At 37.8% G+C, this 288358-nt stretch overlaps 4 protein-coding genes across 4 annotated transcripts; 3 read left to right on the plus strand and 1 right to left on the minus strand.

Moving 5' to 3' along the window:
* Positions 1-26537: 26537 nt before the first annotated feature.
* LOC149837069 (uncharacterized) lies at positions 26538-153010 on the minus strand. Its single transcript, XM_090007960.1, has 21 exons — positions 152536-153010; positions 146220-146604; positions 145362-145478; positions 145173-145255; positions 143228-143374; positions 142953-143101; positions 142732-142862; positions 142496-142618; positions 142264-142337; positions 122257-122835; positions 121999-122110; positions 120836-120973; positions 99508-99828; positions 88999-89276; positions 87640-88906; positions 87152-87554; positions 86133-87058; positions 63307-63372; positions 63102-63227; positions 28552-28796; positions 26538-28430 (listed from the first exon to the last, which is right to left on the minus strand). Exons 1-21 carry the CDS (start codon positions 152649-152651, stop codon positions 26621-26623), a joined length of 7596 nt encoding a protein of 2531 aa, XP_089864086.1. The 5' UTR covers positions 152652-153010; the 3' UTR covers positions 26538-26620.
* Positions 153011-159285: 6275 nt separating this feature from the next.
* On the plus strand, positions 159286-166481 carry LOC149837070 (U-box domain-containing protein 35-like). The gene is made up of 10 exons (XM_090007962.1): positions 159286-159454; positions 160829-160950; positions 161669-161790; positions 162062-162270; positions 162388-162424; positions 162875-163199; positions 163314-163415; positions 164158-164586; positions 165376-166134; positions 166380-166481. The coding sequence occupies exons 1-10, from the start codon at positions 159286-159288 to the stop codon at positions 166479-166481; spliced, it is 2376 nt and encodes a 791-aa protein (XP_089864088.1).
* A 10880-nt stretch (positions 166482-177361) lies between these two features.
* Positions 177362-186379, plus strand: LOC149837071 (Mitochondrial substrate carrier family protein). Its single transcript, XM_090007228.1, has 5 exons — positions 177362-177675; positions 180437-180531; positions 183051-183384; positions 184968-185205; positions 185850-186379. Exons 1-5 carry the CDS (start codon positions 177457-177459, stop codon positions 186095-186097), a joined length of 1134 nt encoding a protein of 377 aa, XP_089863354.1. The 5' UTR covers positions 177362-177456; the 3' UTR covers positions 186098-186379.
* Positions 186380-209366: 22987 nt separating this feature from the next.
* LOC149837072 (bZIP transcription factor RISBZ3-like) lies at positions 209367-220071 on the plus strand. Its single transcript, XM_090007963.1, has 6 exons — positions 209367-209696; positions 215230-215299; positions 216198-216417; positions 217245-217320; positions 217884-218009; positions 219563-220071. The coding sequence occupies exons 1-6, from the start codon at positions 209424-209426 to the stop codon at positions 219902-219904; spliced, it is 1107 nt and encodes a 368-aa protein (XP_089864089.1). The 5' UTR covers positions 209367-209423; the 3' UTR covers positions 219905-220071.
* The last annotated feature ends 68287 nt before the right edge of the window (positions 220072-288358 follow it).

A 288358-nucleotide genomic window follows, 5' to 3' on the forward strand; every position in this document is an offset into this window, starting at 1 on the left:
ATCATTTTTTTTGTTTTGCAAGATGTGTTTTCACCTTCGGATGAAAGCTATCAAAGAGCTAGAGAGAATTATGCATAGATATTATGGTTGGACAAGGATTTTAATAGCCTGTCTTGGTCAGCTAGGAGGTAGTTTGTAAACCCAAAGATGAAGGCGGGTTTCAACATTCAAAGCTTGACTTGTGTTGATGGAGCTTGCCGGATAAAATTAGCGAAAAATGATGGTACTGTACAAGTAATTTGATGTGACTCCCTAAAAACCCTATAATTTTTTATGATCTCTCGATATCCAAAATCACAAATATTCGACATCGTTAGGACATATTTACTCTTCGCAACTACGAATTTAGGCACTTTTGTCATAAAATTGTACCGCCCATCGAATATGTCCAACACCCACTTAAATCTAGAATCATAGGTTTTTTTAAGCGAATTTAGACATCACAAACTCACATAAATTTATTTATGAAATCTCAGTGAAACAGAAACCATCAAAATCATAAATATCATAGTCTTTCGCATATATTTCATGGAATTGCAAAATTATATATGCAAAACTCCACTTACCACTAAATTCGCAAATATAAAAAAAAATTGCATATACTTTCTGAAATCACATAAATTTATGTGTGAAACTGCACTTACCACCAATTCACAAATATCTTTCTTATTCACACATATATCACGATATCACATAAATTTATAACATTGTTCCATTTTGTGAAACTCCACTAAATTCAGAAATATCTTACTTATTCGTATATGCTACACATTCTCAAATAACGTAATTTATGAATCACTTCATATTGCAAATATCGTACTTAACTATTTGCGAAAGCAGGACACATGTGATACTGCTTATTTGTTGAGAAATATTTTTTTGAATCATATATAAATCCATTGTGGTCCCCAACCTGATTATTTTTACATAATCTAGGATTTTTTTTTGTCTTTTATCCCCAACATGCTTCCCTTTTGACAACTATTCATCAAAGTAATGGTTGAATCAAATAGTGTTCTATTTTGTTTAATGGTTAAATCAAACAATATTCTATTTTGTTTAATGGTTGAGTCAAACATTGCTCCATTTTGTTTAACGGCTGAATTAAAAGTTGTTCAATTTTTTTTCTTTAATGCTTTTTTAAATGCAAATTGTCAATTATTTTTTGCAATGCTTGTTCAATATTCCTTGTATTGTTATTGTAAAAAAAATTAAATATGTTTATTAATACAATATGGCCAATAAGAAGAATGGGACCACACCCACATCATTCAAAATTTCTCAAGCACAACAACAAAAGCCAATGAAGAACTATGAATTGGGTCATCTTGGTAATTTGGAAGCACAGCTTAGTGTATATAAGTCGGTAGAGCACATCCATTATAAAAAATGTGAGTGTTTGATGTTTTTCATCTATAGTAGCAGTAGTGAGAGGGCGGAGGAAGTACCTGATCAAGGGGTTAAGGTTAATGTGGACACTCCTTAGGAAGTAGATGTAAGTGAAAGTCATGTGGCTGAGACAGATGCAAATATTGCTCAGAAGTCCAATGTTGTTTTCCATGTGCAGGAGAAAGTGCATTATTTGACGAAGTGGTCGTAGCGGAGAAGAAGGTCGAGTGCTCGTTCACAGGTAAAAATTCATTGCAATTGATTGATTTCATTGATTAAATTAATATATATATATATATATATATTTATATATTTATATATTTATATATATTACTACTATACATAAATGCAATTGATTAGTTTGTCATATATGTGTACAAAATGTAGACATTTATTATAATTGATTGATTTTATTGATTATATATATATATAGTTATTGTACATTAATGCAATTGATTAGTTTGTCATATATGTGTACAAAATGTAAAAATTTATTGTAATTGACTCATTTTATTGATTAAATTGATATATATATATATATATACACACACATTAATGCAATTGATTAGTTTGTCATGTATGTGTGCAATATCTAGAAATTTATTACAATTGATTGATTTCATTGATTAAATTGATATATAAATATATATACATGAATTCATTGAAATTGATTGATTTGAGTAAAATTAATTTGGATTGCAGGATTCTTAGCTATTGATTCAGAAGAGCCAACATCTTGCATGCATCGGTTCTACTAGAATCATGCACATCAATGGTTTTTAACACTAATGAAGGAAGTAAATGAGTTGTTGGATAGAATGCATTTTCATAAAATTCTTGGAGATTACACCATGGAACATCAATCACCCCTTCTTATAGGTCATTGTGCAGTTTTGAAATCCAGTAACCAACATATTCTAATTTGGAGATTGTGAGATCACCATCATGTTGGAGAACATGACACGAATAACCAGACTGAACTGCCATGAGGAGTCAGTTAGTAGGCAGTGGTAAAAAAATTTAATTATTTGATATTTATTTGCAAGCAGGTGATGATGTGTTTGAAGTCGATAAGATCAAGTTTTCATGCTTTAGGAGCAATTATAACCCCAGTATGGCGAGAAGGATGAAGTCAAAACTATCGTATCTTGAAGGAAAGGGTGATAGTAGGGCAGACAAGATGGTGAGAGTATTCTTGCTATACTTCTTTGTCTCATGCTTATTCATTGGCACTGGTGGAAAGTTAGTTCATGCATCATACATCAAATTGTTAAAAGACTTGGATTGCGTTGATCAATACGCATAAGGAGTCGTTGCACTTGTACACATGTATGTAAGTTTGAGTAGTACGAGGAGTGCAAGAAAAAACCTTGTCAGGATGTTGGCATTGTTGGAGGTATTTATTCTTTGATTGTACCTAAACTTTTGATTTATAGTTATTTTTATACTTACATATTATGTTTTGATACATACTGTGTATTAATCATTGTCATGAAGGTTTGGATATGGGAGCACATATTCATTAAAAGGCCTCAGATGTGTGGCATTGTGCATGAATTTTCATGTGCCGTAATATGGCATCGGTCATGCAAACAAAGAAATTCATGATCAAAGATTTGTGGATCCTCGCATGTTACATGCCGACTGCGCTGCATCGCTTCGCAGGCTAACTAGGGCAAACACAAGTATTGTTATTGATATTTCGTATATTTTTTTAATAAATACATGTATATAATCCTAACCATAAAGGAAATGTAGGTAGATTGGTGCCCCTATGAAAGTGCATTGGAGGAGAAAAAAAATGTTGATGTGGTTGGGGGGTGAAGGACATTGTCAAGAAGGATATTAATTTGGATGCCCAACATGAATGAAGTTGAGCGTCGAATGGCCAGTCGAGTTGTTCATTTGTTTGGTTTGTTCAGCAACCAATTAGTCGCCTTTGTGCAGTTAGCAAATTTTTATCGCATGCCGCAAAGGATTACCCTATGGTATTCCTCTTTGAACTTTATGACTGGTGCAAGAGCGACAAAGACATCAGCTTATCATCCATTAAACATGCAACCAATGATGATTTTGTAGCCACCCAGCAGGTTGCATGTTCTTTAACAACAAAGAAAGCCTTTTAGGGAGAGAAGAAAGACGGAGAGAAGCACACAAAGACCATAAGTGGATTGGAGGGAGAGTTGGCTCTTTTCTTGCACTTAAAAAAATTTGAATGCTAAAGAACATGGTACGTACTCAAAAGGATATGATACCTACTCGAGCTGGCCTTCTGAAGACCACAAATAAAGTTATCGAAAAGATATGATCACAGCAATCACAACATCCTCAATCGTAAAAATTTATTTGATTATTTTTTATTTATATATATATATATATATATATATAATATTAGTTGAATGTTTTTATGAATGAATTTTTATATAAAGTTGTTTTTTTGTCATTCATCTGTATATAATGTCATTAACTAAATGTTTAAATGATTTGAATGTAAAACTGAAACCATTGTTGAATGTTTAAACTGAAATCGCCCTTGCACTTTAAATGGTTTGAATGTTCAAATTGAAAGCATTGTTGAGTGATTTGTATATAACGTCATTATTTATATGTTTATATATGTTTTCAAATCATTTGAATGTTCAAATTATTTGAATGTTTATTTGCTTACATTCACTATTATTTAGGTTATTATATGCAAAAATCCACAGTGGGTTTATATATGATTCGAGAAATTTGCAAAAAATAAAAAAAATTGTATATTTGTCACACTTTCATAAATATTTAAGTACAATAATTGTAATATCTAAATATTCACAAATAACTTCATGCGAGAGCGTTCAATATATACGAAAAAGTAAGATATTTATGAAATTAGTGGTAGGTGTTTCACAACTATATTTACGTGAAGTATTAACATATATAAGAAAGAGTAGGATATTTGTGATTTTGGTGGTTTCAGTTTCACCATAATTTTACAAATAATTTTATATGAGTTTATGAGGTCTAAATTTACATAAAAAAAACCCTACGATTCTGGATTTAAGTAGGTGTTGGATATATTCAATGGGCGGTACAATTTTATCGCAAAAATACTTAAATTTGCAGTTATGAAGGGTAAAAGTGTCATAAAAATATTGAATGTTTACAATTTTGGACATCGAAAGAATATAAAAAATCGTAGGTTTTTAAGAAATCACATCAAATTACCCGTACTGGTGACTAATAGAGAAAACAAACCTTGGACTGATATGTTCTATGCAAATTATATTAACTAGGAGTCTTTGTGGTTTTCTTTTAATAAGGTTGAGGGCTCATGTATAAAAAGAGGTGTCAAATGGGGAGTTCAAGCTATGAAAGAGAAAGCTCATTTTCTTAGAGCTTCAATAATGCTTCGGTTCGCTTGGCTTGGCACTAGGGCTGCTAAACGAGTAGTACAGCCCATGACTCGGCTTGGTTTGGCTTGTCACGAACTCATTCACGATCAGTTTTTATATCTAGTGAGGCGAGCCATGACCATCTTGCTTAGCTTCAATGAGATGCGCCCGAACACACGATGTTCAGCTTGACTGCTAAACACAAACACAATCCAAGTCACAAGCTTAATCCACTAGTAAATAAGTCGAGCCTGAGCATGCTCTTTTCAGCTGGTCCTAAAATCAATCAGTTTACCGTGGTAGTAATTTAATTAAGATGTCCTCAATGCAGAAAAATCGATCAAATTCAATCTAACAAAAAGTACCAATTTAATCTGAGTCCAAATCTAAAAAAGTCTGATAACAAAAGTTTGAGCCCCAATCGTACGACAATAAAAGAACTAAAGAACATTACTGTCCTGATCGAGACTAGTGTGCATTTCACTGCAGCAATAATTGGAAAACAAGAACAGAACACAACTTGCAATTTGCTTTTATTGAATAAAAATACAGGATTCATAACCTATAAGCTATTAGACAGACATCTTCTGCAAATTACAAACACTCCCAAGCTTAAGTTACATAAGAGCCAACCAAGTGGGACCAAAAGGAAATTACCAAACAGACACACTCTACAATCATAAGAAATAAAAGGGCATACAACTACATGCCCTAAAGAATATAAAAGCCCGTTGCAAAGTTGCACTCAGATAATAACATCATCCCGATGGGCTCATGGTCCTTCGGCCAGCCCTTGCAGCGCATACCATCCCTTACACAGCCCCATTGTTCAGTTACTTCTGGCAAAGGCTGGGCTTGATACTTAAATTTCATAAAAACATCTGCACACATTGAGCTATTTCCTCAAAGCAATCCAGCAACCAAGGCACCGGGCTCTAATTGCTGAAGGTGAAGAAACTGGCTGTGGCATTGGCATTGGAGGCACTGATGCGCGCTATAAGCTGCAGGTACACTGATCAGCTGTTCTTTGAGAAACTCCTTCAGTCTGTACTATCATGTAATAAGTACCAAACTGAAAACAATGCATTGCAAAAATGTCAGTAGTGATAGCACATACTCGAACGTTAATGTTGGATCTCGTGAAGCAACTGTCATTCTCAATTGGGTCCTATCTGATGGATCTGTTTCAACTCTGATCTGAAGTTCAAGTTATCAAAATCATAAGAGGCTGCACACACACACACACACACACACACACACACACACACACACAATGCACAGGTAAATACAAAAACATTCCAAGCAGAAGAGAGTTCGTTACTTACCAAACAAAGCATAGCTCTGGTAGTCTCGGAGAAGAAAGTAGTGCTTAAGACCTGGTTGTTTGGATTTGGATCCTGAAAAAGAGAGCTAGTAATTTTTTATCTTGATCCGAAGAGATGTAGCAGCTAATATTTTTCAAGGAAACCAGCATACCAAACTAGGAGATACTGCCAAGTGGATGCTACTGAATGAGTTTGCCATTTCAGGAAGCAACATTGATCTTACACCTCTAACCTTTCATGCATGGTTGAAGCACACATTAGCACAAATACCAAAACATCATTAGCAGGATATCTATCAAGGGTGAATCAACAATGCTGACAACAGCAGAAGTGGCTAGGTGATCTCAGTCCTCAGGCATGCCTGTGGACTAATGACTTCAAAGTGCAAACCGCCCTTTCTTTTCACTCTCATTTCAAGATATAGGAGCACTTCTCTCTTTAATGAAGAAAAGAAATACAGCGATGAAGAATTAACCATATGCATAATAAACTCGCAAGAAAAATCAGAAACTAAAATCTTAAGACTTCATTTAACATCATAAATTTGTTGCATCCCTCAAAATTCATCCCATGCAGTACATAAATAAGTGAGCAAATATGGCGATTAAAACATGTAACAACAAACCAATAAATATCCAAGAAACAAATTAAGAAAAGCTAAAGTTATTGACCTGTGCCTTCAAAAGTGTATTTGACAAAAAAGGTAAAACTTGTTCAGAACCTAGAATTTGATTCCAAAATCATCTCAAGATTAAGTGTTTTAAGGTTGGATAAGTAACCAAGATGTTTACCAACTATAAGTGGGTGGACGGAAGATCAAGAAAAGGATCTCCCACAAGAGTATGGGACAAAAACACAAGCAACACCCAAAGTCATTACCTCAAAGAAATGATAACCTCTAACCGTGTTCTTCAAATCACCAAAGTTACACAAAAGAGCCACAATACAAAAAATACCACAAAGAACCACACACAAAAAACCTACTCAATGGACACACAAGAAACACTCACATGAAAATATTGTTTTATTCAAAGAGAATCCATGCAAAAAGCATTACATTTGAGAGGGGGTTTCACCCCTATTTATATACAATGTAGAGAGTCTCCAAAGAGACGTTGGAGTAGGTCTAACAGCTCTAAATAGAGCTGTTGGACCTGCTCCAACGACTCCTTTTGACTAGTCAACCTTATGTTTACTTGTCCAATTAAAACTAAAAAGTAAAAATTAAAAGAAACTAAAAACCTAACCTAGTTATATATATATATATATATATATATATATATATATATATATATATATATATATATATATATATACTCACCCTCGAACTTACGGTTGGATAACTGAAAGTTTGTCTAACAGAAAGTAAAATCTTGGAGCAATGAGAGGCTTGGTGAAAAAATCTATTAATTGATCATCTGAGGTAACATAAGGAAAATCGATAGTGCCTTGTAGATACTCCTCTCATGCGTAGTGACAATCCATCTCAATATATTTAGTATGTTCATGAAAGGTCAGTTTGCTGGCAATGTAGATAGAACATTTGTTATCATAGCACATTCATGACACTCCTTTAATCTGAATTCCATATTTGGTTAGCAATCCTCTGAGGCAGATCACCTCCATGGTAGTTGTAGCCATGGATCGGTATAATGCTTCAGTTAAGAAGAGAGACACATTTTGTTGCTTCTTGCATCGCCAATAGATCAATGAGTCACCTAAGAAAATACAAAAACTCGTGGTCGAGTATCACTTATTGGGATCACCTCTTTAGTTAGCATTAGTATAAGTAGTTAAATCTAAAGATAAAGAAGCAAATAAGAAAAAACCTCAATAAATGAAAGTCAATCTTAATATATCTAATAATACGTAAAATCACTCTCATATGAACAGAGGTGGGAGCATGCTCATACTGGTTGGCTGTGTGAATTGCATGTGTTATATCAGGTCTCGTAAATATAAGACAGTTCGCCAATAAGTTGTTTGTATGGTGTTGAATTTTTAAGTGGTTCTCCATCATCAATTCTCATTTTGGCATTGACAACTTCGGGAGTGTCAATATTTTTATTATCTAAGATTTCAAACCTGACAATAATATCTAGAGAAAATTTAGATTGAGTCAACAAATAACCTCTAGAAGAATAAGCAACTTCAATAGCAAGAAAATATTTTAAAAAACCCAAATCAATAATTTTAAAATATTTTTTGAGATTTTTTTAATGTTTTCAACTCCATGTCTGTCCCCTCTAGTGATGATCATATCATCCACGTAAAGGAGAAGAAGAAAAAAATTTATATCAAAAATCTTAATAAACAAAGTTATGTCAGTTAGACAAGATTGAAATCCAACATCAAGCATAACTTGACTAAACTAGTCATACCAGGCCTTTGCTGCTTATTTAAGAACACATAGGGCTTTATCTAAATGAAGAGTTTTTTCTTTAGAAATAGTTATACTAGGTGGTGCTTCCATATAAACTTCTTCAACCAAATTCTCATTAAAAAATGCATTTGACATCCATCTGATATATTGGTCATCTTCTCATAAAGGCAAGGGCTACTAAGGTCCTAATTGTGGTCATCCCTACAACTGGGGCAAATGTTTCTTCATACTCTTGAGAATATCACTTGATAACTAATTTGGCTTTATACTTTTTAAGAATTTCATCAATCTTGGTTTTTACCTTATACACTCATCAACAACCTATAGGTTTCTTTCTTTGAAGAATATCTATTAAGGTCCAAGTATTTGCCTTTTTTAAGGCATCTAACTCTACCCTCATGGATACTACCCATCCAGAATATTCTTTTGCTTGAGCATAAGTCGAGGCTTCTATGCGCATTAATACAATGTAGGCTTGGGACTTAAATAAAAATAAATCAGAAGACACAAATTTTTTGGGAGGTTTTGTTACTCTAGATATAACCTTCTAATTTGTATTTCTATATGGTTGTCATTATCAGTATATTTTTCAAGGGCATATGGATGTTCAGAATCAATACACCTAAAATATTGGATAAAACTTTTATCCTTAAGAAGTTGTTTTTCTCTAATCTCATTATCACGTGATTATTCTTTACTCATTATATCATTTCTAATTTTCTCATCTTCATCAAGATCAACATTATAATCATCATACTTTGGAATTAGATCCAACAAGAAATAATAATCAGATATTTTCTTAGATTTTTTTATTTCAAAAAACCTTTTTTTTCTAAGAAAGACACATTTCTTGAAACATATAACTTTTTATTTCTAAAATCATAGCATCTATAGCCTTTTTAGTTATTTGTATATCCTAAAAAAATTCAAGGAATAGCACAAGGAGATAGCTTATCATTCTTATCAGTAAAAATAAAAAATTTACACCCAAATACTTTTAATCTAGAATAATCATAAATTAGTTTGAAATTTTTTTGACTTGGTGATACATTTTTTAAAGAAGTGAATCGCATTCTATTAATGTGATAAATTCGTGTTAATGTGGCTTCTGCCCAAAAATCTTTAGCTACTTAGTTTGCAATAAGCAAACTTCTCATGATTTTTATGATATGCCCAGATTTTCATTCAGCTAAACCATTCTGTTGTGGAATTTAAGGACAAGATTTTTGATGTGTGACATTGTTTAAATCTATGTAATATTTATATTCTTTTGATAAAAAAAAATTAGTTGAATGAGTGCGAAAGATAGAGATATCATTTTTAAATTTATTTTTTAATAAATTATAAAATATTTAAAAATATAAAAGTACTTCTAATTTATGGTTTAGAAAATAAATCCAAGTATATCTATTAAAGTCATCAACAAAGATTATATAATATACAAATTCACCCTTAGATATAATAAGTGTTGGGCCCTAAACATCCGAATGTATTAACTCAAGATATTGTGTAGAGATAAAGGTTATTTCTTGAAATGAAAATCTCTTCATTTTTTCAAAAATATAATCATGTAAAATTCTCAGAATTACAAAAGCTTTATATCATTGAAAATTGTTGATTTTTGGATACATTAGGATGGCCAACTCTTTTATACCATAAATACAAGTCTAGTTTTTAAACATTACAATAAAAGGTATTCTTAGGTATTTCAAACAAAATTCACATAGTATAAATCTCCTTCTCTATGGACTTTCCTAATCAGTTTCTTTGATTGGCAATCTTGCACCTGACAACCAATAGAGGAGAAGAAAACATTACACTCATGGTCAGATAATTGAAAAATAGACAAAATATTTAAATTTAATTTAAAAATATATCTAATTTTTTGAATAGAAAACCTTTTTGAACATTGAGAAATATTTTTGAAATTTCTTATTCTTTTTATCTCAAGAGATGTCCCATTAACAGTAAACACATTTGATCTACTTGAGTCATTGAGTTTGATGGGTTTTATGGTGATATTTTTATTGTCATCCATTTTACAAGGGCTAAAGAAGGTAGAACAAGAAGAAAAGAATAGAGAAGAGGAAGAAAAGGAGGAAAGCAGAGCACTTCACCACCAAGAGCACCACTAATAAAGAGCATGAACGCTCCTCCATCAAGTAAGCACCAACAATCGTTTACTTGAAACACAAGCACTTGAATAGGAATTGCAAAAAGAGCTCCAACTCTTTTAAATTTTGAGCAGCATGCTTCTCAATGCACCAAAAACAAATTCAGCTTAATCACCAAGCTTTAAAACCATGCAAGGAAATGAGAACCTCCAACAGTATTCTCCAAATTACCAAAGTAGATACACAAAAGCTTCACAATAAGATGCACCGAAAAGAACCACAAAATGGGCTCACACACAAAACACACTCAATGGGCACACAAGGAACGCTCACAAATATAAAAATATTATTTTTATTCGAGGAAAATTCATGCAAGAAGCATTACATTTGAGAGGGTGCTTCACCCTTATTTATATACAATGCAGAGTCTCCAAAGAGACATTGGAGTAGGTCCAAGACCTGCTCCTTGTGTTGACTACTCCAACTAGAATTAAAAAATAAAAATAAAAAGAAACTAAAAACCTAACCTAGTTTATATATATATATATATATATATATATATATATATATATATATATAACAATTACATGTGTTTCTCTGTCTCTCCTACATGAAAAATGCAAATGGTTTAGATAGGGGTTGGGTCATTGTGGATCTGATTTCATGTCCAAAACCAACTTGAATCTCATGGTGGAGTCCATGAACCAATTATGGTCTAGAACCTTGTGGTATTGGATCCACCTAAATAGTGCAAAAGCCATCCATTACCATTTGAAAAAGGTATCATGGGTTGGATTGGATCTGATTTTAACTCAGTTCCGGCTATATATGTTTGACTGATTCCATAGCATATCTGATTCTGACCATATTTGTTCTAAATCTGACCTTAAGTTTGAATGTATACTGTCCAGAACAACAATGTTGACAAGATCCATTTGAAACCCTGCTCAGAACTCTGATTCATTTGCATCCCTAGCCAACACCATGGTGTAAAATCATGTTATTCCTATTGCACAAATTAAAGCGCGTTTTTTCAACAAAAAAGGAACATGAAAAAGAAATTCTTCGTATATAAAATGAAAGGCATTGAATGCCAAAGAGAAGAACACCACAAATGGGATGATTCTTGGATGTAGGGTATCAATGCATTGGGTTTGATTTCATGGTATTAACGTTAGGACTAATCAAGTAGGTTTCCATAGCAGATGGATTAAGGTTTGGATTGAAATATTACAAATCATAATGATTTCAGTTCAAGAACCAGTTAAGATCCAAAAATTCTACATATATATATATATATATATATATATATATATATATATATATATATATATATATATATATATATATATATATATGTTATTGATATTTACATGGAGAAACTACCCTAAGATCAGAGACCTAGCCGTGCTGGCTCTGCCTGCCGGACTTATGGTAGCTGTCCTCGCAGTATAAAACTCCATGGGCTTACCCCTTGTCCCCAGAGATATATATAAAAGAAGGGTTTTGCTGAGTACAGTTCTTACAACTTGGATCTAGTTTCATATCTTGTCTTCTTAAGCTAGATTTTCATATCTGGATCGAAATCAGATATCAGCACCTCAAAATTTGATTTGGGTCAGAATCCAGCATAGTCACGAATATGGCCATATTATGGTTGTAAATTTAGCAAACATAATATAGGTAAAATATCACGATATTTTGAAAACATCACCAAATTTGATAATATCACGATATTAACACAAGAATATCACGATATTCACATGCTATTATCAATTAGTTTTTCCTGTTTTTATTTATTTTTTACTTTCTAAATATGTTTTTCTTCTTTCTTTTATTTATGTAGTTTTTGTCTAAAAATGATAATTTTCTTACTATTTTTGTTATCTTTTATATTTTTTTAAGCCTCAAGATTTTCTCAAGATTTATCACCAAACCTATAATATCATGAGAAATACCCTCGACGAGATATAGCGATTCTGATATTTGTGACTATGGAATCAAGTCAGGTCCAGCTCAAGGTTGGCCAAGTTATGTGCTCACTCAAGTACAAAAAAGTACACAGATCAGGATGTGGATTGAAATCTTACAAATCAAACTAAATCTGGCCCATGGTTCTATTAACATCAAAGAATCTTACATGTAATATACTAAAAAAATAAAACCTTCTCTCAGGTATGGTTCTTATCATCTGGATTTAGATCATGATCTGGCCATGCATAAGATAGGTCTGAACAGCCCCAGCCCAAATCCAGTATTAAGATCTCAGAGTCGGATATGAGCACAAGAAACATGAGTTCAACTCAAATCTGACCATTGATAACCCTATCAAGATCCAGATCAAAATAGATACATATTAACAGTAATGGATAATCAATATTTGAATCATCTGACATAATATTCATGGTCAGAAGTTATTTGGTCCAAGACAAAAACTGAACAAATATGAAATTTGATCTACATTAATATTATGTCTAAATCGATATGTTCTTCATTAGCTAAGGTATCTCTCTGTTCCCATGCGCTTCCATGGGTGCACTGGTATGTGTTTATATATATATATATATATAAGAAGGGGGATGCTCCTACCTTTTTCCCGTTGGGTCCTGTTAAGGCCCTCTAAAAATCATACTTTCAAGTATTTTACGTTAACCATTAGTAATCAGCTAAATAATCTACATGTTGGTTATGTCTTTTTACTCAAAACGTTTGTTTTTTATAAGTTTTATCCTTTATTTTTGTTGTACATATACTTGTACAAATTTTTCAGCAATGAATCTTTTTGATTTGGATTTCCTCATAGCACTTACTGTAAGTTTAACTATATCCATACAGAAATACAAAAATTAATGAAAGTATGTTAAAAAAGATTGAAAAAGTCATCAATAATCTAATGTAAATTAATAGTCAATATTAATGTTGGGCCGCACTAGCAAAAACATAGTTTACCAAAGTCACTTTTCCCATGAAAGAGGTAGTTTGCAATATATCATTGAATCCGCTCTATCACCTTGTCAATCACTTCAGACCAATACGTGAGTAGAGATTCCTTTATGCAAGTTGAAGCTTAAATTTTTGAAGAGGAGATCCCAGCTTGAACATCCAAAGATCTCTATCACCCTTCTTTGCTTCACCCACCTCGCCCAAGTGGTCACCCGCCTGGGGAGAAGGTGTTGACCCCTTCATCCCAGATTTGACTCCCATTGGGTGTATGGATGCTTTAACTGATGGGTTCTGTAAGGGCTTGCCTGTCGATGACCCCACCCAGGCTTTACCTTGCAAGAAGGCGGGCAGCTCATTAAGTGACCCGGTTTTGAGGAAGGATACAGCATAGATCGCACTATTGGCAGATCGAAAAAACAGGAGAATAAGAGGGAAAACAACAATCGCACACCAAACAAGGATTTTACGTGGTTCGGCAATAGTTGCCTACACGGCCGTACTGAGATTCTTTATAACTCTTTAGGATGATATTTAAAGTAAAATTACAGAATTACCCTCTAAAAATTTTGCATCGGGGTTAACACCCACCTTACGGAAAGGCGGCGTGACTCCCTTGCAACCCCCGCCAACTTACCGCGAAGTTGAATCCACAAAATTTAAGGATTTATATCAGGCTCAACACTCCTTCAACACCCAGTTCTCAACAAGGGTTCCTCGTCATTAAAAAACATTGCTATTGGAAAGAATTACTTTGGATTCTTCTTTTCTCCCAACCATTGTTCATTTATGTGTGAACCCGAAGGCTCTCCAAAAATTCTAAGAGCCAAATTTTCTGCATATCAAATACAAGTGCATCATCCGCAAGCAAAAGATGATTCAACAAATGGTTATGTTAACTGAATGCTTTTATGAGATCCGAGGTCGCTTCCTTCTCCAACATCACACTATGGCCTTGCATAGCCAAGTCAAAGAGTAGACAGGAAAGGGGATCACCTTGTCTAAGACCCATTATGCTTTAAAGAAAGGGCCTAGTTTCTATTTGCCATAATATTCATACAATCCGAAGTGATCAATTTCTTGATTCATCCAATCTATTTTTCCTTCAACCCCATTTTTTCTCACGCAAGAAATTACAATGGGTAGAATCAAATGCCTTGTGAAGGTCCACTTTGAAAATGAGAGCCTTGCTATTGCAATTTCGAATATTGTGAATAACTTCATTAGCTACAATATCACATGAATGTTTCTTGTTGGTATGGATGCACGTTACGGATCCACAAGCAAGTGTATTACCCTTCTAAGCCAGTCAGACAATGTTTTGGATAGGATTTTAGAAGAGATGGGTCAAATTATGTAGAGATTAAGCAAATAATAGCCTTAATTCTTTGAGTAATTTTACTGTTGGAGTGGAACTCATTGAAAAATTGTAATGTCTTACTCTGTATTTTTTTTTTTTTAATTTATAACTCGGAGAAACTGCACCCAACACGAAGACCTGATCGTGCTGGCTCAGCCTGCCATACCTATAGTCGTCGTGCCGGCAGCATAAAACTCCAAGGCTAGGACTCCTGCACCTGGGGCCTATGCCACGCATTGGCTTGCGCAGAGGGGTGACACACATGAGAATCGAACCTTGACTGTCCGTCTAGCAGCTAAGATCCCACCCCACTGCGCCAACCCCCCCCCCCCCCCCCCCCCCCTGGAGCTCATACTCTGTAGTTAAAGAATTCAATAGAGAACCCATCAACACCTGGTGCCTTTAACATAGACAGAGACTAAATTGTATCGTTGAGCACCTTTAAATCAAAGGCATTTTGTTTCTTTATTTAGCATTTTAAAATGACATGGCCTACAACATGATTGTGTTTTTTTTATGACGAAGGAACCCTCACAGAGAACCAGGTCACTAACGGTCCCGCCCCCTGCAAGGTAAAACTCTGGGTTGGAGACACGATCACCCAGCCTTAGGTGCCCCAACCATGTAAAAGCAACAGCAGCCCCTTGTGACAGTGGGGTTCAATCCTGGGCCTTCATCTTGACACAGGACCCTGCTTACCACATGGGGTATCACCTCGGTGGTCTACAACATGATGATTATGTTGTGCAAAATTTTCTTCAAATTACCTGAAATATTACTCAATATGGATTGATGATATTGTGTTTGTCCTTTTAGCCGAGGCTTGCAAGTGAGAAAAATTTGCATTTAGATCCCTTGAGTGAGTCAAGTAGCTTGTGGCAGTTGTTTCCACTTGATTTCTTTTCTTATGTGCCACTCTATTATATTGCCATATATCTCATCATAGTAGCTCGCAGTCATCCTATAACCTTCAACTTTTCAGCACAGTCAAGGCCTTTCTAAATTTTCCATAGATCCTTTCCCAACCTTCTACTAGATGAAATTTAGATTTTTTTCTTCCTCTCTTCTCCAATTAATAAGCTTTGCCCCGGTGAACTTTAGCTTCTTTAAGATCCTCTATGGAGAAATATTTTCTATCAAAGAAAAACTCTCTCAACAAAAAAAGTCTCTATTGAAAGGGTCAGAAAATCCGTACTGATTTTTCATTTTTGCATCACTTTTCCTACATCTTTCTCTCTTTCAAACGTGCCCTAAAAGGTGCCCATGTGGCCTCTTGCTTTACACACTACTATTCCTTGAAGAGGCCAATGAGACCTTCCTCTCTTACCAGAGTTTCCACCTCACCAGGATCCCCCCGTACTCCCTGTTATTGGTTTGTAGAGAAGCTTATTGATGGTCTCCGAAATGAGAAAAAATATCGAACTTGTGATGTAATTCGCCAAGAAATCGTGTTCTGTTTTTTAAACCCTCTAATATTTAACATCCCGATCTTCACGATTAAATCTTCAATAATCTACCTCTTAGTAGGAAAGAGCCCACCTCCACCTAGCTCTAGTTGTTCTTCTCAATAGACTTTTTACTAGCTGTCATCTCACTGTCAATGCCTTGTTTGCTGATATGCTCTCAAGAGACAGATTAATATCAAGAGTCACACACTGAATTCAGATCTGATACCAATTCAGTTTTCCAGAAAAGCAAAAGAAACCGTTCAGATTATGTAAACAAGTGTGTTTGATTCCTTGTCACCAGATTTTTTGGAGCTCTTTGCCGGATCTTGCATGTGCCGGCTAGCTTCGATTCCTTCACTTCACTTTGGATCACAACGTTTTCTGATATTAGATGTTACACATCTGGATTTTAAGAAAAATGGAGAAAAAATAAAGGAAAAGTCATGAAAAATGGACAGTAAAGAGAAATGAACTAGGCTAGATCGGCAAGGCTAATTTGGATCCAAGATTGTAGGAAGGTGATTTAGGTATAATTTATCTTATAGTTAAAGTTTTACTAACTAGCATAACCAACTTTCTATTATTTGTAGCTAGAAGAAGCTATTCAGAAGGAACTCTAAAAATAATCTCAAAACAATTTTATTGTTCAAAATACAAAGAGTAATACGACTAATTTGACACATTTTCCTCAAAACCTTACAATTTTTGCTATTCTCCCAATGTTCAAAATCCCTAATACCCAACCTCGTTAGGACCTTTTTACCCTTCACAATTGTGAATTGATGGGTTGTTGCGATAAGTATCGCTCATCGGCTAGCGCAAACTTTCACTTAAATCTAGAATCGTCTGGTTTCTTACACAGACCTCACGAACTCACATAAATTTATTTGCGAACATTCGGTGAAACTGAAACTACTAAAATCACAAATATCTTATGTATTCAGATATACTTCACAAACTTCAAAGTGGTCGATATCAAAGGCACCATGTGCAGAAAAGGTTGGTCAGTTTGTGGACACATTTTTGTCTTCCATCTCAAAAGCATCTAAGGAGGAGGGTGACCCATTGGCTTGCATTGAGATTTTTGATAACCTCAATACATGCATAGATTAAGTTGGAGATGCATCCATCTGTAGTGGCAATGGCGAGATGAAGATGGAGAGGGTAGAGGAGGTACCTCACCAAGGGGCTAAGGTTAATGTGGATCCTCCTCAATAAGTGGATATGACTGAAGGTCATGTGGCTGGATCGGATGTGAACCTTAAGACTGAGGTTAATGTGGACTCTCTTTAGGAGTCTGAGGTTGATGTCACAAAGGAGACGGTGCAAGCTCTGAGGAAGAGCTCGTAACGAGAAAGATGGTCTGGTGCTCATGGACAGGTATTTTGTTCATTTGTTATTTTATAATCATTGTCAATTTTTCATTCAATCATTGATCAAATTGTTATATATATATATATATATATATATATATATATATATATATATATATATATATATATATATATATATATATATACACGCCCATTCAATCATTGATTAGTTTAATATTTATATGTGTGTGTAATTCAATGATTAATTTGACTGATTCTAGAAAAAATAATTTTGATTGCAGGATCGACAACCAATTGATTCAGAAGAGCCAACATCTTTCATACATCGATTCTGTTGGAATCAAGCACACCATTGGTTCGCAACACTAATGAAGGAAGTGAAGGAATTACTGGATCGAATGCATTTTAATAAATTCTTAGAGATCACATCATGAAACATCAATTACCCCATCTTAGAGGTTGTTGTGCAATTTTAGAATCCGACAATCTACACATTTTAGTTCAGAGATTTTGAGATGACCATCACATTGGAGGATGTGGCATGAATCACTGGACTGAAGTACTATGGGGATGCAGTGAGTGAACAACGGTAGGGAGATTTCAAGCACTTATGTGATCTTTACTTTCAAGCAAAGGATGATGTGTTCAAAAGTGAAAAGATCAAGTTTTTATAGCTTAGGAGCCACTAGGACCCTAGTAAGGCGAAGCTAGTGTGTGTTAGAGGAAAAGGCGGTAGTAGGGTACACAAGGAGGTGAGAGCATTCGTGTTCTACTCCTTTGACTCATACTTATTCATCGACATTTGTGGAAAGTCGGTCTGTGCATCATATATTGAACTGTTGCAAAACTTGGATCGCATCGATCAATATGCATGGGGAGTAGCTTCACTTGCACACCTGTATCCAAGTTTGAATAGTGCAAGGAGTGAAAGAAAAAACATTATTGGGATATTGGTATTGTTTGAGCTATTTATTCCTTCATTATATCTAAACTTTTGATTTATACTCATACATTATTTTATATTATACTATACTTATATTGTGTATTAATCCTAAAGCTTTGATTTATAGATACATATTGTATATTAAAATTATACTAATCCTTATAAGTTTTGATATGGGAGAACATATCCATTGCAAAGCCACATATGCATGACTTTGTCCATAAATTTTCATGTGTCGCAGTGTGAAGTCGGTCATGAAACAAAGAGGGCAAAGAGGGTCGTGATCGAATATTGGTGGGTCCTCACATGAGATATGTTGATTGCCCTGCATCACTTCGCAGGCTGACCAATGCAGACATAAGTATTGTTGTTAATATTTATTATATTTTTTTATAAATATATATATGTAAGCCTAACCATGAAAGAAATATAGGTAAACTGGTGCCCCTATGAAGCCGCAAAGATGGAGTATAGTGCCGATGTGGTTGTTCAACATTTCTCAAAATCACAAATATTTTATGTAGAATGAATAAGTTCAAATAAAATATTTGTGAAACTTGACATTTTCCATAAAATAATTACAAAAATAGACAAATATTTGTCTCATTATCGCAAATATTTGTCAATTGTCACAGTTATTTTATGTGAACATCCTCATTTCAGTAAATTTTTGCATAAGAATGGAAAATATTTGCGAGGATGAAGAAGTCCGCATAAAATAATTGCAAAATTTGACAAATTATGTAGACTTCCTCATTCTAGTAAATATTTATGCGAACTTCCTCATTTCAGTAAATATTTATATGGTATTTTTCATCATCGCCAATATTGTATGTGGAATGAATAATTTCGCATAAAATATTTATGAAACTTGACATTCTGCATAAAATAGTTGTGAAAGTAGACAAATATTTGTCTCATTATCACAAATATTAATCAATTGTTGTAATTATTTTATGTGAACTTCCTCATTCCAGTAAATATTTTCATAAGAATGGAAAATATTTGCAAGAATGAAGAAGTCTGCATAAAACATAAATTATGCAGACTTCCTCATTTTAGTAAATATTTAAATAAATTTAATAACATTCATTTTATTAAAAATTAACCTCCTCGTACATTTTACAATACATTCATTCATTCATGTTCGCACATATATTCATTCATACATGTGTGTGTGCATGTACAAACCATAGAATATGAATCTAAACAATACAAAGATAAACAAAAAAGTGCCCACAACTCATATGTGTATACGCATTTACATCCTTAATGTTTGAAGTCTATAATACAAATTTATAATGAACTCATAATTGTCCACAACTCAACTATCGAAACATCGACATCTGGCACCTCAATGACGGTTGTCCTCTCAACCTCTGCCTTTTCATTGGCCTTCATGCCCTTGGCAACCCTCTTCTTTATGTGTTTAAAGAAGTTGATCATATGATTCCTTATATATGTGACATCTTGCTAAAAAAGGGTTATTAGCAAACAACTTACTACAATGAACATTCCAAAGAACTGAATAACTCACATATAAATATATATCTGCGTGAAGTTCAATCTTCAGTTCCTGCCCAAGTACTGCATATACACTATGACAAATATACCACAATCATACCTATAACAATCATATACGAAGTCAAAAATATGTATATATATGAATTTAGTTAACAAACAAATGCAAAGTAATTACTCATTCTCTTGTTGAGGAATACTCTCCATGAATTGTGGCATCCAATCTTTGTAATAGTCGAAACCAAATTAAGCTAAAAACATGAACCTATAATACATATGCAAGAAAATAAGATAACAAACATAAGCATCAAACAAAGTATATTATTGAATAAGTTATGTTATTATACTATTTAATTAAGATTTTTATCTGCTAAATATATGTTCTGTGTGAAATTGTACAGCTTGAAGTTATTTCCTTCATGTCCATTTCCCAAAGAACTTAGTACTTGTTGCCACGGTTGAAAAAAATTAAGAGTTGCAACATCAATCTAGTTTAAGGTCATTGTGCACATGAAAAATTAAAATTTGTAAGTATGCAATGTTGTATAAGTAATACTTTGTCAGCTTCAAGAAAATGATATGGCATGTCTTTGCTCTCCAAGCAATCAGTTGCCCCACTTTGTTGTCTCTTAGTTGTGACTAGTTGTTGTGAACAGATAAGGTTTATTAGTTAGTTTTTATTAATTGGTAAAAAAATAATATGAACATCATTTTTTCAGACTCAGAGAAATATGGGATAAGGTAAATAGTTTTCAACAAGTTGTTTCTTTCCATGTCCTAGTTGCGGGTGACTTAGAGTCTATATATAAATCTTGCTAAATGCTATATAGTATAAATCCAGTGTGGTACATTCATGTTAAATTCAAATGAGTCTATATATAAACGTAACAAATAAATAAATAATTGAACATGCAAACCTAATACTTATGTCAATTGTCAACAGAGTTTCTTTACTAAATTCACTCTTTTGGCTCTTTTGTGTTTTGTTGTACAACTTTTTCTTCATTAACTTGTTCTTAACAACAAAATAAATTATATATGATTCATATATATATATATAATACAATGAACATACACACATGACTTGGGATATTGATTATACCCGATGCACCATAATTTGTTTCTTGCTCTTCGAAACTCAGGGCAGTTTGTTTTCCTTTCTGTCATAAAAACTTTTATAGCTATACATCGTGAACTACCTAAGATATACATAGAAGACATAAATCATTAGAGTAATTTATTAAAAAATACTACATATACACACAAAAAAGCAATTCATTAAACATGAAAATGTAACAAAAGAACAAATAAACAAACGAGCAAACCTAATACTTGTGTCACTTGCCAACAGAATTTCTTTATAAAATTCATACTCTTTTGGCTCTTTTGTGTTATGTTGTACAACTTTTTCTTCTTCATTAACATGTTCTTAACAACAAAATAAATTATATATGATTCATATATATGTATAGTACAATAAATATACACACATGACTCAGGATATTGATTATACCTTATGCACCACAATTGGTTCCTAGCTCTTTGAAACTCAGGGCAGTTTGTTTCCCTTTATGCTGCGGCAACTTCTATAATTATACATCATGAACTACCCAAGATATACATAGAAGACATAAGTCATTGAAGTAATTTATTAAAAACACTACATATACACACACAAAAATAATTTATTAAACAACGATCAACAAATCTTATATTTTTCAAAGCATATGTACTCTAACATATTGTTATTCTTGCTTCCGACTATTGTGGCCAACTACTTTTGGTGGATAGACAACTATAAGAGTAGATAGAGTGATATGTGAAACATTATCCGCCATCAGGAAGAATGAATATTGATTATATGCAGCTTGATACGATTTAACTGTGAAGCACTTGTCGCAGTAATTTTCTGGTAGGACCTCATATAAATTACATGTGATCACAAGTTCGCAAAGAATCCCTCTAACGTGTCACTCTTCACAATAGCACAAGTACTTCTGAAAATCAACATTATAACGGTGAGATCGGTCACAAGCCTCGTACCGATGTCGAAGGCAATGCACTACTTGCACATGTATTTGTTGTGCCTTTTTTTTAGTTTCGCTAGCATTTCTTTTACTTTTGGCACCACGATGTTTGTCATATGCTGCACGGTATTCTTTTTTTTCTAAAAAAAGTAGCATCATTCTGAGATAAAGCTTTTCAATAAGAGGAATTAGGAGTTTGTCACATGTAGCATGAATTTATGAATTGAAACGCTCTGTTATATTAGACGTTAAGTACCTATATTTTTTTGGTGAAAAGTAATTGTTATCCTAACGTTTCGGTTCCACGTGAGTGACAATATAATTGTATGTGTCTTTGTTTTGCTTCAAATTTTTTTGAAGAAAATAAGTGTATTATTCTCTCTTTGCTGCTTGATCTACACTCCACCAAAGTGCAATGAGTGGTGAACCAAATTTCTTCAAAAAGTTCTTTGTCAAATGATTCATACAAAATTCAACATGACATGTAAGCTATATGTGAGGAACAAAATATTTTAAACCTTTATGCCTATCGGAGATAATTGTCAATACTTTTCTCTCTTTCTCTAAACTCATCAAAGTGTATGAATTTGTGCTTTAGACATTCTAAAAACTATGCCCATGACTCATTGGACTCCTTGTCAACAAAAGGATAAATATTATGGGTTGACAATAATATACATGCATGTTTTCTTTTTAGGAATATGACATCTATCATAAGAAATGGAAGGCATTCTTTCAAAAACTCATTGATGCTTAGACGGAAGGATAAGAACAGGTATTGAAATTGATCTTTCAGATTGGTCTGAATGTATCATAGCGATCCTCGGTTAGCCTTTATCAAATAATCCAAATAGGTGAGAAGTATCTTGAAAGACTCTTTGAATGAACCACATAGTGCCTTCTTAGTCGGTTCTCATCCATGCCATGCTTGTTTATAATTAACCTTCACATCTTTCTTATGATTAATGTCATAAATGATTTTTCTTGAAGTTATCTTTTTTATATCGTGCATGTTCCACCATATGTATGCTCGCTCTGATACTTCTTCATTTGAAAAAACCCTAGTTTGTGTACCTTTATGTAATGAATCTTTTAGGGGCAATCAGCAGTCATCTGTGAGTTCTTCCTTGTGCATATGATGGTTACTCTATTATTACAGCTTTTTAGAAGTTTTGCTTTATAGTTATTCTTGATCACATGATGTTTCAAAAACTTGTGAGAGTGCTTGAGATCATTAAACCTTGTATCGAAAGCAATTTCTCAATTGTTTGAATCTGTTGTTAGCCATTAGAAGTGTTTACAATCATTAAGTTTTTCATTATGCAATTGGTCAAATAAATGAGATGCCTTTGCTTCAATGATTTTTAATTGCTCTTTTTTATATGAGAATTCATTGAACGAAAACTTATTCAACCATGTCTCATTAGTGTAAAATTATAAATAAGTTATACTACCCAACAAATGTTCATATAATTATACAACATACCAAGGGTTTGACTTCTCAAATGTTATTGGTGCATTGCTTTAACCGGTCATTATTTATCTCATGTCATCATTGTCTTTGTCTTCTCCTATCGACATGATATACTCATCATAATCGATATCATCTGATTCTTTATTGTCAACATGATTGCTGCTATCACTAATTAACTGTTTGATTGCACAAACTAAATCAAAATTTATCGTATCTATCATTTCATTTGCTTCCATGCATGCAACATTCATGAATTTTTAACATTCAAGATTAACCATCAAAATATCACATTCATAATCACACCTACATCTCAACCATAAATTATATCAAAATTATAACGTGTACCAAGCTTTGCCATATATGTGTGAAGGTTGCATGTCATTCAAATTACTACGAAGAAGACCATGACACTAGTTTGACCATGTGGTTTCACATCCTTTGCAGTGATCATTTGATCATGTACAACATTGATAGTGTTCACTGTTTACGATAGTTGGATGATTGGCAAAGGACTCAGCTCAATAGATAGTATCCGAGATAGATGCACATTATCTACTTCTTTATCTTTGCGAGCAACTAAGTAAATGTTACCACGAAATAACATTGATTTCACATCATCATCGTCCAACACAGCTATCAATATATGTTGGATATCTAGGTTCAAAGAAAAAATATATCGAAGGGTCATTGACACTTCCGCATATTCAGTTTTACAAGACATCAAAGCCATAAATTTTATATAACTACTATTTTTTGAGATGATTATAGATCGCCAAGTAGGTTAATCATTGCTACGGTAATGTACTCTAACCATTTTAGAGCTCATCATTAACTGCCTACACCAACCACACATGTTTGAAAATAGCATGTGAGAAAGGACCATCCATATACACTTCATACATTCATTTAACATAACTACCTACAAATCCTCTAAAAACCAACAATAAACTCTTAACTCATATTTAATGGTTGTGCACAGTAAACCCTAGCCTCATTACACCAAAACAAACATTAAATATTAGACAAGAAACCAAACATAAATCATCTATAATAAAAATAAATATATATATATATATATGTGAAAAAAAACCCTAAACAACATATTCAGTGGCTGATGAAGTCAATGACATCACAAAGAAACATACAAAAAATATTCATAGCAACAACAAAAAAAAATACACATAGAGTTTTTAAATGATCATATCTATAAAAAAAATAAAAAAGTTTAGACTGAAAAACAAACTACATATATTTATGTGAATTTGTAAAGTATATGCGAATAAGTAGGATATTTACGATTTTTGTGGTTTTAGTATAACCGGATGTACACAAATATATTTAAGTGAATTCGTGAAGTATATGAAAATAAGTAGGATATTTGCAATTTAAGTAATTTCAATTTAATCGATTGTGCACAAATATATTTATGTAAATTTGTGAAGTATATGTAAATATATAGGATATTTGTGATTTTAGCAATTTCAATTTCACCCAATGTTCACAAATAAATTTATGTCCACAAAAGAAAATGTATAAGTCTAAATTTAAGAGTTTTCACTAGCATACGAGCAATACAATTTTATCGCAATAACCCATCAATTTGCAATTGCAAAGAGTAAAAAAGTCCTGACAAGGTTAGGTATTTACAATTTTGAACATCGTGATAATAACAAAAAATTTTGATTTTTTTTTAAACTATGTCAAATTAGTCATACAATACAATCATTTTTTGTAAACCATTTATAGCCTCGTAGAGTGGATCATTGGATCCCAACCTCGTAGAGTGGCTCCCTTCACAAGTTGACCCACTTTAGAAGCTGCTACCCTCGAGTGCAATGAGCCCAAACCCATTATAACAACTCAAGTGGAAATGGACCTTTGAAAAAGAGATCAAATCCGAAGGGAAGTCCAGCCAGAAGAGATTAGATTGTTGTCTCCTATGGCTACCATCTTTTAAGAAACGAATGGGCCATGTATTCTGAAGTTTTTCCTATCCCAAAGAGAAAGGGTTCCGTGCGACCAGTTCCCCTTTTTGAGTCTTTCGTTCATTTTCGTTCTTGTTTCAGGCTGAGTCGTATTAGTACACATCTTTTAGTGCAACAAAAGGCTTATAGAGTCGTCCTACTACTTGACTTTAGAGGCAAGCCCTATGTATCATCTGCAGAATTCACAGAATTTCAAATTGAGATTTCAGGAGAAATTGGTGACTTCAGTTTTTGCTCTTCTTTAAAGGGATGAAATTTTGTACCTATACAACTTATTACAAAGCTTATATACATGGTGTTAATCGAAAAACATCAGACTCTGAAAGGAATTGAAGCAGCATTCATATTTCCAGTCGGTGGTAGATGCAAATCAACGAACAAAACCTGATAGCCTGGCCCAGTAGCAAACTTCTTACCAGATATGCCCTGGTCAAAATGAAGTTAAACGTGCTCGTGTGTCGCTCTGATGGAAATCACCACAGTGCTATCCAAGTCTTGAGCCAGATCCATGAATTAATCCAGTGGGCCACGATAATCCGCTCATGGAGAGAGACAGAAGCTGCAATCAGTGGGCGCACCTCACTGCATTTTGGTACCAATGCTAGCATACACCTACTTTCGTCTGTGGTCACGCACGAGTTCCTTATATGCCTCCCATTCTTCTTGGATATTGATACTGCCAGACGTTTTCTTTTTGTGTGGTGGAGGAATTCGTGAGTGTGTTGCGTCCGCTGGCCTTTCTCGGCTTGATGATGGAGCTGTTAACATTGAAGTGATAAACAGAAAAGACAAATTTGAGGCAGACAAGAAATACCAAGATGCACATAGCAGCTTGATGAACCAATAAGTAGGAGATAAAATAATGATAGAGATGCACACAGTATTGTAACAGTTGCAACAAAGAGAACCTTGCAGGAAAAGCCCATGTAAGGATGTACAAGGCAATAATACCAACACAAGGTTTGTGATTGATGCACAACATGGAGCATGGAAACTTTCTTTTTTATTCAACAGGGGAAAACCTGGCCCAAGTCAGAAACTGAGTCCGAACCTGGTTTGGTGCCGGTAAAACCCCCTGCATGATTTCCCCTTTTTCACAGGGTAAATCCGCTTGCTTCGACCAAGATAAGGGACACCCCCCACAGTGAGTTTTGATGGAGCATGGAAACTTACCAATATCTTCGGTTGGACTTGTAAAACCACTAGGAACTCGTGATGGTGGAGACCTTTTGGAATGAGTTGCCCCTGATGACATTTCAGGCTTCTTAGAAGAAATAAGAGCCGATGGTAGAAGAGCATCAACAGCATCCCGCTGCCTTTTCCTTGCAGTCAACAAGTTGTTGGTTGTATTTTGCCTCCTATCTTTTTTATTCCCGACAAAAAGCCTGCCTTGAGTTATAGGTGAATCTGTAGATCTTTGACCCAAGTTATCACCCTTAGGCAACCATGATAGGCTTGAAGTTCCAACAGCAGAACTATTTTCATGACATGCATCTGCTTGATCAATAATCTTTCTGGAGTTACCACCTCTTTTTCCTTCCTTTGCATTATTACCATCACCAGAAGTGCAAACAGCAGAAGATGAAATAGGAACTCTGCTTTGACTAATATCACTAGCCTTAGCAATTTCAGGTGATTTAAAAGGTTCACTACCAAGAGCAATTTCACAGGGCGCACCTTCCTGGTAATTATCTTTTCTCTCTCTCTTGTGTCTTTCCTTGGTGCCAGAAATACGAGCAGAAGGCAAATCTGCTTGTCTTCGATGACTAGTGTGACCTGTTTTATGGACTCCTAATGATGACGACATTTTGATACCATGGCCAGTTTCCTGGTGGGCATCATCCCAAGCAACATCTCTGCGCAACTTGTAGCAGGACTTCTTGGTATGCACAGCATTAGATGAACGACTAGCAGAAGGTGAAACTGATGGTTTGCTTTGAGTCATGCAACCAGCTGTACCAATTGCTGACAAAGAATCTCCATCAGTAACAGTTTCATGAGGTGCATCTGCGTGATGAGTATCTTTTCTAGACATAGCATGCTTCTCCATATTCAAAGCCCTATCATTCCGCCTATTGTAAGTTTCATTTTCTCTTTTTGTTATGTGCTCCCTGCTTCTCTCTGCCATTGAGGTCTGTTTACATTGCTCCGCTGGTCCACTGGCATCACATTGAGAGTCATGACTTAATGATCTGTCATGCTTAGTTGATCTGCATGAATCCAGCTCATGAATGTCCTTGCACATGTCTCTCAGGGCTCTACTTTCCCTTTTCCTTTTTTCAGTAACATTGATCTCTACTGCACATTTGTCTTCTACACTGGGGATTTTATCTTTAACATTTTTCCCTTCACATTCTTTTTCTGTTGGGGTTCCATGGTTTCTCGAAATGAATGAGTTTGACCTAAAAGCTGACCCATATGGCCTCCGAACTGATATTATCAAATTTCTTTCTTTTGCATTACTAAGCAGATCAGCCCAATGAAGGTTGGTCTGCAAGGTCTTTGCATTGCCAACAACCCACAAAGAAAGCTTAGCTCGTGTAAGAGCAACATTCATTCTTCTTATATCTGCAATAAACCCAATAGTGCTTGAACTCATGTCAGGTTCTTCATGATTAGCCTCAGATGCTCTTACTGTAGAAAGTACCAGAATATCTATCTCCCGTCCTTGAAAACCATCAACAGTGTTGAATTCAACATCTGCAGAAGCAAGAGATCCAAAAGCATCTGTGAATCGTGTTCGTAACAGTGATACCTGACTTTTGTAGGGAGATATAATGCCAATTCTCCCAGGAACAAATTCTGAAGGATACCTGACTCAAAATAACAATAAAAAAAATGAGTATATATGTACATGCGTGCAAGCAAGGAAGATAAAATACACCATCCTATGCTTATTATTTTAAGTGGCATTTGAAGGTAATAAAAGTAAACCTTTTATTCAGAAACCTCAGTACTTCAACAACCGCATCTGCCTCAGCTTCGTTTGAGAAGGAAACCCCACCTGAACCTTCCCCACGATGTTCATAACCATCAGTAACATCAAAGAAGACATAAGGCCCAAGGAACATATTTTCATGAAATGGTGCAGACTTCTTAGATGCATCATGGCCATTTAATAGCTTCCTTTCATAGAAATGCAATGATGGAAACTGGCATATCTCGGGGTGCATTCGATACTGAAGTCAGCAGTAAAAAACCTTGTTAAACCAAAGGACTTTCATTTGAAAACATAACTAATTTCAGCGAAAGTAAAGCATAAATAAAACTTGACACTGACACGTGTGCACACACAGTGTATGTGCATTTTAATGACTTTTAAAAGTTGTCAACAGCATTTTCAGCAAATTCCATTTATTCCACTAAAATTGTTGGAATACCACAGCTGTGTCTAGCATTAGTCAGCACTCCCATGCTGTGTTATATATCTAAAACTAAAAATACTGGCCTAGTTACTCCCATTCCAATATCCATTCATGTGTTAGTCATATTGGAAAGCTTCATAAAAATGGTTGTATCCCTGTATCTGCAGTTGTATCCATGTGAGATAGCTTGACATCAATCTACATGATCTCTGATGATAGTTATATCCCGTTTCCTAATGACATCCAAGAGGTCTTACTAGTTGCTTGCAGAAAGAAAGAGAAAGAGTGGCATTACTTGAAAAGAAAGCTAGTCTGTTACTATGTAGTCAAAAGTGCTAGCCGGTGCCTAGTCGGTAGACCCATAAAAAGACTAGTTGAGGACTAGGCAGGACTAGTCGGACTACTCCAATTAGAATATAAAAAAGTATACAAAGTATACATAAAAATATGTTTAATTCTTTTACTAATAAGATATTTTCATCACAAGTACAAAATTACACATGCTTTTCACAAAACATATTAATATACATAACCAGAATTGTTCCCTTGCGACTTACAGTGTACAGTTGCGCTTAGAGTCTGTTTTGCTTTTGTTGAGTCTGATGTAAGCTGCCCGGTTCAGGTGAATCAATACCCCGAAGGGGCAGCCCGTATACTTGAACTGTAATAGCCTGCAGGCAAAATTGTGAATGAAGTAAATGCGTTGAGCTTTCTTTTGCTCACCCTCGGTGTGATTGCTTCTTGTGATTGCAATTTTTCTCCCTCAATTCTCTCTTGCTCTCTTGCACTCTGATTACAAGCTTCTGTGACCGGCAAGCGAGCTGACAAGTAGGCTTGCGGCGGCGAGGAGGGATCGTCGCGCCGCGCTGGCCCATTGAAGGAAATAGGCATGTGACAAGTGGTACCAGAGCCCGTTCTCGTACTGGAAAAGGGACTCCGGAGTCGATGTCGACAGACACACCGACAAGCTGCGATTTGTGAGCAAGACATCGTGGTGTCTTATCAAAACTTACGCAACACCAAAGGCAAGGCAGTTGCCGAAGCTGAGGAGATGGGTTCACCTCGGGGCCAAGAAGAGTTGGCTGCAACTATTAACAAGCTGGTGGAAGAGGTGACTTCGCATAAGGAAGCGATTTCACGCGCATGTGAATCATTCAATGGACTGAATGATGTGGTGGCGAGCCTGCAAGAGCAGGTAACCTTATTAATGGGGCAGGTCACGTCGTTGATGACTACAGTGGCCAATTTGCAGACTGAAGTAGGGGAGCTTCAGTTGAAGAACCGTACGTTGCAGCGGACGGTGACACTAAATGGCGGAAATGGTAAGAGGCCATCAAGGATTAATGTGTCAAGACCCACAAAATTCAATGATTCTCGTGACAGCAAAGTCATTGAGAACTTCTTGTTCCAAGTAGAAAACTACTTGGATATCCAGAATGTGACCCTTGAAGATCTGAGGATTAAGGTTGCAGTGGTCTTACTTAATGGAGATGCTATCGCTTGGTGGAGGCAGAAGTGCAATGACATGGAGAGGGGTCAATATGTGATAGACATCTTTGATGACTTCAAAATGGAGTTGCGCAACTACGTCATGCCAAGAAATGTGCAAAGGCAGGCTTACTGGATGGTTCGTGAGCTCAAACACTCTGGTTCGTTGCAAGACTATGTCAGAACGTTCCAGAAACTTATGCTGGAGATACCCAATATGCCAGAATATGAGATGCTCAACTGGTTTATTGTTGTACTTCAGCCATGGGCACAGTCTGAAGTGGAAATGAGCAACCCTCGTATTTTGGAATATGCATATGTGGCGGCCGAGCGCTTAGTTGACACTCAGCGCAAGCCTTTCACTCCCTCAACCAAAGTCGAGAAGAAGCCTGACCACGGAGGCAAAAAAGATGAGCGGCACGACGATAAAGGTGAAGCGTCGACACGCCCTCAATCCGAAAAGAAACAAAACTACACAAGGCATAACAACAGCAACAATGGCGCAGTTGTGACATGTTGGTTTTGTGGTGATATACATATCGTCAGGCAATGCCCAAAGCGCCTTGTAAAGGACGACGAGCAAGCCAATGTTGCACAAGAAGAATGCAGCGATACTGAATGCAGTGACACAGAGACTATGCAACCAAGGATGAGAGTCATGCGATCGATTAACGCAACTAGAAGTTGCGCAGCTAAGAACATGCAGGTCAGTAAGGAACTCATGTACGTAGAAGTCATTATGAATAAAAAGTTCAGCAATGATAGACTCTGAAGCCACACACAACTTTGCCTAGCGGGAAGAGGTAGAGCGGTTGGACTTGAAAACTGGGTCAAAGCAGAGGACCATCAAAACAGTAAACCCTGAGGCCAAGCCCATCCTTGGTGAAGCAAGAGATGTGGCTACTTAAGTGGGGAGTTGGGTCGGCAAAGCCAACTTCTGTGGTGCCCCTAGACGATTTCAAGGTGATTCTGGGTATGGAATTTCTGCGAAGCCAGAATGTTATGATGCTGTCAAAGTTTAACACATTGACGATCATGGGGTCGGACCTGTCTCACACAGTGCAGTGTCTTACGCAGAAAGGCAAGTCTTTAGTGTTATCGGCAATGCAACTGAAGAAGGGTGTCAAACATGGCGAGCAGACATTCTTAGTTGCAGTGCATGCAGAAGAAGGGAAGGTAGAAGCAGTAGTGCCGCCAACCCTAGCCCCATTATTGGAGGAGTTTCGGGGGGTGATGCCTCCGGAATTGCCAAAGCGTCTTCCGCCAAGACGTGAGGTCGACCACAAGATTGAGTTGACCTCGGGAGCGAAGCCTCCCGCAATGGTTCAATATCGTATGGGGTCAGCTGAGCTGAAGGAGCTGCTGAGGCAGCTAGATGAGATGTTGGACGCAAGCATTGTTCGTCCATCAAAAGCCTCATTTGGTGCCCCAGTCCTCTTTCAGATGAAATATGATGGCTCTAAACGGTTATGTGTGGATTATCGTGCTTTGAAACAAGGTCACGGTGAAGAACAAGTACCCATTGTCATTGATAGCGGACTTGTTCGATCAGCTAGGCAGTGCCCGTATCTTTTCCAAGCTAGATCTGCGATCAGGTTACTGGCAGGTGAGGATTGTTGAAGGTGATGAGCCGAAAACAACTTGCGCCACCCGTTATGGTGCTTACGAATTCATAGTAATGTCATTCGGGCTGACAAATGTTTCAACCACGTTCACGACTTTAATGAACCAGATCTTCTACCCTTACTTAGACAAGTTTGTGGTAGTCTACCTAGATGATATCGTGGTTTACAGCAGCAACATGGAGGAACATGTCGAGCACTTGTGAACAGTGTTTCAGGTGTTGAAGGAGAATGACCTCTGTGTTAAACGAGAGAAGTGTCTCTTCGGGCAGGAGGAAATTAGCTTCCTTGGCCACATTGTGGGGCGTGGTGTGCTGCGTATGGATGGGCAGAAGATAAGGGTCATCCAGGAATGTGTTCCGCCAAGCAAAGTGCCAGAACTGCGGTCATTCCTCGATTTGGAAAACTATTATCGGTGTTTCATCGAAGGTTAATACCTCATTGTTGCGCCTCTCACAGATTTGTTAAAGAAGAATCGGGTATGGCTCTGGACAGAAGCGTATGTCTTCGATGGCTTGAAGAAAGCCTTGGTGAGAGAACCAGTGTTGCGATTTCCTGATCATTCGAGACCCTTTGAAGTCCACACGGATGCCTCAGACTTTGTCATTGGCGGAGTTATTATGCAAGATGGTCATTCGATCGCATATGAGAGTCGAAAGCTGAAAGATGCAGAAAGGCGTTACACAGTACATGAACGTGAGATGATCGCCATTGTGTATTGCCTTAGGACCTGGCGGCACTACCTCTTGGGTGCTGAGCTCGTCGTCAAGACAGACAATGTAACCACGAGCTATTTTCAGACGCAGAAGAAGTTGACGCCTAAATAAGCTCGATGGCAGATGTTTTTGGCTGAGTTCGACTTTGTCTTGGAGTACAAGGTTAGAAAGACCAATGTTGTGGCGGATGCCCTGAGCCGTAGGGCTGAACTGGCAGCTGCACGCGCGGAGCCTTCTGAAGTGCACTTGGAGGGCGCATTGCTGAGCCGCATCCGCAAAGGTACGCAGAAGGATCCGACTGCACAACACCTTGTTTCTCTGGCGCATGCAGGAAAGACTCAGCGATTTTGGCTACAAGATGGCCTCCTCGTAACAAAAGGGGGACGTATCTTCGTGCCGCGATGGAAAAGCCTTCGCCGAGAACTACTTAAGGAGTGCCATGATACATTATGGGCCTGCCATCCTGGTCAGGAGCGGACCTTAGCACTCCTTGAGCGCGGCTACTATTGTCCGCAGATGAGAGACGACGTTGAGGGGTATGTGCGGATATACCTCATCTGCCAGCAAGATAAGGGGACAAATTAGAAGGTTGTCGGTCTCCTTGAGCCTCTACCAATTCCAGAACGTCCTTGAGATAGCATCTCTATGGACTTTATTGTTAGTCTGCCAAAGGTAGAGGGTCTTAGTTCTATTTTGGTCGTGGTGGATCGTTTCTCAAAGTATGTCACCTTCATCTCAGCTTCCAAGGAGTGCCCTGCAGAGAAGACTGCAGAGTTGTTCGTAAAGCATGTGGTGAAGCACTGGGGCATACCAAAGAGCATTGTGAGTAATCACGATACTCGCTTCACGGGCAAGTTCTGGCGTGAAGTATTTCGGCTACTTGGCTCTGATTTGTTGTTTTCAACAAGCTCTCATCCGTAGACAGAGCGCATCAACGGGATACTGGAGCAGTACCTTAGGCACTTTGTTAGTGCCAATCAAAAAAATTGGGTGAAGCTCCTTGATATGACACAGTTTTGTTATAATCTGCAGAAGAGCGAGTCTTCAGGACACAGTCCGTTTGAGATAGCTACGGGGCAGCAGCCACTGACCCCGCACACTCTTGTCGCACAAGAAAAGGGAAGGTCATCCTTCGCCTATCAGTTTTTTCGCGACTGGCACGAGCAGAATGAGTTGGCGAAGATATTCTTACACAAAGCGGCAAAGAGAATGAAGAAGTGGGTGGACAAACACCGTCGGCCCGCGGGGTTCCAAGTTGGGGACCAGGTGCTGGTGAAGTTATATCCTGGTCGCACAGGCATCTTCTGCGGGCAGCACCGCGAACTACTCAGAAAGTATGAGGGACCCTTCACCATCACAAAGATAGTGGGCAAGTTGGTAAAGCTGGAGTTGCCCCCAGACTTCAAGGTGCACCCGGTGTTCCACGTGTGCAACCTCAAGCAGCTTCATCCAGATGATGGAGACCCGAAACGCAGTGTGCCACAACGCGCTCCCATCATGCAGAGGGCCCCAGCAGCACAACGGGCGAAGAAGCACCTCAGTCAGATCCTTCGTCACAAGATCAACTACTTGAGGCAAGCGAAGAAAAACTTGGTGCAGTGGGAGGAAACAGCGGAACCAACGTGGGAGCCTGCATTCCGAATGAACAATCGTTACCCGACTGAAGTTAGGGCTTACCACGAAACAGATGGCGCCGAGGACGGCGCATGATTTAAAGGGGGGAGCATGTTCCCTTGCGACTTACAGTGTACAGTTGCGCTTAGAGTCTGTTTTGCTTTTGTTGAGTCTGATGTAAGTTGCCCGGTTCAGGTGAATCAATACCCCGAAGGGGCAGCCCGTATACTTGAATTGTAATAGCCTGCGGGCAAAATTGTGAATAAAGTAAATGTGTTGAGCTTTCTTTTGTTCACCCTCGTTGTGATTGCTTCTTGTGATTGCAATTTCTCTCCCTCAATTCTCTCTTGCTCTCTTGCAATCTGATTACAAGCTTTCGCGAGCGGCAAGCGAGCTGACAAGTAGGCTTGCGGCGGCGAGGAGGGACCGTCGCGCCGCGCTGGCCCATTGAATGAAATAGGCCCGTGACAAGAATATAATATATATAATTGTACATACACAGATATATATATATATTCAATTATTCATAACATATTCAGTATAATCAATAAACAATAAAATATGCTTTCAGCTTTTCACAGACGCACAATACACATATATAAATAACATATTACATAGTCCATAATACTAAACATGCTTTCAGGCTTTTATAGAAAAAATCATCAGAAACAAAGAAACACACATATATAAAAAAACATAATCAATTAAAATTAATTGTGCATGCTTTCAATGTTTCACAGAAACCAAAGCAAAGTAACACACACACAAATATATATATAAGCATGTTTTCATCATTTCACAGAACAAATCACACAAACACACGCACATATATATAATTATAATTTCAAAATAATAATTTGTTGTAAACCAATTTTCAGGTTTTAAGATGTAATTTAGCTGTTTACTTTTGTTTTATTTTGCATTCAGCACCATGGCACATTTTTATATTAACACTTGTACGTTTCTTATTAGAATGATCTATACTACAACATTAAGAAAATCTTTTCCTTTTAAACATAACCTAAAATGTAAAGCTTGTTTAGTTCAATATTAAGATGGAAAAGGATGTTGTGGTTTTAGATAGCTAACCTTTCAATAGCAAGCAAAATACATTTTATATTTTCCTTTACCTAGCCTATGCCCAACCTCTGGCTCAGCTCAACTAGTTTCAAGCCAATACGATTGACCTTGGGCCTACTTTGGTTGGCCCACCCAGGTAAAACACATAAGCTTCTTTCCTGACCAAATAGGTCAAACAAGTCTCATAATCATTTGTTTTAATGAGTGTCAGCAGAAACTGCATTATTGAAGGTGTGCTTCAATACCTTGGTTCACACAACCAGGGTATTCTTCAACACTAAGATCTCAGATCAGGTTCTCTGGCCAAACATCCTTTCCCCAAACAGATCCTCATTTTAAGTGACTGTTGACGATCTCAGATCCCCCATTTGTGTAATGCTGAGATCTGGTGTGGGACCCACACAGACCAAGTTATTCCCAAGGCAATTTTTATCCCTTCTTTCATATCAAAGTTTGCAAAAAGGGACAACCATGTTACCAGATAATTCAAAGCTCAAGTTCACCCTCTCTTTTCTTCTCCTTTCTATTACAAAGCAGCGAAAAAATATAGCAACAGTACGAAACACAACCCTTGTGCTCTATTACATCATAGACAAACTGTAAAGCCCGTTAAAAAAAATCTGTGTCGGACACGTGCCCTGCACGCGTCGGACATATGTCAAGGTCGGTCCGTTGTGTCGGATCCAGATCCGAGCTGGACCCGAGCCCGAACACGGACCCGGCTTCTCAAACGATCGAGAAGCTTGTGACTTTAAAAAGTCATAGGCGTCTCGGGCGAGGGGCAGAAACCCTCGCCCCTTCTCTCTCTCCCGTCTCCATCCCTCCCTGCGGCCACCGACGCCGGCGACTCGCCATCGGCCACCGCCTTCGTCCTGGGTGCTGCAGCCACCGACGATCGTGCCTCCGACTACCTCCTCTCTGCCTCCCGTCTTTGGCAGCATGTTGGCAGATGCCAGTGATCGGAGCCACGGTGACTTCCGTGCAACGACGACCCGAGAACCCCCCTCTTTGTCCCCTGTGTCGCAGGACGCCGACGTCAGTGACCTTCGAGCTCCGGCAACCCTCACTACCTCCTTTCTTCTCTTACGTCTGTTGCCTCAATAGACAACCCGACAACCCTTGTCGCCTGAGTTTCTCGTAGCTGCCGACCTCCCCGTCGTCGGCGATCGTAGTTGTCGGCTACCTCCCCCCTTCGAGCTGGAGTCGGCAACCTCAGCCGCCAGCAACGGTATCGCCGACCACCTCTTCACCTCCCTCTCTCTGAGTTCGGTAGACTTCCCGGCGGCCTCCACACTCCGACGACCCCGTTACCCCCGACATCTCTCTCTCTCGTCTTCCTCATTCTCATTTGAGTCGTGTTGACTACCTCCACACGCAACACCGATGACTCCCCTCTGATAAACCCTCGGCAACCCCTGTTCTTGACGCCTCTTCTCTCTCTGTGCTCGCATTTCGGCATAGCTCACCGTCGACACTCCCCGTTGCCGGATCTTCTGAGGTAAATCCCTTCCCCTCATATGCTTGTTGTGTCGACAGGGGGCTTCGCTCCCACTGTCCCTCTTTTCCTTGCCGGCAGGGGGCCAGAGCTCCCTGTCGTTCTTTGTGTTGACAGGGGGCTCTGTTGCCCCTGTCTGTTTTTCCCTAAGGGCAGGGGGGCGGAGCCCCCTGCCGTTTGTGGTATCGACAGTGGGCTCCGCTCCCCTTGTCCCTCTTTTTCTTGTCGGCAGGGGGGGCGGAGCCCCCTGCCGTTGGTGGTGTCGACAGGGGGCTCCGCTCCCCCTGTCCCTCTTTTCCTTGTCGGCAGGGGGGGCAGAGCCCCCTACCGTTTGTGGTGTCGACAGGGGGCTCCGCTCCCCCTGTCCCTCTTTTCCTTGCCGGCAGGGGGCAGAGTCCCCTGCCTTTCTTTGTGCTGACAGGGGGCTCCGCTGCCCCTGCCTGTTTTTCCTTGAGGGCAGGGGGGGGAGCCCCCCTGCCGTTTGTGGTGTCGACAGGGGGCTCCGCTCCCCCCCCCCCCCTGTCCCTCTTTTCTTGTCGGCAGAGGGGCGGAGCCCCCTGCCGTTCGTGGTGTCGACAGGGGGCTCTGCTCCCCCTGTCCCTTATGTTTTGTCGGCAGAGGGCTTAGCCCCCCCCCCCCCCCTTGCCATTTGTTTTGTTGACAGGGGGCTTTGTTCCCCCTGTCCCTCTTGTCTTGTCGGCAAGAGGCCCTGTTGTTTGCCTTATTGCGGCAAGTGTGGCGGGGAGCCTCTGCTCCTGCCTTTCTTTGTGCTGGCAGACGGGGAGCTCCTGCTCCCTGCCTCTGTTGTTGTTGCCAAGCAGGGTTGAGGCCCCTGCCTCTGGCACTGCAACCTGTGAGAGGCCTTGCTACCTTTATTGCTTCTCCGCAGGGAGCTGAGCTCCCTGCCTACTCTCGTGTTTGGGGTTTGGTACTACTGCAGGCCTTACCGGACCCGCTTCTCGTTTTTATTGCGGCATATACTAATGTTCTAAGCATCGCAGGTTGAACGGTGGATCTAGCTCGCCCTCTGTAGCTCAAGCTCTTGTTTGCCTACGTCGCAGGCATACGAGGACCCGCAACCCCCTAAGGTAGGAGATTCTTGCGTGAAAGGACAATGAACGGATAAATGCTAAAATAAGGAAAGATAACTAAAAGAAGATGATATATATATACGTATAATATATATACGTATGTCTTTACCTTCAAGGACGCGGTTTCGCGATCCTTGTCCTCTTTACTATTCTCGCACTTTCCTTTCTGTTGTCGTCGCGCTATATGTGCCCACGCTTTTCATTCCTTTCTTTACATTTCATGTCTTTTAACTCAAGGACGCGGTTTCGCGATCCTTGTCCTCTCTACATTTTCGTACTTTACTTTTTTTCTGCTCCGCGCTTTGCGCCATGGCATTTACTTGTATATGTCTGCCTTTTTTTTTACTCCAGGACATCCTGGTCCTCCTTTACGTTCTCGCACTTTACTTTCTTGCATTTACTTGTTGCCCCGCGCTTTATGCGCCATGGCCTTGCTACTTACTTTACTCTTCGTACTTTACTTTCTTGTGTTGTCGTGCTTGCTCTTGCACTTACCTTTTGTATGTGTTCGTCTTTACCTTGTTGTCGCACTTTGTGCATATGTTTTGCTCATGCATGTATTCTTATCTCTGTTGTATGCTTCTTTACTTGCTTACGCTTATCGTTCACTCGAGGTGCAACCCCATGCCTCGTGAGTCATCCTTTACACTCGCTTAGTTAGTATAGGATCTCATACTTCCGTGAGTTGCTTGCGTAGTTGCCTGCTTGTGTGTTTCGATGATCGAGGTATGATTTCATACCTCGTGTGTAGCTCTAGTGTTCTACCCTCGCGGTGCAGCTTCGTACATCGAGTCTTGCCCCTTGACTTGCCATTGTATTAGTATGTGCACGGGTTTATCCCTTGTCAGCTTGCACTTCCTGAGTGCAGCTTCGAGTGTACAGTGTATAGCGTTTTACTTGTTTTAAGAGTCACGACACACACTTATGCACTTCGGTTTTTCAAAGATGATGGTCTTAGGTGCGTACCTATTTTTCAAAGATGTATAGCTTTGTAAAGCAGAGATAGCAGCTGGATCTCTCAAATCGATGTATTTGGGAAAGGTGTGTTACAACCTCAGTTCGCCTATCCGATACGACTCAGATAACCTCGTTTAGGAGCTTGTGCACGAGTAGGGCGACAACCTTATTGAGGTACTTGCGTCATCGCTAGATCGACATTACATCACCTCTGATGCGAGACCTAGTTTCTAGGCTTTTTGGTCAAACCAAGATAGTAGTGTTTTCCTTCCTTCGTGAAGGTATTGTTATTGGATTTCTTACGAGGAATCCATGTTCATCCTCTTGTAGTTGTATCCTTAGTCACGTACGATATGTTTGGGCTACGAAGAGCAGGACGAGAGGTCCGTAGTAACCTCTAAACGTGTATTGACACATTAAGCTAAATCCTGTTATGTTGATATTCGCCTAATAGGCAGAATACTTGCGATTATCTAAAGGACCCGAGCATGATACGTTGGAACTTGAATGAGTTCACTGTGGACTTCTGTAAAGCAGATGTGTTGGAATTTCCTGCGAGAGATCCTTACTTCTCTCATCGTGGTTGTACTTTTGAACAGGTATGTTGCATACTGCGGTGAGTAGGATGAGAGGTGTTGGTTGTCTCGAACGCGCAATGGCGCGTATAATTCACATAAATGATAATCATGCGCCTTCACAGGCAAGATGATCGATTGGGTTGAAAGACCAAAGCATGTAGAATGGGACGGCAGTTAAGAAACCCCCCGTCGTGCTCATTCGGGACAGTTCATCAAGAGATGATGGATGGTACAAAACTCTGATGGACAGTCATTAATGACAATATCGAGCAAAGATCTGACTTTCCCAATCATCGGAGGTTAGGGGAAATCCTTCAGGCCACTTCTGCAGAACTTCAGATGTGCATCCATTATGCCTTTGTTTGCCTTTGGGGATTTACTCTCTTGGTCACTGACCGTTTCCTTAGGAGCGGACTCAGTCAGTCATTCGGGGTATAATAAAATACATAGCATAATGAACCCCCAAATCGATTCTGACTGTTTCTACATTTTGCCTTATGCGTACCCACAACGGCAGACTCATAATGAGACAAGATATAACTTATACACATGATCATGAGATATGCATGTTGTGACTGAAAAGAAGTGTTTTCTCTGGTTACGGGTCATGGATTTGAAGATCCAGACCCGTGACATTCACTTCTTCATTAATGGCATTATGTAATACTGATTATTGTAATGAGGGTATTTTGGTACCCTAATTAATTTTGTAATCACATGTTAATATAAAGGAATACACAGCAGCCGACCCAATGATTAATGGGCATCGGTCTCTCCCAACTTCTCTCTCCCTTTCTCTATCTCTCTCTCTCTGTTTTTCAGCTCTCACGCGTGGAAGGATCTGGAGATTCAAAATCTAACATGGTATCAGAGCCACGCTTCAGTTGAAACTGGAATCGATCTCAAAGGTACGTCCGATAGATCTATTACTTCTCGATTTTCTCTTCTAAGTCAAGAAAATATTCCTCAGTCCCCTTATTTCATTTTTTTGGTTCACGTCTGACCCATCTTTGGTCTCCCCACATTCTTTTCTTCTCAATCAAGATCTGATATCAATCAGATCTGAAGATAATCAGATCTGATTCAGATTTGTTCTCTTCTTCCCACGGTTTTCTTTCTTCTTTTCTTCTCAACCAGATCTGATATCAATCAGATCTGAATATTATCAAATCTGATTCAGATTTGATCTCTTCTTCCCACAGTTTTCTTTTCGTCTCCTTTATTTTCTCAGATCTGATTCAGATCTGTTCTCTTCTTCCCACGGTTTTCTTTCTTCTTTTCTTCTCAACCAGATCTGATATCAATCAGATCTGAATATTATCAGATCTGATCTCTTCTTCCCACAGTTTTCTTTTCGTCTCCTTTATTTTCCTTTTACTTCAGTGGTGGCCGAACCTCGGTTTCCCCACAGTTTTCGTTCGGTTTCCTCATTCTATCACTCAAATACCCAGTTTATCGCTCTTGATAGCAGCGTGATCTAATCACGCAGGGCCCTATTTTGATTCAGCTGCATCCTTGATCAAGCCGATACATTCTCATTGTGTCAATTCATAGTAGGAATTCATATTCACATTGATTTTCTTTGGGATTTTCATATCCGATATTTCATTTGATATACAAATCAGAAATCTGATTGACATTCAATTTCTGTTTCAAATCAGCAATCTGAATTAGTTTCTGCAGTCTGATAGTCATCAATCTGAATTAGTTCCTGCAAAAAAAAAAACTGCAGGTGTAAGCAGATTGTGCTGAATACATTCTTAATTCTGTGAAACATGAATTTACTTCCTAGTCAGTCAGTTCTTTCTTCAAGTTTCCTCAGCCAACTCGTGTCTGAAAAATTAAATAATGGTAACTTCTTGACTTGGAAGAGACAAATCATACCTTTCATTAGGAGTCAGGATCTTTCAAGACATCTGGATGGATCTATTCCAGTTCCTCCTGAGTTCATATCACAAGAAGAAAAGGACAGCAAAGGGGAATCTACTACCGTATATGTTAGAAATCCTGAATTTGTGGCTTGGATGAAAAGAGACCAAGCGCTTGTTGCTTATATTACATCAACACTGTCACAAGAGGTTCTAGTAGCCATTCCAGATGACTGCACTGCCATGCAACTTTGGAACAGACTTGTTCAGACATACTCACAGGTTTCTCAGGCCAGGATTATGTTTCTTATAAGAGAATTTCAAATGTTAAGAAAGGATTCCATGACCATCATGGAATATTTGAACAAAATGAAGGTTATCACAGATCAGTTAGCAGTTGTTGGAAGTACAGTTTCTGATAAAGATTTGGTACAACGAACCCTCAGTGGATTGGGACACGACTATCACATGATTGTCACTTCTCTGTTATATTTACCTGAGCTGCCCAACTTTGAAGATCTGCGCGCAAAATTGTTACAATATGAGATGAATCTAAAGGGCTTTTCTGAAGACTCATCTATGCATACTGGGGCACAAGAAGTTCTTGCTACAGGGATTACTTATGCACGAGGACGAGGAAGCTATGATATCAAGGGAAAATGAGCACAAGGGAGAAGTGGTCATGGAGGTCATGGATTATTGCCTACACCCAACTCATATACCAACCCACAAAGACAGAGGCCAATTCCTACTTGCTTTCTGTGTAATAAAAAGGGGCATATCAAAGCCAACTGCTAGTTCAATCCCCTACATAAAGGAAAATCAACACAAACTGAGGCAAAAAGAGGCACAGACAGTACAAGGACCAACGGAGAAGTAAAAGAGTTGTTGTTGTCAGCTTTAGCAGAATTGAATCTGAAACAAAATGAGCAAGGTACTTGGTATGTGGACTCTGGCGCAGCGACTCACGTTACTGGTGATGCAGGTAAGCTCCTAAAACTTGTTCCTTACATTGGTAGAAGTAGTATAGTCACTGGAGATGGATCACACCACTCTGTCTCGCATATTCGAAACTCCATCATACCCTTGCCTGAATCTTCCATCAATCTTTCAAATGTTCTTTATGCTCCTAATATCAAGAAAAACATTGTTTCAGTTTCTAAACTTGTTGATGATATCAAAGCCTCAGTTGAATTTACTCCCTCTTCTGTTCTTATTAAGGATCTCTGCACGCAGGAGACATTCGCTAGAGGAAAACGACAAGGCAATATGTATGTTTTTCAAGAAGATCCTTCAGCACACATTCGCTCTGCAAACCCAAACTTGAAGCTCCAATCATCGTTGTCTTCTGAAAGCCCTACCTGCGTTTTTAGTATCTCTGAAATCAATAAGCCAAACCTTTGGCATGGTCGTCTAGGTCACTGCAGTAGTAGTTTCATTGAAAAGCTTGTTTCAAATAACCTCATTCCCAAGTCAAGTTTAGGAATAAATGTCAATGACAACAAATGTTCTAGTTGTCTCTTATGTAAGAGTCATGTTTTACCATTTCATTCTATCAATAAAAGAGCTTCAAGACCTTTTGAGACTATCTGTTTTGATGTTTGGGGGCCTGCTCCAGTTGCTTCCATGTCTGGAAGTAGATATTATCTTTTATTTGTTGACAGTTATTCTCGCTATTCCTGGATATTTTTCATGAAACATAAATCTGAGACTTTCAAGTTGTTCTGTAACTTCCATTCCTTTGTCAAAAACCAATTTTCTGAAAACATCCTAAGTTTCCAATGTGACGGAGGAGGTGAATTCTCTTCCATTGACTTTACTAACTTTCTTCAAAGTAATGGGATAAGGAAAAAGGTGTCTTGCCCACACACACCTCAGTAGAATGGGATTGCTGAAAGGAAGCATCGCCATATTGTTGAGAGTGCGATGAGCATGATGCATGACAGTAATCTTCCGATCACTTTATGGACAGAGGCTTTTCATTCTGCAGTTCATGTGATAAATCGATTGCCCATGACTATTTTGGAAAACAAGTCTCCTTACTTGTCTCTTTTTGGTATACACCCCAACTACTACGATTTGCATGTGTTTGGATGTTTATGCTATGTTTATGTTGACAGTTCAAGGAGACATAAGTTTCAGGACAAGGCTTTGAAGTGCAGGTTTGTGGGTTATGCTGATGACTATAAAGGGTACAGGTGCTTTGATCCGGTGAGCAAGCACATCAAAATATCAAGAAATGTCATCTTCGATGAATTGAATTTTGATTGTCGATGTACTAGTTCTTCAGAATCAAAACATAAAGTTGAGGCTTATTATCCTTGGTTGAATTATGAACTTCTCTCAGAAGCTAGTGATGCTTGCTCAAATTGCACTCAAAAGGATAAGAAATCTTTGTCTACTGATGAAATGATTGATCATGAAAATACAGACCCAACTTTGAATCCAGGAAGGTATAAAGGCCTTGTCTACACTCGACGAGAAAGAGAGTCACCCACCATAGTTGATTCAGACATGGACACATCCTCAACATCCAACATTGTTGATACTAGAAGATCCACACGTTCTCGCCATCCAATTGAAAGGTGGGTCAGTTATGAAAATTTCTCATTAGATTTTCAACTCTTTCTAACAGCCTTGAATAAAGAAGATAAACCCACAACGTTCTCTCAAGCATCAAATTCCAGAAGATGGATTGAAGCAATGAATGAGGAGATTGAAGCTCTACATGAATGTGGTATGTGGGAAGTCGTATCAAGACCACCTGACAGAAACGTTGTTGGTTCGAAATGGGTGTACAAAATAAAGTATAAACCAGATGGGACTATAGAGCGATACAAGGCGAGGCTTGTAGCCAAAGGTTTTACACAGAAGCAAGGACAGGATTATGATGAAACTTTTAGTCCAGTGGTGAGGATGGGGACAATCTGAGTCATACTTTCTTTAGTTGTTGAACACCAATGGACCATTAGCCAACTTGAAGTGAAGAATGCTTTTCTTCATGGAGATTTGAGAGAAGAAGTTTACATGGAACAACCCACTGGTTACGCAGAAGGTAATCCTACAAAATATGTATGCAGACTAAAAAGGGCGATATATGGATTGAAGCAGGCATCTCGATCTTGGTTTGACAGCTTTTCTCTTGAAATACAAAAATATGGTTTTAAGAAATCTCTTTTTGACCACTCCTTATTTATATTTAAGAACCAAGACACAATTACTCTGTTGTTGATATATATGGATGATATCATCATCACTGGCAGTTCCAATGAGCACATTGAAGAAGTCAAACATCTCTTGAATCAGAGGTTCAAAATGAAGGACCTTGGCAAACTACGGTACTTTCTTGGAGTTGAAGTCGACAGTTCCTCTGAAGAAATGACTCTCACTCAACATAAATATACCATTGATGTTCTCAATAAAGCGGGTATGAAAGACTGCAAGCCCTTGAATACCCCTAGCATTCTTCATCAAAGGCTTAGCTCTCAAGACGGAGATCCATTTGATAATCCCACACAGTACCGTAGCATAGTGGGTATGTTACAATACCTCACTTTTACTCGCCCTGATATAGTCTACTCTGTGAATCAAGTTTCTCAGTTTATGCATGCCCCATGTGAAGGGCATATGGAAGTCGTTAAACGGATACTACGATATCAGAAGGGAACGGTTGGTGATGGTCTCATATATAAGCGAAAGACAAATGGGCAAAGTGCACATGAGATCACTATTTATTCTGATGCGGACTGGGCGGGAGATCCAGATGAACGCAGATCAGTATCCGGCCATTGTGTATTTGTTGGGATGAATTTGGTTTCTTGGAGTAGTAAGAAACAAAAGGTTGTTGCCAGATCCAGTACAGAGGCTGAATACAGGTCAATGGCAGCCGCCACTGCTGAGGCTACTTGGGTTAGACATCTACTGACAGAAGTCGGAGAATCGATATCTCTATCACTTCTTTTGTGTGACAACCAGAGTGCCATTAGTATGTCTTTTAATCCAATCCATCACAGTCGGGCCAAACATATTGAAATAGACCAGCATTTTGTGAGACAAAAAGTAGAAGAGAAAGAGATTGAGCCTGAATTTGTTCGAACTACAGATCAAGTGGCGGATATATTTACAAAAGGATTGACAAAGGACAGATTTTGGACGTTAAAAGGCAAGTTGTTCATGATTCAAGATCATGCACAACTTGAGGGAGGGTGAAAAGAAGTGTTTTCTCTGGTTACGGGTCATGGATTTGAAGATCCAGACCCATGACATCCACTTCTTCATTAATGGCATTATGTAATATTGATTATTGTAATGAGGGTATTTTGGTACCCTAATTAATTTTGTAATCACATGTTAATATAAAGGAATACACAGCAGCTGACCCAATGATTAATGGGCATCGGTCTCTCCCAACTTCTCTCTCCCTTTCTCTATCTCTCTCTCTGTTTTTCAGCTCTCACGCGTGGAAGGATCTGGAGATTCAAAATCTAACAGTGACGTAAATTGATTGCTTGCTTGTTAGCTCGGTAGTTCGGTACGCTACTCGTTGAGCTATGCACGTATGTCGAGATGTTACTCTAGTTGGTTAAACTACTTACGCAGTTCCTTGCCTAATAATAACTAGCTTCTCATACTAGTCAATTGCTTATAACACTAGCATTATGCTAGTCGTTACTTATTATGATATAACTGCTACCGTATGATTTCTTTTCATGAGTAACTTATGAATTGCTTATAATACAATGGCTTATACTTTACGATTAGTATAATCACTTGCCGATGTAGTGTACGCATTGTTATGAATGCTTGTCTTATGAAATTGCTTTGTTTGACTGTTGGATAGAGTTAGTTACTCTTCACCTTTAGAATTTGTGAGATCGCTATAGTTGCTTGTTTAGCACTATGATCCTTTCTGCTCTTGTATGTAGTTGTTTGCTTTACTAGAGCTTTGCTTACTCCACAGTACTTTTGTTAGATCTGCTAGTCTTGTTTTTCTTGCTTGATCTAGCGATTATCTTGCTTATTATAGCACTTGTTCTTTCTTGTCTTTTGCACCCCTACTAGTCTCTTGTGAGACTGACCCATTTCATGGGCAGGTGGTGAACAGGTTATACAGCTTGCGATGGCATGATGACGTGATGCGTTCAAGGCGAGACCCCTTTCCTGACGTTGCGCTCCTGGGGACACTTTTGATAGATGTAGTATAAAGTTTCTTTGAAAGCATCTCTTCTGATTAGAACTCTGGATTACTAAAATTGTATTACCAAAACGTGCTTCTTCTTTTCATTTCAATAAAATATATATTCGAGTTGCAAATCAGTTTATAAGGGGAAGATTGTATTTGTGTTGTAATGCGCCCAAAGTCTAGGGACTTGCTATTTTAAACCTGACCTTCCGCTGAACTTCTATTTCCAACTCTGATAAATGATTGATTTCAAAGCTTTCAACATTTTTCATAAAAGGTTTCAAGTCTATGATTTTGGGGCGTTACACAAATTGAACCTAATATGTTGGCCTCAAATTATCCTTCAATGAATCATTAAAAAGGAGTGAAGAACAGTACTGAACTTTATACCTTTTGAGGTTTTGCCCACCAATTTAGTAGACAGGTAAGCCAATATAAAAATAAGAGTTGCATGAGAAGTGTTCAGACTAATGTGGATATTGTTAAGAGAAACATCACTTATCAAAAATTCCTTTTACACTAAGTCACACGGATTCGGCTAACTAAGTGTCGGACTCGGTCAACTAAGTGTTGGACTCGGTCAACGCATCAGGGCCCCGACACGGGTGTGGGTGGACACGGTCAACTAAGTTTCGGACTCGGTCAACGTATCAGGGCTGAGTCCGTCCACATTTTGGACTCGGTCAACTTTGACCGAGTTTATTTGTGTCCATTTATTAAAATTAGTTTTGGACTCGGTCAACTTTGACTGAGTCTATTTTTGTCTATTTATGATAAGTTTTGTTGTTATCGCACTCACAAGCTTCTTTATGTGTTATATTTTTGGTAAGTTTGTGTTGTTACTTAATAGAATTACTTTTTTTATTTTTGCTTTAAAATTTACAATCTTATTATTGTTATATATATAGCCGTGTCCCCGTGTCCAAAAAATTTCAAATTGCTCTGCACCCGTGTCGCACCCGTACCTGCACCCATGTGACATAGCTTTTACATAAACCTTGAAAAACTTGCCCCTAAAAGGACTTTGTCATGCCCCTAAAATTTGCATTCACTTTTGAGTTGAAGATGATAATCTGACTGATTTATTATTTGCAATAATTTTTCATACTACAAAGCATCGATTATACATAATTAAACTTTGTAGCCGTGATGACAGCAATCAGAATAGTAAACCAGACCATATTGAACATATTTCAAGGGGTTAGATCAAGGTTACCAGATGAGGAAGCGGAAGTGGGAAATGAAACGATAACCGAAAGCGAGAAGCGAGATATTTTAAAATTTATAAGCGGGAAGTGAGGAATCCATTTAAAAGCGAAATAGGAATAAAAGAGGAAGTGGTATGGGATCAAATTGGAAGCAAAATACAAATCAAAGGAGAAATAAATAAAAATGATTATTCTTAAATTTTGTGATTTCGTGTAAGAATTAAATTCTTCTCAAAATCTGAAAATGATGTTTGCAAATTTAAAGAAAGCACATGAGAAGTGAGCGGGAAGCATGAAAGAAAGCACATGGAAAACATAAAAAGAAGCGGAAAGAAGTGTATAGGAATCATGTAGGGAAGCAGGGAAGAAACGTGTGGGAAGCATAGGAGACGCGTGAGAGAATCAAAATTCCTATCAAGTTTCAGACGCGAGGAGTTTCGTGCTTCCGAAGCAGGTTTCGGGGAAGCGCACTTCCCACCTATCTATGAAGCCTCTGGTAACTGTGGGTTAGATCTATATCTATCTATTTGGATCCATGAAACCAATTAGCATATTTATGACATTAAACAGTAAACATATGAAACTCATTCTGCATAGTTGGACTGTATCATAACCAAGGTTATCAATACACAGGACTGGAATCACAAAAACAAGCTTCAGAAGTTATTGGTTTGAACCTAGACTTGGATTGGATGTTTAGGAACTAGCCCACAATCCATCTGAGATAATGCTAGAGAGAGGGAGTTCACATAACACACACCAGGATTGAGAAAATGGTGTTTTCAACATCCAATTAAAAGGCAGTAATGAATAACTTTAGGTTCAGTTTCAATTTTATTATCAAAACATATAGCCAGGAGATGCCTAACAGTGGCTTCCAAACCATTGCCACATAAGTGCAGGCAAAAACACATTAGTGCCTCATCATAGTAATCATACCAAGGTACCGAAGTAATCCACACAAAGCATATTTGCATGTTCTGAAAAAGGCATTTAACTAGCTTATTGGTCTCCACCTGTGTATAACTGTTTAGTTATACACTGCCGGTCCCAAGCCCGGATAAAGGAGGAGGGTTGCTGTAATAAGCAAAAAAAAAAATTTGGATCGGGTCGGATCCAGTTTTGGACCCGACCCAGATCCAAAGGGGGGACAGGCGGTCGGGCACCCCGACCGTCTCTCCCGTGCCTCTTAAGGTCGAGGGAAGGGAGGTGAGGGAGGTTCACGAACCCCCCTCCTCATTGTCTCTCTCCCTCACCGCCTCTCGATCTCTCTCGTCTCTGCACCCTCTGGAGGCCCCTGTCGACCCGACGTCAACGCCGCCGCCACCTGCGACAGCCTCCGATGCCGACGCTGCGGCCGTCGACGACCACCAGGTACGCCCCCTTTTCCTCGCAGTCTCTTCTCTCTCCCTCACCTCTCTCTGTGGCCACGGGAGGGGTCAAATCCCCTCCCTGTGCCCCCTTTTAGCAGGGGAGGGGCACGACACCCCTCCCTGCTCTCTGTTACGGCAAAGGAGGGGCTCGGCACCCTCCTCTCTGCTGCTCTTCGTTACGGTAGAGGAGGGGTTCGGCCCCCTCCTCTCTGCTGCTCTCCGTTAAGGCAAGGGAGGGGTCGAGCCCCTCCTCCCTGCCTCCTGTTACGGCAGAGGAGGGGTTCGGCCCCCTCCTCTCTGCTCCCTCTGTCACGGCAGGGGAGGGGCCGAGCCCCTCCTCCCTGCCTCCTGTTACGGCAGAGGAGGGGTTCGGCCCCCTCCTCTCTGTGCCCTCTGTCAAGGCAGGGGAGGGGCCGAGCCCCTCCTCCCTGCCTCCTGTTACGGCAGAGGAGGGGTTTGCCCCCCTCCTCTCTGCTCCCTCTGTCACGGCAGGGGAGGGGCCGAGCCCCTCCTCCCTGCCTCCTGTTACGGCAGAGGAGGGGTTCGGCCCCCTCCTCTCTGTGCCCTCTGTCAAGCCAGGGGAGGGGCCGAGCCCTTCCTCCCTACCTCCTGTTACGGTAGAGGAGGGGCTCGGCCCCCTCCTCTCTGTCCCCTCTGTCACGGCAGGGGAGGGGCCGAGCCCCTCCTCTCTGCTCCCTTTTAGGCAGGGGAGGGGCTGAGCCCCCTCCCAGCCCTTTCGTTTGGCAGAGGAGGGGTTGAGCCCCATCCCTGCTTCGTGATACGGTAGGGGAGGGGCTGAGCCCCCTCCCTGCTCTTTGTTTTGACGGGGGAGGGGGTTGAGCCCCTCCCTGCTCTTTGTTACGGCAAGGGAGGGGGCTGAGCCCTCCCTGTGCCTCTTTTCTCGTTAGGCAGGGGCATCGCCCCTGCCTTCGCTGTTTTTCGGCAGGCCGGGGCAAGCCCCCTCGGCTCGGTTTTCATTGGCATCGGGCGGGCCTCCGTTCGTTGTTGAAAGGCAACGTGCAGCCTCCTGCTTCCCCCTTAGTGGCTCGCAGGGAAGGGCCTCGCTTCCTTTCTCTCTTGGCTGGCAGGGCGAAGCCTCCCTCGTTGTCTTCTTCGGGCACAGGTGCGACCCCCTGCCTCCCCGTTGTTCGCTGACAGCATGTCAGCAGGGGCTCGTGGCCCTGCCCCTGCCCCTGCTTCTTGCGCTTATAGCATGTGCACAATGCCCCTGCCTTTGCTTCCCTTACGTTAGGACGGTGATAGTACTCCTGACTTTCTATTTTGGTATTAGCTTGCTAAGATCGTTACTTTTGCAGCTCGTACGACGGATCCTGCTCGCGCTCCGCGACCCGAGCCGTCAATCACGTACATCCGCAGATGACAGCAAGCTTGCAACTCTCAAAGGTAGGGGAAGATTGCACAGAAGACTTGGACAATTGAATTGAGTTCAATTAACTAAAAAGGACAATTAAATAAATATATATGCATATATATATATCATATATATTTATACGAGTACACATTTAACTCAAGGACGCAGTTTCGCGATCCTTGTCCTTTACTTTGCCGTTGCGCATCGCGCACAAGTTTTGTGTTGCACTCCTGTTTACAGTTCCTTTACTTTAACGTTGCGCATCGTGCAAAGGTTCTGCGTTGCACTCCTGCTTACGGTCTTTACTTGCCGTCGCGCATTGTGCGAGGGTTTGTGTTGCACTTCTGCTTACCGTCTTTACTTTGCCGTTGCGCCTAGGCTCTTGCTTTTGCATATGTGTTGGTATTGCCTTGCTTTTGCAGATGACGTGCAGGTTCTTGCTCTTTGCGTATGCCTTAAAGGCATCCTCGTGGAGGATGCAAGAGACATCTATCACTCACTCTTGCGACAAGAGTTCAGTTGGGAGTTGGCGATACATCCTCGTATAAGGAGAGGGATACCTCGCAAGGATCCTGGCTCTTCGTGCGTGCAGTACTGCAGAGTCGACTTGAGGTTTCAGGGAGCTGCGCAAAAGCATCAAAGACTGCTCCAAATCGAAGCATTTGGAAGGATGTGACTGGCTGGTTCTGCTCGCCTTTTTGGCATATCTCGGGTGATCCCGAATTGGAGGTTCAAGCGAACTTCTTAGCGGGTGTTCTGTTGAGAGACCCGTATCCCGTCTATCGAGGCCGGTATCGAGTCATGTGAGACATGTAGATACCCCGATAGCGGATGTGATTCGAGATAATCACATGCATCATGTTGGCACAAGGTACTGTTGTTTCAAAAGATAGAGTAAAGTTGATAAACTTTACATCTTTGTGAAACACTCCTGTTGAGGCTTCTATTGAGGAGTTATACCCCCTTCATCCTAGAGTACTTGTAGTCGTGCACGACACGTCTTGTACTGCGATGATCGGATGAGACGGTCGTGCGACCTCGAACAACGCTAAATGCAAAATGTTGTAGGCCTCACATTCGCCTTCACAGGCAAGATGCTTGAGTGGTTTAAATACCACAACATAGAATGGGTCGTTAGTTAAGCAACCCCTAACACACCCGTTCGCTTCTGGTTGTCTGTCAAGGGAGAGGACAGATCGGTACAAAAACTCCAATGGACAGGTTGTTAACAACCACCCCACGGGCAAAGATCCGGCCTCCCCAATCATTGGAGTTAGGGGATAGGGGCTACACAAGTTAGCCCAACACTTCTGCAGAAGTTGGATGCATCCGTGGCACTGCTATTCAGCCTCTGGGGAATCCTCTCTCGGCTAATGCCGTCCCCTTTGGAGCGGACTCAACTAGCTATTCGGGTTATCGAAAATACATAGAATAACAGACGCCCGAACTAGTCTCAGTTGTTTCTATGTTTTGCCTGCGCGTACTCGCAGGCCAGTAATTATCAAAACATAAGGTCTGTTCACACTGGTCATAGGTCGTGAGATTCGCTTGCACTACGGATTCGCTTGCACTACTGATTCACTTGCACTACTGATTCGCTTGCACTACTAATTCGCTTGCTTGCACGATAGTTCAGTATGCTACTCGTTGAACTGTGCACGCCTGTCAAGGCGTTACTCTAGTTGGTTAAACTGCTTACGCAGTTCTTTGCGGAGTAATAAGGAGTTTCTCATGCTAGTTAAATGCTTATAATAATAGCATTATACCAGTTGCTACATATTAGCATGTGACTTGCTTTATCCCTTGGTCGAACTGTTTGGTGCTTATTGTAGCGTAACACTTGTTGGCTTGCATCCCTTATGATTGATGTGATTGCATACAGCTCGTAATCTACGAACTGGTGGCAACTAGGATTGATGTGGCCGCTTGTCTTATAAGCTGCTTACGTATTGTGATATAATTGTTGTTGTATGATTGCTTATGAATGGCTTGTGATGTAATGGTTTATGCCTTACGATTAATTTAATTACTTGTTCATGGACTGAGCCATTTTATTGTAATTATATGTTTTACGAGCATTGTTATGAGTGCTTGTCTTATTCAGTTGTTTTGTTTGGCTGACGGGTAGAGTTAGTTACCCTTCGCCCATAGAATCAACTGAATTGCCATATCTGCGCGTTCTCATGTGTCGTTTACACATGCTTTGAGGGCCTATTTGAGGATTGCAATATTCCTCGTGGCAATCATACGATGCGTAGGATTATATGCTTCTACGCGGAGTGATACAATGCATATTGCTGATATACATGCTTGTGCCCATATTGTGGCTATTGACCTCGAGAGCAGTCAACTGTTCGGAGTAGTCGATTGTATAGATGCGTGTATCACCGAGTAGGGTGTTTGTCGAGCACCTGATCTCCAAAGGATTATCTGCGAGGGCGTGTATGATCAAGACCAGGTACCCGACTAGAGTGGTAGATTCTCTGTGAGGATATACACTGTCCACGAACGGGTAGCCGCAAAGACGGTGAACTCCTATGAGGAAGTGTATGGTCCAAGACCAGGTATACCATCTAGGGCGGAATTCCTTGTGAGGTTATACATGTCCCAGACCAAGTGATCCGGGCGTTGATCTTGTTGTTCGTATTAGTGGCTATCGACCCCGAGAGGGGTCATTTGTGTTGATGTTGTAATGAAGTGTCGGATGAAGTCTCCAAGAGCAAAACAAGAGAGCACGCACATACACAAATAGCCACTAATGGCAAAAGAACAACACAACCACTTAAAGTGGTAAGGCACCCAAAAGAAGAGGAAAAAATATATATTCCACTCAAAAGGCTTCAAAGAAGCATACATTACAATGGGGAGAAACCCCTTTATTTATAGACAAAAGAGGAGGCCTTGGAAGGGCTCCTAGAGGGACGTTGGAGCCCTTCCAACAGTCATAAATATGACCGTTGGATGCTCCAACGTCCTCCTAGGTGGGGCCCATTCCAAGGTGGAAAAGAAAAAGAATAAAGAAAATAAAAAAGAAAGAAAAAAGGAAATAAAAGAAAAGGAGAAAAGTTACAATATGCGATAAGAAGTAAAAAGACTGTTTTACCCCTATATGGGTCTATTTACAAAAGATATAAATATATATATTTATATATGTAGATAGACACATAGACATATATATAATTAATATATATATGTGTATGTGTCGTGATCTATATATATAAATATATATATGTACAACATATTTTAACACCCCCCCTCAAACACACGGTGAGATCACCGAGAGTTTGCTAAGGAGAAAGAAGAAACGAGGCGATGGCAAAGCTTTGGTGAAGAAGTCCGCCAACTGGTACTCGGTTGGAACATAAGGCAATTGAATGGTGCCTCGTAGGAACTCATCACGAACATAATGGCAATCCGTCTCAATGTGCTTTGTTCTTTCATGAAAGGTGTGATTGCTGGCAATGTAGATAGAGCTCTTGTTGTCGCAGCACAGCTTTGAGGGAGTTGAGAATGAGACTCCCATATCTTTAAGCAAACTTCTTAACCATACGATCTCCGTGGTGGTAGTGGCCATCGCACGATACTCTGCTTCAGTAGAAGAAAGTGAAACTTTCTGTTGCTTCTTACACCTCCAAGAGATAAGTGACTCTCCAAGAAACACACAATACCCTGTGGTAGAAATACGATCATCGGGGTTACCACCCCAATCAGAGTCAGTATAAGCAAGTAAAGTAAGAGGTGAAGAAGAGGGTAAGAATAATCCTTTTGTTATGGTGCCTTTCAAATATCTGATAATTCTCATGACAGCAGCCATGTGAATGGTGGAGGGAGCAGTCTGAAATTGACTTGCACTATGAACTGCATGAGAAATATCGGGCCTAGTGATGGATAAGTATGTGAGCGACCCAATCAATTGACGATAAGGTGTGGGATCAGCTAAAGGAGTGCCATCACTGGCTCTCATCTTGGCATTGATTATTTCTGGCGTCTCCACCTTCTTGTCATCAGTCAGTCCAGACCTGTCAATAATGTCGGAGGCAAGCTTCATCTGAGAGAGGACATACCCTTTGGGAGAGTATGCAACTTCAATACCTAAAAAATATCTTAGATAACCAAGATCAGACATATCAAAATTTTCTTTGAGAATATTCTTAATAAGGTTAATACCTCTCTTATCATTACCTGTGATAATCATGTCATCAACATATAATAACAGAATTGTAATGTGATCATTAGAATTTTTAACAAACAAAGCAGTATCAGTATAACATGAGGAGAAACCATTATCAACTTGAGAATCATTACCATGTTGGAGTATATCATTATGATGGGAGATGCCATCACAAGTATTATCGCAAGTACTTGCATCTGGTGTTTCAATTCTAGGAGCAAGATCAAATAGGAAGGAATAGTCAAAGTTTTCTCTAGATGTGTGAACATCAAATCCATTTTGTTCTTCAAGAAAGTTTACATTTCTTGATATATAGAGTTTATTATTTCGAGTATCATAGCATCTATAACCTTTTTTATTTTCACCATATCCAATGAATGCACATTCAATAGCTTTAGGTGATAGTTTATCTTGTCCTTGAACAAGCACAAAACATTTACATCCGAATATCCTTAATCTATTAAAATCTGGAGTAATTTTGAATAATTTTTCAAAAGGTGATACATTTTTTAAAGAAGCAGAGGGCATACGATTGATTAGATATGTTGCGGTAAGAAGAGCTTCGGCCCAAAAGTTTTTAGGAACATTTTTAGAAACAAGAAGTGTTCTTGTAGTTTCAATTAAATGTCTATGTTTTCTTTCCGCAAGACCATTTTGTTGCGGGGTTTTAGGACAAGATCGTTGATGTAAAATTCCATTTGTTTTGAAATAATTTTGAAAATCTTTAGACATGTATTCTCCTCCAGAGTCGAATCTAAATATAGCTATATTGTTTTGAAATTGGTTTTGAATAAGAATATGAAATTCTTTAAAATTATTAAAGACATCGGATTTGTTTTTAATAATGTATACCCATGTATATCTAGTAAAGTCATCAACAAAACTAACATAGTAGGAGTAGCCTCCCATACATCGGAATGCACAAGTTCAAAAGGTCTTTTTGACACAAAATTACTATGAGAATACGGAAGCGAATGAATTTTTCCAAGGATACAATAATTGCATGTGAATGTGTTTGTATTACAAAATTTTTCCAAAAAAGGAAAGAGATACAATTTAGAAACACTAGGATGTCCAAGTCTTTTATGCCAAGTCTCAATATCTTTGGATTGAACATGATTACAAAATGATTTAGTTGGCAATGACAAAAAATCCATATAATAAAGATCCCCTCTTCTATGGCCTTGCCCAATCCGCTTCCCGGACCGGAGATCCTGCACATAGCAATGGGTAGGTGAAAAAGTGACATTACATTCAAAATCGGTAATTTGGGAAACGGAAAATAGATTTAAATTAAGTTTTGGAATAATTCGAATTTTGGGAACAAAAAATCCTTTGTTTTCATTATAAGTTTTCTCAAGATTCCCAATGCCTTCAACATCCAAGGATGTTCCATCGGCAGTGGAGACAAAAGATTTAAATTTGTTGAGACTTGTTTTTTATAAGAGTGATGCATTCGGAGTCATATGAAAGGAGGCACCCGAATCAAGAATCCAAGAGGTCATACCTGGGAAGGAGGAAATAGCGGCGCCGGAAGTGGATGGTGTAGAGGAAAACTGAGAGGAGCTCATCTTCATGAATTGTTGAAGAGTTTCGGTAAGATGAGCAAGAGACTCTTTTATGTCACCATCTTTCTTTGAGTCTTCATTTGGAGGAGCTTCACCAACGGAGGCCACCTTCTTTTTAAATCTTGGGCAATCCGGACGAATATGGCCCGGTTCATTACAATTATGGCAAATGATTTTCCTTCCTCCACCACCATTATTTTTGAAAAAATGAGGTGGTTTGTATGGCCTTACATTGTTGCCGGGTCTAGATACGGCATGAACTTCATCAACATCTCGTTTTAATGCCAAACGAGTCTCTTCTTGACATAAGTCGGCCAAAATATCACTTAGAGGAGTAGAGGCCCTATGGAGAAGGGATCCTCTAAGTTGCTCAAATTCGGGGCGAAGCCCATGAATAAATTGGAAAAATCTTTCTTTTTCCATTTGCTCTTGCCTCATAGCAATAGCACTACCTTCCCATTGGGGTTCGAGAAGGACAAGTTCATCCCATAAAGAAGATAGGGCACTATAGTAGTCCCTAATACTCATATCACCTTGTTTGGTAGCTCTTACCTTTTCTTGTAGAAAGAAATGCCTAGCAAGGTCTCTTTGAGTGTACATGCCTTTCATAAAGAACCAAGCTTCATTAGCCTTCTTGAATTTGGCGAGATTTGCACAAATCTTTAATTCAACATTGTTCATGAACCATGCTAAAATTTTAGCATGCTCACTTTCCCAATCTTCTAATTTAGAAGAGTAATCAAAAATAGCCTTCTCTTTTTCCTCTTCGTTCAAAGCTTTTTCCTCATTACCTTCAAACTTAGTCAACTTCAATTGTGGTTCCGGAATGGTTCCACATACATAACCCCAAAGTTTTTTACCTTTGAGATTGTTTTCCATAGCGACCGCCCACATGCGATAATTGGTCCCATCCAATTTGAATGAGAGGTCGATTTTTGCATCCTTGTTGGCCATTTGTAGAAGAGGAATATAAATGCACGAAAGAGAAGGATATTACTTGTTAAAAGAAGATCCGATGAAGCTTTATCAACCAAGGCTTTGATACCATGTAATGAAGTGCCGGATGAAGTCGCCAAGAGCAAAACAAGAGAGCATGCACATACACAAATAGCCACTAATGGCAAAAGAACAACACAACCACTTAAAGTGGTAAGGCACCCAAAAGAAGAGGAAAAAATATATATTCCACTCAAAATGCTTCAAAGAAGCATACATTACAATGGGGAGAAACCCCTTTATTTATAGACAAAAGAGGAGGCCTTGGAAGGGCTCCTAGAGGGACGTTGGAGCCCTTCCAACGGTCATAAATATGACCGTTGGATGCTCCATCGTCCTCCTAGATGGGGCCCATTCCAAGGTGGAAAAGAAAAAGAATAAAGAAAATAAAAAAAGAAAGAAAAAAGGAAATAAAAGAAAAGGAGAAAAGTTACAATATGCGATAAGAAGTAAAAAGACTGTTTTACCCCTATATGGGTCTATTTACAAAAGATATAAATATATATATATATTTATATATGTAGATAGACACATAGACATATATATAATTAATATATATATGTGTATGTGTCGTGATCTATATATATAAATATATATATGTACAACATATTTTAACAGATGTGTGTATCGCAATGATTTTCATTGGATATGGCATCTGTTGGGGACCGGTTTCCCAAAGGTTTCGCTGTGAGGTTATACTTTTCCCAGATCGGGTGACCCGGCTAGACAGAGAGATTCTTTGTGAGGATGTACACTGTCTACGAGCGGGTAGCCGCAAAGACGGTGAACTCCTGCGAGGAAGTGTAGGGTCCAAGATCAGGTATACCCTCTAGGGCGGCAATTCCTTGTCCGGTCGTATATCTCTCGGACCGAACGATCCGACGTGGATCTTGTGTTTTCGCTTACCATAAAAAGTTATGGTGAGCTGTGACGATCTTCTGAGATTGTTTGTGATAGCCAACTATGAATTCATAGTTTCGGCTTTCTGTTTTAGCATGATTACATGCATGACTCAGATGTGAGAATCAGATTGTTAGTGATGTAAGTTAGTGATCATGTTTTGGACCTTCTACAGAAGGATGAGCTTCTCTGAAAAGGTATGACGCCTTAGTGCGTCATAACCGGTGACGGTTAGCCGCGTAAGACTTTGAGAGATGAGGATAGATTAAGGTTGTTCAGGACAATGCGTTTGTTAGAAGTAGTGAGCGACAAACGATGTCCTGATGATGATTAGATGCAGAGACCTCGTTCTAGGAACGAGGACAAGCTTGTTGCGTAGTAGTTCTCAACTTACGATCAAATGGATCGTATGCTGCGTTGGTCAGTTGCACTGCTTACTTGCTTTGAACTGCTTACTTGCGTTGAACTGCTTATTGTTTGCACTACTTACGCATTTGCACTACTTACTCGCTCGCATGCCTTATTCGCTTGTACTGCTTACGTGTTTGCACTATTCACCTGCTTGCATTGCTTACCTGTTTAACTGCATATCTGCTTTAAACTGCGTAGCCTACTGAATTAAATGTACTTAATTCAGTTTCTTGTAGTCTTTCTTGTGCCTACTAGTTTTTCACGAAACTAACCCATTCTATGGGTACAGGTGTTTATTAGGTGCACTACGGGTGATGGCGCGATTGCAAGATGGCTTCAAGACTTCTTCTTCCTGCTCTTAGCTCGCGTCCTGGACGCTTGGGTTCGTATCGGATTTCCCTTAGGATATCTGAATCTTGTCAGTTTTGGTTCTTTTAGCTAACGTGCCCAAAGTTGTCAGCTTGCCTTATGATTTATCAAAGAAAAATCTTCCGCTGGTTTCATAAACAAACTCTTAAGGAAAGAGATATTTCTAGTCTCTTGCTTGTTTTTCTGAAAAGGGTTCGCAAGTTGGAAATTTGGGGCGTTACAGTTGCGGTAGGTCGGTGACAGCCAGCATAAAAACTTAGTCATACCCTATGAATATGAACCAATATGAGAATTTCGTTGGGGCGTTCTCTACTGAGCGACGCGTTGTACTCTATAGGCCCGGAGGCAGTGATAAATGGGCAAGGGTTGCTAGGTCGTCGCCCGGAAGCGACGCGTCACACCGATGCCCGGGTGTGGTGTCAAATAGGCAAGGGTTCCCTCACTTTGTTGGACGGGTGGGGGTAAAGAAGTTAGTCCAAGACCATAAAATTAGGTTAGCCACTTGGAACATAGGGTCTTTAACTGGTAAGTTGGTAGAGTTAATAGATGTTATGTGTAGGAGAAAGATTGATATTTTATGTCTACAAGAGACCAAATGGGTAGGTGAGAAGGCAAAAGTGATAGAACCTTGGGGATATAAGATTTGGTATACAGGAATAAATAGAAATAAGAATGGAGTAGGGATTGTCATGAGTCGTGAGTTTATAGATAATGTAGTTGAGGTCCGTAGGAAGGGTGATAGGATTTTACTTATTAAATTAGTATTAGGTACGTATATTATTAATATTATTAGTGTTTATGCACCTCAAGTAGGTTTAGATGATTCCATTAAGCGTCAATTTTGGGAAGATTTAGATGGAATAGGACAAGGAATATTTTATGGAGAAAAGCTTTTCATCGGCGGTGACCTTAATGGACATGTAGGCATTAGTAGGGATGGATTTGAGAGTATCCGTGGAGGCTATGGTATAGGAGAAAGAAATGAAAGTGGAGAAAGGATTTTAGATTTTAGTTTGTCCTATGATATGATCTTAGCAAACACTTGGTTTAGGAAGAGGGAGTCTCACCTAATAACATTTAAAAGTGGGGTTAATACGAGTCAGATAGATTTTTTTCTACTTAAAAAGAGAGATAGGGGTTGTTGCAACGATTGTAAGGTTATACCGGGAGAAAGTGTAGTTACACAACATAGAGTCTTAATTTTAGATCTTAGAATTAGACAATGCCGCAAAAGGGATAGACATAGGATAGAACCTAGAATTAAGTAGTGGACACTTAAAGGAGCTAAACAAGGAATGTTTGTAGATCAGGTAGTTAAAGAAGTTGATTGGTGTCTCGAGGAGGATTCTGAATCAATGTGGAATAAGATAGCAGGTGGCATGAGAAAGGTGGCTAAGGAGGTATTGGGTGAGTCTAAAAGCGGTGCACCGCTACGTAAGGATACATCATGGTAGAACGAGGATGTCAAATTAGCTATTAAGGTTAAAAGAGAGTGTTATAATCTAAGAGTCGTGATAATGAGAATTTGGAAAAGTATATGATAGCAAAGAAGGAAGCTAAAAAAGTAGTTCGAAACGCGAGGGATAAGGTATATAAGGAGGTTTATGGCAAGTTGGATACCAAAGAGGGCGAGAAGTATATTTATAGGCTTGGTAAGATGAAAGATAGGAAATCGAGGGATCTAGGTATGGTTACATGTATCAAAGATGAAACACAAAGGGTTTTAGTCAAAGATGAGGAGATTAAAGAGAGATGGAAAGATTATTTTGATAAGCTATTTAATAGAAGTCATGCTCGGGATCTTGGAGACTTGAAAATTCCCTTTCATGAGATGAATCGTGACTTCATGCGCAAGATTCAAAAGAAAGAAATTGTAAAAGCTTTGAAGAAAATGAAATCAAGGACGGTTGACCCAGATAGTATACCTATCGAGGCTTGGAAATGCTTGGGAGAGAAAGGTTTAGAATGGTTGACAAATCTTTTTAACAAGATTTCGCGGACAAACAAGATGCCTAATGAGTGGAGGAAGAGTACTTTGGTACCTCTATATAAGAATAAGGGTGATATACAAGATTGCACAAACTATCATGGTATAAAACTCATGAGTCATACTATGAAACTTTGGGAAAGGGTGATTGAGTCTAGGTTGAGGAAGGTTGTCATGATATCGGAGAATCAATTTGGTTTTATGCCTGGAAGATCAACTATGGAAGCTATACATCTTCTTAGACAACTTATTGAGAGAAATAGAGAGAGGAACAAAGATTTGCATATGGTTTTTATTGATTTGGAGAAGGCATATGATAGAGTACCTAGGGGCGTTCTCTGGTGGACAATGATGAAGAAAGGTGTTTCTCTTAAGTACATTAGTATAATTAAAGATATGTATGAAGGAGTAGTAACCAATGTCTGCACTTGTGGAGGGGTGACAACCAATTTTCCTATAACGGTTGGGTTACATCAAGGATTTGCTTTAAGCCCTTTCCTATTTGCTATAGTGATGGATGAGCTTACAAGATCAATTTAAGAAAATGTGTCGTGGTGTATGTTGTTTGCTGATGATATTGTTTTGATTGATGAGTCTAGAGCTGGGGTTAATGCTAAGTTAGAATTATGGAGATAGACATTGGAAGCAAGAGGTTTTAAGTTGAGTAAGAGTAAGACAAAATATATGAAATGCCGGTTTAGTACGCAACGAAGTAGTGATGGGAGTGTAGTGAAGCTTGGTGAGCAAGAAATATTGGTGGATGACTGTTTCAAATATTTGGGATCTATCATTCAAAAGCATGGAGAAATTGATGGAGATGTAAATCATAGGATAAAGGTTGGGTGGATGAAATGGAAAAGTGCAACTGGAGTGTTGTGCGATCGTAGAATGCCATTGCGGTTGAAGGGAAAGTTTTATAGGACGACTATTAGGCCCGCTTTACTATATGGTACGGAATGTTGGGCTGCCAAGACACATCATATTCAAAAAATGAGTGTAGTTGAGATGCGTATGCTGAGATGGATGTGTGGAAATACAATAAAAGATAAGATTCGGAATGAGGAGATACGTAAGAAGGTAGGCGTTGCACCCATTGAAAATAAGATGAGAGGGAATCGTTTACGGTGGTTTGGACATATTCGGCGACGGCCTAATGATGCTCCAGTTAGAAGGATGGAGAAATGGGAAAATATATTAGTTAAAAGAGGTCGGGGTAGGCCTAGGAAGACTTGGATGGAAATGATAGGAAAGGATATGAATGCTTTGAACCTCACCGAGGACATGGCATTGGATAGAAATGATTGGAGGAGAAGGATTCATGTGGAAGACACAATGATTTTCTTTGTTGGTTCATATCGCCGACCCCAATTGTTTTGGGATGAAGGCGTAGTTGTTGTTGTTTGTTGTTGTATTGGTCTCCACATTGGTAGTGGAATCTAAACTTTTCTAGTTTTTTTTCAAATACATGTTGATCGTTCTTTCAGTCTATTTGCACCATAACAACAAGGATGTTTCAGCACATCTATGTAAAGTGTAAATCAATTTTTCCTATTTGAAGAATCACAATCAAGAGAAGCTTTTCACAAAAAGAAAAAAACGATTTACTACAGCACCATTGGTTATCCAAGTGATAAGCTCAACCAAATATGTAAAATTGAACACAATCTCTAGGACAGTAAATCATACCACATATTACTATTATTTGGTATGTCAATATATGCAAATACCAACTGTCAACCAGGGAATCACATCCACCTAGCTCAATTATACAACAGAATCTAACAACTGGCTTTAAGATAAAATCATGATTATCAATTACCAAAAGAAGGCTAAGTGAAATCTTGTGTAGCAATTCAACGTTTAGCTTCAAACAGGAGAAAGTTCGTTATTAGGATTCCTAAATCCAACACCATGTAGTATTTGACGAATACATTTACAAAACAAATATAACGTCAAAGGTAATGAACTAACAATATTATATGTTTCATTGTGAAAATATAAAGATAAGTGTTCCTTTTTTAGCAAAAAGCTGCATCAACATTAGTAGAACATGTTTTGATAGGATTGTACTACCTGTGTGGTCAGCATTACTTCAGGGTATCTTGCTCGCTGTAGACGTTCAAACATACTGCACTCAAAAAGAAATTTGCCAGAAATGTTGGAAAGCACTGTTGCAGGGAGTTGCTTTGGATCACCAACCTTAAAGGGCAACAATTTTACAGTGTCAGAACATAAATCTTGGCAGTGCTAGACACCTAAATAATGAAAAAAAGATTACCATAATGCACTTTGTTCCATTTGACTTCAAAAGCTGAAGAGGAATCAAAGTTGCTGGCTCCAAAGCCTATGAATGCAAACAGGTGGAAGTAAGAATACAAAAGCAATGAGCTAACAAATAAATATATATATATACATTTTTATTTATTTAGTGCAAGAGAGAGCACTCAGTACGTCCTAATCAGCCATAGTTCAAACTGCCCAAACCAGATCGATAAAACATAGATGCAAGTATTTTTGCTCAATCTAAGCCTGCAGATGTTATCGCTATAGCTTAAAAAAAATAGCTATTTTTTCATATTTAGATCGGTTATTCAAGAGATCCAATATCAATGGCCCATAATGCACAAAAACTTCACAACTGAGAAAACTCTTTAATTGTACGATTCAATCCAAAGCATATTTTAAGTAAACAATGAAGAAAAAACATAAGCAGGCTCAGATTCAGAGAAAAACACCTACAACTATGAATTTTGTGTAATGAAACAAGCGGAAATGCAAAATACAAAGTGCTCAAGCACAAATACAAGTCCACTAAGGGGCAATATAAAGGGAAAATTCAATACAAAAACACAAAAGCACAAAAGTGCATACAATGGCTACTAAAGGCCAAATCAATAGAACACCAACATAAAAAGAATCTCTTTATTGTTTAACAAATGCTTAAAAAAACATTGAGTTGAAGTGAGATAAACATTCCCTATATATATATATATATATATATATATATATATATATTGAATGGCCTTGGGGAGCTCCCAACGACTGTATGGTCTTTTGACCAGAGAGCCCTGACATTAAATCAAAAAGACAATATTATAAAATAACAAAAATAATAAAAGACTAAGACAAATCTGCCCCTAGTGGATAGACATGATTGTAAGGGCTAAAAATACAAAAAATGCACCTAATGAGTATTGCCTATATATATATATATATATATATAAACACCCTCCCTCAAACTTACGGTGTGATTACCGAAAGTTTGTTAAGCAGGAAAATGAACCGAGGTGCAGGAAGAGCTTTAGTGAGGAAATCTGCAAGCTGAGATTCTGAAGTAACATATGGCAACTCGATAGTTCCTCTCAGGTATTCATCTCGTACATAATGACAGTTCATCTCAATGTGCTTTGTTCGCTCATGGAAGGTGTGATTGCTTGCAATGTAAATTGTGCTTTTTTTGTCGCAACACATCTTCGAAGGATTAGAGATGATTACACCCATATCTTTTAGAAAATTCCTTAGCCATACAAGCTCCACGGTTGTCGTAGCAATTGCATGATACTCAGCTTCAGTAGAGGATAATGAGACTTCTGGTTGCTTCTTGCATTTCCAATAAAATAAAGAATCGCCTAAAAATACACAAATACCAATTGTTGAGATTTTATCATTAAGGTTTTCTCCCCGATCTACATCAATATAAGCAACTAAATTTAAAGAGGAAGATGAGGATAAGAAAATCCCTTTAGTTATAACGTTTTTAATGTATCTGACAATTCTTAAAACTATACTCATGTGCACGGTGGTTGGAGTGTGATGAAATTGACTTATATGAACAGCATGAGCTATATGTGGTTTGGTGATAGACAGGTAGGTGACTGATCGACTCAACCGTTTGTAAGGTATAGGATCTTTGAGCAATGTTTCATCTTCTAGCCTCAGTTTTGCATTGTCAACTTTAAGAGTCTTAACTTTTTGACATCTGAAATATCTAACTTAGCACAAATATCAACAAGCTGCATTTGTGACAAGATATACCCTATAGGTGAGTAAGGAACTTCAATACTGAAAATATCTCAAAAAATCTAGATAAAACATATCAAAAAATTTCTTTAAAATAGTTTTTATTTCGTTAACTCCCTTTTTGTCATTTTCTATGATTATCATATCATCTTCATACAGTAAAAGAATAACAATATTAGTATATGTATTCTTGACAAAAAGAGCAGAGAGTGTAATGAAAAGAGGCGGAAGCACCAATGGAGTAAAAAGCACTCTTTAAGAGTGACCTCAAGAGCCAAGAACACAAACACTAAAAGTGCACACACAAAACTCTCAAAAGTAGAAAATGACCTAAAGTCATAAGTTGGATTTATTGAAGAAAGGAAGAGAAGGGTAAAAAACCCAATGCTTACAAGAGGAGAATACCTCCTCTATTTATAGAGGAGGGAGACTAAAGGAAGGGACCACAAGGGGCTCCCATGTAGTCGTTGGGAGCCCCAACAGTCATAAATCTGACCGTTGGGGCCCCAACGACTACAAGTGTGGGGCCCTTATGGTCTTACAAAAAGGAGAAAATTAAAAAAGGAAAAAAGGAAAAAGAAAAAAGTAAAAAAGAAAAAGTTACATGTGGTTTTACAAGAATACCCCTATCGGGTATTTCAATAAAAGGGAAACTGTATATATATATACTTATATATATACGAATGTATATATATATAAGTATATGTATATATATATAAGTATATGTATATATATATACATATTTTAACACGCCCCCTCAAACTTTACGGGGAGAACGAAAGTTTGCTAAGAAGAAACATAAATCGTGGAGTTGGGAGCGCCTTGGTGAAGAAGTCAGCTAGTTGATACTCTGAAGTAACATATGGTAATGAGATAGTCCCTCTGAAATATTCGTCTCGAACATAATGGCAATCCATTTCGATATGTTTGGTCCGCTCATGAAAAGTGTGATTGCTGGCAATGTATATCGCACTTTTGTTATCACAGCAGAGCTTGGTGGGAGTGGAAATGGGGACGCCCATGTCAGCAAGGAGACTCCTGAGCCATACGATTTCCATAGTTGTCATTGTCATGGCCCGATATTCAGCTTCAGTGAAACCTTCTGTTGTTTCTTGCATCTCCACGAAATGAGGGATTCACCTAAAAAAATACAAAGACCCGTTATTGAGATACGATCATTGGGATTTCCTCCCCAGTCAGCATCAGTAAAAGCAGTTAAGTCAAGAGATGAGGAAGAGGATAAGAAGAGTCCCTTGGAGATGGTATTTTTGATGTATCGCACAATTCTCATTACGGCCGCCATATGAACCGAAGTAGGTGCATGCTGAAACTGGTTTGTTGCATGAACAGCATGAGCTATATCTGGACGTGTGATGGATAGATAGGTGAGAGATCCGATTAATTGACGGTAGGGGGTTGGATCCTCAAGAAGAACACCATCTTCAAGTCTCAGTTTCGCATTAATAACTTCGGGAGTCTCAACTTTCTTTTCATCAGATATTCCTGATTTGGTACGAATTTCTGCAGTTAATTTCATTTGAGATAGGATGTATCCTCGCGCGGAATAAGCCACTTCAATTCCTAAAAAATATCTCAAATATCCAAGATCAGACATATCAAAAGTTTCTTTTAACATAGACTTTACATCATTTACTCCCTTTTTGTCGTTCCCAGTGATGATCATATCATCAACATATAGCAGAAGCATAATAATGGAGTCACATGTCCTTTTAACAAAAAGAGCAGTGTCAATATAGCAAGAAGAAAATCCTAAATTGATTAATACATTACTAAACCTATTATACCAAGCTTTAAGAGCTTGCTTAAGTCCATATAAAGCCTTTTTTAATTTCAAAATTTTTCCATTTAAATTCATACCTGGAGGCGGTTCCATATAAACTTCTTCATTTAAATTACCATTAAAAAAGGCATTTTTGACATCAAGTTGAAAGATTGGCCATTTTTTAACAGAGGCTATAGCAATAAGAGCTCGAACACTAGTCATTCGAGCAACTGGGGCAAAAGTTTCATCATAATCTACCCCATACTCTTGGGCATATCCTTTGGCTACCAACCTAGCCTTATATCTTTCTAATGAACCATCACTCTTAGTTTTTACTTTAAAAACCCATCTACATCCAATGAGTTTCTTGTCATTGGGAGGATCAATGATTTCCCAAGTTTGCGCCCTTTTAAGAGCATTAAGTTCTAGTTCCATAGGTTCATTCCAATGAGCATATTGTTTAGCATCATTGTAATGAGATGGTTCATGAAAGGAGTGAAGAGCAAGTAGGCATGCTCGAAAGTTAGGAGAAAAAGAATCACAAGAAACAAATCTATTGGGTATTTTGGAAATCCGATTTGATTTTCTTTGAGAGATCTCTTTGATTGACTCACTTTAATAGAATTTTTCAAGGGCACAAGGAGGATTTCTTTCATTCCTTCTAGAGTAGACTTGTATTTGTCTTGAAACATTTTCTTCTAAGTTTTGATCATCATTTGGATGTTCAATATGATCTTCACCAAGGGGTTCACTAGGATCAATATGATCATCTATGATGTTTTCTTGAGGCAATAAGTCAAATAAAAAGGAATAATCAATATTTTCATTTGGTTGGTGCGAAAAACCATTTTCTTCTTCTAGGAATGTGACATCTTTTGAGATATAAAGTTTGTTTTTGAGTATGTCAAAACATTTATAACCTTTTTGTTTTTCGCCATATCCCAAGAAAATACATTCAATAGCCCTAGGAGAAAGTTTAGCATTTTTGTGAGTTAGAACAAAGCATTTACATCCAAAAATCCTTAGTCTTTTATAATCGAGAGACATATTGTAAAGTTTTTCAAATGGAGAAAGATTTTTCAAAGAGGATGAAGGGGTTCTATTGATAAGATACGTTGAGTTTAGAATCGCTTCGGCCCAAAAGGATTTTGGAATATTCTTTGAAATTAATAACGTTCTTGTAGTTTCTATTATGTGTCTATGCTTTCTTTCCGCAAGACCATTTTGTTGCGGGGTGTTGGGACAAGAACGTTGATGACAAATTCCATTTTCTTTTAAATAGCTTTGAAAATCATTGGACATATATTCACCTCCCGAATCGGACCTAAGAATAGATAGATTTTCCAAAAATTGATTTTTAACCATTGCATGGAATTTTTTAAAGAAGGAGAAAACTTCGGATTTGCAACTTAGGAAGTAAATCCACGTGAATCGAGTGAAGTCATCAATAAAGACCACATAATACGAAAATCCTCCTTTAAACAAAATAGGGGAAGGTCCCCACACATCGGAATGAACGAGTTCAAATGGCCGAGTGGTAAAGTAACTTCTTTGAGGAAATGGAGTAGCTTTAGATTTCCCAAAAATGTAATTTTTACAAGTCATGTGATTGTCTTTAAAAGTATTGTTCAAAAACGGAAAAAGAGACATTTTTACAAAATTTGGATGACCAAGTCTCTCATGACAAATTCCAATACTTTTGTCTTTTACAAGATTGCAAGATGACTTAGATGGAAGAGTCAAAAAGTCCATAAAATAGAGATCACCCCTTCTATGGCCTTGCCCAATCAGCAGAGATCATGCACGGTGCAATCTTTAGGTTAGAAAGAGACTTGACATCCATGATCGGTGATTTGAGAAACGGAAAAAAGATTTAAATTAATTTTTGGAACGATTCTTACTTTAGGAACGAAAAAATTTTGAGAATTTTTAAAATCAAGCGTTCCAATACTTTCAATTTTCAATGATGTTCCATCGGCCGTTGAAACATAAGAGGATATGGGTTCGGAAAAAACATTTGAAAGAGAGTTTTTATGAGATGTCATATGAAAAGAAGCACCGGAGTCTAGTATCCACATACCTGGAGGTGATGAAGAATAGGCGATGGCGGCTCCGGATGTTAAGGAAGAAGTCTTGAGAAGATGTTGGAGAACTTCGGAGATATGATTAAGAGTCTCTTTGATATCTCCCTCTTTGGCACTTTCTTCTTCCTTCTTTGGAGAATTTTCTCCAACCGCGGCTACTTTTCCTTTAAGTTTGGCACAAACCGGTCTTATGGGTCCCGGTTCATTACAATAATGGCATATTATTCCCTTTCTAGGCCCATTACTATTTTTGTTAAAGTGAGGAGGTCTATAGGCTTTAACATTTGATCCGGGCCTAGTAACGACCAAAACTTCATCATTCTTAATGCTTAAGCCAAGTCGAGTTTCCTCTTGGCATATTTCGGCGAGGGCGTCTTCAATAGGTAGGGTTTTGCTTCTATGGAAAAGAGATGCCCTAACTTGTTCAAATTCCAAGCGAAGACCATGAAGAAATTGAAAGAAGTGCTCCTTTTCAATATGTTCTCTTCTTAATTCAATATCTTCCGGAGCCACCCATTTAGGCTCAAGAAGAGCAAGTTCATCCCAAAGAGGGGTTAGAGAGCTAAAGTAGTCCCGGACACTCATATCCATTTGTTTGGTGGAACGGATTTTTTCTTGACAAAAAAAAATCCTTTTGGGTATACATACCCTTAAGGAAAAACCATGCCTCATTGGCCCTTCTAAATTTGGCAATATTAGCACAATTTTTAAGGTCAACATTGTTCATAAACCATGCCAAAATTTTGGCATGGTTACTTTCCCAATCCTCAACTTTGGATTGATGGTCATTGATAGCTTTGATGCGCTCATCGCCGTCTAAAGCTTTTTCAACCTCATTTTCGATTTTAGTGAGAACAAGAGAGGGTTCGAGAGTAGTTCCCATAACAAAACCCCAAAGTTTCTTACCTCTTAGATGATTTTCTATCGCGGAGGCCCACAAGAGATAGTTGGACCCATTTAGCTTAAAAGAAAGCTCCACTTTAGAATCACGTTCCATCGGCACCAAATCCTTCCTTCCTTAAAATTTGAGAGGCACACGCTCCAAAATAATAAAGAGAAGCCCAATCACCAACCGAGCTCTGATACCATGTAATGAAAAGAGGCGGAAGCACCAATGGAGTAAAAAGCACTCTTTAAGAGTGACCTCAAGAGTCAAGAACACAAACACTAAAATTGCACACACAAAACTCTCAAAAGTAGAAAATGACCTAAAGTCATAAGTTGAATTTATTGAAGAAAGGAAGAGAAGGGTAAAAAACCCAATGCTTACAAGAGGAGAATACCTCCTCTATTTATAGAGGAGGGAGACTAAAGGAAGGGACCACAAGGGGCTCCCATGTAGTCGTTGGGAGCCACAACGGTCATAAATCTGACCGGTGGGGCCCCAACGACTACAAGTGTGGGGCCCTTGTGGTCTTACAAAAAGGAGAAAAAAAAGGAAAAAGAAAAAAAGTAAAAAAAGAAAAAGTTACATGTGGTTTTACAAAACTCCGCCTGTGTAGTTATACACTGCCGGTCCCAAGCCCGGATAAAGGAGGAGGGTTGCGGTAGGCCTGTGACAGCCAGCATAAAAACTTTGTCATATCCTATGAAAATGAACCAATATGAGAATTTCGTTGGGGCGTTCCCTACTGAGCGACGCGTTGTACTCTCTAGGCCCGGAGGCAGTGATAAATGTGCAAGGGTTGCTAGGTCGTCGCCCAGAAGCGACGCGTCACACCGGCGCCCGGGTGTGGTGTCAAATAGGCAAGGGTTCCCTCACTTTGTTGGACGGGTGGGGGTAAAGAAGTTAGTCCAAGACCATAAAATTAGGTTAGCCACTTGGAACATAGGGTCTTTAACTGGTAAGTTGGTAGAGTTAGTAGATGTTATGTGTAGGAGAAAGATTGATATTTTATGTCTTCAAGAGACCAAATGGGTAGGTGAGAAAGCTAAAGTTATAGAACCTTGGGGATATAAGATTTGGTATACAGGAATAAATAGGAATAGGAATGGAGTAGGGATTGTTATGAGTTGTCAGTTTATAGATAATGTAGTTGAGGTCCGTAGGAAGGGTGATAGAATTTTACTTATTAAATTAGTATTAGGTACGGATATTATTAATATTATTAGTGTTTATGCACCTCAAGTAGGTTTAGATGATTCCATTAAGCATCAATTTTGGGAAGATTTAGATGGAGTAGTACAAGAAACATCTTATGGAGAAAAGCTTTTCATCGGCGGTGACCTTAATGGACATGTAGAAATTAGTAGGGATGGATTTGAGAATATCCATGGAGGCTATGGTATAGGAGAAAGAAATGAAAGTGGAGAAAGGATTTTAGATTTTTGTTTGTCCTATGATATGATCTTAGCAAACACCTGGTTTAGGAAGAGGGAGTCTCACCTAGTAACATTTAAAAGTGGGGTTAATACGAGTCAGATAGATTTTTTCCTACTTAGAAAGAGAGATAGGGGTTGTTGCATCGATTGTAAGGTTATACCAGGAGAAAGTGTAGCTACACAACATATTGTCTTAATTTTAGATCTTAGAATTAGACAATGCCGCAAAAGGGATAGACATAGGATAGATCCTAGAATTAAGTGGTGGGCACTGAAAGGAGCTAAACAAGGAATGTTTGTAGAGCAGGTAGTTAAGGAAGTTGATTGGTGTCTCGAGGAGGATTCAGAATCAATGTGGAATAAGATAGCGGGTGGTATGAGAAAAGTAGCTAAGGAGGTATTGGGTGAGTCTAAAGGCGGTGCACCACTAGGTAAGGATACATCATGGTGGAATGAGGATGTCAAATTAGCTATTAAGGTTAAAAGAGAGTGTTATAGAAATCTAAGTAAGAGTCGTGATAATGAGAATTTGGAGAAGTATATGATAGCAAAGAAGGAAGCTAAAAAAGTTGTTCGAAACGCGAGGGCTAAGGTATATAAGGAGGTTTATGACAAGTTGGATACCAAAGAAGGCGAGAAGGATATTTATAGGCTTGCAAAGATGAGAGATAGGAAATCGAAGGATTTGGGTATGGTTAGATGTATCAAAGATGAAACGCAAAGGGTTTTAGTCAAAGATGAGGAGATTAAGGAGAGATAGAAAGATTATTTTGATAAGCTATTTAATGATAGTCATGCTCAAGATCTTGGAGACTTCTCCATTCCTTTTCATGAGATAAATCGTGACTTCATGCGCAAGATTCAAAAGAAAGAAATTGCAGAGGCTTTGAAGAAAATGAAATCAATAAGGGCAGTTGGCCCAGATGGTATACCTATCGAGGCTTGGAAATGCTTGGGAGAGAAAGGTTTAGAACGGTTGACAAATCTTTTTAACTTGATTTGGCGAACAAATAAGATGCCTAATGAGTGGAGGAAGAGTACTTTGGTGCCTTTATATAAGAATAAGGGTGATATACAAGATTGCACAAACTATCGTGGTATAAAACTCATGAGTCATACTATGAAACTTTGGGAGAGGGTGATTGAGTCTAGGTTGAGGAAGGTTGTCATGATATCGGAGAATCAATTTGGTTTTATGCCTGGAAGATCAACTATGAAAGCTATACATCTTCTTAGACAACTTATTGAAAGATATAGAGAGAGGAACAAAGATTTGCATATGGTTTTTATTGATTTAGAGAAGGCATACGATAGAGTACCTAGGGACGTTCTCTGGTGGACAATGATGAAGAAAGGTGTTTCTCTCAAGTACATTAGTATAATTAAAGATATGTATGAAGGAGTAGTAACCAATGTCCGCACTTGTGGAGGGGTGTCAACCAATTTTCCGATAACGGTTGGGTTACATCAAGGATCTGCTTTAAGCCCTTTCCTATTTGCGATAGTGATGGATGAGCTTACGAGATCAATTCAAGAAAATGTACCATGGTGTATGTTGTTTGCTGATGATATTGTTTTGATTGATGAGTCTAGAGCTGGGGTTAATGCTAAGTTAGAATTATGGAGACAGACATTGGAAGCTAGAGGTTTTAAGTTGAGTAAGAGTAAGACTGAATATATGGAATGTCGGTTTAGTAAGCAACGAAGTAGTGATGGGAGTGTAGTGAAGCTTGGTGAGCAAGATATACCGGTGAATGATTATTTCAAATATTTGGGATCCATCATTCAAAAGTATGGAGAAATTGATGGAGATGTAAATCATAGGATAAAGGTTGGGTGGATGAAATGGAAAAGTGCTACTGGAGTGCTGTGCGATCGTAGAATGCCATTGCGGTTGAAGGGAAAGTTTTATAGGACGACTATTAGACCCGCTTTACTATATGGTACGGAATGTTGGGCTGCCAAGAGACATCATATTCAAAAAATGAGTGTAGCTGAGATGCGGATGCTTAGATGGATGTGTGGAAATACAATAAAAGATAAGATTCGGAACGAAGAGATACGTAAGAAGGTAGGTGTTGCACCCATTGAAAATAAGATGCGAGAGAATCGTTTACGGTGGTTTGGACATATTCGGCGAAGGCCTAATGATGCTCCAGTTAGAAGGTTGGAGAAATGGGAAAATATATTAGTTAAAAGAGGTCGGGGTAGGCCTAGGAAGACTTGGATGGAGATGATAGGAAAGGATATGAATGCTTTGAACCTCACCGAGGACATGGCGTTGGATAGAAATGATTGGAGGAAAAGGATTCATGTGGAAGACCCAAAATGAATTCCTTTTTTGGTTCATATCGCTGACCCCAATTGTTTTGGGATGAAGGCGTAGTTGTTGTTGTTGTTGTTGTTGTACATGTGGTTTTACAAGAATACCCCTATCGCGTATTTCAATAAAAGGGAAACTGTATATATATACATATATGTATATATATACTTATATATATACGAATATATATATATAAGTACATATATATATACATATTTTAACAGAGAGCAGTGTCAGTTTAGCATGAATGAAATCCCAAAGTGATCATAACAACGTAGAATCTATCATATCAAGCCTTAAGGGCTTGCTTAAGTCTATATAAAGACTTTTTTAATTTAAAAGTTTTACCTCTATCAATACCAAACTGATGCAGGGCAGGACCCGATTAGGCCCATCGTGCCACCCGATCCACCACACAGGGCAGATGAAGGACCACGTGAATATGACTCACTTGCAGGGACGGAGCCACGACGCAGGGAGGTACCCCTGCACACCTACGTCAGGCGTGGTGGAGCTCGCACGCCCCAGAACCAGCTGCGAAGAGATACTGACCCGGATCATGGGTCGGATCCAAATCTGGACCCACGACCCGGTCCAGTAAATAGTCTTTAAGAAGCCCTGTCTAGGGTTGCGTGAAGGCAGAGAATATTAAAACTTCAGTCGTCTTCTACCTTCTGCAGTTTTCCTGTTTTTCTTTCTGCCTATTGCTTCCTTTTTTTTCATTCTTTAATTGTTATTGAATTTCCTTCTGTTATCGACATCCTTATTGAGATTAATAAAGAGTTCGGCCACTGTTTCACGGTGGCCATTGTTTCACGCCTCCTCCAAGACAGCTGCATCACAAACCCTCGCAGAGGATCCATGTATACTTCTTCATTAAGTCCACCATTGAGAAATGCATTTTTGACATTTAATTAATAAATGGGTTACTTTTGGATTGAGGCAACGGTTAGTAGGGTTCTAACACTAGTCATTCTTATTACTGGTACAAAAGTCTCTTCATAATCAATTTCATATTCTTGAACGTACCCTTAGCAACTAATCTATCTTTGTATCTTTCAAGAGTTTCATCACTTTTAGTTTCGACCATAAATACCCATATACATCATATGGGCTTCTTTCCTAAGGGTAGACTAACTACTTCCCCAATGTTGGCCTTTCTAAGTGCTTTTAATTCTACATTCGTAGCTTCAATCCAATGAGGATAATCTTTTGCTTCATTAGAATGTGATGGCTCATGATAGGAATAGAGTGCTATTAAACAAGCTATATAGTTTGGAGAAAAAGATTCATAGGACACAAGCCTATTTGGTGGAACGAAGACTCGGTTGGATTTCCTAAGGGTTGACTCTTTTATGGGTAATCCTTGTGTGAACTCTTCCATGGGTAATGCTTGTGGATAATTTTCATAAGAACCGTGTATTTCCTTTGGTAAAAGATCATACCGAAAAATAGCCTACTTTCTCTTTCTCACACTTTTTATCAAAACCATTCTCATTTTCCAAGAAAGTTACATCCTTAGAGACATATAGTTTGTTGTTTTGAAGATCAAAACACTTATACCCCTGTGTGTGTTAAAATGTAAAATTGTACATATATATAATAATAATATTATTATTATTATATTATTATATATATATAAATATATTTTTTATTTCTTTCTTTTCTGTAATTTTTTTTCTTTAATTTTATTTATGTCTTTATGTCATCTAGTCCAGACTTGACTAGCAATAGAGTTGTTGGACAGACATAGTCCAACAGCTCTATTGAGTCCTCTTTCAGCTGTGTATATAAAGGGGTGCAGTCCCTCTTGTATTTCATTCAAATGCTTCTTAAGCAATTGGTTTTTCATATCAATAAAGAATACATTTTTATTTTTATTTTGTTTCCAGTTATACCCTTTTTAAGGGTTATGCTTTAGTGTCATTCTTGACACTTGCCCTTGTGAATCTAAGCTCGTGTTTCGAAGATCCCCATTTCATTTCATGGTATTAGAGCTGCGAAAGTACTAAATCTTAAGGAAAAGCTGCCTTGGATTTCGTGCCTGTTTGCAAAAGTGTTTGCCACTTGAAGAGAAGTGTTTTATCATTTCATTGGGGAAGATTTCACATCTTGTTGTATTGTTTTTTCTTCTTTCTTTTTCATTTTCCTTGTTTCTCTTCTATCCATATTCTTTCTCTCCTTGTAATCGATGGATGACAATGATAAAGCCACCATCGTGCCTATGAAACTAAGCGATACGAACTATGTAACATGGGCTTCAATCATGAAGCACCATATATGGGGAAAAGGCCTATGGGGGATTATGGATGGTTCCAATTCGGAACCTAAGCTATCTCTTACTAAAAAAGAGGGAGATAAAGAGGTCTCTCTATCGGAAGAAGAGAAAATCAAGGTTATTGCCTCATACTAGAAGAAATGGAAAGAATGGAGAATATCTCATGCGAAGATAATGTCATGGCTTATCAATAGCGTTGACATTAAAAAATGCTTAAGTCTTGCTAAATTTGATCATGCCGATAAGGCATGGGAATACCTTAAGAATATGTATTCCCTTAAAGATATTGCACACGTGTGCAACCTCCAAGAAAAAGTTTGAATGATGACACAAGGAGACAAAACTATTCGTGAATATTACAATGGGTTGTCCGAACTTTGGGAAAAACTTTCCATTTTAGAACCAAAGTGGCATTGTGCCGAAGACATCGAGCTTCGTCAGAAACGACTTGATGTTGAACATTTTTACCAGTTCATCACCGGATTAAGGCCGGAATTTGAAACCACTAAATCGACCCTACTTCGCCAGGGAAAAATTCCTTCTATGGTTGAAACTATTGAAGAGTTAACAATGAAAGAAAATCGTCTTTGGAAAGGTTCTTCAAAAATTGAAGATGATTCCGTTTTAGCCGTGTCTAGACCAGGGAATCATGTTCGATCATATAGGTCTCCTCACTTTAACTGACAAAATGGTGACTATGATAAGAAGAAAGGTATTTGCCGTCACTATCATGAACCGGGACACTACAGGCCACAATGTCCCAAACTTAAGGAGAGCTGAGAGAAAAAAGAGTTGTAATTGCTGGATCGGAGCCTAAAGATCAGGATACACCAGTTTTCCTTGCTCAACTAATGGAGATTCTTCAGCCTCTCATCAAAGGTGTCTCTTACTCATCTGAAGCTTCAACCACCACAGCAACCTCATCTTTTTCTGATCCAGGTAAAATTTCTTAGTTCCTTGACTATGGTGCATCTTTTCATATGACCCCAAATAATCAAAGTCTATCCAAATGTGTTAAAAATAAAACAAATGTGTCAAAGGTCTTTACTGTTGATGGGACTTCTCTTGAAATAGAAGGAATAGGAAATTTTGAAAAAATTTATAAAACAAAGAAATTTTCTATTCCAGAAATTAGACATGTTCCCAAATTAAATTTAAATCTTTTATTTGTATCTCAAATTTCTGATTATGGGTGTAATATTTTCTTTTCTTCTCATGGTTATTGGGTATAGGATCGTCAGTCAGACAAGCTGATTGGGGAAGGCCATAGAGGAGGACTCTATTACATAGATTTTTTGGAAATGCCGAAGAAAGCTTTTTGTTATAATATTCAAAAAATAGAGTTGGAATTGTGGCATAAGAGACTTCGTCACCCACATATAGCCAAAATCCAACATTTTCCAAATCTAGGAAAATTTTGTAACTCTGAATCATTTGATTGTAAAGATTGTATTCTCGGCAAAATGAAAAGATTACCATTTCAGAACAGAACATTTTTCTCATCAATACCACTTGAATTACTACACTCGAATGTTTGGGGTCATGCACCAGTAATTGTTAAAAGAGGATTTGTTTACTATGTTATTTTTGTCGATGATTTCTCCCGACATACGTGGATTTACTTTCTCAAACATAAGTCTGAAGTATTTTCATACTTTCAAACTTTTCATAATATGGTTAAAAACAAGTTTCAAAATAATATTACTATTTTTCGCACAGATTCAGGGGGAGAGTTTTTATCCACAGATTTTCAAAATTATCTTAAATTGCATGGCATCACACATCAAAGATCTTGTCTTTATACACCTCAACAAAATGGACTGGCAGAACGAAAACATCGCCATGTTATAGAAACCACTAGGACTTTATTAATAGCAAATCAAGTCCAGAAAGACTTTTGGGCAAAAGCTGCCTTAACTGTCACCTATCCCATTAATAGGATGCCATCTTCTTCGTTACAAAATATCACTCTCATTGAAAAACTTATGAACATTTCTCTAAACTACTCTAGACCAAGAATATTTGGGTGCAAATGTTTCATATTTACTGACAAAAATGATAAACTTTCTCCTTGTGCGATTCCCTGTGCCTTTTTAGGATATGCTGAAAAACAAAAAGGTTATAGATGTTTTGACTTCAAAAATAATAGACTATATATGTCTAGAAATGTTTCCTTTCTTGAAAAGGAGAGCTTCTTTGATTTTAGAAAATCAAAAGACGTCACTGAGTACTCCTTTTTGCTAGATTTAACATCAACATCTGATGAATATGACCTTGACTGTAACTTTGATGATGATCAAAGAATTATTGATCTTAATGTTGAAAATGAAGAAGTTCATAAAGATACTAGTATTCAATATTCCAGGCGACAAGAGTCTAATCCTCCATGTGCACTTGAAAAATATTTTAACATTCCAACTAGACAATCACCCCGAGTCTCGAGGCCTCCAGGAAAGTTTGTATCATACGAGTCTTTCTCACCCACATATAGGGTAGTTATTGCATTAATTCACTCATATGAAGAACCATCCACATATTTTCAAGCAAAAAATGTTATCAAATGGATAGAAGACATGAAAGCCGAATTAGATGCACTTGAAAAGGCTTCTACATGGAATATTCAAAATCTTCCTCCAGGGAAGAAAACTATAGGATGTCGATGGGTTTATAAAATTAAAATCAAAAGTGATGGTACTTTTGAAAGATATAAAGCTCGTTTAGTAGCCAAAGGTTATGTCAAAGAATATGGGATTGATTATGAAGAAACCTTTGCTTCGGTGGCTCGTATGACAAATGTTCGAACCTTAATTGTCTTAGCTTTTATCAAAAAATGGTTTATTTTTCAAATGGATGTCAAAAATGTTTTTTTAAATGGAAAGCTAGTTGAAAAAGTATACATGGAACCCCCTCCTGGTCTAAGTATTCCTAAGGGTAAAGTCCTTCGCTTAAAAAAAACTCTTTATGGACTAAAACAAGCACCAAAAGCTTCGTATGATAGGTTTAGTCGTGTTATGATTGATATTGGTTTTCAATTTTATTTAACTGACATTGCTTTGTTTATTAAGAATTCTGATGTAGGGATCATTGTGCTTCTTCTATATGTGGATGATATGATCATCACCGGAAGCGATAAACAGAGAGTTGAAACAATCAAAACACTTCTTAAATCTCATTTTGAAATGACTGATTTGGGCTTGTTGAGATATTTTTTAGGCATTGAAGTTGCTTATTCTCCTAAAGGATATTTATTATCTCAGACTAAACTTGTTTTTGATATTATTTTCAGGTCTGGTATTACTGATGATAAGAAAGTTGACACTTCAGAAGTTGTTAATGTTAAAATGAAGATTGATGATGGAGAACTTCTTGCAGACCCTACTCCTTACAGACAGCTTGTCGGGGCACTTTCCTATATATCCATTATCAGACCAGATATAGCACATGTTCACACAGCAAGTCAATTTCAACATGCTCCTACTTCTGTTCATATAGGAGCAGTCATGTGTATTATCAGATACATCAAGTCCTCTCTTTCACGAGGACTTTTATTATCTTCCTCTTCTCTTGATTTAATTGCATATATTGATGTTGATTTGGGAGGTGGTCTCAACCACTGGCTTTTGTGTCTTTTTAGGGGAATCATTGATCTCGTGGAGGTGTAAAAAGCAGCAGAAGATATCTCTCTCATCCACCGAAACTGAATACAGAGTCATGACAACCACGACCATGAAAGTAGTTTGGATCTGACGACTGCTTGCTGACATGGGAGTTGAAGCAACAAAGGCTTCACAAATGTGTTGTGACAACAAAAGTGCGATCTACATTGACAGTAACAGAACATTCCACGAACGCACCAAACACATCGAAATGGATTGTCACGACGTCAGAGAGGAATATCTACACAGGATAATTGATCTGCCATATGTCACTTCAGAATATCAATTAGCAGACTTCTTTACAAAACCTCTCGCTACTCCCCGATTTCACCTTCTCTTAGACAAACTTTCGCTCATTGTACCGTAAGTTTGAGGGGGAGTGTTAAAATGTAAAACTGTACATATATATATATATATATATAATATTATATTATTATTATTATATATATATATATAAATATATTTTTCATTTCTTTCTTTTCTGTAATTTTTTTTTCTTTATTTTTATTTTTTGTCTTTATGTCATCTAGTTCAGTTTGAACTAGAATGACGGTTGCTAGTCAAGTCCTGTCCAGACTTTACTAGCAATAGAGCTGTTGAACTGTGTCCTACAGCTCTATTAAGTCCTCTTTCAGCTGTGTATATAAAGGGGTGCAGCCCCTCTCGTATTTCATTCCAATGCTTCTTAAGCAATTGGTTTTTCATATCAATAAAGAATACATTTTTATTTTTATTTTTATTTTGTTTCCAGTTATACCCTTTTTAAGGGTTATACTTTAGTGTCATTCTTGACACTTGCCCTTGTGAATAAGCTCGTTTTTCGAAGATCCCCATTTCATTTCAGTGTGAACTCTTCTATGGGTAATCCTTGTGGATAATTTTCATAAGAACCGCGTATTTCCTTTGGTAAAAGATCATACAGAAAAATAGCCTACTTTCTCTCACACTTTTTATCAAAACCATTCTCATTTTCCAAGAAAGTTGCATCCTTAGAGACATATAGTTTGTTGTTTCGAATATCAAAACACTTATACCCTCTTTATTTTCTCCATACCCAAAAAATACACACTCAATGGCATTTGTAGATAACTTATTATTTTTATAAGTAAGAACAAAGCATTTACAACCAAAAATATGTAATAGCTTGAAATCGGATGTCATGTAAAATAATTTTTCAAATAGAGAAATATTTTGTAAAGATGACGAAGGCATTCGATTTATCAAATAAGTTAAAGTCAAGACGGCTTCGGCTCAAAAGTTTTTAAGAATATATATAAAGATAAGTAGGGTTCTAGCGGTTTCTATATTATGCCTATGTTTTCTTTCTGCCAACCCATTTTGTTGAGGGGTTCTAGGGCAAGATCTTTGATGACAAATTCAATTTTGTTTTAAATAATTTTGAAAAATCTTTTAACATATATTTTTCACCTGAATCGAACCTAAGTATAAAAATATTACTTTGAAATTGATTTTTAACAATCACGTGAAATTCTTTAAAAAAAAAGAGAAAACATCTTATTTGAATTTAAGGAAATAAACGCATACATATCTAGTGAAGTCATCAGTAAATGCAACATAATACGAATAGCCACCTTTAGACATGATCGGGGATAGGCTCCATACATCCGAATGCACTAACTCAAATGGTTTTTTAGAAATAAAGTTCTATTTATAAAGAAATTAGATTTCATTTTCCCAAGAATGCAATCTTTTCAAGCAATATCTTTTTCATTCCAAAATTTTTCCACAAAGGGGAAAGATATATCTTTGATAAGCTTAGATGTCCAAGTCTTTTATGTCAAGTAACAATATCTTTATCTTGGATATAATTACAAAATGATTTGGATGAAAGAAATAAAAATCCATGAAGTAAAGATCTCCTATCATATGGTCTTGCCCAATCAACTTCCTTGAATGGAAATCTTGTACGAAGCAATCTTTAGATGAGAAGATTCATGGACAAAAATTTGAGAAACAGAGAAAAGATTTAAATTTAATTTAGAAACAACTCTAATTTTTTGAATAAAAAAAATTTAAAAATTTTTAGAATCTAAAGTCCCAATATTTTTTATTTTCAAAGGTGTTCCATTGGCGTTTGAAACACATGGTAAATTTGAGTTAATGCATATATTAGAAAAAACATTCATGTAGAGTCATTTGAAAGGAAGCCCCCGAGTCGAGAATCCGAGAGCACATACTTAGAGGAGATGATGAAGCAATAGTGACACCCAAAGTAAAAGATGATGTCTTTAGAAATTGTTGGAATGCCTCAGTCAATTGACTAATGTTATCTTTAAGATCTCCATTTGTCTCTTCACCCTTATTGGATGTGGATTCTCCAATGGAAGCCACCTTGTATTTGAGTTTAGGGCATGTTGGTTAGGCAGGACCTAGTTCATTGCAGTAGTGGAAAATAATTTTTCTTGATCCTCCATTGTTGTTTTGCCTCCTAAAATGTGGAGGCTTGTATGTCCTTAAATTGTTATCAAGTCTAGTCATAGCCAATACTTCATTTATTATTTTAGTCATTCTAAGACGAGTTTCTTCTTTGGCATATTTTGGCAAAAGCATCTTCTAGAGGCATACAAGAAGATCTATGGAGAAGGGAAGATCTAACTTGAAGTTCTACGTTCGCGACGGCAAGTCACTTGGGTTCAAGGAGTGCCAACTCATCCAACAAAGAGGACAAGGCACTAAAGTAGCCTTGGATACTCATATCCCCTTGTTTAGTAGTTCTAATCTTCTCTTGCACAAAATATTGTCTTACATGGTCTTTTTGGGTATACATACCCTTCATAAAGAACCATGTCTCTTTTGCCTTTCTAAATTTGACAATGTTGGCACATATCTTAATATCGACATTATTCATGAACCATGCTACGATTTTAGGATGGTTGCTCTCCCAATCTTCTACCTTCATTTGATGCTTGTAAATAGCTTTAGTTCGATCTTCGCATTCAAGAGCCTTTTCTATGCCTCCTTCAAGTTTGGTGAACTTTAGTACAGGCTCAGGAGTAGTACCCATCATGTACCCCCAAAGTTGCTTCTTCTTGAGGTGGTTCTCTATTACGGCGGACCACATCATATAGTTAGTCCCATTGAGTTTGAAAGAGATTTCAATCTTTGTTGATTGCTCCATAAAGAGAAAGTGAGAAAGGTAGGAAGACAAGCACGATTACACCAACCATGAACACTTTGTCCCTTAATCACCATGAGCACCACATTCTGAGGTCTAGGAACCCAAGAAGCTCTGATACCATGTAATGAAACAAGCAAAAATGCAAAATACAATGTGCTCGAGCACAAATACAAGTCCAATAAGGGACAATACAAAGCAAAGTCAATACAAAAACACAAAAGCACAAAAGTGCATACAATGGTTACAAAAGGCCAATCAATAGAACACCACCAACATAAAAAAATTCTTTATTGATTAACAAATGCTTAAGAAAAGCATCGAGTTGAAGGGAGGTACACCCCTTATATATACATATTGAATGGCCTTGGGGAGCTCCCAAGGGCCTATAAATATAACTGTTGAGAGCAATCCCAACGACTCTATGGTCTTTTGAAGATAAAGCCCATACATTAAATCAAAAGGACAATATTATAAAATAACAAAAATAATAACAGAAAAAGACAAATCTGTCCCTAATGGACATACACTATTACAAGGATAAAAAGACAAAAATGCCCCTTATGGCATTGCATATTACATAATTGTATATATTTATATATATATATGAATATATATATAGCTATAGTTAAACATTTTGTATTGTTAGAATGTTTAGGAAAATAACTGCTTATGACATCTCTCTCTCTCTCTCTCTCTCTCTCTCTCTCTCTCTCTCTCTCTCTCTCTCTCTCTCTCTCTCTCTCTCTCTCTCTCTCTCTCTCTCTATATATATATATATATATATATATATATATAGAGAGAGAGAGAGAGAGACACGCACAAAGAAAACATATGGTGGTTCTGAACAGAGTTACCGGAAGCGCCATACAATATGGGGAAACGCGTTTCGAAAGCGCGAAACGTGCAGAGAAGGGCCAAAAAAATTTGGAAAGCGCGCTTCCCATTTAGGGGAAGCTCACATCTTCTTTTGTTTTGTGTTTTTTTATTTTTCTTACTTTTTCTCTTTTTGCACTTCCTCCTCGCTTCCTATGTCGCTTTCGGTTTGCTTTCTAGGTCGCTTACGGTTCGCTTCCAAGACGATTCATGGTTCGCTTCTAAGTCGTCTCGCGCTTCCTAAAATTTTGGAAGTACCTCACTTTCCACTTCCGCTTCCCCGACTGGCAACTCTGGTTCTGAACCTTGAAGCCATACAGTGGTACATGCTCTTATTTGCATGGATCTAGCCATATTCACTACGTTAAGAGGTTTTACCATGTTCAATACATCACAAAATTCGATTTTTGAAATGGTGAAAAATGGACAACACAATTCATGAAGATATGTATGGTTTAAAAATGGCATAAAACATTATATTGAAGTCAAATTTTAACACATAAAAATCAAAACTCTCTCTCTCTCTCTCTCTCTCTCTCTCTCTCGCTCTCTCTCTCTCTCTCTCTCATGAGAGAGAGATGTGTAGCTTCTAGACCATTTATCTCCAAGACTGTCCCAAACCCCTTTAAAAACATGCTTGCAGTGTTTTTTGCTTAATCCAAACTTGTAGATGTGTTTATCATTACTTGTTCACTAAAAGTCATGCTTTGGATTGAATCAATTTAACATGAATACTTGATTTTTAATTAATCAAGTTTTTTGTGTAATATGAACTGTTGAGCTTTTTTGTTAAGTTAAAAACACATCTAAACATGGAAAATGTTCAAACTAATACAAGTTTTTTTACTAAATAAATCATAGAGATCACATCTATGGGATTAGATTAAGCAAAAAACACAAGCATGTTTATTAAAGAGGAATGAGATTGTTCCCTTCTGACCTACTTTATAGAGTTGTATCTAGAGTCTGTTTTGTTTTGGTTGAGTCATGATGTAAGTGTTGAGCCACTTGTAACTTTCTCTGAGTCACCCTTGTACTTTGGTTCAGGTTGATCAATACCCTAAAGGGTTAGCCCGTAGATCTGAACTATAATGAATCTGTGGGCAAAATAGTGAATGAATGCAAATGCGTTGAGCTTTCTTTGTTCACCCTCGTTGTGACTACCTTCAAGTGATTGCAATTTCTCTCCCTCTCTTCTCTTTCGCTCTCTTGTACTCTCTATAGTCAAAGCTTTTGCAGCGGTAAACGAAGGACCATCGCACCGCACTGGCCTCTTGAAGAAATAGGCCCGTGATAGAGATGGTCTTGGGGATAAATGGTCTAGAAGCTACACACATACACACATATATATATATATGTGTGTGTGTGTGTGTGTGTGCACGCTATAATTGTTTACACAAGCAATCTAGTAAAAAACAATATTTGTTTCCACTTTTTTTGTAGACCTAACCTTATAGATGTGATAAAAAATCAATGGCCCAGAATGTATCAAAATTTCATGACTCAAAACTCATACTTTTACATTGACAAAAGATCATCTATAGTGTGATCCCTAGCAAACAAACCATGATAAACACATCCATGAGGTCAGATTGAATGGAATCTACTTGCACCTATAATTTTCCAGCTAGACTGTACACATAGTAACTAGACTGTACACATAGTAAGACAATAGCAAATATGTAGCATAAATACTTACATACATACATATACATACATAAATACATAAATGCATATATATTGAAGACTAAGCACATCTGGAGGACCTTCTCCTTGAACACGGCAGGAAGATTACTTGGAGTTCACATTTAGCATCTCAATCTCTGTCATTTTTTGCTTGTGCACCTTTTTATCACTCTGGAGCACTAACTTGATAGGGGGCATGGGAGGAGTGCCTATGCAACTAGCTTGGGCATCCCAAAGCATTTGTGCAAAGGTAAGTTGAGCCCCCTTAAGCGATGGTTTGAAGACCATGTTCAAAGGTAATCGAGCAAGGTCATCAGATGCCCATGTAGGGGTGCACACTTTTTTAAGCAAAAGGGATCTTTAGCGGCGGTCGTGACCCGCCACTAATGCCTTTACGGGCAGACGCGTGGCGCATGACTGCATGTCCACCTGTTTGATGCCTATTTAGCATCCGCAATTACACTTTTATATATATATATATATATATATATATATATATATATATATATATATATATATATTTGGGTGCTCTTATCATGGTACTGAACCACCATAACTTATGGTGGTACGCACTTTGTTTACACATATAATCTTCAAAAGCAAACTAACATTTGTATCATGTTTAGCATGTAGTATTTAGTATTTTCATGCCTTAAACTTCATTCCAACATGATATTTTATATCATTTTTTAACCATCCTTGTCTTTATGAAATGTGAACCATTGATTTGTCACAATCTTAAAAAATGAATCTTGTGGTATACACATCTTTAAGGTTACCACTGTATGATATCACGATTCACAACTACAATATATTTTAAATATAATGTGTGTGTGTCCGTGTGTGTGTGTGTTCGTGTGTGTGGATTTTTCTGTTTTGCATGTGTATATTTGTCTATGCAGATGTGCATCAGAAGTAAGACATATATAATAAATCATACTTGAGCAGCTTCATCAATCACAACTGTGTCAAACAAGAAGTCCTCAGAAGGTTTTCCAAACCGATTTGAGGAAATCAACTCAGAGCAGATTGTGTAAATATCTCCACCACATCCACTAAGAGTGGTCACCAATATCTCAGCTTCCCTTATAATAGATTTCCGTAACCTGAGTTTCTGCGCTCTGCTGTCTTCAAAAGTTTTTCTTTCTCGAGCCTGGGCAATCGAAAGGTCTTGGTAGATTGCCTTTTTTTCTGCATTAAGTCTCTGCAAGATCACCTCTATTGCTGCCTCAGACGACTCAGGTACATCACCATCTTTAAGACCCATGTCTCTTGGATCAGTCCCTTTCTCTAACTCTGAATTTGCATCTTGGAACTTTGCACGCTTAGCTTCATAAAACTGAATACGCTCCACTAACTTTTCCAGTTTAGATCTAAGTATGGTAGAACCCACGCTTGAATCATTTTTTGTGTCACACTCATTCATCTTTTGTTCTGCCAAACGTTGCTCAATCAATGTATCAATGAAAAATGGCATGGAACTGGGATGAACAGTTTTCATATTGCCTGTTCGAACCAAATAAGGCCTGTACATCAAGCCATCATTTCCATAAAGGCCATCCTGAGAAATTCTTGATACTAGTTCATCCACTGCTGCATTAGATTGAGCACATATAAGCACTCTTTTCCTTTTAAAACTTTCAACTGGCCCAGTTGTGATTCTTAGTTCTTCTTTAGCCAACTGTCTTGCCAGGGCAGCATCCTGCCACGCCCTTGCAATCGCAACAGATTGGTTACTCAGACGCTTTGAATTACTTTCTCTTACACCACTGCTACTTAGTTCTTTTGTTTGATCGATCTTTTGTGTTGCATCTAAAGCAAGTATTGCACTTACTATGGCAACAATTGTTCTGGTCTTCCCTGTTCCTGAAAGAGAAAAATTTTTATCAACAATTAGCTATTTCACTTAAACATGAATTACTTCCAAATATGTCACAAGAAATTCAAAGAAGGTAAAACCTGGTGGCCCTTGAATAAGTGACAATCCAGATGTTACTGCTGAGTCACTCCTTTCAATAGCAAGACTAATAGCTTGGAGTTGACTGCCATTGAATGATGACTTCAATTTCTGTTGCATCGGTTGTGGAAGTCTCCCAAAATTTGTGCTTCTAGAATCAACATGACTTGCTTTTGAATCACATGGATTCAATATAATTGGCAATATTGGAATTTCATTCAATGAAGACAATGCATGGAATTCTCGAACTTGAGATGTAATGCTCATAATCCGAGTTATACACCATTTGCTTCGTTCAGTGAGAAGTCTTTTTGCTTTGGTTAAACGTGTAGAACCGCTTGAAAAACAGAACCTAATAACTAATACATTTGACCTGCTTTTGTTGTCTTTCTCGCGTCTCTCCACCTGAATTTCATCGCCCATAAACATATTAGATACAGATACTTCCAAAGAATATGATATAGAAGTATACAAGTGGGAAGTCTATTACCTTTCCAACCACATGAAAGCTTTGGCAGGCATTCCGAAAGGGCTCCTTTGTCAACAAAACCAGGTCATTTTCATAAAAAACTCTAGATGATGAGGATTCAGAGGTATCAGGAACACATCGAATGAGATGAAAATCATCAATCCTTTCAACTGATAGCACACGAAGACTACCAGAACACATTTCATCAGATGAAAATGACTCCCTATATGACTTTCCCAGCTGAGCTTTGAATTCCTCCAACACCAATGGTCGGAAAATTTCCATGTAATGAGCAGGAGAACGGAAATATGTAGGGACCGGCTCCAAATTCAACATAGTTGCATTCTCATCTGTATTCTCAGCAGTTAATCCGACTATCGAAAAGTAATTAACTTCTAAAATTGGCTTATACCAATCATCAAGCCTCACTGGCTTAAACCTTTTGATAGCACTTTCTTGTTTGCGAAGATTACCAACTTTACATTCTGAAGGCACTTTAAGTTGAATAAGTTGCCTTCTAGGAACTACTATAGAAAATTTAGACAGCATTGACTGTTGGCGACCCTCAGAATTGTGAGTACATATGACTGGATCACCTTCAGCACATAAAGACTTTTGTATGACAACTTCTGCTTTTTCAACCTTGGACATTTGAGGACCCTTGTGGATGGTTTTGTCAACAATAGTATCACATGCAGGCATCGCTTTGATGGAAGATCCCAATCTGTCAACATTCTTTGCATCAAACCTATCTAGGAGTTCACCTTCACTGGCTAAGCGTTTATGCAAAGCAGGCTCTGGGTCCATGAACGAAGAACCTGTTGGTGATAAATTCATCCCTGATGTATCATTGTCTACCTTTCTGGAAAGAAATTCAGAGTTTTCTTTATCTTTTGCTAACAAAGAAGTATCTAGTGAATTTTTTGAAGCACATGTACCATGGTCCTCTGCCAAGATGTCTTTATCAAAAATCTTCTGTTTTGATATCAGCTTCCCTGATTGGGTGTAGGAAAATCCACCTACCTCAGATAAATTAATAGTTTTGTCTGCCTCGTCATCTGAAAGAACTATCACCTCATCTTTCATCAGTTTTGCAGGTTTCACCACTGCATCAGAGGCACGCATATCAGCAGACGCATGTGTAGAAACCTTATTGCTCAATTTTTTTATTCCCCATAAAGAATTTTGAGAAGTTGAATAATCTGCTTTGATGTTTCTTTTTTCAACAGTATGCACGAGACAGAAAGACGGGATACTTGCGCCTCTAGCACACTGATTACATTTGCATCTGCAGTTAGAACCAACAAAACAAGCTAGACTTAACACGATCAAGATAAAGATCACAAGAAACTTCTGAATTGGAAAAACAAAAAAAAAAACTGACCACAGGATACAAGCTCCTCAATTGTTGCAATTAGATCTGTGGAATAGGCACGGGAAAAGCTCTTGAACAAATTAAGCAACAAAATAAGACACTGCTTCCAATGTTTTGTTATTACAACAAGTGATGATTTTCCCCATTCAATCAGATCATGCAACCATCTGAAGTCAAAGGGTCCAGAAGAGATGAGTTTTGATGATGGAGAATGGACAAGTTCAGAATTTATGAGCTGTTCAAAAATGACAGGAAGGACCTCCATCAAGCGGACACATGTCATCTGAAACCCAAGAAAAAAAAGGATACCTCAAACCATGATCCAGAAATAAGGCATATTTCAAGGTTTTAAAACAAACTAGCAACTCAACCAATGTAAAAGAAACATCATATTGTGACATTGTGGAAAATGTCAGAAGCATGTCAAACAGGATAGTACCTTGAATGAAAAACAAAGGCATTAGTAGAACTTAGAAGAGGCAACAGTGAACAAATCCTAAGAGAACAAAAGCAAATCAAGAAAAAGAAATACAGACTAAGTTTCCTTCACCATCATTTTAAACTATCCACTAAATCAGGCAGGATAGAGGAAAGCGTGAGAGATAGTGATGTAAACTTCGCAATTAATGCATTCAATGTGTGTTTCCTACATGCCAGCATAAAGGATCTAGTAAACTGATGAAATAGTATAGCAGAACCAGGGTTACCAGAAAGGCAGAAACGCTATAGGACTCGAGGGCGCATTTCAGAAGTGCAAAACACGTCGCTTCCGAAACGCGCGGGGAAGCAACCCTTTTAAATGGGAACCATGCTTCCAATTTATGCGGAAGCTCGTTTCCCAAAATCAGGAAGTGAGTATTCTTTTTGGGGGGGCTTGGAGCCTTTAACAATTTTTTTTTTCCCAAGATCAGGAAAATTCGATTGCTTCCCTCTTTGTTTCCTCTTCGCTTTCAGTTCGTTTTCCTTCTCGCTTCCGAGATTATTCTCGCTTCGCTTCTAAGTCGTCTCATGCTTTCTGCTTCCAAAAAAATTAGAATTGTCTCATTTACCGCTTCTGCTTCCCAAATCACTTCCCGCTTCCTCGACTGGCAACTCTGAGCAGACAATAATATAACATATTCTTAATACATAAATTAGAGATGATCGGGATCGAATGAGATAGATGGATGGTAAGGTCGCACTATCATAACTCAGGGTCTTAGGTTTGAATCCGACAAGGGCAATCCCCCATATTGCCTATGAAAAATAAAAGGAGATGATCCCTAATGCACGCTCCTAAGACAGATTGGGAGGAGCATATTCAGATGACACTCATGTGAAAATCTATATAAAAAGAGATTGTGTGTAACACCACAATACAAGAAATACAAAGAGTGCACAAAGGCACAAAGGAGAACACTCAAAGTGCACGAAGGCACGGATACACATGCACAAAAGCATGAAACAAAATGAACTTCAATTCATAAGTTCCCAAGAGGGGCTTTACAAAAGCATTGTTATTGCATATGCAGTCACAAAAAATGATATGTTTACAAGGGCCACTAAGGCCTATTTATAATGCAAAAAGAAGCCACATGGGGCAGCTCAATATGACTGTTGGAGCTGCACCCAACGGTCACATTTGTGATTGTTGGGGCAGCTCCAACAGCTATATGGAGTTGTCCCTTTCACAAGGGTCAAAAAGAAAAAGGTGTAAAAGGTAAAAGTAAATAAAAAAAGAAAAAGTAAAAATGTTAGTCCATCAGGGTGGCTGACGCCTATTGAGTAAAATGACTGAAATACCCCTGATGGGTATTTCAGTTTACAGTGAAAAGAGACATAATATTTTAACACTCCCCCTCAAACTTAAGGTGACACAACCGAAAGTTTGCCAAGAAAGAAGTTAAATCTTGGAGAACACAGCGCCTTGGTAAAAGGCAAAAGTAAATAAAAAAAGAAAAAGTAAAAATGTTAGTCCATCAGGGTGGCTGACGCCTATTGAGTAAAATGACTGAAATATCCCTGATGGGTATTTCAGTTTACAGTGAAAAGAGACATAATATTTTAACACTCCCCCTCAAACTTAGGGTGACACAACCGAAAGTTTGCCAAGAAAGAAGTTAAATCTTGGAGAACACAGCGCCTTGGTAAAGAAGTTTGTCAGTTGATATTCTAATGTAACATAAGGAAGGTCAATGGTTTTTCTTAAATATTCTTCATGAACATAGTGGCAGTCCATGTCGATATGCTTCGTGCGCTCATGAAATGTGTGATTTTTGGCAATGTAGATTGCACTTTTATTATCACAACATAATTTTGTGGGCCCTTGAACTTGAATATTCATATCTTCCAACAAGTTGCGAATCCAAACAATCTCCATGGTAGTAGATGTCATGGCTCTATACTCAACTTCGTTTGATGAAAGCGAAACTTTTTGTTGTTTCTTGCATCTCCAAGAGATTAATGATTCACCTAAAAAAATACAGAAACCAATGGTGGAGTGACGGTTATTTGTGTCACCTCCCCAATCAGAGTCAGTATAAGCAATTAAACTTAATTCAGACGTAGAAGATAAAAATACTCCCTTGTTTATTGTACCCTTTATGTATCTGATGATGCGAAGGATGGCGCTCATATGGATTGTAGTAGGTGCATGTTGAAATTGACTAGCAACATGTACTGCATGAGAAATATCAGGCTTGGTAATGCTGAGATACGTTAGGGATCCAACCAGTTGTCAGTAAGGTGTGGGATCTTTTAGAAGAATCCCATCATCAATCTTTATCTTTGAACCTACTATTTCAGGAGTTTCGCAGACCTTGTCATCTGTGATTCCTGATCTGTCAAGAATCTCACAAGCAAGTTTAGTTTGAGACAGAAAATAGCCTCTGTGAGAATAGGCAACCTCAATTCCCAAAAAATATGTCAGAAATCCTAAGTCTAATATTTCAAATCTTGAAGTCAAAATAGATTTAATGCTCTTGATTTCTTTGATATCATCACATGTTATTAACATATCATCAACATATAACAATAATATAACAATCCCTACATCAGATTTTTTAACAAACAATGCAGTGTCAGTTTAGCATGAAGTGAAACCATTTTCAGTCATTACATTGTTAAACCTATCGTGCCAAGCCTTGGGTGCTTGTTTCAGTCCATAAAGAGCTTTACGAAGACGAAGAACTTTATTTTTAAGGATTTTCATACCAGGTAGAGCATCCATGTAAACTTCTTCATTAAAATCTCCATTTAAAAAGGCATTTCATCCATTTGGTAAATATTCCATTTTCGAATTGAAGCAATGGTGATAAGACATCTGACAGTAACCATACGAGCTACTAGAGCAAATGTCTCTTCATAGTCAATTTCATATTCTTGATTGTACTCTTTAGCTACAAGACGAGCCTTGTACCTTTCAAGAGAACCATCACTCTTGGTCTTGACCTTGAACACCCATCGACATCCTATAGTTTTCTTGCTATTTGGAAGAGATTGAAATTCCCAAGTGTTAGCGTTCTTAAAAGCTTTGAGTTCACTCTCCATGGCTTCTCTCCATTCAGTATATTGTTTGGCTTCTCCAAAAAAATTTGGTTCAAAATAAGAATGAATGGCACTCAAACAAGCTCGATATTTAGGAGAGAAAGAATCAAAAGATACGAATCTAGAGGGAGTCCTTCTAGTTCTTTTAGTTCTCCTAGGATGGGAATCATGAGTGGAAATAGTCTCACTAGGTTCACTATATAGTTCAATAGCACTGCTAAAGGTGCTTCTATCTCTATGAGAATAAGTGATGGGTTCTCTAGATACATTTTCTTTTTGAGGGGTAGAAGGGTTAGAGTTATTGTTGATCACAACCATTTCATTTTCACTATTATATGTTGATTCATCATCACTAGAGATATCATCATCCTTAGATAAAAGGTCAAAAAGAAAAGAGTAATTGACATTTTCTAAATGAGATTCATTTTTTTCAAAACCACTATCATTTTCTAAAAAAGTTACATTCCTTGAAACATATAATTTATCATTCTTAGAGTCATAACATCGAAATCCTTTTTGGGTTTCCGAATAGCCAAGGAAAGCACAAGGAATGTCTTTTGGTGAGAGTTTATCATTTTTATCGGTAAGAACAAAGCACTTACAACCAAAAACTCTCAACCTATTATAATCGGGTTCTTTTTCATATAGAATCTCAAAGGGAGAAATTTTATCTAAATTTTTGGATAGAAGTCCGTTGATAAGATAGACGGAAGCAAGAGCCGCTTCGGCCCAAAAATTTTTAAGAATATTTTGGGAAATGAGAAGGGTTCTAGTGGTTTCAATGATATGCCTATGCTTTCTTTCGGCCAAATCATTTTGTTGTGGGGTCTTAGGACACGATCTTTGATGGACAATGCCACAATCCTCAAAATATTTCTTAAACTCATTAGAGAGATATTCACCTCCGGAATCGGTCCTAAATATTTTTAAATTACTATTAAATTGATTTTTTATCATCATATGAAATGTTTTAAAATATGAAAAAACTTCATGCTTATGTTTGAGAAAATATATCCAACAATATCGTGAGAAATCATCCACAAAAATCATATAGTAAGCAAAACCACCTTTGGATATGACAGGTGTCGGTCCCCAAACATCCGAGTGAATAATTTCAAAAGGTTTAGTACTAAACATAGTTCTTGGTTCAAAAGGTATACTTCAGATAGGATAACTTGGTAATGTTGGGATGACCAAGTCTCTTGTGCCAAACATTTATGTCTTTATGTTGGGTCACATTACAAAAGGTGTTTTTAGGAATTTGAAGAAAGTCCACATAGTACAAGTCTCCTTTCCTAGAACCTTCCCCAATCAATCTCCCAGACCGGTGATCCTGTATTAAACATTTATTAGATGAGAATTAAATGTTACACCCAAGGTCCGTGAGTTGAGAAACGGAAAGCAAATTTAAATTTAATTTTGATATAAGTCTAATTTTTGGAATAAAGAAGTTTTGGGTTTTAAAATTTTCAATTCTCATAATTTCGAAAAAAGTACCATCCGCGGTTGAAACAAAAGAAGGTGACACATTTTTAGAATACTCGGAAAGAGATGAAATGTTTGGGGTCATATGAAAGGATGCACCTGAATCTAAGAGCCAAGAAGTTTTACTTGGAGGAGAAGAGGTGGATACGACGGCGGCGGAAATAGCTCCCTTTAGAAGAGGTTGAAGAGCCTCCACAATTTGATTGAGAGATAGAGTTTCTTTTGAAGATTCCTCTTTGAATGGTTGAAATGTAGTTGTCATTGCTAGAAGTTTCTTTCATTTTGGGCAAACCGGTTTGATATGACCCGGTTCTTTGCAAAAGTGACACGAGATTTTGCTATAATCTCTTCTTCATCCTTGATTACCTTGATTTTGATTCTTAAAATGAGGAGGTCAATATATTCTTAAATTGATACCGGGTCTAGAAACGGCATTAACACCATCACATTCTTCTTGATTTGTGGACATTGCAAGCACACACGGATTTTGCTTGCTAATGCCCATACGGGTTTCCTCTCCACTTAATTTAGTTAAGACATCTTCAAGAGAGGGAGAGGTAAAAGAGGATAGGAGAGAAGATCTTATTTGCTCAAACTCGAGCCTTAGCCCATTCAAAAAAATAAAGAATCGGTCTTCTTATAATTGCTTATGACTAAGCTTTATGGCTTCTCCACTCCACTTGGGTTCAAGCATGGCAAGCTCATCCCAAATGGAAGAGAGTTCTGCAAAATACTCTCTTATAGACATATCACCTTGAACAAGAGTTAACGCTCTCTTTTGAAGATAATACTTATGGGACAAGTCCCTAGAAGTATACATCTTCTCAAGATACTCCCACGCGTGAGAAGCCTTTTTAAACTTTATAATGTTGGCATTAATCCTTGTTTCAACGGAAGAGAAAATCCAAGACAAGATCTTAAAATTCTTCATTTCCCATTCCTCATGTTTCCTACTATATTCCTCAAAAGCCTTAGTCCTTTTATCTCCCTCAAGGATTTTGATTTTCCCTTCTTTAACCAAAGTAATTTTAGGCTCTGATTCCGGAATCGAGCCTTGAATGTAACCCCAAAGCCCTTTCCCTTTGATGTGAGCTTCCATATTTCCGGCCCACACGTGATAATTTGAGTCATTTAGCTTGAAACCAAGAGAAAAATGGGAGTCTTTCTCACCCACTAGAGATGAAAGATGAAAGAAAAGAATACGTACCACAATAAGATTTTAAATCTTTCTTGTTGTAGTAATCTTCTAAAATATTGAATGAAGAAAAGTTTTCACTCCAATCACCAAAAAGTTGAAGGCACATTTTTCGAGGCACTTGATATTGAGAAGAATCACACCAATTTCTTTCTCCAAACAACCTTACTCTGATACCATGTGAAAATCTCTATAAAAAGAGATTGTGTGTAACACCACAATACAAGAAATACAAAGAGTGCACAAAGGCACAAAGGAGAACACTCAAAGTGCACGAAGGCACGAATACACATGCACAAAAGCATGAAACAAAATGAACTTCAATTCATAAGTTCCCAAGAGGGGCTTTACAAAAGCATTGCTATTGCATAAGCACTCACAAAAAATGATACGTTTACAAGGGCCACTAAGGCCTATTTATAATGCAAAAAGAAGCCACAGGGTGCAGCTCAATATGACTGTTGGAGCTGCACCCAACGGTCACATTTGTGACTGTTGGGGCAGCTCCAACAGCTATATGGAGTTGTCCCTTTCACAACAGTCAAAAAGAAAAAGGTGTAAAAGGCAAAAGTAAATTAAAAAAGAAAAAGTAAAAATGTTAGCCCATTAGGGTGGCTGACGCATATTGAGTAAAAGGACTGAAATACCCCTGATGGATATTTCAGTTTACAGTGAAAAGAGACATAATATTTTAACAATGCATGCCTCACTTCCACTGTCAACAACAAAATCTACTTCCACCTCCAAAACAAGAAAGGAAGTTACAAATGAGAAAACTCCAGCCACCTCATGGAAAACTCTTAGGGCCTGTTTGTTTCATGCAATTTTCATGGGAAACGTTGAGTTAGCATCCCTTTCCCCTTCCTTTCCCATCATGAGTGAAACAAACATCAAATCATGGTAGGGAAGTGTCATGCTGGCACAAGTAGGCCCCAGTTTTTCCCACCATCTACCACTTTTCATATGCATATCCTTTCATACATCCTCCGCTCTGAAAGCATTCCAATGAGAAGGCTGAGCTGGCAGGATTTTTTTAGAAATCTGTGCCCATTCCCATGAAAGACTTTTCCTTCCCATGGGAATGAAACAAACAGGCCCTTAAAGTGTTTTAAAACGAAAGGGAATAAGTGATTCTTAGGTGAGAATGGGAAAGAATTGTGAAGGAACAAAAGGAATCAGACCACATAATTTATCTATAAATTAGGTAAGCAAACTTTCTTCCCATCCTTAACTCAACCCACTTAAAAGAGTTGAAGAAAGTGTTGTCTTGACCATGGACACCATGCAATCAAAAACATGTCAACTGGTCCACTTTTACAACGAAGCCTTCTTCAAAATGGTCAACCAACTATATCAGCCAGCCAACTGATTACTCTGTTGACTAAGTTGGGATGGGTATATGCTCAGAACCTGAGACTAGGATATTTTGGCAAAGGTAATCTCCTTTAGGGGTTGAGCATGATTGAGGGTGTCAATCTAGTATCTATATATGTCAATTCCATACAGATGTAGAATGTAGCTACTAGTATACTATAGCCATTTAGATTCTACAACAGACAATAATCAAAGTGCACACTAACATACTATTAGTCATGAACTATAAATAATAAAATATATATTAAACTTTAGTACAAAACACTGCACAATACATAAACCTTGTTGGCAAGTTACTTTTTTCTTTAGATTGCGGCTCAATGATACACCTACATTCATATTTTTCCATCTTAGTTGCAGGCACCAACTAGAAAAGCAATTCTCTTCTAAATACTTGATCAGTTAACCATGTAAGTGATACCCAACACCTCTGATAGTCACACCACGCATTAAGCATACCATCCAGCATCTTTCTTTCTACCAAGTGTTTTACATGATATCGAATGCAACATGTCAGTTACATGCAAGAAAGGAAAACTAGTTGGGCAATTTGGCATGCATCAAAGGATCGTCATTTCCAGCAAAGCACAAGAACATACACAAAGCATGACACTAGAGGAGCCTCCATGACAAATAGAATACAAACTGATCAAACACAACTCCCTTGAATTGAACATGTGGTCAAGATTGGGCAAGGCTCATCCTAGCTAGGCCCATAGTCACAAGTATCAGCAAGATATTGAATTTCTCACAAAAAAAGCGAGAAAATATAATTTCAGCATTTTTACTGTTTTATACATGATACTATAAAAAATCACTTACATTTAATTTCTCGCATTTATATCTCGTCAGGCATGGCCCACCCTTCCACTCCTCCTTAACGGGTAGTGTGAAGGGTAATCCTAAGGGCAGCAGCTGGGCCCAGTGAGGAAACCTGTGGCTGACCCCAATCTATCGTGCCCACCATCGGGTGCTTTTCTATGGGTATGCAACTATTTTGTTTGCTAGTACCAAACTTATTCATGGCCCTGTTATTGATAGCTTTTTCTCACTATCTATAACTACCCCCATGCCAGTTTCATACGACCAGGTGGAGTGGCACAAGATCTGCCTCTTGGCTCATGTCGAGATATTGATTCCTCCACAAAACAATTTGCTTCTCATATCGACGAATTAGAAGAGATGAAGCAATCAGTACAATTTTCTTTCCTTTTAACATTGTCATTGTATGCAATAATAATGAATACTTCAAAAAGAAAAAAAAAAAGAGTTATCTTTTTTTCTACTAGAGTTATACATAGTGAATCACATCTCCTTTCTTTTTATTCTCCAACTTTGAGCAAAACTCAAAAGGCTGAGACATTTCAGGGCCTTTAGACGCCTTTATGAAGCTTTTATAGGCACAAAGGGAGGACTATTCTCCAAACACCATCAATATGTGTTTATCTTGATTTATTCCTCAACCTCATTTCATTGTTCCTTGCTCGATTCTCAAAGGCTCAAAGCCTTAAACACTCAAACAATGCAACCCATGAATGACCCCATGCAACTTGCCCAGCACTTTAAACCTGAAGGGCCTGAGGTGGAGCCTCATCTGAACTGTCAACGAACCAATGCCGGAATCTCTCTCTCTCTCTCTCTCTCTCTCTCTCTCTCTCTCTCTCTCTCTCTCTCTCTCTCTCTCTCTCTCTCTCTCTCTCTCTCTCTCTTAGAGATAGAAAGGAGCACCTCCCTTGTCTCTCTAGAAAAACGTAGGAAAGGAGTTGTTCTCTGACAATCCCCATGGAAACAGGTGCCAGTATTGGACAGGAAGATAATGTCAAGACCTAGAAATGTAAGACCTGCATGTGTGTGTGTCCTCATGTGTGCATGCACGTGTGCACATGAGAGAGAGACAGACAGACTGAACCAATTTATCCACTTAACCATCCTAACCACTTTATAAGCTATAGAAGCAAACACCTGCAACTATGCATGTTGGACCAGCTAGCATGCACACACACACTCACATGAATGCATGCACGCATACACACACACACATGCATATACCCACACACATGTACACACACCGAACAACCCATCCACACACACAAATATAGATATATAGACATCACCAGTGATGTAATATGTGAGAGGCTAAATGCCAATCAATAGTGTTGTTACACAACATTTCAGTCTGAAGACATGGTTTCAATACTAAAACATCGATATGGGTGCAAAGTGGGAAAGATTACTGGGCTTAATCATAAAAAGTTTGCTGCACTTAAAAAATAAAGAAGACTAAAGACATTATAAGTGAACCGTAGAAGAATTTATTGATTTAAATCAAAAAAATTGACCCAGATTGACCTTTTAATGGGATTTCAGGTCAGAATTGGATCTTCTTCGGATTCTGTTAGTTGTCATGTTGATTCCGAATCCAAATCCGACTCTGTTTAAAGTACATCTGACTAAGTCAGATTCTGTATTACTTGCATCTGAACCGAATCCAACCTGTTTACTTCACTAACTCTGAATTGCAAAAGCAGACATCTTTAGGAAGAAAAAACTACAAAATAGGATCAACCCAATGAAATTACATCATCTCAAGCATAAAGATCTTCCCCTTGCAATGCATTAGGGAACAGAAAAAATATAACATTACTTTAAGCAACAATCAACAATTTGTGACGATTTGGAGAAAAGGTTAGACCCTAAGACAAAGACATGTCACTTATAAAGAATCCATATCGGTCATTTTCACTTCAATCTATCAATGTTGTTCCTCCTAAAATTTCCCAATCCAGCTTCATGGTCACCATAATCACAAAGGACACTTGCTTTTTCCTGCAATTTCACTTCTAGAATAAATGCAGTTTTACATGCCACAAAAAGACAATCATATTTTGATTTCAAATTGTTTTGACATTGAGCACAGAGAGAGAGAGAGAGAGACCTGTGATTTCTTATCATCAATAAAAGCCTTCCCCTCAGTTATGCACTTCACAATAGACGGCCACAAAACTCCAGGAAGCAAGCAGCACAATTTGTTCCAAGATTCAACATCTACAACAAAGCCTGGGCTTCCAGAAGAATCATAAGTACCAAAAAGGGGTTGCCATAAAAAACCCCCATCACGAGAAATCTTGGATGACCGGTCAGGATAATCACCACAAGACTTAGGGAGGCAAGCACCAACTTCCTTGAAAAGTTTTTGGACAATAAAGAATAAATTGTGCAAATTTTGAAAAGTTGACAAGACTGAGTCCACCAAAACCTGGAAAGTTCAGGAAAGCTGTGGATAAGCTATATGGGTGAATCTACGTATAATCTTCAGACCTCAAGTCATTCAAAGAAACAAGAAGCAGTGTACATGAAAATATGGGCTATCAATGGATGCACTTAAACCATGTTCCCAATATGAAGTGAAAGTAAATGATAAGAAGGCAGATTAATTTGCATGATATTCTGAAAGCACACAAGTTTATGGCTCTCCCAGACTTATCAAATAAGGTATCAAAAGCTACAATCCAAACAGAAGAGGAATCAAAGTCTAATGAGTATGTCTCTCCCATGGTTATCAGAAGCTTCTATCCGTCAAGGGAAGCCCGCTTCTTGAGAAACTGCTTCGGAAGGCAAAAGCTAAGCAATTCCCAGACTCAATTCCCTTACCATGGGAGCATGCTTCTAAGTACATCAGATTTTCAACATAATAATTAGACTTTCACTAAAAAATGACACATTTACATAATTAACAAATTGTGATTTATACGATAACAACATAGTTGACATTTTAATTATAGTGAACAATAAATCGTATAATGATAATTTATTTTATGTAATTTCTTAAAATTCAAGCATTCTCATATTCACTAACTTAAAGGTATTTAGGCTATTCATTTAAAAGATAAGCTAATACACAAATATTCACAGCTTTCTTCTCCTTATAAGAACATTTATGCTATTACATGCTCTCTTATATATAATTCATAAATGTATTAGTAAAACTTTACTTATTGTTGTTTATTTTAGGTCAATAAGTACTATTTTAACATATAGTTTATGTTTTCAAAAAGTAACTTTGACTCTTTATTTATGCATTCTAAAAGAATGTGTGTGTGAGTACATGCATGACTCTGTGTGGCCAGGCTTTATCACAGGAATATGTGTGTGTACCATGACCCTGTGTGTCTGTGCATTTGTGTGTGTGTGATGTCATGCTCCGCTTCTTTTTATTGCTGCATTTTTTCAAAATTATTGTAGTTTAACCATTTATTATCATGTAATATTTCTGCAAGTTCTTTTGTTATCTTTAGAATTTATCATTAATTTTGGTAATTCCTCTGTTATTTATGTAATTGTTGTGTTGTTAATTTTAGCATCTTATTATAATTGTTTCATGTTTCATAAACTTTTTTTTGTCCAAACTAGGCCAACTGGCCCCTGCCTAAGCACCAACTAGGCCTGTGTGTGTCTGTGCATTTGTGTGTGTCTGATCTGATGTCATGCTCCTCTTCTTTTTATTGCTGCATTTTTTCAAAATTATTGTAGTTTAACCATTTATTATCATGTAATATTTCTGCAAGTTCTTTTGTTATCTCTAGAATTTATCATTAATTTTTGTAATTCCTCTGTTATTTCTGTAATTGGTGTGTTGTTCATTTTAGCATGTTATTATAATTGTTCCATGTTTCATAAACCTTTTTTTGTCCAAACTAGGCCAACTGGTCCTGCCTAAGCACCAACTAGGCCTTTTAGGGCCCAGCGCCCAAGTGCTGACTAGAGCTTTTGATTATATAGTATAAAACTAGTGTCAATCTTAATGAATCAAATGTGACTAGTTGATAGCCAAAGTTTACAACACAAAAGCTGTAATACCTGAGGATTTTAAGGTTTTGGGCCCGGGATCCGTTACCCAGATCCAAAAAAAATATATAATAAAAGATTTGGGTAATTGGGGTTTGGACCCACATTGGAGCCCACCAGATCCAATTTATGGATCCATTACCCGGATCCATGTGGATCTGACCCAGATCCATGTTAGGATGGATCCAACACTATAAAGCCGACCCGGATCCACGTTAGAGTGGATCCGGCATTGCAGGTCACGGTTTGGACCCGGACTCGGGCTTTGTTTTATAAAAACACACGAAAACAAGAATCGTGCCTAGGGCACGATTCTTGCAAGATCGAAAGGGGAGGGGGAGGTTACAGAAAGCGTAACCGACTCCATCTTTCTCGAAGGGATGGAGATTTTTTGCTCGTTAAAGAGGGGAGTCTCGCCCTTCTTTCCCCCTGCTCTCATCTTCTTCCCGTTGTATCTCGCTCTCTCTGTCTCTCTCCCTCTCGCTCTGTCGATTTGGGCGTGCATCAGAGAAGAGGGCGATCGCCGGATAACTAGGGCCATCGGCTGCCATTGGAGGCCACAACGAGCATCCCTGTCACGGCAGCAGTGAGGGGCGACTTCAGTTGGCTCTGTACTCGCGTCTCCAGCCTCCAATCGCCGGAACAGGTAAGACTTCTGCACTTTTCTTGTTTGGTGTTGATTGTATCTTGATTGTGTTGTGGGTCGGTCAAGAAAGCACACCTATTGCATGCACAGTCGTTCTTGATAGGGTTCTTGGTTGCCAAGAAGCAAAACACAGTAGATGATTTCGGGATTTTGGATTCTTAACCCCATGAATCCAGGGTTTCCGACTGTAGTGTCGGGTAAACCTGTTGGGTTCTGACTTCCGAGTATGATGTTGAATAACCCAGATAGGGTTTTAGTTTCGTGATGTTGGGAAATTTCCAGATTTGGGAGGTTCTGGTTCTTGGATGTGATAAACCCTAATTAAGATTCCATGTTCACAAATCATATACGATTATTTATTGTCCCTGTTTGTCTCTGCATGTTCTTTGCATAACATCGTGTTTTCCTATCACTTATCTTGGATGCATCTTAAACTGTTCGAGTAACTAGTTAAGAATGGGGGTTTCTTTCTGCCGATGTTGTGACCCAGATTTGGCGGTGTTCGTGTACATCCCTAACTTGAAGGTGAGTTGGGGTTTTTGTCGTAAATCCCAAATCTAGGTGTATTTGGGGATTTAGGGCTGGGGTACACCCCAAATCCAAACAGATTTGGGGATATCGATGAGCCGAGTTCGGAATTTTCCAATGAGGTTTTCCCACATAGATTTCTTGAATCTCTGGTTTGGACATTTCACTTACATCTGGAGTTAGGTAATTCTGTTCATTATTGAAATACATAGTATTATTGTTTTCTAAAAATTTTGGTAACGAGTGAAAGGCATGAGATATTTTAGAAATAAGATGAACACTAATGTCATTCCTGAATGTGCAGTTTGTATGGTTCTTAAAGTGTGTATTATGTTATTTGGGATAATGCCCGGACTGGAATGCAATAGTGATCTTTGTTTCAAGGCAAAGAGTGGTTAGAATTTTCTTGGCAATAAAAATTATACATGCTATGAAGAAGGCTAAGTGTAGGATACATTTGTTCCAAGGAGAGGTGTGCTTAAATAAGTTGGACTGCTATTAACAATGGAACTGAGATGCTACAAATGAATCTAGAGTTCCTAATAGGCTGCTAATTGCTTTCTTTAAATTCAAAATTTTGAAAGAATGTTTGAAATGTCCATTTCTGTTAGGTTGATCTCCTGTAGACATCAGTCTTCCTGGACAAGTTGTGCATCCACTGCATCCTTTAATTTGAAAATTTCTCTTTTGCATTTAACAAAAATTTAGAAATGTTAGTTTAAATGGAATACTGGGTAAAACCCTGTGATTTATTTGAATAAGTTGTTTAGGTCATCCAGTTCAACAGTTTGGTTTTGAAGAATGAGGGGTGTCTGCAAGTGCTTATCAAATGGATGAAATGCACCCATTTTGTACAATGGATAACGTGCAGTACATTTGTATTATTTGAACAATGTCATTGTGAGGTGTTTTCAAGGCATGCTTGTTCCCTCCTCACACAATAGTCAGATAATTAGCAATGGTCATTCACATTTATTAGTTAAGTTCTGGTATATCTTGATGGGCTTGGCATTGTATCAAATTGTGGCTAAAAAACTGTCTTGAAGGTTGTGTGGGAAGAATTATAATAATTTATCATAAAATCTTATAAGAATGTGCCTTATTCTTCTCATGGAAGTTCATGAAGTTTTAATATGATTGGTTGACATATAGTCGGCTGGACTAAAATATAGTCGGTTGGACTGAAATTTAGTCGGTTGGACTGAATTAACTATTTTAGTTAGGAGGATGGGGGTCCGGGATTGGTAAGCCCGACCATAGTCCCTAGCATGTGTTAAAGCTTACACTTCTGCCCAAAAATTATGTAAATGTTATTTTTGCATTTTATGGTACCAGTTGTGTAATCTTGAATGTGAGCATGACCAGGTTATTGATGTTGCTTCTTGAGCATGTATGCTTGATGAGTATGTGTAATTTTATATGCATACTCACACACTCAAAAAGGATATGCAATGGTTAATACCCATATGTGACATAGGTAATACACATAGTGGGGATGCATATGATTGATGAAATGGCATGCTTATGATTGGGTTATGTTCATGTGTGTGGATGTTAACACATGAAAAAGTTTTATGTGCCTACATTGATGGGACATGATTATTTATCGTGCGTTTATGGATTAGTTTCAAGTACATGTGCATACACGAAATCGATGTGTGTTTAGCATGTAAATTCAGGTATAAATGTTCTTATGTACTTATGAATGATAGATGAATGCATGTGTGTTAAGTGCTTACATGAAAGCACTTACACATGGATGGTGAACACATGCATATGATTGTGGTAACTCATGCACATTGTTAAATCGGTTTGAATGGATGTGCATTTGGAGGCATGTTGACCTCATTGCATAAATTGCAAGTTATGATTTCTGCATATGATGCATCGATGGTCTAAATGAATCATCACAGGCCTGGAGAGCATTGAGCTTGGGTTTGCTCTTTCTTTAATTGTTTAAATGCATCGCAATAATCATATTTACATGATGGTTTTAATTGTGCTGTTATATGGTTGCCACGGGTGGTAGGCCGTGAAGAGCTACGCATTGGTGATTTGTGAGCTTATGTTTGCATGTTGATTTGCAAGCCTATGATTAATTTTGCATGTTGATTTGAAAATGTGATTTTATTGCTCTATATTGCATTGTTCGATGTCTTTCCACGGGTTGGAGTTTAGTGATGGTTCTCGCAGGGGTAAATGCGAGCTTTTACCTTGTTTTTGCATGTGGGAGTGCAAAACTCAATAATTGACTCTTAATAAAAAGATAATGAATAAGAACAGTGTAATATACATTCTGAGATATCTCATCTGGAGAATAAGGATCTTAGAGTTCCGGTCTTGAGAAGACTGTGAGGATACAAAAACTTTGTGTGCTGCAATTTTGTCCCATGAACCCGATATTGAGGTTCCTTCTCCTGACCACGGTTTTAGGGAGAGTCCGCCACTTTACCCGGGAGTGGTGTGATGGTCACAGCTGTGAGTTTGTTTTGGTACCAAGGAAGTGGCACTTGTGGGCGTGGGGTGTACCTTGTGTCCCTAACATTAGATGTGGAGGTCTAATGTTCCGAAGGTGATTCAGTCGAGGGCTAAATTTGAAACCCAGTAATAAAATACAAATTGTGTGCTAAGCTACCCTGGAAACCTACTTAACCTCGAGGATTTTACCTGTTTGGTATATCCGCGGGCAACGGTAATTAAAAAAATGAACTTGAATTGTATACATTTAATAGGGCATGCATATGAAAAGGGAAATTTAAGGAAAGATAATAAGAGGATTCATGCATTACACATAAGTCATGCATTTTCCTGCTATGCATTAGAACACGTATATGTTATTTGTTTCCTTAATTGTTATATGTTTGGTGGATGTGTGATAATTGCATTTCTCTGAATAATTGTGTGGATTCATATTGTGGTTGTGGGATATATAAATGTTGCTATTAAGGTTACCTGTCAGTTAACTTCTGATAAATTGTTGACGCTCATAGCATAGATCTTTACTTATCCTTGTATGTGCCGAAAATCATACATGACACTCATATCACATACTGGATTCATGATGTACCACATTAAAAGTTACAAATTTCCTACTTAGACAGTTGTAGTTTAATTCCTATAAATTTTCAGGTGAAGAGTTGGAGTTAGGAGCGGCTGCGGGACGAGGCTTTGATCAAGATTTTTGGATTTACTGTTCCAAGAATAGTGTGAGAAACTCTGATGTTATTTTTCATTAATAATGAAATAAATGTTTTGGTTTGCTTCCCCTGTAATATTCTGGAATGCTTAACCCTATGGTATGACTTGTTTTCGCTGTATTGAAAAAAAAAATCCTCAAAATTTGGGTTAAGATTTCGGGGCGTTACAAAAGTAGAAGAGTAGGTGTGAGAATCCCAACCCATACCCCTTTGAGTCCTTAAAGTCTAATGTGCACCATTGAATTAACTAGATCCAGCAAGTTTTTGGATCAGACCTTGTCATGCCCCAAAACGTTGTGTGCATAATTGATGTCTTGGGGTTTGACCATATGCAGTTCATTTTTGTCATCGGGATTAAATAAACCAAACAAAGATTTTGCAAAAGAATTAAGAATATGAACACTTACAGAGCATTCAAAAACTCCATATAATAGCTCGTCTTTCATTAAATTCTCCAATACAAGACAAATTCAACTATGAGATGATTATCATGTCTCTTAAATATCAAACTAATATCTCCATCAAGGTTCAAATGCTTGACTTTCTTATCGATATCCTCATCGAAATATCCTGAGTGTCTCCCTAAATTCTTGTTACTTTTGTTAAAATTGTCACTCTGAAAAACAATAGTAACATTTAACGAGCCACATGTTCGGTAAGCAACTAATTACAGTCTTAATAAGTAGGTTTTGAGGGTTTTAAAAAGAGACATTTGAAAAATGAATTTTCAAAAAGACAAAGCAATAGATCTTAAATTACTTTTGTAAACTTCATTTGAATAACAAAACCAGCTTTTCAAAATATAGTATATATATATATATAAGACCATAAAGCTGATTTTAAAACACTTTGTAAACCACATTGCAAACTCATGAAACTTATTTTTCAAAAGTTGACATTTCTTATTTCGTTAAAATTTTGAAAATTGTTTTCTAAAAGATCTGATTCACAATCTCACTAAAGATCCAAAGGGCCAATGAATCTTAATTTTACTAGGCCAAACGACTGGTGGGGAATTCCACCTTTCCGATTAACTACTTCAAAGGGCCACTTGACTAAATCGATTGGGCCGAAAAATCCCAACAACAAGCCAAATAGGTCGAATACCCTTATTCAAAAAGGGTCCATAACCCCGATAAAGTTGTCAGGGATTGATATACCATTCGTTGGCAATGCATTTACACTTATGTGAACGAATATTTAAATCCAAACACTTAAAATCAATAAGGAAAAAAAAATAAAATAAAGGATTTTGAAAACATATCAAATGAACTTTTATCTGATTTTCAATACTCAATCTCATTTTCTAAATGACAATTTTCAAATCCACTCAAAGAAGATAAAATAAAATTAAAATGACACTTAAAGCATAGTCACCTATATTGTTCAAAGCAATTTCTCAGCAAGGATTTTTCCCGGAGCTATTTTCAAAAGGTGAAAAATCTCAGAAAAAATTTAAAAGCATAAAAGATTGAAAATATATAAATATTAGTAAGAAATAATAGGTTTTCTATTATTTTTCTTACAAAAATATAAATAAACAATTTTTTAAAGTTTTTAAATTATAAAAGAAACAAAAAATGGGAAAACTAAACTGAAAATATATATAAATAATTTTTTTTAAAAATGCAAAAATATCATAGTGGCAATATCGTGATATTTTCATTTTAGCGATATTTTGAAAATATCACAAGATTTTCTAGATATTATTAGCTACCTTAAAATATCGGTATTTCTCGCAATATTTTCAAAATATCAATGATATTGGTAACTGTGACTTAAAGCAATAATCACATTCATAAGAGGTGTAGTTATCACTTTTACAGCAATTAAGGAAATCTTATTGCTTTTCAAAATAGTTTAGAAAACCAATTTACTTGAAAGAGGTTATAGAACCATATTTAATAACAATAAAAATTTATTCTTGAAAATCAGTAATATTAGAAAAGACAAAACTAATCCGCCTTTGATTTCTCCTTTTGCATACCCCCTAAGGGTATTTATAAGGAGGCTAAGGCGGCAAGAGGGGGAAGGTTGGTTGGTTTTTTGGGGGGTGGAGGGGGGAATGGTGAAATTACTGCTTCACCCCTGGCCTTTCTTATTTACATGTATTCTCCATTTACTTAAGATATTGCATGTAAATAAGCAAATGTCGTCTATTTGAATCCATTAAAAATATTTAAAATTCAAATTCCTCAAGAATAAAAAGTCAACTTCAGGGTTTCAGTACAAATTTCAAATTTTAGCGGTTGGGTCCAAAATTGTGTCTTTTGAAATCTTAAGTATTTCTTTGGTCTTATATTTTAAAAAAAATTATCTTTATATATTATTACTTTGTGTTAAAAGCTCGAGAGAAAATCTTTCATAAATTATTATTATTATTAAAAATATTTTTCCGTTATAGGCACATTTCACAACACTTGGACAGATAAGGAACTAAGCTATGTCACATGGGTGCCGGTGCGGGTGCGGGTGCGGGTGCGGGTGCGGGTGCGGGTGCGGCACTTTAAAAAAACTTGGGTGCGGGGGTGCAGGGGTGCGGGAGGGTATATATATAAAATTATATACATATTAACTAAGAATTTCTAAGAAAATGCAGGAAATTAGAAAGAAGTGCAAAAATAAATTGAAATAATAAGAAATTCAATAAAACTGAAAATAATATCATATCCAACTCTCCTTTTGATTTTGCCCCTCATCTTTATATAGATGAAAGATTACAATCATGATGATTCAAAATTCTGATAAACACCCAAATAAAAAAAGCATCCTAATTCTACGAAACTACTAAATGTAAATATGGATTTGTTACATGGATCTGATATCTATTAAATAAAACCTAAAACAATCCAAAATGTAAAATGGATCCAAAATGATCCAATAATCTAACCCAAATACCAAAAGACTAATAACACCAAATGGATGCAAATGGACCTAATAGACTCATATTGCAACCTGCTTGAGCTCTGCATCACTATTAGTGCACAGTGTGAGTCTTGAATATTGGTTCCAGGTCCAGGAAGACTCAGGTCGTTCGAAATGATTCAATATATTGTTGTAATTTTTTTTATGATGATGAAACCTCACCGAACCCAGGGTCACTTAGTGGGCCCGCCTCCCTGTGAGGTAAAACTCCAGGTTGAATACATGACAGTCTTACGTGCCCCGAACATGATAAAGAACCGACATCACCCATAAGCCAGTGGGATTCGATCCTGGGCCTTCAACTTGATACATGACCCTGCTGACCACATGGGTAACCACCACGATGATATTGCAATTTTGTTTACCGGTACTCACTTTTGGCACAATTCATTATTTTGGCCAAGCAAGAGAAATATGTTAGACCTGGTCTGGGGTAGATTTCAGATTTAGCATTGTATACCTCGCATATGAGTTTTTCTTTCTTCTTTTTTTCAACTATACCCAAAATTGAAGACACGGCGGAACTGGTCTCAGTCGGCAGAACCTATGGTCATTGTCTTAGTGGCGTAAAACTCTGAGAGCACCTTGCTTAACCCGGTGGCAGCTCGTAGGCGTCGGGGTCAGGAGATAGGTCGCAAACTCGCAGCGTCGAGGTCGGGAGACAGAGGAGAGGGCAAAAATGTTTTGCCCTAATCCTCCTGAGCCCATTTCATAGGGCTCTTTTTTTTTAAGTCCAAAATTTGGACATATATGACCCTTTGCTTGACCTTGGGGCAAGTGTAAACATCTTGCTGGGTTTCTTTTATGACGCCTTCGGGTTAAAGGAGATGAAACCTACACCTATAACCCTTTAATTAGTGGATAGATCAATCAAGGTCCCACGAGGAATTCTTGAAGATGTGTTGAAGGCAGAGGATTTCTACTTTCCTATCGATTTCATTATTCTGGATATGGAGGGAGTTGATCATGTTAGGCAAGCGCCCATCATCTTGGGACGGCCCTTCTTAGCTATAGCCAATGTGGGCATCAATTGTCACATAGGAGCAATGGACGTATCATTTGACAACAGGAAGATGAGGCTAAATATTTTAAATGTTGTTATGTGCCCTACAGGCGAGGATGCTTGCTTCCAGTGTCTTCCCTGATTGAAAAACACACACACACACACCTCTAACCTCTCTCTCTCTAGTCTCTCTCTCTCAACCGGCCCCCCTCCCCTCTCTTCTTTTTCTTCCCCTCTTTCTTCTTCCTTTCTCTTCCTCTTCCTCGCTGGTTTGGAGTCTCTTTTCTTGGATCGGAGGTGATGTGATACACGTTAAGTCACACGGACTCGGTTATAAGGTCGACGCACCCGCGTCGACACGCCCCGACATGGGTGTGACACAGGTGCAGCTTCGAACACGGGGCGAACACGGTCAACCAAGTGTCGGACTCGGTCAACGCACCGAGGCCGAGTCCATCCACATTTTGGACTCAATCAACTTTGACCAAGTCTATTTTTAGGGAAAAAGACGTATAAAAACTAAAAAAAATAAGCTTTATATATATATAACCGAGTCTTCTTATTGTTATATATATAGTCGTGTCCCCTAATGGGCACAACTTTGACCGAGTCTTATTATTGTTATATATATATATATAGTTGTATCCCCGTGTCCAAAATTTTTGAAATTGCCATGCACCCGTGTCGTACCTGTACCCGCACCTGTACCCATGTGACATAGGATACACGTTGATAGAGAGGGAAGTTCCCTCTGTTCTCCCCAATCCATCCGAGGCGAACCCGAGGTAAGCCTCTTCTCCCCCGTTTCTCTATACTTTTAGTTAATTTAGGTTGGTGCATATAGGTAGTTTTCTTTAACTTTTGCATATAGATTAATTTGGTTGTTTTAACAGTCATTTTTTTTTAAGAAAACACAAAAAAATTATATTTCTGATTTTCTGATTAGACCAGCCTGGTATCTGTCGAACACTCTGCAAATCAGATTGTGTCAGCCCTGATCTGATCTAGTCAGAACCGGCCAGTAGGCACGCTGATCAGGCCTGCCATTAGATCACGACCAGATCTGCGTCCAGTGAAAATCAGACCCTAACCAGGTCAGATCTGGGTCAATTAACGCTGTTGAGCCTAATCTGCAGCCAGCAGCAGAGCAGATTCGATCTGCATTTTTACAAGCCCAGGCCTGATCTGCTTGTCGAGCCAATTTGAGCAGTCTGTTCAGTCAGCATATCTGTCAACTGGACAGCACGCTTAGTCTGCATTTATTTTTTTTATATAGTCGGTCTGCCAGCAAAATGTTGATCAGATCTGATCAGCATCTAGCATTATCAACCCAGACCTGATCAGGTCTCCTGAACACCCTGAAAATCGAGCTAGCTTTGAATCCGACTAGATCAGCATATCAGGCCTGATCAAATTAACCGACCAGGTTGTGGCCGACCAGTCTGTTGCCACCTGAAGTCTGTTAAAATGTAATCTGTAATATATATATATATATATATATATATATATATATATATATATATATTATTTAATATTATTATATTTTCTTTTATTATTTTCTTTTATTATTTTCTTTTTTTATTTTTCTTTATTTTCTTTTTTAGCATCTAGTTCAATAGAACCTAGATATTTGATCCAGTCAAGTTCCTGTTGGAACTTGACTGTGCAAATAGCTGTTGGACTGTAGTCCAACAGCTATAATAAATGCAGTTGGACTACAGTCCAACAACTATAATAGTAAATGCTGTTGGACTGTAGTCCAACAGCTATATTAAGAGACGTTGGAATCCAACGTCACTTTTGGAGAGCTCAAAATGAGTCTGTTAATTCATATTCTGATGTAACATATAGCAGATCAATGGTTCCATGTAAGTATTCCTCTCTGACATAGTGACAGACCATCTCAATGTGTTTAGTGCGCTCATGGAATGTCCGGTTGCTTGCAATGTAGATCGCACTTTTGTTGTCACAACACATCTTTGAAGCTTGCGTTGCTTTAGCTCCCATATCCGCTAGCAATCGTCTGAGCCAAACAACCTCCATAGTGGTAGTTGCCATGACTCTGTATTCAGCTTCGGTGGAAGAAAGAGAGACTTTCTGCTGCTTCTTACATCTCCACGAAATTAAGTTTTCACCTAGGAACACACAAAAACCAGTAGTTGAGTGTCTATTATTGGGATCACCTCCCCAGTCAGCATCAGTATATGCAATTAAATTTAATGAAGATGAAGCAGACAAGAAGAGTCCTCGTGAAAGAGAGGATTTTAAGTATCTAATAATACGCAAAATCGCTCCCATGTGCACGGAGGTGGGAGCATGCTGAAACTGACTGACTGTATGAACCGCATGAGTTATATCTGGCCTAGTAATGGAAAGATAAGAAAGAGCTCCAACAAGCTGTCTATAAGGAGTAGGATCATCAAGAAGTTCTCCATCATCAATTTTCATTTTAACATTGACAACTTCTGGAGTGTCTACTTTCTTATCATCTATAATTCCAGACATGAAAACGATATCAAGAGCAAATTTAGATTGAGATATCAAATACCCCCGAGGGGAATAAGCAACTTCAATGCCTAAAAAATATCTTAATAAACCTAAGTCAGTCATTTCAAAGTGAGTTTTAAGAAGAGATTTGATATTTGCAACTCCCTGTTTGTCGCCTCCGGTGATGATCATATCGTCCACATAGAGAAGAAGATTAATGATGCTTGCATCAGATTTCTTAACAAACAAAGCAGTGTCAGTTAAACAAGGTTGAAAACCAATATCAAGCATAACATGACTAAATCGGTCATACCAGGCTTTTGGAGCCTGTTTAAGACCATAAAGAGCTTTTTCTATACGAAGAGTTTTACCCTTAGGGATACTAATACCAGGTGGGGCTTTCATGTATACTTCTTCAACGAGATTCCCATTCAGGAAAGCATTTTTGACATCTAATTGAAAGATAGGTCATGTTCTAATGGAGGCCAAGGCTATTAAAGTTCTAACAGTGGTCATACGGGCCATAGGAGCAAATGTTTCTTCATAATCGATGCCATACTCTTGGGCATATCCTTTTGCTACTAAACGGGGCTTATATCTTTCCAGGGTCCCATCACTTTTGGTTTTAACTTTGTATACCCACCTAAAACCTATAGGTTTCTTACCCGGAGGAATATCTTTTATCGTCCAAGTATTGGCCTTTTCTAGTGCATCCAATTCTATTTTCATGGCTTCTATCCATTCTATGTGATTTTTTGCTTGAGAATAGGATGATGGTTCAACATATGATTGTATTAATGTAATGGCGGCCCTATACGTGGGTGAAAAAGATTCATAAGACACAAATTTTTTTGGAGGTTTAGAGATTCTAGACGTTCTTCTAGGTGAGACTTCAGAGTATTTTTGTAATGCACATGGAAGATTTTGCTCTCTACGTCTTGAATATTGTAGACTAACATCCCTATGGATTTGCTCTTCATTATCATCATTTTCAACAGCAATAGGACTTTGATCATTGTCAAGGTCACATCCAACATCACATTCATTGGATTTTGAAATTGGATCAATTAAAAACGAGTATTCAGTGACATCCTTGGATTTTTCAAATTCAAAGAAGCTTTCTTTTTCCAAAAAAGATACATTTCTTGACACATATAATTTGTCATTTTGAAAATCAAAACACCTGTAGCCTTTTTTATTATCAGCATATCCTAAAAAGGCACATGGGATTGCACGAGGAGAGAGTTTGTCATTTCTGTTGGTGAAAACAAAACATTTGCATCCAAAGACTCTTAATCTAGAATAATCTGGAGTTAAGTTAACAAGCTTTTCTATTGGAGTTGTATTCTTTAATGAGGAAGATGGCATCCTATTAATGAGGTAGGTGGCAGTTAGGACCGCTTCAGCCCAAAAACTTTTTGGAACTTGATTTGCAATTAGCAATGTCCTAGTAGTTTCCATAATGTGCTGATGTTTGCGTTCGGCTAGGCCATTCTGTTGTGGAGTGTGTGGACATGATCTTTGATGTGTAATACCATGTAAATCGATATAGTCTTTGAATTCGTTGGACATAAATTCTCCCCCTGAATCAGTGCGAAAAATAGAAATATCATTTTGAAACTTATTTTTAACCATTTTATGAAATATTTGGAAGTTAGCAAAGACATCAGATTTTTGTTTAAGAAAATAAATCCAAGTATGTCTAGAAAAGTCATCAACAAAAATGACATAATATGTATAACCACCTTTGGAAATTACTGGTGTGGGGCCCCAAACATCCGAATGTATTAACTCAAGTGGTCGTGAGGAAACAAAAGTTCTACTAAGAAATGGTAACCTTTTCATTTTGCCAAGAATGCAGTCTTTACAAAAAAAAAAATCAGAATTACAAAATTTTTCCAAAGTTGGAAAATATTGAATTTTAGACATATGAGGATGGCCAAGCCTTTTGTGCCATAAATCCAATTCTAATTTCTGAATATTATAACAAAATGCATTCTTGGATAATTCCAAAAAGTCCATGTAATAAAGTTCTCCTTCTCTATGGCCTTCCCCAATCAGCTTCCCTGACTGGCGATCCTGTACCCAACAACCATGAGAAGAGAAGGAGATATTACATCCATAATCAGATATTTGCGAGACAGATAAGAGATTCAAATTAAGTTTAGGGATATATCTAACTTCTGGGATAAAAAATCTTTTGGATTTTTGAAGATTTTCAAAACATCCTAATCCTTTTACTTCGAGAGATGTGCCATCGGCTGTAAAAACCTTTGACACACTTGAGTTATTTTTAAGACATTCGGATAGACTATTAACATTTGGGGTCATATGAAAAGAAGCACCAGAATCTAAAAGCCAAGGAAAGTTACCTGGATCGGAGAAAGATGCAACTGCCGCTCCAGTTGAGGCTTCGGTTGAGGAGGATACCCCTTTGAGAAGAGGTTGAAGGATTTCCATTAGTTGAGCCATAGACACAGGTGCATCTTGATCTTTTGACTCAGATTCAACAGATGCAACTCTTTTTTCTTCTCTTCTTTTTAACTTTGGACATTGAGGCCTATAGTGCCCCGGTTCATGACAATGATGACAAATAACTTTTCTTTTATCAAAGTCGCCGTTTTGCCTTCCAAAATGAGGCGGCTTGTAAGTACGAGTATGATTCCCCGGTCTAGATACAGCTAAAACGGAGTCATCATCAACTTTTGGAGTACCTTTTCTAAGTCTATTTTCCTCCATAGTGAGCTCTTCTATAGTATCAACAATAGAAGGAATTTTTCCACGATGTAAAAGGGCCGATTTGGTGGATTCAAACTCCGGTCTTAGACCATTCATAAATTGATAGAAATGTTCCATATCGAGTTGCTTTTGGCGAAGCTCGATGTCTTCGGCACAATGCCATTTCGGCTCAAGAAGAGCCAACTCTTCCCAAAGTTCGGACAACTCATTATAATATTCTCGAATAGTTTTATCTTTTTGAGTCATTGTCCGAACTTTATCTTGTAAATTGCATACATGTGCAATATCTTTAAGGGAATACATGTTTTTGAGGTATTCCCAAGCCTTATCGGCATGCTCAAACTTAGCTAGACTAGAGCATTTTTTAATGTCTATGCTATTGATGAGCCCTGACATAATTTTTGCATGCCCTATCCTTCATTCTTTCCATTTCTTTTCATAAGTGGCTAACGCCTTACTCTTCTCTTCTTCCGTTAGAGGAACCTCTTTATCACCCTCTTTCTTGGTAAGAGATAGTTTAGGTTTCAAATCGGAACCATCCACTATACCCCATAAACCTTTTCCCCAAATGTGGTGCTTCATAATCGAAGCCCACATTACATAGTTAGTATCATTTAGCTTCATAGGAATGATGGTGACCTTATCATTGTCATCCTTCTTTTACAAGGGTAAGAGAGGAATAAATAGGAGGAGAGAGAGAGAAAAATAAAAAGAAAAGAAAAAGAGTAGACAAAAGAATAAGAGAGGATACAAAACCAAATTTTTTTTTAGCACAAGTTCGCCTTTATTCAAACAAATCTTCTTGAGCCAAGAACAAGGTGATGAAACACCTTTTGTAAATGTGGCACGGAAATCGAGGCGGAAGCACTTCAAGATCTAAGGATTTCGTAGCTCTGATACCATGTAATGAAATGGTGGTCTTCAACAAATGCACAAATAACTCACAAACAAGTGTCTATTGGAGACACTACAAGCATGACCCTTGAACGGGTATAAAAGGAAGAACACTTGAAAAATAAATAATACTTTATTCATGAACAAAATGCTTAAGAAGCATGGTTATTTACATTGAAGGGGTTCACCCCTATATATACAAAAAGTGGAGAGAGGAGAGCTCATTTTGAGCTCTCCAAAAGAGACGTTGGACTCCAACGTCTCTTAATATAGCTGTTGGACTACAGTCCAACAGCATTTATTATTATAGCTGTTGGACTACAGTCCAACAGCATTTATTATAGTTGTTGGACTACAGTCCAACAGCTATTTGCACAGTCAAGTTCCTGTTCCAACAGGAACTTGACTGGATCAAATATCTAGTTTCTATTGAACTAGATGCTAAAAAAATAAAATAATAAAAGAAAATAATAAAAGAAAATATAATAATATTAAATAATATATATATTACAGATTACATTTTAACAAAGACCAGAGTTGCCAGTTGAGGAAGCGGGAGCGGGAAGCGAGGCACTTTCAAAAATGTAGGAAGCGGGGGACTACTTAAAAGAAAATTAAGAACCGTCTCGGAAGCGACCTAGGAAGCGAACCGGAAGCGACCTAGGAAGCGAACCGAAAGCGAGCGGGAAGCGAAAAAAATGAAAAAAATGGGGAAGCGAGGGGGACATTTTTCTTTACTTGAACTTAAATCAAATAAAAAGGAATACTCATCTGCTTTCTTCCTCTTTTCAAAGTCAAAAAAGCTTTTTTTTCTAAGGTCATATTATGTAAGACATAATTTTTTATTTTTATGATAAAAACACCTTTAGCTTTTTTGGTTATCTGCAAAACCCAAGAAGGCACAAGGAATAGCACGAGAGGAGAGTTTATCATTTTTGTTAGTAAAAACAAAACATTTGCGCCCAAAAATTCTTAGTCTCGCATAATCAGGAGATACTTTAAAGAGCTTTTTAACTGGTGTTATATTTTGTAAAAAAGCAAAAAGGCATTCTATTGATGAGATACATAGCAGCTAACGCTGCTTTAGCCCAAAATTCTTTTGGCACTTGATTTGCAATTAGTAGAGTTCTGATTGTTTTCATAATATGTATGTGTTTTTGTTTAGCCAAACAATTTTGTTGTGGTGTATGAGGGCAAGATCTTTGATGTGTGATATCATGCAAATTTAGATAATCTTTAAATTCTTTTAATAAAAATTCCCCCCTGAAATATCCTTTTCAAACTTATTTTTGACCAAGTTGTGAAATATTTGAAAATGTGAGAAGACCTTATATTTATGTTAGAGAAAGTGGATCCAAGTATTCCTAGAAAAATCATCAACAAAAAATCACATAGTATGCATATCCACCTTTTGATATAGCTGATGTTGGCCCCCAAACATCTGAATATATTAGCTCAAACGGTCTAGAAGAAAAGAAAGTTTTTTCATGAAATGGTAATCTCTTCATTTTTCCAAGAATACAATCTTCACACTTAAAATTTTCAAAGTTATAAAATTGTTTCAAATTTGAAAAATGTTGAATTTTGGATACATTAGGATGACCAAGTCATTTGTGCCATATATCCAATTCTAATTTCTTAACATTATAACAAAAGGCATCCTCCGGTATTTCCAAAAAAGTCCATATAATAGACCTCCTTCTTTATGGCCTTCCCCAATCAACTTCCCTGACTGGCAATCTTGTACCCAACATCCATCAAAAGAGAAGAGAACATTGTATCCATGATGAGATATTTGTGAAACTGATAAGAAATTGAAATTTAATTTAGGAATATACCTAACTTTTAGAATTGTAAATTTTTTAAAGTTTTATAAAATCTTTTCAAAATTCCCTATTCCTTCTATTTTAACAGATGTACCATCTGCTATAAAAACATTTGACATGCTTGAGTTAGTATGACATTAAGATAAAATTTTACTATTATGGGGCCATATGAAAGGAAGCACCAAAATCAAGAAGCCAAAAGAGTTTTACCAATATCGAAGAAAGATTAAATTGTTGCTCCAATTGAGGCTTCATTTGAAGAAGATACCCCTTTGAGAAGTGGTTGGAGAATCTCTATAAGTTGTGACATTGATATGGGTGCATCATTAGTTTCTTGTGAAAAGTCAACAAAAGCCACCTTTTTTTCCTCTCTTCTAAACTTTAGACATTGACGCTTCCTGTGCCTGGGTTCGTGATAGTTATAACAAATAAAAATTTTTTGTCGTAATCATTGCCTCGTTTCTAATAAGAGTTGTTATCATGCTCATTTCCTTGTTTTCAATGAGGTGGCTTGTAGGGGTGCATTTAATTTTCCGGTCTAGAGACGGCCAAAACCAAGTCATCTTCATTTTTCAAAGAGTGCCCCTTTAACCTATTTCCTTCCATACTTAATTCTTCAATAGTACCAATAATAGAGGGTACTTTTTCTTCGTGAAGAAGAGCGAATTTGGTGCTTTCAAACTTTGGTCTCAAGCCATTTATAAATTGATAAAAATGTTTCGCATCAAGTTGCTTTTGTCGGAGCTCTATATCTTATGCGCAAAGCCACTTAGGCTCAAGAATAGATAATTCTTCCCAAAGTTCAGGCAATTTATTTTAGTATTCCCTAATACTTTTGTCATTTTGAGTCATTGTCCGAACTTTATTTTGAAGATTGCACACAAAAGCAATATCCTTAAGAGAATACATATTCTTAAGGTATTCTCAAGCTTTTTTTAGCATGCTCAAATTTTGCGAGACTAGAGCATTTTCTAATATCGATGTTATTGATTAACCAAGACATGATCTTGGCATGCCTCATTCTCCACTCTTTCCACTTTTTTCATAAGTGACTAGTGCCTTAGTCTTCTCACTATCCGCAAGAGGCACCTCCTTTTCATTCTCTACCTTTGTGAGGACTAGTTTGGCTTCGGATCAAAACTATCAATTAATCCCCACAATCTTTTTCCCCATATGTGGTGCTTCACTATTGAAGACCACATTACGAAATTAGTAATTATTGAGTTTCATGGGTACGATGGTGACTTTTTCATTGTCATCCATCCTTACAAAATAGAGAAAGAGAATAAAAAAAACCAAGACAATAGATGAGAAAGGAGAGAGTAATAGTATAAGCACACCACCCTATGTCACACGGACTCGGCTAAGGAGGTGCCGCACCCGAGTCGACACGCCCCGACACGGGTGCGGACTCGGTCAACGCCGAGTCGGACTCGGTCAACGAGTCCAGGCCGAGTCCGTCCACATTTTGGACTCGGTCAACTTTGACCGAGTCCAAAAATGTCCCTAAAACCAATTTTTTATTTAAAAATATATATATATAAAAAGAGGCACAGTGCTGCAGTCACAAACTGTGCACAGTCTGTGCAGTGTGCACAGTGCACAGTCTGTGACTGTGCACAGTCTGTGACTGTGTGACTGTGCACAGTTGCATAGTCACAGACTGTGACTTCTGTGCACAGTCACAGTGCTGTGGACTGTGCACAGTCACACAGACTGTGTTGTGGCATTTTAAAAATAAAATAAAATTATATATATATATATATATAATTATATATTTTTTTTTTTTGCCGAATCCCCGTGTCCAAAAATTTTAAAATTGTGCCGCACCCGTGTCGCACCCGCACCCATGTGACATAGACACCATTTGAATACACGAGCACTTGAATCACCAAGAAAAAAAAAATCTCCGACGAGCACAAAAAAAGAAGCAATACGCAATCCTCAAGAGTCAAGAGCGAACATTGCTCTGATACCATGTAAAGAAAACGGAAGCCACCAACAAGATCTGCCACAATGCTAAAGTGAACACGCCAAAAGTCACAAATGAGCTCATTCACAAAACAGACAAATGGGCTTACTCACAAAACCCACACAATGGGTAAGACAAAAAGCTAAAAATAAATATTATTTTATTGATAACCTTCATGCAAGAAGCATACATAATGTGAGGGCTTTGTCCCATATTTATACACAAAGGAGGAGGACTCCATAGAGAGTTGTTGGAGTCCCAACGGCTCAAAATAGAGTCGTTGGGACCCCAACGACTCATATGTTGTTGACTAGTTCAATTACAAAAAAAAATAAAAAGGAAACAATAAAGAAAGAGAAAAATATATTTATATAAATAAATATACATAATATATATATACAATTTTTAACAATAGTCACATGTATCATTCAAGGTAATTTCTTGTCGAGGTTTCTCTCAGAGATATAGATTGTCTCGGGAAAATCCAAAAGCTTTAAAAATTGAAAAATATAACTATTAATTAGAAAGATAGGAAAATAATAGGTTCTGTATAAATTTTCTTGCAAAAATATAAAGAAACAAATTTTAAAAGTTTTTAAAATACAAAAGAAACAAAAAATAGAAAAAACTTGAACAAACATATAAAAATTAGATTTTTTATATCACAAAAATATCATGATAATATTGCGACGATGATATAATTGTGATATTTTCATTTTAGCAATATATTTTGCTGAAATTCATGAGGATAATATCGCAATGTTTTCAAAATATCAGCAATATCGATGACTATGATATATGCAAATATAGATATGTGTGTATGAAGAAAGTATCAAAGCAAGCACAGTAGGAGCAAGAAAGAGAGCACAAGAAAAGGGTAAAGAGAAATTTCCTTCAATAATGAAAGAATTTGTTAAAACCCTTATCAAGCTCTCTTTCTAATTACACTATAAAAGTTGGACATAAAAGACTATGACTTTTGACTTGTACAATTGAATTCCAGCATTTACAGAAATACCCCTTATAAATAATGTAATATACAAGAAGTGCAGCAAGGACACCAGTAATACAATGTTTCATGTTTCTCAATATAGAGAATATAATCAATCAGTCATTTATCTGTTTATTGTGGGGAAAGACAACTTCAAGCATATGATAGTGAAATGACCTTAATTGCTAGAAGACATAATACAGGTCATACCATTTTGGAAGCGTGACACAACCCTAGAAATATTGCAGACATGGAAGCAGCACTTGAACAAAATAATTGCAAGCCGCCAGCCAGGCTTCGTGATTTTGAAAAATGTTCCAATATGATCCTATTAACTTGCCGCACATTCTGCAATTAAAATGACTATATAAATCAATATAATGATCTTGCCTAGTAAAAGAATAGTAACGGAAAATTAAAAAGGAAGTTCACTTCAGTTAAAAGTGCTTCAGTCTGTAAAATGCTGTGGAAAGTACTTAGTAAGCCTCAAAGAGCATGAGGCATACAACTCATGGATAAAATTATAATAACAAAATGAGAAAATAATACAATTTAATAACTTCAGTGCAAAGGAAAAAGACGGTCATATGATGGATTTCCCTGCAATATCCAATGTGGATCCCCTTGTCTACTCCCAACCGTATTTATTAAAATGTGTGCAAAATTGGATCACAACAGATTACACAAAGTTGATTGGGATTCCAACGAACTTTCCTCCCATAAGAAGGAAAACCCACCATGAAATGTTGCCACACAAATAATCTTCCTGTAATATTTTTTGAATTCAAAGAAAGCTGATTCTTGGTGGGAATATTTAGGGGGGGCACCATTTACAACATGGGGAAATCCCCATGAGGTCATGCAAACAAGGTGATGTTCTATAAAAAAACAGTTGGATGTTTCCCCAATTTGACAAATGAGGGGAATCCCATCAGATCTCAAAAAGCATAGATTTCTAGCAAGACTGAAGCAATATAAGTGAAAATTTCAAAAAGAAGAGGGAGAAAAGGGAAAAAACGTGCATCTTTTTGTTGTGCCCATTAGCACTTTATGGCACTAACAGCAGCACCTCAAAGGTTTCTTGAAGCACAAGGCAACACGACACATACACCTCAACACCAAGAGGCATGTGTGTCCTGCCCTACCACTACATTTCTAGGCACTAACAGCAGCACCTCATTGTAAGGCACCATTTTGCACCATAAGGCTTCATTTTAGCAACATCTTGTTGACCTTAGTTGATGAAAATGAGCTTTACGAAGATAATTTAGCTTCCGTAAAACAAAAAATTAGCAAGCCACTGTTTTTCAGTGAATGTTGAAATGCAACTGAGGAAATTCCAGATATAATTAAAAGCAGCCTGTCGTTCTTACATCATTGGGATCCATTAGTAAAAGGATCAAACTCTCTGCCATTCTTGGTTCCCATGTCCACTGCTTTTGAAGTTCACCTTGCTCTAGTTGGAGAATAAATTTGGTCGCACACCTGTATATCATCAATAACTTCCATTAAGAAAATCTTCAAATGAGACAACTCATAAAACACCTAAACGTTTCAACAGTTCTCAGCAGCAAAAAGAAGTCCCAACTTCAGTTCTATAGACGTAAGCAGAATATTGGAAAGGCTTAAACCTTTTGAGTATCCTCATCAGAATGTCCCATGATGAGGACACTTGTACTGAATTTCTGGACAGCTTTCCATCTCCACTATCATCACAGCCTTTTGGAATTTCCCATTCAAAGGAAGATGAGATGCTTCCAGCATATAATAATATCCAATCTTTTACTGAAAATGCCATATCATTACTGTTCCCAGCTTCCATGATAGAGAAACGAGATAAAGCCCAAAAAACAGCCTTACAAAATGAAATGGGCAGAGAAGAGGGATTCATTTCCACTAAAACATTGAACCATATCAAAGGAATGCACATCCACTGATTACATTCCCTAGAAGTTACTTTGCTTAACGTGCTAAATTCAGTCCAGCAACTGGCGTCCTTTTCTTCAATATCATGAGAAAAAGGATCATCATCTTCATCTTCATTGAACTCGGCAGAAACATTCACTTCATTACACATATGAATTTTTGATTTCCACGAAATCAAAGCAGCTGCATCAGAAACTATAATTGTATGGATAAGATCAAAAGCTGGCTGCCTCAGAGAACTGTGAAGTGCAGAATCCTTCAATGAACACAGCAGAGAAGGGCCCCTATCCAAAACAAAAATGGACAGAACAATCACATATCAAACTAATCTTTTGACTTCAAGCAGCCATGAGAACAACTATTTGCAAAGTGAGATAAAAAGAGGGGGAGCAGCACATCAATGTTTTCAATAGTACCAAAGATGTCCAGCCTTTGCAAGGCTGTTCTCCAGCTAACAAATGCCTACCCAAGGACCACAAACTTACCTCCATCACACATCTCAAGTTACATCCAAGTTCTCCAGCAAGATTGTAAAAAGTGTATTGGTCGGACCCAAAAAAAGATAGGTATCATATCATAAAAAATTGTAATTTTTAATTAAAAAAAACAAAAAATCCAAACAAATGGAAAAAAAATCATAACACATGAAACAATGATGAATTGCACACAAGATACAACCATAGAATCACATATCAAGCATTTATGATAAGACCGCATGAAAAATCAAATAATAAAGATAATGCATGCATATCTCACAAGAACAATGCAAAATATGAAATATCATGCAATTAAGAACATGTCACAAGACTAATAGTTGCATAATATATAAACAAAAATAAAGTAACCAAGTTTGTAAATACTTAAGTTTTACGTAACCAAGTTTTTCCAAAATATAAACAAAAGCAAATGTACATGATTTCAATCATCATCATCATTATCTTCCTCTTCTGCTTCTTCTCCTCCTTGTTCTTCATCCACATTCACATCCCCTTCAATATAAGTAGGCTCTTCATCATCTATCTCTTGTATTCCTTCTACGTTAATCCATTGAATGTCCTCTTCATTTAAAACACTTGGTTCTTCTTGAACTCATGCATCCAACACATTAAAATGTTTTAGACTGATAGGATCAAATTGCTCATTATGCCTCCTTGATGGTGTTTTGTCAATTTGCCCAAAAAGATGACATGAAAAAATTAAAATCAAACACATGAAAGTGACAAATAAACTTGATAATTTTATATACCTTTGTCTTAGCCGCAAGTCGTAACGAACGTAGACGAGGTCATTGATAACAAAATGAAATTGAGATAGACAAAATAAGTTACCTGGATGCATAGTGGAATGGTTCCGCACTGTTGCGGGTCTCCTCACATTATATTGCATTGTCATGCATCTTCATTTCTTCTTGAATTTTATCTTAGATGCAATGATCAGGGATCAACCTCTCGATGTAATTCAAAATTCTTTTATTCACTTTCTTGTCCAATTTAAATGTACGGGAATGTCTAAATGCAAGATTCAAATAATATGTTACAGTATGAAGAGGTTCATAAAGTTGCCCAATCCACCTATAATCAATGATGCACCATATAGGTTTACACAATTTTTCTTCCTATTCAAATTATCTCTAATAGCCCCTTTTACCCTATCCATGGCCTCATAAATATAACTCATAGTTGGTTTGTCTTCACCATCAACCAATTTAAGCACTTTTACCAAAGGTATGGTGATTCTCAACAACTTCATGCAAGAGTCCTAGAATTCACTTCTAAATACAATATCCATAATTTCTTTTGGATTTCTTTTTGTTGCATTGGGATATGCATTTCACTGAAACCCAACCGGAACCCCAACTCTCTCTCTCTCTCTCTCTCTCTCTCTCTCTCTCTCTCTCTCTCTCTCTCTCTCTCTCTCTCTCTCTCTCTCTCTCTCTCTCTTGCTATTTTTTTCTATTTTTCCCCTGTCTCTACCCTAACCAATGGGAGAATGAGAAGAACAAGGGGGGAGGAGAAGACGAACAAGCAACAAGAGAGAGTGGGTACCTCCTCATTCTTCTTCTTTGCATGGAGAGAGAGAGAGGCAATGGGTATGGGGTCCTCCCCCTCCTCCTCATTCTTCTTCTTCGCATCGAGAGAGAAAGAGATAGCAGTTGCAACTCCTCGTTCTTCTTCTTCACGTTAGATCGAGAGAGCAATGCTCCTCTGCTTTTTTGAAAAAAAATGAAAGGACAACCTGATATGATGCTCCCCCGCATTGCACTACTCCTCGTGGTCTTCCACAAAAGCACACGAATCTCTCAAAGAGTGTCTACTAGAGACACCTCAAACACAACCCATAAAAGGGTATAAACGGAAGAACACAAAAATAATGAATCTTTATTTATCACAAAACATGCTTAAGAAGCATTGAGATACAAAGGAAGGGTTCATCCCTATATATACAAATGGAGAGTGGATAGGGAAGAGCTCTTAAGGAGCTCTTCCTAAGAGTCGTTGGACCTAGTCCAACGGCTCTATTTATAACCATTGGACTAGGTCCAACGACTATATTGACCATCTAGTTCAAAGTGAACTAGAAAATAAATGAAGAAATAAAAAAAGAAAATAAGGGAAATAAAAAAAATAAAAAAATTTATATTATATTATTACTTCATTAATATATATTATATATCTATTACATGTTACATTTTAACACTCCCCCTCCAACTTACGATACAATGAGCGAAAGTTTGTCTAAGAGGAAGTGAAATCTGGGAGCAACGAGAGGCTTGCTGAAAAAGTCTGCTAATTGACACTCTGATATAACATATGGCAGATCAATGGTTCCATGTAGATATTTCTCTCTGACATAGTGACAGTCCTTTTCAATATGTATGGTGTCAATGGTTCCATGTAGATATTCCTCTCTGACATAGTGTCAGTCTATTTCAATATGTTTGGTGCGCTCATGAAATGTCTGATTTCTTGCAATATAGATCGCACTCTTATTGTCACAACACATTATTGAAGCTTGTGTTACTTCAGCTCTTATGCCAGCTAGCAGTTGTCGGAGCTAAACAACTTTCATGGTAGTGGTCGTCATGACTCTATATTCAGCTTCAGTGAAGGAAAGCGAGACCTTCTGCTGCTTTTTGCACCTCTACGAAATTAAGGACTCGCCTAAGAAAACACAAAAACTAGTGGTTGAGTGCCTATTATTGGGATCACCTCCTTAGTCAGCATCAGTATAGGCAATTAAATCTAATGACGATGAAGCGAACAAGAAGAGGCCCCATGAAAAAAAGGACTTTAAGTATCTAATAATACGCAAAACTGTTTTCATGTGCACAGAGGTGGGAGTATGCTTAAACTGACTAGTTGTGTGTACATCGTGTGCTATATCTGGCCTAATAATGAAAAGATAGGAAAGGGATCTGATAAGTTGTCTGTAAGGAGTAGGATTATCAAGAAGTTCTCTATCATCAATTCTCATTTTAACGTTGACAACTTCTGAAGTGTCTACTTTCTTATCATTTGTAATTCCTGACCTACAAACAATATCAAAAGCAAATTTAGATTAAAATATCAAATACTCACGAGGGGAATAAGCAACTTAAATTCCTAAAAAGTATCTTAATAAACCTAAGTCAGTCATTTCAAAATGAGTTTTAAGAAGAGTTTTGATATTTGCAACTCCTTGTTTGTCGCCTCCGGTGATGATCATATCATCCACATAGAGAAGGAGGACAATAATACATGCATCAGAATTCTTAATAAACAAAGCAGTGTCAGTCAAACAATATTGAAAACCAATATCAAGCATAACATGACTAAATCTATCATACCAAGCTTTTGGTGCCTATTTAAGACCATAAAATGTTTTTTCTAGACGAAGAGCTTTACCCTTAGGGATACTAATACTAAGCAGAGCTTCCATGTATACTTCTTCAATTAGATTTTCATTTAGAAAAGCATTTTTTGACATCTATCTGAAATATAGATCATTTTCTAATGGAGGCCAAGGCTATTAAAGTTCTGACAGTGCTCATACGAGCAACAGGAGCAAAAGTTTCTTCATAATCGATGGCATAATCTTGGGCATACCCTTTAGCTACTAGATGGGCTTTATACCTTTCCAGAGTTTCATTACTCTTGGTTTTGACTTTGTAGATCCATCGACAGCCTATAGGTTTTTTACCTAGAAGAACATCTTGAATAGTCCAAGTATTAGCCTTTTCTAATGCATCCAATTTTGTTTTCATGACTTCTATAAATTTTATATGATTTTTGGTTTGAGAATAGGATAATGGTTCTACATATGATTGTATTAATGTAATAGCTGCCCTATATGATGGTGAAAATGATTTATATGACACAAATTTTTCAGGAGGTCTAGAAATTTTAGACGACCTTCTCGTTGGAACTTCGGAATACTTTTCTAATGCACATGGGCGATTTTTCTCTCTACGTCTTGAATATTGTAGACTAACGTCCCTATGGGTTTGCTCTTCATTATCGACATTATGTTTAATATTAATAGTACTTTAATCACTGTCAAAATCACATTCAAGATCCCATTCATTGGATTTTGAAGTCAAATCTATTAAAAAGGAATATTCAGTGACTTCCTTGGGTTTTTCGAAGTCAAAAAAACTCTTTTTCTAGAAAATATACATTTCTTGATACATACAATTTTTCATTTTGAAAATCAAAACACCTATAGCCTTTTTTAATTATCGGCATATCCTAAAAAAGCACAAGGAATCGCACAGGGAGAGAGTGTCATTCTTGTTGGTGAAAACAAAACATTTGCATCTAAAGACTCTTAACCTAGAATAATCAGGAGATAGGTTGGCAAGTTTTTCAATTGGAGTTATATTCTTTAATGAGGAAGATGGCATTCGATTAATGAGATAGGTAGTAGTTAGGGTAGCTTCGGCCCAAAAACCTTTCGGAACTTGATTTGCAATTAGCAAAGTCCTAGTGGTTTTCGTAATGTGTCGATGTTTACGTTCGGCCAGGCCATTTTGTTGTGAAATGTGTGGACACGATCTTTGATGTGTAATGCCATATAAATTGAGATAGTCTTTGAATTTTTTGGACATAAACTCTCCCCATAAATAAATGCAAAAAATATAAATATCATTTTAAAATTTATCTTTTAACCATTTTATGAAATGTTTGAAAGTGAGCAAAAACCTCAGATTTATGCTTAAGAAAGTAAATCCAAGTATGCCTACAAAAGTCATCAACAAAAATGACATAATATGCATAACCACCTTTAGAAATGACCGGTGCAGGACCTCAAACATCCAAGTGTATTAATTCAAGTGGTTTAGAAGAAACAAAAAATCTATCATGAAACGGTAATCTTTTCATTTTGCCAAGAATGTAGTATTTACAAGTAAAACTTTTAGAATTATAAAATTTTTCTAAACTTGAAAAATATTGAATTTTAGACATATTAGGATGGCAAGTTTTTTATGCCATAAATTTAATTCTATTTTCTGAACATTATAACAAAAAGCATTCTGGGGCAATTCCAAAAAGTTCATATAATAGAGTCCTCCTTCTCTATGGCCTTTCCCAATCAGCTTCCCTGACTAGCGATCATGTACCCAACAACCATGAGAAGAGAATGAGATATTACACCCATAGTCAGATATTTGAGAAATAAATAAAAGATTTAGATTTAGTTTAGGAATATATTTAACTTCTGAAATGAAGAATTTTTTGAATTTATGAAAATTTCCAAAACATCCTACTCCTTTTATTTCAAGAGATGTATCATCAGCTGCAAAGGGTTTTAGTCAAAGATGAGGAGATTAAGGAGAGATAGAAAGATTATTTTGATAAGCTATTTAATGAAAGTCATGCTCAGGATCTTGGAGACTTTTCCATTCCTTTTCATGAGATGAATCGTGACTTCATGCGCAAGATTCAAAAGAAAGAAATTGCAGAGGCTTTGAAGAAAATGAAATCAAGAAGGGCAGTTGGCCCAGATGGTATACCTATCGAGGCTTGAAAATGCTTGGGAGAGAAAGGTTTAGAATGGTTGACAAATCTTTTTAACAAGATTTGGCGGACAAATAAGATGCCTAATGAGTCGAGGAAGAGTACTTTGGTGCCTCTATATAAGAATAAGGGTGATATACAAGATTGCACAAACTATCGTGGTATAAAACTCATGAGTCATACTATGAAACTTTGGGAGAGGGTGATTGAGTCTAGGTTGAGAAAGGGTGTCATGATATCGGAGAATCAATTTGGTTTTATGCCTGAAAGATTTACTATGGAAGCTATACATCTTCTTAGACAACTTATTGAGAGAAATAGAGAGAGGAACAAAGATTTGCATATGGTTTTTATTGATTTGGAGAAGGCTTACGATAGAGTACCTAGGGACGTTCTCTGGTGGAGAATGATGAAGAAAGGTGTTTCTCTCAAGTACATTAGTAAGATTAAAGATATGTATGAAGGAGTAGTAACCAATGTCCGCACTTGTGGAGGGGTGACAACCAATTTTCCTATAACGGTTGGGTTACATCAAGGATCTGCTTTAAGCCCTTTCCTATTTGCTATAGTGATGGATGAGCTTACGAGATCAATTCAAGAAAATGTGCCGTGGTGTATGTTGTTTGCTGATGATATTGTTTTGATTGATGAGTCTAGAGCTGGGGTTAATGCTAAGTTATAATTATGGAGACAGACATTGAAAGCAAGAGGTTTTAAGTTGAGTAAGAGTAAGACAGAATACATGGAATGTCGATTTAGTAAGCAACGAAATAGAGATGGGAGTGTAGTGAAGCTTGGTGAGCAAGAAATATCGGTGGATGATTCTTTCAAATATTTGGGATCTATCATTCAAAAGTACGGAGAAATTGATGGAGATGTAAATCATAGGATAAAGGTTGGGTGGATGAAATGGAAGAGTGCAACTGGAGTGTTGTGCGATCGTAGAATGCCATTGCGGTTGAAGGGAAAGTTTTATAGGACGACTATTAGGCCCGCTTTACTATATGGTACGGAATGTTGGGCTGCCAAGAGACATCATATTCAAAAAATGAGTGTAGCTGAGATGCGTATGCTGAGATGGATGTGTGGAAATACAATAAAAGATAAGATTCGGAACGAGGAGATACGTAAGAAGGTAAGCGTTGCACCCATTGAAAATAAGATGAGAGAGAATCGTTTACGGTGGTTTGGACATATTCGACGAAGGCCTAATGATGCTCCAGTTAGAAGGATTGAGAAATGGGAAAATATATTAGTTAAAAGAGGTCGGGGTAGGCCTAGGAAGACATGGATGGAGGTGATAAGAAAGGATATGAATGCTTTGAACCTCACCGAGGACATGGCATTGGATAGAAATGAATGGAGGAGAAGGATTCATGTGGAAGACCCAAAATGATTTTCTTTGTTGGTTCATATCGCCGACCCCAATTGTTTTGGGATGAAGGCGTAGTTGTTGTTGTTGTATCATCAGCTGCATAAACCTTTGACACACATGAGTTATTTTTAAGACATTCGGATAGGCTATTGACATTCGAGGTCATGTGAAAGGAAGCACCAGAGTCTAGGAGCCAAGGAAAGTTACATGGATCGGAAAAGGATGCAACAGCCGCTCCATTTGAGACTTCAATTGAGGACGATGCCCCTTTAAGAAGAGGTTAAAGGATCTCCATCAATTGAGCCATAGATACAGGTGGATCTTGATCTTTTCATTCTGATTCAACATATGCAACTCTCTTTTCTTCTCTTCTCTTTAACTTTGGACATTGAAGCCTATAGTGCCCTGGCTAATGACAATTGTGGCAAATGACTTTTCTTTTATCAAAGTCATCATTCTGTCTACAAAAGTGGGGTGGCTTACAAGTGTGCACGTAATTTTTCGGTCTAGACACAGCTAGAACGGAATCATCATCAGATTTTGGAGTATTTTTTCTAAGTCTATTTTCCTCTATATTTAGTTCTTCTATAGTATCAACGATAGAAAGAACCTTTCCATGATGTAAAAGAGTCAATTTGGTAAACTCAAATTCTGACCTTAAACCATTTACAAATTGATAAAAATGTTCTATATCGAGTTGCTTTTGGTGAAGCTCAATATCTTCGGCACAATATTATTTGGGCTCAAGAAGAGTCAATTATTTCCAAAGTTTGGATAACTCATTGTAATACTCTCTAATAGTTTTGTCTTTTTTAGTCATCGTTCGAACTATGTCTTGCAAATTGCACACATGTGCAATATCTTTAAGGGAATACATATTTTTAAGGTATTCCCAAGCCTTATCGGCATGCTCAAATTTGGCAAGACTAGAGTATTTCTTAATGTCCACGTTATTAATTAGCCACGACATAATTTTTTTATGACCTATTCTCCACTATTTTCATTTTTTCTCCGCGTTATTCTTCTCTCCTTCCATTAGAATAACTTTTTTATCATCCTCAATTTTTGTGAGAACTAGTTTAGGTTCCGAATTGGAACCATCCACTATACCCCACAACCCTTTTCCCCAAATGTGTTGCTCATAATCGAAGCCCATGTTACATAATTAGTGTCATTTGATTTCATAGACATGATGGTGATATTATTATTGTCATTCATCTTTTACAAGGGTGAGTAAAAAGAAAAATAGAGAAGAGAAGAGAAAAGAGGGAAAGAGAAGGATAAAAGAGGAGAAGAATGAGCACAAACACGAAATTTCGTAGCCAAGCTTCCTCCAAATGCTTCCTTTCTTTAAAAAAAAAACTCGAGTCTTGAACAAGATAATACACTCTTTTGCAAATGAGGCATGGAAAACGAGGCAGAAGTTCTTCAAGATCTAAGGTCTCCAGAGCTCTGATACCATGTAATGAAATGGTGGTCTTCCACAAAAGCACACAAATCTCTCAAAGAGTGTTTATTAGAGACACCTCAAACACAACCCATAAAAGGGTATAAATAGAAGAACACAATAAAAATAATGAATCTTTATTTATCACAAAATATGCTTAAGAAGCATTGAGATACAAAGGAAGAGCTCACCCCTATATATACAAACGGAGAGTGGAGAGGGAAGAGCTCTTAAGGATCTCTTCTTAAGTCATTGGACCTAGTCCAACGACTCTATTTATAGTCGTTGGACTAGGTCCAACGACTATAAATATGGTCAAGATCTTGACCATCTAATTCAAAGTGAACTAGAAAATAAATAAAAAAATAAAGAAATATAAATATATATTATTTTATTATTTTATTATTTTATTATTTTATTATTTTATTAATATATATTATATATGTATTACATGTTACATTTTAACATCCTCCTCTTGCTCGCTCCTTTGATGCCTTTACGTCGCGCTTCTCTCGTCACCACCTACTTCTGTTCTCTGTTGCTCCCCTTCCCTCTTCCTCTTGTCCACCATGACGAGACTCTCTCTCTCTCTCTGTTCTTTTCTTTTTCTCTTCCCAACATCTAGCATACACTTCCAATAACCGCCAATTGATCAGTAATACTCTTCAAGAGGCCTATGTATTCCATGACTGTCATGGAGCCTTTCTTCAAACTTTGAAATTCATTTTTTAAGTACAGAACTCGGGCTTCTGATATCTGAGAATATGTCAGGGACAGCTTACTCTACAGATCCGCCGCAGTGCAATCATCTGAAAGAGTAACCAACACTTCTTGAGAGAGTGTTGACGTAATATAAGCAACCAAAGACTGATCCCGCTTCCTCCAAGCTGTATACTCTGGATTCTTAATAGAAATGGTAATTGTGTCACCCTTCTCATCATTGGTTTCCTGCAAAATAAGTCGTGGTGGTATAGGAACTAAACCATCCAGATGTTCATCGAGATCCTGACTCCGTATAAAAGGAAGGATTTGCCTCTTCCAAGTCAAAAAATTAAAATGAGTAAGTTTTTCTGTAACGAGCTGACTCAAGAAATTTGCAGAGGGACCGAATGACGATGAGTAATCCATATCAATGGGACAATGTATAAGCAAACAAAACGAATGGAAGAAACAAACAGGCTTGAGATCACTTAATCAATCAAGAGAACTTCAACAAGACATGTACCTGTGCGACCAATATCTGGAAATAACTTTTTTTTAAACAGAATCGAGATTGTAAACAGTTACAATCTGCCTGTAGACGTTGCACAGGGGACACTAAATAGCAATAAAGGGAAAAAAAATCTAGAATCAAAGAATTTCTGGAAATAGGGGAAAGAATTTCTGGAAAAAAACTGACACGTTAAAAGTGGAAAACAAAAGAGAGTTGCAATAAGTGACAGATGGGGAGACGAGTTGCAGTTTTATTAAAACTGACAGACGTTAAGAGGTTTATGGGGTTTATGGCTGCAGTCAGAGAGGAGAATAAAAAAAAAAGTTTTGAGATTGGGAGTTGTAATAAGTGAGAGATGGGGAGACGAGTTGCAATAGACAGATTGGGAGTTGCAATAAGGAGAGGAGACGAGTTTCAATAAGGGGAGGAGACGAGTTTCAATAAGGGGACGAGTTTCAATAAAGGAAAGAATGAGAAAGGGGAAGACGAGCCAAAACCTGGTTCTCAAGATCTCGTTGAACACGCCTCTAACAGGATTTCGCAACCCTGCGCTTTGATACCATATGAGACTTCGTAGTCTGTGGTTCAGCTTGCACAATATGAGACTTCGTAGTCTGTGGCTCAGCCTGCACAGGAAAGTAGAGAGAGAGAGAGAGAATCGGCTGGGGCGGCACTCAGTTGCTCGACCTCCAAGCCCTAACCTTCATATGTATAAAACAAGTATACAACTATCCTTGTAATATCAGAAATATTACAAGGATGCCATTAATGAGTAATATGCAGCATGTGTTTCATTTAACATACCATGCGTATGGATCTGGATCCAGATCCATACGCAAACTATATTTTAACACACCCGGCGTGAGAAAGAGCCATCACCCACTTCTTGTACAGATACGGGTCCTCCTGGTCTCGCTCCAAAGACACTGGATAGCAGAAGATCCTCACGGACTGGACATCCACTTGACAAGTGGGTAAGCTATAAAAAAATTTCATTGGATTTTCAGCTATTCTTGACGTCCATAAATAAAGAGGATGAGCCTCTCATGTTCTATCAAGCTGCAAGTTCTAGAAGATGAGTTGAAGCAATTAATGAAGAAATGGAAGCCCTACATGAATGTGGAACATGGGAGATTGTGCCTAGACCACTAGATAGAAATGTCGTTGGGTCAAAATGGGTATACAAGATAAAGTATAAACCAGATGGGAGCATTGAAAGGTATAAAGCTAGACTTGTAGCCAAGGGATTTACACAAGAACAAGGACAAGACTTCGATGAAACTTTCAGCCCTGTTGTTAAGATGGGAACTATTCATATTGTGTTGAGTTTAGCCATTGAACATGGATGGACATTGAGCCAATTAGATGTAAAAAATGCATTCTTACATGGGGATTTAAAAGAGGAAGTCTACATGGAACAACTCACTGGGTATGCAGAACGAGACGCCAAGCAATATGTATGCAAGCTAAAAAGGGCACTCTATGGATTAAAACAAGCTTCTCGTTCCTGGTTCGAGAGTTTTTCATTGGAGATACAAAGGCACGGCTTCTCTCGGTCCTTTCTGGATCATTCGTTATTCATTCACAATGAACGAGATGTCACTATTCTTCTATTGATATATGTAGATGATATCATCATCAGAGGGAACTGCAAAGGTCATATTGAGGAAGTAAAGAAATTGTTAAATCAGATATTCAAAATGAAAGATTTAGGGGAGCTGCGATATTTTCTTGGAGTGGAAGTTGATAAAAGATGTGATGCAATCACACTTACTCAACACAAATACACGTTGGACATTCTCAGCAGGGCAGGCATGAAAGATTGTAAGTCGTTAGCAACTCCAAGTGTCATCCATCAGAAACTAAGTTCTAAAGAAGGGGATATATATGGAGATCTCACTAAGAATTGTAGCATAGTCGGCATGTTGCAATACCTGACCTTCACTAGACCTGATATAGTATATTCGGTCAATCAGGTGTCTCAGTTTATGCATGAACCTCATACATCGCATATGGAGGCAGTCAAACGAATACTTCGTTATCTGAAGGGTACAGTTGGTGATGGACTGGTATACAAGAAAAGTGAATTAGATCCAGGCGGTGGTCATGAGATCATTATTTATGCTAATGTTGATTGGGTGGGTGATCCAGATGAGTGACGATCAGTATCTGGCTATTGTAGCTTAATTGGTTCGAACTTGGTATCTTGGAGTAGTAGAAAGCAAAAGGCGGTTGCTAGGTCGAGCATTGAGGCTGAATACAGATCGATGGCTGCTTTCACTGCTGAGGCTACATGGATAAGACATCTCCTAACAGAAATGGGAGAACTGATTGCTCGTTCACTACTACTGTGTGACAATCAAAGTGCCATCAATATGTCCTTCAATCTCATTCATCATAGTCGAGCAAAACATATTGAGATAGATCAGCATTTTGTTAGGAAAAAGGTTGAAGAAAAAGAGATTGAGCCCATGTACGTGCGAACTGAAAAACAAGTTGCTGACATTTTCACCAAAGGGTTGACAAAGGACAGATTTTGGTTTCTGAAAGGCAAATTGTTCATGGTCCAAGATCATGCACAACTTAAGGGAGGCTGAAAAGAAGTCGTCATTGGGTCTTGGACCCAACTTATGTATATGTAAGAAGGACCCGACTCGAGTCATGTACCGGATTGGGTCAAAAGATCCAATTTCTTTCCAATGTAATTTAAGATGTCATTAGAGGGTATTTCCGTACCCTAGGATTGTATATTGAATATATTCTCAATATAATGGAAGACGCAGGTAATCTGACGCCTTTTCTCTGCAGACTCTTCTTCCAATATCTCGTTCTCTTCTCTCTTGCACAGGTCACCGTGAAGACCCTTTTCGAACAACTGTCACCAGTTATGACTCACTAAGGCATCATACTTTCTCAGAAAAGCTCACCCTTCCGTAGAAGGTCCAAAACATGATCACTAACTCAAATCGCTAATGATCTGATTCTCACACCTGAGTCATGAATGTAATCAAGCTAAAACAGAAAGTCGACGCTATAAATTTATAATTGGCTATCTCAAACAATCTCAGAAGAGCATCACAGCTCACCATAACTTTTTATGGTAAGCAAAAACACAAGATCCACGTCCGATCGCTCGGTCCGGGAGATATACGACCTGACAAGGAATTACTGCCCCTAGAGGGTATACCTAATCTTGGACCATACACTTCCTCACAGGAGTTCACCGACCTCGCGATTACCCGTTCGTGGACAGTGTACATCCTCACAGAGATTCTACCGCTCTAGTCGGATCACCTGATCTGGAAAATGTACAACCTTACAAGGAATTACCGCCCTAGATGGTATACCTGGTCTTGGACCATACACTTCCTCACAGGAGTTCACCGTCTTTGCGGCTACCCGTTCGTGGACAGTGTACGTTCTCATAGAGAATCTCCCACTCTAGTCGGGTCACCTGATCTTGATCATACATACCCCCACAGCGAAACCTTTGGGAAGTCGGTCCCCAACAAATGTCATATCCAATGAAAATCATCGTGATACACGCAATCAACACAAAAGATCGTTCTCAGGGTCGATAGCCACTAATACAAACAACAAAATCAACGTCGGATCACCTGGTCTGGGAAATGTATAAGCTCACAAGGGATTCCGCCCTAGATGGTATACCTGGTCTTGGACCATACACTTCCTCACAGGAGTTCACCGTCTTTGCGGCTACCCGTTCGTGGACAGTGTACGTCCTCAAAGAGAATCTCTCACTCTAGTCGGGTCACTTGATCTTGATCATACATACCCCCACAGATAATCCTTTGGAGATCAGGTGCTCGTTAGACACCCCACTCAGTGATACATGCATCAATAATTGACTGCTCTGAACCATTGACCGCCTCGGGGTCAGTAGCCACAATATGGGCACAAGCATGTATATCAGCAATATGCATCGTATCACTCCACGCAGAAGCATATAATCCTACGCATCGTATTATTGCCACAAGGAATATTACAATCCTCAAATAGGACCTCAAAGCATGCGTAAACGACACATAAGAACACGCAGATATGGCAATCCAGTTGATTCTATGGGCGAAGAGTAACTAACTCTACCCGTCAGTCAAACAAAACAACTGAATAAGACAAGCACTCATAGCAATGCTCGTAAAACATACAATTACCATCAAATGGCTCAGTCCATCAACAAGTAATTAAATTAATCGTGAGGCATAAATCATTGCATCACAAGTCATTCATAAGCAATCATACGGCAACAATTATATCACAATATGTAAGCAGTTTATAAGACAAGCGGCCACATCAATCCTAGTTGCCACCAGTTCGTAGAGTACGAGTTGTATGCAATCACATCAATCATAAGAGATGCAAGCCAACAAGTGTTACGCTACGACAAGCACCAAACAGTTTGACCAAAGGATAAAGCAGGTCACATGCTAATATGTAGCAACTGGCATAATACTATTATTATAAGCATTTAACTAGTATGAGAAACTCCTTATTACTCCGCAAAGAACTGCATAAGTAATTTAACCAACTAGAGTAACGCCTTGACAGGCGTGCACAGCTCAACGAGTAGCATACTAAACTACCGAGCAAACAAGTGATCGACCAGTGTGAACAGACTTTATGTTTCGATAATTACTGGTCTGCGGGTACGCGCAGGCAAAACGTAGAAACAATTGAGACTAGTTCGGACGTCTGTTATTCTATGTATTTTCAATAACCCGAATAGCTAGTCGGTTCTGCTCCAAAAGGGCCGACTTTAGCCGAAAGAGAATTCCCCAAAGGAGGTTGTGCCACGGATGCATCCAACTTCTGCAGAAGTGTTGAGCTAACTAATGTAGCCCCTTTCCCCTTAACTCCAATGACTGGGGAGGCTGTATCATTGCCCGTGGGGTGGTTGTTAACAACCTGTCCATTGGAGTTTTGTACCGCTCTGTCCTCTCCCATGACAGAACAACTAGAAGCGAATGGGTGTGTTAGGGGTTGCTTAACTAACGACCCATCCTATGTTGTGGTCTTTAAACCACTCGAGCATCTTGCATGTGAAGGCGAATGTGAGGTCATTTATGTGATTACAGCATTTTGCATTAGCGTTGTTCGAGGTCGCACGACCGTCTCATCCGATCATTGCAGTACTAGACGTGTCGTGCACGACTACAAGTACTCTAGGACAAAGGGAGTATAGCTCCTCAATAGAAGCCTCAACAGGAGTGTTTCACAAAGATGTAAAGTTTATCAACTTTACTCTATCTTTTGAAACAGCAGTACCTTGTGCCAACATTATGCATATGATTATCTCGAATCACATCCGCTATGGGGGTATCTACATGTCTCGCATGACTCGATACCGGCCTCGATAGAGGGGATACGGGTTTCTCAACAGAACACCCGCTAAGAAGTTCGCTCGAACCCCCAATTCGGGATCACCCGAGATATGCCAAAAAGGCGAGCAGAATCAGCCAATCACATCTTTCCAAATGCTTCGATTTGGAGCAGTCTTGGATGCTTTTGCGCAGCTCCCTAAAATCTCAAGTCGACTCTACAGGATTGCGCACACGAAGAGCCAGGATCCTTGCGAGGTATCCCTCTCCTTAGACGAAGGTGTATAACCAGCTCCCGACTGAACTCTTGTCGCAAGAGGAAGTGATAGATGTCTCTTGCATCCTCCACGAGGGTGCCTCAAACGCGTATGCAATGAGCGAGAACCTGAGCGTCATCTGCAATAGCAAGGCAGTAGCAACACATATGCAAAAGCAAGAGCCTGGCGCAAAGCACGACAGCAAAGTAAAGGCGGTAAGCAGAAGTGCAACGCAAACCTTCGGCACAACGCGCAACGGCAAGTAAAGACTGTAAACAGGAGTGCAACGCCAAACCTTTGTGCGATGCGCAACAGCAAAGTAAAGACCGTAAGCAGCAGTGCAACGCAGAACCTTTGCGCGATGCGCAACGACAAAGTAAAGGACAAGGATCGCGAAACCACATCCTTGAGTTAAATAGGTACTCGTATAAATATATATGATATATATATGCATATATATATATATATTTAATTATCCGTTTTAGTTAATTGAACTCAATTCAATTATCCAAGTCTTCTATGCAATCTTCCCCTAACTTTGAGAGTTGCAAGCTTGCTGGCGTCTGCGAGTGTAAGCGATAGACGGCTCGGGTCGCAGAGCGCGAGCAGGATCAGTCGTACGAGCTGCAAAAGTGACGATCTTAGCAAGTTAACACCAAAATAGAAGGTCAGAGACACCGTCGTCGTCCTGACATAAGGGAAGCAGAGGCAGGGGCATCGTGCCCTTGCGCACCTGCCATAAGTGCACGAAGCAGGGGTTGGGGCTGTGAGCCCCTACCGACTTGCTGTCAGCGAGAAGCAGGGAGGCAGGGGGTTGCACCCTTGCCAAAAGAAAACAACGAGGGAGGCTTCGCCCTACCTGCCAAGAGAGCAAGGAGGCGAGGCCCTTCCCTGCTAGCCACTAAGTGGGAGGCAGGGGGCTTCCCCCTGCCCGCCAAGAATGCAAAGAGGGGTAGGGGACTCCGTCCTCCGCCATCTCTGAAAAAGGGCAGCAGCGACGACCCTGTTCTGTCCTGCAAAAAGAAACAAAGACAGGGGATGAGCCCCTGTTTGCCAAGCAGAAACAAAACACAGGGAGGGCTCGGTCCTCCCCTACCCAGTAAGCATAGGGCGGCGAGAAGAAACCCAATCCTCCCACCGTGCCCACCGATCGAAGAAAAGACACAGGCAGGGGGCTCTGCCCCGCCCAACCTGACGTGAAAGCACAACGACAGGGGGCTCTGCCCCCTTGTCGATCGAACCAAAGACGAGACAGGAAGGGAGTCCCCCTGCCGACAAGCGGCGAGGACAGGTCGGGTGGGTTGAACATGGAGAAGGTGAGGGTTCAGAGAGGGCTCAACCCCCTCCCCTGCCGCATATGTGAGCAGGGAAGGGCTGGACCCTCCTTCCCCTACTGACAGGAGAGCAGGGAGGGGCTCGGCCCCCTCCCTGCCGATATAGGGAGCAGGGAGAGGCTCGGCCCCTCCCCTGCTAAGAGTGGGCACAGGGAGGGGGTTTGACCCCTCCTGTGACCCCACGGGGAGTAAGGAGCAGGGAGGGGGGGCTCGACCCCTCCCCTCCTAATAGTGGCACAGGGAGGGGGGCTCGGCCCCTCCCTTACCAAACTCGACGTAGGGAGGGGCTCGGCCCCTCCCTCGCTGAAAAGAGTCGCAGGGAGGGGGCCTTGCCCCTCCCCAATGATTTAGGGCAGTAGGGAGGCGGCTTGAACCCCTCCCTGCGCAACGGAAAGATGAGGGAGAAAAAGAGGCGATCGGGGAAGAGACGAGAGAGCAAAGAGGAGAAAGGGGTGTACCTGGGGGGTCGTCGGCGATGGCGGCGCGGTGTTCAGGGAAGACCGGACGCGATGGTGACTCAGGCTTGCTCCTGGAAGTTGCCGTCGTCGGTGGCGTCGAAGGGAACGAAGGCAATCCACGACGGCATCGAAACGGGTCTCCGGCGAGCAGAGGGAGAACGAGATGGGAGTCGGGGGAGGTTGAGAGGGGGAGCCGAGAGGGTGAGAGTGCAGGAGAGAGAACGAGAGAGGAAGAAGGGGGCGGGAGTTCTCTTTGAAACCCTTGCCTCCCTGTCTTCAAAACATGGGAGGCGGTGCCTCCATTTGGGTCTGGGTCGGGTCCGGATCCGACCCGAATCCAAACTTAAATTTTTTTCCCAGTTTATTACAAGGGGTTGTTGGATCAAAAGTAGGAAGCTTATCATAGACATCACCCCATGGTCCTGCATACATGATTTTCACTTTATCTATCCCCTTCTCTTGCTTTTTTTTTCTCTCAAAGTGTTAAGCAACTAGTGGCATTGTCATTTTACGACCCCCGGCAAATTCATTGATGTGCATGGGGCAACATTGTGATGTGTTCCGGCCAAATGATGCTTCAACCGGAATATGCCACAAAAAAATATATTATGGCAGAACTTGCACTCGATTTTCAATCGGTTGTCACTCGTTACTTGAGTGTCCTATTGTCATGCCAAGTCATTTGATACCATCCTCCTCAAAAAAAACCCAATAAGCAAAGAATAGGGATTTTTTACCCTAAACCCCTTCTTTGAGTGAAAAAAGGGTGAAAATGCACTCTTAATTGAGCAAACCACAAAAGCCATCTCCCTTGCAAACCATCAACCCCCAAATCACTCTCACGAATCCTAGGTACATGGGTTCCCCTCTAATGGCCTCTACACAAATGAGGAAGTCGGCCCTCAAGAGCTCTTTAAAACCCAAAAGGTAAAAAACAAGTTTCAGCCTATTTAAAATGCATCAGACCTGTAACATATGATACGGTATGATACAAGGTTGTATTGTATGATACAGCCGATACGAATACTATACACACTTGTATCGTATCAAAAATGCTAATAATAATGATACATATTGTACTCTGTCATATGATACTATATTGTTCTCCAGTATTTCTTCCAAACGAAAGGCATAATCAAAAAGTTCACATAAAATATCACGCATTCTTCCACTTCATTGCTACCACCAATGTTGTCAGTATCGGGCTGAACCGCACGATACATATCATATTGGCAGAAAATCGAGACAGAAATGACATGAACTAGCTAATTTTTTTAAAAAAATGAAAAATGGTCAAAATAGTTTTTAGTATTATTTAGTATTTTTTTGACACGTGACTTTCCCTGGTTAAAAGTTGGGTGATTCAGTTCAATCCACCTCTTAATCGGTATCGCCCGATTCACCTGAATTGTTTGGAAAATGATTCAGGGTCCGAGATGATACTAACAACATTGGTTACCACAAACCTAACAAGCAGGCAAACAGGCCAACATGGATCCTCTTTGACATCGTGAGGGAGATAGATCTAAGCCCAAATATTCAGGCACAAGCCCAAAGATTAGGCCTAAGTTCACTATTCATGCGGAGTGCCAGCCTAATATCCATCTCTAATTGTAGTTGTGGCAAACATACTACAGAAGGGGCTTAAAGCTATAATTAACATCCTGGATCCCAGATCTATAGAAAGTTGGTTCCATATGTCCTGTAAACATGCAACTGGGCATCTAGGCACACAAATATGAACTGGGTTCATGTTTATAATTTTATATTATATGCATTAGTTGTTAGTTGAAGGAGGAACAAGAATATATAATAGGACACTGAAATTTGGCTTAAAAGGAGAAAAAGGAATCCACAGATAACCTACAATGCTACTGACCAGGGGCAGAACCAAACAAGATGTATGCTGAATGTAAAATTTAGGGCCTATCTTGGTCTTAGGATGGTCCTCTATGTGGCAAGTGGTTGACCCAGAGAAAGAGATAAAGATTGTTGTAAGGCATGACACTACGGAATAGTGTCATAAATTCGCCAAAACATTTGCATATCACAAATTCATGCCTTCAATGAGGACCTAATTGAACTAAAAGTAGGACAGATTTAAAGCATATATTCAATAATTGCCAACTCAATATTCTGCACATGTTAACATAAGAACAAGAAACAGTGGAAAAATAACCAGAACAAGATAAGGTAAAAGGCCAAATAACAAACAATACGGAACAATAGTCAGGACACAGTACAAATTGATTCAAAAAATATAAGCATGAAGGCTCAGTAAGTAGTAACTTACCACATATGTGAACATTCGAAAGGTGGGCATGGAGGATTCATCTTATAACCACGATCTATGATAAGAAGAGCTATCTGCAAATAGAATCTTGCAACAAACAGCAAGAAGCAACCATCACAAAGGGGAGGTGGAGGTGGGAAAGGACAATAAACTTGAATGACAGGAAAAGAAATAGCCTGGGCACGAGAAGACAGTTGTTAGTAGCAGTCTCATTTTCAAGAGATAAACCAACCTTGCAAGCCTTCTTTCGCATTAGAAGACTAAAATTACTACTCTGGGTAACTTGGTGGAGGAGGAAATAGAGAAGATGTCGGCGTTGCTTTTCATGTTCACCATCTTGCAAAGCCTCAAGAGACTGCATAGAAATATTCAAGGAAATCACTGAATGAACAAAAAAACATGTCAAAAGTTCTAAATGAAGAAGAAAGAAACAGTGTAACATTAGACTATCAAAAGGGTCAAACTGACCTTTAAAAACGGGAGGAAAAGATCAAATATTTCTTTATGGCTTTTCTCATTTCTCGTATGGAAACACTGACCCAACAATGTGTTGCGCATCACACTTGGAGAAAATGTTGTTTTCAACCAAAGTTTACAACCTAAACACAATGGATCCCCCAAACCACCATAGGCAAGGAATGAATAACTTAACGAGAAATTTAATGGAAAAAAGAACAAGAAAAACCCACCAAGCATTTCAAAGAGCACACGCAGGCAGGTAACAGCATGTGTAAATTCCACTGTATCATCACTGACGTGATTAAGTACAATGCTGAGAAAAATGGGATATCGTTCCAATATGCCTTCTTCAAATGCTGGTGCCTCCAAGAACACAAGCCTGCACAGGATCATGTCATATCAAGAAGATGCAATACTGTGAAGAATGCTAGCATCAGGCAAAGGAGATATTTGATGCAAATATTCACAACTACATCACCGGGTTTTGTCTATCTTGTTCACTTACAGTGCTTTGACCCCAAGCCATATTGTTATACGCTCAAGCTGCAACCTTGGTCGTGGAGTGTTCAAAGTTGACCGTGAAATTTCAAACTCCAACATAGATATACACTTCTTCAGAAGGGGCTGTAGTGGCTCTAAATCTGCCGCTTTCCTGGATTACAGTAATAAGCAGATAAATTTTGGAAATCATTTCACTTGTAATACATATCCTACAAAGATAATGAACAAGGGACAATTCTCTAGTAATAAAATTGAATTCTACCAATTTTACTGATCACCCAATCACAATTGAAGATTTAAAAGAAAAAAAGTATACCAAGACAGATGGGAAGACAAACAAGTGGACATTTCCAATAGGACTTGATGAAACCAAATCTTACTTTAAGAGTAAGTTGTTAAAAAGACTGCATCACGAACTTGGTTGAGACTGGACTAGTGAACTTCCACTTACTAAACAACAAGATGAAATATTCATCCCAAAATTATCTGACAACCAACTCAGAATTAAGTGCATGACAATTAAAACAGTGACACAGATGGAGATAGGATTTAATCCTCAACTTGATTGATACAAGACTTTTAACGTATATACATATGAGATGTAGCCTAAAATGTTAGACCAATTTTATTAATATCACCATCACAGAATTAAATGCATGATGGTGAGAAAGAAACTGTCACGGTAGAGTTATTTAACAGAGAAAGCAGAAATCTTACAGAAACAAGAACCTACATCCATGTCTGAAAGCCTTCATGAAAAAAGTTAAACAATTGCTTTCCATTGGGAGGTAGAGAATGTGAACACCAGCCCATTGTAATTGGGTACTCTACTTTGGCAGTTAATCACTACCCACAACCTAGTTCAAATGATCCTACTCCAGTGTGTCAGGGTCGTTGGGCATTAGAAACCCATGACAGTGAACTCAGTGACTATGGACTATCTGATATGCACAACTGTGCAATAAAAGGCAATGGATAAGGATGCTACAAAAGCATAGTTATGTAGTACACGCACACGCAAAGACATGGAGAAGTGGAACTCAAGGAATTGAGCCTATGTGTTAAAATGTGTGTATATAATATATATATATATATTATATATTTTGTATTCTTTTTATCCTTGTAATTTTTTATTTTTGTTATTTTTTATTTTGGTCAACTCAAAGTTGACTAGCCGTTGGAGCTTGTCCAACGGTTATAAGTCCCTCTCTCATGTGGTATTATATAGGGGATCTCCCCCTCCTTGTAAGTATGCATCTTGCATGCTTTTGTGGATTAGTAAAATATTATTTTTTCATATCGTGAGCCTTCTTTGGTGTGTTCCCTTAGTGGCCTTTGTGAGTGTGCCCATAGTGGCTCTTTGGGATTGTCCTTTTTGGTTTCTTTGATGGACATTTGTACTTATTTGAAGGCTCTACTTTCTTTACACTATGTGGACAGGACATGAAGAACAATAGCACATTTCCACTATTCATAGAACCAAATGAAGCAAACTTCCAGCAAATCAAAATAAACAATATCAAAAGTAATACAACATTCAGCAAAGCAAAATTAACAAATTAAGCTTCAGTTTGAATCAATATGTTTATGTTTCTACCAACATTACAACAGAACAAACTAAAGTGGTACGGCATTCAGCAAATCAAGTGAACAAATTCTGCTTCAGTATGAGGGTATATGTTTATGCCTTTGCCAAGTTTATAAAAAATAAAAAATAAAAGATGCAGTATCATAACAGCCAAAAGGCTTTAAGTTTATTCTCATTACCATCACACAAGATATGAAAATTTATAAAAAGCTAATAGATCAAAAGAAAAAACTGCAACCATGATAGTTACAATGATTCATCAGTGATGATCATGAGAAAATTACATTCTATAAACAGATACAAGATTAAACAAGTCTGACATCAAATTATTTAAAGGGAGAGAGAGGGAGGGAAGCAGTACCTCAACTTCCCCATTCCTCCAGCAAGACGTAGACCAATTGATCGAACCTTCTCACTTTTCAAAAACAGAAGGGCATAGACTCCCTAAAGAAGGTAGATTAAAGGATATCTAAGAATAACACAAATTATATTACATACAAAAAAAAAAAAGAACAGCAGTCACAGCCATGGCTTGAATTGAGAGTATTACTGGATACTGTTGATTCCCAGCCAAAGTTAGTTCATGGGAGTTATCAACTGCTTCTATAAAGGGTATAAATTCATTAACCAATGACTGATCATCAAGCAATATTGGAAACATCAACACCTGTAGGCAATCAAGACACTTAAATGAGCTACATAAGGATGTGTAAACCAATTTTTCAATGGAAGATTAATTCACATGCAATACAAATACAAAGTGATGAAGAGAAAGGACCTTCCAACATGCTGAAAACTAATGGAAAGATCCTTATACACTTAAATTCAGTTACATGGTTATGACCAAGCATCAAGGGTATGCAAAAGCTCCAAATACACTTACATCAGCAAAACAGAGAAAAAGTAGATCGCTGAAAACCAGAGATTATATATTTATTTATTTATATTTTGTTTATATTTATATTTACATATAACTATCAGTACGTCAAAATGACAAAGTAAAATGTTAAAAGTCACCAACAGCAGAAGTGGCAATTTCTCTGGAAATTCGAAAAAAAAAAAAAAAACTCCTCACCAATGAATTTCCAGAAAATCTCAACTAGTAAGAATAAAAAAGGCTCAAGTAACGCCTTCTTACAGCAACTGTAAAAAAAATGGAAGAAAATATGGAAGAAGAGAAAAATACAAGCAATTATGAGTTTAGATAGGAAAATAAAATTTGAAATAGCAGGAGAGAAGAAACAACCCAACCTGATTGAGATACAATAAAGACCAAATCCCACAGTAGAAAAATCGATAGAACTAGCAGTTCATTCAGAAAAAGAACAACAAAACTAAGCAATAGCAGAAAGAAAAATGTTGGAATATGTCATCAAATGACAACTAAGTGAGGGGAGAAAAAACATACTTCAAACAGCATACTGATGACTTCATCATTGTAATCTGACGGGCTGCCTTTGGCCCCCGCTATCCTTTTGTTGATCAGCTTAAGCTGCTCTGTTACCCTTTCTTCATCGAGGGTTTGCAACACATTAAGGAGAGGGCTAACAGTATCTGACTCAAATTCAACACTATACGCCTTCTGGGCCTCATGGTGCTGAGAAATGCAATGTGTGCATATCCTTAGTTCCCGAGAAATTCTATTCCACAAAAGTTTGAGGGGTGAGGCCTGATGCTCATCTTTGTAGTAACTGTGAAAGGTTTCCACAAGAGGCCCCATTAATTCTGAGTTGCCACACCAAATATGTATTCCATCTTGCAACTGAATAAGAAACCTGAAAATATCTGCAAACCTGAAGCAAGTACGAAAATCCAGACACCAGTCAGTTGTAAGCTCAATACATTAGTATCTCGCATTATATTACTTCACAAGAAAGAAATTACCTGAAGTGACAAGCTTTATAATAAGCATAAATTAGTTGACGCAATTCCTGAAAACACAAAACCATGCCTATACTACTTGATTCAGATGAGCATCTAAAAGAGCCCATACAATTATCAAGAACACTCATTAGGTCAGATCATATTTGAAACAAATCATATATGATTGCTAGCCAAATTCTCTACTAGCTCACTATCTAATGCAAGATTCAATATAAGATGCTAGAAAGAAATGCATAAAAAATGAATAACAGGCCTGTTTAGTGCATAGTCATCTAAGTAACCACTAACTGCCATTTTGGATTGTGTTATGTCTGTCAAGGGAAATGACGAGAACACAAGAAGTCGACAATATTTTGCCAAGTCTTAACAACAAAGTAATTGAAAATGGCTACTTCACAACCTTGTAACAGGGCTAGTGGGGTGCCGCACTCGCGTCGACGCGACTCGACGCGGGTGTGGCACCGGGTGCGGTCAACCCGACCCTGGGTGCGTTGACCGCACCCAGGGTCATTTCGGTCCATTTTTTGGATTTTTTTTTTAAATGCCTTATGAAATGGGCTGCGGAATTTTAAAAAAAATCTTGGGGAGAGGGGCTTCCCCCCTATAACCCCCCGCCAGGGGCGGCTCCCCCTGGACCCCCGCCCGCTGACCGTGCAGCGGGAAACCCCCGGACCCCCTTTATATATATATATATATATATATATATATATATATATATATATATATATATATATATATATATATATATATATATATATATATATATATATATATATATATATATATTACATTTTTGCCCCTGCCGCACCCCCGCACCCGGGTTTTTTGGAAGTGCTGAATCCCCGCACCCATGTGACATAGCTTCACAAATTAAGAATGAGGTTCTTTTGTTCTTGGTCTTCATTTTGTTAAAGTTGTGAAACATGTTTTAATTCATCAACTTGAAAAATTATGTCAGGAAGTTTTGAAGAGGTGCATTTTTCCACAAAACATTTAATCTTTCTCCAACCAAAGTCTGCAAGAGAAGCTAGGTGAACCTCCTTCACAGGTGTAAATGCCCACATATATTAATAAGAGAGCCATGACAAAGGGAAGCACACATGAGTCATGACACATCCAGATGTAATCTCACAAGATATACATTATGTGGGCACTAAATAAAACTTTCCTTCACCATCAAATGAATGCAGGACCTCCCAAGAACCTCGTTCAAATATTAGACAAGCTAGATACATCTATTTTGTGCAAATCCAAAAATTCATGCACTATTTTCTTTGGACACCAACCTAAAGCTAAACCTAAAGTTACAATAATCCAATCATCAAAACCAAGGTTGTCTGTATCGCACGATACAATACAATACGTATCGTTACTATGAAGGAAAACGATACGATACGCACTCTTATCGCAATACGACTCTGTACCACATCCGTATCGTATGTATGGTACTATAGAAGCTTGTATCGTATGATACGGTATGATACGACCTGTATCGTAAGATACGGACTCCATGCACTTAAAAGTGCCTGAATCATAATTTTACAGTTTTGGATTTTAAAGACCACTTGAGGACCGACTCCCTTATTTGTGTAGAAGCCATTAGAGAGGAACCCACAGACCCTAGGAGTTGCGATTTGAGGGTCGATTCATGCGCAACAGATAGGATTTTTACAATTTTCTCAAGTAAGAATGCATTTTCACCCTTTTCCACTCAAAGAAGTGGGTTAAGGTAAAAAAATCCTCATTATTTGCTTCTTATTGAGTTTTTTGGGGAAAAGGTGTAGCTAGTGCTAGTAGTAGTGTCGTTGCCTGCACAAAAAGAGGATGAGAAGGGAGTTCTTCGAAAGGAGGTAGAACTAAAGGCTCTATTAAGAGCTTTTTATGTCTTAGGCCTGCCGCTGGGGCACAAGATGACATTCATACTGCTATGACTCCTCAACATTTAGTCGAGCAGGCGAATGTTGCAGTTGTCGACATTTGTAATGCTAGGACTTAAGTTTGTTATGTGTGTGTAAACTTGTTGTCGAATATTTGAATGTATGCATATATTTTTTTTGGTTAATTGGTTATGTTTTATTTTAGATCTTTCGATGTTGTCTTCACGTTCATGTCATAGAGATGATCCTGCATGGCGATAATAGAAAAGCATGGATGATGTAACACGACCATAGTCATCATTGAAATGTGTGTTTTGTGATGTTATTATTAGAGGTGGGCTACATAGATTTAAGCAAATATTGCAGGTCTTGATCAAAAAGTATGTCCATGTGATTCTCCATCTATTCCTATCACTTTTCGTGTTGATGTTATTGTTGAACTAGAAGCAATTAGAAGAAGAATAAGGTTACAAAAATGCAAAGAAAAAAGACTTCCAACAATTGTTTCAAATTCTAAAGATGATGATAATGATGACTCACTTCTCAAAAAAAAGCACTAATATGAAGAGGTGGTAGTGCGGCAGTTGAATGCAATAATAAGGATTTTCTGTCTTAATCCTTGAGCTATAAAAAATAGGATCATTATAGTTTAGACTTTAGAGATGAAGATTAGCAGATAAGACATTGGTTACCTGTGATGTTTTTAGTTATCATGAACTCTCAATAGTTTACTTACGACTTATGACATTTTACTATTTTAGTATGACTTTGATGTAAATTTAATATCGTTAAGGCTTTAATTGTGTTTAAATTATGTAGTTGCCTTTTATTTACATTGTCAGTTATCAGTTGCATGGTTTGTTTCATGTGTTGTAATTTTTTTAGATTTTTTTTATTTTTCTTGAATTTTTTCAAAAATTTGAGAATTTTTTATTAAAAATTATGATTTTTTACAATACAATATGATATGTATCCTATTTTTGGCCCGAACGAAGAGTGACGATATGATACTTACAACCTTGATCAAAACACAACCCTCTTTTTAATAGGGACATTTCCTTCTGCCATGTCATGAGTGCAGAATTCCATTTATCTTATTTTGGGATTTTAGTAATTTTTATAGATTTTTATTTACTTAAAGTAACCCACAATTTTACATCCGAAAAAAAAAGTAACCCACAATTTTACCATCAGAAAAGCATTGGTCACTCTTGTTCAGCAGAAAGTACTTCAATATCATTCTTTCTTTGCCAGTCAATGATAATATATGCATATCTTTTACATTGTTTTCGGACATCCGAAGTCCCTACCAATGGGGATTAGGTCTTCTATGTCGATCTTAGGTAATTATAGCAGGTTTAATGTGAAATAGTTGGGCTTCAGAGGGGGGGGAGAGAGAGAGAGAGAGTAACTATGATTTTTCTCTGAATTTTGTTTTCTTATTTCTGGTGGAAAGATTCAATTCTTTCTTCTTTCATTTCCTTGAAAGGGTTAATAAGGGAAATATCCTTATGAACAAAAGAAATGGCCTCTATTCGATATTATAGCAATTTTTATAAAAAGAAAAAATGCAAAAAAAAGAAAGATTTGACATAGTTTTCTTAATCAGTTGAAATAATAAAAAAGGAATTCTACTGATATTTCAGCTCCTAGTCCCATCTCCTTAGCCAATTTAGCTCTTAATACAGGACAATTCAACATGGGTTTGTTTGTAATTGACATAGATTAATTCTTATGGTTCCATCTGAAAGCATCAGTTTTAAACATGTGTCGATGTCAAATTTTGTCTGGATTGTCAAGAAAGGTTGATTTAAGTTGAGTGCATAGAACGTGTATATATGCTCTTTTATTTGATTTTATGCAAAGTAGAACTCTGCTTTAAACATGTGAAGCCTTTAAATATTATCAGGATTGTCAAGAAAGGATGATTTAGTTTAAGTGTGTGTATGTGCACATATGATCTTTAGATAACTTCCCTAACAACTAGTTAAATTGTTAGGTCTTTTGGAAGTTTTTGGAAGTAGATATAGAAAACAAAATCCAAATAGATAAACATGCATTTATTTAATCAATATTCATTATCTATTTTATGACTGAAATTCTAAGAAAGAATATGCAAACATTTTTGTTTTCGATATTGAAAGTTTCCCATGCTTGATCAGCTGTTAATTATGATAAATATTATTGAGAACCGAATAGAAATATTGATAGATCTCCGTTTTTATTAGCGAAAACATTGGTCACAGTTTCTTATGGTTTCCATTTCTAAAGAAAGTTAGACGGCTCTCTCATTTTTGGTCTGCACCCTTCAAAATCCTAATGGCTCAGAATATACCTTTTAACTTTGGAGGAAGTAGTGCACACCAGTATGCAAAAAAAATTTAAAAGGACATGGCAAGCCTATTTAAGAGAGAGAGAGAGAGACTGGATCATAGGGCTGTCAATGAGTCAGAGTGTGGGCTAGACTTATCCAGCATCTGGATTCTTTGGTGGGTATAGGTCAAAATCCAATTACATTTTATTTATCACATCAAGTAAATGAAAGAGAAAAACCACTGTTCTAAAGGCCCCTATGTGGGTGATCTCCCATGTTTACTTGTGCACACATGGTGAAACATGTGCTCGTTAAAATTCTTGCGTAAAGCTGCCTTCCCACGATCACAAATGAAGGTTTCTCTAAGCAATCCCTGTTAAGTGTACGTTATAGATTTATGGAAATGTTGACTTTCAGAAGTGGCAATGAATATATGGTGAACACCGTATTTGAGAAGAATAACAGCACATTTATACATTCAGCCCAGTACATGTGTCACTAGTCTATAGAAATTTTCCCATAAAAACCATCAGATACAAACCAAATGAATTTGGTCAGGAAGCTCACCTGACTCCAAATGCACCAATTCATTATGCTCCACTCATTTTAAGAAACCAAAGAATAAAAGGTTGTTATCTCAAACCACTCCATACCACTTGATAAGCTCGTCTTCACTTGGACAATGCTTTAATTGAACCTTCAACACCCACGCAACCACCACCTTTGCAAGAAATGTTACTCCAGCATGCTATATGTAGGTTTTCGTCACATCCAATCTCAAGATATGACTGCCAAGAAAACAACAATCCATCTAGTTCTGTCGCCCCAAACCTAGTGTTTCCAGTTTAAATTTTTCATTTTCAATATGGCAATCAATTCAAATTATGCACTCCCAACCTCTTATTTATGTCAACAGGGATACTCCAATCTACTCACGTGCCACGTCCTGCGCCCTAGATCATACTCTTAATTGGATATAGCATAAGAATGGCATTTCCCAATTCCCTTTGTGAGTGCCCATGTGACGTATATTACTATTTTTTTTTATAGGCAAGCTGGGTTTAGGCAAACCTCTACCAGATATCTATTAAGCCCCATGTGGCAGAGGGATTCGAACCTGGGCCTTCAGCTTGGCACAGGACCCCGCTTACCACATGGGATACCACCTCGGTGGTGTGACGTATATTACTATTATAAATTCACAAAAAGAAAAACAAAAGTGAGCAACAAGTAAATATCAAGTCCAAAGAAAGCCCCACGTTTCTCTTCTTGGTTACAATTTGAACATGAGTGCATGAAAAATGTTTAAGCTTTTCACAGTTTAACTAAACTGTTAGTTGAAGTAACCGAATCGACTGCACTCATTCTTCAAATTACGTGATTGGGTCAGATGCTACACAACCATTTTCGGTCAAACTTACAGATTGTACGTACGAATCATTTCCATTACAAAGAGGAAGCATTAGGGCCATTGATTGCATGCCTCTAACCAAATGTACGCTAGTTTCTAACATCAATTGCAGTGCACGATCCAAAACAACAACCATCAAGCCACCAAAAGCCCCGAATTTCCCAAATTTCGGCGCAAGAAGGTCAAAATTTTCAGTAAAGGAGCCAACAAAAAAATTTGAAAGAGGCAGAAGCCTCACCATTCTTCCTTCTCCTTGAGAACTCCTTCCTGCTCCGACGGATCAGACGCGTTGTTCTCGGCCTCAACGATGCGATCCCACCGATCCTGCAGTTCCCCTCTGCTGAAACTCCTCATCTCTCCTCCTCCTGCTTCAACGAGAGCTCATGAAAACAACGCCCTGAAAGATGCCGGATTTTGGTCACCACTAAAAGGGTTTAGCCACTTCTTCTTCCTTCTTCTCATGTCAATCCCGGGAAATCCCTGACACGGAGGCAGATTTGGGGTTTTCCCCGTCGGAAAATCAAATTCGAAATGGTGAATCAAAGGGAAGATTAGATCGGAGATTAGGATTGGAGATGAGGTTAGGGTTTTATCACTCTCTTCGCCTTTTCTCCTTTTCTTTCTCGGGCGTGAGGAAGAAGGAAAAGGGTCGGAGGAATGGAGGGAAAACGAAGAAAAACGGCATCGGTTCACGAAAGCAATTTTATCGAACCGGCAAAATAAAACGCAACGTTTTGTTTTCGCGAGAGACCGTCGCGATATGTGGTGTATCCAAGTGTCAAGCTTTTGGTGCCACCTGTAAAAAGTTGTTTCTAGAATTAATTACAATGTGAGGGACTTTCTATGGATATGAACCTCCGAATGCTACACGTTGCCGTATAACATTGTTGACTTGAGCTTGGAGTTTTATATCTTGTTCTACGCTTCTGGAAAGGGTTGTGTCATTGCAGATAGCTTAGGCCTTAAGGGTATCAACGGGTCGGGTTTGGTTCCCAGGTAAAACCAAACCCATACCTGATTTGAGATGATTGTACCTGTCCGGACCTGGGCCTAATCGGACTCACCATAAGAGAAACCATACTCCGATCCTATAAGGATTCCATGAACCATACCAGGTAAAATAATATTCTTTTTATCTTTTTTATATTGAAAATTTGTTGATCTTAGTCTGAACTTGGGCTCAAATCTGTTATGAAATTTCACAAACCATACCTGGATCTATATATTAATCGAACCCTTACGGTCTGACCCAGATTATAATCAGACCTTCTGGGAGGATGGGCTTTGCACTGCTTAAAATAAACATCTAACAAAAATGATATGGATCCAAACACCATATTGGCAAGAAGTTTAACATGGCAATCTTTTGGCCTTGAAATTGATTTAAAGCGACAATTTCCTCCCATTCTTATTGGGGCAAAAATAAATGAAGTATAACAAATTATAGGAAAATGAATAAAATAAATGCTCTTCCCCCAAAATCGTGCTGATGAATTGTGAATATCCTAATCCCAAGTCCTAAACCTAAATCGCTAAATCCCAAAATATTAAAATTGGATGCTTTATGACTTTTTTTAGTTAACAACTTATCATATGAATTGAGAATGTAATTAAAAATTTGTAAGGGCATTTACAGAAGGTTTTCATAACAAAATGTCTTACTTACATGACACTTTATAATTTTTAAAAAAATTAATTATCATTTCTCTCTCTCCCTCTTTCTCTCATATAAAAACTTTCTCTTTTTATCACTGTGCATCTCCACAAAAAGGTTTAATCTTTATGGGTAAAGTGTTTGGCACTTTTTAAAATACTTTTCCATAAAAAAGAAATAGGCATAAAATGAGGACTGCCTCTCATAACATGAAGAAACTTCCTCTCTTTATTACTATGTATCACTCACTCTTTAATAGGCATGTAAACTTCCTCCATCACTATGTATCTCTCCCTCCTTAATATGCATGAAAACTTCCTCTATCACTATGCATCTCTCCCTCCTCAATAGGCATAAAATGAGGACTCATTCTCTTTCTCTGGCCACAGTCTATTAGGCCATAAGAAAAAAAATATTTTTTGCATGGGGTTGGCTATTCCATAGTTGCATACAAACCATATTTTGCCCTACATATCGTGTGTAAGGCATACAAATACCCATTACTAAAACAAAACTGGTTTCAAATTTTAGAAACACCAAGAAACATGTTTCTAAATGCATATGAAACTTATCCCTAAAAATATAGGAAACCAATACCAAACTAACAAATTTGGTTTCATCTATGGTAATTGCAATAATTGAATCCCTCTCAAATAAGGTAAGACATGGGATAACAGAACCTCGGCAGCCCCTCTTACACCGTTCTTATATATGTGGATCTAGCTTACTTCCATTGAAACCGTTAGAAGGCTTCTCTCACTTCCATTGAAGCAGGTTATTTCTTTTTCTTTAATTTAAATATGATAATTGTACTTTTTATATTAATTTCATGATTGAGATTTTAGAAGACGTGCAAGATACCATGGTCATAGTTGCATATACTTTTCACAAATTCTAGAAAGGGGCAAGGGGCAACATTTACATCATTTGCTTGAGATTGTTATATGTTTTTACTTTTACGATTGATTGTCTTAAAACATATTGCTTTTAATATTTTGCTTTTATTGATACATTGGCTCATTGCTATAGCTATACATAGTGAAATTATGGGATATTTTGTTTTTTTGTTACTTTTAGCATTTATTTTATCAAAATATATATGATGGTATTATTCTTATAACTTAAATGATGAGATGTACTTTTCATAAACTCAGCCATCATTCTGGAAACAAGGTATGAAAATCTAGTATTAATGTTTATTAGAAACTCATACCAATTTTTTAGATACATTTTTAATTAAAAACATAACCAAAACTTTTGAGGTCCTTGCGTACCTATACTCATACATCATACATGTACCCATCTATGGCAACTATGGGCCATTCCCATACATAATTGTGAAAGCTTTTGGTTATTATGCAACTCAGGAGTGCAATCGGGTTCTGGTTAGGTATTATCAAACTCAATCCCAAATTAGACCTAAACCCGTCCCAATTTAATTCAGGTTCGAGTTCAGGACTGGGTGCAGCTATATAAAAATTGTGGACTCATATTGGCTAACAGATTCAGCATTAATTGGATCGGGTCTTAAATATACATGTCAAACCGAACCCATCTTGATTGGGGCCTAGGTTTGAGTATGGGTACAGCCATGAAAATGACCCATATGGTTTAACAAGTTTGAGTATAATCGGTTCGAGTTTAAATTGGTTCAGTTTTTAGCTCGGGCACTACAAGAAACAAAGTCAATAGCGGAGACTCTTTAACGGCGATAAAAAAAGTCACCGCTATTGATTAGCATTAACGGCGATTTTAGATATCCCTATGAATGCTTTTGCCCGACACAAATTTCGTTGTTAAATACATATCTATAATGGCACCTTTATATATCATCGTTACAGTTATTTTTATAATGGCTACATTATATGGTAGTTAAATATGTCATTGCTATAAACATACTTATAATGGCAACTTTAGATATCATCGTTATAGGTATATTTATAACAGCGATATTATATGACCGTTAATTATTTTCGTTAAAAAAACTTGTATGGCAATATTTAACAGACATATAATATCATCGTTATTAATATATAACGGCAATATATAAATCTCATCGTTATAACCTCATCTATAACGGCAACATTATATGACCATTAATTATTACCATTAAGAAAATTTTACAGCAATATTTAACAGGCATATAATATTTCCACTATTGATATATAATGGCAAGATTAAAAAGCTCATCGGTATAACCTTTTTCTACAACCATATCATGTTTGTCACTTTTATAGCTTTTCTATAACAATAACATGTTTGTCACTTTTATAGCCTCTCTTTATAACGACCCTCTTTATAACGATCATATTTATGTCGTTATTATAAACTAACATTTTTAAATGACCCAACTAATCTTTTTTTTTCTTTTTTCTTCTTTCTTATCTCTCTCTACGATCTATCTGCACTCTCATCCGGCCACCCATCGTCGACCCAGCATTGGAGTGCCTGCTCTCTCATCTCTCTTTGTCATCTCTCTCTCTCTCTTTCATCTAATTCAGTGACAAGTAGAGAACAAGGAGAAGTAAATAGCAAGGTGATGTCGGGTACATAGAAGGACCTCTGTAGGGTAAGGTGGCCTCTGGAGACGGAGAAGACATAGCGTCTACAGAGAGGAATGAGAGAGTGACAGTTGAGAAGAGAGAGAATTATGTTTTTTGGATAGAGTGACCTCTAACTGCAACATTTTTCTCTTCTCCCTCTTGCTGCAACCTCGGGCTTACAACATGCAGGGGCTTTCGACGATAGGACAAGTAGGTGCTTCCAGCGATGGTTTGAGGTTGCAGAGAACGAGAGGGAGTGGAGACAGGAAGATGGGGGCGCAAGTGGGAGAGGTTACGGCACACCTTTTTGCTTTATTTTTGTTGGTTTAAATACATTATATGTTGGTCGTTAGATCTTATTAAGATCCAAAAACCAGCGTCATTGCACTCCGGTTGCACATAGCGATGGCAGTGGACCGTGGGAAAGCGGGGCCCCGCCCCGCCTTGCCCCGTTTGGACCGGGGATGAAGGGTATGAAACGGGGATGGAGGCGGGGACGAAGGTTAAAATCCATCCCCGTCCGGGGGTGGAGGCGGGGATGGACGTGCACTTTGCCCCGCCTCATCCCCGTTTGAACCGGGGATGAAGGCGGGGGTGGAGGATAAAATCCATCCCCGCCAGGGAGGTGGGGCGGGGGGTGGAGGATAAAATGCAGAACCCCTAAAATATAAATCATACATGAAAAAAATAGAATTAACATGCATTTACAAAATAAACTAGATAATTAAGAATTAAAATATAAAATCCCTAAAATCAAAATCATACATGATAAAACAAATAGAATTACCATGCATTTATTCAATAAATAACAAAATTAGTAATTAAAATATAAAACCCTTAAAATCTAAATCATACATGTAAAAAAACAAAAATATGTATGGATTCACTGAATAAATTATACAAAATTAAAAATTGAAATGTAAAACCTCTAAAATCTAAATCATACATGAGAAAAAATGAATTTGACATGCATTCCCTAAATAAATTACACAAAATTATGAACTAAAATATAAAACCCTTAAATTCTAAGTCATATATAAGAAAAAAAAAAAGATTTAGCATGCATTTACTAAATATATTCTATAAAATTTAAAATTAAAATATAAAACCTCTAAATTCTAAATTATATATAAGAAAAGAATTAGATTTAACATGTATTTATAGAATAAATAACAAAAGTAACAATTAAAATGCAAAACTCTTAAAATATAAATAATAAAAAAAAACAGATTTAGCATGTATTCATTTAGTAAAATATAAAATTAGCAATTAAAATATAAAACCCTTAAAATCTAAATAATAAATGAGAGACAAATTAGGATTTAGCATACATTCACTAAATAAATAATAAAAATATGAATTAAAATGCAAAACCCTTAAAATTTAAAGTATATGTCTGACGATTGGATGTCGCAGAGAGAGAGAGAGAGAGTCACCGACGATCGAACGCTAAAGAGAGAGACCAGTAGCTGAAAACTTTTTTTTTTGAATGCATGTTTTTCACTGGCACACTTTTTATGTGTGAAAAAAAAAACTCTTTTTTCTGGCACCAGAAAAAATTACATTTTTTTTGGCACTTTTTGTGTGCACCAAAAAATGTTTATTATCTAGCGCCAGTATAACAACCATTTTCACTAGTGCTACATAAAATGTCACCAATGAAAAAGTCATTTTACTAGCTCACCAATAAAGGAGGTTTTTCTTGTAGTGGATAATACAAAAAAAATGCAAGAAATAATACCCACGTAGGTAAAGTCTTGGTATTAGTCTTTTGTTTTTCAATGTGGAAGTTCATGAAATAAGTTTCCATTTATTTATACAGCCTTTAACCAAATGGGTTATATCTCACTGACTCACTAAAATTCTTTTTTTATTTCAACACTTAAATGTGTTTGTTACTAGATTTGCTATTTTTCATGAAAAAACTTACATTTATTAGCGTATTTTTTCATGCTTTGCAAAGATATATACTAAATATTCTTAAAATAGTTGCGTTCAACGTGTTCATTATCCAGAATGTTAGATTATTTTACTTTTAATCTTGATAAAGGTAATTGATGACAATTTTTTTTTATCATTTCAGTTATCTTGGACATATGGATGGGCCGAGTCTCTAGTGTTCTTAAAAGATTACAAATTGTCATGCAAGAAACAATTTTTTTCAAACAAATATATATATCTATACAAAATTTTAATTACATTTTCATAACACATGCTCAAATGACATTTTAGAGAAGTTATCTAATTTTTGACATCTATCCAGCTAGATTTCTTTTTAAAATTTTTGTGAAGAGATCCATCCAGCTAGATTATCATGGTTCTCGTTGCATCAAATGTGTTCTAGAAGAGTTTAATTAAAAGGTTAGAGAAGGAACACGTGGGATCGATATAGAACAATGCAACTCACAAGCCCTATGATCCAAACTTCAAAAATAGCATGGGGCATGAGCAAGGTTTGTGGCTAAGCATTCAAAGCTTAAATATAGGCACCCGTTAACTACGAGCAGCCATGCCCTCCTTGGCAAGTGCAAATCAGAGGCGCCTTTAGCCTCCATTACAAAAGCATAATAAAAGCAGGAGAAAAAAAAAGAGGGAAGAAGGGAGAGGAGAAAGAAGGATTCAAGGAGAGATCTAGAGAGAGAGGCATAGAGTAGAGGGGGTGTTCTTTGCACCCCCGGTGAAAACTCCATGACTCGTCTCTAGAGAGAGAAAACAAGAACAGCTGCCTGTTGGCATAGTAATATTGTGATTACTCAAGAGAGAGAGAGAGAGAGAGAGAGAGAGAGAGAGAATGAGCCAGCCAAGAGTTGGGGAGAAGGGTGGGTCGGTGGCAGTGGCTGTTGACAAGGACAAGAGTAGCCAATATGCGTTGAGGTGGACGGTGGATCATCTCCTCACTAAGGGCCAGACCTTAATGGTCATCCATGTCAGACCCAAGAGCCAGACCATCCCAAACCCCAGTGAGTTCTCTCTCTCTCTCTATATATATATATATAAATATATATATATAATCTAACATTAAAATAGTTACCTTCAATATTAAATAAATTCAATCATATTAAACTAATTAAAATATCTTACTTTTTGAGATCACAAAAGTAAATTTGGTGGATTCATAAAGTTATTTTTTTTGGAAAAGGTGTTTGACTTTTAATTTGCTTGAAGTTCAAAAGACTTATAATGAACAAAAAATAACCATGAGTTTTTTTAAATACCATTCTTTTTAAAGGTATTTTAGTCATTTTCATATAATTAAATCTATCTGATGCTAAACTCAATTATTTTAATGGTCCCATATATATTACATGAAAATGACCTCAAGCCCCCATATTTACTTAGTTGTAATTTAATTATCAGCTATTTACAAAAAGCTATAAATTTTAGAATTATTGCATGCAACTGTTTAATGTGTATACACATTTCAAATACCTGTTTGAGCCACAGGTGCAGGTTTAAACGAATCTGACCTGATCAGATCCTAGTTAATCAGATTAGGAGTGAGATTTGAATTCAACCGAACATCTGTAGCATGGAGAGAAGCAGATCACTATATAGGTGGAACAGGAGAAGCTCCTCTAGGCCCGGCTAGCCCACAGAATCTTATAAAAGATCTCACTTTTCCTTGAAAAACTCCTACTTCTAAGTCATACATTTAGTTTGATCTCTTACCTATTTTTGTCCCCACAAGTATAAGCTTAACGACACGAGTTTATGCATTGAGGATCCTTTCGCTTTTGCAGAGCCCAGGTCCAAAAGAATAGTGAATCACCAAATGCGGATCTGGTTAACACAAAATAGACATTTGATTACATGTTTAAGTATAACCATATTAGGATATCCATGGGTTTCGGCTTCTAACTTTAAACCCGAAAACGAATTTGAAACATTTGTAATACGGATAGTCTTTCACTTACCGAATCCACTTAAATGAAATCCAACTCTGCAGAAAATCCAACCCGAATATGAACCGTTTACATCCCTACCTTGAGGTATGAAATAATATTTTTGCTCTTTTCTGATAAAACAATTCATCTTATGTCATATGGTCTTTTGTTAAACGAATCAGAAATGACCGACAGATGAATTTGTGGATCAAACACGTTTTTGGACCATAAATTATGAAAAGTAGGCAGTTAAGTGAAATATAAGTTTTTTCTTTTGTAAATAGCGGATAAGTTAGGTAGCCTTTTTGTAAATTACAATTTTCTTTTGACGAAAATTTTATTGGACATCTCCATGGACATGGATAAAGTAGCCTGGGAAATCATAGCTAGTCCTCTATCTTCTTATGTTATTTCGATTTGGTTCATCTTTTCCAAAACTGATATGTACAGTGGGAAACCATGTTTCTATTACAGACGTAAGTGAAGATGTTGCCATGGCGTTGAAGGAGCAGGCCGAAGAGCAACTTAAGGAATTGTTCCTTCCATTTCGATGCTATTGCACACGTAAAGATGTACGTTATCACTTCCTTTTGTTGTTTTTTTCTGAATCTCTCTCACTATATATATATATATATATATATATATATATATATAGAGAGAGAGAGAGAGAGAGAGAGAGAGAGAAACCTCACCGAGGACATGGCATTGGATAGAAATGAATGGAGGAGAAGGATTCATGTGGAAGACCCATAATGATTTTCTTTGTTGGTTCATATCGCCGACCCCAATTGTTTTGGGATGAAGGCGTAGTTGTTGTTGTAGAGAGAGAGAGAGAGAGAGAGAGAGAGAGAGGTAGTTTGTACATGCATTCTAATAGAGACCACTATTTTTGCAATTTTTCTCCACCTTTTTTTGTAGATCTAACCTTATAGAAGTGATCTACCTAATTTCTTTAGTAGAAAATACGTTTTGGATAATGCTTTTGCAACATATAAGCTGGTTTTCCAAGGGCTTAAAAAATCAATGGCGCACAATGTACCAAAATTTCATAACCCAAAATATCATATTTTTTGCATATAAAAAAGATGAACCAAAATGCAATCTCTAGCAAACAAACCGTGCTGAACACGCCTATGAGGTCAGATTGAGTGGATACAACTTTCACCTATGATTTTCCAAATAGATTATGCCTATGATGCACAGTAGCAAATCCACACACACATACAGTTTAATAAATATAGGAAAATCTGTGTGTGGTTTTTAATTTGTTGAAGTTTTGCTTTGTATCAGATTACTTGTAAGGATGTTATTTTAGAGGACAGCGATGTGCCAAAGGCTGTGATTGAATATGTTTCTCAGTTTGCAATTGAAAATCTTGTAGTTGGTGCATCATCCAGAAATTCATTTATCAGGTAATTTTCTGTATTCAATTAGCTATTGGTGTTAGCAGCAAATCCGTGCATGGCACATATACAGCACAATTTCTATAAGATATGTGAAAAAAGTAATGTGTAGATGTAGCCTTTCTTATGCACACATGATGAGGTGAACAAGAAAGAACTGCTGCCGTCACTTGCATTAACTTAAAAATATTATGTTCAAGCATCTTGGTCTACAGTTAGATGCACTCATGGTTGTAACTTTAGTTTGTTTAGATTTATAAAATTAACCACTTCCTGGCAGAAGATTGAAGAACCAGGATATTGCTACTACCATTTCCAAAGGCGCACCAGATTTTTGCTCGGTGCATGTTATTTCCAAAGGCAAGGTATCTTCTGTTCGATCGGCAACCAGGGCAGCACCATTGATTCCGACAGCTCGGCAAACCAGCACTAACCAACTAATTCAAAGGCTCGAGCCCCTGGAAATAAACCCTCCCGCTGTCACAAAAGGTCTGCCTTAGTTTTACTTTTGCCTTCTTGAGTTCATTACTTGAAATGACTGCCATGCTTTAATGAGATTAATTTTTCTGTATTTCTGACTTTGGTACTTTTTTTTTTAATTTACAGCATTTACAGCTGACAATGATGGTATCGATACAATCAAGTACGTAAACATAGTAATGATGTGCTCTTGAGACATTCTGATTTGTTTTTTTGGATAGTTTTAATCCAAATTTAAAGACTTGCAGAGTGCAAGCTGGGACCTAGTGGCCAATGTGTTAGAACAGGGACAGTAAGACCCTTCTGACTCAAACAAGGCATGGTTACGTCTCAAGTCCCAGAGGACTCAACTAATTGACAATAAGTCCTACCTTGTTGCCTCTTGGTCAAGACAACCCAGTTGTCATATAATTGGAACTTATCTTGGCCGTGGCATTCTTGATCTATTGAATACTCAAAATTCTGATTTACAGCCAGATCCTGCACTATGTATCAGTTAGTTGAGCCACAAAGTGACTGAGCTGTGTCAATCTTTTGAGGAAATTATAACATAACCAAGCATTGAATCAAGTTAAGATTGGGAAGCATTGTAACTGATTTTTTATGTGAACAGGTCTCCATTCAACAGACCAGGGAGATCCCCGGGTTCACGGTATAATGGTGAGCTCACACTGCCGGATAGTGACATATCCTATGTTAGTAGTGGGCGACAGAGCACAGACAGATTGTTTCCTTCACCCACCGAGAATCGTGAATCAGGAAGACCTCCAAGGCTATCGAGTGGAAACATTATTGATGAAGACTCCATGTCCTCTAATAGCCGAAGCTTCCAATCATCGCTTCACCTTGCACACAAGTCTCTTGATCTCAACTCCAGCGACATGGATCAATCTTCCAGTTCTCAAGGCGGTGGTGGTTCATGGTCAACACAGACACCGGTGAGTGACTATAACAGAAACAGAGGTAGAAGAAGCAAAAGAAGTTTTATTTATCTCACTCCTTATAAACTCCCTTCCTTTACATGAATTGGGAACTTGGTTTTCATCTCTCAGGAGGACATCGAAGCTGAAATGAGGAGATTGAAGCTTGAATTGAAGCAGACAATGGATATGTATAGCAATGCATGCAAAGAAGCACTTTCTGCAAAACAGAAGGTATATAATAATGGATTGTCATCTTTTCAAATTAGTGTTCAATCTAACAAAATGCATTCTAGCAAAACACAAAAACAAAAGAAACCACTAAACTTTGAAGAACAGTGAACCGTGTGAATAGGAAGGATATGCAATATAGCTTACATGTCATCAGTCTCAAAGGTAGTGACACTCTGCCTTTTCATTTACATTGCATCATCAAAGATAAATGGTATTCAACAATGTTGTCACTCTTTTGGGTATTCTAGATTGTAAACAGTAACGTATTGTATTAAATGTTGATACTCATGTGTGGCTTCTTTGGATACTTCAAACTTAGTTACAAGACAGTGATTTTCTCTCCACAATTTCTTGTCAAAACATGCACTTTTTGAAAATATTTAACTGGTTGGGAAATTGCCTTGCAATATGATCTCTCAACCCCCCCCCCCCCTTCTGAACAAGCATCTGAGAACTAGAAATAAATGCTGTAGTCTGTCCAATTGTGCACAGAAAAGGCCTAATCATATAACCAATGTGGGCAAGTTTTGTTAAGGGTCTTGAAGCATCAGCATGATAATAGTTTTCTTTAATGAGTAAATCTATTTATAGTATTTTTTTTCCTTGAAGAAATCATGGTAATCTTCAGTTATCCATGGTGGGAGTTCAATTGAATGATGGTGAAAGAACATAAGGACTAAAAATGCAAGAAACTGATGATTAGGCTTCTTGATATATACTTACATGCATCTGCGTATTGTAGGCATTAGAACTGCATCGTTGGAAAATGGAGGAAGAACAAAGGCTGGAGGAGGCCAGGCTGGCCGAGGAAGCAGCTTTGGCCGTAGCAGAGAAGGAGAAGGCAAAGTGCAAAGCAGCATTGGAGGCAGCAGAGGCATCTCAAAGGATAGCAGAGCTTGAAGCAAAAAAGAGAGCAAGTGCAGAGATGAAAGCACTCAGAGAATCAGAAGAAAAGAAGAAGGCATTAGACGCGTTGGCACAGACAGACGTTCGATACAGGAGGTATACAATTCAAGAGATTGAAGCTGCTACGGAATTCTTCGTAGAAACAAGGAAAATTGGTGAAGGCGGATATGGACCTGTATATAGATGCTACCTGGACCATACACCTGTTGCAATCAAAGTTTTGAGGCCTGATGCAGCTCAAGGGAGGATGCAGTTCCAACAAGAGGTAAGCAACTTTCAGGATAGCTATTTCTGAAGTTTTCATTTCATGATGGCTAGTGCTAAGTATACCTTGCATTTTCCTGTTTCTGCCAATGCAAATATTTTGAATATGCTAAGTTTACTTGCATTTTAAAAAATAGATAGGAGAACATTGACAAGCACCTCCTACTGATAATGGATGAAAATAATCCATACATAATCTAAATAACATCTTCCCTTTGGTAGCTTGGATTGGCTAGAGAAGTGCTTACATATACTGTAGGATTGAACTTGGATGACATTGAAACTCCAACATTGTTTTAAATTTTATTCCAGTTTGGAAGGATAACTAAAAAATCTAAAAGTTTAGGTTTCTTTTATGCCACCTATATGTGCTTCTGCTGATGATCCTGTATTTCCTTTTTTTCTCACCTTTGTAGTAGTAAACAGTTCACACATCATGAAAAGCACATGATACATTCTTCACATATGCACAGAATCATGATTGGTCATAGACACAGAGACACATGACAAACAGCACATATATAAAAATATGCATACAGCCCAATAACCTTCTGCATTTGCGGGTGGAATGGGCTTGAGAATATTGCAACTATTCCATGGTGCCATGGACACTGATGCTTTTCTTTTCAAACAAAAGCCAGTTTTCATCTTTGTCGCATGCATGCTTTCATACATATTCACTGCAAAAGGAAGTGTACTTAGTCTACCATTTTTTATTTTTGAAATCATTTAATATGTTCAACTTATCAAATTTAGTTAAAATATAATTGCAACAATCAAATTTGTGCAGGTTGAAGTTTTGAGCTGTATCAGGCATCCCAACATGGTCTTGCTCCTTGGTGCCTGCCCAGAATATGGCTGCCTTGTCTATGAGTACATGGCTAATGGAAGCTTGGAAGATCGTCTCTTCCGACGAGGAAATACTCCATCTCTCTCATGGCAACTTCGATTTCGAATTGCAGCAGAGATTGGAACAGGTCTGCTCTTCCTCCACCAGTCCAAACCAGAGCCACTGGTCCATCGGGATCTTAAGCCAGCAAACATCCTGCTTGACAGGAACTTTGTTAGCAAGATCAGCGATGTCGGACTTGCTAGACTTGTCCCCCCTAATGTAGTTAATGATGTGACCCAGTATAGGATGACCTCCACAGCCGGTACATTCTGTTATATAGATCCTGAATATCAGCAAACGGGGATGCTTGGCATAAAGTCAGATATATACTCCCTTGGGATCATGCTGCTGCAAATCATCACAGCAAAGCCACCAATGGGTCTAACCCATCATGTCGAACGGTCTATTGACAAGGGAACTTTTTTAGAGATTTTGGATCCAACAGTTCGTGACTGGCCTATGGAAGAGACCTTGAAATTTGCTAAGTTGGCTTTAAAATGCGCAGAATTGAGGAGGAAAGATAGGCCTGATCTTGACAAAGTTGTCTTACCTGAGCTTCAAAGACTAAGAGCCTTGGCAGAAGAAAATCTAACGCCTTATATGCTGGGCAAGAGTTCTAATAGCTCTCCTAACAATAGCATGGTTCTGATGCGCCAGGTAAACAAGGAAACTGACATTTTATTCTTCGATGGAAGTCATTTTCTTAGCATGACTAGACACTCATATAGACAAGCACACACATCATCATATAAATACCTAAATGCACACAGACACATATTACACCAAGCATATTGAAGCTTTTTTAAATGAAACATTGCTTGCTGTCTTCAAGGAAACTGCAATTTAATCTTAAAGTTTTTGCATAGCAAGATTACTCACTCAAAGTCTTCTTTTTCTTGCAGGAAGTGATCAGTGAATCTATTATGGCATCTGGATACACAAATGACGAGATTTTGAAGAGCAATTCAAGTACATCATCCATGCTTGTGAAGAGAGCTTTCTAGAGAGGGGAAGGATGCGACCTGAACCTGTTTTGGCAAGATTCCACGAGGTAGTCCTCCTTCTTGAAGGGACAGTTGAAGCACTAGCCTTTCATTTTTCTTCCCCAGTTAACCAAGGAACCAGCTCAACTGAGCTGCTTTGAACTTAGTTAACTTTGGCTAAGTACTTAAAGGAGATGAGTACAAGCACCTAATCTGAAATGTTGCATACTTGACCATGTTAGACCAATTCATGGAAACTTAGCTGTAGGCTGTATCAGAATGTTGATCCAGAGACCAACTTGGTCAAGTTAGTTTGAAACTCGAACTGAAGAAGCCAGTGACTTGGACAGCTTAGTTTAGGATGTTATCGAATCAGATGAATTGCCAGAATGACCAGGATGCTTAGCTTGGTTAGCCTTTGCGGCTTTTTACTTCTAAACCATGTTATTATAAATACACAATCCGAGCTACCAATTTTGTTTCTCAATAAGTTTTAACTAAGTTGGTTGCTGACCAAACTGAGGACATGATCCTAGTCTCACCTAGTTGTGACTGTGAGTTCACAACTACTCTATGACTGGTACTCGCCTCAAGTTAACATCTGCAGTTGTGCCATAGAGATGGATCGAGCAGCTAGCTTGGTAGTGAACCTGCTTAACTAGAGTGGCTCAGTCAATGCAGGATTAATTTCTTGCCCGAGTGCCAAGCTAACTCGGTCAAGTCAAAACTCAACCAAGTATTTTGACCCCTCTGTGGCTTTCATCTTGCAAAATTTTAGTCAGTCTAAGGATATATTTTATTTGCTCTGCAGGCCTTTGTATGGTTTTCTTCAGCGGAAATTAGATTCGACTGTCGATACATATCCATTTGCTTGAATGGTTCATGGAAGAATTTTATACAATAACTGGTCTAATGAGATGGTGTTTTTGCCGAAATGGCAATCCATCAGATAGAGGATTTTGTCAAAGAGAATCTTGTTTTTGCAGTGCTATCAGAGATTATGTTTCCCTTGTATGACTGGTTGACTGCTCTAATAAAGATGGTATCTTTGCTGTAATGGGAATCCATCAAATACTTTTTTTTGGGTGCTATCATAGATTATGTTTCCCTTGTATGATCGGTTGATTGCAAATCTCTGTGACAAATACCGGCAACATTTTTTAGGATATCGTGAATCTTAATACAATATTAACATGATCAAAATGCTTATTTTAATATTTTTATGCACTTTATTGTTTATTCTTAAGTTTTAATTTTTATCCCGCTATATTTTCTCATGGTTTTCCTAAAAATAAAAAATTTCAAATTATTGCAAGAATTTCTCAGTACCAAGATTTTTTATATTGCTACAAATATATGCTGTATTACAGTGATGATACTATGACCTAGACAAAACTAATTCATGCTTCCACATTTTGTGCATCATTTCTTCTAACTTGGGCATGTACAAAAATTTAGGCTAATGTTATTTTGAATGTAGAATCTATGACATACATGACATATTGTTGGATAAAAAGCCTTTTTGCTTTTTTAAGTTTTAACGTAATTCCATGTTGCTTCTTGTTGGTTGCATAATGAAAATGGCTAAGATATTGGAAATATCGGGCACTCAAGTTTCAATTTCCTAGCGGCATCATCCCCAAAGAACATTTATTTTCCATGTAATCAAATACAATACTGTCAAACACAATCATCCCTTCATTTTTCAATTTGTCTTGGGTTGTGTTTGCATGTATTTCTAGAAATTCTTTTCTCAGTTTTTTTGAATGGCAAGAAACTTTTCAAAGGACGTAGGGCCACTTAATGGGTCTCCTTCCCTACAAAGTTAGCCCTGGGTAGTCCATCGAAGCCCATGTCTTTTGTGGATTGACCTGTAAAAGCAAGGGGTTACGTCTTGACAATGGTGGGGTTCGACCTGGCTTCTTTCATTGATCCAACCTCACACACACCCCGTCGATCAAATATGCACAACTTGCGAGATATGTCTCTAGAAATCTAAAGTCAAGAATTTTTTTGGATAACCCAAGGAAAACCCCCGTTATCAACCACATTGGCTGACCTCCGGTTGGTAAAACCGTTGATGCCCTCCAGGGAGTACCCCCAGTTTTGACCTTGCGGCAAGGGACACCACTCATGAGTTTTGAACTTATGACATCCCATCAACTTGGTGACATCCATAAGTAAGTGTGTCTCCTTCCACATTATATTAGACCAAGCAAAAATCCAATTTCAAAATTTCCCATCATGTTTGGGGAGAGAGAGAGAGAGCATTATGAGTTCAAGATTCACTAGTGGGGGAGAAACTTGAAAGTTTCAAGATCCACACAAAATCGTCATTTTCACTATTCTAAATCTTCCATGTCCCCCAAACAACTAAAAATCTAAAACTTATAGATCAGATCTTATGAAATCTAGAACTTTCAAGAAAAATGTTATCCAAACTCACCTTGATGGGATATCATGCTGTATCCAAACTTATAGACCAGAAGCAACTTGCCTAAGAGCACCAAACTCTTTAAGTTTTTTTTTTTTTGGGAATTTATAACCTTAAGAAACTGCACCCAGCACAAAGACCCCTGGTCGTGCTGGCTCGGACTGCCATACCTATGGTCGTCGTGCCCGGCAGCGTAAAACTCTGAGGCTAGAATCCACAGGGCCTATGCTATGCATTGGCTTGCGTAGAGGGGTGACACCCATGAAAATCGAACATTAACTGCCCGTCTAGCAGCCAAGGCCCCACCCCCACTACGCCAACCCCCTTAGTACACCAAACTTTTAATTTAAGTTGACTGGATGGAGATATCTACGATTGGTTCAAGTTGCATCATGTTGGGATTGATAGCTAGGGATAAGAACAAATTATTTCCCACTTCCTTGAATGGTGCCACGGTGGGTCCCTTTGTTGATATGAACAAATTATAAACCATGGATGGATCCCACACAATGCTTTGGTCATATGGGTAAACACAAAACTTGCCTTTCGTAACTTTTGGAACAATACTTTTTTGTTTTTTTAAACGTGGAGAAAACCACCACAATAAGCTCTTTACTAAAATGTTATCTTTCATCCTGACACACATAGCCGTACCTGTGTTTTATGGGGCTTGAGGCCGAGGGAAAAAATGCCCCCCTTATTAATAGTAGGAGTTCAGCACAAGGGTTTTAGATTGAAGAAGACAAGAAGGCGCAGGGGGTTTTAGATTAAAGAAGATGAGGGGGCGCATGAGTTTTTAATGTTTAATTGAATCTGGGTCGGGTAAAGGATCTGGGTCTGATCCTTTACCCGAACCTTTTCTAAACAAATGGGGGAGTTGGGGCTTTAAAAATGAGCCCCTAAAATTTTTTTAGGGCCTGAGGCCCAAGCTTCATTAGCCTCTTTACAGGTCCGACTCTGCTGACACGAGTTTTGATTTTCACCTTCATCCTCAGTCTATTCCTTGTTTCATTCTTCCATTTTCACTCCAAATGAGATGGGTTCGCCCATCTCCCCTCAATCCACTGGAGGAAGGAGAGATGAGGTAAAGAAATCATGAAACTTAGGGTTAAGAAATAAATATATATAATATTTAAATGTTATTTTATAAAATATTAAAAGTATATTAATAATTTTAAAAACAGGAATGAAGAGCGAGATGGGGCAGTGGAAAAAGTAAGTTCACCCCCGCACGGGTTTTGATTTTCACCTTCGTTCTCAGTTCATTCTTTGTTTCATGTCTTTCATCCTCACCCCAAATGGGACAGGTTTGGATGGATCTCTGTTTTCCCCCAGTCCACTCTAGTGGCAAATGACATACACTCCCGAGGATCGAATAACTTCAAATTTGTCTTTGGCCTTGCAGCAAACGGCACACACCCCACTCCACCTCCTTCAACTAAAAAGACTTAGGCTGGCCAAGTCACCAACTTAGTTGGGTGTACAAAGCTTTTGTGAGCATAACAATACTTTTTCATTTTTCAAAACATTGACATTTTGGTATTTGAGGGTGAAAAACCATGCCCTTTTCACTTAAAAATATCTATCATCCTCTTTTGCATGAAAAAAATGCCGAATTTCAATATGTTTTTTATATTGAAAGATTCAAAATTAATAACTTTTGGAGTTTTCACCACTAGGAAAAAAAGCCAGTTGTGGAAATCTTGGATTTTGACGGGCGCTTGCCTGCCGAAGTTCCTAATTTTTCAAGACAGATTGAAATAGGAGAAAGGAAAATTTTGTTTTGTGTGAGTTTATTCATCTAGTTTGATGGAGTCTATTAGCTTGAATTGCAATGTATTGAAAACTGTTTATGTGATTTTATGGAAAGAAAGCACTACTATCCCATTACATGATTTATGAGTCTTTTAGAGTATGTTTTTTTCAATTTTATTCTTCAATCGGACAACAGTTTCATTTGAAGTGTTGGGATGTTCAAATTAGTAAAACATGGAGGATATTAAGAATTTAAGAAAAAAAAGGTATAGAATTTTTATGTACAATGAAAAAATTAGTATATATATATATATGAATCCAATTAGTAAATATGAAAGATATTAAGAATTTTAAGAAAAAAGGTGCAACCTCTTTAATAAATAATAAAAATTTTATGTACAATAAAAAAAATTAAGGTCTCATTTGAAGGCCTCAACTTTTTCTTGAGCCGAACACGTTTTCCAGCCTAGACATTTTGATAAGCATTAGACACGTTGAAAACAGTGATTGTGTCAATCTCAAAAGGATCAATGATATTTTTGGCTGTTCCTAAAATATCTAAATAGCAAAGGAATATTGATCATTAATTAAAAGTCAAAAGTTAAAATTCTTTGGTCTTAAAAAAGAGGCTAAAATCCAAAACTTTTCTGAATTCTTTCAACTACTAACCGCAGGCAAGAATGTCCTATATGCACCTGGAGTGAAAGGCAAGTTAGCTTTGTAAACCCTTTTCCTGTAACAGACATCAATAAAGTTCACACCAATTGCTTTGTTTTTTACACTTATCTTCCCTTCCAATTTTTTATGATATTTGAGGTCCCTCCAAAATAAGATGCCCTAGGAGGTGGCCTCAAAGCAAGCCATCCCTACTTATAAAAGCTTGTTTGAACATGAGCTAGTGTTAATTGGCTCACTAAAATTAAGAGCACTTTAGATAGATGGCCCTTGCTTTTATTGGAAATACCATTATCAATCACAAGTTGGAAAATATAACAAACATGGTCAATTTACTGTTTACTTGGCACTTTTGCTTTTTTTTTCCTTGAAAATTTAGGCGGCCGCAACTTACATGGTGAAAATTTTCCACTTACATGGCGCATAATTTTTTTAGACCACACTTACATGGCACCTGATTTTTTCAAGCAATAACTTAGACAAGAGGTTCGACCAAAGAGTTTTTTTTTTTTCTGAAAAAAGGGTAAAACCATAAAAAAAATCAGATGGCCATGCTTGACTATGTTTCTCTAGTCTCGACCAAAACTAGGAATGGTGCCAAAAGTGAGTACCATCTTCATCATTGCCAGTTAAACCATACAGATGTATTTATCATGGTCTATTTACTATGTTAAAAGTTTTATCATGTTTAATACATCATAAAATCTAATTTTTAAAAGAGTAAAAATCAAACACTCACAATTCATGAAAATAAGAGCACCACCATAGTAGTCTAGAAATTATGATATAAAACATCATATTTCAGTTAATTTAAACACATGAAAATGATAAATAAAACATGATAAACATGATCCAAAGGTTGAATTTTGTGTTGTAAATCAACTATATATATATATATATATATATGGTTGAAGTGTTTGGTTTGCAAGCATTAAGGTTAGAGTTCAAATCCTATTGCATACAGCTTTGAAACAATGTATTTATTTTGTAAATGAGCTAGTTTGACTTCCCAAAATTTTATTATTTTCGAGTTTAAGAGATGTATTTTTCATGTAATGAGTCAGCTAGATCTTGGCTCGTGTAACTCAGGCTCACCAAGTGCTCGAGCTCAGCTCAGCCTGCCACAAGAATGGGCTAAGCTTGAACATTATCGGTTCATTCAGCTCGTTTACTAGCCCTACAAATATGACAACCTGACCATAAAGGGATGAATAGGATCTCCCCCAAAGAACGTAGCGACTGTTTGTTGCATGGGGTGTGCTTTTCGTATGAAAGTCACGATGACACCCTTATGAAAAATCGTGTCACGCTGGATCCCCCTTCCCCAGGGAAGAAGGTGTGAATGGACTTTCGCGAGAAAGAAAGGAAAAACTGAGGGCGACATGGAGTGTGGACTTTTCCCTCCCCTTTGTATGAGTGCTTGCATTGCATGATTGCATCACACATGGTGAAAAGAAAAAACTGGGACCCACACCTGCCGTCGTGGACCTTTCATATGAAAGGGGTCGCATTCCCTTGCACCAAAGGATCCTTCACATGTTAATAGTATCAGGGTGAGATCCGATATTAGCTTTTCACTTTTCAATGACAAAAGAGTCCTTTGATATTTGGGGCCTTGTTGGACTTGGATAAGGATGTCAATAAATCAGATTTTATTGGATATCCGACCCAATTCGAATCTGGTTAATTGCATTTGATAAGCTAAAACCATATCCGACTATAATTGGATGCGGATATGGTTTTTATGTTTTATCACCCAATCAAACAAATATCAGAATATGTTATGTAAAAACGCAGATATGGTATGAGATTTTCACCATCCAAATTTGATTTCAAACCCATTTAACCAACAGCGGATTAGTCGAATATGGCATTGGCCACAACCGATCTGAATCCGAACAGTTTACATCCCTAGATTTGGTCAGGAATCTGATTTGGATCCAACATACTGTTTACAGATATAGATCTTAGAAATTTCTTCAAAGAGATATATATCTTAAAATAAAATCTGTTGACACAGATGATCTGAATCTTCTTGAAATTCAAATTAAGATATATGGCAGATCAGCTCGTATTCAGATCTGGAAAAATCCCATCTGTTTGCACTTTTAGAGACTAAGCTTCCAGCCTTTGTTTACCAGATCCAGTACTTCCATATAAAATTATGATCCAGTACTGCTCTCTCTCTCTCTCTCTCTCTCTCTATATATATATATATATATATATATATATATATATATATATATATATATATACCAAAAAACCCTTTTTAAGTCATAAAAGTTTGGTGAATTTATGATCATTGATTTTTAAATCACCAAAAAAAAAAACCCTGCAAACGGGCTAAATTCCAGTGATTTAAAAGTTGATTCCCACTATAAATACCATGTGGATCATACTTATTATATGGTTAAATTCACTTAAAAAAACATGACCAAAAAAATATTTCTTTCAACTCATTGACACTGTATTCCCATCCACACTACAGAGCCTAGTGTCAGACACAAAAATCCGACAAACATCGGACGCAGAATTCTCCTTCTTTGTCATAATATAAAAAAAAGAAAAATTTCATTTAGGGGCTAACTAGGGGTGTCAATGGATCGGGTTCACCTGGACTTCACACGTACCAAATCCTATAGGGTCCTTGTATGGTGATAAATAAGAATACCCGACTAATACTCGGGTCTCCGATTAAACATGGAGCCGGGTATAGTTTGTAAAATTTTATACCAGACCTGGGACTGATCCGAGTTTCGATTAAGACCTGAAATTTTATTTTATCGGGCTTGGCCCAGGTCTGGTTCATGTAGTTCTTATTGGGTTTGGGTATGGTTTCTCTTATGGTGGGTCTGATTAGACCTGTGTCTGAACCCGATACCATACCTGAAAATCGAGGCTAAATCTGGTTTTGTCTGGGTCCGAAACCAACCCCAACCCTCTGACACCCCTAGGGCTAACCTTTTGCCCCCTGATTCCAAATATATGCCCATTTCTGAAATTTCATATGAACCAAACTTAGTGAAAACTGTCAAATTTCATTTTTGAGGTTGGCGATTAACCCCTAAATGGAATTTAATTAAATGCTGAGGTTAGGCAGACCCCTACCAGATAACTCTTAAGCCTCATGTGCCGAGGGATTCGAACCTGGGCCTTCATCTTAGCAAAAGACCCTGCATAATAAAAATGATATTTTTTGTGGATCTGCGACTAACTTCAAGTCTTTATTTGACAATTTAGCGTTTTAAAATGTTTTAATATGAGACCCTTTTTTAGAATATTAGGAAAATAGTAGGACTGCGAATGGAATTTTCCTTCAAGTGTATGCGGTTTCAGTTCCAATCTGACCCAACACAACAAAATTGACCGCCACATAATCAAGTCTGTGCGTCGACTCCGACCGGCTGTTCTTACTGGATCTAATTGGATTTGGATCTTCTTTGAAACATTTTGTGTATTAAAATTGGATCCTAACTTCACATAAGAACCATCAAAATGCAAGGTCGAAGTTGGGTATACTCCTGAGTGAGTAGGATGAACCTTAAGGGATTTACCAACTAGAAACCTGCCGATCAATATTGTTAAAATCAGTCTGAGTCGGCCGATTCAGATCAAATCAGCCATTACCGATTCAAAAAGGATTCTGAGTCATTTCATTTCATAAGTTTTAATATTTTTAAGAAGCTAAAAATGGCTGATTCAGATCAAATCAGCCATTAGCCGATTCAAAAAGCTTTCTGAACCGATTCATGTGTCATTTCAATTAGTAATTTTTAATATTTTAAGAGGTTAAAAATTGCTTAATATTTGTATTAAGTGCAGTGATATGCTATACTTTATGGAGACCAGCCCGAGAGTAGAAGCCAGTGAGAATCAAGCTCTTCTATAACCGACGACTGATAAAGAGATCAGATTAGCGGTTTTGCATGGTCCTGATGAGAGCACTCGGTCCAGATGGGTTGTAGGGCTTCTTTTTTCATCAGATGGTACTATTTGATTAAGTTTGATTATTAGATTTTTCTGAGAAACCGAATCACTTAGGGCACATTTGGAAGCGCAATGATAAAGGTTTTCTAAAAAGTATACATTTTGATAGAAAACATTTCTCATTGAGAAAGGGGTAAAAGAATGTTTCCTACCAAGAGAAAATTTACTTTTACAATCTCCACCACCCATCTCACCACATCTCATCACCACAACCACCCACCATCTCACCGCTACCCTTCTCCTCGTCTCTCTCATTTTTCACATTGTTTTTCTCATCCTATACAAACAAGCGAAAAAACTTCTCATATAAAAAACTCTTATTGGTAAAAACTTTCTTTTTCTATAAGAGTTTTTTCGTAATTCCAAACATGCCCTTTTAACAGTATTAGTGCCAATGTTTGGTTGGTGATGGAGGTTTTCCCATGGCTTAACAAAAAAAAAAAGAACCTAATTGCAAGTAGGGATGGCAGTGGACCCCGGGGACAACGGGGCCCTGCCTCGCCTCTCCCCGTTTGAACCGGGGATGGAGGCGGGGATGAAGGTTAAAATCTATCCACGTGCGGGGATGGACTTACACTTTCCCTCGCCCCGCCCCATCCCCGTCTCAATCCCCGCCTTTCCCCGCACCGCCCCATCCCCAATCCTTTAAGGAATGACTATAGACAGAGGGGAAACGGAGCCCCGCCCCGCCTCACTCCCGTTTGGACCGGGGATGGAGGACATGAAACGGGGATGGAGGTTAAAATCCATCCCCGTGAGGGGATGGAGGTGGGGATGAAGGTTCAGATTTTGAAACGGGGTGGGGGTGGGGGTGCAGTCCTTGTCCCCCGCCCCCACCCCGGTACACTGCCATCCCTAGTTGCAAGAACATAAGAAATCCAACTACAATTAGGACTGCAAATGGGTTGGATCCAAGGATGAGGCAGTTGCAGTTTTTAGCTGCTTTTGATCCGATTCTGATCCAAACCACATGTATTTAACTGTTCTGGATCCAAACCGTTTGCATCATTAACTACAATACCTCAATGAGTCCAACTAAAATAATCGGGTACCCGAGTATATGGGCCAATGTTGGTCAATATCTGAACCAAAACCAGCAACACATAACCAATCAAATCCAAGAAGGCGCATCTCGTTTTGGTGCATAACCGATCCACACAGCACCATTTAACTTCACTTCATATTGGGATTCGGACGAGTTGGAATGCAAACCTGAAATAGAGTGAAATGACCGTCTTACCTTTCGACCCACATAAACAAAGACGGGTAATCTGGATCTGGATATTTGTCAGGAGTCTGGATATGATGCTCAACGGGCCACTGGTGCAGTCAAAATGACCGGTTTCATTTGGACGGGCTGACTCAGGGCTCAAAACGCCACCCCACACCCGGCCGTGGATGGTCCATGTGCCGCTGACCCATTTAAAAAGTCTAGATCACAGGCAAAGCCAGGCTAGCTTGGCTGGGATCCATATTCAACTAGACAGTGCAGTGAATCACTAGTCCACGGCCTGGTTGCCAGGCCGTGTCAAACAAATCTGCTCCAGCATGGCCCAAACGGCTGGACGACAGAAGCCCAGTCAGCCCCGCCTCTAGCCTGGCTCCCTATCAGCAGGCTAGATCAAGCCCAGCTCAGACCCGACCTAAGTGGACCGGTCCATGAGCAGATCGGGCCGGTGCCCAGTCTTAAGCGTCGAAATCATTCACAAGGATACTCCACTTGACCCTCTTGTCAATGCCTTCTTCCATTCTATTCTTAATGGAAATCACACGAAAAACTATCGTGTCTTGCCCTTTCTCCGTGTCCATGTGACACAAGTTTAGATCCAAAGACAAAAGAGAGGGGACAAAAAAAAAACCCAACAAGGCAACAAGTAGATAATGAAGGTGGGACCCAGATGCAATGTGGAGCTGGGCCCCTCAAGGCAACTTTTCCCTGATATCGGAGGGTAGGGGGACCGCTTTGTTACCACGGTGAATCTGTTGCCTTTTTCGGTATAAAAACGACTCTTGAGGAGACTCTCTTCGTCCTCCTCTCCCCTCCCCACCATCCTTCCTGAGTCAACAAGGTGTAGATTCTGGTTCAGATTGTTTTTTTTTGTGGGGTTTCCTCATCTGGGTCCTCTTCTTATTCTATAGATTCCCATGGCTTTCCTGAGAGAATCAGTTAAGAAAAAGCTTGATTTTGATGATTCAGCCTTCCCACCTTCGCCCCCCTCTTCTTCTTCTCCTGGTTCATGCGTTTGGGGTGGTGGTGGTGGTGTCTATGCAGAGATGGTGGTGCCCAAGGAGATTGAGCTACACAAGGAGGGTGTCCCGGAGCTGAAGTTGAAACAGATCCCCGATGTGAGGGCTGCTGCAGTGGTGGGTTTCTTCTTCTGTTTTTTCCCATGTTTTTGTTTCTCTCTTCTATTTCTCTGTTGTTTTTGGTGTGGCTTTTCGGTTGTTCATCACCAACTCATGTTCATCAGCATCATCAGTGATTGCTCCTTTTCTCTTCTTGTATGTGTTGTGAGTGTGATCATGGCCATGGGATATATTTGCTTGACTTTTCATGATATCTGTGATCATCACTGTTTCCATCATCATCAAAACCTCGTTGTTGTTGTGTTCTTTTTGATCTATCAATGCCACCACTATTCATGATGATGGTTGATCATCACTATTACCACCATCATCAAAACCGCTTCGTTGTTATTGATGATGTCACCATCATTCATCTTGTTGTTGATTATCGCCATCGCCACCGGTCATCATTATCAGAAGCAGCGACATCATACATGCATGTTCTGTTCAATTGTTTTTTCTCAAATAGAACACTACATCTATCATCATCATCATCAATGCGACTGTTCTTCTTCATCATCAGACGCAGCGGCAACATACATGCATGCTCTGTTCAATTGTTTTTCTCAACTAGAACGCTACAGCTATCATCATCATCCTTGCGCATGCATGTATGCTGTGATAGTGTTATCTGTTGAGATGGCATGACGGCTACCATCATCATGCTTATTCCTCTTTTAATGATATTGCCTCTCCTCCTCTACAACCCCCCCCCCCCCCCCCCTTTTTTTTTTTTTGAAAACTGAAAAAGGGGAGCATGGTCATGGTGATGATCATCAATGAGGCCGTGGTTGTTCAAAATTTCCGTTTCTTCCTCGGGTAATTTAATTTGTATAAGACTCCAAATCATCATCGACCTCATTTGGTGAAGTGTAGAGACTGTTGGGTTTGATAGTGTAAGAATGAAAATAGTTGCAATCTTCTTTTGCTGTCATCTGGCAGAGTGAAGTGGTGATCGGAATTTGGGTGGTTTTCGGTTAATAACTTTGGGAGGAGATTTCTCTTTTTTTAAAGAATTATTAGGATGATGATATGTGTGACTGAACACCTAGGGGGTTTTGGTCTAGGAATTTAATCAGTTTTAAACTGTTTATGTACACATTAAAGATAGATAGGACTCCTGCATTTTTCTCAAGGATATAGGCTAGCCAATCTGGAGTGAATTCTTCTAACACATCTATTTTCTAGTTTGATTCTTCATGTTTCTTAACATGAAAGACTTACATTCCAGTCTGTATCTTTACATGCACCATTTGATCTTCTCTCTTTCTTCTGTGCCATTGTCTTGTTTTTATTATTTTTTTCAATCTCTCTTTCTTTTCTTCAAATCCTGTATTGTGTGTCTTTATGCATTTCTTTATTTTCATTTGAATGCATTCATTGGTAGGGGTGAAGTGTAGAGACTGATGGATTTGAAGGTGCAAGAATGAAAATAGTGCTAATACCTGTTTAATCTAAGGTTACCAGAAGTGCCTATAGGAGTGGGGAAGCGTGCTTCGAAAGCGCGAAATGCGGTGCTTCCAAAACACATAGGAAATGCCCATTTTAATTGGGAAACATGCTTCCCGTTAATGGGGGAAGTGTGCTTCCTATTAATAAGAAGTGCTCTTCCCTGTTAACTGGAAACACACTTCCCAATAAAGGGAAGCCCACTTCCCTTAATGGGGAAGCTCGCTTCCCAAAATCGGGAAGTGAGTTTCATTCTTTTAAGGGTTTGGACAATTTTACTCTCTTATTAAACTTTTTTTACCAAAAAAAAAGAAACTATGTTTCTTAAGAGGGCAAAAATGGTTATTTTCAAAAATTTTGTTAAAAAACCCCAAAATCGCATTGGGTTTGTTTTTCATTCGCAAATCTCTCCTCTCTTGTTCTCGACGATCTCCACCGACTTTCGGGCTTCCGGCGACCTCTGACGATGGCGATGTGTGTCCTCAGTTATGTACACCCTCTCTCTCGCTCTAACTCTCCCTTTCTTTGTCTCTCTCTTTCTCTCTCTCGCTCTCTGTCTTCCACTCTATCTGTCTCTCACTCTCTCTTTGCCTCTCACTCTCTCGGTTTGACACTCTCTCTCTTTCTTTCTCACTCTGATAGCATCTTTGAGAGGATTTTCAGTATGATCTCCATACATGTGCTAGTTGATTGGTGTATGTGGATGCATATTACTTGTCTTCTTTTATTTCAATTTTAGATTGTGCTAATTTTGGTTGCACCATGGGTAACACTGACAACATTTACCGACTCACTTGGCATAGTGTTTGCTGTGTGAATTGTTGCAACAAAAATAGGAATTATGATTTTTTCTTGATGTATTGTTTATTAAATGCTTGCAACAAGATGCATTTGTTAAATGGTTGCATTTGCATATATGATTTAGTTTTGAGTTTAATAGATCAACTTTAATGTTATTTACTCATGTTTTATTTTGTCAATGATAACGTAGATATTATATTTTGGTAAATTAGAAAAAATATAATTATATTTTTGCTTCCCACTCGAATCCTAGGTCGCTTCCCTCTTTGTTTTCCCTTCGAATTTTGGTTTGCTTCCAGTTCCATTCCTAGGTCGCTTTCGGTTTGCTTCTCTTCTCGCTTTCAAGATGATTCCATGTTCGCTTCTAAGTCATTCCGCGTTTTCTGCTTCCTAAAATTTTAAAAGTGCCTTGCTTCTCGCTTTCGCTTTCTGAATTGCTTCCTACTCCCGCTTCCTGAATTGCTTCTTGCTCTCGCTTCCTCAACTGACAACTCTGGTTTAATCTTTTTGAATTTTTGGTGTCATGCAGAATTTTTTGAGGTGTAGAGAAGTTGGTGAGTTTCTCAGTGGGGCCTTAGCTGGTGCCATGACTAAAGCAGTTTTGGCTCCCCTTGAAACTATCAGGTGACTTTTCTTCTCTTTTGCATTTCTTTTTTCCCTGTATGTCCTACTTTCAGAATGTTTCTCTTGGGGCTTTAATTCTGAATAGTGTTTTTAAAACTTAAATGCCTGTAAAGTACTTGAAAGCTATCATGCCCCAACAAGACTGAAATGTTTTCTTCTCACTATAGTATGGATGCTTCTTTTATTCAAAAGGCACTTTGTTACTTTGTAAAGAGTACCATAGAATTTGTAACAGAAAAGAGCAGACAAGGCAATAGGAAAGAAGAAGTGATCTCTTGCTAACTATGTTACATTGATACTCCATTTCAAGTCCTGTTCCTTATCCCTTTATATATTAGTCATATTGAAAACTTCACAAAAAATGGCCATATCTCTCTATCCACAGCCATATCCATGCAGCATAACTTGCTAATGTAAGTGAAAGCATAGAAAAAACAACATATACATCAGAGCTTTTTCAAGGAAGACGACTCTGTGAAAATATCAATAAAGGGTTGGTAGGTTGTTGCTTCTGGAATCATGGTAAAGACTGTAATAGTAGATGTCTTAAACCTCATTGTTAAATTGGTTGTTGTTGATCAATATTAGTATAAAGTATTCCTGTTTGTACAGTTAAAGAGAGGTCCGGCAAATATCTGGTGAAGGTTTTTCAGAATTTTGTTCTGCTGGAAAGGAGTTTAGTAATGTTGGGGAAGAAACTCTATGTTGGGGGATTCAGAGTCTTTAAACCACAGGAGTTAGCCGGCATGATGGAGGGCTTAACCTTCCAAATATTGCCTGCTGATCTTCAATCTCTATGTTTTGGCAGAGGCCCTAGTCTAGAGTCTCCAGACTATAGTCTGATTCAGATAATACCCACCCAATGTTTCTGAAAAGGTGATGGTTTAGATTAATAAATATACACTTTATTAGGACACTGGATCAAGGTCTCTGTGCTACCAATCATCACAGCTTGGCATCTGCTTAGCTTGGGTTACTTTGTTGCATGAGTCCTTTTCTTCATGAAAGATGCCTTAAGCGAGGAGAAGGCGGAAGAATATCATGTGGAATTCATCTTACAACCTGTTAAATCCTCTGGTTAGCTCCACCCAAATAAATGAGCAGGTCCCACATCTGTCCTGTCCCAGCATCCAAATTGTCAGTCACCAGCACCACCCTTCAATGAGGGATGCTGATATTTTATTCTTCGAAGGAGAATGTTGAAGAAACTGGTTCTATTCAATATCTTGCTTGGCATGCATCCAACTTATTCTATGTGGAGACTATTTATGTTTGTACCATGGACTTATTTTCTTATGCTTTATTTATTTATTTTCCTTCTTTTTTTTTTGTGTTTGTGGAAAATCTCATGGGTGCGACAAAATGACAATTTTTACCAAGAATTCATAGGTTTTTCATATTTTCTCAGTAAGGTAACCTTTTCAGTAGAAATATCTTAGAAAATTAACTCAACAGTACTTGTTGCCATCATTATTCTTATGATATTCATGCAACTCTCTTGTATCATAAAAATTCTATTTCTTCACTCACCCATCACACGATACCAAGTCATCAACAGAAGACACTGATAATGAAGGGCAAAAAAAAGTATCCACCATGAAAGCTATAGACCTACAGAAGAAAACCTCAGTCTTGGAAGGAGTGAATTTGTAGGGACTGCTTTGTAAGGTTCCTGCAGATGTCTACATCTAAAGTTCATGAGTTTGTAAGCAGATCTACAAAAATGTAGTGATAGACATGAGTGAGAGAAGACACTTCTTGATTGTCAAACAGAGAATTTGGAGCTGAGGAGCAACTAAAGATGAATGTTTTAGTCTGTTTTAGAAATAGTTGAAGGTGACTTATCTGTCGATTAAAAAATGACAGGCAGCTATTGATGATAAATATATTTTTTTTCCAGTAACCACAAGTCTTTCTGCTTTCATTCTTCCAGCCAAAAGTGACTTCCAATCACCACAGTGAGAATGTAATTCTTTGGCTCACCTTCACAATTCTGTCACTTGTTCTTCAGCTACTTTTTTTACCCATGCTCCCATCCTCCACTTCATGTATGTCATCTCTGGAACTAAAAGCTCAAGTTCACTTCCCCCCCTGGTAGATTACCAAAAAGCCTTAACATACCTCATACGTGCCCTTGGGTGTCTTCTTTGATGAGAAACACGATAGGAAAAAACAAGCGTCTCTGAAACTATATGTGATGTTGGAGGGAAAAAACTGTCCTAACACCAGATTGACTGTCAGTTATTTGTCTTAGACATTTCTACCCAAAAATCTATCCTATTCGTACTATAGAAAAGGTGAATGCTGTAGTGTCAAATTGCATTGGATGTCAATACTTTTGGAAATCTTCCCTTCTTTTTTTCTGCTGCTTGATCAGCTTTCAAGCAGTTCAGCTTTTTAGTATCTTTGGAATTCATTTGAAGATGCAAAATATTAAAGTAAATATTTTTGGTTGCATATATGTGGCTGAAGTAAGCCATGATACATGGCCATCTTTGAAAGTTTAATATCTACTGCAGGACAAGAATGATCGTCGGTGTGGGGTCTAAGAATATTGCGGGTAGTTTCATTGAGATTGTTGAGCAGCAGGGCTGGCAAGGACTCTGGGCTGGAAATACTGTCAACATGGTCAGAATAATTCCGACCCAAGCCATTGAGCTGGGCACATTTGAATATGTAAAGCGGGCAATAACATCTGCAAAGGAGAAAATGAATCAAGATGGATGCCCACAAGTACAGATTGGTGGTCTCAGACTGGAATTCTCTCTTTCTTGGATCTCTCCAGTTGCTGTTGGTGGTGCAACTGCTGGGGTTGTAAGCACTCTCATCTGCCATCCTCTTGAAGTTTTGAAGGTAATGAAAAATTTGGATGTCTAACTATGCATGCTCACCATACAGCATAGATGGAAAGAACAGAAAAAGAAGCTGTAAATAGCTGTGTAAATTTTGGAAGTTTTTCTGCATAATCCATTTTTAGCAGTTTAATTGGCCATTATCACATAAGGTGTGTAACTAAATGGAAATATTTTTTGGATGTATTTTGAGTTAAATATTGTCTTTGTTGTGATTTAGTCCACTTTTCATGTTCTAATCCACTTAAGCAAGCATTGCTATATTTCAGCAATTATTCAAATATTAGGAGAATTCAACCATTTCAAAGGCAATTGGGCTTTTTACATGCAAACTATATCCACACCTTTATAGTTCATCATCATTACTTGTACAATGCTTGATTTAAAGGTTGTATTCATCCAGAGGGTCACCATGATTTTAATTGCCTGAAAGATTAGGATTTGTGACTCAATACACTAGAAACAATATTGCTATAATTTTTGTTTTTTGTGCTTAAACTTGGTAACGTAGCTTATTATTGTTATGATTCTGTTTATCAATTACTTCAAATCTTTCTCTGAAGTATTCGGCATCTCTCTCTCTCTCTCTCTCTCTCTCTATATATATATATATATATATATATATATATATATATATATATATAGTCAAAAGCCCCTACTACACACCGACTAGTCAGTCTAGGCGTAAGTAAAACACCTAGACTTTGCAATTCCTAGGTGGGTACCTTAAAAGGTGCCAATGCTGACTAGGCACCGACTAAGGCATCTAGTCAGCGACTAAGCTGCCTCTGCCTAGGCACGAGGGCAGCTTAGCCATTTATTATTCACACACACACACACACACACACACACACACACACACACACACGTGCGTGTGTTTGTGCTATTTGTTCTGTGAAATCATGAAAACATGCTTATTTATTATATTTATATTTATATTTATATATATGTGTGTGTGCTACTTTGCTTTTGGGATTTTTTCTGTGAAACATTGAAAGCATGCACAGTTAATTTTAATTGATTATGTTTTTTCATATATGTGTGTGTTACTTTGTATCTGATGAATTTTTTTATAAAATCCTGAAAGCATGTTTTGTATTATGAATTATGTAATATGTTATTTATATATGTATGTGTTATTGTGCTTCTGTGAAAGGTTGAAAACATATTTTGTTGATTATACTGAATATGCTATGAATAATTGAAATATATATATATATATATATATATATATTTGTGTGTGTACAATTATATATATGTATATTTTGGTTATATATATTAATATATTTTGTGAAGGCATGTGTAATTTTGTACTTGTGTAATAAAAACATCTTATTAGTAAAAAAAATTAAACATATTTTTATGTATTTTTTGTCTATTTTTTAATATTTTAATTGAGGTACCGACTAGTTCGACTAGTCTTTTTAGGGGTCTGCCGACTAGGCACTGCCTAGCGCTTTTGACTACATAGCTCTCTCTCTCTCTCTTCCCCTCCCCCCTGCAATTGCACCAATGCACAAGCTTATTGATATCATATGTACTTATATACATTTCATTCTCCCACTTCATTTTCAATGACTGCAGGACCGTTTGACTGTAGACCCAGAAGCGTATGCCAGTATAACTCACGCTATTAGCAAGATCCACAGAGAAGGTGGTGTTGGCTCCTTCTATGCTGGATTGTCTCCTACACTGATTGGCATGATTCCTTATAGCACCTGTTACTACTTCATGTACGATTCTATGAAGAAATCATACTGCAAGGTGAAGAACAAGTCATCTTTGAACCGTGCTGAACTGCTTATCGTTGGGGCCTTTTCAGGTAACGGGACAGATTACGATGCAGACCTTCCTTTTCTCCTTTTCTGTAGAGCATTAATTTTTTGGGGGAAACGTCACAGACCTTAAAGTGTTTCCCTGCATGAATAGATGTTTAACATTGATACTATGGTTTTAAACAAACTCCTCTCCTGAAAATAGTACATGGTGAGCAAGTGACTAGATGCTGATAACGTACACAGGGGATCATCCTTAAAAGTTGAACACAAGCAAATTGACCATTAGCATGTGAAGGATAATTGCGTTCTATCTGTGCCACCCAGAGGCTTAAATTTATGTAGTTGAAAACTTGAAAATTTTCTACCACCAATTCTCTCCCTTTTTTTCCCCTCCCCCATATTATGAGCCTTTTTTCTCGTCTGCATAGACTGCATTCTTGGGAATTATTTTTTTCCATCCCTATAAAAACCTTTTCTGTTTTCTGCTTCAAATGCCTGTCTCTCCCTTTTCTTGTGAGTTTTTTTTCTCTTTTACCCCTTGCCCTTGTAAACTTGCTCTCTTGTTCTTGTTCCCACCATGACAAAAATTTTGAAGTTGATGAATTTAAACTTCTGAACTGTTAGCTTTGCTAATTTGTGGCCCATCCAAGTGAATCTAAGCTCCACCTGTTTGTTTCATGTGGTGTAGGTTTTACGGCGAGCACTATCAGCTTTCCACTGGAAGTGGCAAGGAAACGGCTGATGGTTGGTGCTTTCAATGGAAAATGCCCGACCCACATCGCCGAAGCCTTGTCAGAAGTTATCCAGGAAGAGGGCCTCAAGGGTCTCTACAGGGGCTGGGCTGCGAGTTGTCTCAAAGTGATGCCTTCTTCTGGGATTACCTGGATGTTCTATGAAGCCTGGAAGGACATTCTGATTCCAAGAGCCCCAGTTTAAGGAATGTTCAACTCCTGGAAAGCTGATGGAATACTGATTCTTCTGCATACTGATGGCTGTCAAGATTGGACTCCTTTCGAATTAAATTTGCTCCGAAGATCAATTGCTTCGTGGAAGTTACTTCAGGTAACTTGATTGTTTGTTTTGTAGCACCGATTCAACCGGCCCATGCCATTTTTTTTGGGGGCAAGGTAGGGCCGATCTTTAACATTTCACTGAATCTTTTGTCTTTAATTATGTTCTTATTGGAAACTTGGGCTTGGTCATCGAGCTTCTTTCCGGTCCATCTTCTCTTTGTTCGAAGTTTGCAGAAACTGGATCTGCGCAGCACAACTACCACCTGGTTTGTGTGGAAACTGTGCAGAATTGCTGAAAAATTGATTAGCTAACCATTCTCACATCATCATCATGATTACTAATTATAAGTACGATCATGATCATCATGTCGTGTTGTTGCCATTATCATTATCAGTGGCATCCCCAGTGATTTATCATGTGTCGTGATTGCTAATTATAACTGGATCTGCCAAGCAGTCCTTCTTCAGGGTTTGGCTTAAATTCTAAATTATCCTTAAAATGCAAATGTGTGTGTTTGTACTAGGACGCCAACTTCATTAGAATTGATCTCTGTTGGTTCCAGTTGATGATGCAACTGTAATTCTTTAAATTTCACATGGTGCTCAGCCAATGGGGTTGAGTAACATAGATGGATTGGCTAGAGTCTACCTATATATCTTGAGTGGGAATTTAGTGTGACCGTTCCAAAAAAGAGAAACAGAAGAAGAACATGGTCTTTATGTTTCCCATGTTATTTAGCATAATAGACATGACAAAGTGATTATTTTTTATTTTTCCTACTTTCTTGTTCGGGATATGGTAGCTCTCGGTTTCCCTTATTCCAAAGTCAAAAGTCTCCTTGACAAAATCTTGCAATATTATGGGCAATCTGGTTTTCTGGGGAAAATAACAGATATATGAAAATATAAAGTATTTTTTTAGAAGATAAAAATGTAAAGTATACAAAATATAAATAAATATACACAAAATATAAAAATATTAGAAAAATGTTTATACAGCTCTAATATCACCGGTAAAAATGTATGTTTTTTTTCCAAATATCCATGGTACTTTGAAAATACTGCATATTTTCAGCATCACATGCTCACATGCAGATAGGGATGTCAATCAATTGGATTTTATCCGTTATCCAATTCTGTTTAGTTGCATTTGTTTAGCCAAAACCATATCTGATTATAATCTAATGCAGATATAGTTTTGATTTTTTACTACTGAATTCAACAAATATCCAAATTTGATTGATATTACATGTAAAAAAGCTAATCTGGTATGAGCTTTTCACCATCCCGAATCTGAATCCGAATTTAAAGCCATTTAGCCCATATCTGATTAGTCGGATATATTGGTCACATCCGATCCAAATTCAAACCGTTTACACCACCCACATCCCTCTATGCAGACTTTTAGCATTATAAGATGGCATAGTGACAGAAAGTTGCTGTCTAGTGAATCGAGTGAACGTTTGAAAGACTTCAAACTTTTCACCCTACAAATAGTGAGGTCATAACTTCAAAGCAAACATTATGATATCAACTCTAAGTCGTGGGTCAGATAGTTTTACTCGAGAATCTTGAGTTGACACAATGCATAAGCAATTGCTCTGTCATTCTACATCAGAACACAATCCAAACTTATATCAGATGCTTATATATAAATCACATCGGCCAGAAAAGTGAGGAATCTGAAAATTATCCTCTCCCTTCTCGTCCTATATGAACTTGATCTGTTTCCTCCGAAGCTTTGTCATTGGCATGGCGATCCTATCAAAATTCTGGATGAATCGTCGGTAGTAGCCAGCTAGTTGGAGAAAACTTATTCCAGGCATAGTGTGCAAATTATTCGGTTGTATGCTACTATTAAACAGGATAATTTCGTGCAAAGCTTGTTTCCCAAACACATGCTAGTAACAAATACCTCGTTAAGAAAATATACCTAGTGATTATTTTCTCTTACACATTTCATAAAGAATATCTTCACAAGCAAGATTTTCAAAGGCACGAGGCATGGAGAGACATTTTTCAGAGCGTAAATATAGAAAACCAAACAAATATATAGAATTTCTAAAATAAATTTCTTTATTAATTCTGAAATATAAAATAAATAACAACCATTACAAATAATCACAAAAAACCAAATTCATATTGCAACTTATCTCTAAATTAAATGAACCATGAGATTAGGAGTTCAAAGGTGGACCTTGGATTATTTCCTTAGTAGTGACGAGGGTAGTCCAGCCGGATTAATTTTTTTTTTCATGACCAAGTTCCCCACCAGAGTGGAAAATCTCCGGATGGAATCACCGACATCCAAGCTCTTTCAGAGCCCACCAGTGAAAGGCACTCACACACCCAGTGGGAGTTGAACCTGAGACGAAGGGGTCAGCTGGATTAATGCTATGTAAAACACAATCAGTGTAGCAAATGGATTGGATACAGGCTGGATCATGGCAGATTCAAACCCGATATCTGATTTTCAAAGAGTAGATTTCGCTCCAAATCAGACTAAATATGGGAGGTGGGGTTGAAACCTAATCCAAAATATATGTGATAATATTGGATCTAGTAAAGGAAAGATTAAAACTGAACTCTTGTAAAACAACAATGGATTGTGATTCGAATCCAAATCAGATCCAACTTAAAAACTGATCCAAATACAACTTGAATCCAAAAGTAACTAGATTAAGCAAATTTTAGTCCCACCAGAAAGCACATGCAGACCTTATTTTAAGAATCTGATCCGAAAACAACAGGTTTGCAAATGAGGACCGACGGTGGTGCCATATTCATGGTCCAATCTCTATCGGCCCAAGTATGAACATGTAACTCAGGTAGGGATGTAAACACTTTAGATTCGGATCGGATGTAGTCAATATAAGATCCAACTAATGGGATGTTGCCTAAATAGATTAGGATTAGGACTCGGACTCGGATGGTGAAAAGCTCAATACCATATCTACTTTTTTACATATATTTGGATTTGGGTATTCATCAAATCCACATATTCATCAGATTTGGTAGCAAAATCCTCAAACTATACCTGCATCCTATTATTATCTAATACTGTTTTGGCTTCCCAAATCTGACTAAACGAATTTGGATTTGGTCGGATACTGGACAAAATCCAATTCATTGATATTTCTAAACTCAGGTCCGAAAGAGGTTGCCATGATTTGGTACTGCCTCTTTAAGTTTAGCAATTTAGACGGCCTTTATGGCAGTTTCCTTACTGCCCATGGCATTGCTCCTATGGCTGCTGCCCACATTGTTTGCATTTACTTTTACTAGTCATTGACAGCCAGCCTATAAAAGCTCTACCTTATTGAAATAATTTAGGCTAATTTGAAAAATCTAAGAGTCCTGACATATAGAATAGAAGAGACTAACTCGGAAGCAAAACGGGTCAGACAATGCAAAATCAGATGATAGCGATGATTCTGAGTATACCATATCGGCTGAGTCAGACTTAGAAATGATATGAGATGACCAAATTAGTGATAATTTGAAATAAGTACCGATGAGAATGATGCGTTAATGATATTTAGAAAGTCAAACTCTTGGTTCTCAATGAACAAATTATCATTTATTGAAGAGCAATTAAAAATAATTGATGCATAGGTTTCTTAGTTGTATGATGAGTTGTGCAACAAAAAACTTAACGAAAGCAAATAGTTCCAGTACCTATCAAAAGAGTCAAATGATCATAAAATTGTTGGCGGCAAATGGTTTACTAATCTTCACCAGTGTCATGAGTTTTTTAGAGATCATGTGGTTATGAATAACTTTAAAACAAAATTTGTAAAGAGTTGCAATAACAAAGTCATTGTCGTATGTACGAGAAAAAACCATGAACTATGGTAGATTGTCCCTGGATGATGCACTGTACAAAGATGCGCGAACCAACATTCTTTAAAGTGAAGAGGTATCAAAATGATCATACATGTGGTGGATCAATGGATAACCTTGTTATAAGAAAAGTGCTTTCCAAGTGGATTTCACGTGTTATTCATGGATACATGCACGATAACTCAACGATAACACCAAGAAAAATTATGAATGGCCTCAGTCGTGATATAGGTGTGTAGGTTTCTTATAAACAAGCATGGTATGGATGCAAATTGACTAGGTTGATGCTATATGATTCATTTGAGGAGTCCTTGAGGAGGTTTCTTGCTTATTATCATGATTTGATAATGGCTAACCCTGATCGGTAGCATTCATTGAGACTGATATAAATAATAGATTTAAGTATTTGTTCATATCCTTTTAGTCATGCATCGATAGGTTTGTCAAAGGATGTCCTCCACTTTTTATGGTAGATGACACCTTCCTAAAAGAAAAATACACGAATATTTTGTTGTCTGCCCATATGATTGATGCTTATAATGATATATTTCCTATAGCATTTAGTGTGGTGGATAAGGAGTCGAAGAAGTCATGAAAATGGTTTTTGGGGTATGTGAAGAACCAAATAGATATCTATGATGATGATAAGCCCAAGATTAAACAACATTTGATAGTTATCTCAGATATGCACGATGGGCTTCTTTATACTGTGCCTTGCACATGGTGTAAATGTTATTATAGATATTGCATGAATCACCTGACTGAGAACTTTTCAAAGAAATTTGGTGCACCACTCTTAGTGCATACTGATGGTGCACTTCCAAAGCAACCACGAAACGACAATGTTATTTTTATATTTTAAAGATCTGTGAGCATAGTGAAAAGTATATGAACATGTTATTGATAAGGTAAAATCGATATATTAAGCCAACTATCATTTTTTCACTAAAAGGTACAAGTGCTTAACCTCCAATATAGCAGAATAATTAATTCATAGTTTCTCTCTATACGTGACAAACCCTTAATCTCATTTATTGAGAAGCTTCATCTAATATTGATGAAACTTTGCGAGAAAAGGACTAACATGGAGAAAATGATTGGCATTGTGGTGCCTGAGGTAATTATAAATATTAAAGAGCATTAGATAGAAGCACAAAAGTTGTAGTAGTGCATTGCTTCTACCATCATTATGAAGCCTGTGATTAGAAGCACGATTATTGTATTGATATTGAGAGTATGACTTGCGCTTATAAAGAGTGACATGTAAGCAAGATTTCTGGTGAGCATGCCATCACATGTATTTTGTATGAGGGCAATCTTTCAGATGATTACTGTGACAAGTTCTATACAATTGAATCACATTGAGCTGCATATGATACTTATCCATTTTATCTAATGGTTGATAATGTCCCACACGTCACTCCTCAGATCCTTATTTTTGTCTTACTACCAGCACTAATTAAGAAAGCATGCCGATCTAAAGTGAAGAGACAAAGAACATAACACGAGGTGGTGCCATACAAGTGCAATGTATGTCATAAGCATGTCCTCAACATGCAAAAACACGATTAGAAAATAATGTGTGAGTATTCAATGCATTTTGAAAGTAGTCTATGCCATGCTTCATTGTAGTTTACATAATATTTTTTCAATATTATGCTTCTTTTGTTGAAGTACTCATTTAGTTTAATATTGTGTTGCAGTTTTTTTTCCAGTATAGATTAGTTATGATATTTATGTAGAATGGTCGGACACTGTTGTATGAAACATTCCTAAGCAATCAAATTGATAATTACTTTTGCACATGTTTGTTAACTCATTTTATACATGTTTGTTCACTTGGTATATGAATGTCACAAGTATGATTGTGAAATATATGTTCTTTTGTATATGCAATACTTGAGATTAGGCGAACAAGAAAATGAGTGTTGAGCTTGCATCAATAAAAGTTAGTGAAGAGTCTAAGCCAGAGGATGCACTTATACTTGTGGATGAAAGTTGATGAAGGCGACCATTGCACTTGCAATAATGAAAGTTGATGAAGAGTCTTATCATATATATGCATTTGTTTATGAATGAATTGTGTATATGACAGAAAATAAAGTTGTCTGATTCTTATTTTTTGAGGAGAATGAATTGTGTATATAACAAAGAATAAAGTTGTTTGATTCTTATTTTTTGAAGAGAATGAATTGTGTATATAACAAAGAATGAAGTTATTTGATTCTCGTTTTTTATATAGAATGAAGTTGTTTATGTAACATGTGATTGATTTGTTTAAGAGAATGAAGTTGGGTCCAATATTTTAAATTGAATTAATTGAATCAATATGTTGCCAAAGTAACCTCTGTTGTGTAGGTTAGTTCATTTTGGAATATTGTGATATTTATATATTTGCAATTCATGCAAATAGTGATCGCCCCAAATGAAGATTTCTATTTGGCCGAACCTAAATGTATACTTTCAGTAATAAATGTAGGACAATCATTCAATTTTCCATGTGAATAACGAGTCGGTCCAAAGAAATGTCTGCTGTTTGACAGGACTGACTGTCCACATTTTGATTATTGTATTGAGAGTACCACTTATAAGTTGACAATTCTGTTCAAATACTGAGTGTCAATGTTGTGTTGGGTATCCTTCAAGGGCACCATGTTCAAATAGGTAAATGCCAAACATTTTTTTGAAGAAATTAAAAAATGTTTTGCAAAAAATGAAAAGGCTGAGACAAGTACTCTTCTTTTGAGTCTTCTCTCAATGAGGTATAAGCGCAAAGGAAATATTCAGGAGTATATCAGGGAGATGTCCCATCTTGCTTCAAAATCTAAAGCACTAAAGTTAGAGTTGTCTGAGGACTTACTCATGCACTTGGTTTTGATATCTCTTTCTGCATAATACAATCAGTTTAAGGTCAGTTACAACTGCCAGAAGGAGAAATGGACTCTTAATAAGCTCATTTCACACTTTGTGCAAGAAGAGGATAGGATGAAGCAAGAGAAGACTGAGAGTGCTCATTTGGCAGTAACCTCTAAGGACAGGTTTAAGAAAAAGAAAAGCACTAAGGAAGCTTTAGTTGACCCTCAATCGCAGAAAAAGCAGAAAAGACATCATGACCTAAAGTCTAGTTGTTTCTTTTGCAAAGGGGAGGGTCACATGAAGAAGGACTGTACCAAGTATCATGCCTAGCGTGAGAAGAAAGATACACTCCTTACTTTGGTTTGTTTTGAAGTTAATTTGACTTCTGTGCCCGAACACACTTGGTAGATGGATTCTGGTGCTACCACTCACATAAGTGTGTCTATGCAGGGTTGCCTAAGTTGTCGACCATCAATTGATGCTGAAAGATTCATCTATGTGAGCGATGGAAAAACAGTTGAAGTTGAGACAATAAAAACTTTTATGTTACTTTTAAAGACTAAAACTTATTTAGATTTGAAAGAAATATTTATTGTGTCATCTTTTAGGCAGAATTTAGTTTCTATTTTCATTTTGGATAAATATGGTTATTTTTGTTTATTTAGAAATAATGAATTTAAATTGTTTCTTGATTCAAATCTTATTGAGACTAGTTCTTTATCTACAATTGATAACCTTTATTTGCTTGATATTATTGCCTTATTTAATGAAACCTTGTAATTAAGTTCTCGTGGTAAAAAAAAATGACAAATGAGAATTCTGCTTTGTTATGACATAAGCACTTAGGTCATATTTTTAAACAAAGAATTGAAAGGCTTGTGTCAAATGAGATTCTTGATTCTCTTGATTTCACTGACTTTCAAGTTTGTTTTGAGTGTATAAAGGGAAAACAAACAAACATAAGGAAATTAGGTACCGAAAGGAAAACAGACGTCTTAAAACTAATCCATATTGATATTTGTGGATCCTTCCCTACAGCTTCTTAGAATGGTCAACAATATTTTATTATGTTCATAGACAACTATTCTCATTATGGGTACTTATATTTAATTCATGAAAAGTTTCAGTCACTGGATATGTCAAAATTGTTTAAGGCTAAAGTTGAAAACCAACTTGGCAAAAGAATTAAGGCTATCAGATCTGACCGTGGTGGTGAATACTATGGCAGATATGATAGATCAGGTGAACAACGTCCAGGGCCTTTTGCTAAATTCCTAGAGGAAAGCGGGATCATCCCTCAGTATACCATGTCAGGCACACCTAGCATGAATGATGTTGTTGAAAGACGAAACAAGACTCTTAAGGATATGGTAAGGAGTACGATTTCTCATTCTATTTTACCAAAGTTCCTCTTGAGAGAAGCATTAAAGTTTGTAGCTTATGTTTTTAACATAGTACCCTCTAAAGCAGTAACCAAGATCCCATATGAATTGTGGATATGCCGAAAGCCTAGTATAAAATATTTTCATATTTGGGAATGTCCAGCTGAGACTAGGCCCTATAGGCCATATGAAAAGAAACTGAATTCTAGAACGATTAGCTACTATTTTGTTGGGTATTCTGAAAGATCTAGGGGCTATAAGTTTTATGACCCTGCAAATAAGTCTTTTTTCGAAATGGAAAATGCTTGTTTCTTTGAGGGTGCTGAGTTTGGGGGGAGTGATAAAGTAAAAGACATTGCTTTTAAAGAAGAGTCTTTTTTTCTTCCTACAGTTGTGGATTATGATGATCAGATTTCTATTCCTGACATTGTTCTCACAAATTCGGATCAAGGTAATGCTTTAGATCTCCCTATCCAAAATCAAGCTTTTACTCCTGGAGTTTAAATTCAACAACCTCAAGAAACACCTCAAGAACTAGTGCCATTAAGAAAATCCAGTAGAGAGAGAAGAAGGGCAATTCCAGACGATTATATTATCTTTCTACACGAACATGAGGGTGATACTTGTGTAATGGAAGATGTTCTAATAAACTTTCATCAAGCCACATAAAGTTATAACTCTCAAAAGTACATTGAAGCAATGCATGAGGAGATTAAATCCATGAGGGACAATGACATATGGGATCTTGTCCCATTACCGGAAGGTGTGAAACTCATTGGTTGCAAATGGATATTTAAAATCAAAAGAGATTCAAAGAGTAATGTGGAAAGATATAAGGCTTGTCTTGTTGCAAAAAGATTTACTCAAAGGGAAGGCATTGACTATACTGAAACTTTCTCTTTGGTTTCTTCAAAAGACTCGTTTAGGATTATGATGACACTTGTGACTCATTATGATTTAGAGTTGCATCAAATAAATGTTAAGACTGCATTCCTTAATGGGAACATCGATGAGACAATATACATGGTTCAACTAGAATATTTTGTCTCAGGCGATGCCAAGAAAATAGTTTGCAAACTAAAATCCATTTATGGACTTAAGCAAGCTTTTCGTCAATGGTATTATAAATTTTATTAAGTTGTCCTCTCATTTGGTTTTTAGATGAATGTGGTTGATGAATGTATATACCATAAGTTCAGTGGGAGTAAATTTATTTTCATGGTTTTGTATGTAGATGACATATTGCTTTCTAGTAATAATATAGGCATACTGCACGAAACCAAGAGATTTCTGACAAAGAAATTTGAAATAAAAGATCTTGGGGATGCCTCTTTTGTATTAGGGATTTAGATACATCAAAACTGTTCTCAAGTTATTCTTGGATTATCATAAAAGAGCTATATCAAAAGGATTCTGGAAAGGTATGGCATGAAGGATTGCAAACCAAGGGATACTCATATTACTAAATGAGACAAGTTTAGTCTCGCTCAATGCCCCAAACACCAGTCTGAAATTAAAGTTATGAAACAGATTCCCTATGCAGCTGATGTGAGGAGTCTTATGTATGCTCAGCTATGTATGCATCCGGATTTAGCGTACATTGTTTGGATGTTAGGCAGATATCTTAGTAACCCAGGTATGAATCATTGGAAAGCAACCAAACGAGTTATGTAGTATTTGTAGAGAACAAAAGGTTATATACTCACACATAAAAAGTCAGATCAGTTGGAGATCATTGGATATTCTGATTCTGACTTTGCGGGATGCCAAGACAGTCGCAAATCCACGTCAGGCTATGTTTTTCTGTTGGCTGGGGGAGTTATTTTCTTGAGGAGTGCCAAGCAGACACTCATTGCTTCTTCCACCATGACAGCAAAATTTGTGGCTTGTTATGAGACATTCAACCATAGGATATGGCTACATAATTTTATCACAGGGCTGCGGATTTTGGATAATATTAAAAGACCGCTAAAGTTATTTTATGACAATAATTCAGCAATGCTATATTGCAATAATAACAGTTTCTCGAAGTTAAAACATATTGACATTAAGTTTCTTGTTGTTAAAGAAAGTGTGTAGAATGGTCAGATATCGATAGAATATATTGACACAAACTCTATGATTGCAGATCCGCTTACTAAAGGTTTGTCACCCAAGGCCTTTCATGAGCATACTGCTCACATGAATGTTTTATCATTTTATGATATGCTAGTTTAGTGAGAGTTTGTATTTGAACATTCTATAATAATAAGGTCTATTTTTTCACTATGGTATAAAGTTAAAGTTTCAGTTTTATTCTGTACTCATTATGTTGTGATCTCGCTAAAGTTTTGGGAAGGATCAGTTGAAAATAGACATGTTTGATCACATTATATGTAATTTTCATGCTTCACATCCATACTTGATCCATGTCATTTGGTTGTATTAATATACATGATCATTGATGGGTCCAATTACGTTATTTCTAATGAAGACCACTTTGGTTCTATGTTGACATGATCAATGAATCAGATTAGTAGAGATATAAATTAATAAGACAGTATTTTTGAGCTCATAAGGTTACAATGTGTGATTATAAGGTTACATATGTGGCCCAAGTGGGAGATTATTAGAAAATCGTGCCGGCCTACATACGTTGAACCACACATTGTAAGGTTGTCTTAAGTTCAGGCCTTGTTCATGTGATCTAATCCGGTTGGGCCCTGTGATATCTCATATGGTATGATACATTATGTGGAGAGACCTGCCCTGTCTACAATTTTGTAATGGGCTAAATTGAAGACAAACTCCTAATTGGATACGCATTAGGTTATGGTCCCCAAACCTTATATAATGGCTCTCTCCTCAGTCTCTCCATAAGTCAGAAAGAGAATTCAGTCTCTCGCTCGTTAGGTCTAGAGAAAGGAAAAATGCTAGATATATATGTTTTGAAAAATCACACCCGTCAACGATCAATCGGAGCGCTAGGTAACGCTTTTGCATTAAGTTTTATTTCGGATTTGATTTCAATGATTTAACAAGAAGTATTCGATCCTCCTTTCGGTCTCGGTGAATGTTTATTCCAACATCGATGTCGCTCTTTTTATATATTGTTCAAAAGGTCAACTCACTCGCAGCCGCTTTCTGTTTGACGCGGAGCTCGCAAACTCGCTGGCTTCATCAAAGTCGCATTATTGACATCCATTTTTCTGTTGATTCTACAAACTGGCAGGAGTCTGTCAAACTCTGGGTTGACTTTAAAAAAGAAAAAAACTGATCTCATTTGTTGTTTGGGAACTTGTGTCGGAAAAGGCATTTCATAAGTATTTAAAAAAAAAGATGGTGAATGAATATTACTATATTACTAATTGGATTCAGTATTAAGTAAATCAGTTTTTCAAGCTACTTTTAGTGATTGGTAATGCCAAAATCAAATCATAGACTCCATTTGGATCACCTATTAAGCTCCGATCCGAACCGACTGATGAGATCCATAGAATAATGGTGGAATTTTTGCATCTAAAACCTATAGACGACAAAAAAAAGTCGGTGGACTCTGAATTCCACCAACAATCTGTCCAGCTTTTGACATAAGCTCAAAATAGGACCCGGCAACAAGTTGAAAAAGAAGCCCATTGGAATACTTTTTCTGGGTTTACAATTTTAATATAAAATCCATGGTCTGCATATCCATTAATCTGTGGAAGAGTAAATTGGGAATTGATCCCATTATGGGTCCAGACCACCTGGATCCATATAGTCAAATTGGATGATAGAGGTTAGAATCTGATCACAAGGTTCATATATAAAACTGTTTCTGACAAGGGTCGGAGCTAAATGGATTTGGATCCATTGGTTTCCCAAGAAACGCCTGAATCTCAATTCGACTCTGGCAGTGCTGCAAAATACCAACTGGGTTGGATCTTATGCCATATGGGGATGTGAAAGGGATGGACTCGGGACACATCTATGCATTACCTAGTCCCACCTGATCAGATCCAGCATAATAAGATCCAGATCCAGATTTAGAGTCGGATGGGGACTAGTAACACCGGAATCTGGATCCAACTTGCTTAAAATCCAACATCTACATGTGTTCGGATTCAGACTTTCGTCAGATTCAGAATTTACTAGGTTTTGAACTTGGATTCAGATGCAAAACTTAATACTGAATCCAGATCTGATTATTCATCAGATCCAACTTTGGTTAGGGAATCCAAATACATTTTATCAGATATCCGACCTGAGTCCGAACCGTTTAGTATCTAAAAACAGCTATGTTTTGCTGCCTGTTTTAAGCATCATTAAATGAGCATGTCGTAATTTTATAACAATATTCATATTTTTTATCAATAAAATACGAGGAAAGAAAATGCCTATTTTTCACGTATTTTCAAAATTTATTTCTTTTTTAATACTTTTTGCGATTTTAAAATTTGTTTATTTTGCCAGGAGAAACCCCAAAAATTACAAATTGGGAAATATCTTTAACAGCAGATGCTTTTTAAGTTCTCATCATGCCCCAACGAGGGTTGGCCTAGTGGGGTGAGGCCTTGGCTGTTAAAAGAGCAGTCAAAGTTCGATTCTCATGGTTATCATCCTTCTTAGCAAGCCAACTTGTAGCATAGGCCCCGGGGTCAGGAGTCCTGCCCTTGGAGTTTTATGCTGCTGGCACGACCACCATAAGTATTATGATAGGCTGAGTGAGGGTGACCAGATCTTTGTGCCGAGTGTGGTTTCTTAGAGTTATAAAAAAAAAATGGCTTATGATGACGCCTAATCTCACCCATGAAAGTAGGGATGGCAATGAAATGGGTCGGGGCGGGAGACAAGGTCTCCACCCCCACCCCATCTCAAAATCCGAACCTCCATCCCCGCCTTCATCCCGGCACGGGGATAGATTTTAACCTTCACCCTTGCCTCCATACCCGTTTCAAGTCCTCCATCCATGGTCCAAACGAGCAGAGCCGGACCTGTAAAGAGGCCAATGAGGCTTGGGCCTCAGGGCCCTTGGACCCAAAAACATTTTAGGGGCCCATTGTTTAGGTAGTTTATATAAATATTTTATACATTTTTATTTAATATAATATAAATATTTGAAATATTATATTTGTTTAATGTGAATGCAAATTTTATTGTTATTTTGATTCTTTAAAAAAAAATGAGAGGCGCTGCCCCGAACTCCTATTATTAATAGGGGGCCCATTTTTTCCCTTCGCCTCAGGCCCCATAAAACACAGGTACGGCTCTGCAAACGGGGGCAAGGCGGGGCGGGGGAAAGCGTAAGTCCATCCCGCTACGGGGATAGATTTTAACCTTCATCCCCACCTCCATCCTCATTTCGTGCCCTTCATCCCTGGTCCAAACCTGGCGAGGCGGGCGGGACTCAGTTGTCCCCCGGTCCACTGCCATCCCTACTTGAAAGTGGCTTCGTGGCTATTTAGATGAATTAATAAAAAGATTAGGGTTAAGATGGTGAGAAAAAAAGCCCCCACAAAGTGAACACCCAACTCTCCGTTCCGGCGTATTCCCAAAGTGGGAGCACTCACATTCCAGAAGTGCCCTTCAATTTTTCTTCAAATTAGCAAATCGCCACTATCATCATGCGCTCTAGTTTCTTAACCACTAACTCAGAGACGCAAAGCTCTGATACAACTTTACTATAGAAAATTACCGAAATACCCTTACACGGGTAATGTTCACAATATACACGGGGTTGAGTTCCTCACTAGAACCGTAAAAAATCCAACGCTAATATGTTTGCCCAAGCCATCATGTTTCATGCCAAACCCTGGTCCAGCTGATCGAGCCATTGTCCTGGCTCAGTCCGCTTCAAGCGGTTTTATTGTCCAAAAAAGCCATCCTGTTGCCGGCACCCACCTGCCGGCCACCGGATCAGATAACCACCTTTTTTTTTTTTTAATTTATGACACGAAGAAACCACCCTCTGGATAGAGACCTAGTTGTGCGGGACTTAACCTCCCATACATTATCAATGTTGTCAGTATCGGAATCGGACCTGTATCGTTTGACCAATGATTCAGGTGATCGGCCGATGCTGATTCTCAAGTGAATCCTACTGAATCAGCCAAAAAATAATTAAAAAACATTGTGTGTCAATCAAAACATGACAAGTGTAAATGTTATTAAAATAATATTAAAAATTTAATTTTAAGCTATTTTTATATTTATTAAAAATAGCCAATTAAGGTTAGTATCGTGTCTATTTTTTTTGTGATATGATAAGTACCCACCGATTCAGGCCCATATGTACCGATACTGACAAGACTGGTCATAGAACTTCGTGGGTGCACCCCTCACCCCCCGCACTTCTGATTGAAATGAAGCATTGTACTCATACCTAGTTCATGTCACCGCTTATCTGATAGGAGCACCTAGTGCACGTCGCAGTGTGTTGGGAGGTTGCAGGTTCAAGACCCAATGGTATATTTGTATAACTGGTAGGACTCTGCCTAACCCCAGCTTGAATTTCAAAGAAAAAAAATGAAGCATTGTACTTATTCCAGGCCATCATGTATTTTCACCTTTCTTTTCTTGTACCTTGGTACTGGGTGCTTGTGTTACTTCTTTGACTACTTGGTTGGAATCACCAAGTGCAACCTGGCATGATTTTTGATTCATGAGGTTACATAAGCAATGGTGTGTTAGAAAAGTTTTAAAATATAACTTAACTCTAATTAAAATCTTGGTCATTTATTGTTTTCCACTAAAAGTGCTTTGAAAATGTTTAGTCTCATGTCTAAGAGAGAGAAGTTTTTCTGGTGGTTTAAATAAAGGGTTTGTTCTTTATTCTTTACTTTGGCAATCCTTGAGTCTTTAGGTGACTGATCACGCACACCCGCGCATGCACGCAAGTGCGCTTAAGGCACAATGTAGCATTTTGATGGCGCACTTTGCACGCTTGCAATGACGCGAGGTGCATATGAGGTGTAAAGGTCCATTTTGACTTTTCGGGTTTTGAGTTGTCTGGCTGTTTGAAAGGCTTTAAAATGCATTTATATAGATATTATGGTGCATTGTGCCTGTTGGACGGTTTTGAAGACTTTTAATCAACAATCAAAGGTGGGTGACCGTTCAGAGACCTTTTCATCCTAATTTCAAACCGTCAGATTTATGTCCATTAATCTCATTTATCGCAAAATATTTTGGCCTTTCTAAAAGTCTATAAATATCTTAGTTTTTCGTCTTTTAAAGCATCCGAATTTCTGACTCTTTAGTTTTTCTCCTTTCTTTCTTCCTGATTTGGCTTGCAGAGTTCAAGTGTGGGAGAGGTCATCTGTTCTTGCGAAGCAGTGACTCTCTTGAGGTTCAAGCCTAGTTGTATCTTGAAAAGTCAGTCGTAACAAACCCATTTTTGCATCTTCAGAATTCCCGGAGTGAGGCGATTGAAGTTCTAAAGATAGCGATCCTAAGAACGTATATCTAGGCTTGAGATCTTCATTTCCTTAAATCCTTACTTTATCAACTGTTTGAAGTAACAATTTTAGAACTTCAATATGGCCTCTGGTTCGACATCCAACTCTATCAATCTGCTTAGCCGTGACCTTGAAAAATTTGATCGATTTGATGAGTCAAACTTCAAGCGGTGGCAATCAAAGGTCTCCTTCTTATTGTCTAAGCTGCATATCGACTATGTTCTAAAAAAGGCATGTCCCACTGTTGTTGCTAGAGAAGTTAAGACAGAAGAACAAAAGAAAGAGCGAGATAAGTGACATACTGACAACTACTGATGTAAAGGGCATATTATAAACACTTTAGTCGATTCTCTTTTTGACTTGTATTCTCCATTGGAGTAGGCTAGAGAGTTGTGGAATGCTCTCGAGCAATGGACGCATCGTTCGCGTGCACGCGTGCACGCGCAAGGGCGCTAGAGGCACAATGTGGTGTTTTGATGGTGCACTTTGCACGCTCGCAGCGGTGCGAGGTGCATATGAGGTGCAAAGGTTCATTTTGACTTTTCAGGTTTCGAGTTGTTTGGTCGTTTGAAATGCTTTAAAATGCATTTATATAGAGATTATGGTGCATTATGGTTGTTGGACGGTTTTGAAGGCTTTTAATCAACAGTCAAAGGTAGGTGATCGTTCAAGGACCTTTTCATCCTAATTTCAAACCGCCAGATTTATGGCCATTAATCTCATTTATCGCAAAATATTTTGGCCTTTCTAAAAGTCTGTAAATCTCTTAGTTTTTCATCTTTTGAAGCATCCGAATTTCTAACTCTCCAGTTTTTCTCCTTTCTTTCTTCCTGATTTGGCTTGCAGAGTTCAAGTGTGGGAGAGGTCATCTGTTCTTGCGAAGCAGTGACTCTCTTGAGGTTCAGGCCTAATTGTATCCTAGGAACTTAGTAGTAACAAACATTTTTTCGCATCTTTGGAATTCTCGGAGTAGGGCGATTGAAGTTCTAAAGATAGCGATCTTAAAAACGTGCCTCTAGGCTTGAGATCTCCATTTCCTTAAATCCTTATTTTGTCATCTGTTTGAAGTAATAATTTTAGAACTTCAATATGGCCTCTGGTTCGACATCCAACTCTATCAATTTGCTTAGCCGTGACCTTGAAAAACTCGATCGATTTGATGGGTCAAACTTCAAGTGGTGGCAATCAAAGATCTCCTTCTTGTTGTCCGAGATGCATATCGACTATGTCCTCAAAAAGGCCTATCTTATTGTTGTTGCTGGAGAAGTTGAGACAGAAGAATAGAAGAAAGAGCAAGAGAAGTGACATACTTACAACTACCGATGCAAAAGACATATTCTAAACACTTTAGTTGATTCTCTCTTTGACTTGTATTCTTTATTGGAGTCGGTTAGAAAGTTGTGGAATGCTCTCAAAATCAAGTACAATGCAGAAGATGCTGGTAACAAAAGGTGTATCGTAGATCAGTATGTTAATTTTTCTATTGTTGATAATAAGCCTATACTTGCTCAAATTCATGAGATGCAAATATTGGCTTATAAGATCAAAGAAGAATTTATGTATCTTGATGATAACTTTCAAGTTGTTGTCATCATTGGGAAACTACCGGATTCCTGGAAAGAATATAGGAATCACCTAAAACATAAAAATGAAAAAATCACTTTAGATGGTCTTCTTAAGTGCATCTGAATTGATGAGAAGATTCGTCTTCGTGACAAAAAGAATTTGAGTCCTAAAGAGGGTTATTCTAAAGAGAATTTTGTTAGTAACAAGGGTGACAAAATCATGAAAACCCAGAAAATAAAAAAAAATTGTGAAACAAAAAAAAAGTGATAAAAAGAAAATGAGTTGCTATGTTTGTGACAAGTTTGACTATTTTGCTAGAGAATGCAGAGAAAGGAAGATGACTAGTCCTAAGCCAAATGAGTCAAAGGAGAGGTTTGTTGTTGTAATCTCTGAAACCTTTATGGTGGCAGCAAATAAGGTCTGGTACCTGGATACTAGAAGCACTGTTCATGTGGCAAACGGCCGAAACTTGTTTAAGTCGTATGAAGTAGTGGGGGAGGGATGCAATCTCTTTATGAGAAACTCTTCTTCAACTAAAGTGCTGGAAAAAGGGAGTGTGGAAATTAAGTTCACCTCCGAGAAAATCCTAACACTTGTGAATGTCCATTATGCTCCAGAAGTTTGAAAAAATTTAATCTCTGCAGATCTACTGTCACGAAATGGTTTCAAGATTGTTATTGAGTCTGGGATTGTAACTATGACCAAAGGGAAAATCTTTGTAGGAAAAGGGTTTGCCACTGGTGGTATGTTCAAGATGAGCATAATTGAAGCTATTACTTCTGTTTATATGGTTGACTCCTATTTTCTTTGGCATTCACGATTATGACATATAAATTCTCATTGCATTCGTAATATGAATAACTTTGGTCTTCTTCCTTGCCATGTTAAAATAGAACATAATCATAAGTGTGAGACATGCATTCAAACCAAGCTAACTAGACTCTCATTTTCTAGTGCAGAAAAGAATTATAAATTGCTTGAATTAGTGCATTATGATGTGTGTACGATGGATAATGTTTTGAGTCATGGCGGCAATAGGTACTTTATTACCTTTATAGATGACTACTCAAAATTCTGTTATATTTATTTGATGAAACATAAATCTGAACCATGTTTTAAATTTCTCTTTTATCTTGCTGAAGTACAAAAATAGGTATAAAACAAATATTGTACATTTAAGAACAAATAAAAGAGGTGAATACTTAGGTGGAGAATTTGATAAATTTTGTGGAAATAATGGTATTATCCATCAAACATCTGCTCCTAAAACTCCTGAACAAAATGGAGTAGCAAAAAGGAAAAACCGAACACTTGTAGAAATAATGAATGCTATACTTCTTGATACGGGTTTGCATTCCGACTTATGGGGAGTGGTTGTACTTTCTGCTTGTTATATTCTTAATCGAGTTCCTTATTCCAAATCCGAAAGATCACCTTATGAATTGTGTTTTGGTAAGAAACATAATCTTAGTTATTTTTGTGTTTAAGGTTGTTTAGCATATATTAAAATTCCAGAAAATAAAAGAAAGAAGGTTAGATCTAAAGCTTTTAAATGTGCATTTATTGAATATGCTGAACATAGTAAAGTATATAGATTTCTGGATATTGTTAATGATGTTATTGTAGAATCTAGAGATGCGTTTTTCATACAACATAAAAATGCATTTGATTCTCTTCTTGATGGCAGTTATATTATAGTAGATGAACATCATGTTAATGATATGATTCAATATTCTAATGATTGTATTGCTGAACCAAAAACTGAAGTTAAGCACAATAAATGCATTAGAAAACCAGTTAATTTTGGTTCTGACTATTATACCATTCTAATTGAGAATGATCATGTGCCTTTTCTAGAGGCGATGTCTTCTCAAGATGCTACCTTTTGGAGAGAAGCTATAAATGATGAAATTGAATCAATTATGTCTAATAATATTTGGAAATTAGTTGATTTACCTGTTGGTTGCAAAACTATTGGCTGCAAATGAATTTTCAAAAAGAAATTAAAAGTTGATGGTATAATCGATAAATTTAAAGCTTGTTTGGTTGCAAAAGGATTTAAACAAAAAGAAGGTATTGATTATTTTGATACTTTTGCTCTTGTAACCATGATTTCTACTATTAGAATTCTGATTGTCATGGCTGCCATATATAAGCTTCAAATCCATCAAACGGATGTGAAAACAACCTTTTGAATGAAGAATTAGATGAAGAGACATATATAGAGCAACCTAAAGGATTTTTAGTGCTAGGGCAAGAGTGCAAAGTTTGCAAACTTGAGAAATCCTTATATGGATTAAAGCAAGCCCCTAAGCAGTGGTATGAAAAAATTAATAGTTCTCTCGTAAATAATGGTTTTAAAATACATGATGTTGATAAGTGTGTCTACAGTAAAATAGATTATAACTCAATTATTATTATCTATTTATATGTTGATGATATACTTATTTTGGGTTCCAATAGTGAATGACTATATAAAAAGAAAGATTTTTATCTTCCATGTTTTGTATGAAAGATTTGGGTGTTGCAGATGTTATTTTAGAAATCAAAATTGTAAGAAATAATAATGGCTTTGTATTATGTTAATCACATTATATTGAGAAAATTCTTACAAAGTATGAATATATTAATAGTTCACCGGCATGCATGCCATATGATCTAAATATGAAATTGACTCCTAATGTTGGTACAAGTGTTCAACAATTAAAATATGTCAGTGTTGTAGGTAGTCTTATGTATGCAATAAATCGCACAAGGTCTGATATAGCCTATGTAATGAGTAAGGTGTGTAGATATACTAATAATCCTAGTCATCAAGATTGAAATGCAGTGAACAAAATTCTTAGATATCTTAAGCATACTTTTGACTATGGAATCCACTATACCGAGTTTTCTGCTATTATTGAAGGGTATAGTGATGAAAGTTGGAATATCGATTTTGAAGATTCCAAGTCTATGAGTGGTTGGGTTTTTATCCTTGGTGGAGGAGCAGTTGCATGGGGGTCTAAGAAACAAACCTATATAACTCATTCTACAATGGAATCTGAGTTTATTGCTTTGGCATCTGCTTGTAGAGAAGCTGAATGACTTAAGAATATGCTAGTGGATATTCTACTAGGTAAGAAGCTTATACCTGCTATTTTAATATTTTGTGATAACTAATCAGCTATATGTAAAGCAGGTAATATGGAATACAATGAAAAGTCTATACATATTAGTCTAAGACATAGTTTTATAAGATAAATGACTGATGACAATATTATATTATTGAAATATGTGAAGTCATGTCAAAATTTGGCAGACCTATTTACGAAAGGCCTTTCGAGAGATGTCATCTATAAAACATCGAGGGGAATGAAAATTAAGTCATCACCTAAGGATACCCAACCTAGGGCATTGGCGATCTCATATGCCTAGGTTTAATGGGAAACAAATTGGTGAATGACAAATATTGAGCATATTTATGTGAGCTCATTACTGATGTTTGCTCATGAGCTGTAACTAATATGAGGGTTGAGCTAATAGTTCTTAATGAGTTTGTAGGCCTTAAGGCTAGGGTATGTGTTACAGTATACCTAGACAAACTCACATATATGAGTGTAGAAGTGTGAGCTGCTTCTTATGAGAATTAACAATTCTCTAGAGCACTCATGAATCCAGGGAAGCACAAGGCTCAAAATGTGCCAACACGAAATCCACACAATTGAATTTTCGGAAACCTATGTATGATTGAAAACCCATTAACAATATAAGAAGCTAAGTTAAAGGTAAGTTCACTTAGCACCTTGGTTTATTTAGGTTTTCTTTCAATAAGTGGGCGTTCAAGTCATACAAACACTCTCATTGATGCATAAGTTTCTATGCAAGCCAAGTACATTTTAAAATTAGTGGGGGATTGTTAAAAAAGTTTTAAAATATAACTTAACTGTAAGGTCTTGGTGATTTATTGTTTTCCACCAAAAGTGCTTTGAAAATGTTTAGTCTCATATCTAAGAGAGCGAAGTTTTTCTGGTGGTTTAAATAGAAGGTTTGTTCTCTATTCTTTACTTTGGTAATCCTTGAGTCTTTAGGTGGCTTGCGGATGTTGTTGCGCATCGTGCAACAACAGACGTGTCGTTCATGCATACACACGTACGTGTATGTGCAAGGGCGCTTGAGGCGCAATGTGGCATTTTGATAGCGCACTTTGCACGCTCGCAATGGCGCGAGGTGCATATAAGGTGCAAATGTCCGTTTTGACTTTTCGGGTTTTGAGTCTGAAAGGCATTAAAATGCATTTATATAGAGATTATGGTGCATTGTGGCTATTGGATGGTTTTGAAGGCCTTTAATCAACAGTCAAAGGTGGGTGACCGTTCAGAGACCTTTTCATCCTAATTTCAAACCGTCAGATTTATGGTCATTAATCTCATTTATCGCAAAATATTTTGGTCTTTCTAAAAGTCTATAAATTTCTTAGTTTTTCGTCTTTTGAAGCATCCGAATTTCTGACTCTTCAGTTTTTCTTCTTTCTTTCTTCTCGATTTGGCTTGCAGAGTTCAAGTGTGAGAGATGTCATATGTTCTTGCAAAGTAGTGACTCTCTTGAGGTTCAAGGCTAGTTATATCCTGAGAACTCAGTAATAACAAACCCTTTTTCGCATCTCAGAGTGGGGCGATTGAAATTTTAAAGATAGCGATCTTAAGAACGTGCCTCTAAGCTTGAGATCTCCATTTCCTTAAATCCTTATTTTGTCACCTGTTTCAAGTAACATACTGATGTCACTTAAGTCATTTTTAAGAGAAGAGTGCACTTGGGTCATTTCAAGACAGCTTTGTTCATGCAAAACACGTTTCATTAGGATATTAAAAAAAAAGATAAATACTTTTTAGCAAAAATAAAGCTACAAGTTGGAGGAGCAAAGACAGAGTGAACGAGTGATTACTTTTTATGCTTCTAAAAATCAAGTCCATATTTATTTAATAAATATTGGCTACCCTTTGTAGAGTAGCTTCACTAGCATGCTCTCATAAGTGCGAGCTTCATCTGATCAAACTGACCCCAAAGTTGTATTTTTTGCATGTTTGGTTTATAAAAAATGGTAGTTTGGATTGAATAGTTTCGACCTAGAAACATGATTTTTCTTATCATGAAATTTCAGCAAATTTAAGAACATGGTTTCTTGTAGCACTTAAAAGAATACTAGTTATACAACATAATTGGATAATACAATGCATATTTTTCCAATTGAGGTCGTTTTTCATGCATCATGCACCTTTGATCGTCGATGGACTGCACCGAGAAATGCTAAGACAGATGATTGTCAGGCAGGTCACCACCATGCAGTGAGTCCAGTGACGCTGGATATAATGTTAAGTCTTTTCGATAAAAAAAAACACATGGAGATCACTGTCCATGACCATAGAGGTTGACATTCATGAACATGTGAAAAAGTGGATGGTTTCTCTTAGATAGCACGGTACAGTCAACCGTGAACATTTTCACAGGGACATAAAGCTAAGAAAAAATGTTTTAGGTACCCTAACCGAATTTGAATAGCTAATCAGATTTCTTATATTCAGCTTGAATTCAAAGAACTCTGGTGCATATCAGACCGAATCCAATTATTAATTGGATCATTTACTTTGCCTAATCGATTAATTGGATTCAGATTCGGTTGGATGCGGATCTTAATCCAACCCTTTTGACAACCTTAACTGGGAGTAGGACTGGTAAACCAGCTGAATGAGCCGAGCTTGACTCATTCTTGTGGTGAGCCAAGTCGAGTTCGAGCTCGTAATGAGCCCGAATTCGAGCTAGTGTGTTTATAGAAAAAATACACAGGTGTAGAGCTGAAAAAAATAGGATTACAAAAAAAATACATGTAAAATATATTTTTTAATACCTAAACAGCTTATACGGATCAAACTGAGCCGACTAAGTATTGTTCATATTTAGAATGCCGAGCCTGTTCGAACGAGCTCTTTACGAGCTGAACATGAGTCGAGCACCCATGGCTCGGCTTGTTTCCCAGCCCTAACTAGGAGTGAGAGTGGCATTTACGTAATTAATAATAAGTTCTAGGAACATTTTCGGAAGATCAAAAAAGGTCTTCCCTTTTTACCTTTCCACCACCCTCACTCCCCCACTTTCTCCATCTTCTTCACGAAGGAATCGTTTCCCCGTCTATTTTGAGAGAGAGAGAGAGATGATGGGCCTGAATTCCGACGACTCACTACTCTTGAACCCGATCTCCGGCGGGAATCCGTCCGCCTCCAGCGTTCCGGCGGGCCTAGGGACGGGAGGCGAGGGGTTCCTCGGGATGAAGCGGAGCGAGTCGGAGCTGAACCTCGAGGAGATCTTCCGTCTGATCGGCGAGGGAGGCGACACAGGCAGAGGCTCCGATGGGAAACCGGCCGCCGGAGACGGCCTTGCGGTTTTTCCGGTGACGGCTTCCGATCACGGCCTCGGTGACGATCGGGTGAGTATTTTTCTCGTCTTTCTCTGTACGTATAGTCCTTTGTTTGTTTTGGGGATTAGATCCTTAGAAAGCGCATAATTGATCTCGATTAATCAATTGATCGAGTGATTTAATTTGTGATTTTGTCAATTAAAACTAAAGCGTAATTTAGGGGTTCTGTCGGATAGTACGGGTCCGTTCATGGTTGATCCGAATCGGAAGCCATATTCTAACTTCTAAGTGAAAGACCGGAATGCGGGTCCAAACCTCCAAATTCAAACAAGAATATGAATCATGGTCGATCCGAACTCGAAGCCATATTCTAAGAAACAGCCAAGAATATGGGTGGTGGACCAAGAATATGGGTGGTGGACCAAGAATATGACTCATGGTCGATCCGAAATTGAGGCCATGTTCTATAACTACATAAGGTTGCAAATTCGAATGCATTTGCAGGATCGGATTCGCAAAAAAATAAACCTAGTTCATACTCTGGTAGACATATTTTCAAGCGGCCGTGGGCTGCCTGTTTTTTTTTTAAAGGCAAGCTGCCTACCAGTTATACAACTATACCATTGGGTTTTGAACCTGCATCGTCCCGACACAAGGTGAGGTGACGTGCACTGTTGCTCTATTGCTCCAATCAGACAAGCCGATCACCCATTGGTACTTGCTCTGCCCGACCCTTCCCTGTCCCTACTACCAGGAAATTGTATTTTGTAAAGAAAACCCTGAGATATGTGACATTTGTTCTTATTGCATATTTGGTTCTTTTTCTCGGTGGGGTGCATCCAAACCCGCTCAAATAATGTGGGGGTTAAGCAAGGGGAGCCAGGAATCTAAACTAGGAAAAGTAATTATTAATAAGTTATAATAATATGTTTAAAATATCAAATAGTTATCTAAAGTGTACCTTTTACAATTGACAACATCAAATTTTCATATTTAGAAAACAATTCACAATTATTCATTGCTAATTTATTAAAAAATTAACAATTATTAAAAATCATGAAAGTCTCATCATGATAATTGATAAAAAAAATCTTTAATATTCTAACCAAAAACAAACATTTATTAATCATGGATTCATGTTTAATGCAAATTGAAAAAACACACATAAAAACTCTAAAAACATAATTAAATGCTCATGAAAATTTATAAACTCTAATTCTTACAAATGTCATAAATTTTGTATTTATGCTAATGGATAAAAAAATGAAGCCCCTAATATTCTACTAAAAATCAAGTATTTATTATTCATGAATTTGTGCCTAATAGTAAATTAAAATACAAAAAAACTTAAAATTATAACTAAACATTTATATTTTAATAAAAAAATAAATCAAAACCCTAAATCGTAACAAACATCATCGATAGATATGCTAATTGAGACAAACTTTTCCAATTTGAGTTCTAGAAAACCAAATTAAATGCACCTCACTTTTCCAAATATAATGGAAATGACTCCCGATGGAAGGTCTACTCTTCATGCTACCTACCTCCCACTTAGCAATGAACAAAATTGACATTATTGGTCACATATTCTGATTGGGTTAAGGTTGCTTAAGGACCTAGTGAATAGATTTGAACGAGAATCAAGCATATGCTAGTAGAGTTATGGTCCAAACCCTTGATCAAACCCATGCATGTATGCTTCTAGTTGGATCTGCACCATTCTTAATCTAGTCTGCTATGATCAAGTCAGACAGTCTGGCTCTTTTACAACCTGCTCCAACCAAATGACAATCTCGGTTCAATTTTTGGACTCGGACTTGACCTAAGATCTAAAGTTCGTGCTAATCATGTCAGGTATGCATAATGAAGTTCTTTTAACAAGATGACCATGTCATGCTTTAGTCCAGATCTGAACATTGTGCAACAGATCTGAGTCTGGACTTGAATGTAAACTAGATCTGAGATGACAAAGTGAAATATGGATCTGGATTTAAAATGGTTATTCTGGCATGAAAAAGAAGTCAGATGGTGCCCATCCTGACTAGATCTCTCATTGGGTAGTGAGCAGTCAGATCAGGGTAAGCACCGCACACCCTAACCCAACTTTCACTGAGTTAGGGTGGGCACTGCCCACCCTAACCTTAACCTTCCTATTGAGGGGATTTGTTGGTCAGAGTGGGCAGCCTCATTGTGGCTCTGCCACTGGGGTTAAGGTTTGGTTTGTTATGTTTGGACAAGACAATGTCAAACCCAACCCACATAATATAAAGGTATTTATAATGTACTTTTTTTAATCAAAATCTATAAGAAAAAACTCAAGTCTAATGTTCCGGTGAGATATTCGGCAAAAACTATAACTCAAACCCAACCCACATGTTATTCAAGCATTGGGAGAGAGAGATGATTTTTTTAATGTGAATCAATCACCGATGCAAGAAAAAAAAATCAAAGCAACAGATGAGACCTATCTTCCGTCCACACAGGTGAATCAAGGCATGCAGCAGAACGTTCCACTTTCAATCACCAATATGTGCAGTCCAAAAGAGACCTTCAATGGAAGAAGCCTTAATCACAGCCCACAGTTTTTTTGCTTCACACCCACTTTTTTTCTTTTTCTTTTTTTCAATAATGAGCCCGATACCACACCACCAGGTCCACCACCTTGGACCGGGTCTACATAGAAGAGGGCCATTTATTGGTAAATGGTAGGGTGACATGATGAAAAATCTAAAGGACAAGCCAACATTGTAGCTGGGCTGCCAGTTGTAAAAAGTCTGAAAATGATTGCCACATGCCAAGTCATGAAAAATGTGAGTTTTGGAAAGCCCTTGCACTCCACCGTGGTTGCTTGTAGGGATGGCAGTGGACCCGGGGACAATGGGGCTCCGCCCTGCCTTACCCCATTGGACCGGGGATGAAGGGCATGAAACGGGGATGGAGGCTGGGATGAAGGTTAAATCTATCCCCGTGCGGGGATGGACTTATGCTTCCCCCTGCCCCGCCCCCGTCTCAATCCCCGCCTTTCTCCGCCCTGCCCCGTCCCCAATCCTTTATGGAATGACTATAGACCAAGGGGAAACGGGGCTCCGCCCCGCCTCACCCCCGTTTGGACCGGGGATGGAGGACATGAGGGGGGGGGGGGTGGAGGTTAAAATTCATCCCCGTGCGGGGATGAAGGTTTAGATTTTGAAACAGGGAGGGAGTGGAGACCTTGTCCCCCGCCCCAGTCCACTGCCATCCCTAGTTGCTTGTTCTCGTAGTGGCTGATTTCTTCACTAAAAGCTACTGATCTTCCCAGTAGACAGGGCCCGCCTGTTTCACTCAAATGCTTGGGAAAATAGCCCCCACTTTCATGTAAAAATGAGCATTTTCCCACGATGAGGAAATAGATGCTCTTTGATGTGAGGTTCAAGTTTGACCCACGTTTTCAAACATGAAAACCAGCTTCTTTTGTGTGGAACACAGTCCCATCGATCTTTTCAGGGAACCCTTTTCGTACGAAAGTACGGGGCGAAAGGCAATTTGCACGCCCAATCAAACCAGACCCGTTTGTTTCATGAGGTGGGTAGGGACCCCTCGAGATGCCTGGCCCTTTCGTTTCCAGGACATTTCCCGAGAAGGATTTTCATATGAAAACGCTATTTCCTGAGGAAAACATGGGCGCCATAGCAAGCCATGGTGGGCGGCCCGTTTTCCTGGGGAAGTGTTTGCTTCATCAATCACACAGAAACACCGTTTTTTCAGGGGAACAAGCTGGCGCTTAGGCTATGTTTGGATGATAAGGCCAAAAACCTGGTTTTTTACTAACTTGTGCTTTGCAAAAAAAAACAACCTTATTGGGCTGTCTGGATGACCAAAAACCTGGTTTTCAGTTTTTTGTCATAAAAAACTAAAAAGAAAAAGAAAAAAAATAAGGCCCGCCATTTCACAGCCCAGCTATTTACTATGAAAAAGGAAGAAGGGTATGGCTGGCCAGCCATTTTCCGGCCACCCACCTCCATGTATCGTGTCCAAACTTTGGATACCATACCAGATCCACGTCTGTTGAGGTCCAACGGAGTAAAACAAGAGAAAAAGTGGTTCCTTTTATAAATATGTGTTATGGTCTTTTTAGGGCACCTTTGGAAGCAGGAAAAACTCTCACAGGAAAAGAAAATTTTGCTTATGAGAAGCTTTGATATGATACTTTTTCTAAAATAATTTTTTTTTACCTGTTTGGGTAGCATGAAAAAATTTTCGCTTGGTGGTGGAGCTTTTCGGGTGCGATTTGAGGTGAGTGATGGTGGGTGGTGATGGATGGTGGAAAAGGCCATTTTATGGGAGGTGGGAGATGGTCGGTGGTGGTGATGGCAGTGAGATGTATGGTGGTGGTGATGGCAGTGAGATGTATGGTGGTAGTGAAAAATCATCATCATCGTTAGGGGTGGTGGAGCTTTTTCAGTATGGTTTTCTAAGAGGTTGGTAATGGTGGGTGGTAGTGGTAGTGGTGGCGGTGAGATGAATGGTGAAAATTTATCATGGGGAAGGCGGTTTTTCAAGAAGTAGGTGATAGTGGGTGGGGGTGAGTGTTGGGAAAAGATGGACACAACCGACAAATCGACAAACAAATAAATAGAAAGAAGCGAAAGAAGAAATCAAACCACACGAGAAACAAAGATTTACGTGATTTGGCAAGAATTACCTACATCCACAGCTGCAGTAAAACCTTTTATTCGATTTTGAGATACGTTACAAAGAGCCGATGGCACTCTTTAAATAGAGGGAGCAAAAAAAAAAAGTTACAAAAGATTATGCAGTGTAATTGGGATATTATAAGAACTCTATAAGACTTGTAATATGATTTAAGGAGTCTACATGCCTACAAGAGGGACAGGATAAATTACAAAAACTACTCTATAGAAGATTTAAGAAGTTGGATCGACGCAAGTAAGGCTCCACAGTTCTACAATTTCCTACCACTGGTCCGTGTGTTTCATGTAATTTTCATGGGAAATTGCTGAGCTAGCATCCCTTTTCTTTCCTTTCCCATCACCAGTGAAACAAACATCAAATCATCATGGTAGGAAAATGTCATGCTGGCACAAGTGGGGCAACCTATTATTTTTCATGTGCAAAATCTTTGGCATGCCATTCTCATGAGAAGGCTGAGCTGGCAGGATTATTTAGAAATCTGTGTCCATTCTCATGAAAGGTCTTTCATGTCCATGGGAATGAAAAGAAACTTTGCAGACTTTGAATTGGAAAAACCCGAAAAACGTGAAAATCTGGTTCTTCGAATGAATAAAGATGATCTAACTATATCAGCAGTAATAAACCAGGAAACAAGGGCTTACCGTGTTGTTCTTGGGTAATCCAGGATCTCACCCAAGTTGGTCTATGGGCCTTAAACTTGAGCCGCGTCAGCCTAAAGTCCATCTAGACAAGATGGGATACATGGAACTTAACACAGACTTCAGACCTAAAATGGGCTTAGTCAATATAAATAAAGTATAATCCACTTGGTCGTTGAATTTTTATTATAGCTTGTTGTTGTGAATAATTTTATGCTGTTATTTTGATGACTGATAGTTGTAAATAATGTCGTTCTTGTTGAAGTCAGGGATCTATTGACAACTTTTCAAGCTATGGACAGTTCACCATGCCTGGATGGTCTCCCACAACTCCCAAAGGTTCAAGTAATGCTACTTTGTTTTCAGGTTTCAGGATCAATATTTTCACAGCTTGATTGATTGGTTTTATGCTTTCCTATTTCTAATGCTGTCTTTAACCTATATGCAAGTTTGATAATGGACAACATTTGAGCTTGTTGTCATCTATTGGAGTGACCGTGTCAAATGCCCGACACTGAACATCTTTTAATTCATGTCTATCACTAATACCTCTTATTATCTTCATGTTTAGGGAAGTTGGGCACACAATGTGGCTGTTTTAGGAGGAATCCACAGGAATTAGCATTATTTATGGTGATTCAATCTGATTTAGTCTGGGAAACTTTCTTTGTTTTGCCTGTGCCGCCGTCCTGGTCATGTTGATAATGCTATGAAGATGATATGATAATATTCCACCTAATATATTTGTATCTTATTTTAATTACGCAACCTGGAGAGAAGCTTGTACAGAACAACCTGTCACATTCCACTGGAACTCATGGAGAGATCTATTTCTATATTGAAATCGGTTGTATTCTAATAGCACCAGACTCTTCCTATTGCCATGACATGTCTTGGTCAGTCTATAGTTTTTTAAACTATTTGAAATGCAGCTAATTAATATCAAATTCAGATTCATCCTTACATAGTCCCAAAGCCTAAAACTCAGGGTTAAACATTACATGATAACTGTTCTGTTTTCTGTGTCGCTATTGCTAAGAGCATCTTTAAGGTGCTTCACAAAGAGTACTTTTGAAAAGCAGATCTCTAGATTTATTTGCCACAGCTGCAAATTAGTTTGGTGGTTGTTATGAGTATTCTAGATGTGTACTTAATCAGGTGGCTGCTTGTGTAAGTTATCCTTTAATCCCTTCACAGATAAAATCTGCTTAAACCTGCTTATATGTTCTGTTTATAGGTTCGGGATCTATATGTAGTGGTTTAACATATGCATGCATGAAGTTGGGAATCAATGGAAGTCCAAAATCACCTTGTAAACCTAAAAGTGGAGATACTCAAGCACCTATGATGACCAGTGGTTCATCAAGGGAGCAGTCCGACGATGATGATGACATGGAAACTGAAGTTGGGCCAAGTGAACAAAGCATGGATAACAATGAGTTAAAACGCATGAGACGGTGAGTCCAGTTCCTTTATTGGTTTTCTCACTGCATCACCTCCACTGACCTATACTAAATCAACCATCTTATCTTATGCTTCTTAGTCCAAGATTGCAGTCTGTAAAAGTCTAATGCTTTCAATTTTGCATATGGATTATGTAGATTCAAGAATGTCTCTTCCTGTAAAATATTAATGATTCATGTACTGCAGCAAAATGGACCTGGCATTTTACAAGTTCAATCCATTTTTTATTCATTTAGGGAACATATACTTATTAACATTTGCATAAGAAAATAAAAGACAGCTAAAGGATTTAAAATGGTGTTGGTTACAAGATAGTCATATCACCACCCATCAATCCTGCACCAAATGCAATGAATGACTAGGGACATTCAAGAGCATAAACCAATATTATTGTAAATTTCTACAAGTATAAAAAATATTTAGATCCATTCAAGCTGGAGAATGATGATCGGTTGTTCTCAGTGTACTTAGATGATCATGATAATCTCCACAAAGTCTTTGTGAAATAGTTTGAGGTCGGCCTCATTGCCAGGGACCGTTTGCTGGAATGAGAGAGGTAGCACATGAATGTTCACCGAAAAACAATAGTACACTGTGTTAGTACAAGTGTCTGGAGTTATATGGAAGGTAGCCACATCACCGTACTTAAACACAAAGGATGTGAGCAAAAACAGAATGTCTGGTACAAACTAAAATTACCATGCAATTCCACACTTGATATTTCCAGATAGATGGAGTTGGTATACTTTTTAGGAGAATTACATGCATATATATGTCCGAACATTGATGTTTATTATAGCGCTTTTGCTATTTCGTCCAGGATGGTATCTAACAGAGAGTCTGCTAGGAGATCTAGAAAAAGAAAGCAAGCACATTTGACTGAACTAGAGTCACAGGTATGTAATATCTAACCTTCTTTCTCATGTGCACCTGTTCCATGTTTAATCTCACTTATAATAATATGTTTCAAATTTGAGTATATTGACTTTTATAAACAAGACAACCACATTATATTAATCAAGAGGTCGTGTAGTAAAGGATAAATTAATCATCATCAGTTTGTGTACAATAAGAGACAACATTTTAATGTTTTATGGGGACTTGTATTGGTTGAAGACAAACCATGTCAATATCCCATGATTACTAGTATTTGCTATTCAAGACGAGTGCTCGAGCCAAGTTGCTTGTGCTTCAAAGTTTATTCATGAGGATTTTCCAAAATAGAAGTGCAAATCAGTTGATGAAATAATTGGAGCATTGTCAATAATCATAAATTCCGGAGAAGTGATATTTTATTGTAGATTGTATGGTAGTTTAGAAAGGCCATTTGAAACAGGGTCTGTCATAATGAGTCTACTCAGGCTAACTGTCTTCTTCTGTGTACGTGTGTTCTTCTAAGGTTGATTCTTGTGAATGTATGCCTGCACTTAATTTTGATCCTTCTCATAAAACTACTCAGGTAGATCAACTTAGAAGTAAGAATTCATCATTGTACAAGCAACTGACAGAAATCAATCAGCAATGCGAAAATGCAGCAATCAACAACCGTGTTCTGAAGTCAGATGTTGAAGCCTTAAGAGCAACGGTATGATTCATCATGAGACATGTTTACTTCTTTATGTTTCTTCTTCCATCAGTTGCAGCAATAATTGCATCAAATATATGAACTTAATTATTCATGTAGGTGAAGTGCACATAAGAATGATAAGTTAACCAGCATGTCACATGTGATCAGATGCTCATCCTTCAATTGTCTAGAAAATCATGCTTTGAATCACTATGGATGCAGCTTCTGAAATCATGGCCAGCCGTCTGTTCAGATCATCATTTTTTGGAGCATTATGCCAAACCATCACTTAGACATAGGAACATCAACAAGCTCACTCTCCAATTTCCAGCATTTGGTTTCCTTGGTCTTGGAGTTCTTTTTCACTTTTCTAGAAGAAGGTTTTGCATCGAAGTTCAAAAATATGGTCCAAACATAGGGTGTACATATTCATTAGTTCACAATTGATATCATTCCTTCATGAGAAACATTGGTCCCATTGAGCTACTACGTTGAGTTCATGTAGGAATTCATACCACTGATTACCATCTAATACAGATCCTTAGAGATATCTTACGGACCTTTTGTTGCAAGGTTGGGAAGGGGAGTTTTCACAGGGTTGGCACAAACTTCTAAAAAAACATGATAGCATAGGCTGAGGCAAGAAATGGTTTTCATATGATGGGAGGTGTGATTGAGAAATCACATGAAAGGGGAGTCAGTGAGAAAAGCTGTGGGGCGTACCTACCAGCTTTTACTTTTCTCTCCCTATTGCTATGTTGTTTGTTCCGCCAATGGTGGAAAAGGACTAAACTTTTCCACCAGATTAGCATTTTCCCATGTCTTTGCCCTGAAACAAATGGGCCCCTTGTAAAACATTTAGTATGGTCGGTACATATGGATTGGCTCAAACCATATAGCTTCTTGTAGGTGAGAGGACTTTTTAACTGGTGCAATTGTAGACTTGGGCCTTTAGATAAGTTGTCAAGGTTAATCTAGCGTAGCTAATGACTCAAAGTCGATGGGATGCTAAGGTAGATTCTGGTTTTTGTGGTCACCAGCATGAGCTCTATAGGCATTGATATTTTGTAAATACAGTTGCACCACATGAAACTTGTGATTTGACTACAGCCATGGTTTGTCAATTGACATGGGACAACCAAAATTCGTAAATGCGGACAGCATCCCTTACTGCAAAGCTGAAGCTGGTTTTACTCCCTGGTAAGCAGGGAGGACCTCAAAGGTTTTACCAATGGAAGGCCTCGAATGTGTGGCCAGTAGGGGTTTTCCTTGGCCCACTGCCCCGCCCCACCCCCCCACCCCCCCCAAACACACACACACACACACCCAAAAAAAATGGTGTTTTCATACTAGGAGATAAAATTGCATTAAATCCATATATTAAATTGGATGTCGGATTAAACACAATAAATCCATTGCTAGATGACCCCATCTTCACAACTTTGTAGTATGAGATGTTTTCTTCTTATGTTGTACTATGGGCAGTACAACTTGATACTGAAATAATTTGCCATGCTATTTTAATATCACGCATCCACTTGATTCTCCCTTTGTCTTTATCAAAATTTCAGGTGAAGTTGGCACAAGACTTGGTTGTCAAAGGACCTCTTGCCAACATTGTAAATCATCAGCTTCTGCAACAAACATCCCTTGCCCCACCACTCGGCCCCCAGAATCTATGCCAACCTTTTGACATCTCAACCATGCTTGATGTTGATTGTTATCAGGGTATATCTGCACTAGCTGGAATTACATCCAGTGGAACTGAGGGCAGCCATTCAGGTGTTAAGCTTAAATCAAACGATGGCCTACCAGTGCAACGAACCATGAGCATGGAACAGTTGCAGAACCGCTCCTGCGGTGTACTGGATGCTTGGGTTTGGGACACATCTCCAATTAGCAAGCAGAGCTAGTGCTTGACACTGTCATGGAAGTTATTACTGACTGCAACTTGACCATTGTGTTCACCTGTGTCTACTAAGGTTTTCCCTTTTTCTTTGGTGCTATTGTAGTTGCAAGTAATGTGCAAGACTACAGAATTACAGTGCCTATCGAAAAAAGACTACAGTATTGCTGTAACCCATCTAATTTGCAAGACTAGAATTGAAGAACCCCGTCTAAAATCCTGGCCACAAGAGCCATGGAACTTGTGCCTATTGGCTTTCAACATTGTTAGATGTTGGTAGTGCCTTTATGAGACTGCAAAGCAAGCCCATACATGGGAACTCAATTTTTTAGGTAAGTAAACAATCAATGAGAAAGAAAAGCAAGGCATTACTTCATCCCAAAACTTGAAGTGTCAAATAATCCCTGCTTAGGACTGCTAAGCATGAACTAGGAGTAGACCCAGGGTGTCTCTTGCTCAGGATGATTTAAACTGCATCAAATCTACTCGTACATCAAACACAGAGATACATGTTGATCTCGCATTGATGCTATGTGAAGTATTGCACATGCTCATAGCCTGAGAGAGAGTTATTTCCTAACGTTTTCTCATACTCCGACTCGATGAATCAAGAATAATCTAAGCAATAGATATTTATGGTATTAGTTGGACCAACATACATTCACATTTAAGTTCCAGTTAGGTGAGACAGGGAACTGCATTTGCAGTTTTTTTTTGAAAGGCAAGCTGCGTTAAGCAGACCCCTATCATTATACAACGGTACCATTGGGATTTGAACTTGCAGCGTCCCAACACAAGGTCATGTGCACTAACTGCGGAGCCCCCGTTGGTAACTGCAATTGCAGTTGTTGAAGTGGAAAGAACAGAGTTGCCAACCAAGATGAGAAACTTAGGCAACATTCAAGCTCTGTTTGAAATCCAGAGATGGGCATTAGAGATGCACAACGAACCAAGCCTGCTCGATTAAGCTTGACCTGAAGCTCATCCGTGCTTTAAATGAGCCGAGCTTGTACATGGCTCTGAGGCTCGGACGAGCAAACTAGTCAAGCTTGATCGGCCTACTGAGCTCTCAGATAAAAGTATATATATAACAACAACAACTACTACTACGCCTTCATCCCAAAACAATTGGGGTCGGCGATATGAACCAAAAAAGAAAATCATTCTGGGTCTTCCACATGAATCCTTCTCCTCCAATCATTTCTATCCAATGCCATGTCCTCGGTGAGGTTCAAAGCATTCATATCCTTTCCTATCATCTCCATCCAAGTCTTCTTAGGCCTACCCCAACCTCTTTTAACTAATATATTTTCTCATTTCTCCATCCTTCTAACTGGAGCATCATTAGGCCTTCGCCGAATATGTCCAAACCACCGTAAACAATTCTCTCTTATCTTATTTTCAATGGATGCAACACCTACCTTCTTACGTATCCCCTTGTTTCGAATTTTATCTTTTATTGTATTTTCACACATCCATCTAAGCATACACATCTTAGCTACACTCATTTTTTGAATATGATGTCTCTTGGCACCCCAACATTCCGTACCATATAGTAAAGCAGGTCTAATTGTTGTCCTATAAAACTTTCCCTTCAACCGCAATGACATTCTACGATCGCACAACACTCCAGTTGCACTTTTCCATTTCATCCACCCAACCTTTATCTTATGATTTACATCTCCATCAATTTCTCCATACTTTTGAATGATAGATCTCAAATATTTGAAATAGTCATCCACCGGTATTTCTTGCTCACCAAGCTTCACTACACTCCCATCATTACTTCGTTGCTTACTAAACCGACATTTCATATATTCTGTCTTACTCTTACTCAACTTAAAACCTCTTGCTTCCAATGTCTGTCTCCATAATTCTAACTTAGCATTAACCCCAGCTCTAGACTCATCAATCAAAACAATATCATCAGCAAACAACATACACCGCAACACATTTTTTTGAATTGATCTCGTAAGCTCATCCATCACTATAGCAAATAGGAAAGGGCTTAATGCAGATCCTTGATGTAACCCAACTGTTATCGAAAAATTGGTTGTCACCCCTCCACAAGTGCGGACATTGGTTACTACTACTTCGTACATATCTTTAATTATACTAATGTACTTGAGAGAAACACCTTTCTTCGTCATTGTCCACCAGAGAACGTCCCTAGGTACTCTATTGTATGCATTCTCCAAATCAATAAAAACCATATGCAAATCTTTGTTCCTCTCTCTATATCTCTCAATAAGTTGTCTAAGAAGATGTATAGCTTCCATAGTTGATCTTCCAGACATAAAACCAAATTGATTCTCCGATATCATGACAACCTTCCTCAACCTAGACTCAATCACCCTCTCCCAAAGTTTCATAGTATGACTCATGAGTTTTATACCACGATAGTTTGTGCAATCTTATATATCACCCTTATTCTTATATAGAGGCACCAAAGTACTCTTCCTCCACTCATTAGGCATCTTATTTGTCCGCCAAATCTTGTTAAAAAGATTTGTCAACCATTCTAAACCTTTCTCTCCCAAGCATTTTCAAGCCTCGATAGGTATACCATCTGGGCCAACTGCCCTTCTTGATTTCATTTTCTTCAAAGCCTCTGTAATTTCTTTCTTTTAAATCTTGCGCATGAAGTCACGATTCATCTCATGAAAAAGAATGGAGAAGTCTCCAAGATCTTGAGCATGACTTTCATTAAATAGCTTATCAAAATAATATTTCCATCTCTCCTTAATTTCCTCATCTTTGACTAAAACCCTTTGCATTTCATCTTTGATGAATCTAACCATACCCAGATCTCTCGATTTCCTATCTCTCGATTTCCTATCTCTCATCTTTGCAAGCCTATAAATATCTTTCTCGCCCTTTTTGGTATCCAACTTGTCATAAACCTCCTTATATACCTTATCCCTCGCGTTCCGAACTACTTTTTTAGCTTCCTTCTTTGCTATCATATACTTCTCCAAATTCTCATTATCACGACTCTTACTTAGATTTCTATAACACTCTCTTTTAACCTTAATAGCTAATTTGACATCCTCGTTTCACCACGATGTATCCTTACCTAGAGGTGCACCGCCTTTAGACTCACCAAATACCTCTTTAGTTACCTTTCCCATGCCACTCACTATCTTATTCCACATTGATTCTGAATCTTCTTCGAGACACCAATCAGCTTCCTTAACTACCTGCTCTACAAACATTTCTTGCTTAGCTCCTTTCAGTGCCCACCACTTAATTTTAAGATCTATCATATGTCTATCCCTTTTGCGGCATTGTCTAATTCTAAGATCTAAAATTAAGACTCTATGTTGTGTAGCTACACTTTCTCCCGGTATAACCTTACAATCGATGCAACAACCCCTATATCTCTTTCTAAGTAGGAAAAAAACTATTTGACTCGTATTAACCCCACTTTTAAATGTTACTAGGTGAGACTCCCTCTTCCTAAACCAAGTGTTTGCTAAGATCATATCATAAGACAAACAAAAATCTAAAATCCTTTCTCCACTTTCATTTCTTTCTCCTATACCATAGCCTCCATGGATACTCTCGAATTCATCCCTACTAATGCCTACATGTCCATTAAGGTCACCGCCGATGAAAAGCCTTTCTCCATAAGACATCTCTTGTACTACTACATCTAAATCTTTCCAAAATTGACGTTTAATGGAATCATTTAAACCTACTTGAGGTGCATAAACACTAATAATATTAATAATATCCGAACCTAATACTAATTTAATAAGTAAAATCCTATCACCCTTCTTACGAACCTCAACTACATTATCTATAAACTCACGACTCATAACAATCCATACTCCATTCCTATTCCTATTTATTCCTGTATACCAAATCTTATATCCCCAAGGTTCTATCACTTTTGTTTTCTCACCTACCCATTTGGTCTCTTGTAGACATAAAATATCAATCTTTCTCCTACACATAACATCTACTAACTCTACCAACTTACCAGTTAAAGATCCTATGTTCCAAGTGGCTAACCTAATTTTATGGTCTTTGACTAACTTCTTTACCCCCACCCGTCCAACAAAGTGAGGGAACCCTTGCCTATTTGACACCACACCTGGGCACCGGTGTGACGCGTCGCTTCCAGGCGACGACCTAGCAACCCTTGCCCATTTATCACTGCCTCTGGGCCTATAGAGTACAGTGCATCGCTCAGTAGGGAACGCCCCAACGAAATTCTCATATTGGTTCATATTCATAGGGTATGCCTAAGTTTTTATGCTGGCTATCACAGGCCTACCGCAACCCTCCTCCTTTATCCGGGCTTGGGACCGGCAGTGTATAACTAAACAGTTATACGCAGGCGGAGTTGTTGTTGTTGTTGTTGTTGTTTATATATATATATATATATAATGTTTGCAAAATAAAATAAAAAGGTTATTTTTTCGTAATGGGTATGGTGTAAGTCTTTTCCTCAAAAGGTGCTAAGTTCAAACCCTGTGCCTTTTACTTTTTTTGCTGTAAGTTAATTTAAAGAATTTTTAATATGTATAAGTTTTTTCAGTCACAGAAAACAAAATACATGTTCTGGCTTAGTGGTGGATCACTTGTGAAATGTTGGGAGTGGTTGGGGACAGAATCCCACCTTTTCAAAACTTTTTACAGTATGTAACTTTTTAGAATGCCATTCGAGCTCGAGCCGAGCTTGGATAGGGGCATTTTGAAGCGAGCTGAGAAGGAACAGCCCAGGCTCGGCTCGGCTCGGCTCGTGTGCATCCCTAATGGGGATCCAATGAATCCCACCTATTCCTACTGCTGTTTGGAAGCCCAGATTTGAGAGATGGAAGTGGTGGCGAGAGTGGAGATGACATCTCATCACTCCATTTCAACTACATCCTCACAAAAATGTATTTGACAATTCCAAACTCATCATTCATTATCTTCTCCATTCCATCAAACCTCTCATCTCATCTCCAACACCAGCTCCCAAACTCTCAAAGAGAGCCTGAAATAATTTGTCCTGGGAACCATGCCAAATCCCTGTTTTATGCAAAATACTGGATCTCCAATACTCAGATCAAAGATACTAGGATTTATAATCACCTCCTAACAAAATCAACCATAGACGTGTATCAAGTTGTGAATCTTGAAGCTCAATGTGATAGGAGGCTCTGACATTCTGAATGTGTTGTGAATCTTGAACTCAATGTGATAGGAGGCTCTGACATTCCTGAATGTCACTGGAGCTACATCTTGTTGCTGTAAGAATCTTTTGCTATTGTCTATCCCAAGGTTGCCAGACTAGGAAGCGGAAGCGGGAAACGATACGGGAAGCGAGAAGCGATGCATTTTAAAATACATAGGAAGCGGGAAGCGAGAAATAAAGAAAAAGAAATATAAGAATTGAATGAGAATCAAAATAAAACACAAATAAAAACTAGAATAAAAGTGACTAATATTAAATTTCATGATTTTTTAGTGTAAGAATTACATTTTTAACAAAATCTAAAAATGATGACTACCAATTTAGCCAAAGCACATGAAAGTGAGTGAGAAGAGTCAGAGAAAACACATAAAAAACATGAAAAGTTGAGTAAGAGATCATATAATAAGAATAAATGAAGTGTGTGGAAAGCACAGGAGAAGCGTGAGGGAATCGAGGTTCTCATCAAGTTTCGGAAGCGAGGAATATCACTCTTCCAAAGCGAGTTTCCGGGAAGCGATCTTCCCACCTATCTAAGAAGCTTCCCACATAACTCAAAAAATCAAGATACACGTCAGTCCCGTACACGGAAAGATCCATGACAAAGTGGGATTGCAAAATAAAAACTAACAGTCAAGTATTCACAAGGGTTATGTACAAACCATATCACGTTACAAGCTTTCATGTTCAGGGGTCAAACTGTCTCTTCATTTCAAACTTTGTGCAGGGCACGAACTGACTGGAACTGAGCTTGTCATGAAAGAATACAAGCACACCGAGCATAATCCTGCTCCAACAGATACCAGCATGAAGAATACAGATTAATAAACTTAAAATTTTGCAGAAGAACCAAAACTATAACTCATTGACAATTTTCATTCTGTGTCAAACTGAATATTAACACCAGAATGATTAACAGCTTTTGAAGCATCTCACAAGACATTTTTTGTTGTGGACATTGCAAAAGCAAAAATAGATGCAAAATGGAACACAATATGGTAATTTGCATTTTTTAAGATATGAAAAGCTTATACAAAACCTGACCATTCCATGCATCTTTTACACGTAAATATCGGTAACAATTTGAACAAACACTTCGAAGTTAAGATTTTATTTGGCTATACACAACGACCAATAAGCTATGAATGAATTCCTGGACAGAAGTTTTTCCACAAACAGAAGAGGCACATTACTGGTTCTGTTTCCTCATAGAAAGATAAGGCATTGGACAGGAATCTGGTTGGCTAAAATTTCAAGATCCACATATCTTTTCTTGATTTACACCAAGTCTGTCGGACTAGACAAAGTAGATCAGCTACCTACAGGTCTGGCTCTATCTATGGCAGATTGGGAAGTTACCAGTCCCTGGGTCTTGACTTAGAATGCCATTCAAGTCGCAGGCTGATATTTCAGGTCTTGCTCTTTTCTGAAAGGCCCTTAAACATTAGAGACACAAGGACATTATACGTATTACATACCTGCATAAGCAATGGTTGCACCTGATGCTAATCGACCCAAAGCTGACAACAGATAAAGAATGAGAACCACCTGCAGAAAATTCTTGGAAATTTGCTTACTTGCACAACCTTAAAGGAACACTAGTAAAATGAAATAGACAAGGCATCCATGCATCCACACAAACGGGAGAAAGATAGGTAATATACTACCAAAGCCTCAGAAAATGGCAAAGTCCTGATCAAGTTTCATTCGTTATTAGAGATGCAGTCATGAAGACTTTTTTTTTCCAAAGGAACATGAAAACTTACTAATATACTCGTAAACAGCCACCCACCCAAGCAGAAAGCAAAGGAAAAGAATAAGAAGGCAATTATTGAGGAATAGTAATAGCACAATGTCCCACCTCCAAAAGCATGAATATAGGACAGTGAAGAATAGTGGTAGCAAAACATCTTTATCGAACAGTTAAGTCCTGAATGACTAGAAACCAAACTCCAGAACATAAAGCAAAAACAACTGATTCATGTAAAGAATCACATGAACAGAAAGATCATTAAATCATGAAATTAAGTAACATGGATGCATCAGTCTACAAATTTTTAAGTTATTCAACAAATCAAATTAAAGAATAGATACCCTAATCAGAGGAAAGAGACTCATCAGGATCATTATGTAGGTGGTAATGGGTAGGAGTGCGAATTGTGGCATAATAACCACTAAATCTCCATAAACATCTAAAAAGTGTCGTGCAAGGATGTTGCAGAGAGAAAAAGAACAAAGAAAAGGAAGAAAATGATGAACAGTGAATAAGAAATAAAATCCCATCTTCCCTTTAGCAAGCAAGCATGGACAGCTAATAAATACAACAAAAGAAATCAGAAATGGCAGTCCTACAGAAACTTAACCTTCCCTAGGGTAACTAATAAATAGAATAAAAAGAATCATTCCAACAGGACAAAACAAAGGTATGAGAATTAAAACTGCATTTTCCCTTTAACAAAGCAAGTATAGACAACTAATAAATCATTTTTGACAGTTCAAGAAACACTTAAAGGCCGGAGATATCACATGGCTTGAAAAAGAGTCGTTTGTCATGCCCTGTTGCAGCAACCCTCAACACAGACTCTGCTGCACCTATAGTGTTAGCCATGCATTCAGCTACTCCGTTAGCAGTCTGCTGAGAAATCTGCCACTCAAGAGGATCAACAGGCACCCCACATTGTCATACCACCAAAAATGAATATCATTGCCATTTAGACAAAACCATAATTCAGAACATTTCCGCTAGGATCTCTAGGATAACAAGACAAATGCATCCATAATCTCCCATGCAGCCAGAAAAGAAGAAAATCAGCATCTATCTTGCAGTGCTTATTGGGAAATCTATATGCAACAATCTCTGAAGACACCCTGCATAGAAACCAAATCACCCTAACGACATATTTCGAAATTGTTACCATAAGTGTATGAGATCGCCACATTCCAAAAAACAACTCCTAACATCACGAGCGACTTCCTCCGTTTCCTCGAAACCCCGTTTGCAAGTTCAATGAGCAATCTGACTATATAATAATTGAACAAGAGCCCAACGTCAAGGGCCGAAATTCTAAAACACATTTTTCTTTGTTCAATTTCCCCATGACCCAAAATCTAAATGCTAAAACTTGCATGTAAATCACCCAGGTAGTAGATCCAAACAGACCCCATTTTCCCGAAATTCATTAACCCATGTTCCCAAATTGCACTAAATTTCATCAGTTTCTGTCATATCCAACAAACCATCTTGAGCTAACATCAATCACCAAAGTCCACAATTCCAAAAAACCACCCAATTTCCTTGATTCGAGTGGTAAAAGGCACAAACAAAAGCACTAAAAACTATATCAGAAACCGTGCATTCTATCCCAAACGCACCTCATCTGAGCTAAATCCAGAGAACCAAATTCACCAATACGTATTAAATCTCACCACCATCTTTCAACCCCATGAATACATCCCAAACTAATGAAGTACCCAAACCTGGAACACCCCTAATCTACAATCCCTCCCTCTGAACCCAAAGACATCACCACGAAATACACGAATTCCAGTTCATCCCACCTCAAAAAATACACCAATTCCAATTCATCCCCAGAAGACAAAAACACTTCAAGCAAACGCACTAGCAAGAATTGCAGATATAGAAAGAGATTTGCAAGAATGGTGGCGCTGAATCGATAGAAAAAACAAAAGAAAGAGGGAGAAAAGAGAGATGGGTTCTTCCTGTAGAGAAATTAAGATAACAAAAAATATGTGGAATCAATATAGGATCTAACAAAGGCACAATCAAATCACAACACAAGGGTTTACGTAGTTCGGTCAACACGACCTACATCCACGGGGCACGGAGAGAATAATCCACTATAATGAAAGTAGAGAGTACAATGTAGAGAGTACAACGTCCAATAGTTTGCCCAAAGCTAAAGATAATAACAACAAAGAAATCACAGAAAGAAATGAATACAAGATTACCTCTCGGGTGCACAACCCGAGTCAAAGCCCACACCACAACCAACACCTCTCTCTGAGGATCAATGCGTGGTGACGAACCTTCTTCCTTCCTTTTCTTCTTTCTACTCTCTCTCTCTCTTACTTCTTCTCTTTCTCCACACTGCACACAACCACTCTACCCTCTCCTTCCAGCACACAGCCTCTGCACCCCTATTTATAGATGGCATAGAGTCTTCTAGATATGAACCTTCTAGAAGTGAGCCTTCTAGACTCATTCCAGAAACCGAAGGGGTTTTAATCCTTCAACTTCCTGCATTAATGGGAGTTAGGTGGCTATTCCACTTCTCCACATCATTAAATGAGGAGATAGGGCTAACCCTTCAACTTCTTCTGCATTAATGACAAGTGGGTGGCTAATCCACTTCCCCATACCATTAATGAGGGATCGGGCTGGACCCAACAATCTCCCCCTCCAGCCCAAGGGGATACTCTAATTCAACTAATCAACTGAAGTTCATGTCGGCCAATTGCCGACATGTATTTTGTTTCTCCATCGGTAAGGCCTTTGTCAGCATATCTGCACCATTATCATTTGTGGAGATCTTTGCAAGATGAAGCAAATTTTTCTCAAACACATATCGGATCCAATAATACCTGATATCTATATGCTTTGACTTTGAGTGAAAATTCGGATTCTTGGCGAGATGAATGACACTCTGACTGTCGCAGTACACCAAGTACTTGTCTTGCTCAAAACCCAACTCCATCAAGAATCTTTTCATCCACAGCATCTCTTTGCAAGCTTCTGTAAGAGCAATGTACTCTGCCTCAGTAGTAGACAAAGCAATACACCTTTGCAATTTTGACTGCCATGACACAGCTCCCCTGCAAAAGTAAGTACAAAACCAGATGTGGACTTTCTCGTATCAATATCTCCAGCCATGTCTGTATCTGTGTAACCTGTCAAGACAGGTGATCCACCACCAAAGCTCAAACAAACTTTGGAGCTCCCTTTGAGATATCTAAAGATCCACTTTACTGCTGCCCAATGCTCTTTTCCTGGATTTGCAAGGAATCTACTAGCAACACCTACTGCATATGTGATGTCTGGTCTCGTACATACCATCACGTACATCAAGCTTCTGACTGCTGAAGCATAAGGAACTTTCTTCATTTTCTCCTTCTCCTCGTCACTTGATGGACTCTGCTTCGAGTTCAGCTTAAAGTGACTTGCAAAAGGAGAACCAACTGGCTTTGCATTGTTCATACTGAACCTGTCCAACACCTTTTCGATGTATTTCTCCTATGATAACCATATCTTCTTGGTTTTTTTATCACGAGAGATCTGCATGCCCAATATTTCCTTTGATGGCCCCATGTCCTTCATTGCAAAGGTCTCAATTATAGACATATCTTTTCCAAGGATAAACATATCATCAACATATAACAAGAGAATAACAAAATTCTCACTGAACCATTTTATGTAGACACAATGATCTGCAATCGATCTATTGTATTCATTTTCAACCATAAATGAATCAAATTTTTTGTACCACTGTCTTGGAGCTTGCTTCAGCCCATACAAGCTCTTTTTCAACCTGCATACAAGATTTTCTTTACCTTTGACTTTAAAGCCTTCTGGTTGCTCCATGTATATCTCCTCATCCAAATCACCATGGAGGAAAGCAGTCTTCACATCTAGCTGCTCAATCTCCAAGTTCAGGCTAGCAGCAATACCTAGAGCAACACGAATATAAGACATTTTAACAACAGGAGAGAAAATCTCTTCAAAGTCAATACCTTGCTTTTGACCAAAGCCTTTCACAACCAATCTAGCTTTGTACTTTGGTTGAGAACATTGTTCTTGAGTCTTCAACCTAAAAACCTACTTGTTCTTCAAAGCCTTTCTGCCTTCTGGTAGTTCCACCAAATCATAAGTGTAGTTCTTCTGCAATGCATCCATCTCATCGTGCATAGCTATTAGTCATTGCTCTTTCTGCTCACACTCTTGTGCTTCCTGGTAACTCTCTGGTTCACCTGTATCAGTAAGCATCACATACTCATGTGGAGAATACCTTCTGGAAGGTTGTGACTCTCTGGAAGATCTTCTCAGTTGGGGTTCTGGAAGAGATTGTTCTCTAACTTCTTCCTGCTCAACATGGCCTGCAAGTAAATCAACATCCGCCTCTGCATCATCTTCCTGCATTGTTCTTCCTTCAACTTGTGCCACTGGAGGAGTAACTGGATCTAAGTGGATAGATTCACCTGCAGAAGTCTGAATTGACACCTCTTTCTTGATATCTTCAAGTGTCTGGTCTTCAAAGAATACCACATCTTTGAATTTGAATACCTTCTGCTTCTCTGGATCCCATAGCCTGTAGCCGAATTCGGCATCACCATATCCCAGAAAAATGCATTGCCTCGTCTTATCATCAAGTTTGGACCTCTCATCCTTGAGGATATGTGCAAATGCCCTGCATCCAAATACCCTCAGGTGCTTGTAAGACACATCCTTTCCTGACCATACCCTATCTGCAACATCATTTGCTAAGGCATGAGCAGGAGATAAGTTGATCACATTAACTGTTGTCCTTAAGGCCTCGCCCCAGAATTTCTTTGGCAGCTTGGACTGTGCAAGCATACACCTGATTCTTTCTGCAATTGTACGATTCATCCTTTCTGCAATTGCATTGTGTTGTGGGGTACCTGGAACTGTCAACTCATGACGAATTCCATGAATTTTACAATATTCATGGAATGGGCCTGTGTTCTCGCCACCATTATCTGACCTGATGCATTTCAGTTGTTTTTCTGTTTCTCTCTCAACCATAGCATGGAATTGCTTGAATACATCAAGAACCTGATCCTTGGTTTTAAGAGGGTATGCCCAAACCTTCCTGAATAAGTCATCTATAAAAGTAACAAAATAAAGTGCACCACTGAAAGTTTTCACATCAGTAAAACCATTAACAATTTTTGTTCTCAGAGGACCACAAACATCAATATAAACTCGCTTCAGAATGTGAGATTTTCTATGAAAGGCATTTCTAACAAAGGATACTCTATGTTGCTTACCAGCTAAGCAATGAACACACGGGTTTAGACGTGTACCTTTTAACTCTAGGAGTTGCTCCTTCTTAGCAAGAATCTGCAAGCCCTTCTCACTCATGTGGCCTAATCGACTGTGCCACAAATCAATAGAAGAGTCCTCAGTTGTATTCAATTGTCCCTTGCATACCTTGCCTTGCATCTTGTAAAGAGTACAACATCTCTTTCATCTGGCCTAAACCAATGACCCGCTGCTGAGTTTCCACTGTCCTTGGCTAAAAACACTGCTTCTGCCCTCTTCATCAAGCTTTTCTACTGAAAGCAAATTCAACCTCAAGTCTGGAACATGTCTGACATCCTTGAGCACCAACATGTACCCAAGACTGGTATGGAGATGAATATCTCCAATACCTATAATTTCTGACGTTCCTGTGTTTCCCATTCGGACAACACCAAAATTACCGGTCCTGTATGTACTGAAATATTCTCTCTGTGGTGTGGCATGGTACGAGGCTTCTGTATCTATGACCCAATCTATATCCTGACATACACAGATACATGGATCAATAGTAGTAGACAAAATCACAAGCTCACCTTCAACTGTGGCTGTGGTATCTTCTTTGGTTTCTGATGATTCTGTCTCTTTCCCTTTTTCTGATTTTTCTTTGGCTCTTTGCACTGATTCTGGAAGTGCCCTTTCTTTCCACAATTGTAGCAAGTGATGTCCTTCCTTGACCTGGACTTGCTTCAATATCTGCGGTCATTTTTCCTTTCCTTTGACCGACCCCTGCCTTTGGATGAACTCACCATCAATCCTTCACCAGAATCCTCATTCGGTGATGGTCTTCTCCTAATTTCATTGGAAATGAGCGTACTTGTGACCTCTTCCATATCCAATGTTTCTTTTCCATAAATTATGGTTGTCACAAGATGCTCATAAGATGGTGACAATGAGGTTAGTAACAACAAATCTTTATCCTCATCTTCAAGTTTAACATCCAGACTAAACAGACCAACGATAATCTTATTAAACACACTAAGATGGTCAAGAATGGGAGTACCTTCCTTCATACGAAGACTATAAAATTATTTCTTGAGGTGTAACTTGTTGGACAAGTTCTTGGTCATGTAGAAGCTCTCTAGCCGCAACCACAATCCCGCTGATGTTCTCTCTTCCATCACGTTAACTCAATCACACCAGCAGCCCTTAAGTCAAGATCATCTCATTCATTATCGGTCATGCTTTCTGACTTATTCGCCTTTCCGACAAGAGCCTTGTGCAACCCTTGTTGTGCAAGTAGAGCTTTCACCCTTCTTTGCCATAAGGAAAAATTTTCTTTGCCATCAAACTTCTCCACCTCAAACTTAGAGCTAACTGACTTAAAAGACATGATTTTTCCACAAACCAGCTCTGATACCACTTGTAGAGAAATTAAGATAACAAAAAATATGCAAAAGCAATATAGGATCTAACAAATGCACAATCAAATCACAACACAAGGGTTTACGTGGTTCGGTCAACACGACCTACATCCACGGGGCACGGAGAGAATAATCCACTATAATGAAAGTAAATAGTACAATGTAGAGAGTACAACGTCCAATAGCTTGCCCAATGCTAAAGATAATAACAACAAAGAAATCACAGGAAGAAATGAATACAAGATTACCTCTCGGTTGCACAACCCGAGTCAAAGCCCACACCACAACCAACACCTCTCTCTGAGGATCAATACGTGGTGACGAACCTTTTTCCTTCCTTTTCTTCTTTCTACTCTCTCTCTCTTACTTCTTCTCTCTCTGCACACTGCACACAACCACTCTACCTTTCTCCTTCCAGCACACAGCCTTTGCACCCCTATTTATAGATGGCATAGAGTCTTCTAGATATGAACCTTCTAGAAGTGAGCCTTCTAGACTCATTCCAGAAACCGAAGGGGTTTTAACCCTTCAACTTCCTGCATTAATGGGAGTTAGGTGGCTATTCCACTTCCCCACATCATTAAATGAGGGGATAGGGCTAACCCTTCAACTTCTTCTGCATTAATGACAAGTGGGTGGCTAATCCACTTCCCCATACCATTAATGAGGGATAGGGCTGGACCCAACACTTCCTCAATCGAAAAAAAACAGAAAGAAAGAAGGGAGATATGGAGTTTGCTTACGAGAAGTTGATCTGGCGAAAGAGGATGGCGAGGGAGCAGGTGACGACGGTCGAGTCCCTGACGGCGCAGTGGTAGTACACCAGCGTCTCGCACAGCAGCAGAACCAGAGGCTTCGCCGCCTCCGCTCTGCTGTAGTCCATCGATGCTCTCTCTCTCTTTGAGATTCAATGGGTCAAACTGCACCAGTCAGCTTAACGGTTGATGTGGACATGTTTTCAACTTGTGCCCAACGGGTCGGATCTGGTGGATCCGGCCACGTTGTGGGTCCCAACAGCAAGGATGTAAATGGTTCGGGTTCGAATCAGATGTGGTCAATACCATATTCGACTAATCTGATGTTGGCTAATTTGGATTCAAATGTGGATTCGGATGGTAAAAAGCTCATACCAAATCTATTTGTTTACATCTTAACGGATTTGGATATCCATCAAATTTAGATATTTGTCAGATTCAATCGCATAAAATCAAAACCATATCCGCATCCTATTATAATCTGATATAGTTTTGACTTACCAAGTGCAGCTAAATAGAATCGAATTCTGTTGGATATCGGATAAAATCTTATTCATTGACATCCCTATCACACTGGTTGGGCTGCAAAAGGATCGTATAGGAATCGGATCCTGACTGATCCAAATTTTGTGTAAAAATCCAAATTCAAGTCCAAATCTCAATAGAATTGAGTATTGTAAGATTGAGTTTGGATCCAAACTATCGATAGTGATATTGGATCAGGTAAAAGAAGACCAAAATCAAGGTTTTTTCGTACAAAATGTGCATATGAATTGGACTACATTTGGAACTGAATATAGATCCGATATAAAACACTGATCCCAATTCAACCTGGATCCAATCTCTTGTTTGGCAGGGGGAAAAAGACTAAGACATTGTTGCATTTGTGATATGCTTCTTTGGCTTCCTAGCTTTTGTGCTAAAAGGTGGATTTAATTGATTTTTTTAATTATAAATCCATGTTTAAACCCATGCATATGTACCTACATGGGTCTACATATAGCATTACTAATTTCTGAACCTAACCAAATTGGGTTTTACAAAATTAAACCCAACTGGACATGCCTTTTGAGTATATCTCGCCTTTACAGAGTTTGTCTCTAACCCATATTTGACACATTGCTAATCCTAAAGTGAGCCTTGGTGAATGCAACATGATTGTGGGTTAGTACAATTTTTATGAAACACAACTATGGGTGCAAACGGGTCACACTCGAGCCAGATCCGAATCTGAATTTGAAATATCACAGTCAATCAGAATCAGATCTGTGGAGGTAAGCTTGAATCCAAATCCAAAATGCATGTGGTAATACTGGGTCGGAAAAAAATAGAACAAAAACAAGCTATTTACGTGTAAAAAATGTGATCGGAACAGAATTTGAAATTGATCAATTCGAGATACGACTTAAAATGTTGTTCTGAATCCTACCCGAATACTAAAGTAATCTGATGGATCATATCCAAATCCAATTTAAATGAAAATGCAGATCTTACTTACAGGTTCCTTATCTGGACAAAACATGTCAGACTTGGATCGGATATCTGACAGTATGTGATTCGAGTCTTATTCTTTTGGTAAAACATCGCTTACCAAGTGTATTATTTTACTGATTGCTACTTCTTAAAGACGGAAGAAGGACATTGGTGCACCAAAATATTTTGCTTAAGAAACTTTTTAAAAATTACATACATATTTGTTAGATTTCAGTGTCATTTTTTTAATTTTCAAGACATTTGTAATAAAGATAGCATCACACACAAAAGAGAGAGATTAGGAAAACCCTAACAAAAAATACCAAAATAAAATTATAGAATAAGTTGGAAATTATAGAGAGGGAGAGAGATATTAAGAAGGCCTATCTAGGTTGGGATTTTAGAGAGAGTCCAATGAAGATGTTTTCAAGAGAGAGAGATAGGTAAATCCCACCAAAATTACCAAAGTTAATTATGAACTATATTAATAGTCACTTAAAGTTAAATATAGATAAGTAACCACAAGAGAGAGAGAGAGAGTATTAATTGTTTAAAGAATAGTCAAATTATTGAAATTATAGATAATTTTATAAGTTACCAAATTTCAAAACCCATTAAGCATAAGATATATTAGGCTCCTTTGTCCTATTTTATTAAAGGGTCATACCCATGTGAAGAACTTGAGATTTACTATTCTTATGGATTTCAAGATAGCCATTGAAGGCGGATTGCTCTTATTCTAGGTAAGTGATCCTTCAATCACATTCTTGATTTGAATTGAGTTTTTCTTTAGCTTATTGTTCGGTATGTGAGGACGGGTCCTTCATCTAGTAAATAAATAAAATGAAATAAAAATACTTACCAAGTGGCACATCAATATAAAATTGGAGTCAAAACATCTTTCCTCTGTGACATCCTTTAAAATCAATTCCCAATTCAACAATAAAGCTTTGTTTGAGAGCTCCAAGTGGGATGGGAGTTGTAAATTTGAAACTACTAGTGATGTGACGGTTGTTTGGGAGGATGACATTGGAAAAGTAATTTATTAAAATGAAAATAAAAGTGTAACGGTCTCTTCCTTTGTGTTTGCATTCAAAACTGGATTTGGTAACATGATTAGTAGATCAATAGATAGCTTTTATCTTTTTAAATACATAAAATTTTTCTCCATATGAAAAATATGGTAGGTTAGGATATTAAAAATAACTTATAGACTTTATAAAATTCAAATATTACAAGGAATCTTATCAATTGAGTACGACATATTCTGGTATGTATGATGCAATTAAGTGTAGAATTTCATTACTTTGTTTTACGAAAAAATAATTATGTTTTTAATTTAAAATAATCATAGTAACGAGAAAAATTATACACTTTTATACATGATCCACATGGCATGTCAATTTAAATATTTCAATAAAATCTCTATGACCAAATCAAAGTTCTAAATTAGTATATAGATTAATCAAATTATAAATAATCTATACTTATAAAGGTTGGGTGGATAAAATGGAAAAGTGCAACTGGAGTGTTGTGTGATCGTAGAATGTCATTGTGGTTGAAGGGAAAGTTTTATAGGACGACAATTAGGCATGCTTTACTATATGGTACGGAATGTTGGGCTACCAAGAGATATCACATTAAAAAAATGAGTGTAGCTTAGATGTGTATGCTTAGATGGATGTGTGAAAATACAATAAAAGATAAGATTTGAAACAAAGAGATACGTAAGAAGGTAGGTGTTGCATCCATTGAAAATAAGATGAGAGAGAATCATTTACGGTGGTTTGGACATATTCGGCGAAGGCCTAATGATGCTCTAGTTAGAATGATGGAGAAATGGAAAAATATATTAGTTAAAAGAGATTGGGGTAGGCCTAAGAAGACATAGATGGAGATTATAGGAAATGATATGAATGCTTTGAACCTCACCGAAGACAGGGCATTGGGTAGAAATGATTGGAGGAGAAGGATTCATGTGAAAGACCCAGAATGATTTTCTTTTTTGGTTCATATTGCCGACCTCAATTGTTTTGGGATGAAGGCGTAGTTGTTGTTGTTGTTGTACAAACAAACATATAATTATAATCAACATTCATTTTAGTTAAGATATAAAATAAGATCCAACTCATTTAAATAAACAATCAAATCTGTCAAAACAAAAATCATTTGATTGTCATGCATATTTAGACATGAAAAAGAGGAATTTGCTTTTGTCTTAAACACACAAAATTTAGAAAATTGAATCAACTTTTCAATGCAACAAAAATAACTGGATACTAATATACGGTTGCAAAATTATGACTTACGTAAGCTTATCTGATTTCATGTTATGATATAACCCAAATATATGTATATGATTCAAGCACAAATTTAAATAAATAATATATATGAATTAATAATAACATCAGAAAAGAGAAAGAAAAAACATGCATTTCACCAATCAAAACTCTTAAATCCACATTAACTAAAAAAAATATAACATAATGCTAGATCAACTTACTTTAACTTGAACCACTATCAAAATAGAATTGGACTCAAGTTTTTGTGTCTACCCTAATTTTAGGAGCACACCGGATGGGGTGGACTTGGGTTTGTCTCTTTGTTACATGGCATAAGGTAACTCAGAAGGATTTTCCCATTGCTCCTCCTTAGAGTAAGACCTTCTATTTATATAGTCTCTCATTAAGAAAATGAATCTCAGTTGATGCTAGGGATGTCAACTAGTTGAGTCAGGGTTGACTAAGATATGTCCACATAATTATTAATCGGGTTTGGGTTTGGGTTTGGGTTTGGGTTTGGGTTTGAGTTCGGGTTCAGGTTCTATCAAGTCACGAAAATATAATCCCAAACTTGAACTTGTATAGTTTAAAATTTTAAATTTTATTAAAAATATATACAAAATACCCGGGATGAGTACCCAACAAAAATCATGACCCAAACATGACTTGCATATTGCTTGGGTTGACCCAAATATTATTCAGGTTGGGAGTTTCCATTCCCATGCACAAAAAATCAAGTTTGGGTCGGGTACCCAGTATAAAGTGAACCCGTTAACAACCCTAGTTAATGCCAACCTCCAACCACACTTTTTCAATTGACAAGGTTATCCCTCATTAAGTAATGCTTTTAATTAAATTAAGACTTTAAAAGTTGTAGAGATTATGTGGATATAAAAAATAAAGTTTAATAAATATAATAATTATAAACATGTTCTAAAAATAAAATGTATGAAAAACTTGTTTGGAAAATTACAACTTTGACTCAATATATACATATCTACTAGAATATTAACTAAGCTCACATTAAAAGACATACTAAAAGCCTAGCTTTAATATAATGCGCTCAAGTTAGTCACTGTCACGAGCATAAAAAAAGTTTTGCTTATCCAGTAAATAGTTATATGGTACCAATAAAGGACATGTTGATTGTTTAAGACCAAAGTTTGTGTAGTGAATCATATCTCGAAGGCTACTCAGAGTACGGTTATCAACTATTGTCTCTCAATAGGACTATCTGCCCCAATGCATATCAAATTATCTAACTAGCAGAGAGACAATATTGGGTCTACTGCAAGCATGTGTGTCGCATGCTCCACTATCTCTATCAGGTCCTGTACTGACGCCGTGAGTAGGTCTATCTTTTGATGGTTTCATCTTCAAGAGACCCCACTATAGAAAATAATGGCAAAAGGTTACTTTTGTAGGTAAGATGATTCATGTTCTCATTAAAAATAGTAAAATAATATTGTTATTTTAGAGCTTCAATAATCATGAAATCTTCATGCATTTGGCATCATATGCAATCGCAGCCAAATTCATGAAATCTAATACATCGTTGAGGAATAAAAAAGTTGAGCTTGGTCATGTTTCTTTGGAGCCCAAAACATAAACCGGCATACATTTGGTGCATGGGAACAAGGATAGTGCAACAACCTTCCTGGTTCTGTGAAAGAGGAATTGAGTTACCAAACCTCCAAAAGGAGAGCTTTCTTCCTTCATCTTCTCATCCTCTTCTCATCATTAGGGGTGTCAACGGGTCGGGAATAGTTCGGACCCAGGTGGAAGCAAACTTGGCCCTAATTTTCGGGTATGATTTTGGGTATGGACCTGAGTCTAATCAGATCCAGCATAAGAGAAATCATACCGAGACCTGATAAGAACTACATGAATTAGACCCAGGCCATACCGATTAGACCATGTTTTTTATCATTTTTACATTGAAAAATTACGAGTCTTAATCGAAACTCGGGTCATGATCGGGTCTGATATAAAATTTTACAAACTATACTCAGGTCCATGTATTAATCGGATCTTCAGATCTGGATCTGGATCTTAATCGGGTCTTCTTATTTATCACCATACTGGATCTTATAGGGTTTGGTTCAGGTCGGGTCCTGGTAAACCTGACCCGTTGGCACCCCTACCCATCATCATGGTTATTATTATTATTTCTGAATATTTATTAGAGAGACCTTCCCTCCCCCCCTCCCCAAGGAAAGAATATGCCTAGCCAATCTTTTAAGTCTATAAGAAAGAATATTGATTAGAGAGCCCTCCACTCATCCACCGTTCAAATTCTAAGAAAGTTGAATAAAGAGAATGTGGACCTTACAGCTTCCACAACCTCAGCCCACTTAACATGGAGGCTTTATACAAAGTGAGTATTTGGCAAATAAGCTTTTTCTTAACTTTTTTTTTTACCTCTTTAGTATTCTTTGTTTACCTCTTTTAACTCCTTGTTTGAATTAAATAGTTAAACTGATTAGGAAGAAATTTTGTCTTTGAGTTGCAACTTTTATTATTTGGTTGCTTATGCGATTACTTTTATGAGAAGTTTTCTAAAAGAAAGTTTTTTTGCTTTTTTGTATAGTACGAGAAAAACAAAGTGAAAAAATATAAAAAAAATGAGAGAGGAGGAGGAGGGTGGTGGTGAGATGTGGTGAGTTGGGTGGTGGTAGGGTTGGGCAACGGGTCGGGCAGCCCGATGGGCCAAGCTGACCCGGCCCGGCAGAGGCCGGGTAGCCATGATTTTAGATCGAGGCTCATTAAGAAACATGCTGAAACCTTGCCTGTTATATATATATATATATATATATATATGTGTGTGTGTGTGTGTGGGCTAGGCTCGGGCCTGCCCGATTATTTTCTCTTCAAACCCAAGCCAATTAAGAACTGGGCCGGCCCAATGACCACCGTTAGGTGGGGGGAGTGAAAACATTACTCCAACACCCCCCCCTCATGGAGGAATGTTTTCAATCAAAAAGTGTATTTTTTTAGAAAAACTCTCAGCCAAAAAGTGTATCTTGTTTAGAATGGTCAAAAAAATCACACGGATTTTTCATTTTGCATCATTTTTTCAACATATTTCTCGCTTTCAAACATTCCCTTAGGGTAGGGTAGTGGAAGAGGATAAACGAATAGTAAGAAAAATCTAAAAACAAGAAAATAACACTGACCTTTTTCTCGTGAGAATTCTCTCTCTCTCTCTCTCTCTCTAACATTAATTAAAATTAAAAACCAATTTTTTCAGAGAAAAAAAATGAACAATAAAAAAAATTCAATTGGACATTTTCATATGGGCTGGTAAAATGTCACGTTTTTTTAAAAGGCTGATACAACCCACCACTTTGATGGGCTTATGATGTAACCAATGTCAACTTTAATGAAGCTTATAAAAAGAAGTAATTGAAAGGATGAGAAAATCACCCTTGAGATCAGAGACCTAGTCGAACTGGGGGTTTGACACTTATGAGAATGGACGTCTAGTGGCGATTGTTATTTGGGACACTACTTGGATTGTTATTTGGATTTTCAACCGACTTCTTTAAGATGTGCTGCACACTTTTTAGGATTTAGAAGGACAATTACGATAAAAGCAAGGCTGCCAAATACTGTATGAATACCTATAAAGATTAACTGTGTTTTTCTGCAAAAGTTGCCCTAACCATTTTCATTAATCTCCCCAATCTCCTAACCATCCCTCAGAAATCAAAAAGCTTGTTTTTTTAAAGTGATGCAAAATGGAAAGATGTTGGAAAAGTGATGCAAGATGGACAATCTATTTTTTGGACAATCTATTTTTTAATCCTTTCAAATGAGAGACTTTTTTGCCTGAGTTTTTTTATAAAAAATGGACATTTTTTTTAGAAAATTTATTTTTATACCCCCCATCACCCATCTCACTACCACCACCATCCATCATCACCATTCATCTCACCACCCTCCTCTTCTCTCTTATTTTTTCATATTTTCCCACTCTCTTTTCTCATTCTACACAAACAAGCAAAAAAGCTTTCTTCTTCTGAACTTCTCATATCAAAAACTCTTATAAGCAAAACTTTCATTTCTTATGAGAGTTTTTCTCTCTTCCAAACATGCTCTTAGTGCATGCAACCTGCCCTGTCACCATTTAAAATTTCTTGCTGCTAAATTTTTTTTTTCAAAATGTTGCGCATGTCTCTGTTTACCATTTAATGGTGTTTTTATGCATTGCTAAAGGACCTTATTAATTTGGTGCAAAAAGTCAGTTTTTTTTTAGCATTTTTATAATTTTTTCACACTGATGTTCATCACGGACGTCTAATAGACAATCAACAAGATTAAGCATGGGTTAAGCACTTATATTAATCCAGTACCTATGCATTTTCTTATATATATACACACACGTATATATATATTATATATATGGTAAATATTGGCTACTGATGAGGGATGGAACTAATGAGCTAGAAATAATAGATGCAAGTTGTACGGACTCAACCTAACCACGTAGATGTGTTCAACGTGGTTTGTTTGCTAAGGATCAAGTTTTGGATCATGCTTTTTCGATGTTAAAATGTGTTTTTTTGAGTTGTAAAATTTTGACAGTTTGTGAGCCATTGATTTTTAACCCTTTAAAACTTAATTACTTGTTATAATCACATGATTCAAAACAAGTATTTTACTAAACAAACCATGTATCTCGTAAAATTTGATTTATAATAATTTAAAAAAAAATGAAGAAAAGAATAATTTTTACTCATTAGCTTAGTACCTTCATTAGTAGCCAATAGTACCGATATATATGGGTCACACAGGTCAGCATGGTTTGAGAATCAAGCCTTTTTTCTCGTGTAAAAATGTGATCTTTTGAGTTACTAAATTTTGGCACATTGCAGGGCTATTGATTTTTTGGACTCCTTTAAAAAACTAATTAATTATCATAATTACATGATTCAAAACAATTTTTTTACTAAACAAACCATACCTTTTGATCTACAAAAAAATTAAAAAAAAAGTGATTTCTATTAATTAGTTTTGTATCTTCGTTAGTAGCCAATATTAAACTTATATATATATATATATATATATATATATATAAAAATATATATATATAGAGAGAGAGAGAGATTGGTTCCTTCACGGTAGGAGGGTGAGGACAGTCTCAATTTTTTATTTGTTCAATATTTTTTTTAGAATCTAACGTTATAGATGCGATCTACATGTGAGCAAGTTTTTGCAAGGATTGAAAATCATTGGCTTAAAATTTTTATAAGTTTTAAAACTTATAAAATGATATTTTTTCATCATAAAAGCATGACCCACCAATGTATTCCTGTCAGACATGGCTCGGAACATTGACACTCAATACCTTTCACACACACCTTTATAGATGGTTACCTTTTTAAAAAAAAAGGTATTTTGTTTTTAGATTTTCAAAAACTGATATGATCTTAAAAAGCATGATTTTTCAAATAGCACTAATATTTAAAATATCATGCTTTTATTAATGTATTAGTAATATTGTTATATATTATAACTAGTTTTCTCAAATTTTTATCTATTTTTCAAATTGAACATAGCAATACTTCCCAAGGATTTCTTTAAAAATCAAAACTTTTTAGTTTATTTGAGTTTTTTTTTTCTTTTTCAAAGGCAAGCTGGGGTTAGGCAAGGGGTGTCAAGGGGCTTGGTTTACCGGACCAAACCCTATAGTGGCAGGGTCTGGTGACAAATAAGAAAACCCGATTAAGACCCACGTTCGGACTCAAAGGTCTGATTAATACATGGACACGGGTATAGTTTGTGAAATTTTATAACAGACCTGAGCCCGACATGAGTTTCGATTAAGACTTGTAATTTTTCAATGTAAAAATGATAAAAACTATTATTTTACCGGGTATGGTTCATGTAGTTTTTATCGGGTTTGGGTATGATTTTTTTTAGAGTAGACCCCATTAGACCTGGGTCCGGACCTGATACCATACCCGAAAATCTGGTACAATTTTGGTTTCACCTGTTGACACCTTAGGTTAGGCTTGACCCCACAAGTTATTATTCAATGGTAGCACTTGGGTTTTGAACCTGCAATGTCCCACCACAATGAGAAGTGAGTTATTTTTTACTTTACCAATAAAATCCCAATAACAAGATTTTTTTTACTTTGGATCAAGATAATACAGCTTCTAGGCAAAATTAAAGGAATGAAAAATGTCATTGGGCCAACCTTTTGCCATTATTTTCAAATATGATCCTTACATTTCTGAAATTTTAAATATAGCTCATGTCTTTTTTTTTTAAACTGTCAAACAAAGATTTGCATTTATTATTAAACTCAAGTTATTCACAAATCAAATTACAACAGTGGCCATATTTAAGAGTCCAAAGTGAAAATTGTTCACTTTTTCTTCTTTAAATGAGTACTTTTCAATTTTTAAGTGACAATAAAAGAAACAAAAAAAGAATCACGTTTTTTTACAGAAAAAAGATTGCTCTAAATCTAGAATTTTATAAAAATAAAGGGTATTTTTTTTTAAATCACAAACAAAAGGTTTGACATTCTTTAAAAGAAGAAGCTCGTGACATTGAAGTGTGGCTCAATTTGGGGCTGCAAAAAAAAAATTAGAGGCAGCTTTTTCTCTTCTGTAGGCTTTGGCAGGAATTTTAGTCAAGTGGAGGGGCAAAATAATAAGTGGTCTGGTGCAGGGCGTGGGGGGTAACTGTTTGACAGCAACGTGTCGTGTCACTGCTTTTAAGGCAAAATCTAGAGGTAGATCCCCATCGATAGCGCCGATCCTGCAGGGCGTTTGTCCGTACGCTGAACAGCTGTGAGAGGTCACGTCTAGAATAAAATTACCAAGTAATGCTTCTCGTGGGTACCCCGAAAAACCGTCGCACGGATGCTCACCTTGCGAAAATGCCATCCTCCGAGTCACTACATTTTACCAGTTTTTCCGAGCCTTTTGATGGAACCAGAAAGGCAAATTTCCGATACGGGATGCGGCAATGTCGCGAGTCCTGATACTGGTGTTTGGATTTTCTGGTGGGAAATTAAAATATTTTCTTGGGTAAGGAAACTTTGGAAACTTTTTGAGAAGCCTTGGGTCTTGAGCTGGGGTCACAGTGATATCAGCATGGCCATTGCTACCTTGGATCTGAAATCCGCGGCTCTCAAACGCCACCCCCACATAAGGAATTTCAAATCCTTTGAATATAAGGTATTGAAATTCAGTGTTTGCATAACATAATATAGAGCTGGGTGACCACTTAAGGACAAATCAAAAGGCTGAAAAAGGGGCAGACATCACCTGATAGGAAGCTCAACAAATAAAAGTAAGGTACGCCCTCCACCTCCCCTTTCTCGTTCTCTTTTAACAATAGGGGTTCCCCTTTAAAGAGGGAGGCAGCTTTATAAAAATACCCCTTGGCTTCAAAGGTATTTCAAACCTGAGAAAGGTGAACATGTAGGGGACCTTGTTAGGTTCAACCCAGTCTGCAGACAAGGAAAGAAGCAATGGGGAAAGAGAATCGGAGGTCTACGAGGGATATCAACCTTATTTCAGGAGAAAAATCCTCATGACTCGTATGGAATTCGGCACACTTGTAGAAGTTGGGGGCAGAGAGTAATACTTCATGGAAGCTCCCAAAAATAGAAGTAATCAGTCTAACGGATCAGGATTTGTCAGACCCACCACAAACCCCTATCCATGGAGATAATGTCGGCGAAAATCAGCATGAAAAACAAAAACATATTGAAAGTCGTTATAGTCAATCCGGACAAAGCTTGGGTGGATGCGGGTCGTCAGTGTTCTCCTCAGCCTATCGACGCCCTCAATAAGTCCAGGCCGTCAAGTTGAAAGGTGAGCAGGACCCTGAACCCAATATGAGAGAGAGAGCTCCTTGGTTGCTCTCGTCAAGCAACCATCTCTCTCTATTTGTAGTGGGAGGAGAGTGGAGTTTACACCCATGACATTCATGCATGTGGACCCTTCACATGCCCTTATTGAATGTGAACTAATCAAATTTGTGTAACCCCCGCCCACTCTCTTCTTTGCTTTTTGTGTGCCTTATGTCAAACCGAGTCACCTCCAGTTGAACCCGATCTGAAATATCCAACATTCTCACACTTGACCCGTTGACACAGAAAGACATATAATCGAGGTTCTTTACCGTTATCTCGATTCAATTTTTATGTGGGTTCGCTTGCTATCCTGTATTATAATAATGAATCATATGAGTCATGAAGATGAACACCTTTATACGAGATGTCATATTTACATGCACAACAATATTATTCATTTTCAGTATTTTAGTATATTAAAATTACCTTTATGAATAGGTTGGTTTCTAACACATTCTATTGGTCCTTTAATATTTTTATTTTGTTATTCTCTCTATCCAAATGAGAGATATTTTATACAGAATCAACAATGCACAAAATCATAGAGAATCAATTTAGTTTTATAAATGTGATCACATATGTATTGTCATACATCAGAAAGAATCAAATATACTCATTCTCATTACATGTTGGAAATATGATCTCAATGCTAGCCTTTTAGTAAGAGGATCCACAGTCATTTCTTTCATACCGATTATATCAATACATACTAAATGATTCTTAGTCATTTTTTTAATAACAAAGTATTTTAACTCTACGTGTCGACACAATGTATAATTCTTGTTGTTATTCAAGAAGGACATGACAACTTCATTATCACAAAAGATCTTCAGTGGTCTCTCAATAGAGACCACAATCTCAAGACCTGTAATAAAGTTTCTTTTCTAAATGGCCTATGATGAAGTCTCGTATGAGCTGTAGTTGCAGATCGCTTTTCTCTTCTCTATGAAACATCACCACCTACCAGTAGGAAGATGTATCCAGTAGTAGACTTTTTACTATCGAGACATCCTCCTAAGTCCGCATCAGAGTATCCAATGACCCTTAGGTGGCTAACATATAGTCCTTTGTTCCTTACAAATAGTGCATGACCTTCTTCATTGTCTTCTACTGTGTAATGCCTAAATTAGATCGATATATATCAAGCATTTTTATAGCAAATGCGATATTTAATTATATATAGGTTGGAGAATATTGCAAACTCCTAACCGTCGAAGCATACAAAATATTTGTCATCTGAGCCTTTTCATTATCATTCTGAGGACAATTTTTTAGGCCCAATTTATCCTTTTTCACTATGGGTGCTAATCAAGAAGAACAATTCTTCATTCCATATCTTTTAAGAACCTTAAGGATATATAATTTTTTAGAGAGACTAATGGTACCTCTAGTTCTATTACAATGAATCTCAATTCAAAGGACATATGTGGCATCACCCATGTTCTTTATGTCAAAATGAGATGAAAGAAAATCTTTTGTCTCATGTAACATACTCAAATCATTAGTTTCAAGAAGAATATCGTTAAAATATAAAACCAAAATTATGAACTTATTCTCACTAGCCTTCAGGTATATGCACTCATCAACAATGTTTTCATTGAATCCAAAGTTCAAAATCACCTGATTGAACTTTTTATACCACTGGCAAGAGACTTGTTTAAGTCCGTAGATTGATTTCTTTTATTTGAAAATTAAATTATTCAAGTCATCTATATTGAAACCAAGAGGTTGTTGCATATATACCTCATCTTTCAAATCCCTATTCACGAAAATTGTTTTCACATTCATTTGATGTAGCTCTAAATCAAAATGAGTTACGAGGGCCATGATTATTCTCAATAATTCTTTGGTTGAGATAGAAGAAAAAACCTCATTATAATATATTCATAAAGGTAATCTTAATATGCTTCAAAGGTATTTCAAACCTGAAAAAGGTGGACAAGAAGTGAAGCTTGGTTCTGGGACCTTATTTTGTTCAACCCAGTCCGCAGAGAAGTTAAGAAGCAATGGGGAAGGAGAATCAAGGGTCTGTGATGGGGTATCAACCCTATTTCAGGATAAAAATCATCATGACTCGTATAAATTTGTTGTAGGAGAGAGGGAACATGGGTGACATTGATCACCCATCTTATGAAAAATCCAATTGGGGAAAATTTGGCAAACACTGGTAGAAGTTGAGGCATAAAGTAATACTTCAAGGAAGCTCCCAAAAGTAGAGGTAGTCCATCTAACGAATCAAGAATTGGCAGACCCACCACAAACCCCATTCATGAAGATAATATCTTAGAATGTTAGGGGTTTGGGTAGACGATGGGCCTTAGACACATTGCAGGGGTCCTCAAAGATCATGGAAGTGATGAAATTTTTATGCTGGAAACAAAAATTACAAAAGAGATAGTTCCCACCTTTCAAAAGGAGTTTCCCAATTGGTGCATAGTGAGAAATTTTGAAGTCACCACAAACAACAGAATTGTATGTATGTGGAATTTGTGTAGTGTGTCAGTGGAGGTATTGTTGAACATAAACCAATTAATCATAGATTTGGATGAGCAAGAAATCTAACTTTTGTTTGATCCGGGCACTTGGGATTCTATGATCGAAAGATTTTGCATGCATAATACATGTTCCTTCTAGTTATCCAAGTAAAGTCCTCTGCATCATGATACAATAATGATTTAATTATGGCTTCTAGAATGTGTCTAGAACAATGCAAATCAAAGGAAGAGGTTGTGAGCTTTATTAGATCAACACCTGACAAAGGAACCTTTCATGATATTGGATGATTGAAACACCACCAGGGTTGTGGGAGAGTGATAAGGTCTCATATGGGTCACCTGGACTCACAACAATTTAATGAGACAATAAACTGATGCGGGCTAACAAAAGTTGAACACTGTAGCCCACTTTTCACATGGCAGAATGGGCAGCAGGAGAGTAGGTTTTGGGCAGGGCATTTGGATAGATCTTTGGTGAATGACCGATGGGTCAATAGCCTTCCTAATACAATGGTGTGGATTCTTCCCCAGACTATCCCATATCACAATAGCTTGATGCTATGTAGTCAAGCTCGACACTGAGTTATGTTTTCCTTTAATTTTTTCAGTTCTTAGACCCTTAAATAACGATGTGAAGATATAATTAAAAGCTATTGTGAGTGGATAACCCATCTACATATTAGTAGCAAAGCTTGAATAAATTAATAGAGAACTGAGGAAATGGAACAAAGAGAATATTGGTCACACCTCTCTCTAAATCAAGGCCATTGGGGAGGAACTAAAGAGCTATCAAAGGGACCTGGAATAAGGGGATAAAAGCAAAATTCAAAAAGAATTGCATTTGCGAGATGAACTCCTAACCTTGCACCAAATGGAAGAAGAGATGTGAAAGAAAAAATTAAGATTTAAGTGGCTTAAAGAAGGAGATAGAAATATTAGGTATTTTCATGACATAGTCAATAAGAATATCATGAAAAGAAATATTGATCTCATCATTCAAGAGGATGGATCAGAAGCCAAAGACAATACGAAAATCAAAAGGGAGGTTATTGCTTACTTCAATGATCTTTTTTTAGGAGAAGCATTGTCACAAGAAGGGGTTGAGGTTCGTTAGATACTAAGGTGACTAAGGAGGATAATTATATGTTGAATGCCGAGGTAAAGGTGGAGGAGGTTCACCAAACAGTTTTTGAGTTAGACTCTGAAAGTTCCCCTAGCCTTGATGGGTTCCCTTGACTATTCTTCCAGAAATACTAAAACATAGTAGGAGGAGATATTTGCAAGACAATAATGAACTACTTCAAAACAAGAAAGATGCTTAAAATAATAAATCACACCAACATTGTTATAATCCCAAAAGTGAAAAGGGCTTGTGTAACTTTCTGTACAAAGTCATCACAAAAATCATAGTTAATAGGATGAGAGGGCATTGAGAAGACTTGTTAGTGTCAACCAGATGGCTTCCTAAGAGTGAGAGAGATCGGTCTAGGATAGTATTTTTATGGCCCATAAGATGGTGGATTCAATGGCAGTAGGGAAAAAGCAGTGTGTCATGTTCAAAATAGATTGGTGAAGGCTTATAATAGAATATGATGGTGTTTCATGGAGGCCACGTTAAGAATTTTTGGCTTTGAAGATAGGTGGATAGACATTATAATGAAACGTGTTACGACTCCTTAGTTTACAATCATTATTAATAGGGAAACTAGTGAGTTGTTTTCAAGCAGCAAGGGGTGTAACACCTTTGATTTTTCAAAATACTTTTTAAGTATAAAAATAATATTAACAAAAAAATAATGTGAAAGAAATATGAAAATTCTATATAAGTCTAAGAAGAATTATAGAAGATGTTTCATGAAGAATTAAAATTTGATTTCAGTGAAATTTGCATTCAAAATCAAAATTAAGAAAAAAACTAGAATTTAATAAAATTAATTGGTAAATTTAATCTAAAGTAAATTAAATATAATTCAAGTGAATTTAGATCTTATTTGGATATGGATGTAATGTAGTTTACTAAATTAGAATTAGGTTTTGGTTGGATTTAAAATACAAATTGAAAAGACATATAGAATTTTATATAACAATTTTATGGAATGAAAAATCTAAATTAAATGGGTTTTATAAATTATAGGAGTCCATAAGGTGGGACGTTCCCATGTGTGGGGCCATCTTATGTGGCATTTCATTATTTGTAGAATTCTGAAAATTTATAAAGTAAACACCTACTTGAAATTATAATTAAATGATATCTCTAAGTTTTCTAAAATAAACCTAGGCTAAAATGAAAAGAAGGAAAAAAATAAAAAGAAGAAACTAGCTAAATAGAATATTTTGGGGATTTTGTTTTGTTGGTTTTTGTTAAGTAGAGAGACTCTCTAGGGTATGACGTCCCATCCTAACGGGCCCTCCTTATGTGGCTGAAATTCAATTTTCAAGAATTAAGGTAAGGGTCAAAACTTTCTAAAAAAATTTAAATTAAGCTAGAAGGTGGGAATCAAAGTTTCTAAAAAGAGTTCTTTGGTAAGTTTTGGGAACAAGAGGGGTGTCCCATCATAGTGATCCCTCTTGTGCTTGGGTGGAACTTCTGTAAGAGGCAAGCCAGTGTATAATTATATATATACTATATAGTTATTTTATATAGTTTACATAATATAAGTTTTAAAACTTAGAAAACAAATATAGCTAGTTAAAATATAAGTGTAATGCCTTAAATTTATAAAACAACACTTTGTCCAAATTTCATGGATTATATTTTTTTTACAGCAAAATTTAGAAAAGACTTTAGTAGCGAAAATAAACGATAGTTAGTCATCGATTTTAGAAGATGTTAGGTGAGTCATAGGTATGTGGCGAATTACTCACTGTCCTCCAAAATATTTCATTTAAGCAAACCAAAATAAGTTATTTATTACAAATAATACTGCTTAGTAAAGTAGTACTGGATAAACTGAGTTTGTGAATGAAATGTCTAACAAAGTCTGGAGAAACCCGTAACTCAAGTCTTCACAACTTATCGTATAGATATTCTATGGACTGAAGTAGGAGCTCCTCGAGCTTAGCTTAGCCATATGAATACAATTTGGGTCCTTCACTCGATCTGTCCAACGGTGTACCGAGATTAGTACCTTACATAAGGTAATGTATGAGTAGAACTAGCATGCATTCATTCATTCGTTAGTGTACCAATGACTAATGCATTTTTTTGTTAATTATAAGTTTACCTCTTGCTATGCAGAAGAGCCTAACTTCGGCATCAAACAAAGTCAAATAGGTGTTTCTTATGCTATGTATTTTTATGCCCACATGTTTGAATGACCCAGTCCGTAGTGGGGCAATAAATTTTTGTCAGGATAACCTTTGTCAGGCCAGTTTGGATGCATCCTAATACTATAGTAGTGGGGTCAACCCCTAGGTCTAAGGGATATCCGGGTCTCCGAACCTCCGAGTGACCAGGAGATTGTGTGAACTCTTTGGTTCATAAGATAAAGTATGTCACTCGATGTAATACCATCATCGTCTTCCTCGATGAGCGTAAGTTCTGAAGGGGTTTAATGATATAATCTTTACTATTAAAATGTCAAGTGCCACATAGGCAACCTAGTGCATTATGCACAAATGGAATATGAACTCAACCCCAACCAGTTTTTTGAAGAATGGGCCAGTTTTTGTGTAAACAGGAACTATCGTTATGTTTGTTTATATGTATGTGCTTCACCCCATTGCGGGTGGACAATCAACTCTAGCACAACGGCACTTATGAGTACTATTTTTGTAAGAGTAGTTTACATAGGCATGGATAATCAAGGGTTACTTTTGATAGACTGCTCATGCATATTTAGCCACAATGAACATCGGCCTAACAAGGCGCAATAGCTTCTCTAGCGTAACAGCCCTTATAAGTATGATACCTTTGAACATGAAAATGGAACGAGCCATCATGTCAGGGTTTCAACAACGAGGGCATCATCGTGTAAAATATACTAGCTTAGGTAAGTATTTTGCCATAATTTTTTGTAGCATCTCTCATGTTTAACAAGAAAAACACTACGCTTGTTCGAGGGCACAGACATGCCATTTAGGATTCAGATAATCATTTGCCAGAAATTTTGATAGCATCTTCTCTATTTTATGAAAAAAATACTATATTTTTTCCGCTCAGAAAACATATTGTTAAAAAACTTGGCAGCATCTCTCATGTTTAATGGAAAAAATGCTACTTTTGTTTTTAGATAGATACACATTGTTGTGCATCTTCGCTAAATATTATTTTGAATGCGACAAGACTTTTGAATTGCTTTGAGTTATAGGGATCAGTCACCCTTTATATGGTTATTACAACACAGTTATATTTATTAAAAGCAGAAGTGTGTGCACATAACAGTGTAACGACAAAGTAAATAACGTAAAGTAAGAGTCTGTTAACAAAATAGTGTGACGACAAAGTAAAGTACATAAAGCAAGGCCTGATGAATGAAACCACACATTGGGCTAAGTAACTTGCATAAAAGAATATTATATATATATATATATAGTAAATAAATAAGTAGTTACAAGGATACGCGTATGAACACTGAAGAAAGCTTGCAATGACCTAAAAGGCATGAACCAAAGACTAGGATTCTATGACACTTAATTCACTATAAATATCAAGAAGTAGTCGCAAGGATATGCGCGTGAACACTGAAGCAAGCTTTTGGTGGCCTAAGAAGGTGTGAACCAAGGACTAGGACCTGATATTGTTTAAAAAAGTGTATGGTAAGAAATTTTTCACTATACACAAGAGTTATTTTAATAAATATAACTTGAAATAGGGAACAATGTGCAAACCTACCAAAAATCCATTAGAGGTGGCTTAACACAAGGGTAGAGGAGTTCCTAGATTGTGATTGGAAAATCCATACGTTAGGTATGGTCACAACCAAGAGTGTCTCGTGTAGAACTGATCTGCACAAAGCACTACAGAAAAATATAAAGAGATCTTTTTTAGAGAGAGAGCACTTTTCCAAAGAGAGAGTGAAAATCCATAGAAAAGGCTAGAAAAGAGAGTCCTTTTTCTAGAGAGAGAAAAACTAGAGAGGGTAGAGAGAAGAGAAGAAAGAGAATGCTAGAGAGATAGAAGGTTTCACTTTATTTTCCCGACCCTTTTTGGATAAGGATAGCCATGTCTCCTATGGGGCCTATATATCTAGATATTTATGAGATATTTATGTGGGACCCATGAGATATTTTTGTGGGACTTGCGATTATTTTGTGGGACCCACATATTTTTGAGGTTTTATCGATATTTTTGTGGGGGCTTGCGACTATTTTGTGGGACCCAAAGTGAGTATATCATTCTCTTCGTCTTGATGAGACGAAGTAGATTTTCTCTACAAAATTATCTCAATTTAACAAATGAGCCTGATATGGCTCCCTGAACATTTTGAGCGTATATCTTTAAGGATATATGCATTCTAAGTATAATTGGCTCTGTGAAATCCCTTTGTTTCTTATTTCAGGTCAATACAATGAAATTACATAAAAATATCTCATATTTTTATTCATAAGTTCACTAAAAATTTTATGGATCTTATAATGAGATAATAAAAAATTTAATTTTTAGAATTTATAAAAATATTTTTAGAAAGTTTGTACCAAAATTTGAGAAGGGTTTTGGAAGGTTGAGAGGTTGAGAAAAGAATATATAAGAACCCAAGGAGGAGCTCAAGCCCCTTAGTGATTCTTTCTTAATTTTTTTTCTCATTCTCTTCTTTTTTCTCTTTTGTTTCTTTCTCTATTGATGTTGAGTGATAGAACTCCATTAGAGAGGGTTCAACCAAGGAGTTTAAGCCATGTTTTGAACCGATTGTTTGATTTTTTGCATCTAATGATTTTAGTAAATCGAGATAGAGATTTCTAATCTGATACATGTAGATTAGAATCTGTATATATGAGAATATTTCTAGGATTTAAGATTTGTATTTGAGGCTTATATCAGCCGCAATGAGATTAGGATTGATATAGATTTTAATCCCAAAAACAATTTTGAGAAAAACCTTACATTTTGGCATAGATTCGAGTTTTTTCTTTAAACTAACAATGGATCAAATTCTTAGAGATTGAATCAGACTTAGATATGATTTTGAGGAACCATATGAGTTTCTTGGACTGGTCAGTTCTCATAAAAATATAATCTGGATGTGATGTTAAGTCACATAGGCGCCAGATGCGGATATCGAAGCTACGCGATTAATCAGTTTTTTTGGAAATAGATGCCAGTAGGGTCAAGAGTTGTTATTCGTAGATCAGTTCCGATCAAACTCCATTTATGGATCAGATCAGTCCTAAGAAAGGTTGGATCAGTTTGATTTTGAGAAAAAAAATATATGTGCTTTCTTTTTTTGAAAATGCTACATGGGGAAAATTGGGTATGGGTGTTTGGCCTTGTTCGTGTTGATGGTTGTGATGCAAGGGGATGGTCCATTCCTGGGTCATTCCTAAGTGTTTTCTTGATATGAACCAAACTAGATCAGTCATGGTATATGTATGAATTCATTGGTTTTTCAATATATATATATATATATATATATATATATATATATATATATATATATATATATATATATATAGTCTTGTTCACGTGAAAAAGTAAATAGATAATGATGCATGTTTATTTCTAAATTTGTATATAACCAATGATTAACATGATTTTAATTTATAGTAGAGGGTTGAATCCTTCGTGGTTCAGTTATGCTTTCAATTATTTAAGCATTCAAATATATAGTCCATGCCTTGTTTAATCAATATTTGGTATTGTAAATAAGCTTGTTACGAAGTGTGTAATATTGCATGCATTGTTGATCCTAGTTATGCAAAATCTATTTTGATAATTTGTTTAGATTTATGTAATTCACGTATGATGTTATGTCATTAATTTACATTCAGTTACATTGGTAATGACTGACATAAAAACAGAATTTGGTATAACACATGACTCAGTTTGACTGGTCACCCATTCGAGCAAATTTGTCATCATGTATGGCTTCTGACTACTACTCGGTAAAACGTCTGGATCTTCATCGTTTGGAGTTTTTTTGAATAGTTTACGGTGTATGAAAGCGAACAAAATTCTACATGTTTTGAAGAAAATTGGAATTTATTCTGTCTATGTAAAGGACAGTGACTATCAAAACAGAAAAGCATATTATTACCTAACCGATTTCTGAACCAAGGATAAACCGGCTAAGTTGAACAATGTATTAATTCTTTATAATAATGCATGTATATGAATGTGCATACAACATGAATTGTGAACAATAATGTGGTATATGTATGCCTTAAAATTTGTATGAGCATGACCTATGATGAATTATCTTGTATGAATATAACTAATGAGACACTACCACTGAATTGTATGTGCATGTATAGTGTAAAGTAGCATATGATTGTGAATGGATGCATATTATAATGTTCAATGCCTGTGAATGAATGTATATATGAAAAGAGAATGTATCACAATTATCATGCAAGGCATAAAAGCGTTTTTAGTATTGAATCATGCATCTATGTGCTCAAATTGGAGGCCTGGATCTTAGTGATAGATTCATTATGTGTGTGTATAAACGCAATAGATTTAATGTAATTGAAAGATTATGTTGTGAACATTAATTCTATTGAGTCTTACAGTGAAAGGGTAAGAGGTACTCCAAGCTTCAAGGAACCAAGTTTTTTAGCATGAAAGGTTGCTCCTCCCCAATCACGAAACTAGGGAAAGTCTCCACATTAGTCGCAGGGTAGCAGGTTAAAGAACTTATGAGTGAAGTCTGATACATCAGTTTAGAGGTGTTGGGAGCTCTCTCGACTAGGTCATCCTTTACTCAAGATTGATGAAAGGTGTTCGGCTAGGGTTAAGCCACAACTTATTTGAATATACCATTTCTGAGTTGTAGTTCTGATTCAGGTTAAGCCTGTGTTAGAATCCATAGAGTTAAAAAGTGAAACCTCAAAGGTTTGTATATTTATATAGTTATGACATGCATCACATAGAAAGATAACCTAAATAAAGACAATTAAAAGTCATTCATGCATAACAAGGCTATCGGTTCTTCATCGATAAGTGCATGCATTATTACATGTTCATACATAAGATTGTAGTTATTTTTTAATTTACTCTTGTTATGCAATTGTAATGTCATGCATACATTAAATTGATACTTGCATGAATTAATGTGTGAATTTATTGGAATATGTTCATATATATGGGTTTTGATTCACCTGCATTGGATTAACATCTCCTATTGGGGACTCGATGAGTCTAACCCCAAAAATATCATACAGGTACTGAGTAAAGAGGTCTTGCAATGGTGATACATTGCGATGAGATCAGAGCCAAGTCTTTCCTCTTTTTCAAGAAATTTCATTTTAGATGTGATTTGTGATTAAACTCTGATGTTTATTTTAAAGTTTGTTGGACTTATTTAAGTCAACTATGTGATTGATAAATTTAATTTAATAAATGATTTGTTAGTTATGTAATCCACCCAATCTCTTTAACTGATCTTTTAAGCAAATGGTTTCTGCTGTTAATTTTAAAAGTCTAAAAGTATTTTCAATATTATAAAAAATTTTCTCGCAAATTTTTGAGTTAAAATTTTAGGGCATTACAAGAGGATAAGACAAGGAGACCCCATGTTCCTACCTCTTTTTGTTAGTCATGGAGTGATTGTCACACTGAAAGGCTTTAAATGACACCATAATTTTTATGTTGATGATACCATATTCTTCCTCGAGGACAAGGGTGACATGATAAGAAATTTTTATCACTCTTTGGGGTTTTTGAGAGGCAGTCTTGGTCTAAAGGTTGGAAAAAAACATCTTTGTTTCTTTTAATTTCTTTCAAGTAAGAATTATGCAAATTCAACAGGTGAGCATTTGGCAAGTTAAATGTCTTTCGGTGACATACTTGATCCTTCCACTATTCAGAGAGGTATTAAAAAAAGGAATATGTGTGTTCCCTTGTGATCTACTTTTTATAGTTGTGTCTAGAGTCTGTTTTGCTTTGGTTGAGTCATGATATAAGTGTTGAGTCACTTGTAACTTTCTTCAGGCCACCCTTGTACCTCGGTTCAGGTTGATCAATACCCTGAAGGGTTAGCTTATAGATCTGAACTGTAAGATGCTCTTGGGCAAAATAGTGAATGAATGCAAATGCATTGAGCTTTCTTTGCTCACCCTCGTTGTGATTACCTTCAAGTGATTGCAATTTCTCTCCCTCTCTTCTTTTTCGCTCTCTTGCACTCTCTATACTGAAAGCTTCTGCAGCAGCAAGCGAGCGACCAAATAGGCTTGTGGTCGTCAGAAAAGGACCGTCGTGCCGCACTGGCCTGTTGAAGAAATAGGCCTATGACAAGTGGCATCAGAGCAGAAAGATTCACGGAGACCTTGTTTTTCATTGTGTGTGATACTGAAGAGGACAACGATAGTTTATCTTGGTTACATAATTTTGCGCAGCTGAAGTGTGGTTGACTGAGCACATAAGCAAGATGTTGGCAAGATGGTATGTGATATCTTGTCGATGACAGATAGAAGTATAAGGTTGATGTTCTATTGGCTAAGGAAACGTAGATAAGCGAAAGATTCCTACCAATTATGCGTTAGGCTCACAGGTGGAGCGTGACGTTTGCCTTGTACATGCAGAAAATGCATGATGGATTCGGCTGGATGGACTTGCACCTTTGGGTATGAGAAACTCAATTAAACTTCTAGATACTCTCTCATAGATTGTGGGTTAACGGAGTGCCCACATTGAGCAGAATGCTCATTGTTTTGGTCCTTTGAGTTGACAGATCCTCAATGGATTGTATGTGCAAAAAAATTTATTGTTCGTGGCTCGTTGGTTCCTGCGAGAACATTTTGCTAACTCTAAGAGGGAGTTACATCATGCTGGCTTCGGAAGGGGAGTTCCAGTGTTGGGCCAAAGGTGCCCATGTGAGGACAAGTGTCCAGGAAGACACTTTGAAGGACCACTTTGGGATTATACGCAAGAAGACGTCCCCCACTTGAGGCCTAGTTTGGACCATTGGAAAACCACAAGTTTGTGCTTAAGGGAGTTGATATCTCTGCGACAAGCATTGGTGGTTGTCTTTCTCTGTGAGGACCACAAAGAGCTTGGAATTACCCTTGTTGGAGTTGGAAGGCACCCCAACCATGTGCATGAAGATGGAAAGTTTGTCGTGTAGGCGAGGATGACTCGTTTATGTTTGAGACTACATTGAGGTCTCACAAGTAGAGAATGCTCGATGTTGATAAAGCAGAAGACCACTGTCTAAGTGATCAAAAGCATGTTAAGGAATGAGATTGAACGTGTTAAAGGTTGTAGCGATGGTGGATGTAAACTAGAACAAGTTGAGTAGGCTGAAGAAAAAGAGTAAATCAAAGATAAGTATAAAGGAAAACTGGCATATCAGTGAAGATTGTGTTCTTACCTGTACCAGCATTGTTGAGGACGATAATGGTTTTGGGTAAGAGAGAATGTCCCGAGCCGATCTTTCGGAATAGGACATGTGCAATAAGGAGCTCTACCGAGTAGAAAATGCATCAAGTGTAGAAATGGGTGGTATGTGTTCGCTTGATCGATGATGTGCGGTGGTTGCACAACATGCGATAGGCATCGGTATCATCGTTAGTGCATCACTGTGTGGCAGCACAGACATAGAGAATTGTTCGGTTAAGTAGTGCAAGTGGATAAGAGGATATTGCCTTTAGAGATTTGGTTAAGGACCTCTCGGCTTGCAAGATTGTCCCACACGTAGCGGTTGGACACATGGGTGTGTGGGGGGGTTAGGGCTAATTCTTTCAAGAATCACCTTAGGTAATTCCAACTGAATATAGTGACTCAGAGCTAGGTGAGTGAATGCCTAGGCACCGGTGAATGAGTCTGGGTGGTGCTCTTCGCTATGGTATTCAATCATCAACTGGTCTTCGGACTGGGGGTCGTAAGGTCTTGTTCTTTCAGTGGTGAAGTTTTGCTATGTCGTGTGTATAGAGCTGCAATACACTTCATGACACGCAAGGCTAAGGAAAAGTTTGTGCCTCTTTTGGAAGTGATATCTTGTATGGGACAACTATGGACTAAGTGGCATGGACTACATAAAATACACATTTGAAAATGTACTTGATCAACTTCCGCTAGGCAGTTGCGCATGCACAGGGCCAATGAAAATGATTCAGCACATGAAAAAGTGTTGGTACGCAGCCTTTGACCGTTAGGCTAGCCAGCTTGGCGCATCGTGGGTTTGCAAAACATTTTATGCCCGTGACAGAGCGATAGAAAGGCTTGCGGCGGTAAGGAAGGACAGTCGTACCACACTGGCTTATTAAAAAAAGTAAGCTCGTGCTTAGTTGGTGAAGTTTCAAGTAAAATTAGAATTGTGGCATGAAAGTCTCTTAGACAATGGTATCCAGAGTTATTCTTATTAAAGTTGTTTTGAGTTCTTTCTACCTTTATTGGATGTGTTGTTTTTGTCTTCCTTACCATCAAAGTGATTGAAAGAATTATATAAAAAATTTTATGGTACGATGATGTGAACCGCATACTTACACACCTCCTTAAATGGGAACAAGTGTGTAGACCAGAGAGGGGCTTTGAGATAAAAAGGCTTGAAGATACCAATAGTGTATATCTACCAAAACTATCTTGGCGGTTATGTCATAATGAAGGTAGCCTGTGGATTCTGCTAGTGAAAAACAAGTATTTAAATAAGGAATCCATGTGGGTACCTTAAAAGAACCATGCAATATCTCACGAGTGGAAGAGAATCAAAAGTAGAGCAATGGCACTTCAGAAGGGCATGCATTGAGTTGTCGGGGGAGAATATGAAACGAAATTTAAGGAGGGGACCTCTTATTCAGGGGAGGGTGGTGTATGTTCTCCCCCGATGATTCACTGAATCTCACGTCTGTGTTCGGGGGTCTGAATGAGCACCACGTATACAAGCACATGGGGCTCGTATTCTCGTGTATGTTGACATCACTTAGCATTGGAGTCTGGTGTGGTTGCAAAGACTTAAGTACCCTTTCTTGCTATTCTTCTCATAAAATGATGGTTTGAGAAAATGACAAAAATGCCCTTCATTCAAAAAAAATGATTCAAAAAAGGACAAACATGTCCTCCATCCAAAAAGTCGGGGATGATGTTGACTCTTCAAAGTCTACACAGCGAAACAAACCTGAACCATCAAAAATGTTTGTTTGAACTTTTCATCATCATCTTCTTTTTCTTCCTTCTCCGTAAAACACTGTAAAACCCTCTCTCTCTAGAGAAGAAATCAAGGGAAGCAAAGAGTTCTCCCTGGAGAAGGCCATGAACATCAACCCTCTCACTCTCTCCCATCTCTCTCTACTTCTGTGCATATCCAGCAGACAATCCTACATTGCGCCATCAAACACCGACTGACCTGCACACTGACTATAGCATCGTTCAACTTGATGACTTGTGGAGCCTGATTCATAGTTTTTGCCCTTACAAAAGGGGGTTTGGGGCTCCTCCCAGCGTGGGTAGCATCATTCAACTTGATGAGTTGTGGAGCCTGATTTAGAATTTTTGCCCTTACAAGAGGGGGGTCCGGATGCTACCTCCGGTGCGGATCACTCTTTTAACTATCGAAAAAGAGCAATAAAGCATTTTGTTTAATCGTGGGGCTCATGTTTCCTTCGATTGTTTCTTGCTTGAGGTTTTCGTAACACCCCTTCCCACGTTTTTTCTATTTTTCTATTTTTTTTCTGTTTCTTTCCCATGATTTTTTCAATGACTCACCTACAACGATTTTTAGTGTTGTCAGGTATCCAACGAGCTCCACAGTGATTTATAGTGTTGTCTGGTCTTCCAACAATAATTTGTAGTATTATTGGGCCTTCTTACAACGATTTGTAGTATTTTCGGGTCTTCAACGAGCTCAACAACGATTTATAGTGTTATCCGGCCTCCCAACAACGATTTATAGTATTGTCGGGCCTTTCTACAGCGATTTGTAGAATTTTTGGGTTTTCAACAAGCCTCATAGCGATTTATAGTGTTATCCGGTCTTACAACAACGATTTGTAGTGTCTTTCGCAAATCACTATAGCGATTTGTAGTGTTTTTGGGTCTCCATCGAGCCTTACAGTGATTTATAGTGTTGTTGGATCTCACTATAGCGATTTGTAGTGTCTTTCGCAAATCACTATAGCGATTTGTAGTGTTATTCAGTAAGCAAATCACTATAAATCGCTACTCGAATTAGGACCAACTTGTCAGGGCCATTGTCAAGGCCATATCTCCCTAACCGGAGGTCATATTTCAAATCGCTGGATATGCACAAAAGTAGAAAGAGAAGGGAAAGAGAGTGAGAGGGTTGATGTTCATGGCCTTCTCCAGAAGGAACTCTTTGCCTCCCTTGATTTCTTCTCTAAAGAGAAAGAGGGTTTTACAGTGTTTTACGGAGAAGGAAGAAGAAGACGATGACGATGAAAAGTTTAAATAGACATTTTTGATTACTCAGGTTCGTTTCGTTGGATGACCATCGGATCGTCGGCTCACCATCGTTTCGCCAGATCACCATCGGCGAAACAATTAAGGTTAGTTTCGATGCTGCCCACGCTGGGAGGAGCCCTCAAAACTCCCTCATGTAAGGGCAAAAACTCTGAATCAGGCTCCACAACTCATCAAGTTGAATGATGTTATCCACGTTGGGAGGAGCCCCCAAACCCTCCTTCTGTAAGGGCAAAAACTCTAAATCAAGCTCCACAACTCATCAAGTTGAATGATGCTACCCACGCTGGGAGGAACCCTCAGACCCCTTTTCTGTAAGGGTAAAAACTCTGAATCAGGCTCCACAACTCTTCAAGTTGAATGATGCTACCCACACTGGGAGGAGCCCCCAGACCCCTCTTCTGTAAGGGTAAAAACTCTGAATTAGGATTCACAACTCATTTAGTTGAATGATGCTACCCACGCTGGGAGGAGCCCTCAAACCCTCCTCCTGTAAGGGTAAAAACTCTAAATCAGGCTCCACAACAGTCAATGTGCAGGTTAGTCGGTGCTTGATGGAGCAATGTAGGGTCTTCTGCTGGATGTGCACAAAAGCAGAAAGAGAAGGGAGAGAGAGAGTGAGAGGGTTGATGTTCATGGCCTCCTCCAGGAAAGATTTTTTTCTCGGATAATCCTGCAGTGCAGAGACTGGGTCTTAAATAATTATCCTCGGAGCACTTAAGTCTTTACAATCACTCCTTTTCTACAATCGTTATTTTTTTTTGCACCAATGGAGGAGAGGGTAATTAAGTCTTTGCAATCGCATCAAACTCCAATGTTAATTAATGCTGACAAACATGGGGATACGAGATTCACAGGCTTAAATACGTGGTGCTTTTTGGGACCCCCGAACATGAGATGCCCTGTTCCGGGGGGGAACATATAACCTGCTTCGCTTATTCAGCAGCTGCCCATGAATTCTCATAAAAACTTATATAGCACTTTGTGAAAAAATAATATTGAGGAGATTATTAATAAAATCCACCACCCACTCATGAAACTTACTGATGCTAAGGCTGCCCCCTATGCTAACTCATAGTTGTTTGAAAAGATTAGACTTCCCGATGACCAACAGATGTCATCATGAACAAAGGGAGGAGGAGATCAAGGTAATTTTTTCCTCAGATGCCCTTGGGCGACACGCATATGGAGAACTGTGACTAATTTTTTTAAGAAATGAAGGTTAGGTAGCATAAAGGAGGATTTGGAGAGGTGGTCAGGAAGAAACTTCAAGGAAAAGCTGATCCAAGTCAGCTGGGAGACTTCTTTCCATACAATCATATGGATGCTATTGAGAGCTCGAAATGAGTTCGTTTTTAAGATCTCACCAAAAATCTCAAAAAGAGATATGGCAGCAGAGCATACGTATGGTGAGAGAACACCATCCTAAAGAACTCAACCTCAACGATGGCTCAAAGATGGAGATATCTACGAAAGTGGATCCCTCCTCCTACGAGATGGACAAAGCTCGATATTAACAACATTTATGAGTAAGGGTGACATGTGGGTTACACGGCACGCAACCATGATGGTAGGTTTGTTAAGGCCGATTGCTTCACTAAGGTAGGTAGGTTGGGGGATAGGGAATGGTGTACATCATCAAGGAATCGGGGATAACAGTGAAAGTTATTCTTGAAACAGGTCGAGCAGACCTAACCAACGATGTTATCCAGATTTTTTGAGGGACGAGGACCAAGAAAGAACGCACCACCCTCTTTGGTAGACTCTTTATACAGTTTTGAACGGATCCAAGTACGCTTTGTTTATTGTAAATCAGATTTTTTTGGTTGATAAGGGGTATGATCAAAACTTGGAAGAATCACCCCCAATATTGGAACTCACTCATGGATGAGTGATTTTATACACAAATTTATTGTAATTACCTACAATCAATTAACCGGTAGGGGTCTGCCTAACCCCATCTTGACTATAAAAAAAAGTTTCATTTAACATATTTTATTTAACATTCTTTCAATACTCATAGGTTCTAAACTATTTATAAGTAAGGAGAAGTCAAAATCTCATGTTAAAGCAAACATAAGTCCTTGGTTTTTCACGGGAAAGCAATTCCCTAGATCAGAGAGAGGGAAGATCCACTTCACAGTCCCTTGATCCGAATCTTATATAGGGATGTCAACGGGTGGGATGTAACCCGACACTATCCGGATCTGAATCTGATTAGTAAGGTTCGTTAGCTAAATATGGATCTGATTAATGGGTTTAGTGCTAAGTTTTGCATTCAAATTTGAAACCAAATTCGACTAAAACCCGAACCAATTAAGTGTAAATACGTACCGGGTTTTAAGCTAGTCAAATCCAGGTTTGGTTTTATCTTTTTTCATGGGAATCCAATCCAATTAGGTCAAACCCAATCAAGTCAGACTCGGTGATACCTAAATCCGACCCGAGTCCCACAGGTTTACATCCTAATCTTATAACTTCCTCATCTTCACATATCCTGAAAGCCAAGGTTATGCGATGTCCTACTCTTGTAATTTGAGAAAAGATAAAATGCCCAAATCTTTTACAAACGGAAAAAGACCAAGAAAGAAAAGTATAAAACATCATCATTGCTGTGGCAAATCTACTCATTATCCTTCTCTCTATATATACATGGCTGAATGCCCTCACTTTGGTATTGAAAGCGAGTCCTTCTCATGTTCTACAGCATCGGATGCTGTGGTTGCCATGAGCTTATGGGATAGGTTTGAACGTATGCATCCTTGGATGAATGCGTCTTTTGTTTTACTTCTTATAATCTGTGTTTTGGTTTATATATTTCTCATTTGTCTTGATTTATGTATACATCCTTGGATGCTGCATCTTTTCTTTTGTTCTAGTATCAGTTTTGATTTATATCTTACATATATTTTTATTTATATTAGAAGATTCTGGCTTCAGGGTTAAATCGTTTGTGGCCTTTTGGCTATTGATTTATGCTTATAATATGTAGTTACATGACATTGTTCTTTGCTCCCTTGCTCTATATGTGTTATTTTTCCCAGGATTCTTGGTAATTTGTTTGTTTGTATTGCTTATTGATGCTGGGGTCTTGGTGGGCTTAGGTTGCATGATTTGATGCGTTTGGAATCAATTGTGCCAAAAAATAATATATAACCTATTGCATTATCATAACCGCCAAGTATATATGTCAAGGGAATATGGTGATTGTGTTGGTTGATGATTCTTACTCGTAATCTTTTATCTTGTTATTGCTTTGGCGATTGCTACTATTTTCTTCATGTTCCCTTTTGAGTGTAGGTCTCTCTTTAAGCAGTCGATATCTAATTGAGAGAGAGAAAGAGACTTAGAGCTCCTTTCCTTCCAAAAGTGGGTTCTAGGGGGGTGATATAGCTGCTCGACCATGGATTCCACTGTACTATTTAAGTTGGAGATAGCATGGTGGATTGCATGTTGGAGGAGATATGACACCTTACTTTAATCCTTTTTTGGATTGAAGGGAGCTCTACGTTACCGTAGCCTCTCTCCTTTAATGGGTGTTTGGTTGATTAAACTCGCTTGTTCATATAAACGAGATAATCTTGGAAATTGCACTATGATCCATAATAGAACATCCCATCTTATCCCGTTTTTCTGCCAATGTTGGTGATGCCAATCCAAACGCGGTCTGTTTCTGGCTCTTCTTTTTCCTTTTTCATTAGTTCTTTTAAAAAAAAAATAATCTTCCAAGTGACGTTAACCCTGTTTTCCTTCTGATCCTTCTCCACCTGTTGCAACTTCAACAAAGGTACTTAGTGGGTATTTATTCCATCTTTTTATGCTTTAGGTTTTTGATGTATGGCCTCTTATCTTACAGGATCAATTTTCCATTGATTTTTTGGATTTTAGAATTTAAAATTTCTATTTGTACGTTTGAACTTGATAGACTCGTTCCTTCTATTTTAAAAATTTCATCAAAAATTTATCCACGTAATGTTTTTTGCTATAGCTACTGGAAATAATGTTTACCACTCAGCGTATTTCATCCATGATTTTGTCTTCGCGATAGTGCTCCTGTTTTCTCACCACTTTCCTTTTGGCTCATTAATATTACATGATATCTTAGCAATCCGTACGAGTTAGGGTTTTGCATTTCGGTGCTCCCACATGATTTGTTTATCTATTGTGGTTCTCTCGGCTACTGCCCATTTATCATATCACCTGTGCGCATCTGGGTGATTACCAGCAAGCTAGGGTTTTCCCCTCCTTGAAAAGAAGAAAAAGCTAGGGTTTTACCTTCCGGTGGTTTATGATATTATTGGCTTCATGCTTGAGCTTCTTTTAACATAAATAACGGGTAGGGCTCTTCTCTTCTTGGTACTTGCATGTTTATTGTTTTGTCTATTTTTTTACATATACAAAGGTAAGATTCTGTATTGCACTTATCCCAAGGTATGTATGGTTTTTCTTATTTATTTTTTTGATAAAAAAAACATGCTTTTCTTATTATGATGCAGCTAATTAATGTTTCCCTCTCCAATTCTTATTTTCTTTACCCTAGAGGCTAGGAGGCTTATACTACAAGTGTTCCTTGAATCTGGATTTTTTCTCTCTCTTCAAGTCTGTTTGGCTTCCTGGTAGGGCTGGCTTGACTCATGTTTGTCTGCTAAAGAGCTCGTTTAAACTTGCTAAGCAAGGCTCAGCAAACTTAATATGAACTATATGTATTCGGTTCAGCTCACTGTACAAGATATTTTACATGTATTTTATTTATCATATGGTTTACAGCTCTAAAACAATGTATTTATTCTTTTACAAACAGGCCATCTTGAACTTGGCCCGTTTAACTTGGATTGGTTATGAACCCTTGAAGCTTGTATTGTTCAACTCGTTAATCAGCCCTATCTTTTATTATCATGGATGGTTGAGTTGACACAAAGGGAATGGGTTGCATGGGTGGATGTCTTAAATCTTATTCCTAGTAAGGTCATTATTCCAAAAGGAATATTGTCACATCCACTAACAGACTGCTCGACGGGCGGGGATCTCCAGAGTTGATGATCAATTTGCAGGTAGTGCACAGATTTCTTGCTTGTTATTGTGCTCGCTGTAGCGCCAGTGTAAAGCTGCTTTTACTGGCGCAGAAATAGACTGCATCACAGAAAAGGTTTTCTCTGCCGCAGATATCTGCTTCGGTCAGCTGAGTGTCTTGGCGGAGAAGGTGCTGTGACCCTTTTGTCCCAGGTTTCTCTTATCAGGTGTGCGGGTGCCTTTCGCAGGCTCTATAAAGGCTTGGGTGTTAGCGACTCCACTCAGAGATTACTTGTTTTGGCAGGGAACTTTCCTCATCAAAATAAAAGATGAGGAAATCAACTGAGAGAAAACCGGACTCGTCCCGCCTTGGAGGTTAAAATCAAAACCTGTGTGGGGATGAAGGTTAAAATCAACCTTTGGGGTGGGGGTGGAGGATGAACGTTAAAATCAAAACCTGTGGGGATGGAGGGAAGGATTTTGAAATGGTCCCTTCCTGTTCCTGGGATCGTGTATGTGCTTTAGTTTATTTGTTCATTCTTTTCATGCTTGTCATGATTCTTGGTATTGTGATTAGTTTGTTTTGCATTATTTGTTGAAGCTTGGTGTCTTAACCTTACTCGTGCGCGTCTTATTTTTTTTCTTTATTAATATGCTGAGTTTATTTTTTGCTTGTGCCAGCACTTACAGGTGATAAGTATGCATGACTGCATGATCATGCCTATGCTCTTCTTGCATTTTTTCCTAATGGACGTGTATTTGAATTCACACGCATGCTGTTTTTTTTTTTTTTTTTTAAAAGCCACTCGTTTTTTCAATTTATTATACGGATAAACCACCCCCAAGGTTCTGAGACCAAGCAGCGTTGGCTCAGCTTGCCATACTTACTGTCTCTATCCTAGTAGTGTAAAACTCCATGATCTTACCTCTCGCTTTCAGGGAGTCGCCTTGCTTCAGCTTGTGCAAGAGGGTGAGGCCCATAGAATTTGAACCTAAACCGACCTTTTAGAGGCTTGGTTCCATCCCACTATGCCAAACCCCTAGGGGGCTAAATCCACCTTCAGTTCTCCCTTGCCCACTTGGTATTGGACTTTGTCCTGGCAACAAGTGACCCACATCTATGGGTTTTGAACTCATAAGATCCGAGCTTGGTGATATTCAGCAGTCCCCCTTCTAGATTGAGGGAGTTCTTAGGACGTGCATAATATATGTTTCCATGTGAGCATGAGATTTTTTCTTCTCCATTACTACATGAAGAAATGGCACCTAGGATCAGAGACCAGGCCATGTTGGTCCCAGCTTTGCCGTACTTACGGTCACTGTCTCAGTGGTATAAAACTTCATGTGCACCCGTTTTGAACCAAAGAGCCTCCTGCTTCGTGTGGAAGCTGCCCACACAGTGACAAACAAATGACAAAACCATCTCTAGGTGTCTGGGGACCTTTTGGCTCTATACATGGATGCAACTCTATATTTCTCAATGACCCACTTTTCAAACCATCTGATAGCGAAAGTCTCGAACCAACCCTACCGAGCAACCCGTCTCCAGTCATGAGTCCACTCTGCTCAAGGCCCCCCATTGAGCGTGCTCCAAGTTCAAAAGGTTCAATGTAACCAAGCGTAATGGTGCAGTCAAGTGGCACGGGCCTGTTGTAATGAGGAAGGTGTTCGTTGATGAGATAGCAAGGGAGTGGTGTGTCAGCTGAAATGGATTGTGCAAGCATCACTTGTTGGAATCGACCATGGATGATCCGAATGACGCTTCGGTAGAAGTAAGTAGACGACGTTCTGCTCAGCCAATCGATTCCCTCAATGAGTCCAGACCACAATGTCGAGAGGTGAGCAGAACCCTAGAACCCCAAACAGAGTGAGAGAATTGGTTTTAAGTATATAGTACTCATCACACTACCATGGATCTCATCTCCTAGTGAGATCTGGTAGGAGGTGATGGGCATGCATGAAAAATTATGAGACCTCGTAACCCTTAAAACTGAAAGGCCTCTCCCATGATGTGTCCCTGTCAATACGGGTCATATTTAAGTTGGATCTTATCCAATCAAAAAATTCATATTTTTTCGCTTGACATAAAAAATCACATTATTAAGGTTTTTTTATTGTTATCTTGATTCAATTTTCATGTGAGTTTGCGTGCTAACATGTATCACAAGAATGAATCATGAGTCATGAAGATGAACATCTCTATATGAGATGTCATATTTTATGTATCCCTTTATGAATAAGTTTGTCTTTAACTCATTTCATTGGTCTTTTTAATGTTGTTATTCTACTATTCTCTCTTTAAAACGAAACACTTTACACAAAATTAACAATGCACAAAATCATAGCGAATCAACTTAGTTTAATAAATGTAATCAAATATAATCATAATGTATTGTCATACATAAAAAAATCAAATAAAACTCATCTTCATTACATATTGAAAATATAATCTCGGTGCTAGCCCTTAATAAGAGGATCCGCGATCATTTTCTTCTTACCGATTGTATTAATACACACTAAATGATTTTTAGTCATATATTTAACAACAAAATATTTTAACTCTATGTGTTTACACGAAATGGAGCTCTTGTTGTTATTAGAGAAAGACATAACAAATTCAATATCACAAGAGATCTTCAGTGGTCTCTCAACAGAGTTCACAATACCAACACTCAAAATGAAGTTTCTTATCTATATGGCTTGAGATGAAGTATCATATAGAGCATTAAATGGCCCTAGCCTTATCAAAACTAATGAATTGAGCCTCAATAGGGCTCAATTTTTTGCTCTTATGAAAATTCTTCCCAACAACAACTATAAAAAGCAACCGAACAACACTTAGTGCTTTTTGTGCTTCTTTCTACTTCTTTCTCATAAAACAACACAAAGAGCAACAACAGCAAAACATGCTACTTCCCTCTGTTTTCCTTTCCTTTGACTTGGAGCAACAAGAGCAAAATAAAGGACACTAAAGGACTTCCGCCTGTCCCTTTATTTTTGATGTCGATCCCTATGCTCACCTACCAGGACACGTGTCTCGGTCGTTTACGTGAAGGGCGTTGTCTGCTCAGTTAGCAGTGAGGGATGACACCTTAAATATTCTTAAACACTCATGATTGCAAAAGTAACATGTTAAGCCTATTTGAACGCTCTCATTTCTCATAGCCAACCTTATGATCGCCTGTGTTAGTCTCTATAAGAGTGAGAAGTTCATAAGTTCTTCAAGCTAAATCTAAGTCCATGTATCTCGAAGAAAATAACATAATTTCTTTCAAAATAAATGCTCATACATGATTCATATAAAAAAAGTAACCACGAGACTCTTTAGTATTCACCTTTTCTAAGGCAAGCATAATAAGGTCATTATCGTTCCACTTTGGTGAAAACAATAATACTCAAAGTTGTTTTACCTTCTCAATTTTCAAGGAATTGAACATTCAATTGAAGAAACTAGCATATCATATAATTAGAGGCAATTCCGCAATATACCTTTAGGTACAAACATATTTTATGGGCTGGTGTACATACCTACCATTACACCCTTTGTGAATTTGAAATACAATGACTTGCCTTTTAGTAGAATAATTGTTTCATAAAGTCACACACAATCATAATACCAAATTTCGCTCTCAACATGGCCAAAAGAACCCTCAATCAACACAACTCATATTACTTTGGTGATTCCAAGAGTGAGTTAATTGAGATCTTTTACCATAAATATTTACAAAGCATGTCACAACACATATATAGTGAATACATTCATAATCTCATGCTTAAATAATCATGAATGACATAAAACAACATGAAAGACGCCAAATATCATGTTAAAATCACCAAAAAAGTATGAGAGGTATGAGAAAGACATGTATTTATAAATAATATCCAAGATTGGGTCTAAAAATGGCCTGAACGGATCCTTAAAGACTCTCAACCGGTCATTAAAAACCCTGAATCAGTCCTAGAAACACTGAACCGGTCTCAAAAAGTCCTGAACTGATCTTGGAAGACCATGGACAGGTTTAGGCAAGACCCGTTTCAATAAAAAACTACATCCTGGATCCAAGTCCCATTGGGTCAGGCACATACCCGGTCCACCCAAAAAGCACTCGGGTCACGGGGTCAAGGTTAGACCTGGTCCACCCAAAAATAGTTTAGGATTTGGACTAGGTCCATCGGGTATAGGTCAAACCCGATCCACCCAAAAACAGTCTAAGTACCGGACCGGGTTAGGGTCAAACTCACAAGCCCGGACCAGGTCAGTCACATACCCGGTTCATCTGAAACCCCAAATGGGTTCAGGTCCAGTACTGGGTCTGATCAAGTCGACGTCAGAACCAGTTCACCCAGAACCCCAAAATAGGATCAGGCATGGATTGGATCCCGTCGAGTCGAGTACAAACCTAATCCACCTGAAACCCATTAATGGGTTCGAGCCCAGATTGGGACCCACCGGGTCAGGTGCAAACCCGATCCACCCGGAAACCCATTAATGCGTCCGAGCCCGGATCGGGTTCCCCTCGGGATGGGCACAGACCCGATCCACCCGGAATCCTGAAAATGGGTTTGAGTTCAAATTGGATCCTCCCCGGTCAGGATCCACTATAGCTGCTACAGTAAAACCCGACCCCTCCACTTAGACAAAGATCTTTTTGTCAATCAAGCAAAAATCTCTATCCAATCCAACTTAACTAGAATTTGAAATCTTGGTTATCTAATCCAACTTAACTAGTATTTGAAATCCAATACCCCAGAAATTTGATCCTCGAACAACTTGGTTTGTGTTGCTGGAGCCTATGCAACATGCAATATTAACTATTGATTCATTTAAATTCACACTTTAAACATACCAATCAAAATCTGAAAAATTAAGTATTCATCAGAGTGCCCATTTCCCATCTCCATTGGTTCCACCATTGGGACAAAAATATATCCAAGAAATCAATCAGCAATCTGGGATAAGCACAAAAATCATGAATTTTGGCGAATGAGTTAGACATGAACCAGATCCTTTAGCGAAGTACATGGAAACATGCAGGACGATCCCTGATCGCTAATAAGTGGACACCAGGAATGGAGTGGAAACTTGAAGTTGTTGGGATTAACCACCACGTTGGTGGTGGTTACCCACGATGTGGGTAACGCTCCCCATGAGGTGCTCCCTTCCGTTAAACCTGCATTGAAATCAGAGGGAACGGTTACTCAACCGTTCCCATTTTGAGCTTATAAAAGGGTTTCATGAGCAACCCTTTGATAATGCGAAAATACAGAAGTTCAAGGAGGGAAGAGGTCGACTTACCGTCCGCATACAGTGGCCTGCGCTTGTGGTGGCTGCGGATAGGCTGAGTTGAAGATCGTTCCTCTCCGGCAAGCACAACAGCTTCAGTAATGGCCTCCTCAGGTATGTACGCTGTCTGCTTTTCTGTTTGTTATGCAGGGCCACCGCCATACAGGAACTCCGACTGTGCCATCGCCGGAAAATCCCCAGCCGCACCCTACATTGGGTTATGGGCTCACACCCTGCTTCCGCTGCGGGGTGTGCTCCGGTTTGACCAGCAACGCAGGTCACCGTGGGGTGACCCTGCTGCTGGTCACCGGCGCCTGTCGCCGTTGGGCGACAGATTGATAAAAAAAAATCCACTTACCTCTGTTTTTTGGGGATTTCCTGTCGGCGAGGACCCCGCCGGCGCTTCACTCCTCATCCGCCATTTAAAGCTCGGTTGGGACCGTCGTCGGCGACTGTTGAGTCGCCGGATTTCTGAAACATGCTCCGGCAGTTCCTAAATTTTCACTGGCGGATGAATGGCAGCTTTCGCCGGAGAAGAAGCGCCATCAAGATGGCGGCGTTGGTCGCCGGCGGACGGTGGCATTTGGTCGCCGGCAGGCGCCGGCGTTGGTCGTCGGCAGGCGGCGGCAACACCCTGCAACAAATGAAAAGGGCGAAATAGGGTTCAGAAAACCCTATTTCGACTCTTATCGTTTTGTTTTTCGGGTCAGGTTCATTTTCTGAACCGGACCCGCCCACCCGAATCCGATCCATAAAGTTGATTCGGATCGGATCAGGGATTCGGGTGGGGACCCGCTCGGGTTCGACCCGGATAAGGTAAACAACCGGGTCAGACCCGGATCCATTCTGTACCGGGTCTGACCCGGATCCGGTCCTTACCGGGTCTGACCCAGATCCGGTCCTTACCGGGTCTGACGCGGATCCAGATATTAACTGGGTCCGACCCGAATCCGGGTAATCTCGGGTCTGACCCGGATCCAGACCATACCGGGCCCGACCCGGATCCGGACTGTACCGGGTCTGACCCAGATCCAGATAACCCAGGGTCTGACCCGGATCCAGTTAGCAGTCGGGTCTGACCCGGATCCAGAAGGGTCCAGGCACTATTTGGCCTGAACCGGATCAATGACTGACTCAGTCCCCTTCTGAGACCGGTTCGGAGCCATTTTTGGTCGGTTCCTTCCAGTTTTTCACCGGTTCCGAGATGTTAAGACCCTGTTTTCTTAAATATAAGAAAATACAGGGGTTTTGGCATACGGTTATAGGGTTTTAATGAACTTTTGTTCATATTTGACCCAGTTCATAAGGTTCAAAACCGGTTCGGACCCTTAGATGACCGGTTCGGGACTGTTTTAGACCGGTTCAGAGTGCTTTAAGATCGGTTCGTAAAACATATGACAGGTTCATTCAGTTTTAGAACCATTTCAAGAGTCATATGTCTGGTCCATTCGGTTTACGGACCATTTTAAGATATAATTTTGCATATTAGCATTAAGGATAGTTAAATGAATCAGTGTTTTCATGTCACCAAAGTGACTGAATACACGTGAGTCATAAATGAATTTTATACTATCATCAAGTTCCTAAGCCGATATGCACATTGTACTTATATTCATGAAACGATAAACGACCCAAAGGTAGTTTTATCGTGTTTGGAATTTAAGTAGGGTAGAATAAGGTAAATGTGTTGAGATACATCACACATGTGTATCCAAAGATACCTTGTGTTGATGGTCTATCTTCACAAGAACCTTAGTTTTACCGAATATGGTCGGTAGGCGAAGTGGTTTCGCGTGTCGGAGCTCTTACCAAAGTAGGACTCCGATGACCCCCTTCACTCACCTAGAAAGAAGCATATCAAGGGCCTTTATTATTTTGCTTTTTCCACTAAAGTTTTAGTCTCGTATGAATGCTTCCTGATACGTGTCTTTTGTCATGCAGTTTCTAGTTCTGTGATTTTAGATGGCTCTAGCTCTATACCTTTTCTAGATGGATCCAATTTTAGTGATTGAAAAGAAACTGTTTTATTTGCATTAGGGTATATGGATCTAGATCTGACACTAAGGATAGATGAACCCGTTGCCCTCACTGATCAAAGTACTGCTGATCAAAAGATTGATTTTGAGAAGTGGGAGCGCTCGAATAGACTTAGCTTGTTCTTTTGCAATCTAAAGTAGCTAAGAACATTCGAAGTGCTATCCCAGAATGCAGAACAGTGAGGGAATTCATGAATGCCATTGAGGCACAGTTTGTGAGTTCAAACAAGGCCAGAGCCAGTACACTGATGTCAAAACTGATATCTATGAAATATACTGGAGGGGGAAACATTCGCCAGCACATTTTGGAAATGAGAAACATAGCGTCTCAGCTGAATGACATGAAGTTCACCATCTCTAATTCTTTCCTAGTGCATTTAGTCCTAACATCCTTACCCTTGGAATACGGACCTTTCAAAATCTCGTACAACACACATAATGATGAATGGACATTTAATGAACTCATTTCCAAGTGTGTTGAAGAAGAAGAGAGGATGAAATGAGAGAAGGTGCAGAGTGCACATATGACTTCTCATACATCCAAGGTAGGACCAAGGAAGAATGCATTTAAGAAAAATGCTAGGAAGAAGCCAACTGGGGATAAGTCATCCCAAGACAAGCAATCCAACTCTGCTCCCATAAAGTGCTTCTTTTGCAAGAAGAAGGGACACATAAAGATAGATTGCATAAAGTACAAGAAGTGGTTGGAAAAGAGAGGTAATTTGTCATTAGTTTCTCATGAATGTAATTTATTACAAATTCATAAAAATAACTGGTAGATTGATTCTGGTGCTACTGTTCATATTTCCAACTGTCTACAGTTGTTCCTGAGCAGAAGGGAACCAACAATGCATGAGAAAAGCATCTATTAGGGAAACAAGATGCGTTCACATGTGAAGGGTGTTGGAACCTGCAGGATTACTCTGGATACGGGCGTAGTTTTAGATCTTCATAATGTCTTTTATATTCCATCGTATAGTAGAAACTTAATTTCAATTTCAAAGTTGGATAAATTTGGATATTGTTTTAAGTTTGAAAATTCCAAATTGTTCATATTCAAAAATTCAATTGAAATTGGTTCTGCATCAGTTTATGATGGTTTATATAGATTGAATGTGAAGATCCAAACCCAGGAGTCTTTGACTTCTGAATACGCATTAGTTGGAAATAAACGTAGCATGATGAATGATAAATCTTACATGCTTTGGCATCGAAGGTTGGGTCATATCTCTGAAAAGATAATAAAGAGACTGGTAAATGAAGGAATCTTGCAATCTCTAGATTTTACTGACAATGACTCATGTGTTGATTGCATAAAGGCTAAGCATACAAACACATATAAAGAAGGTGTCAAACGCAGTAGTGAGATATTAGAAATAGTCCATACGGATGTATGTGGACCGTTTTCTCCCTGTTACACAGGCGAAAAATATTTCGTCTCCTTTATTGATGACTATTCTCGGTATATGTATCTCTACTTGATTTTTGAAAAATCTGATGTTTTCAGATGTTTAAGGAATTTAAGAAAGAAGTAGAGAAACAAACCGATAAGGTTATTAAGATAGTCAGGTCTGATAGAGGTGGTGAATATTATAGTAGGTTTACTGAGATGGGGCAAAGGGAAGGACCATTAGCGCGATTTCTTAAAGAGGAAGGCATTGTGCCTCAATATACCATGCCTGGTAGTACCTATCAGAATGGTGTAGCTGAAAGGAGAAATCGTACGCTTAAATAAATGGTCAGGGCTATGTTGAATTATTCAACACTTCCCATAAAGTTGTGGGGTGAAGCCTTAAGGACAGTTGTGCATATTTTGAATAAGGTTCCTACGAAATTTGTGCCTAAAACTCCTTACGAGTTGTGGACAGGTAGGAAACCATCACTGTCTTATATGCACATATGGGGATGTTCTACAGAGGCTAAACTATATAACCCCCACATTAAAGTCTTTGATTTAAGAACAACCAGTGGATATTTCATTGGTTATCCAGAAAGATCAAAAGGGTACAGGTTTTATTGCCCATCTCACTCACCACATATTGTTGAAACGGATAAGGCTAAATTCCTAGAAGATGGTTCAGTAGGATTAAGTGCACTTCAAAGCATTGGTTTTGAGGAGATACAGGATCCAGTTTCATCACCTGTTAAGGAAAACATTGAAAGATACCACATTGTTATTCTTAATGATGGTGTGGTTGATCATTCGATTGTTAATGCATAAATCCAAAGTGAACATATTGTGGACAATGCGAAAGAGCACGAGCAGGATGATCAGGTTCCATCTGAGCCTGAGGAACGACCTGTTTGGAGATTCACAAGGATTAGGAGATCTGCCATACATCCTGATTATGTGGTGTACCTTCAGGAGCCTGGTGATTTCATAGATATGGATGATGACCCATTGAATTTTATGGAAGCTGTTGAAAGCAAACAATCTTTGCACTGGATTAAAGCCATGAAAGAAGAGTTAGACTCTATGGCTAAAAATCAAGTGTGGGATCTTGTCACGTTACCTAAAGGAGTAAAGCCCGTAGGGTGTAAATGGATCTTTAAGACCAAGAAGGACAATAAAGGTAACATAGAGAGACATAAAGCAAGATTGGTTGCTAAAGGATTCACCCAGATAGAGGGCATTGACTATAATGAGACATTTTCTTCTGTCTCAACTAAGGAGTCAATGAGGATTATTCTGGCCCTCGTAGCTCATTATGACTTAGAGCTACATCAGATGGATGTGAAAACAGCGTTCCTCAACGGGGATCTGAATGAAGAGGTATACATGGAACAACCTCTTGGTTTCTCTGAAAATGATCGTTTGGTTTGTAAGCTTAACAAATCAATATATGGACTTAAACAGGCCTCCCGACAGTGGTATATTAAATTTTTCCAAGTCATTGTGACTTTCGGGTTTACAGAAAACATTATTAATCAATGTATTTACCTTAAGGAAAGTGGGAGTAAGTTCATTATATTGATGTTATATGTGAATGACATCTTACTTGCAACCAACGATATGAAGTTACTTTCAGAGACAAAACAGTTTCTTGCATCACATTTTGATATGAAAGATATGGGTGAGGCTGCTTACGTTCTTGGCATTGAGATTCGTCGAGACCGAGCAAAAGGGTTTCTAGACCTCTCCCAAAGATTCTATATAGAAAATGTGTTAAAGAGATATGGGATGGAGAATTGTTCTCCTACTTCTACACCCATATCAAAAGGTGACAAGCTGAGCCTAAAGGATTGTCCACAGAACGATATAGACAAAGCACAGATGAGTGTTTATCCATATGCATCAGTTGTTGGCAGCTTGCAGTACGCGCAGACATGTTCTCAACCAAATATTTCTTTTGCAGTAGGGGTACTTGGCAGATTTCAGTCTAACCCAGGTTTACCCCATTGGAAGGCTGCCAAGAAAGTCTTGCAGTATTTGCAAGGGACAAAAGACTATATGTTAACGTATCATAAAGTTGATCACCTCGAGGTCATTGGCTACTCAGATGCGGATTTAGGAGGATGCCTTGATAGTAGAAAGTCTACTACTGGGTATGTCTTCTTACTTGATGGAGAAGCGATCTCTTGGAGGAGTGGAAAGCAGACGACCACTGCTGCCCACACCATGGAGGCAGAATTCATTGCATTGTACGAGACTACTTCGCAGGCTATATGGTTAAAGAACTTCATATCACAGTTAATGGTGGTCGATTCCATTGGGAAGCCACTGAAGGTCTACTGTGATAATGAAGCTGCGGTGTCTTTTTCGAACAACAACAAAAGTACTACGTCTTGCAAGCATATGGAATTGAAGTATTTTGTTGTTAAAGAAAGGACGGAGAATCATTTAGTGCATATTGTCAATATTGGTACCAAAGAGATGATCGTTGATCCTCTTACTAAAGGGCTAGCACCGGGATTATATTCCGAATATGTAATGAGGATGTGATTGTAAAACTCTTTTTGACATATGCATATAAATAAAGTGATCACTTTCAGTCTTTTGATTTTCATTATGGTTGTTGTTAATCTCATAAGGATTAGAGATTCAACTAAGGACCTTTAGAATAGAATATAAAGGTCATTCTATTCATCAAGTTATTCCCATAAAGTTTTTCTGGTTAAAGGGTTTATCGTCGAAGCAAGTGGGAGAATGTTGGGATTAACCACCACGTTGGTGGTGGTTACCCACGATGTGGGTAACGCTCCCCATGAGGTGCTCCCTTCCGTTAAACCTGCATTGAAATCAGAGGGAACGGTTACTCAATCGTTCCCATTTTGAGCTTATAAAAGGGTTTCATGAGCAACCCTTTGATAATGCGAAAATACAGAAGTTCAAGGAGGGAAGAGGTCAACTTACCGTCCGCATACAGTGGTCTGCGCTTGTGGTGGCTGCGGATAGGCTGAGTTGAAGATCGTCCCTCTCCGGCAAGCACAACAGCTTCAGTAATGGCCTCCTCAGATATGTACGCTGTCTGCTTTTATGTTTGTTATGCAGGGCCACCGCCATACAGGAACTCCGACTGTGCCGTCGCCGAAAAATCCCCAGCCGCACCCTACAGAAGTGTCATCAACGGTGGCACGATGGATTCTCCTTCCAGACCTATCGTTTGAAGTATGAAATGAGGAGTTCTTTGAAGGTGTCGCGGAACATCTAGGAGAAAAGTTGTTGATCCAACAAAAAAGTTAGGAAGAACACTTTACGCTAGAATCTGTATTGAGATTCTTGCAAATTTCTCTCTGTTAAGAGAGATTGAGATTCACAATGGACATGGAAGAATTTGTGTTCAAGCTGTGGAATATGAAGCGAGAGTAATTTTTTGCTTTAAATGTGGTTGCATGTACCATGCATATGGTAGATGTTTGAAAAGAACTGAGAGAGCCCAACAGAAGTCGAAACCTTCTGAAGAGGGGTGGAAAACAGTGAGACCTAAGAAAGTCTAGAGGAGGAAGAAGACAACAAATCTTGATACCTTCAACAGATTTTGAGGGATAGAAGAAGTGCCTATATGAGGTTGAGAACGATGACGGCAAGGAGGTGAGTCATGGTAATCATGCGATCAATGTTCCTGATAGTGATATTTCATGTAAGTTAGAACTCAACATCTTGAATGAGGACATGATAGTAGAGGTGGTGTCATCAACCAATGGTCCTAAGGTTGATTTGCTGCAAGAGAAAACTGATGGGAAGCGGATAGAAGAGAAGCAGACTCTACCGAAATCCAACTTTCGGCCGTCGAGCATTCCGTCGATGCACCATAATCAATCTGACGTGGTAGATAAGCTTCCAAGTTCGTCTGATAAGGTTTCCATTGCAGTTGGTAACCGGAATGGTAGGACAGATAAGAGGAAATCAGTTGTGAATGAAATAAACACAAGGGGAAGGAAAATATTCTTAGTAAAGTTGGATCTCTCAACTTAAAGGGATCTCTTGAGGGGGTTAATGGCAGTATGGTGCTTGTGGTCAGAGGACATGAGTTGATGAACTCCTATCCAAGTTGAGAATTTGGGTCTGAAGTCCAAAGTGAGAAGATGGTACATGGTGGAGTTGTTGAAGAGATCAATATCACATGTGGTTGTTGGAGTTCAAGATAAAGGTCCATTGAATTCAAATATCATGCTTTGATCTGAATTATCTCATAGCGGGTGAAAGAGCTAAGAGCAGGGGATTGTGATCATGCAAATTTGATGTGATGAGCAGATTCAAAAGCATGATGAGACATGGCATGTATAGAAATATGCAAGAGAAGCAAATGTAGTTTTTGGTCTAGTGCATTGTGAATGGATTCCAAAGGAGCAGGACTACGTAGTTAAAAGTCTTGTAAATTTTAAAGTCCTAAATTGTGATCAAGTTTGGAAGGATAAACCACTGGACTGGTGGCCTTCGACTGAGTCTATCTGGTTGTACTCACTCTTTATGTAATCTGGTAGTGGTCTTGCCTATACCTATCTTGACTATAAAAAAAAAAGAATTAAAGATGTCTACATCATTATATATATGCTAATGTCTACATGATGTACAATCTAGTTGAAAAATGCAATGCCTTGCTTCGACTAGGAAATTTTTTTTTAACATAGTGGAAGACCTTTTTAAACAATCCCCAAACTCGGGTGCGTTACAGAGTTAGAATCAAACAATAATAATTAAAATATCACAAAAAGATTTTATTTATGTCATAAATAAAATTTCAAAGTTTGTACACAAAACATAAAAAGAAACAAAATGATACAGTTCAGTCCAATACAACAATCCGTGTGTCTCCTAGCATCCGTCCGCCTATTCCCGTATAGCTGAAAAGAGAAAAAAAAAATGAAGCATGAGACACATCATATTTCAGCAGACCCTTACTAAGTCTCCGCAAGCAAATCATTTACGCACACTCTCATACATATATCAAATATACAATAAAGACATTCATTTATGTGTACTTAAGCATACAATCTTATACAAACATCTATGCATAAATAAAGAATACAATATATATATATATATATATATATATATATATATATATATATATATATATATATATATATATTGATGCATAAGTACATATATAATTCAAACATATAATTATATGTACATGTATTCATGCATACAGTTATGCACATAGGTCATTTGAGCATAAACTCAGACTCGCATACCAATCTATGCATGCAGTTAAGCATTTAACTTATTTAAGCATGCAATCATGCTCACACATACTCCATGCATACAATTATGCATATATCAAATTAAACATACAAGCATACTTATAAATAGTTTATGCATACAATTATGTAAATATATCATGACTTACCTCATGATGGAGTATTTTTCATTTTTTCCATTAATTTTCTTTTGTAATTTATGCAATGCTTACGAATATCGAACTTAAATTTCATCTTGTTACTCTAGGGCACCATGCCCGGCTAACTCTGGGTACTCAGGTCTCTCTTGGGGTGTTCATTCACATAATTTATATTTTTTAGGTTTTAATCCCCAGAAGATCAAGAGACTAGCACTAGAGTTTAGAACACGTTGTCACGTCGTCCCTCAAACTAAAACACCATAGGCGCACTTCTATTAGCATACAGTTGTAGCTCAAACAACATCACATGTATCGGAGCACAAAGTCTCTTTAAACCACTGTAGTAAGGAAAGAGTTTACATTTGACTCGACAGGACTGTCATAATCCACGTCTGACGGGACTGCAATTCCCACAAGGTTGGCACAGATGCAGGTTCATATTTGACCCACTTGCTAGACCTCAATAGTATGAGCCAATATCATACCATCTTTTAGAGTGACACGCAATGCAATTTTCTTAATTTTTGAGAACTTTTTCTCAATGCATGTTATTTCATCCAGGCAATATTTCATCAACAGTTACACTCAAGTTAATACACATAAATTTCATGTTATTTAATCATGCATCACATATGCTAGAGTGTATATTAAATCACGAATAACGGAAATTTAACACATTAAGCAATAATTTAGGTCAACACTCAAAATTCATGTTGTTCAATCACACACCTCATGCATAGATCAAAATTGTCATACTTACAAGATTTAATGCAAAGAATACAGTTTCAATATATGAAACTAATATTTGGGTTAATAATCAATACGAAACATGTCTTTCGAATATGAATCATATTTGTAACCCACTATTTGTCACATTTATATATATATATATACCCTAAACAAATACCTTCTAATCTGTATAAACAACCATATGCAGTTAATTTTTAATGCATGTCTTATTTCATACATCATCTCATAATATGCATATAAAAACAAACATACATCATATTCATTTGTACGCATGTCAGTTGCATACATACATATTAATTTACATAAGCATTTGTACGTATGTCTCAATTGTATATGCATAAATCACAACATAACAATATTTGTACGTATGCCTCAACTGCACAGGTACAAATCATAATACAATAATATTTGTATGTATGTCTTAATTGTGTACACACAAATAACATTGCATCAACAATTATATGTATGCCTCAACTGCATACGTAACCATCTCAATCACATGTACCTCATGAATATCCATATTCACTCAATTTTTCTTGATGATACGATCCTTATCTATGGCAGCACACCAACCAAACTAGCACTAGGGGTCCCACTTGAGTGAAAGCATAAATGAATATTAGCCCACTAGGACAGTTCACAAAGAAAATGAGTCATAACAAGAGCTCGACCTCAGAAAATGAGTACGACAGAGATATACACCATGAGCACACGCGCTTAAACAAACATTCACATATGTATGTTGTAATTGCATATATATATATATATATCAATACACATCACAAACATTCAATTGTATGCCTCGAGGGCATATGCTTGCACAACATACACTTAAGATCCATCTTTACCAACAACTAATTAACAATATATGTCAATTTTATATTTTTATGTTAAAAATTCAACCTGCAAAGCAAGACACTTCAAAACATTCTGGATAAACCTGATTCTATGATTATACATCCTATCCATCAAACCCAACTCTAGTTAGTTTAATAAAATATTCTAACAAATTTATGAACTAAAAAATGACCATTTTGGGTTCTAAATGCATCAATAGGTAACTACTTATGCACTCCTTGCGTAATTAAGAACCTAGTATGAATAGGGGTAATGTACCCTGAGTCCTGGAAAGGATTTGTAAATTATACATCTAAAGGTGCATCTTTTATTCAAAAATTTCTCAAACTTCTTAAATGTGCATGTATTCCAGTGGCAAATCGACAAATCAAGGGGGCGTGCGACAGTGGGGGCGACTACGGTGTGGACCATGAGGCAACACACATGTAGGGCCGTGACAGCGTTGGAGTTCCTAAGGTAGTGTGCTACACGACTTAGGCATCAGTGGTACAATGACAACATTAACGGGTTGTTGTCCAGCGTCAGTGGGGCCACCCATCTCGGTGGTGGTGGCGTTGCACCCAAATGTAGAGAGAATATGAGACAAGAGCAATGATTGTGCAACTCCCCCTTTTCTTCTTCTTCTTCCTCTTTTTCTTTCCTTCTTCTTCTTCTTCTTCTTCTCCATTTTCCTTTCTTCTTCCTCTTTTTTCCTCTTTCACCTTCACGGTGAAAACAAAGGAGGGGGGAAGGAAGAGAATGAAAGAAGGGGGGGTTGCGTATGAGTTGGAGAGCAGACCAGAGGGAGGGGAGGGCCGGAGGTGCTCCGACGACGTACGATCTCCCATGTTGTGGGTTGTGCAACCCTGCAAAAAGGGACTACCACGTGCCAGTTCTGCTAATGGGCTGGGGTCACCTCCATGGAGAAATGCTCCCATGCCCCTCACCTTCTCCTCTAATTCCTTTTTGTTTTCATTTTGCCCCTCACTCTCTAAATTCTTTCGTACTTGCCCTTATGGGCCTGAGTTATCAAATCTCGATCTAACCCGCATGTGTCTAACTCGCTTCCCATTAAACAGGCTTTGTGGATTCTCGGTCAATCCAAATTTCGTACGGATCGATCCTATGGAGTTTGCATCACTCCATCTCTAGTTCAGACTGGCTATCGCGTCTTGTTCATTCCAACCCACATCAAACTTGACGAGTTTGGATCGCTCCTAGATCCGAACTCATGTAATCTTACATAAAAATATTGAATTTATCATTAACAATTCTCGGGTATTACAAAGAATCATAAGGGCAAGTTGTATATATCCACTCTAACCTCATAGATGTGTTCAACATGTTTTGCTAGGAAACACACCTTGGATCATATTTTTCAATGTAAAAGTATGATGTTTTTTCATCAAATTTTGGCACATTGTGCATTGTTGGTGTTTGAAGTCCTTGAAAAAAAAGTGGCTCACATGTTGAAAATACATTATCCAAATATATATATATATATATATATATATATATATATGATTAGATAGCAATCAAAGACATACAAATGTGATCTACATGGTTTGTTTAATAAAAAGAAACATGAATTGGATTATATCTTTGTGATGTTATAGTACTTTTTGAGGGCACCAAAAATTGACGGCCCATAAAATTCACAACTTAAATGGTCATGATTTTATTTTGAAAAAGCATGGTCCAAGGTATAGATCCTGGCAACATTATTGTTAAAATTGGTTCACTAGGTGAATCGGTTTCTTAAAAAAACCCTAAGAATTGAATTGAATTGTTTGAATATTTTATATGAGATTCTTTTTCTTCTTCTTCTTCTTCTTCTTCTTGTTCAAGTATGATGAAATCTCTCTCATTTGTAGAACTCAACATATTTCCTCAATTTTTGAATTCTTTCATTTACTAAAAGGGTGTATTATGATTGAGTTTCTGATTTGTGAGGTGAAGTTGACTTTATATTTTTGAGCTTATGTTTTATATTGTTTACCATTGCAAAACTCCCAATTGTCCTATCCTGTATAATGTTCATTCTCTATGTTAAACCGTATGTGATTTATGTTGGTATTTGATATAATATCATGCAATATGCTTTCATGACAATTGGCATGCATCATGTTATTTCTAGAATCCATGGCGAGGGACAGATGAATGTGATGGTTTGTCCATATCTTTTAAGATGTGGAGCAATGTATGTTTTCCAAATGAGTGATGATTTCTCCACATTTTAGAAGGCAATGACTTGAGAGCCCACGTCTTATAGTTTGATTTTCTTGAGTTCTTTATGTGGCCTTGTGCTCTTCTTTTGATTTTGTTGAATGCAACATGTATTTTGTGTGCATACACTTCCATGGTAGTTGCAATAATATGCAATGGGAAGGTGAATTTATTTATATCTAAACATTGAGTTTTTGATGTTATAAAATAAATTGATTGTCTATGATATTGGCTTCAATTTCCAATTGACAAAAAGAGTATTCTGGCTGTTGGAGATATTAGAGTTTGTACCTGATAAAGAGGCAGATGTTGCAATCCTTGAGGAACCTGAACATCTTACTTGTATCATCACGGCAGGAGATGGAAAACCAAATTTTGGCGAGTGATTTTTGTGACATTTACAAGCCTTTCTTTTGAAGTACATTAACAATTGGGTTACTCATATCTACTGTCATAGGGTATGACTCTTTGAATTACTTTTGTGATATCATTTTCATTACAACATGAATTGGATGTAGTTTTGTATATGGTGTATATTGACAAGGAAAATACAAATTTGATAAAAAAAATGAGAGTTTTTACTGGTTCAGTTCTAAATTGGGCCTGACACTTTGAAGGCTTTTGCTGATGCAATTTCTGAGCCATAAAAAATGTTTACTAGCACAACTCTGCGCCAGTACTGGCGCACTTCCAGTACTAAATTTTTTACTGGTGCAGAACTGCGCCAGTATTATATTTTTGCTGATGCAAATTTGTGCCAGTATTAGATTTTTGCTGGTGGTGTAAAGTTGTGCCAGGAAATGCATTAACGATGACGCCTTTCGTGGCGCCACTGTTGGCGCTCGCTGACGCAATTTGTGCTCCAGCAAAAGCTAGTTTTCTTGTAGCGACTTTTTACCATCAAATGGCATTTCTCATTAAACAATAAAAAATATTTAAAATATATTAAACAAATAAGTTAACTCCTTAATAATATTAAAAATGAATTTAAATGACTCATGAATTGGTCTCTTTTGAGTAATCTAAGGGCCGATTCGATCTGATTTGGCCGATTCAAACCAATTTTAACAACATTCCTTAGCAAATAATTATGCTTAATGGATCAATAAAGGTTAGAAGATTTGATTGATACATTGAGTGCACATATTACTTAGTGCACACCTGCCCTCTCTCAATATATATATATATATATATATATATATATATATATATATATATATATATATATATATATATATATATATATATATATTAAATGTGCACGGTGCTGAATGAAACATGTTTGATTTTTTGTGTTTTTTTTAATTTCTAACCATACAAATGTGATTCAAATGAATGGATCGGTTTTTATAAGGTTTCAAAAATTAACAGCCAACAATTTTCATAAATTTTTGAGGCTCCAAATAACATTTCTTTATCTAAAATGCATGAACCAAGTGTCAGTTTCTAGTAATTCAGTCATGTTGAACACATCTGGATAGTCAAAATTGTGAAAAAAATGAAGGTCCAATAGCATGTTTCATTTAGCACCATGCCCATTTAGTAGATTACCATTTCATTTAGCACCCTGCCCATTTAGCAAATTCTATTTACCATTTTCATGTGTTAACGTTGATGCAAATATGATGTTTTATACCATTTTAAGCCACCCTTACTTTTTTGAAAGGTGAGGGTTTGAGTTTTTACTATTTAAAAAATGATCTTTGTGGTGTATTAAACATGCTAAAACCTCCTCATAGTAGATAAACTATGGTAAATACATGTGTGGTTAGATCCATACAAACAATAGTATGTACTCCCATAAGGTATCATGGTATAAAACCTATCATATATATATACAGTAACTTCTCAATCAGTCCTTATAGATGTACTAAACACAGTTTATTTGATAGGAATCATGCTTTTTGGACATCTTTTAAGTCTTAAAATTTTGGTACATTGTGAACACTTGATTTTTTAATATCTTAAAAAAACTAAATGTATGTCATAATCACATGATCCAAAATTTGTTTCCCACTAAATAATGATTACAGGTCATATGTTATGAGAAAAACACTCAAATTTTGAAAATTTGATTCTTGGAGTAGGTGTTTGGAGCACCTTATCAACTTGATTTGACACAAGGAGACGGTTTATGAGTTCGTTCAGCCATGGATGAAAAACACTCAAATTTTGAAAATTTGAAGCTTCAAGTAGGTGCTTAGAGCACCCTATATATATATATATATATATATATATATATATATATATATATATATATATATATATATATATATATATATACTTGATTTAACACAAAGAGACGTTTTATGAGCTCGTTAAGCCATGGATGAAAACATGTAGGTATGGCTGGCTGACCCAGTGCGGCCAGGTCTTCATGCCAAGTGCGGTTTGTTCAGGTTATAAATATAAAAAAAAACACATTACGATTTGTTGACTTTGACACATCTCTAGGAATTGCCAAGGACAAGCTTGGCTAATATGTTTTTTTTCATATAAATCCTACAAGGCAAGCGGGATGAAAAAGAAAATTATGTTTAGACAGCCAGGTGAATTAACTTGCGTTTGGCATTTGTTGGCAATTGCCTCAAAAGCACCAATGTCATTAAGACTCTATTTGGGAGCCATAGGTGTTGGGATCTGGAGTTGATTCAAGAATTCCTTAACTATCATCGTTTGGGAGCTTTGATATGACAAATCCCAAAAGATGGGATCAGATTTGGCAGCTTCAAATTCCTCTCATCTGCCAAATCTAGCTAAATACTGATTGGGACAGCATGGGTGGTTATGCATTTTGTAAACACTTGGTCAAACCTAGGGGTGGCAAAACCTGACACGACCCGCCAACCCGCCTCTTATAGGCAGGTTCGGGTTTGGCTTAAACTAACCCGTTTAATAAACGGGTTGACCCACCTAACCCGTTTATTAAATGGGTCAGGTTCGTGTTAGGGGTATGCCAACCCGCCAACCCGGCTGACCCGCTTAATAAACGGGTTAGACAGGCAGGTCAACCCGCCAACCCGTTTATTAAACGGGTTGGCAGGTCGTGTCGGGTTACTCGTTTAATAAACGGGTTGGGTTCGTGTTTGCCACAACTGACCCGTTTAATAAATGGGTCGGGTTCAGGTTGAGGTACGCTGACCTGCCAACCCGTCGGGTCGACCCGATTGCTACCTCTACTCAAACCACCTTGGTGGTAGCTGTTTGGAAGAATGATGTTGAGGAGGTTGTTTGTGCATTTGGAAAATGAGGTAAAATGGTCACCTCTTTGTATTTGCACTAAAAACTGTATTTGGTAATTACTCTCTTAATAATGGTAGCTGCCAAATCCAGGAATTGACAGCTACCACTCTAACCAACACCCCACCCACCCACCCCCCCCCACACACACATATACCACCACCACCACACACACACCACAGTCTGTCATTCCCAGACAGAGATTGACTTTGGCAACTCCATAGAGGGTGGTGTATGCTCTCCCCCGATGATTCATTGAATCCCACGTCTGTGTTCGGGGGTTTGAATGAGCATCA

Source organism: Nuphar pumila, chromosome 5 (assembly GCF_984573655.1).
Source record: "Nuphar pumila chromosome 5, dmNupPumi1.hap1.1, whole genome shotgun sequence".
Taxonomy (NCBI): domain Eukaryota; kingdom Viridiplantae; phylum Streptophyta; class Magnoliopsida; order Nymphaeales; family Nymphaeaceae; genus Nuphar; species Nuphar pumila.

Bases quoted from the DNA above. Each gene is read 5' to 3' on its own strand.
- LOC149837070 (XM_090007962.1), top strand. From the start codon at position 159,286: ATGAGCCAGCCAAGAGTTGGGGAGAAGGGTGGGTCGGTGGCAGTGGCT. The intron at 160,951-161,668 runs GTACGTTATCAC...GCTTTGTATCAG, and splicing joins GCTATTGCACACGTAAAGAT to ATTACTTGTAAGGATGTTAT. The intron at 161,791-162,061 runs GTAATTTTCTGT...ACTTCCTGGCAG, and splicing joins TCCAGAAATTCATTTATCAG to AAGATTGAAGAACCAGGATA.
- LOC149837072 (XM_090007963.1), top strand. From the start codon at position 209,424: ATGATGGGCCTGAATTCCGACGACTCACTACTCTTGAACCCGATCTCC. The intron at 215,300-216,197 runs GTTCAAGTAATG...TTCTGTTTATAG, and splicing joins GTCTCCCACAACTCCCAAAG to GTTCGGGATCTATATGTAGT. The intron at 218,010-219,562 runs GTATGATTCATC...TCAAAATTTCAG, and splicing joins TTGAAGCCTTAAGAGCAACG to GTGAAGTTGGCACAAGACTT.
- LOC149837071 (XM_090007228.1), top strand. From the start codon at position 177,457: ATGGCTTTCCTGAGAGAATCAGTTAAGAAAAAGCTTGATTTTGATGAT. The intron at 180,532-183,050 runs GTGACTTTTCTT...TATCTACTGCAG, and splicing joins GCTCCCCTTGAAACTATCAG to GACAAGAATGATCGTCGGTG. The intron at 183,385-184,967 runs GTAATGAAAAAT...CAATGACTGCAG, and splicing joins ATCCTCTTGAAGTTTTGAAG to GACCGTTTGACTGTAGACCC.
- LOC149837069 (XM_090007960.1), bottom strand. From the start codon at position 152,651: ATGAGGAGTTTCAGCAGAGGGGAACTGCAGGATCGGTGGGATCGCATC. The intron at 88,907-88,998 runs GTTTTTTTTTTT...TTCTAACTGCAG, and splicing joins GAGCTTGTATCCTGTGGTCA to ATGCAAATGTAATCAGTGTG. The intron at 63,373-86,132 runs GTATGATTTATT...TTGCATTCATAG, and splicing joins TGATTGATGAAGCTGCTCAA to GCTTTGGAGCCAGCAACTTT.